Source organism: Schistocerca cancellata, chromosome 5 (assembly GCF_023864275.1).
Source record: "Schistocerca cancellata isolate TAMUIC-IGC-003103 chromosome 5, iqSchCanc2.1, whole genome shotgun sequence".
Lineage (NCBI taxonomy): Eukaryota > Metazoa > Arthropoda > Insecta > Orthoptera > Acrididae > Schistocerca > Schistocerca cancellata.
The window spans coordinates 199,786,615-200,074,972 of record NC_064630.1 but is presented as its reverse complement, the minus strand read 5'-3'; the positions used below and the strand labels follow the sequence as shown (position 1 = coordinate 200,074,972).

Sequence of the window (288,358 nt, the reverse complement as noted above, 5' to 3'; positions counted from 1 at the left end):
CTGAAACTTTCTAAAGTAATTCCTGTCTTTAAAAAAGGTGATAATAAAGATGTGAATAACTACAGGCCTATCTCAATCTCATCCTGCTTTTCTAAAGTTTTTGAAAAAAATAATGTACAAAAAAAGATGAACTTCATTGAAAAAAAAAAAGATTTACTAAGTTTAGCTCAACATGGGTTCAAACACAAGAGACGTACTGAAACTGCAGTATACAATTGCATAAATACGCTATTAGGTCTGTTAGATAGAAAACAACCCGTAACAGGCATATTTCTGGATCTGTCAAAGGCTTTTTACACTGTCGACCAGAAAATATTGCTGGAAAAAATTGAACGCTATGGTATCAGAGGAATTGCAAACAATTGGATTGCTAAATTCCTAACCAATTGGATGCAGAGAGTCAGCATGAAACACACTAATAGACAAAACAACTCAATAAGCGAAATACTATCAAATAATAAAACTGTAAAGCAAGGTGTTCCACAGGGCTCAGTATTGGGACCTCTACTTTTTCTCCTGTACATTAATGACTTGAGCGCGAATGTAGACGCACACAAGACAATATTTGCTGATGACACAACTGTACTCCTCAAAGGGAAGACTACAGAGTCTGTGCAAAAAGCTGTGAACTTTGCCACTGAACAACTCAGCAATGTGGCTAAAACCAACAGATTAACTCTCAACACCAAAAAGACAGCTTCCATGAACTTTCACACAACACAAAATGCTAATTCCTTTCAGCCATTTGTCACTGTAAATAACCAGCCAATAGATACCAATGCAGTTTTCAAATTCCTGGGTCTGTGGGTTCAAGATAACCTAAAACGGAATACACATACAGGAAAGGTAAATGCCAGAATTAGTTCTGGCTGTTATGCATTGAGTGTACTGAAATCATTTGCTAGCCTGAAAACATTAACCAGCACGTACTACGCATACATACAAGCCCACCTAAAATATGGTGTGATATTCTGGGGAAATTCTCCAACTGCTCTGAGCACATTCAAAATCCAGAAGAGAGCAATGAGGATTATTACTGGGAGCAAACCCAGAGACTCCTGCAAACCCATCTTCAGAAAGTTGGAAATCCTTACACTGCCCTGCCTGTACATTCTCGAGACTCTAAAATTTTTCAGAAACCACATAGTGCCTACTGACACCAGAGTCATAAAAAATAATGAAATACATGAACAGGAAAAACTAAAATCTGCATGTTTTATGTACGAACAGTCAACTGTGTAAAAAGGGAGCTTTCCACATGGGCCTCCAACTGTTCAACACTCTTCCCACTAGTATTAAGTCCATCAAAGACAACATAAAATTTAGCAAGGCCGTGAAGTCATATTTGTTGTGTCACTGTTTCTGTTTTTACTTGTAAATGAATACTTAGAACAGTAATCTTGCTATTTGTGTTAAACTGAAAACATTGAGCAATATAATACATTAGGATACTATATGTTAATAAATGTTAACAATGTTAACTGATATTTTCCGACATCTGCAACACACTGTGTACCATCAGATCACATGGAATAAATAAATAAATAAATAAATATAAATCAGTCAATAAAATGTGATCTAAACACACAGCAAAGATGGTACACAACAGCAGAATTACATACCCAGAGGTAATGCGTATGGTAACGGGAATGGGAACAGAAAAAACAAATGATTTAAAAGAAATTTCCAAAACAACAGGGGTAATTTTAATGCATGAGTGAGTTACAGTTCACCATCACAAGGCCCTATGCAGACCATGAATAGAAATAGTCAGCCACAGCAGTGGCCGACGCACGGCAACAGAGCCATGCCTTAAGCTGTACCGCAGCTCACCTCTGGGCAGCAAAACAACTGCACAGCAGCTAACAACACTAATTGGTGGGAGTACTCACACAATGCAACTCACTGAAATTTCTCCAGGTAACGAATTAAGTCACACTATACCGTCGGAAAACACCAACCAGTCATAGTTATGCCCCAGGCTATTGACCTCTCAGGGAGTGGGGGCAAGGCAGAACTACAAACATGTTTTATAAGGTTTGACAAACAAGGTGACAACAAGGATGATTTGTATGAGTATGAGTTAGATATAGCAGATAAAATCAAGGAAGAACAAATACAAGCAGTCATTAAGGTTGTAAGGTAATATTGACACACAGTTAATTTTAGATACAGGTACAAATACTAACCTAATGTCAAATGCATCTTTTTTGTGAATTGATGAAGAGAAGCAAGTTCCCAATGTTTCCTGTCCAAAAGTGCAAGGTGCAAACTGCTACAGGCAGTAATACTAAATTGGTTAACATCAGGCACTTATTCCATTACAAATTGAACATTTTACAGTGAAGTGCAACTTTCTTATAACTGACAAACTAATAGTTAATTATCTTATTGCCATGGAAATGTTTAGACCAAACAAAACACAGATTGACATAGGTAATGGTAAATGCCACTTTTATGTAAAGGATCAGGTTTTTTCTATTGATTTAGTCAAAATACCTGATGAAGGTAAGAAAAACAAACCAGAGTCAAATGTAATAGTACAATATTCCTTTCCAGCTGCATATTTCTCAAATAAGTTTGAAACTGCACAAGAAGCAAACACAAAGATTAGTTACAAAATGGTAGAGAAGAAACTAAGTGAATCACAGATACTAAATGACATGCAGTGACAAGAACTTTCTAACTTGTTATTTAAGTGCAGAACAAATTAAAAAAACTGTACAAGAAATTTGAATTAAATCCACACAAGTCGGAGCAATGGCATGGTGAAACAACAACCAAAGTTGTGAAAATCGGTGCTTCATCCTCCGAAAATGACCTGCTGTTAATTATTGCTGAGCTACGAGAGGACACAAAAAATATGAGTGATGAAAACAGAAGACTCAAGCTTAAATTGGAAGAGAGTGATCATCAGGTATGTCTTAATATTTCCTAACCCATGGAAGGATTGCCAGAAAGTGAAGCTATGACTAAAATGGCTCACAACAGGCCTGGCAGATGATGGGTAACTGTAAAATCAAAGGAGAGCTCTTACAAACATAGTAACAATAAACCTAAGCAGGACTTTGTGTTACCATTAAATGACAAATATAATTGGCTTTAAAACACAGATCACATAGAAACTGTATCAGTATAGTCATCTGATAACATGGTGCAGGATACTCAAAACTTCGCGAACAGACAAGTAAGATATAAGAAAAAACGTAAAATCAAGATTTATTCAGACAGTTATGCTAGATGATTAGCAGCTATGTTAACGGAAAGCAGACCTTGTGTGATTAACAAGTTTGAAATGGAAGGTACTGTTAAATCAGGAGCTGGTTTACGAGACGTTTCAACATCAATCAAGAAAGAAAGCACAGCCCTAGCGGACAGAGGCTTTGTAGTGGTAATGGCTGGAGCAAACAACATCAGCAGAAATAAAAGGAAGATAGCTACTTCAACACTGAAGAAAACTCTTGGAGTGTTAACCCACACCAATGTGATTATCGTTAATGTGCCTCATCGACATGATTTGCCCCAGTGGTCATGTGTGAATAAAGAAGTGGAGCAGACGAACAAGGAGTAAAAAGCTATCTGTAAGCACTTTAAGAATGTTTCCTTAATTAACACCAGTAGTTGCAGCAGAGAATGGCATACCAAGCATGGTCAACATTTCAATAATCTAGGTAAATGTGTTTTAAGTGATACAATTCTCGGAACAGTACTGGATAAGCTAGAGAAGGAAAAAAGACCAGTAATATGTTTGGATTATGTTTCAACTGAGATGACAAAAAACTTGTATGCATAGACCAGGCTGGGTGCTCTAGTAACTTAAGGACACAACCTGGTCAACTTTCATGTGGTAACATTAGGTCATGTCAACTAATAGAATATGCAAAAAAAGAAATGCCTAAAGTAGAGTTTAAAATATGCAACCTCAATATTCAGGGTATGACAGATAAAAACTTAATAGTGAATGAATTTTCAAATGAAAAGGTGGTTGATATTCTATGTTTAAGTGAACATTGGTGTAAAGAGGATGAGCTTGGGTACAAAGTATTAGATGATTACACATTACTTAGCTGCTGTTGCAGAAAACAGCACTTACTTTGTGGGGTAGCAATATATGCAAAAACACCTCTTGCACCAAACTGTGACAGGATAGATCTCAATACCCTTTGTGATGAAATGCATTTTGAAATATTAGGTCTAGCTAAAGGTAGTAGCAGTGTATAGGCCACCTAGTGGTGACTCCCATATCTTTCTGGAGAAACTTGAGGAACTCTTAATGTACATATATATACCAAAATGGAAAAAATACAATATTGTCATTGGAGGGGATATCAATTCAAATTTTGATGTCCTGCAGCACAGAAAAACTGCAACAGAGCTCAAAAATGTGCTGCGACAATTTAACCTGTACTATCTTAACTGCAAACCTACCAGAGGCTCATCCTGTCTAGACAATATACTTACAAATATTAATAGAACTTGTATGTCCACTGATGTAATTCTTTTCCCTTACTCAGACCATGATGCAGTATTTCTTAGTCTTAATAATGTCACTTCAGACTTCACCAAACCAGAATCTAAAATTGTTATTACTGGACCAGTGAGCAGATAGAGGATAGATAGGTTAAGACATGCCCACACCTATTTCAGTTGGGACACACGTTTTATTAGGCTTCAACACTGTTCAGCTGATATTGTTTTCACCAAGTTATGCTCTGTATTTTCAAATATATTTGAAAACAACATCCCTCTGAAAAAATGTGCAGTGAATATTAGTAGTAATTTCAAGAAAAGGAAAAGGAAGGAACGGTATACTCCACAGTTACGGCAACTGAAAAATACTGTTAGGCTGTATTCTAGTCTGTACAAAACCAGTAAATCAGAACTGTATAACGAACTGTATGCTTAAGCTAAATACAAGTATAGGAAGGCAATAAATGAAGTGAAGAAACTGCATAACATAGTAAACATTGAAAAATCTAGCAATAAATGCAAAAAGGCCTGGAGTGTAATAAACTCCATTGCACACACTAAACACAAAGAGGAAATTGTCATTATCCCAGAAGAATTTAATAAATATTTCATTCAGTCCATTGAAGAAATTAGTACCTCAATAAACAAACCCCCTCAAAATGCACTTAGTATTATGGACAGCTGCTTTGAAAAGCTTCCCCCAAGCACCTTCATTTTCACAGAAGTGAGCCCAAATAATATCCTAAAAATAGTAAAAAATTTCAAACCTTCAGTTAGTGTTGATTACTATGATATATCATGTAATTTGTTGCAGGATGTAATTAATTGTGTGATTTAACTTTTTGTGTTGTTGTTGTTATGGTCTTCAGTCCAGAGACTGGTTTGATGCAGTTCTCCATGCTACTCTATCCTGTGCTAGCTTCTTCATCTCCCAGTACCTGCTGCAACCTACATCCTTCTGAATCTATTTAGTGTATTCATCTCTTGGACTCCCTCTATGATTTTTATCCTCCACGCCTCCCTCCAATACTAAATTCGTGATCCCTTGATGTCTCAGAATTTGCCTTACTGACCGATCCCTTCTTCTAGTCAAGTTGTGCCACAAACGCCTCTTCTGTCCAATTGTATTCAAATACCACCCCATTAGTTATGAGATCTACTCATCTAATCTTCAGCATTCTTCTGTAACACCACATTTCGAAAGCTTATATTCTCTTCTTGTCTAAACTATTTATCGTCCACATTTCACTTCCATACAAGGCTATACTCCATACAAATACTTACAGAAACGACTTCCTGACACTTAAATCTATACTCGATGTTAACAAATTTCTCTTCTTCAGAAACGCTTCCCTTGCCATTGTCAGTCTACATTTTATACCCTCTCTACTTCGACCATCATGCTCCCCAAATAGCAAAACTCATTTACTAGTTTACGTGTCTCATTTCCTAATCTAATACCCACAGCATCACCCGTTTTAATTCGACTACATTCCATTATCCTCATTTTGCTTTGGTTGATGTTCATCTTATATCCTCCTTTCAAGACACTGTCCATTCCATTCAGCTGCTCTTCCAGGTCCTTTGCTGTCCCTGGTAGAATTACAATGCCACCTTTAGAATCTGAAAGAGAGTATTGCCTCATGTGTTCCAACATTTCTACAGAATCCAAACTGATCTTCCTCGAGGTCGGCTTCTACCAGTTTTTCCATTCATCTGTAAAGAATTCATGTTAGTATTTTGCAGCTGTGGCTTATTAAACTGATAGTTCGGTAATTTTCACATCTGTCAACACCTGCTTTCTCTGGGATTGGAATTATTATATTCTTCTTGAAGTCTGAGCGTATTTCGCCTGTCTCATACATCTCGCACACTAGATGGTAGAGTTTTGAGAGGCCTGGCTTCCCCAATGCTGTCAGTATTTCTAATGGAATGTTGTCTATTCCCAGGGCCTTGTTTCAACTTAGATCTTTCAGTGCTCTGTCAAACTCTTCACGCAGTATCATATCTCCTCTTTCATCTTCATCTGCATTCTCTTCCATTTCTATAATATTGTCCTCAAGAACATTGCCCTCATATAGACCCTCTATATACTCCTTCCACCTTTCTGCTTTCCCTTCTTTGCTTAGAACTGGGTTTCCATCTGAGCTCTTGATATTCATGCAAGTGCTCCTCTTTTCTCAATTGGTCTCTTTAATTTTCCTGCAGGCAGTATCTATCTTTAGTGATATGCACCTCTACATCCTTACATTTGCCCACTAGCCACCCCTGCTTAGCCATTTTGCACTTCCTGTCAATCTCATTTTTGAGATGTTTGTATTCCTTTTTGCCTGCTTCATTTACTGCGTTTATATATTTTCTTCTTTCATCAACTAAATTCAATATCTCTTCTGTTACCCAAGGATTTCTATTTGCCCTCGTCTTTTTACCTATTTGATCCTCTGCTACCTTCACTATTTCATCTCTCAAAGCCACCCATTCTTCTTCTACTGTATTTCTTTCCCCCATTCCTGTCAATTGTTCCCTTATGATCTCCCTGTAACTCTGTACAACCTCTGGTTCTTTCAGTTTATCCGGGTCCCATCTCCTTAAATTCCCACCTTTTTGCAGTTTCTTCAGTTTTTATCTACAGGTCATAACCAATAGATTGTGGTCAGAGTCCACATCTTCCCCTGGAAATGTCTTACAATTTAAAACCTGGTTCCTGAATCTCTGTCTTACCATTGCATAACCTATCTGCGACCTTCCAGTATCTCCAGGATTCTTCCATGTATACAACCTTCTTTTATGATTCTTGAACCAAGTGTTAGCTATGATTAAGTTATGCTCTGTGCAAAATTCTACTGGGTGGCTTCCTCTATCATTCCTTAATCCCATTTCATGTTTACCTACTATGTTTCCTTCTCTTCCTTTTCCTACTGTCGAGTTCCAGTCGCCCATGACATCTAAATTTTCATCTCCCTTCACTATCTGAATAATTTCTTTTGTGTCATCATACATTTCATCAATCTCTTCGTCATCTGCCGAGCCAGTCGGCATATAAACTTGTACTAATGTGGTAGGCATGGGTTTCATATATATCTTGGTCACAATAATGCATTCACTATGCTGTTGTAGTAGCTTACCTACATTCCTATTTTCCTATACATTATTAAACCTATTCCTGCATTACCCCTATTTGATTTTGTATTTATAACCCTGAATTCACCTAACCAAATCTCTTGTTCCTCCTGCCACCAAACTTCACTAATTCCCACTATATCTAACTTTAAGCTATCCATTTCCCTTTTTAAATTTTCTAACCTACCTGCCTGATTAAGAGATCTGACATTCCACGCTCCAATCCGTAGAATGCCAGTTTACTTTCTCCTAATAATGACATCCTCCTGAGTAGTTCCCACCGGGGTACTATTTTACCTCTGGAATATTTTACCCAACAGGACGCCATCATCATTTAACCATATAGTAAAGCTGCATGCCCTCAGGAAAAATTACGACTGTAGTTTCCCTTTCCTTTCAGCTGTTCTCAGTACCAGCACAGCAAGGCCATTTTGGTTAGTGTTACAAGGCCAGATCAGTCAATCATCCAGACTGTTTCCCCTGCAGCTACTGAAAAGGCTGCCGCCCCTCTTCAGGAATCACACATTTGTCTGGCCTCTCAACAGATACCCCTCCATTGTGGTTAAACCTACGGTACGGCTACCTGTATCGCTGAGGTACGCAAGCCTCCCCACCAACGAACGGCAAGGTCCGTGGTTCATGGGGGGAACTTCTCGTGTTAACAAATGCCTATTTGAAAGTAAGTTCTGCAACATACTAAAAATGTCTAGAGCTGTGCCTATATATAAAAAGTGGAAAGGAACTGTACCGCTAGTTATTGACCTATATCCATAAAACCAGTTTTTTCAAAAACTTTAGAAACAATTATAGTTGAGCAAGTTAGTGTCTAAATAAACAGTTAGGATTTAGGAAAGGTAAATCCACAACAGATGCAATGGACTCCCTTGTAAAAATAGCCCTGTATGTGTCCGAGACTAGGGACTATGACCAGGCTACATTTTGAGACCTGAGCAGGGCCTTTGACTGTGTAGAGCATGCCACTGTGCTGAATAAGCTAGTGTCCTATGGTTTTGATGACAACAGTATAAATATGTTCAGGTCTAGAGAACCAATAACAAGTTGTGTGCATTAGTAGGGAGAAATCAAATTTGGTTAATGTTAGGTACGGAGTGCCTCACTGGTTGGTGCTTGGACCTTTACTGTTTATACTAATGATTAATGACCTGCCCTCATTCATAAATTCTCACACAAATTGTATGCTGATGACACAACTTTACTACATAAAAGCTCTGATCTAGGTACACTGAAAACACTGACCGAAAATACCCTTGCTCAGTCCTCATTATGGTTCAGAGCTAATGGCTTCTTACTAGATGAAAACAAAACCCCGACACTTTACTTTAGCCTCAAATAGATTCCTAACTACCAAGAATTAGAAACTGTAAAATTTTTAGATGTTACTATAGACAATAAATTGACATGGGAACCACACATTAAAAATATATTGGCTAGGCTTTCAAGAGTTATTTATCTAATTAGAAATTTAACAATAACAAACGTGATTGTTGGGTTCAAATTAATGATATGAATATAATAGAGGGAAACATTCCACGTGGGAAAAATATATTTAAAAAGAAAGATGATGAGACTTCCTTTTGTCTTTCCTTCTCCTTCCCTCTTTCCTGACGAGGCAACCGTTGGTTGCGAAAGCTAGAATTTTGTGTGTATGTTTGTGTTTGTTTGTGTGTCTATCGACCTGCCAGCGCTTTTGTTTGGTAAGTCTCATCATCTTTCTTTTTAAATATAATTAGAAATTTAAAAATACGTGTTCCCAATGACTATGTGAGATCAGCATATTTTGCCTTCTTCCACAGAATCATCTCTTATGGAATCTTACTGTGGGGTAGTAGCTGTCATGTAAATGACATTTTACTTTTGCAGAAGAAAGTAATAAAAATGATAACGGATTCTGATAAAACAGAACATTGTAAACCTCTGTTTATTAAATTGCAGTGTCTTACAGTAGTAAACTTATTCATCTACAGTGTTTTATTGTACATTGGAAACTACATCTCTAATTTTGTGTGATATTCATAGCCATAATACTAGAAACAGAACATCTGTAGACATGTCATATAATAGATTATCAAAATCACAGAACTCCTACCTAGTTCTTGCGCTAAGGATGTTTAATAGACTAAGTGCTGACTTTAAAGAACTGCCTGTAAATATTTTTAAAGCTAAATTAGACAAGCTACTAGTGAACAATCAGTTTAACATCACTGATGAATTTTTTGAAGATTAAAATGCTGTATTCTAACGTGTACATGTTTTATGTAAACCAATTTACATCGATATAGTAGTTTATGTAGAAATATATGCTCTTGACTTTGTCTATTGCTGTAATCAGCTGAATGACAATAAAATTATTATTATTATTATTTCTTTCTTTTCTCAGACGTTATATCTGGTTAAAAATGGAAAGTGACGTGGACCTTGATCAAGCGTGACTTCCTTTTAGCTGTACGGTATATGTTACATTGCATTTAGGAACTTTCAGGTAATGGAACATGTACCAATAATTACAGATTTCTGTAGTTGTATATATACATTTGGGTGTAGCTGTATTGCATTGATGTACTGGTGGATATTGTGTGGTATGACTCCTGTAGTTGATAATATAATTGGTATAATGTCAACTTTATCCTGCCACATGTCCTTGACTTCCTCTGCCAGTTGGATGTATTTTTCAATTTTTTCTCCTGTTTTCTTCTGTATATTTGTTGTATTGGGTATGGATATTTTGATTAGTTGTGTTAATTTCTTCTTTTTAATGGTGAGTATGATGTCAGGTTTGTTATGTGGTGTTGTTTTATCTGTTATAATGGTTCTGTTCCAGTATAATTTGTATTCATCATTCTCCAGTACATTTTGTGGTGCATACGTGTACGTGGGAACGTTTTGTTTTATTGTTTTTTGATGTATTATTTTTGCTACATTGTCGTGTCTTCTGGAGTATTCTGTATTTGCTAGTATTGTACATCCACATGTGATGTGATCTACTGTTTCTATTAGTTGTTTGCAAAGTCTGCATTTATCTGTTGTGGTATTGGGATCTTTAATAATATGCTTGCTGTAATATCTGGTGTTTATTGTTTGGTCCTGTATTGCAATCATGAATCCTTCCATCTCACTGTATATATTGCCTTTTCTTAGCCATGTGTTGGATGCGTCTTGATCGATGTGTGGCTGTGTTAGATGATACGGGTGCTTGCCATGTAGGGTTTTCTTTTTCCAATTTACTTTCTTTGTATCTGTTGATGTTATGTGATCTAAGGGGTTGTAGAAGTGGTTATGAAATTGCAGTGGTGTGGCCAATGTATTTATACGAATGATTGCTTTGTGTATTTTGCTAGTTTCTGCTCATTTTATAAAGAATTTTCTTAAACTGTCTACCTGTCCATAATGTAGGTTTTTTATGTTGATAAATCCCCTTCCTCCTTCCTTTCTGCTTAATGTGAATCTTGCTGTTGCTGAATGTATGTGATGTATTTTATATTTGTGGCACTGTGATTGTATAAGTGTATTGAGTGCTTCTAGTTCTGTGTTACTCCATTTCACTACTCCAAATGAGTAGGTCAATATTGGCATAGCATAAGTATTTATAGCTTTTGTCTTGTTTCTTGCTGTCAATTCTGTTTTCAGTATTTTTGTTAGTCTTTGTCTATATTTTTCTTTTAGTTCTTCTTTAATATTTGTATTATCTATTTCTATTTTTTGTCTGTATCCTAAATATTTATAGGCATCTGTTTTTTCCATCGATTCTATGCAGTCACTGTGGTTATCCAATAAGTAATCTTCTTGTTTAGTGTGTTTTCCCTTCACTATGCTATTTTTCTTACATTTGTCTGTTCCAAAAGCCATATTTATATCATTGCTGAATACTTCTCTTATCTTTAGTAATTGGTTGAGTCATTGATTTGTTGCTGCCAGTAGTTTTAGATCATCCATGTATAGCAAATGTGTGATTTTGTGTTGGTATGGTCCAGTAACATTATATCCATAATTTGTATTATTTAGCATGTTGGATAGTGGGTTCAGAGCAAGGCAGAACCAGAAAGGACTTAATGAGTCTCCTTGGTATATTCCACGTTTAATCTGTATTGGCTGTGATGTGATATTATTTGAATTTGTTTGGATATTAAGTGTGGTTTTCCAATTTTTCATTACTATGTTTAGGAACTGTATCAATTTAGGATTTACTTTGTATATTTCCAATATCTGTAGTAACCATGAGTGGGGTACACTATCAGAAGCTTTTTGGTAATCAATGTATGCATAGTGTAGTGACTTTTGTTTAGTTTTAGCTTGATATGTCACCTCTGCATCTATTATCAGTTGCTCTTTACATCCTCCTGCTCCTTTGCAGCAGCCTTTTTGTTCTTCATTTATAATTTTGTTGTGTGTTGTATGTGTCATTAATTTCTGTGTAATGACTGAAGTTAATATTTTGTATATTGTTGGTAGGCATGTTATGGGGTGTTATTTTGCTGGGTTTGCTGTGTCTGCTTAATCTTTAGGTTTCAGATAAGTTATTCCTTGTGTAAGTGTATCAGGGACTGTGTATGGGTCTGCAATGTTACTGTTAAATAATTTGGTTGGATGTGAATGTGTTGAGGTGAACTTCTTTAGCCAGAAATTTGCTATTTTATCTTTTCCAGGGGCTTTCCAATTGTGCGTAGAATTAATTGCTCGGGTGACTTCATGTTGCAAAATTATCACTTCAGGCATTTGTGGTATCATCTTGTATGTGTCTGTTTCTGCTTGTATCCACTGTGCATGTCTGTTATGTTGTACTGGGTTTGACCATATGTTGCTCCAGAAGTGTTCGATGTCTGTTATGTTTGGTGGATTGTCTATTTTAATGTGTTTGTTATCTATTGTCTGATAAAATGTCTTTTGGTTTGTATTGAATCTTTGGTTTTGTTTCCTTCTATTTTCACTTCTTTTGTATCTTCTAAGTCATTTGGTCAATACTTGTAATTTCTGCTTCTTTTCATCTAATTGCTCGATCGCTTCTTGTTGTGAGATTTTACCTAACCTTTTTCGTTTTTTGTCTGATATTTCATTTCTTATAAATTGTGTTAGCTGTCCGATGTCTTTTCTCAGTTTTTCTATTCTGATCTGTAGCCTGTGTTGCCATGCTGGTTTTGTGGGTTTCTTCTGTGTGTTGGTTGGTTCTGATCTCTGCCTAGTGTGTATATTTAGTGTAGTGAGTGCTCCTACATAAACCAGTAGTTGCAACTCCTCCATAGTTGTATTTTCATTTATTTTGTTGTGTATGATTGTGTTGATAGTTGTTATTGTTGTTTCGACTTGTGCATTATTTGGGGGTCTATGCAAGAATGGTCTAATGTATATTTTTATATATGTCAGCTGAAATTTTTCTTCTATATCTAACATGTGTGTCACTTTGTGTTCTATTTGTGCTTGTTCTGGTGGCTTTCTTAAGATTTTGTTTTCCTCTGATTGTTTAATTGATGCATGTTGTTCTTTGTTTGTTTGCTCTGGGATGTTGGAGTCCTTTACTGTATTTTCTTCTTCTTCTTATTGCACATTATTTTGTTCCAGTATTTGTTGTACTTGTTGTTTGATGTTTTCTAATTCTGACTGGGGTATCCTGTTATTTTTTATTATTACATGGTTCTTTAGGAACCAGGTTTTAAATTGTAAGACATTTCCAGGGGCAGATGTGGACTCTGACCACAATCTATTGGTTATGACCTGTAGATTAAAACTGAAGAAACTGCAAAAAGGTGGGAATTTAAGGAGATGGGACATGGATAAACTGACTAAACCAGAGGTTGTACAGAGTTTCAGGGAGAGCATAAGGGAACAATTGACAGGAATGGGGGAAAAAATACAGTAGAAGAAGAATGGGTAGCTTTGAGGGATGAAGTAGTGAAGGCAGCAGAGGATCAAGTAGGTGAATTTAAACAAAGTATGGAAATATCTGCAGATGTATGCAGTGACCAAATGTATCAGTGACCACCAAGCTACAAAATGCAATTAGTTTTAAGTTTTTTCTTTCAGCCACCAGTGCATCATCATACTGCAGAAGAAGAGAATTATGTCAAGAGTAGCAGGTACCAAATGAAGGAATGGTCTGCACCTCAAGTAAACAATTTAGTTACAAGGGTATTTATTCAAAGGTCATAAGGCAAATGAAAACTGAAATACGCGTCACTGCAGTGTGTGTCTGTGACAATTATCAATACCTATTCACTGCAGAGTACACATAAACAATTAAGCATGAGACTTTACAATAAGCAGTTAATTTTTATCATGCCATATGAAAGCTTGAATAATAACATTTCCAGATATTTGAGAAAGATAAGTCTACGAAGGTTAAAACATGTTTCACACTAAGCTACATGTGAATTGTAGTAAACATTACTAACACATGAAACAACAACATGATACTACTTGGGTGATTAGTCAGTACACATTATTTTAATGAAGCAAAAGTTCCTTGGCAACTAGTCCATCATTGTACAATTAACATTTCCTCATAAATCATCGAAGCAGTAGATTAGTATTTCCCTTCTTCCCTCCCAAACAAAAGAGGCAGTGCTAAGTGTAGTTAGGTCAGCAATGTGTAATATTTTAGTCCTCTTTCCAATGTTTTTCTCCCTCCTCTACCTAAGGAAGAAATGACCTGCCATAAGTGATGAAGCCTGTCTATAAAATGAAACATAAATGTGTCATATGCTTGTTTTGTGTGATAATAATGTGATATGTAATTAATTTGTACATGTGGTGTGAAGCTGAAACTAACAAACGAAATGTAGTAACAGAACCCCATTAATGAAAATTTTATGACATTTTAAAACTTAAGAAATTTATGTTCATAATATAAGTGATTGATGGAATGTCAGCCATAGGTATAAGCTACCATGTTATGTATGTTGTTGTAACTCGATACTTGTATGAATTTTCATTGGAAACCAAACTTTATATGAAGAAATGAACTTTAAAGACAAGAAGGTTTTGTATGACTGTATATGTCTTTCAACAAGTGGACAAAGTGTGGTGACATGAACATGCAACAAAATAACTTCTCAGTATCGTGGCTCACAAAGCTTGACTTTGACAAGTGAACTATAGTTGTTCAAGCCGGTACTTACCTCATTGACAGATGCTTTTGGTAAGGGTTCTCTCCACTGAAAATGCGAGTACGACAGGTAATAATGATGCCCGGGCCATAAAAATGAAGACCTTCTGCCACAGTGTGGAATTTTGAACAATAAGCACACACCCACTGCACCCAGAATGAAGACAAATGCCACCGCAGTTCTTCTATATGTGACACTCAGGTAAAAGTGTGACACTCAATGTGAAATCAACACTAAGAAAGCAAGTGCATGCATGTGCGATGGTAGCATTTAGTGTGTTGACCATTAGTGTATATCTCTTAGCCGCCAAATTGGCCAGTGCACCAGTGGGAAACCTGGCAGTGAGAATGAGGCAAACTCAACATTATTGTTAGCACACTAAATTCAAATGTGTAATGGATTGACATCTTATGTGTATAATGTTTTAATTCCTTGTAAAATCTGACATACATAGGATAAGCTGACATATCCATTAGATTAAATAAAAAAAAAAAAGGAAGCCAACTATAAAGGGCATTGACCACTACCAGAAAAAAAAAGTTTGGGGGCAATTGTGTAGGTACATGATAAAGGCCAGGCCCCCAGGATGTCTCTAAAATTAAGATTTATTAAAAAACACCGAGCAACCAGAGAGTTAGCAAAGACATTAATTATGAAAGTGTGGTAAGGCGCAGAAAAATGAAGGAAAAAACACTACATTTTTATAGAGTTTTTTTGTTTTTACTCTCACAGTCTCTCTCATATAAAGAAGGATGATGAATATGTGGGATTTTAGATATGAAGTATTGCGATCTCTCTGCATCATATGTGTGCGTGAATAATATTATATTGAACAACAGTATCAAGTATTTTTTATTTATTGAAGTGAAGAGAAGAATATATAAGGACAATTTTCTTGATTACAACAAGTGCCGGTGTTCCAGAGTCCGCCACCTTCAGCTACAATTAAAAATGTAAGCAAAGTCCAATGGCCAAAAGATACAAATAAGCACAGAACACTTTAATAATGCAATCCTATTATATTCTACAAAAATGTGTCTTCATACACATAGTCAGTAATATTTAGTAATATTTAATTTATTAATTTATTTATTCCTTTTTTTATTACACCTGTTAACTGGTATGCTCCCCATTTGGGAATTTATCTTTGTAACATAAATTCCACATTTGTAATTACATTGGAAGCAACAGTTACTATTTTACATTGCTGTCTAGATTTTTGTCAAGCATGGACATTGATGGTTAGTTAGTTGTCATTAAATGAGTGAACTCTACAATATTATTTGTATGCAGAAGTATAGTATTTTTCAGAAATGCAAGAGTAGAACATTTTCAAAACAACGTAAGTTATTTTATTATGGAAATGACTTCCAGCACCTGTGTGCTAGCAGGTTGTATAATAGTTTTACGAGATGCTTATTGGTTATTTATTTCCAAGGCTTATTTTATTTTCCCATGAGGCTTGTCTGAATTTTGATCCCCATATAGGGCTCACAGCAGGTTCCATCTAAAACAACATTTTGATTTTTCTTTTCTCCCCGTGCACATTAAGTTACTGTAAAGAACTGTTTTCTTCTACTTTATTTAAAAAATGCTTGTTACGATATTAAAGTTTACTTACCAAAATGTGAAACCAATCCTAAAAACTTTATCACACAATAAAGGTATGAGCTGATGCAGGTCACAATAATGTATAGTGCAGAAGCGAAGCAATGTGGTCCAACAACAGCTGGTCCCATCACAAACAGAGACTGATTGTTATAGCAATTTTCATACACCTAGTGCAATGTACTACCACAAAATGTCAGACATAGACAGAGGTGGTAAGATGTATTCCCAAAAGCTTTGGGATACCTCTAAGTTGGTGGTAAGTGTGTTTCCCAAGGATGACAAGTGACAGATTAATGTTGTGGTAAGCATACTTCCCAGGCCCCTTCCAGAAACTACTTTGGTGGAAACCATACTGCCAAGAATTATTAAAACACCGTTGTTTGGTGGGATATGTACTTTCCACAGACCTGAGGGCAACATTTCACAACAAACAGAAACTACAGAAGGTGCAAATCACTGCCAATAGATGTCAGAAGTGTACAGAAGTGATAACACACATTTCCTTATACTCTGTAAAAACAGAAACTACAGAAGGTGCAATGCACTGCCAATAGATGTCAGAAGTGTACAGAAGTGATAACACACATTTCCTTATACTCTGTAAAAAATGAATTTAATGGGAAGTATATCTCACATGTTCCATGAAATGGTTAATTGTAAGTATAGCACTAATTGAAATTTTTGTGTAGGGAATGCTAAGGTCATACTAACATTATTATGTACATATTTACCATCATTAATTTCCTTGTGTGCCAAAGTAATTTTGAACTCAGAGGAATGAAACTATATAACCAGCTGCCACCATCAATGAGAGACTTACTTAGTGATATTTTTGAGAAGCACCTTCATAAATTGTTAGTTGATAAGTGTGTTTATAGCTTTAAGGAATTCAAATGTACATACATGTGTTAATAGTGTTAAAGAATTTGAATGTACATAGTAAATCTCCTCAGTCCTAAATATTGTTCAAACTAATCATTTCCTCCAAAAATTAAGTTATTTGAAGGAAACAAAAAAAATTCAGTATTGCATATTCCTCACACTGTTAAACTGTATGGCAAAATATGCAAAAACATGATATCTGTATAAGATAGAGTGTATATAGTGTTACCAGTCCCAAATGCACCACATCAATTTAACACTTATACCCTGAATTTCGACTAACGAGATGGTAAATTAATACATATGATGTAGAAATTGACAACCACTATACTCTGCTCCTGTCCACACTCTAAATGGAGAAATGTAAGACGGTACTTACTCTCTTCACACCCACACATCTCAAAACAACCAACAAATAAAAATAAAAAATAAAAAATATGGACAGTCATTTATAATAATGTATAGATGTAATTTCAATTTCTTTAACCTCATTTATACATTCAGCACTGGTCAAAACATTAATTTTATGTTAGTTCCATCTATGAGCATTTCACAGAAATTGTATCTAGCACATCCTGCTCAGCAGAACTGCTGTTCTAAAGCTGGAACCAGACATCTTGCAATTAAAGTTTAATTAGTTGAAACTGAGGTAAACTAGGTATAGTATTGGCAAATATTGTTTCAAATATGAGGGTTCTAGACAATTCCTCAAGTGGTACAGACACAGATAAAGAAGTGGCACATGATGTGTGATTAGAGGTTTGTTCATATAGCAAATAAAGGGATGAACTTGACAAACGTCCTGTATGATACGTGTAACACTTCTTGTATAGATGTTGTTGTTGTTGTAGCTTTCAGTCCAGAGACTGGTTTGATGCAGCTCTCCATGCTACCATATCCTGTACAAGCTTCTTCATCTCCCAGTACCTACTGCAACCTACATCCTTCTGAATCTGTTAAGTGTATTCATCTCTTGGTCTCCCTCTACGATTTTTACCCTCCGTGCTGCCCTCCAATACTAAATTGGTGATCCCTTGATGCCTAAGAATATGTCCTACCAACCGATCCCTTCTTCTAGTCAAGTTGTGCCACAAATTTCCCTTCTCCCCTATTCTATTCAATACCTCCTCATTAGTTATATGATCTACCCATCTAATCTTCAGCATTCTTCTATAGCACCACATTTCAAAAGCTCCTATTTTCTTTTTCTCTAAACTATTTGTCATCCACGTTTCACTTCAATACATGGTTACACTGCATACAAATACTTTCAGAAATGACTTCCTGATGCATAAATCCATACTCGATGTTAACAAATTTCTCTTCTTCAGAAACGGTTTCCTTGTCATTGCCAGTCTACATTTTATATCCTCTCTACTTTGACCAGCATCAGTTATTTTGCTCCCCGAATAGCAAAACTCATTTACTACTTTAAGCATCTCATTTTCTAATCTAATACCCTCAGCATCGCCCGATTTAATTTGACTACATTTCATTATCCTCATTTTGCTTTTGTTGATGTTCATCTTATATCTTCCTTTCAAGACACTGTCCATTCCGTTCAGCTGCTCTTCCAGGTCCTTTGCTGTCTCTGACAGAATTACAATGTCATCGGCGAACCTCAACATTTTTATTTCTTCTCCATGGATTTTAATTCCTACTCTGAATTTTTCTTTTGTTCCTTCAATGTTTGCTCAATATACAGATTGAATAACATCAGGGATAGGCTACAACCCTGTCTCACTCCCTTCCCAACCACTGCTTCCCTTTCATACCCCTCGACTCTTATAACTGCCATCTGGTTTCTGTACAAATTGTAAATAGCCTTTCACTCCCAGTATTTTACCCGTGCCACATTCAGAATTTGAAAGAGAGTATTCTAGTCAACATTGTCAAAAGATTTCTCTAAGTTTACAAATGCTAGGAACGTAGGTTTCCCTTTCCTTAATCTATTTTCTAAGATAAGTCATAGGCTCAGTCTTGCCACACGTGTTCCAACATTTCTATGGAATCCAAACTGATCTACCCTGAGGTTGGCTTCTACCAGTTTTTCCATTCATCTGTAAAGAATTCATGTTAGTATTTTGCAGTTGTGGCTTATTAAACTGATAGTTCGGTAATTTTCACATCTGTCAACATCTGCTTTCTTTGGGATTGGAATTATTATATTCTTCTTGAAGTCTGAGGGTAATTTGCCTGTCTCACACATCTTGCTCACCAGATGGTAGAGTTCTGTCAGGGCTAGCTCTCCCAAGGCCATCAGTAGTTTTAATGGAATGTTGTCTACTCCTGGGGCGTTGTTTTGACTTAGGTCTCTCAGTGCTCAGTCAAACTCTTCAGACAGTATCGTATCTCCCATTTCATCTTCATCTACATTCTCTCCCATTTCCATAATATTGTCCTCAAGAAAACTGCCCTTGTACAGACCCTCTGTATACTCCTTCCACCTTTCTGCTTTCCCTTCTTTGCTTAGAACTGGGTTTCCATCTGAGCTCTTGATATTCATACAAGTGGTTCTCTTATCTCCAAAGGTCTGTTTAATTTTCCTGTAGGCAGTATCTATCTTACCCCTAGTGAGACACGCCTCTACATCCTTACATTTGTCCTCTAGCCATCCCTGCTTAGCCATTTTGCACTTCCTGTCAATCTTATTTTTGAGACGCTTGTATTCCTTTTTGCCTGCTTCGTTTACTGCATTTTTGTATTTTCTCCTTTCAACACTTAAATTCAGTATATCTTCTGTTACCCAAGGATTTCTATTAGCCCTCATCTTTTTACCTACTTGATCCTCTGTTGCCTTCACTATTTCATCTCTCAAAGCTACCCATTCTTCTTCTGCTGTATTTCTTTCCCCCATTCTTGTCAATAATTCCCTAATGTTCTGCCTGAAACTCTCTACAACCTCTGGTTCTGTCAGTTTATCCTGGTCCCATCTCCTTAAATTCCCACCTTTTTGCAGTTTCTTTAGTTTTAATCTACAGTTCATAACCAATAGATTGTGGTCAGAGTCCATATCTGCCCCTGGAAATGTCTTACAATTTAAAATCTGGTTCCTAAATCTCTGTCTTACCATTATATAATCTATCTGAAACCTTTCAGTATCTCCAGGCTTCTTCCATGTATACAACCTTCTTTTCTGATTCTTGAACCAAGTGTTAGCTATGATTAAGTTATGCTCTGTGCAAAATTCTACCATGCGGCTTCCTCTTTCATGCCTTACCCCCATTCCATATTCACCTGCTATGTTTCCTTCTCTTTCTTTTCCTATTATTGAATTCCAGTCACCCATGACTATTAAAATTCCATCTCCCTTCACTATCTGAATAATTTCTATTATTTCATCATACATTTCATCAATCTCTTCATCATCTGCTGAGCTAGTCAGCATATAAACTTGTACTACTGTGGTAGGCATAGGCTTCATATCTATCTTGGCCACAATAATGTGTTCACTATGCTGTTTGTAGTAGCTTACCTGCATTCCTATTTTTTTGTTCATTATTAAACCTACTCCTGCATTACCCCTATTTGATTTTGTATTTATAACCTGGTATTTACCTGACCAAAAGTCTTGTTCCTCCTGCCACCGAACTTCACCAATTCCCACTATATCTAACTTTAACCAATCCATTTCCCTTTTTAAATTTTCTAACCTACCTGCCTGATTAAGGGATCTGACATTCCACGCTCCAATCTGTAGAACGCCAGTTTTCTTTCTCCTGATAGCAACGTCCTCCTGATTAGTCTCTGTCTGGAGATCTGAATGGGGGACTATTTTACCTCCAGAATATTTTACCCAAGAGGACACCATCATCATTTAACCACACAGTAAAGCTGCATGCCCTTGGGAAAAATTACGGCCGTAGTTTTCCCTTGCTTTCAGCCATTCGCAGTACCAGCACAGCAAGGCTGTCTTGGTTAATGTTACAAGGTCAGATCAGTCAATCATCCAGACTGTTGTCCCTGCAACTACTGAAAAGGCTGCTACCCCTCTTCTGGAACCACACATTTGCCTGGCCTCTCAACAGAAAACCCTCCATTGTGGTTAAACCTACGGTACGGCTAGCTGTATCGTTGAGGCGCCCAAGCCTCCCCCCCAACAGTAAGGTCCATGGCTCATGGTGAGAGTGGGGGGGGGGGGCGCTTGTATAGAAATGATTGTTTATTTTTCTGCTGGTGATTATGCAGCTAGTACAGCAAATGGATGCTTTGCAGATCATTACCCATTGCTCCTCAAACTTTGAAATGAGCTACCAGCTTAGCACAAGTAAAAAGTCAAAAGGAGCATGTTACTAAATTTATTGATGTTTCAAAAAATACAATTCAGAACTTTGTCTATAAACATCCAATTGATAAACCTGTGGTTGAGCCTGTCTTTAATAAAATTTTTCAACAAATATACAGAATTCTTGCTTACCATTCTTTAAAAAACTACCTTGTGTTATAGACATAAAAGTAAAGAGTTTAACTGATACAAAGGAACTGACCCAGATTTGACACCACACACTCTTACACCACACTGCATATAATAATACCTGGTTACAAAAACTGAGCAGAAGGAGATAATTTATAAGGCACATTTTAAATAATGTAGGCTCTACATGAAAATAAAGTTGCCTTACGTTTACAATCTGGAGTTTTACCTGATACCTGTAAAATTTCAAAAAGTTATTCCTATGTTTAACAAGGTTGATAAACATCTGCACAAAGCTATACCCAGCCTAGCATATTTCCTACTGCTTTTACTGTTGACAGATCTGGTCTAAAGCCAACTGGTTTGCATTCAGTAACACGTTATTTTCAAAATATTCCTATATTTGTTTATGTATACAGCTTTCTATTATTCTCTTATACAACTGGAACAATTGGGATAAGTCTACAATTATAAGGGAGTTATCTTTCTCCTTTCTTAAACATGGGGAGGTTAACAGGGAAAATACCATCTGCCACAATTCTGATGGTTAGATAAAGCAATGGCGTTTTAATTTCACTTGATATGTTCCTTATGACAGAATCACTCATCCTGTAATAGAATTTCCAAGCTTATTAATTGCTTTGCTAATATTGTGGAGAGTAACCTGATTACTAACTTCCTGCTAAAGTAGATAAAAAAGCCATGTAAAGGTCTGTAGCATTCATACTGTAAATGTTGAAAACATGTTAGTAAGCTCTGCCCTCTTAGTTTCAGAATAGTTAAGATCTTTTGTACAAACATCATTACTGAAATAGAACCCCATATTTTGGCAATCTAGACAGCATAACTCAATATAAATTATTGTTTCTTGAAGTCATAGTTAAAACAAATATCCCTTAACTGTTCAATTAATCAGGAACATAAATCTTTAATTTTCAGTTAAGAAAATCCAGTAAGCAAAAAGAGCTGATTTTAAATATAATTATTGCAGTGTTATAAAAGAGGCTCCTCAGAAACCATTTTAATCAGTCTGCAGTAGGTTATGAAATGTGCAAAATCTATGTCCACTGATAAGAGGAAATGTACTGCAGACAAGTTAGCACAAATTATAACTCATAAAATGTGCTGAGCCCCATCTAAATGCATCTGGGAGATCATTGTGTAATTTAGTGAATGTTTTAAATGGTTAATTTGACAGTGAATGTGTAAGTGGTAACATGGACTGTGAGACTGGTCAAACTTCAATAATGCTCACTGTGACAATTCTATCAAACTGTGAACTGTGTTATTTCCAAATTATACTTACTGTGCACAGTGTGTTTGTTTTGGTATGAGTATCCACTAAGAAGGACAGTGCAATTAATGAACATGTTAATGATTTACTTTCCATACATGAACTTTTGTGTCACTTCAGTGTTAGGTTACTGCACTTGAACAATCTCATTGTACAACATCAACAGAGTGTAGTATATGGCTGACCATTTATCTGTGCATAAATTATAATAAGGGAGACTGAATCAGTCCATAAACCATGGTTATTAAGTATCAATGACCAATTAAAGTGGTCTGGATGGATCACAACATTTAAAATAGCCTACTTTAGATAAAATCAAACAATGGAAAATCCAAGATGGAATATGACAGTATTATGAAAAGAACAGTTGCTACTCCCATATAGTGGAAATGCTGAGTTGCAGATAGGCACAACAAAATGACTGTCAGAAAGAATGCTTTCAGCCAACAAAGCCTTCATCAGAAATAGACAACATCCATACACATGCACAGTCATGCAAATGCAAACCACATGACCACAGCTCTGTCTGCTGAGATCAGCCAGGCCAGGCCTCAGCTGCCAGAGACTGTGTATGAGTGTGTGTATGAGTATGTATGTTTGTTTCTGATGAAGGTCTTGTTGGATGAAAGCTTAATTTCTGACAGTATTTCATTGCAACTGTCTACAACTCACCATCTCCGCTATATAGTGAGCATCTACTTTAGATAACTGCTTTTCAGCAAGATTTGACAGAGGTGCAGCTACTGGAGGCATATTAGCACAGGTGAATACAGTTATGTTACAAACACCAGACTATGGCCCTAAAGGTCGTGGCTTCAATCCCAAATAGGGGAAGGAATGTTTTCCTTGTCCCAGATGTTTCAGGAGGAGCCCACATCCACTTAGTCTGCTATCGAATGAGTACTGGCAAATTTTTTTTTTCCAGGCATAAAAGGCATCCAGGGTGATGGGTCTGTTGCCTGCCTCTCCTTATTGTTATTTTGAAGAAAGGCTGCACTCTACCTGCAGCCAGGCCAATAGCCTGTTTGCAGACTTGTGCTACAGAGTTCACCATTTCTTTGTTGCTTAGCCAGTTAAGTAACTAGTTTCAAATGCTTAACTTCTGTGTATTGCAGAAGATATAAACTATTGATCAAATGTTCAACAGCCTTTGAAAACAAGAATATGATGACATTTATTATGTGACCTATGTAAACCATTTGTCTGAATTCCCATCGACATTCTAACAGCACAGCTGTAAATTTAAGGAGTATGTAATGTTGCAATAGCAGTTGTTACTTTTTATCTCAATAACAGAAGACAGTTTACATTAGTCAAAAATAAACACGCTCCCTTTGTTGCACTTGGCTCCCTCCTTGGACTCTTCTTCTCCATTATTACTATCAACGACTTGTCTAATTACATGGATCAGACTACCATATGCAATGCTGATAACACACCTCCGCATACCTCACATCAGCATGTCTCAGCTTTGGATACGATTACACATATTATCCATGTCTACACAAAGGTTCAACAAGTCTCCTGTATTCTGTAAAAATGTGTAGATGTGATTCCTAGTGACTGCCTTAGAGTAATGTACTTTCAGTGCTCCCAATGAAACATTTCATATTGCATTGTAATATGGAGACACACTCCTCATTTTACCAACATTTTAGTACAATATTTAGTAATGTACTATACACTGGAATCAGTATTTACAGACAAAGATAAATAATTTCTCTAAAAAATAACATTGTAACCAAATAAATAATTAGCTACTAACAGGATATCAGCAGAAGCTTTCTAATTTAACTGAAGGGACAGCAACATTTTATTTTTCAAGGCAGCAGTTTTCCTTCTAATTAAAGTGATTAAATGTATCTGGTATAAGCATGAATAGCATTAAGCAGTATAATGATAATGTACTATTAATACAGTATACTGGTTACATTTCTATGATTTGTTTGCCTTTTAATGTATATGTTGTGAGGAAGACAAACCAAAGACGGTAATTTTATACGCAGAACACTAAGAGGATGCAGCAGGTCTACTAAAGAGACTCCCTATACTATGCATGTCGGCCATACTCTGACATTTGTCAGAGTATGGCTGTGTGGTATGGACCCTTACCAGATAGGATTGACAGAGAACATTGATAAAGTCCAAAGGAGGGCAGCTCATTATGTATTACCACGAAATAGGGAAGAGAGCATTGTGAACATGATAAGAAAGTTGGGGTGGTAATAATTAAAACAAAGGCGTTTTTTGTTTTAGCAAGATCTTTTCATGAAATTTCAGTCACCAACAGTTTCCTCTGAGTGCAAAAATATTTTACTGTCACCAAACTACAAAGGGGGAAATGATAATCACAATAAAATAAGAGAAATCAGAGTTTGTACAGGAAGATTTGCTTGTTCATTTTTCTCATGTGTTGTTAGAATGTGGGGTAGCAAAGAAATAGTCTGAAGGCAGTTTGATGAACCACCTACCAGGCACTTACCTATGAGTTGCAAAGTATTCATGTAGATATGGATTCATTCCACATTAATGAAGACTCTCCTTTTTGACTGGACCTATGAAACATGATGAATAAATGAATACACCATAAATGAAATATCTTTGTGTTTTGATCTATTGGTTATCTCAATGAAATTGATTAACAGTGTGCTACCAGGTGTTCTGCCAATTTGTTGTTTCCATCTTATGTACAATATTTTGATGACTTCTTCAGGTGCAGCACCTGAGGCCATGGGTAAATCATCAAAATATTGTGTATAAAATGGAGACAATTGTGCCACTCGAAGCATACAACGTAGCCTCATGACCTGAGTAAATTCTTTGATCTACATGCCCCTCTCTTTTAGTTTTCCAAAATGCAGAAGTTCTCTTCAGTAATTTGCTGCAGTAGTACTACTGGGAAAGAAGCCACAAACAATTGGTTTAGCAAAAGACTAGGGTTACCTCTAGAAATAAACATTTCAGTGTAAATGAAACTTCTCAGTATGGCATATTAAAACTTCATTTAGTATACTTTCACAACATTTTAATCCAGAAAGAGGTTCCAATACAGGATTTACAGAGTAAAAGTTTTATTCCTCATGAACTAGAGCCATCTTTACACATTCTTCAGGTTGTAAGGTACGCAAAAATGTGTTTGAAATAAGATCTCATGAACCCAGGATCAGAAACTCTTATTTCTTTCACTTGGATTACAGAGATATTCTGCATATTGCATAGTTATCTCTTAAAAATACAATATTGCAGCTGTTTCCCAGGGGTAGGTTCATATTAACTTAAGTTTACTTATGAGAGTTTGTTTCATCTGGAAATTGTGACTGTTCACAATGAATCAAATGATATGAATGCAAGACATGTCTTAAAATACATGAAGGAGACAATAAGGGGCTTTCCACTGGATGAATGAAAAATAGGATTATGACAGGAAATCTATGAAGGCTGTAAACTAAGATACAGACCATTAACTAGAAGGACTTAAACACACTATTTCAGGACATGAATTTGTGGATTAGGAGTGACTTCTGTAGGAACACTACCCAACTTCACAAGAAAGGATCATGCATTCAACTTACTTGGGGGAATATATATATATATATGTAAACAAAGATGATGTGACTTACCAAATGAAAGTGCTGGCAGGTCGACAGACACACAAACGAACACAAACGTACACACAAAATTCAAGCTTTCGCAACAAACTGTTGCCTCATCAGGAAAGAGAATCTTTCCTGTTTCCCATTTGCACCTTGATATTACAGTGCATGCATACTTGTATCAAGATATACATATATATATAAAACATTCCATTCTGCAGGAAAGAGAATCTTTCCTGATGAAGCAACAGTTTGTTGCGAAAGCTTGAATTTTGTGCGTATGTTTGTGTTCGTTTGTGTGTCTGTCGACCTGCCAGCACTTTCATTTGGTAAGTCACATCATCTTTGTTTTTAGGTATATTTTTCCTACATGGAATGTTTCCTTCTATTATAACTATATATATATTGCTTGTTGCTTGTTGTTGAATGACAGGTGACGTATGAGTGGCGGCAACTTGAAATTAGCGGAGATTGAGGCCTGGTGGATAACGGGAAGAGAGGATATATTGAAGAGCAAGTTCCCATCTCCGGAGCTCCACCAACAAGCAACAGTACCTCCATTACGACAGCTGCCACCCATTCCACATCAAACGGTCCCTTCCCTACAGCCTAGGTCTTCGTGGCAAACGAATCTGCTCCAGCCCGGAATCCCTGAAGCATTACACCAACAACCTGACAACAGCTTTCGCATCCCGCAACTACCCTCCCGACCTGGTACAGAAGCAAATAACCAGAGCCACTTCCTCATCCTCTCAAACCCAGAACCTCCCACAGAAGAACCACAAAAGTGCCCCACTTGTGACAGGATACTTTCCGGGACTGGATCAGATTCTGAATGTGGCTCTCCAGCAGGGATACAACTTCCTCAAATCCTGCCCTGAAATGAGATCCATCCTTCATGAAATCCTCCCCACTCCACCAAGAGTGTCTTTCCACCGTCCACCTAACCTTCGCATCCTCTTAGTTCATCCCTATGAAATCCCCAAACCACCTTCCCTACCCTCTGGCTCCTACCCTTGTAACCGCCCCCGGTGTAAAACCTGTCCCATGCACCCTCCCACCACCACCTACTCCAGTCCTGTAACCCGGAAGGTGTACACAATCAAAGGCAGAGCCACGTGTGAAAGCACCCACGTGATCTACCAACTGACCTGCCTACACTGTGATGCGTTCTATGTGGGAATGACCAGCAACAAACTGTCCATTCGCATGAATGGACACAGGCAGACAGTGTTTGTTGGTAATGAGGATCACCCTGTGGCTAAACATGCCTTGGTGCACGACCAGCACATCTTGGCGCAGTGTTATACCGTCCGGGTTATCTGGATACTTCCTACTAACACCAACCTATCCGAGCTCCGGAGATGGGAACTTGCTCTTCAATATATCCTCTCTTCCCGTTATCCACCAGGCCTCAATCTCCGCTAATTTCAAGTTGCTGCCACTCATAGCTCACCTGTCATTCAACAACATCTTTGCCTCTGCACTTCTGCCTCGACTGACATCTCTGCCCAAACTCTTTGTCTTTAAATATGTCTGCTTGTGTCTGTATATGTGTGGATGGATATGTGCGTGTGTGCGAGTGTATACCCGTCCTTTTTTCCCCCTAAGGTAAGTCTTTCTGCTCCCGGGACTGGAATGACTCCTTACCCTCTCCCTTAAAACCCACATCCTTTCGTCTTTCCCTCTCCTTCCCTCTTTCCTGATGAGGCAACAGTTTGTTGCGAAAGCTTGAATTTTGTGTGTATGTTTGTGTTCGTTTGTGTGTCTGTCGACCTGCCAGCACTTTCATTTGGTAAGTCACATCATCTTTGTTTATATATATATATATATATATATATATATATATATATATATATATATATATATATATATATATATATATATATATATATATATAAAAGAAAGATGATGAGACTTACCAAACAAAAGCGCTGGCAGGTCGATAGACACACAAACAAACACAAACATACACACAAAATTCTAGCTTTCGCAACCAATGGTTGCCTCATCAGGAAAGAGGGAAGGAGAGGGAAAGACAAAAGGATTTGGGTTTTAAGGGAGAGGGTAAGGAGTCATTCTAATCCCGGGAGCGGAAAGACTTACCTTAGGGGGAAAAAAGGACAGGTATACACTCGCACACACACACACACATATCCATCCGCATATACACAGACACAAGCAGACAAGGTATATATATATATATATATATATATATATATATATATATATATAAAAGTGCTGATGCTAAAACTAGAGTGCCACCCCAGGCGATGAGGCGGGAGGCAACTTTAAAATTTCAAATGGGAACCCCCATTTTTTATTGCAGAATGGAATGTTTTATATATATATATGTATATCTTGATACAAGTATGCATGCACTGTAGTATCAAGGTGCAAATGGGAAACATGACATGTTCAAGATTTCATACAATTCACACGACAGATACGCCACTGCACCCACAGTGCAATGTTAAGGACATAGAGGAACATCGCCAGATAATGGGGGCGGCGAAAAATGCCCACACAACAGGGACATCGTCCATTATTGTTTTGTACTGAAAGGAGCAGTTTATGTCTATTATTAGTTACACCACGTATGTGTTAAAAAAGAAGTGATCCTAGAATGTACGTTGTAATCACGAGATCCAAGTTCAGATCCTGATGTGGCACAAAATTTTCAACATTCCCTATTGATTTAAATCAACGCCCACTCACAGCCATTGACTAATTAGTTCTTTTTGCTGATGATACAAGTTTAGTAATAACATCCAAAAACCAAGAACTAAGTGATGTAATTGTAAATGATGTTTTTCACAAAATTATTAAGTGGTTCTCAGCAAACGGACTCTCTTTAAATTTTGATAAAACACAGTATATCCAGTTCCGTACAGTAAATGGCACAACTCCAGTAATAAATATACACTTTGAACAGAAGTCTGTAGCTAAGGCAGAATTTTCAAAATTTTTAGGTGTGTCCATTGATGAGAGGTTAAACTGGAAGCAACACATTGATGGTCTGCTGAAACGTCTGAGTTCAGCTACGTATGCTATTAGGGTTACTGCAAATTTTGGTGATAAGAATCTCAGTAAATTAGCTTACTATGCCTACTTTCATTCACTGCTTTCGTATGGCATCATATTCTGGGGTAATTCATCGTTGAATAGAAAAGTATTCATTGCTCAAAAACGTGTAATCAGAATAATTGCTGGAGCCCACCCACGGTCATCTTGCAACCATCTATTTAAGGATCTAGGGATCCTCACAGTAACCTCACAGTATATATATTCACTTATGAAATTTGTTGTCAATAATCCAACCCAGTTCAAAAGTAATAGCAGTGTGCATAGCTATAACACCAGGAGAAAGGATTATCTTCACTATGCAGGGTTAAATTTGACTTTGGCACAGAAAGGGGTGAATTATGCTGCCACAAAAGTCTTTGGTCACCTACCAAACAGCATCAAAAGCCTGTCAGATAGCCAACCAACATTTAAAAATAAATTAAAAGAATTTCTAGATGACAACTCCTTCTACTCATTGGCTGAATTTTTTAGATATAAATTAAGGGAGGGGGGAAAAACCACTTAAACATTAGTGTGATGCAATATTTTGTGTAATGTAATATCTTGTACAGACATCTTTTATTAACCTGACATGTTCCACATCATTACGAAGTGTTGTATTCATGATCTATGGAACAAGTATTAATCTAATCGAATCTAATCTAATTCCTCTGTGTCTTAATTTTTTGCTTTTTAGTCTTACACATGAGAAATCTTTCAATCTGTTTCAGATATTTTGATAAGATTACAACACGGACATGTATTAAATTTTGGATTCATTTCAGTTTCTCTTCGCCTGAGTCAAGCAATGTGTTGCTTCTTCCTATGTGTATCTCACAAAAAGACCATGAAGGTAAAAATTAGAAAGGTTCCAGCTCACACGGACTCGGGCATTCACAGAAATTTATTCAATAGGTGTAAAGATTTTAAAATTGCCTTTTTGATATAGCTAATGTGGTGAGTTTGAAAATGCATTAAGTCTCAAAACCAAACTCGACAGAAACTATACAAAGCTTATTCAGTATCGAACCATATTGGGAGTTATTCACTTAATATGTTTAAAGTCGATTAGTCTGACACCTAAACAATAAGCATATTTCAATATTGTACGCATAGTGCATCTTTTTATATTCTTAACTCGAATATTGATGCCATCTTTTTGATTTAACAATCCTAACAATTATATCCTTTGTGATTAAATGCAGAGTATCAAATGAGTTGTGATATATAACTAGAAAATATTCACAAAAATATTTATATTCCAATACTGTTGGTTTGACACTATTGTTACAGCTGTTGCTTGAGAATGTCACAATAGCCAAAACATTATCATTCCCGTTATACACAAGGTTATTATAAATGACCGTAGTAATTTCACGGATTTGTTGTACAGTAGCTACATTAATTCACATATTGTCGTAGGGCTTTGCACACCCACCCAACCACACACACACACACACACACACACACACACACACACACACACAGAAAAACTCAGTATGTTTTTGGCATACTGAAATTGTTCCATATGTACCCCACTACTGATTCTACGGATATCAAGCTGATAATCATGTTCTTCCCACGTTCGGTGGAGCATGTCCATATTAGTATGTTCACAAACACTGTTGATGCAACCCGACAGTTCTTGTAGGTTTGTTGTCAGAGAATGCTTAAACACTGAATCTTTCACATAACCCCATACAAAAAAATGTCATGGGGTTAGATTGAGAGAGCATGGAGGCTATGGCATGAACTGCTAATCGTCAACCCCACCGGTATCTTAATGCCCTGTTTAAGAATTCACAGACATCATGATCGACTAGGAGTAGAGCTCCACCCTGTTGGTTGGTCCACATCATCGGTCTCCAGTTGTGACATGAGTCAATTTTCCAGCATGTCCAGATACCCGTGTCCTGTAACGGTATTTTCGCAGCATAAAAACGGAGTATAAATTTAAACCATTTAAAACTGCACAGAATAGATTAACTTTTGGCGATCCTCGAGCATGCTGCACGATAGCGTGGGGATTCTTTGTACTCCACAGTCGCGCATCGTGCCTGTTCACTGTCCCATACGTAAAAAAAATGTTGCCTCTTCACTGAAGGTATGTTGTGTACCGTAGTATTCAATCAGCTGTAAACATAGCCTGTGCTTTTTAGGGACTTGCTATATATTATGTAGTGTCATATCGTCAGCTGTAAGAGTAACTGTACTTTTCATAAATCTTGCTCACAATATCCTCGTTTACAACTAACAGTTCCCAATTTTCGTTATATACTTTCCCGAGTTCGAAGCGCCGCAACAAAAACACTGAAACTCACGCAACATTAAGCACAGAAAGCTGGTTAAATCCTGACGTCGACAACACTGAGGTATTTGGGAAAATTGAAGCGTATACCGAAAGGACAGGGAAACAAAAAATGGAGTTGGTGTATTTGTTGCAGTAGACAAAAAACTCAAATCCACCAAGATAGAAGTTGAAGCTTCGTGAGATTGTTTGGCAAGGCTCGGTATTAAGGGTAGACAAAAAATTACAACAGGGTCCTTCTGTCGGGCATCAGATTTTCTTCCTGATGTCAGCGAAAACTTAAGATAAAAATCTCATTTCGCCTGTACGTACTGTAATCATTGGAAGAGACTTTAATCAAGCAATAATCAACTGGGATGATTGTAATTTTATTAGTGGTGGGCTTGACAAGATGTCCTGTGAAACATTACTAAATGCCTTCTCTCGAAACTACCTAGAACAGATAGTTCAAAACTCGACTCATTATGGAAATGCACTGACGCAAAAAAGAGTCGCAACACCAAAAGGAATTGTGCGACGTAAACGAAAGTAGGTAGGCATGTTTGTACAGCTGAATGATGACGTCTATTAAAATTTCGCGGCAGACGCATAAAAGTGGTGCTAGTAGCACCTCTACGAGAATGTATATCAGGTTTGCTTTAAAAACACACTGTGACGGTCTTGAGCGTTAGTTACCTTTCGAACTGGACGTTAGTCAAGAATGCCTTTAAGGCGACCTGAGCAGCAGTTGGCATCACAGTGACACAACGAACTGTTACAAATCGGTTACTTCAAGAACAGCTCCGAGCCAGAAAACCTGTAGCGTGTATTTCAATGACCCTAAACCACAATGTGCTACTTCAGTGGTGTCAAGCAAGAGCTCATTGGAGGGCAAAGTGGAGGTTTCTTGTGTTTTCTGATGAAAGCTGGATCTGCCTCGGTGGCAGTGACGGCCGTGTGTTGGTTAGAAACAGTTCTGGTGAGGGCCTGCTACCAACCAGTCTGCATGCAACACACGCTCGGCCTACACCTGGAGTTACAGTCTGGGGTGTGATATCATACGACAGCAGGAGCAATCTCGTGGCTCTCTCACGCATCGTGACTACATATTTGTTCGTCAGTCTGATGATTAGACCTGTCGTGGTCCCATTCATGAGCAGCATTCCACGGGCTGTTTTCAACCAGGTTAACGCTCACCCGCACACCGCTGTTGCAACCCAACATGCTCTACCTACCGTCGACTTGCTGCCTTGGCCTGCTCGATCACCAGATCTATCTCCGATCGAGCACATATGGGACGTCATCGGACAACTCCAGCTCATACGCAAACAACATTAACTGTCCCTGTATTGACCGACCAAGTGCAACAGGCATGGAACTGCATCCCACAAACTGTCATCCGGGACCTGTACAACACAATGCAAGAACGTTTGCATGCTTGCATTCAACATTTTGGCCTTTACAACGGTTGTTAATGTACCGAGATTTCAGATTTGCAATGGCTTCTCTCGTGTGGTCTTGCAGTGTTAATCACTTACATACTTTACCTACATGTATTCCAGAAATTTCATATTACTCTACGTTAATTACTTTTGGTGTTTCGATTTTTTCCCAGTCAGTATATACTAGATCTAACGACAATAAGCAGACCCAACATCTTTGAGGAAGTCCACATCGAAACTGGTATCTATTTGAATTTTTCTATGTGAGTTTTGAGTTTTGTGACAATACTTCGGTTAATGTACCTGTTCATGAAATCGCTTCAATCATTTAGTATAACCTCGTACACTGCTAAAATCACAGTGCTTCCTGTCTCGCTCGACTACGTTAAATCTACACTTATTAGAGTTGCTGACAATAATTAGAAATTGCTGAGAATTCCGTAAGGAATAAAAGGACAGTACTCAGGTTCTAGGAGGGGCAAATGACTCCTCTCTCTCCCCCTTGCGGATTCAAATGCACATGGAGGCTTAACAACAACTGCTCTTCCCGTGAACGGGAAAAGAGGGAAATACCAATAGGAAACAAAGTACCCTCCGCCATACACCAGACGAGAAAGCGACTTAATATTGCATTGTCATCGAATTCTTAGCCGTGTTGAAAGTTGCTCCTTGTCTCTAGCTCATCAAAGTTTGTTTAAAATCAATCGCAAAATTTATACTAAACAGACAAACACAAAATAGGGCGGGTTAATAAAAACGTTGTAAAACGAGACATGTATAGGATCCTTGCTGAAATTGTTCCAAGCATCCGTAGTTATGTTTTTGCATCACCCCTTTTCACCCTCACCCTGAACCGCAGGAGTGCTAAGGCTCTTACTGTCACAGTATTTTTTTTTTCTGAGTTGTAAGTGATACGTATGTCCAGTTTGGTAGAAATTGCTTCATCAGGCATTACAGTGATGCACCTATAAATCGAGTGAGTTCTCGCAGACTCTTTCTGCAGCAGATAATTTAGGTACATTGCGCCCGTTGGTGCTGTGGTGCAATCTGCTAAGCATAGCCATCGTGCAGGAACTACAACTGGTCAGGCAGTGCTCTGCGCATGCTTCTTTTTCCCCCCGTTTCCACCCCCACGCCCTCTTCCTATTGCAGGTAGATTTGTCTTACCTCCACACTGATACACTGTCATTAAATTTTGAGCTATGTTTACAATTTCAAGTCTCTATCTCATCGCAAAGTTAGTTTAAAGTCAATTGCAAAATTTGTACCAAACACACGAGACAGTGACACAATAAAACCGTGGTAAAATGGATTCAAACCCCTAACAGTGATGACTAAAATATATAATCCTTAAGCAAAACTGTCATCCAGGGCGACAAACATCATCTACTTGTAAAGTCTATAATATAACCAAAAAAGAAAAAAAAGGGTTCAAATGGCTCCGAGCACTATTGGTCTTAACTTCTGAGGTCATCAGTCCCCTAGAACTTAGAACTACTTAAACCTAACTAACCTAAGGACATCACACGCATCCATGCCCGTAGCAGGATTCGAACCTGCGACCGTAGCGGTCGCGCGGTTCCAGACTGAAGCGCCTAGAACCGCTCGGCCACTCTGGCCGACCATAATATAACCGCTGATACTTCGTTAATAAAGGCGTAAAACGTCTTATGAATTAGCTTTTCCATTTGCTGCTATGTCTGATCATATGTACAGCAGATATTCCAATGTCGCGATTAACTTGTTATCTGAGTATGATGTACGTGTTGCATAAGAGCAGAGAGAATGACATTTTGTGTTTGCTTGAATCTTAGTATACACACAAAACATTTTAAATTGCTTCGCTCTCGGAACTTCCAGTAATAATTGAGGATAATTTAGAAAGCTATAAGGCAGCTGTTGTTGAATAATGACCTTTTTTTTTTAATTGTACCGGTGGGGTGTCCAGAAGCAGCAAAGTTAACAACCTACTACAACTGTTTAACGAAAAAAAAAATGTCCAGGAACAGATGGAATACACAACATAAGTCAATTATACATGAAATAAATAGTAAGTTTCAGGGATATAAAGTGAAATGACAGCAGGAAAAAAGTGAAGAAATCAAAAGAAAATGGTAGCCGGAATAAAAGATTCAACATACAGAAAATTGAAAGCAGCTTTCGGAGAATTGAACAGCAAATGCGTCACCAAGGGTGTAAAAGGATTTCCATAGCTAAACACAAAAGAGAGAACGTATAAATGAAAAGAATACACTGAATGGCTCTACGAGAGGGAGGATCTATATGGTGACGTGATCTAAGAAGAAATGGGTGTCGATTTCGAGGACATATGTGACCCAGTATTGGAATCAGAGTTTGACTGGGATCTGGAAGACTTGTCGACAGATAAGGCAGAAGGGATAAATAACATTCGTATGGAATTTCTAAAATCATGGGGAAATTATACCCAAACGATTATTCAAGTTAAAATGAGGAACCTATGAGAATGGACACATACTATTAAAGTTTGGAAAAAATATCACCACACAGTCCCACAGATAGCATGGGTAGATAAACGCGAGAGCAATAGCACATTCAGTTTCACAGACCATGTTCCTTATAGGGAGATTAAACAGAAGAATGGAAAAAGAAAGCGGGCGATCTGTTAGATGAAGACAAGTTTGACTATAAGAAAGGTAAAGGCACCCCAGAGGCAGTTCAGACGTTACGCTCCATACTGGAAGTAACACTTACAACAAAACAAGACTATTTATAGAAGTTTGGCAGAGCAAAGTGGTTTAAGATGTTTAAATTTCTCAGGAAAATGGGTGTATGCTAGAGTGGAAAATGGGTGATATACGATATGTACAGGAAACAAAAAGGAAACTGTAGGAATTGGAGGCCAAGGGAGAAGTGATCGTTTAAAGAGGGCTTAAGCCGGGGATGCAGTCTTTCTCCTCTGCTGTTCTATCTGCGTACTGAGGAAGCAGTAGTGAACGCGAAAAACATATTTACAACTGAGATTAAAATTAAGGGAGAAAGGATATCAATGATAAGATTCAATGATAACATAAGTAAGGAAGAATTACATGACCCCTTCTATGAAATGGGCTATGTATTTAACGCTGAACTTATACTGAGAGTAAAACAAAGATACATGAAAGTAATGAGAAGTAACAGAAATGAGATTAGAGAAAAATTTATCAAAATTTGAGATCTCTAAGTAGACGAGTTGAAAAAATTCCGTTACCTTGGAAGAAAAATAAGCGTTTGTGGACGAAACAAGGAGATAAGCAGACTAGCAAAGGCAAACAAGACTCCTCGCAAAACGGAGTCTGCTAGTAGACAATTTCTACCATTGGCATACCAGAAAGGTATCTGATTAAAGGATGGTTAAAATGTCCACTGTTTCTCGACTTTTAAGGTACCTGGGTTCAGACTTCAGTAGCTGTTCATTACATGACAATCAGGGTTCAAGACGATTTTTAATGAGTGTTTCAAGCACACTTACGACAAGGCCATTGCCCTGTAAGATCTAGAAATTCTTCCATTCTTCCCAGGTTCTAAAATCGGAGCCATCATTTGCGTAGTCCATTCCGTCATCAGTCCCTGCTTATTCCATCTTCTTTAGTGATTCATAAAAATAAACCAAGCGCAGGTGAACGTATGTTACAGAGCACTGTGCATTAGTACTGACCCCAGATAAGCTGTCCATAGACTTTTTTATACGTTTATCTAATTTGTAAATGTGAAAAAACTACAGAGAGGATGACTATGCTTGAGAGAAAGCATTACACGAATTAGAAAAGATGAAGGAGTAGTTCTGTTTATAAAATACTTTAGTAATAGTGATTCGACATTTGATGGTATTTACACAAGTTTTTCAAATCTAGGACTAGTCTCCAAAGATCAGTGATGTTAATATTCTTGTTCATGCTGCTGGAAAATTCGACTCGAGATGTCTTCCTGCGTTTTGTAAGATACGTTTTTTTTCGTGGCAGCGTTTTCTTTTTTAAATTCCATGCATCTCTTTCAAGGGAACACTTAAAGCGTGCCTGCGTTTTATCATAGCTTCTGAATTCCACCAAGAAACAGATAATTTCCTCGTGTAGGATTTAACGTTTACTCATAGGGTAATTTTGAAGTCGCCTTTTCAGATACATTACATAAACTTCCCGTGATGGTGTGCTCGAATGGGTTTTCTTTTCTTAATAAATAAAAAAAAATCGCCGACTAGAAGAAAGGCAGATCCTGAATTATCCACTAGTATGCTGGCGTAGTATCTTCATCTTACAATGAATTCATGCCACGGGACTATTTTAAGAGCATAGGAATCAGATCACTAACACTACGCAACAATGAATTTGCTACTAGGTGAAAATACGCGACTATTACGTAACAGGGTGCGCTGATTCCGTTTTTGCAATCAGAAATGATATAGGACGCCTGTATTTAAAGTTATAGTTGGAAGTCATATGATATTAAACGACTGTACATGGGTTAATATGTAGCTGCATCAAGGAGCCGTGTCTGATGTACAATTGTGTGAGTGTGTGTGTATTCTCAACGTTATTCTGGGAACACAAGTGTGCAATAGTAAAACAGACAGACTTGGACAAATTCTAACTAGTCCGCGATAAGTTATAACTTGTCCGCGAGCTACAGCATGTAGGCAGGTTTCAACATGTCCTATAAAATTAGTTCCTGTGCAATTTCTCCTCTTCGTCCCTCAGTCTGATTCGGAGGTGACTAGAGAATACTTCGTGCTGGTATGGTTCTGTATTTTAGTAATCAACAATCGCAGGAAAATGCATATATGTGATTTCGTATAAGACGATTCGGTAATTTGGTATATGGTGATCCAGTAAACGAAAGATGAATAGGCGCAGTTGTGTGAATTGTCCGGACTGCTCTTGCTGTATTTGCGGCAAGTATACGACAACCGATTAGCGCAAGAACGTGACAAGAAAGCTACGTATAGCTTACAAACATTACTTCGGATGTGAAATCGGAGATCAAACAAAATCCTGGGCTGCTCATCTCTGTTGCAGCATATGTTACTCCGGCCCAACCCGGTAAGCGAAACCGAATGCCATTTGCTGTTTCAATGATTTGGCGGGAGCTGAAAGATCACCGCTCGGATTGCTATTTCTGCTTGACCAACATATCCTGTCACAGCAAGAAGGACAAGTCATAAATCGTGCATCCGCATGGTCAGTCTACCCTAAAGTCTGTGGTGCATGGTACAGATTACCCAGTAGCAATTCCTCCTTCATCCGATGCAATGAACAACTAAGAAAGTGATACTGAAGGTAATGACAGTGACGCTGGAGCTATGGAATACACGAATGATCCCGGCAATGACATTAAAAAGCCTCGATGTTGCATTGTCTTTTCGACACTCTGATATTATGTACTTCATCACATAGATTTCGAGATAGAGATTGGTTTCGTAGTTTCATTCCAATGGAGAAGAGACTTTTTCGAAGCTAGTCACCATAACTGAAGAAGATGTTTACCGGCAAGATACAAACTTGAGCCAGTCCCTAAGCGCAGAGGTAGGTATATGTATCTAAATCTACATCTCACTCCGCAAACCACATCTTTGTGTTTGGCGGAGGGTATTTCTGGTACTACAAACTGATCCCCTCTTCCCTGTTCCACTCGCGAATGGCGCGTGGGAAGAATGATTGTCGGTAAGACCCTGTATTGGCTCTAATTTCTCGAATTATAGACCTAAATCGCCGACGTCAGTCTGTTGTAGTTATGGAATATGTTTTATGCTCAAAAATTATATTTCTGAAGAACGTAAACCACCTCTATGAAAATCAAGATGGATTCCACAAACAGAGATCTTGTGAAATTCAACTTACTCTGTCCCTCGACGAGATCCATAGCGTTATAGAAAAGGGCGCTCGTGTTGATGGCGTGTTCCTTGACTTCAGGATGGCATTTGACACCGTCCCGCACTGCCCTTTAGTGAAAAAAGAAAAAAAAAACGAGCTTATCGAGTATTGGACCATATTTGTGAATGGATTCAAGACTTCCTTGCAGATGGATCTCAACACGTCGCTATTAATGGAACAAAATCCACAGACGTAAAGATAATTAATTTCTGGAGTATCCCAAGGAAGTGTGAGAGGAAGACCGTTATTGTTTGGAGTGTATATAAATGATTTAACAAAAAGCGTCTGATGCTGTTTACAATTGTTGGCAGATGATGCGATTGTCTATAACAAAGTAGTAACGCCAGATGACAGTATCGATCTGCAGAACGACGTTCAGAGGTTTGATGAGTGGTGCAGGCTCTGGTAGTTGATCTTGAACGTAAATAAATGTAACATATTGCGCATAAATAGGAAAATAAAGCCACTACTGTACAGCTACGCTACTGATGAAAAACTACTGGAAACAGCATCTAGCGTAAAATACCTAGGAATAACTATCCAGAGCAACCTTAAGTGGGATGACCACATAAAAGAAATAGCAAGAAAAGCAGATGCCAGACTGAGATGCATAGGAAGCATCTTAAGCAAATGTAATTCATCCAAGAAGGAAATGGCTTATAAGGAACTTATTCGGAAACTTCTTGGGTATCGTTCATCAATTTGGTATTCTTACCGTGTAGAACTGACAGAAGAATTAGAGAAGCTCCAACGAAGAGTGACGCGTTTCGTCACGGGGTCGTTTAGTCGACGCGAGAGCGTCACCGAGACATTCATCAAATCCTGTTGGCAGACGTTACAAGAGAGGCGTTGTAGGTCACGGAGAGGTTTACTAATGAAATTTCGAGAAAGCACTTTCTGGGAAGAGTTGGACAGCATATTACTTCCTCCCATATACGTTTCGCGTAATAAACATAATTACGTACGTGGAAGATCATCTGCAGCATGATAAAAAAGCTGTTATGAACAGATTTCAAGTAAGTCCGCAGCAGTAAGACCGCATAGTGCATAAGAAAAAGTACGGATATTCAAGGGAGGACAAAAACTGCTGTTTGCCCGTTTCAGGGAGGCTCGATGCAATTTAATGCATGTGCATGATATTGACCTATTACGTTATGCAGATAAAATTGCGCGGGACATAGATTACAGGGATTTCAAGGAAAGCAGTAGCCGGTTGTATTACTTCAGACAGTGCTTCAGAATTGGAAGACGTAGGTAACGAAATTTCAAACAAAGCGTCAACTTGACGTTGTTCAGCAAACTGCGGAATCGGCCCGAAAATCTATAGATGAGGCCGACAAACTTATCCCATTGTTCACTAAGAAATTTGTTTTCAAATCCGACCAATATGAAATTGAAGAGGTAATGCACATGAAAGGAACCAAGAAAATTAGAGGTACCAAGAGAGTTGTATCAAGATTAACTAACATCAATGCCTTAACGCATTCGTGTACAATTATGCCGACTGTTAATATAGATGGTAAATTGTCTGAAAAGTTATTTATTGTGCTGCCAGAAGTAGGAAGCGCTCTGCCCCCTATGACTCTTTCTTTTGTGTGTGATCTTGCAAGGGCAGTAGGGAATACTTACGTCATAGCAAGTAATAGTGAGAAAATGGGCACAAGAGAACTACAGCTATGGTATGAGCCCTGTTTTGGCCAACAGCTAGTAAAAATAACTTCCTTTTGCTTGATTCTTGGAATGGGTATAAAAATCACTCTCCTTTTGAGCAAACTATCTGTCCTGAAAAGTGTGTGATATTGCAGTTCATACCACTTGGAACCACTAGGCTAATTCAGCCTCTGGATGTTTTTTTCGGGCCCATAAAACATATCATCGCACTATCTGCAGCTATGCCTTAAAGGGGAGCCAGTTTCACGATAAGCTCCACGATAGATTCTTTCGCATTCGGTTGCATGGTCTCACGTTCCACCAGTTCTCGTCACCCCATTACACCTATATGATCCTGTATGCATTCTTTAACAGTGGTTACCTAGCTGAATGTCCAGCACAGTTTATAATTTCAAAGGAGTTCGATTTCGATCTTGATGGTGCGATTTTTGTGACCACTGTGGTGCCCCATTTTACATTCGTTGTTGATTGTGCAAGTTAAAGGTTTTTTTGAACATTTCTTGAATGTTGATGATGTCCTATTTGTGGAGCGTAATGCGTACACCCAACAGAAGGTTGATCTCTGCACCTGCAGAACAGTCATTTTCTGTTGCCCTCCTGATGTGCAAATGGCGTTCAAAAAGTTTCGCACAGTGGTCTCTATTTTTTTTTTCAGTAGGAGAATGAAATTTTTGTGAACATATTTGGAGCATTTAGCTATAAGTTGGTATATATAAGTATTTTCTTTTACTCACAGGTGAGCCATAATGGACCGTGAAATAGATGTCAGGCTGCAACAACGGTCGTTGATACGGTTCCTCTTCAAGACCGGCGATGGCTCTGCCTCATCGATTCACAGGAAGTTGCTCCCTGTTTATGGGGAGGACACAGTGGATCGCAGCTGTATCTAGCGGTGATTGCAGAGGTTTAAAGAAGATGATTTTTCTCTATTGGACAATCCACGATGCGGTAGACCATCGACGACAGTGAATAAAAAGACCATTGATCAAATCATCCAAAATGACATTGGGAAGTGCCATCAAAACCCACAGACCACAGCTTCAGGATGAGCTCATCAGACTACACCATGACAATGCCAAACCCCATTCAGCCCTTATGACTCAGGAGAAATTCAGGAAAATTGGTTGAAAAATTGTTCCTCATACTCCCAACAGTCCGGACTTGGCTCCGTCTGATTTTTAGCTCTTTGGTCGTCTGAAGGTCCACCTGCACGGTAAAACATTTCATAGTGAGAAAGAGCTTATTTCGTGTGTCACGTGGTGGTGTAAAAGTCAAGCCGGCGGGAGTGGCCGAGCGGTTCTAGGCGCTACAGTCTGGAACCGCGCGACCGCTACGGTCGCAGGTTCGAATCCTGCCTCGGGCATGGATGTGTGTGACGTCCTTAGGTTAGTTAAGTTTAAGTAGTTCTAAGTTCTAGGGGACTGATGACCTCAGAAGTTAAGTCCTATAGTGCTCAGAGCCATTTTGTAAAAGTCAGTCCCCAGAATTTTATCAAAGTGCATTTACAACATGGAAAGAACGTTGGGTCAGATGCGTCACAGCTGTTGGAGGCTACATTGAGTAGGTTCAATGTATAGCTAAATGTTCCATGTATGTTAAAAGAATTTCATTCTCCTCCTGAAGAAAAAAAAAGAAGTAGAGACGACTGTGCAAAACTTTTTGAAAGCTCTTTGTACATATTGAGCTAATATCTTTCCTGTCATAATTGTTAACACAACATTTTCAAATAAGACTTACTAAAGATTGAACCAGAAACCTCGCACTCATCAAGGGGTTCCTTGCCAGTGTGATTGCAATTATTTCTTCAGCTGTGTTCTGCTACGTTACATTGTCTGGTGATCACAGGCTTCTCTAACCAGTTGGTTTGCCCTTATTCTTTGTCTTGCTTATTATACCTTCCTGACAGTTCAGTTATTTCTCCAGTTCTTCATTTCCTGACAAAGGTGGTTTCACCTGACAGTTATCCATCCACGGTTGCTCAGCGCATTCTTCTGCTACGACCAACCGAGGCTTCGATCCCCACTGACCGCCGGGATTAAGGGCCAAGCAGCGATCGCCGTAACAGCTGCAGTGCCAATGACAAGTGGTGTTACGTATACTGTATACACGAGACTGTTTGCTTTGTGACTTAGTGAGTCAGCGGCGGGTGACAATGCCCCATTGTCGGCGGCGCTGCGCACTCGAGGCGACGCGAGTCGGCCTAATTCCATACAGCAGGCCGCGCACCTCGGCCCGAGATGCCGGCTCGCGGCTTCGCGGCTCCCTCGTGCGACTTGTGTCGTTAATGCGGGGCCAGACGGGACGCCATTGTGCGCCTGTTGCTGGCTGGCGTGCCGGAGGACGGAGCAGCTGGCGGCGGACTTCCGCGCCGTGCTCGCCGCGCGTGAAATTGCCCAGGTGGCAGCCTCCGCTACAAAGCGTCTTTGTCGCCAACCGCTGCTAATCGGCCAGGGCTGACGTCTCCGGTCCCAGATGCCTCTGACCCGCCCTCCTACACTCCTTTGACCGACGTCGGAGTCTGCTCCCTCTCCTCTGCACAATTCGAAAGTTGTTTTCATTCCCAGAGGAGCACAGAGGGGATAAACAGGAAAATAGTACGATAATACTCACTGGAGGACCCCGGTGGCTTCGTCAGTAGTCCTCGCTGGATCTTTTCCCATCTTACGCGTATTAGCACCTGTCTTCAAAATAGCCCGGGTAAGGTAGCGCTGGGCCCATTGCACGGACGACATGCGGGGCTCCTTATTTATCAATATACAAGTGTTGCACAAAAATATGGAAACACCGCGAGAAACGCATGCCTTAGCATAAATGAAGATGCTAGACAAGCCTGCAGGCTGCGCTTTTGTATTTGACGACTAACGGCTCCCTCCTCAGCAATGTCCTCAATATATTGCGAGAATCAGTGGAGGTCAGAATAGTGTCCCGTGTAGCTGTGAGTGCATAATGTCTGAGCACAGTGCACTCAAACGTGGGAAAATTGTTGGTACACATATGCTGAGACGTTCCGTGACCCAGGTAGCCAAAGTGTTTGGTGTTTCAACAGACATCAAGTAGAAGATTAATATCACATACCAGCAGGGAAAGCGGGAAACCATTATCCGCTAAGTCACAACGCGGACGAAAGTGTGTGTCGAGTGATCGTGATGGACGGTCACTGCTGGCCGCTGTGGCCGAGCGGTTCTAGGCGCTTCCGTCAGGAACGGCACTGCTGCTACGGTCGCAGGTTCGAATCCTGTCTCGGGCATGGATCTGTCTGATATACTTAGGTTAATTAGGTTTAAGTAGTTCTAAGTCTAGGGGACTGATGACCTCAGATGTTAAGTCCCATAGTGCTTACAGCCAGTTGCACCATTTAGACGGTCACTGAAGAGGATTGCGACGAAAAATAAGAGAACAATCGCTCCAAAAGTCACTGCAGAACTGAATTAGCACCCGTGAACCCTGTCAACCCGAAGCGACGCGAACGGAGCTCCATAAGCTGTGAATTGCAGGGCGAAATGGACTTCCAAGAACCATTCACAAGCGATGAAAACCCCCGTAACAGGGAAACGTGGTACCGCAGCCATAAGAACTGGACTAAACTTCGTACTACTTAAGCTGTTTTGTAATCAGAAAGCTTTTTCACGCGTGCCGATTTGATTCTAGTATCTCGCTTTGATGCTTTTCTGTAATTTTGGTTCAAATGGTTCAAATGGCTCTGAGCACTATGGGACTTAACATCTGAGGTCATCAGTGCCCTGGAACTTAGAACTATTTAAACCTAACTAACCTAAGGACGTCACACACATCCATGCCCGAGGCAGGATTCGAACCTGCGACCGTAGCGGTCACGCGGTTCCAGACTGAAGCGCCTAGAACCGCACGGCCTTTCTGTAATTTTGACTTTGCTTTCTTTCGCTACAACATCTGGCTCTTTCTCAAATTACATGCTCATTAAATCATTAGTCTTGTTTCTGCTACTTGTTTCAGTCCCTCAACTTTACCACTGGAAGTTTTTGCTCTTATTCTTTAATTTATATGCTAAATTTTCTTTCCTTTATTCTTCGACATCCGATTTAGCCATTAGTGGCAGTAAGTCTTATGTCATTATCATCAAAATCTTCCATCCCTTGATTTAGTACATTAATTACCCCAACTGTGTTTCCTGTTCATACATTGGATCATTTGCTCTCTGTACAACACCTCAATTTTTCAGAATACTAATTTTATTATTCTGCCTTTTGAAAGTTTTTTTTTTCTTCCAGCAAATTCGACAAAGATATCTGAGTTTTCTTTGTTCGTTGTACCATTATTAAGCGTTATGTTAGAATTGGCTTTGTGTTATTTTTGTCTTTTCTTAAACATTTCTCTTAGTTCTATACATTACTTCAATCAGTAGTTTAAAAGTATGAGAGCTCAGCCTGATCGCCGGATGCTACTCACATTCAGTACATAGTATCTTCGCTAGTACTGTGACAACAGTGCTTTTCTTAGTCGTCACACGTTTCATCTACTGAGCTATCGAAGCAATGAGAAGTAGGTCTACTTTTTACGATAAACAATTTTTCGTCGGTGCTTAGCAGAACGTGATAGTATTAACAAGTAAAACACAGACTATCTTCAGGTAACAACTGAGCTTCGCAAACACAGATAAATATGACATATGATGTACACAGATATTATTTGTACAGAAGATACAAAAATGACGCAGTGTGTTTAGATAGAGAAACATTACATTTTTGTCACCTAGAAATGAGGAGGTACATTTAACAACTAGTGAGAAATAAGATGAATGTATAGCTCGAATCTAGAATCTGAAACGAAAATTTAGTTTAACAAAGGGGAAAAAGGAAACTGTATCCGATCATTTAATATTAATATTCTGTGTCGTATGTTGATTTCCGGTATTTCCAGTGGAGTCATCTTTCTGCTTTTCTTAACTGAAGGCGAGACTTCATATTCTACATTTTATGATGGTTTTCTGTTAAAAAATGTTCATCAAAAGCTGAATCTTTTCTTCTTATCTCCAGCTTCTCTTACATTGAGATAGCGTTATTGCCACAGCTTTTCTTGTCTGACCAGTATGTACTTCTTCACAATACTTGCATGTGATTCTGTACGTACCACTCTGTGTAGGGTTGTAGTTTGTCTTTACTTCTGAATAAAATTTTTAATATGTCGTTATTACACTATATGATCAAAAGTATATGGTCACCTCCAAAACATACGTTTTTCATATTAGGTGCATTGTGCTCCACCTACCGCCAGGCACTCCATATCAGCGACCTCAGTAGTCATTAGACATCGTGAGAGAGCAGAATGGGGCGCTCCGCGGAACTCACGGACTTCGAACGTGGTCAGGCGATTGGGTGTCACTTGCGTCATACGTCTGTACGCGAGATTTCCACTCTCCTAAACATCCATAGGTCCACTGTTTTCGATGTGATAGTGAAGTGGAAACTTGAAGGGACACGTACAGCACAAAAGCGTATATGCCAACTTCGTCTGTTGACTGACAGAGACCATCGACAGTTGAAAAGGGTCGTAATGTGTAACAAGCAGACATCTATCCAGACCATCGCAAAAGAATTCCAAACAAAATCAGAATCCACTACAAATACTATGATAGTTAGGGGGAGGTGAGAAAACTTGGATTTCATGGTCGAGCCGCTGCTCATAAGCCACACATTACGCCAGTAAGTGCCAAACGACGAGTCGCTTGGTGTAAGGAGCGTAAACATTGGACGATTGAACAGTGGAAAAACGTTGTGTGGAGTGACGAATCACGGTACACAATGTGGCGATCCGATGGCAGGGTGTGAACGTCATCTGCCAGCGTGTGTAGTGCCAACAGTAAAATTCGGTGACGGCGGTGTTATGGTGTGGTCGTATTTTTCATGTGTTGTTTTGCGTGTTGTTTTGCGTGGCATTATCACAGCACAGGCCTACACTGATTTTCTAAGCACCTTCTTGATTCCCACTGTTGAAGAGCAATTCGGGGATGATGACTGCATCTTTGAACACAATCGAGCACCTGTTTATAATGCACAGCCTGTGTCGGAGTGGTAACACGAAAATAACAGCCCTGTAATGTTCTGACCTGAGTCATGACCTGAACCTATAGAACACCTTTGGGATGTTTTGGAACGCCGACTTCGTGCCAGGCCTCACCGTCCGATATCGACCCTCCCCTCAGTGCAGCACCCCGTGAAGAATGGGCTGCTATTCCACAAGAAACCTTCCAGAACCTGATTGAACGTATGTTTGCGAGAGTGGAAGCTGTCATCAAGGCTAGGCTAAGGGTGGGCCAACATCATATTGAATTCCAGCGTTACGAATGGAGGGTGCCACGAACTTGTCATTTTCAGCCAGGTGTCCCGATACTTTTGATCACATAGTGTATTACAAAACGCAGATCTGTCGTTACGAAACTAACTTGTTTGCAAGGTTGTTTGAAATGTCGGCAATATGTGGGATTTTGCACCTGAATTTGCTGTGTGCCAGGGAACAGGAGCGGCGTAATTATAAGCATTTTCGGTTTTCATAGTATATTATTACTCAGGTTAGAACTATAAGCCATTACTGGAATAATTTGTTTGATGGTCTGTAGTTTTGTTTCAAAGGATGATTCAGATAGTGGAACAGATATGAGACGATGCACCATAGAATGAAATGCTGCGTGCTTGCGGCTATGTGGATGCTGGGAGCTTTCAGGGACTGCCGTATCTGCAGTTATGTTTTTTCTGTAAATTCTGCGTTACTATCTTCTTGTTCTAATATGAAGGTTGGAACTTTAATAGTGGCAACTATTTATTTACAGCTCGTACAAAATAGATACGTGTTTCAAAGTTGATCTGATGCTAACAACTATCACCCAATCTCACTTCTGAAAGCTTTATCCAAAATTCTTGAACAAGTAATGTATTCAAGAGTAACATCACATATTTGTAAAAATGAAGTACTAACAAAATGTCATTTTGGTTTTCAGAAAGGCTTTTCAGCAGAAAATGCTATATATGCTTTCAATGATCAAATATTAAATGCAATGAATAACCGAACATCACCCATTGGGATATTTTGTGATCTCTCAAAGGCTTTTGATTGTGTGAATCATGAAATTCTTCTAGATAAGCTTAAATATTGTGGTATGAGTGGGACAGTGCACGAATGGTTTAATTCATACTTAGCTGGAAGAATGCAGAAGGTTGAAATTAACGGTACAAATAGTCTACAAAAACCAACAGAGTGCTCTAACTGGGGAGATATGAAGAATGGTGTCCCACAGGGTTCAGTCCTGGGTCCCTTATTGTTCTTAATATATTAAATATTATATTATATTAACGACTTGCCACTCTATACTCATGAAGATGCAAAGTTAGTTATTTTTGCTGATGATACAAGTATAGCAATACACCCAAGATGCACGAATCAGTTGAGGAAATTGCAAATAATGTCTTTCAGAAACTTATTAAGTGGTTCTCTGCAAACGAACTCTCACTAAATTTTGAGAAACCACAGTTTATACAATTCTGTACAGTAAATGGCATAACACCATTGATAAATATAGATTATGAACGGAAGTCTGTTGCTAAGGTAGAATACTCAAAATTTCTGGGTGTGTGCATTGATGAGAAATTGAATTGAAAGAAACACATAGATGATCTGCTGAAACGGTTAGGTTCAGCTACTTATGCTATTAGGGTTATTGCAAATTTTGGTGATAAATATATCAGTAAATTAGCGTATTATGCCTATTTTCATTCACTGCTTTCATATGGCATCGTATCTTGGGACAATTCGTCATTAAGAGAGAAAGTATTCATTGCACAAAAGCGTGTAATCAGAATAATAGTTGGAGCCCACATTTATTTAAGGAACTCGGGATATTCACAGTACCTTCGTAATACATACATTCACTTATGAAATTTGTCATTAATAACCCATCCCAATTAAAAAATAACAACAAAGTGCATAGCTACAACACTAGAAAACAGGATGATATTCACTATTCTGGATGAAATCTCACTTTGGCACAGAAAGGGATGAATTATGCTACCACAAAAATCTTTGGTCATTTGCCAAATATTATTAAAAGCCTGACAGATAGCCAACCAACATTTAAAAGCGAATTAAAAAACTTTCTGAATGACAACTCTTCTACTCAATAGATGAATTCTTAGAAATGAAGTAGTAACTGTAAAAAAGTAATAATTAATAAAGTAATTATTTTGTGTGAAGAAAACTTATGTTAAAGTGACACATTATTACTTGATGTCGTATTCATGATCTATGGAACAAGTATTAATGTATGTATGTATGTATGTATGTGTGTATGTATTACTGTCCTTCAAAGTAGTCACCAGCATTGTGTATAGCCCGTTGCCAGCGATGTGAAGTCGTAGGATACTCTTAGCAATGTCAGTGGTGTTGACAGTTCGAGCGGCGCGGTCTATTCCCCGACGAATTTGTAGCATTTTGAAGCGAATGCCGTGAAGTGTTTCATTCAGTTTAGGAATCGCATTGAACTCAAGAGGGCTTAAGTCAGGGGTGTGCAGTAGGTGGTCGTAGGTTGCGTTCCAAAAATGAACAGCATATAGACAGAAGTGATGACACTTTGTGCAGCACCTGACTATCATTTTGCAGGACAATGCTCAAGCACGTACAGTGCAAGCTGTTACTGATTTGTTTGACTGATGGGGCTGCTAAGTGCTATACCACCTACTGCTCTCCCCTGATTTAAGTCCTCGTGAGTTCAACTCGATTTCTAAACTGAAGGGAACACTTCACAGCATTCGCTTCGGACAATAGACCGCGCGGCTCGATCTGTCAACACAACTGGCACTGCTAAGAGTATCCTACGACTTCAACATCGCTGGCAACGGGCTATACACAATGTTGTGACTACTTTGAAGGTCAGTAAAACTTTGAAACAGGTATCTCTTTTGTACGAGCTGTAAATAATAGTTCCCACCATTAAAGTTCCAACCCTCGTATTAACATTAAGATCCAAGAAATTTGTAGAAGATTCTCCTTGCTCCACTGTAAACTAAATTTTCTCATGTTGTGAGTTGAAATGTTGTAGTAATGTATCTAACTGTCTAGTGGTATAATAAGTAAGATGCGACGAGTACAATTTTTTTGGGTGTAGCGATTTTCACGGACGGCAATGGTGTTTCCAGTCGAGCGTGAAGCAAGTAATCGCTAGGAGTGCTCCCTTGATACGTCCGGTACGTATACAGGTCGTGATCGCATTGCCTTCGACGCGAAAACTAATGTTTTCATTGTGCCCCGGCGCAGCACATCTCATCGCGCAATGTCCCGTACTGCATCGCTATAATAAGCTCGAGTGCTATCGCATGATTCGGCGCGTCCCACGTTTAGTGATCGCGGCCCATTTAGCAGCGCGAAACGGATCCGATACACAATCTCCGCGTGACCGAAGCAGAACTGAGCAAACTGCCGCCAGACTCGCCCCCTGAGGGAAACCCTTTGCTGCCGACTGCGTTTTTAGGGCAGTAGTTGCTCTTACGACTTGCGCGACCATTGAAACGTGTGCTCCGGCGGGTCGTAAAAGTACTGCCCGGTGCGCGCGGGGAGCCGGCACTCGATCAGCTACAAAAGCCCTCAAATTACACGCTGTCTTCGCTGACATATACCCGCTTTATGGGAAGCCGGCGGCGGCAGTAAACGGCCGCGGGTGCTAATAGAGGGTGCGTCGTGTGCGTGTGACTGTGCGTGCGGCAGCGCTTGCGTGTGAGCGGGGCATTGTGCGATCGTCGCCCCACCCCCGCCGTCACCAGCAGCTGGCCGCCGCTCGCCGCTTCACGAGCCAACACGTGCTGTCCACCGAGGCGTTCTCCTTCAGTCGAGTGTTGGGCGATTCCCAATACTCTGGTATAACGAAAAAACTGTCACGGGGAATGAAACGTTCCTACGAACGCGTGACATTTGTTCTTTAGGATATGTCCGAAAGAACAGATAGTACGCATTCATGTAACTAATTCGCCTCGATGGGCAATGATTCCGCCACCTACAGTGCGGATGCAAAATTAGGTTCGACGTCCGGCTGGAATCTCAAAATAGCGAGTATGGAGGACATGGACGGAGATTGAGGATAGGTGGTGCTAGATGGGAAAATGGGTTGGCAGAGGGGCGTGCCGAGATAGTCCGCGCAATTGCGATCAACTCTACGTCCGGCTGGTAGACATGCGTGAAGATATACTCTGAAGATGAAGTGTAACCAGAGCAGCGGCACATCCTTTTGCATCGTGCTACGGAGCACATTTTCGGTTTCTACTTCCGTATTATCTCGGCGAAGGAAAGTCCCGAGATCATTTGTTTTGTTTACTTAGGGCATGTATTCTAGGTGTGGTATAAAAAAAAAGTAAAATAAAATGTTCATTGCTTTCCCCTCACCACTCCTAATACCTTGAGGCGAAGGGGACACCGTGGCCTGGTCACGGGTTACGAGCTTGCCCAGTCTGCTCCCCTCCCCCCCCCCCCCTCTCCTAATAAAAAAGAAAAGAGATGTTACTACTGCGTAGTAAGCAGGGGATCCCGGGTTCGAATCCCTATCACGAACACATTTTATCACGTCGTCGCTGATTCCGCAAACGGTCCCGATGTAGCTGACATCAGTGGTTCCTTTCCTTTCATTACTCTCCCCTCCACCATCAATTTACATAATAGAATGAAACGTATCGCACATGACTAGCCGGCCGCTGTGGCCGAGCGGTTCTAGGTGCTTCAGTCTGGAACCGCGCTGCTGCTACGGTCGCAGGTTCGAATCCTGCCTCGGGCATGGATGTGTGTGATGTCCTTAGGTTAGTTAGGATTAAGTACTTCTAAGTCTAGGGGATTGATGACCTCAGATGTTAAGTCCCATAGTCCTTAGAGCCATTTGAACCATTTTGAGCATATAGCTAATTGAGGTGATTGCGAACGAAGCCGAGACGTTAATTTACGAGGGAATGCTGAAAAGTAATGCTTTCAAGTTTTTTTGTGAAAACTCTTGAAACTTTTTAAATAAAACAAACGTTATTACATTCTACGTCTTTATTCTTCGTGTCTACATATTTATTTCTCAATATAGTAACCCTAGCGACAAACACATTTCTCCCACCGAGAGACCGGTTTGTTGATACGGTTATTGTAGAATGTTTGACTTTGTTGATGGAGCCACAACCTCACTTCTGTTTGCAACGCTTCGTCACTATCAAAGTCCTCGAAGGTGTACATTAAGTTTTGGAGACAGATGAAAACCGGATAGGGCCAAATCACGACTGTACGTAGGATGATCAGTGACAGCGAATCCGAGGCGCCGCATTGTTGCAGATGTCGCTGCGCAAGTGTGATCTGGCATTGTCATGATGAAGGAGTGGTTGCACCGTGTATGGATGAACTCTTCGAACTCGTACTTTCAATTTTCTAAGGGATTACAGCACCGTGATAGTTACGGCCCACATCGCCATGTTACACGCTACAATTCTGATACACCTAGCGGTAGAGGGTTGCAACTTGAGTCAGCGAAGCGGTAAAGTCGACCGAATAATATACATGACATGCAATGCCTCAACCAATATTAAGAACAGAATAAAACATTCGGAGGCATTAATTTTCAGCAAGTCCTTGTAATTGGCGAACGGAGAAAGTGAGAAAAACGTAGCAAATGAGGCAAGAAAAAGGGAATAAAATCTTCTAAATTATGATACTGACTGCACAATGTTATCAGGAGGATCACGATTTTCGGTTGAGATTTTGTGGTGCTGCATCAGTATGTTCCTTTCATCTTTTCGTGCCGTATGCTTTCAGTTTGCTCATTTGTATTTTTTAAAGTCAAGTTTTCCAGGATTTGCGCGTGTGGTTCTGTCACATACAACCAACTCACGTTTTTTAATAACGTTATTCAAACCAATCTGCCGAAAATTTATGTTAATTTGTCTCCAACATCGTTTTTAAAGTAAATAGTCACATTACAATTCAAGTGCTTGTGTGAAACAGTTGCATTAAAGATTATTATTTTTTAAATTTCCGATCTGCGACATCTTTCTTCATCACGCCATTTCTAGCAAACACTTGCCTTCGTAAAGCCAGTTACATGGGCATGATAGGGATGAATTCGGTCTAAGCCTACTTAGGGAGTGTCTGGAAGAAATGTATTTACAAGGTCAAAAATAAATGTTGTGTCTGAGGGAATGGGAATTAATGCTGGACTTCTTCATTTAGGTCTGAAATATCCATGTGGTTTACAATTGGCAACGAATACCTGCAACGACATAATCAGATATGTATAAATTTAGCAGTGTTGCTAGTTCTCGATCATTTTTGTTGCAAGTGCTAAACATTCGATTGATTGCAATACAACGCACATAGAACTGTTAATTTTTCGTTGTTAAGTGATAAAACTAGTGGTTTACAACGGTAAGTGCAAAACAGTAACTCTTGGACGAGAAGTATGAATCTGCGAAGAAAGTATGACACAAGCCCTTGCAAGGAAGAGAAACAGTTGTGTAAATACCAAGAATTTAGAGGGCAACTCAGTACTAAGAAAGAAGAGAAGTCTGAACGATGGAAAGAATACGTATAGGGAGGGTATACGAAGAAAGCAAACTTGTAAACAGTAATATCACAAGGGAAGAGGAGCAAATAAAGATGACATGGGAGATATGACACTGCGAAATTAATTTGACAGGGCACTGAAAGACCAAAGACGAAACAAGGCATCCGGACTAAATTATATTTTTTCTTAATTACGAGTCTTTGGAGAGCCAGTCATGACGAAACTGTTGAGCTTGGTATGTAGGCTACACGAAACAAGAGAAATACTCTTAAACTTCAAGAAGAATATAATACTCCCAATACCTTAGAGGACAGGTACTGATGTGTGTATTGCCGAACGGTAAGTTTGATAATTAATGGTTCCAATATCCTAACATACACTATGTGATCAAAAGTATCGGGACACCTGGCTGAACATGACTTACAAGTTTGTGGCGCCCTCCATCGGTAATGCTGGAATTCAATACGGGATTGGCCCATCCTTAGCCTGATGACAGGTTCCACTCTCGCATACGTACGTTCCATCAGTTCCTGGAAGGTTTCTTGGGGAATGACAGCCCATTCTTCACGGAGTGCTGCATTGAGGAGAGGTATCGATGTCGGTCGGTGAGACCTCGCACGAAATCGACGTTCGAAAACATCCCAAAGCGTTCTATAGGATTCAGGTCAGGACTCTGTGCAGGTCAGTCAGATGTTATTGTCGTGTAACCACTCGGCCACAGGCCGTCAATTATGAACAGGTGCTCGATCATGTTGAAAGATGAAATCGCCATCCCCGAATTGCTCTTCAACAGTGGGAATCAAGAAGGTGCTTAAAACATCAATGTAGGCCTGTGCTGTGATAGCGTCACGCAAAACAACAAGGGGTGCAAGCCCCCTCCATGAAAAACACGACCACACCATAACACCACCGCCTCCGAATTTTACTGTTGGCACTACACACGTTGGCAGATGACGTTCACCGGGCATTCGCCAAACCCACATCCTCCCATAGGATCGCCACATTGTGTACCGTGATTCGTCACTCCACATAACGTTTTTCCACTATTCAAACGTTCGATGTTTACGCTCCATACACAAAAGGCGTCATTTGGCCTTTACCGGCGTGATGTGTGGCTTATGAGCAGCCGCTCGACCATGAAATTCAAGTTTTCTCACCTCCTGCGTTAACTGTCACAATACTTGCAGTGGATCCTGGTGCATTTTGGAATTCCTGTGTGATGGTCTGGATACATGGCTGCCTATTACACATTACGAACCTCTTCAACTGTCGGCGGTCTCTGTCAGTCAACAGACGAAGTCGGCCTGTACGCTTTTGTGCTGTACGTGTCCCTTCACGTTACCACTTCACTATCACATCGAAAACAGTGGACCTAGGGATGTTTAGGAGTGTGGAAATCTGGCGTATATACGTGTGACACAAGTGACACCTAATCACCCAACCACGTTCGAATTCCGCGGACCGCCCCATTCCGCTCTCTCACGATGTCCAATGACTACTGAGGTCGCTGATATGGGGTCCTGGCAGTAGGTGGAGCACAATGAACCTAATATGAAAAACATATGTTTTTGCGGGTGTTCTGATACTTTTCATCATATAGTGTGGATTATCTACAGAACGAAGAAACGACTTGTAGAAACCGACCAGGGAGAAGATGCGTTTAGATTCTCGAGAAATTTAAGAACATGCGAGGGAATGCTGACCTTACGACTTACCTTAGACGATAAGCATTTATAATATTCATAGATTTAGAGAAAATATTCGTCACCGTTTAAAATTCTGACCTTATCTGGGATCAAATACAGGATGCGTAAAATTGTCAACAACTTGTAGCATAGAGGAACTAGACTGCAATTCTGAGAGGCGAAGGACGTGAAAGGGAGGTAACAGTTGAGAAGGAAGCGACCAGGGTTGTAGTCTATCACCAATATCATTCAGTAAGTAAGCAGAAAATTTGCAAAATCCAAACAAAAAGAAAAACCTCAAGGATTGTAATTAATTGAGAGAAAGAAAAAAAAACTTCTTTGGCAGATAAGTTAAACAAAGCTGAAAAGAGGTTATTAGATAAACACAAACAAAAGTAAAACAAGAGTAATAAAGAGTAATCTAATTAAACCAGGTGACACGGAAGGGATTGGATAAGGATATGAGACGCTGTAATTAGCAGACAAGTTCCGCTATTTCGCCACAAATAAACGGACGACCGCAGAAGTGAAGAGAATATAAATTGTCGCGTATCAATGGCTTTTTTGTATGTATTTATTTATAGTGTAGCAATATAAGGAAGGTAGACGATTAAGAGTACACACAAAAATAGAATAGAAACTTTTAAAATGTGGTGCTCAGAAGAAAATTTTACATTGTACAGAGTGTTCGGAAATTTCTGTTACAAACTTCTTGAACATGTAGAGGTGAGTGAGTACATAATATTTTGCATAGGAACGTAGCGCATCCTTTCTGTGACGATCTCAGTTCAAATGTTTAACTCATTCACTTCTGCTTGAGGAAGTAATTAGGTGTGACATAGTACAGTTGTTAGGTAACAAGCCGGTCGCTGTGGCCGAGCGGGTCTAGGCGCTTTAGTCCGGAACCGCGCTGCTGCTGCGGTCGCAGGTTCGAATCCTGCCTCGGGCATGGATGAGTGTGATGTCCTTAGGTTAGTTAGGTTTAAGTAGTTCTAAGTCTAGGGGACTGATGACCTCAGATGTTAATTCCCATAGTGCTTAGAGCCATTTGAACCATTTTTGTTACAAATGGAAAGGAAACATAACGAAACATCAATTTATCTCTTAAGCACATTTGTTTGTGTTAACACTTAAACAATAAGTGTTCATATAATTCCAAAACAAAAGGAACCAGCGTACTGTACGTACAAAACAGCACTGATGCATTGCAACAACGGCTCGATGTAGTGATCACCAAAATATATACAGACATTATACCTAAGGAGCTTTCTCTGGTACACACTCTCCATCCCATGTTTCAACTTAAAGTGCAGCGTCCAGAGCTCGTGCCAGCACATCTTCCTCTGTCTGTACAGGAGTCTTTTAAATTGAAATCTACGTACGACTCCACAAGACGTAATCCATAGGAGTTAAATCCAGGGATCCCGGCGGTCACACTGTTGGACGACCTCAGTCTTTCTCTCACAATATCGTCTGTTGAGATGACTCCGAACCGCACGTTAGCAGTCAGGTGGTGTACCATCATGATGAAAAAGATTTCCTGGCGGGCATTCAGTGGCACAGCAACCAAGAACAGACGTGGAAACAGGGCTGTCGATGCAGCGGTTCAGCAGGGAATGCGTTATGGAAAATCCGCTAGACCCATAGCATGTACACTTCGCCAGCGGTACGGATGTAAGTGTCGCTCACGCAGAACGTCCCAGACGAAACTGTGACTAACTCCCACTGCACGCGCAACTGTTCGTGTACTCGTTGATGTGTTCTCTTCAGCGCAATACAGTACATCTTCTTCAAATTCGAGCGTGCGACGATGCTGTGGAGCACCACAGTCCTCCCTGCTCACGGTGAAGATACCTGTTTCTCGGAGTTTCGGCGTAACTTGGGCAAAACGTTTGTGGGATGGTGTAGTACGCAGCGAAACACGTTAATGATACAGCCGACTAGCAGATCGTTCGTTACCTCGAGCTTCGCCATACACGAGGAGCATGTCTTTGTATTCGGAAAACGTATAAACCATATTTAATGTATCGGAGACGCACAGGTACTGAAAGGTTTCGTAGCAAGCCGACGTTAACTCATATCAGGAGACCGTCTGACGTAGCACACGTCGTCCTGTCTACCCTTCTGCATACCAGAAGAGCAATTCTGATATTTTGCTCTTTCCCGTCAGCAAACGTGGACGCGTTACACATCTGAACTGAAACCGAGCTGGGTTCCTATAAAAAATACGAGTATTATGTATTCACTCCCCTATAAGTCCTAGAGGTTTGTAACGGGACTCTCCGAACACCCTGTATGCGTAAGTAACTAGTGAAGAGACACTGACCTAATTGAAGAGCAAAAAGTTTTAAGGCACAACTTGACTGAAAAAAGAGGCAGATTATTAGGACACATCTGGAACATCAAAGAATACTTAGCCGACCGCGGTGGCCGAGCGGTTCTAGGCGCTACAGTCTGGAACCGCGCGACCGCTACGGTCGCAGGTTCGAATCCTGCCTCGGGCATTGATGTGTGTGATGTCCTTAGGTTAGTTACGTTTAAGTAGTTCTAAGTTCTAGGGGACTGATGACCTCAGAAGTTAAGTCCCATAGTGCTCAGAGAGATTGGATTTGAAAGAATAATTAACTTGGAAATGATGGTAAGCGTTGGGGATCAAAATCATAGAGGACGAGCAAGGCTTCACTATAGTAAGCAGGTTCAAGTTGCTGTAATCTGCTGTAATTACACTATCTGGTCAAAAGTATCCATTCACCCCTATGCAATGCGGAAATGAAATCAGAGGAAGCAATCACTCGTGACTGCCAAAGTGCTACCAGGAGTCCAGCTAATAAGTGACCGTGCGGAAGGAGTTAAAAAATGGGTTCAGTGGTCGAGCGGCTCGTCATAAGCCACACATTTCCATAGTTAGTGATAAGCGACGTATTAGGTGGTGTAAAGAGCAAGGCCATTGGACAGGAAATGACTCCGTGGCAGTCCGATGCGTGGGTTTGGGTTTGGGGAATGCTTGGGGAACATTAACTGCCACCATGTCTACGCCAACAGTACGGAGGTGGTAGTATTACAGTGTGGGATATTTTTCGTGGTTAGGTTGTAGTTCTCTTATTGCGCTTAAGAAAATGCTAAATTCGGAACGATATAAACACTTTTTACAGCACGGTAACTGAAGAAAGCTTCACAAGCCAAGATCGCTTTTATCCATCATTATTATTGTAAAAATTGAAAAGCATAAGATCCGATGTTGACAGCATAGCTCTGTCGAAACCGGTCATACGTTAAAATGCTTTTTTAGCGATCTTTGTTTGTGAAGCTCTCTTCAATTTCCATATATTGCATAACTCCTCCCTTCCCCCTCCCCCCCCCCCCCCAGACTGGCCATGTCGGGAATATATAACTTTTTACGGAAGTGTTCACTGGGTACAAGGGAGAAAACATTCTGAGACGACGATGTGTCATTATTACAATGTCCACTGCTACGAAGCAGCATCTGTAAAGCAATGGTATGTGGACAATAACATTCGTGAATTGGACAGGCATGCCCAGAGTACCGAATTGAACTAAATGGAACACCTCTGGGGCGAGTTAGACCTTCGATTTCGCTCCATATCCCAGCATCAAACATCACTTCCTTCTCTGGGGTTGGCTTTTGATCGTCTCACCTCACTGAAAGTGTCCCTAGCAGGGTTCGAGCCTTCACAAAGACGAAGGGTGGACGCAATCCACATTAATGCCCACTAATAGATATTGAGATTCTTTTGATCGGGTAGTGTTTGTACAGACGATGAAATTTGCACAGGACAGACAAGCGTGAAGAACTCCATCAAACCATTCAGAGGAAATACCGCGTATGATAAATTGGGACAGAAATTTATTGCAAGGACATTGTTATATGAAACTTTCTCGGTCAAATAAGAATAAAACTCGAGTGCCCTACGTCACCTTCCAGTGTCTTCTTGGGGAAAAGCTGACTGCTGTAATTGCTGGCTGTGATGGCCATATATTCTGTCGATGATTGGTGTATTTAGCCTAACATTCAGTTCAGTGGCAAGGTGGAGACAGAATTCACATTGTTAGATGTTCTAGAGGAATTTAAATCAGATGGAAGCCTCAATCAGTAGGTCGACAGCAAGGCGATGCACAGTGACTTGTCTCAGCGCACACTGTTTCCACCCCTCTCCCCCCCCCCCTGCCATCCACTCCAACCCCACCTCCCCCGCACAGAAGCGGGTGATTTTAAATACGCAAAGCTCCAATTAATGGTGCAAATGGCTCTAAGCACTATGGGACTTAACATCTGAGGTCATCAGTCCCCTACACTTAGAACTAGTTAAACCTAACTAACCTACGGACATCACATACATCCATGCCCGAGGGAAGATTCGAACTTGCGACCGTAGCAGCAGCGCGGTTCCGGTCTGAAGCGCCTAGAACCGCTCGGCCACAGCGGCCGGCCGCAAAGCTACAACTCTTTGTGATAAAGACCACTTGCTTTCCAGCATTAAACTGCTGAAGTACATGTTCCGAAGAACTTCAAGGCTCCACATATTAAGTTAGCGATCTCCAAGAAAGAAGGAAGAAAGAGGCATACGGTGTAATATATCGACCATTATGAGGTCATTAGAGACGAAGCACAAGCTCTGCATGTGGAAATGATAAGACAGGAAATCGACCGTGACCTTTTCATAGGAACCATCTCAGCATTCGCGGTAAGTGATTTAGAGAAACCACGGAAGGTGTTAGTCTGGATGATTGGACGGGCATTTGAACCGTTGTTGATAGAACCGAACGAGTCCAGTGTGTTACCAGCTGCTAAAACTCGCTCTGCCCCAAGCTGTAGGGTTGCAGACTGCGGAATCTTGAACGTTTTCTCAGATCGAACGAAGTAAATTCCCATGACGAATAAGACGCTTCAGCTGTAGGATAAATCTTTATTTGTGTGGGATCCTTACCAGATAGGACTGACGGAGTACATCGAAAAAGTTCAAAGAAAGGCAGCACGTTTTGTATTATCGCGAAATATGGGAGAGAGTGTCACAGAAATGACAGGATTTGGGCTGGAAATCGTTAAAACAAAGGCGTTTTTCGTTGCGACGGAATCTTCTCACGAAATTCCAATAACCAACTTTCTCCTCCGAATGCGAAAATATGTTGTTGACACTGACCAACGTAGGAAGGAACGATCACCACAATAAAATAAGGGAAATCAGAGCTCGTACGGAAAGATATAGGTGTTCATTTTTCCGCGCGCTGTGCGAGATTGGAATAATAGAGAAATGTGAAGGTGGTTCGATGAACTCTCTGCCAGGCACTTAAATGTGATTTGCAGAGTATCCATGTAGATGTAGTTGATCCAACTAGTTTCGCAGCGTTAGAGCCACATTTTCAGGGATGTAGATTTATTTCATAGTTTATTCCAAATCTGTGTTCCTGAAGATGTGGTTCTAACGCCGCGTCACTAGCTGGATCAGAAACAAAGATTAGCATACAGCTGAAGCGGTCATATTCACATGGTTCAATTCTACAGCTATGGATGCCCACAACACAAAATTTTCTATAGTAAATTTCCTTGAAACGGAAAAGTTTCTGTCCACAAATCAGCTTGGATTTAGAAATCATCACTCGAGCGAAACTCAGTTTGTCCTTTTCTCACTGCGAAACATGGTTAACGGCAACTAGCAGATTCCATATTTCTAGATTTCTGGGAAGCGTTTGACACTATGCCCATTACAGAATGCTATCGAAGGTACGAGCATACGGAACAGGTAATCAAATATGTGACGGCTCGAAGACTTCTTAGGTCAAAGCACCCAGTACGTCGTCCTCGACGGCTGTTGTTCATCAGGAGTAGTCCTGGGAAGTGTGATAGTACCATTTTTATGTCCTGCTTATGTAAAAGATCCGACGGTCAGGGTCAGCAGCAGTCTGCGACTGTTTGCTGATGGTGCTGTGGTGTACGGCAAGGTGTCGTCGTTGAGTGACTGTAGGAGGATACAAGGTGACTCAGACGAAATTTCTAGTTGGTGAGATGAATGGCATTTTGCTGTAAAAGTAGAAAAATGTAAATAAATGCAGATGATAGGAAAAACAATTCGTTAATGTTAGAATGCAGCATTAGCGGTGTGTTGCTTGACACAGTCACGTCGAATAAAAGTCTAGGCATAACGTTGCAAAGCGATATGAAATGGAACACCATGTAAGGATTGTAGTAGAGTAGGCGAATGGTCGACTTCGGTTTATTGGGTGAATTGTCGGAAAGTGTGGTTCATCTGTAATGGAAACCGCGTACAGAACACCAGTGCGACACACTCTTGATTTCTTTTCGAGTGTGTGGGATCCGCACCAGGTCGGATTAAAGGAAGACATCTAAGCAGACTGCTATATTTGTTACCAATAGGTTCGATCAACACGCGAGTATTACGGGGATGGTTCGTGAACTAAAATGAGAATCCGCAGGGGATATGAAGTTCTTTTCAAGGACCACTACTAGGAAAATTTAGAGAACCGGCATTTGGAGTTGACTGTAGGACGATCTACTGGCGCCAACGTACATTTTGCATAAAGACCACGAAGATAAGATAGAGAAATTAGGGCTCGTACTGAGGTATATGAACGGTCGTTTCTCCCTCACTCTCTTTTCAAGTGGAAAAGAAATAATTAGCAGTTACGCAAGGTACCCTCCACCATGCATCATACAGTGGCTCGCGGAGTAAGTATGTAGACACATGATGTAGACTGTGATAAGATTCAGCCATCGCAAGAAGATTCACGCGCTGAGCTCCTTCTCATTTGTGGGGCAACATCCAGCAGAATAGGCTGGATCCTGGGGAGACATGGTAAACGACTTATTTTCCGACCGCACGACAAAATAAAAGAATTGCTGCAGCCGGTTGGAAGACAGTCTTAGCCTCAGGGTCCCTGAAATTTACTTTCTTTGTCAATGAGGAAGTAAATAGTTCGCTCGGTCATTCCATACACTTTCTGAAAATTGCGTAAAAAGCCAGTTTCTTTAAAACTCTTAATTTGCAAAAATTATGAGTTGCTGAGCACAGCCTCACGAAACATTTTGTTTCTTGGAATAAAAATTTTGTCCAGTGCACTAAGCAGGGGTAGACATCAGAATGTGCTACAATAACGTTAACTGGAACAGCGGTTGTGATTTCATACACACAGATGGTAAAAGATATCGTCTTAATTTTTTCACAACCGACCACAGGGAACTTTGGTCCTTATGTCCATAAGGCATTAGTTTACTCTGAATTCTTGACTCAGATACAAAAGAAGAGACATGGGTTCAGCTTACGCGTTTTATGGGACTGCTGAGGTCATGGATCCCTATAGTGGTTCTACTTTTGTCATTTGGCTTCAGATTTCCTACCACTCGAAAAGCTCTCAAGATGAACGCTGTGTGAAGGAAAGACTGGAAACCGACCAAACATAGAAAAACATGTACCCATCATTTTCGGGAACAGAAATGGACCGAACATCAATTTCGTCAATTTCGTATTACGGAAAATGCTGGATTACGAAAGCCTTTTTACATCGCATACTTCTCTTCTTCGTAATTCGAAACTTATGACAAAAACCAGAGTTACATTAACATCGCAAAGTGTGTCGTACTACCAACCAAATGTGCATTAAGACCAGAAAAACGTCTGAATATGCCTTCCTGGCGCTGTGTTAGTCAAGAAAGGACGGTAACATTATCTACTGAAATCAGTTGTTGTGTGAACACAACAGAAATTTAGAACGAGAAGCAATCGTAAACAGTAGTCTGCTTATGTTACGGGGGATTTAAATTTCCGGTATCCGCTTCAAGCAACGTACAGCGTAACTCTGTAGTGCCATCTCCCCTTATTATACTTCCATGAGCATTTTAGAAGTCAACACGATCTGTGGCAGCATGACGTCACGATAATGTAAGTCGACCAATCATAGGTCGGCTTTTAGGCCAAGACAGCAGCAGTTACCTGACGAAGATAGTGGAGGCTATCGTCGAAAGGTGGAGGTTTCATTTCCGTTCGACAAAACAAGAATACTGAGAATCTTTTATACAGATTTCTCGTGAAGGTAAGCGACGAAAGCTTAAAAAGCCCATAAAATAACAAAGTGATTATTACAAATCATTAACCGATTTCAGAAAGCTACATTTTCCAAATGAATTTTGTAAAATCTACCTCTCTCTATTCATCAGCGATAATTCATCAAGGCTAATATAGGGTTCCTTAATTTTCGGCTAGAATTCGAGACAGTACTACACTGTTGTCTAGTGAACAAAATACGAGCATACGGAATAACGGACCAGCCTTGTTACTGGATTTAGGTTTTGTAGTAGTTACTATTCAACACGCCGTTTCTAACGGGGCGAAGCGTCAGAAGTAAAAACATCAAGAGCGTCTTATTCTCTTCACGACAGAAACTGCTTAAAACAGGGTTTTTGCATCACCTTCAGGATTTGACTAGTTCGTGGTGTTTGGTCGTAAACCTCTTTCCCTATCTTTGATTACAGGAAATCGCTGCATGCAACTACTGTGTCTGTGAAATGAAGGTAACAGTAAAGCTGCATTCTGAGACCAGTTGAGCAGAGTGCGTTTTGTCTCCAATCGTGAAAGGAACAACACGGCTAGTGTAGCTGGGCGGTATGTTGACGTAACTTCGAAGTGTCATGTCAAGCTTAGGCCGTCAGTCTTAAAGATTGGATTGTTAAAAAAATAGAGAAAAGTTAAAATGTCGGTCTTAATGGTTTAGTTCTTACCCTCTCCGCCCCTCTTGATTATATCGCAGAGAACGTTCAGTCATTGTTTGAGAAGCTGTTCAACCGCGCTTCACATTGGATTGAATGTCGGTTACGTCGTCTAAGCGTTGATCTTTCATGTGAATTCCTGCAGTTTGTCGTTTTGTGGTTGGTTCTCGTCACCCCGCGCTTTTCTCTTCATCAAAACATTCTGGAGAATATTTTTAACGGGATTTAAAGACGTAGTTTCTTTGCGATTTGCGACACAATAACGTTGACACACGTTCACTATTTAAGACTTCCTGCTCACAACTGACTGGTGGCATACGCATGTTATTTACAGTTGTTAGTTCAAGCTGCCACCGTAGTTCCCGCGCTGTTGTCGCTTATACGCCACAAGGTCCATACAGGACAGGTCCGGTCACGCTACCAGGATCCTCTGCGATTGCGACTATTTTGGGTCTAGCCTATTACGCGACTGTAGCAGATTATTTTTATATTGGGTATAGTGTTTGTCGCTAGAAAGTGTGTGTATTTAGAAATGAGTTGCTGTTCTGCTCCGAATTGTAGCAGCAATTCGTCTAAAGGAATCAAGATTATTCAGATTTTCTACAGACAAATATCGGAGAGCTAAATGGCTACACAAGTGTAGGAGAGAAAAATGAAAGCCAACAACACATTACAAGTTGTGCGAGGTAAGTAAACTACTGGTTAAAAGAAATACAGATCAAGTATCGTATGTTTACTAAATAATTTATATGTTTACTTTTTTTTTAAGCTTCACTTTGAGGAGTCACAGACCGAGTTAAGGAGAGCTGATGGAAGAAGACTGCTAAAATGGGATGCCATTCCAACGAATTTGACGTCCCTAATCTACCCAAACTAGTTTCTTCTAAACGGAAACATCCAAAAGCAAGGTCAGTAACTAAATCAGATGTCAGTGAAGGTGAGATATTCATCAACGTTTTGCAGTTTTCATATGTAACCATGTTTCCGATAGAACGCAGTTGCTCCTTTATTTTAGATTTATGAACGTAATCTTCCAGTCTATGATTAGTTACCAAGACTTGTGTAACCTGAAATGATGTTAGTTTATGAGGGGACCAAATCAGTGGCGAGAAAATTGTGACGGGAATTAAATTGTAGACGCACATAAATTTATATGAAGCATTGCTGCTTAAAAAATCCGTTTCGGGCTTACTGCAGTTTCTGCTGATTTTCATTACTATACTGGCATGCATTCTGTCGACAACATGGGCTTGTACAGTTTGTTACTGTGTAATGTGGTCAGTGAAGTCTTTCATATTAAGAATAAATCATAAATCGGAGCACAGCAGTTGTCGCACCTGACACACTAATTGTGTTATGCCAGTACTGTAGCTGCAAATGCAATGTTGGGATTAGGGAACTTGGTTTCATAGCTGAGTGCATGGCAATGTTTGTTTAAAGGCGCAGTGCTGGTAAGATGGTTACAAAAAATGCTGTTTCAACTTTTGTCTTTATTTGAACACTTTCCGTAATTATATTGTCAGCCACTGAAGCGTTTGAGGAAGAAACACATGAACAGAAACAGGAAGCATGCAGTGCAGATGACGATACTGTTGCAAACTTGCAGTTCCAAACCAAGAAACTGAAAGCAGATGTGTGTTTTTATTGTGAGGTCACTTTTATCATTAATAAAATCCACTAGTGAGAAATGTTATAATAATTATAATTTAAATATGTTTTGATGGTAGGCCCATATAAAATATTCTTCTCTCTTCACAGATAAAGATATTGAAAGAGAAAATGGCTCCAGTGGAGAGCAAGCTTAGCACATTTTTACAGCCAGACCAGATTAAGTACTTGGGAAGAGTTTTTGAGTCAAACACTTACAAATGATCAAACAAAACTATAAGATTTGCTCTAAACGTAAAATGTGCTGTTGGTACAAAGGGTTATGAAAATCTGGGGAGCACCAACTACCCACTGACATCAGCAAGGACCCTGAGGAGGAGGACTGAAGCCTGAAAATTTGCACCTGGCATTCAGCATGATATCATTCAGTGGTTAGGTGTGAACCTGCAGTCTGAAGATGTGCAAGGAAAACTGTGTTTGCTTTCATTGGATAAAATGTCCATTATGACAAAGATTTAAAAAGATGTACTGGATTTGTTAGTGAAGAGTTAAACAGTTCATCAGAGCTGCAACTTGCCAGCCATTCCTTAGTTTTTGGGTGCGAGGTTTAACAGTGCACTGGAAGCAGGTTGTAGCGTGTTTTTTAACTGGGAACTCTACAAACCCAAACAAACTTTGGAACATCTTCAAGACCTGATGAGATACCAGTTCGATTCTACACAGAGTACGCGAAGGAACTCCCCCCCCCCCCTCCCCTTCTTGCAGCGGTTATCGTAGGTCTCTAGAAGAGCGTAGCGTTACAAAGGATTGGAAAGGGGCACATGTCATCCCCGTTTTCAAGAAGGGACATCGAACATATGTGCAGAACTGTAAACCTATATCTCTATCGTCGATCAGTTGTAGAATTTTGGAACACTTGTTATGTTCGAGGTAGTATGACTTTTCTGGAAACTAGAAATCTTCTCTGTAGGAATCAGCATGGGTTTCGAAACAGACGATCGTGTGAAACCCAGCTCGCGCTATTCGTCCACGAGACTCAGAGGGCCATAGACACGGGTTCCCAGGTAGATGACGTATTTCTTGACTTCTGCAAGGCGTTTGATACAGTTCCCCACAGTCGTTTAATGAACAGAGTAAGAGTAAATGGACTATCAGACCAATTGTGTGATTGGATTGAAGAGTTCCTAGATAACAGAACGCAGCATGTCATTCTCAATGGAGAGAAGTCTTCCGAAGCAAGAGTGATTTCAAGTGTGCCGCGGGGGAGTGGTGTAGGACCGTTGCTATTCACAGTATATATAAATGACCTTGTGGATAACATCGGAAGTTCACTGAGGCTTTTTGCGGATGATGCTGTAGTATATCGAGAGGTTGTAACAATGGAAAATTGTACTGAAATGCAGGAGGATCTGTAACGAATTGACGCATGGTGCAGGGAATGGCAATTGAATCTCAATGTAGACAAGTGTAATGTGCTGCGAATACATAGAAAGAAAGATCCTTTATCATTTAGCTACAATATAGCAGGTCAGCAACTGGAAGCAGTTAATTCCATAAATTATCTGGGAGTAGGTATTAGGAGTGATTTAAAATGGAATGATCATATAAAGTTGATCGTCGGTAAAGCATATGCCAGACTGACATTCATTGGAAGAATCCTTAGGAAATGCAATACGAAAACAAGTGAAGTAGGTTACAGTACACTTGTTAGCCCACTGTTTGAATATCGCTCACGGGTGTGGGATCCGTACCAGATAGGGTTGATAGAAGAGATAGAGAAGATCCAACGGAGAGCAGCGCGCTTCGTTACAGGTTCATTTAGTAATCGCGAAAGCCTTACGGAGATGATAGATAAACTCCAGTGGAAGACTTTGCAGGAGAGACGCTCAGTAGCTCGATACGGGCTTTTGTTGAAGTTTCGAGAACATACCTTCACCGAGGAGTCAAGCAGTATATTGCTCCCTCCTACGTATATCTCGCGAGGAGACCATGACGATAAAATCAGAGAGATTAGAGCCCACACAGAGGCATACCGACAATCCTTCTTCCCACGAACAATACGAGACTGGAATAGATGGGAGAACCGATAGAGGTACTCAAGGTTCCCGCTCCGCCACACACTGTCAGGTGACTTGCGGAGTGTGGATATAGATGTAGATGTAGAAGAAGGCAGTTGAATGTTTGTAGACTCAAGGTGTAACAGTGAAGTGTATTTCAAGTGACATGGGTGCTAGCAATGTTGGTATGTGGGGAATTCTAGGAACTGATTCAGTTCGTAGCCAGGTGAACTGTAAAATTGATCACCCGTGCTTGCTTAATGAAAGCTTATACTTTGCTGCAGATGTGCCCCATATTTTAAAGAACATTAGAAATAGTTTGTTGCCACAAAACATAATATTGACTGCGCCCACAGTAAAAGAAAATATTCTGAGTCACAACACAGTTTCATTGAAGCGTGTAGAATCTTTAGTCAAACTTGAAGGGGTGGGTGGACCTGTAATTGTTCCAAGTTTGTCAGCTACAGAGATTAATCAGAGTACATTGGCAAAGATGAGAGTCCAGTGGCTAGAAACTTGCTGAATCATAATGTGGCTTAAGCTTACAGTTTGCTGCATTAGTGGGGCTCTAAAAATAAGCTGGTTTATTAATAATGTTAATAAGTGGTATGAAGTAATGTTAAATAGAATCACTCTGTAAGACAGGATGATGCATTTGAGACAGATGCTGAAGTGGTTTACAACATTAAGTTTCAGCAGCAAGAAGCAGTGGAAACCAATACAAGCTGGACTTCAGTTGTCTACTACAACTGATCTAGAATTGTGTGAGGAACTATCTTCCAAGCTGTTAATTGACTGTCTACTAACTGCTAGGCTGTCCACAGACTCTGTATAAAATTTCTTTTGCCGCGTCCATGACACTGGTGATATTCATCCTACACCAGTAAAACTAAGACATGTTATCAGGATAATATGCATTGCACAGTATTCACATGTACTACGCTCAACATGATATGAAGTGGGTGATGATGAGTACTACCTCAACTTTTTTTCCAAATCAAAACAACCAGAAGCTGAGACTGAGTTAGAGCCTTAAGCCTCATACCCTGTAGGTATTAAGACTGTTCATGTTCAGCTAGCAGGACTGTATTACTTGTCTGGGTGGGTGGTGCCTAAACTTATCAAAACTTGTGACACATGTATTAAATCAATATATTCTCCACAAACTTCAGAGAACCTTCCCTATGAGTGGACATCAACTGTGAATCAAGGATCACTGATGCATCCATCAGAGGTTGCATTTAACGTTATAAGACATGGTGAAGAGATCTTCCAAAAATGCAGTTACGAACTATTGAAGTATGAGAATGTGCCTCACCAGTTGCTTAGAATGTGTCTCAGCTGTATTGAATGTATCAGTGGTTCTTCTTGTCCTGAGCATGATGAAGTGGAATTGCTTTTTAAGACTTTTTCCTCTATGAGACTACACATTTTTGCTAAAGACTTAAACATGCGTTTCACTAGTAAACCAAAAGTCTATGCCAGTAAAAGTTTGTTTATGCGAACGAGTGCTGATGTTCTGAAATAATGTTTTGCTACTGTAAGTAGAAATTTACGTTTTACCTGATAATTTCATCAACAGATCTCATATTTTCATTTTTCTTTTACGATCGCACATATTTTGTTTGTAGCAATTGCCTTCTGAAAATTGATTTGTTTTATCTGTTTCTTCCTCTTGTGGTTGACACTTTTGGCCATAAATATATTTTTTCTGTAACTGATATGGCAGTAATGTCACAGTACAGTATAGTATAATAGATTGAGGCTCAGCTATTTCAAGATTTGAAATACTGCTGGTTGGTACACAAAGTTAAAGGAGACTGCTATCAAGTCATCATGTTTCTAGTACGCTTGCTCTGACTGAAACGTAACCAGAAAACTTACTGCTGTTCAGTGACCTAACGATTTTTGCAATGTCTCTAACAGTTATGTTGGCAAAACTGCTGCCTACTGGTGGATCAGGTAATGCCTGTCAAAGAAAATCCACTGCGTCTGCTTTCGATGGTCCATTTTTGTCACTGTTTTTTTTCTGAAATGTCCTGACACAAGATACTTTGATCTTAGATGGTAGCTATCTTTACTCTGTTCCTCCACTGAAATTGTCTCTGACTTGTGGAGGGGAACTGTGTTCACAGTGATGTAAAAATTATTTTCAAGAGATAACTATATATCTCATGTATTGTGTGAACCTAGTAAACTATTCAATGTTGAAAATACTGCTCAAGTAACTATTAATCTAAAGTCTTGGCTTATTGTGAACTGTGAATGATGTGCACTGTTAGACAACATATAAGCTTGCCATTATTAATGGATTTTTATCTGATCAACTATTAAAACTAAAAGTGTCACACAGCAGCAGTTAAATTACTGATTTTCAGGAAATGTAAATCTGATACCACAGTAATTCTTGGGATTGTGTGTAAAGCCCGCATCTCGTGGTCGTGCGTTAGCGTTCTCGCTTCCCACGCCCGGGTTCGATTCCCGGCGGGGTCAGGGATTTTCTCTGCCTCGTGATGGCTGGGTGTTGTGTGCTGTCCTTAGGTTAGTTAGGTTTAAGTAGTTCTAAGTTCTAGGGGACTGATGACCATAGATGTTAAGTCCCATAGTGCTCAGAGCCATTTTTGATTGTGTGTAAATAAACCTTCTGCGTAAATCTGAGTTAACAAAAAAAAAAAAAAAATTTTCCAGTTTTAGGAAGTACATCATACTCATTACCCTCATTTATCAAACAAATATTTGTAAATTACTGGAATTTTCATTGTTAACCTTTTCTTAATCGTGACCCCTCAGTCACATGCAGTAGGCTATTGGTTTGGTTTGAAGGAGTGAAACCAAAATTTTTATGAGGCATGGTGGTTATAGAGAATGTGACCACTCTCTGCAATACTGGTGTGTATGACCTTTGGCTAAAACTACAGTTTGTAAATTATATTACATTAGAAGGAAAAAGGCCTTTCCATTAACAAAATTCTGCTTTCCCCAAAGGTACATGGGGACCATAAAGCTGTGTGTTATGCTTTAAACAGTCTGTAATAATTGTCCCCTGCCTTCCGATCACCGAAGCACAATATTACTAATAAAAAAATGTCTGAGGGGTGTTGTCGGTGGCTTTTCTGCCCAGATTTGTTTCACCTGCTAGAATTGTTTTTAATCAGTTTCTTGGTTTTAGGCACTTGAAACGAGTCAACTTTGAAAGTAATGAGTTACTAGTGATTTTGCCGTGATAGATTCCACAGTTTCTCTGTCTCGTTTGTTCACGCAGAAAAAAATAAAATAAATGTCATAAACGCTAAATTAAATTTTATATTTTTAATATCCTCAAAACTAATACTTTGCAAATGGTAATGTTTTTATATTCAGATGCCTACACAACTTTCTCTGCATAAAGATAGCACCAGTAATAATGTACAACACACGTCACTCTTTAGTCCAGTTGTAAGTAGGCTGTTTATGTTTTCTTTATGTAAGTAGGCTGTTTATGTTTTCTTTATGTAAGTAGGCTGTTTATGTTTTCTTTATGTAAGTAGGCTGTTTATGTTTTCTTATTGGCAACGTTACGTAGCGCTCTATATGAAAATCACTGGCTGTGCTGTGTGCAGTCTGTGGCTAGTTTGCATTGTTGTCTGCCATTGTAGTGTTGGGCAGCGGCAGCTGGATGTGAACAGCGCGTAGCGTTGCGCAGTTGGAGGTGAGCCGCCAGCAGTGGTGGATGTGGGGAGAGAAATGGCGGAGTTTTGATATTTGTAAGAATGGATGTTATGAACTGCTATATATATTATGACTATTAAGGTAAATACAATGTTTGTTCTCTATTAAAATCTTTCATTTGCTAACTATGCCTACTAGTAGTTAGTGCCTTCCGTAGTTTGAATCTTTTATTTAGCTGGCAGTAGTGGCGCTCGCTGTATTGCAGTAGTTCGAGTAACCGAGATTTTTGTGAGGTAAGCGATTTGTGAAACGCATAGGTTAATGTTAGTCAGGGCCATTCTTTTGTAGGGATTTCTGAAAGTCAGATTGCGTTGCGCTAAAAATATTGTGTGTCAATTTAAGCACAGTCATGTATAATTGTTCTAAGGGGACGTTTCATACAGTGACATCCGTAGCAGATGTGACTGTCACGGCTTGACTGTGATAATGCTGCATCAGATTTCGTTGTCGAGTGTTTACATTGAGCAGGTACAAACATTTCCGAAGGCATACCGTTTGATTCAAACGAAATGAGCAATATTGGTCTTACACATTGTCAGCATTTTATTTTTAAACTTAAATATATAATTTCCGACACAAGAGACAGGCAAACTGTTTTCGGAACGATAATAAATTCCGAAAGCAACCGCTCTCTTCCCTAGCGACGTAACACGGTGTCGTCTGCTCTAGCCCCAATATGGCGGTTCCATAAGAAACATTGGTGTCCACACCTTCCCTATATAGACCTTGATACGCCAGGAATAAATTCAATCTCGCAACTGAAAGGATGGTGTATTGCTGAGAGTGACATAGCGACGTCTTTGATGTGGTTTCCAGAAAGAAAGAACTTTTCTCTGTCGCTGAGTGCATTGCAATGTTCTGAGTCTACAAAAGTAGAGTATAGTAAGTATTTAATAAGCAAAAGACTCAGTCTTCTAGGAGAGAGTTTCGCAGTGATTGTCACATGAATGATAAGTAACATTAATTGATAAAATTACAACAACGTTTGAAAACTGTTTGTATTTAATAGTGATTCAGATCAGAGTGAAAGCACACAAAACCTATAGATAATTCTGGGAAATAATGTGTTTCGCAGAACAAAATGGAAGCAGTAATTTCAGTCAGGGACAGCCCTGATGTTAAAGTTCTTGTGTAGTGTAGTCAACTGAGTTAAGTAAGCTAGATGTCTAAGTACATACATTGCTGAAAGAGTATAGTCATATCAGGCAGCCAAATAAAAGCAGTATGGGATATAGTTAAGGAGGAATGCCGGCCGGGGTGGCCGAGTGGTTCTAGGCGCTACAGTCTGGAACCGCGGGACCACTACGGTCGCAGGTTCGAATCCTGCCTCGGGCATGGATAAGTGTGATGTCCTTAGGTTAGTTAGGTGTAAGTAGTTCTAAGTTCTAGGGGACAGATCACCTCATAATTTAAGTCCCATAGTGCTCAGAGCCATTTTTTGAAGGAGGAATCTGGTATAAACAGAAAAGGTGACGAGCAAATAGCTCCAGCAGTAGCTAACACGTTCATATCTGATGTGTCCACCGTAGAAAACGCTTCTAACGAGTACTTTACATACATTAATGATAAGAGAGCGTCACAATATTGTGATTTCAGAAAATGGTACTCTGGAATACCTGAAATCCAGTTTCACAAACATGAGGAAAATGAGAATGACACTCACTTCTCCATAAGTTCTAACAGCTACCCTAAAATGTTAAAGGAAATTCTAGTGCTCTAACAATATGTCAAAAGATTAATCAAATAAGATCTTTTCAGTTTACACACCATAACAGGTACTGGCTAACTTTTAAGTTATTTGTGAAAAATTCTGAACTTGAGTCTCTGTACAGGGCTATGGTTCAAATGACTCTGAGCACTATGGGACTCAACATCTGAGATCATTAGTCCCCTAGAACTTAGAACTACTTAAACCTAACTAACGTAAGGACATCACACACGTCCATGCCCGAGGCAGGATTCGAACCTGCGACCGTAGCGGTCACGCGGTTCCAGACTGTAGCGCCTAGAACTGCACGGCCACGCCGGCCGGCTCTGTACAGGGTTAGACATAAAGAAAAACTGTCAGATGTATGTCCATACAATTCCAATTTTTTCAGAAGCTCGGATTTTATTGAAGGCCCTGTCAATTACGTTGTTCTTAGAGAAACTGAGCATAAGCAACATCTTGCTCAAGTTCACACCTTGCAGTTCTAGACGGTTCTGATATTAACGATTCAGTAAGAATGGAGGCCTACTTAATTGATTCAGTGGACTGATATTCTCTGTGATCTATTACAGGTTAATCACGTGTGTTATAGCACCCTATTGAGAAAAATGGAATGTCGTTTAGTCAAAAGAAACGATGCAAAGTGGTTCGAGTTGTATCTCTTCAACACGAAAGAAAGGGCATGAGTATCGAGGACTCATGATTAATCGATCAGTTGTCATCATAGTGCCAACAAATTATGTCTGGCATCCTCCAAGGTTCCATCTTATGGCCCAGACTTTTACATGCATATTGTCTTTCACCATTACCAAATGGTAACTTAGTTGTACTCACAGATAATATAAATTTTGTGATAAACACAAAATCATTTACTGCTTGGAAAACATTGTCAGTTATAATTTTTTGAAAGAAAGGAAGATTAGGGTTTAAAGTCCCATCGACAAAGGTCATGACGGAGCACGAGCTCGGACTGTGATTTTAAGGATGTGGCAGGAAATCAGCAGTGCCCTTCAAAGGAACCTTCCTGGCATTTGTCTGAAGCTATTTAAGGAGATCACGAAAAACCTAAATCTGGATGGTCGGATGTGGCTTTGAAGTGTCGTCCTCTCGGATGCGAGTTAGTGTACCACACGCTGTACAATCTCGCTCGGTGATTATATTTTTGAAAATATTAGTATAACAGTTTGTAGTCATTAGTTGGTACTGGGATTTGAAAAAGCTACCATATGAATAAAATAACGAAATTTGCAAGTTGAACTTGACAGAATTAAATTTTTAGGCTTAAAAAATTGTATGTTCTGACTACTACTTCATAATATATTTATTTATGCTCCTGTTGATAAACAATGTGTAATTAAATGAATTATTAACTCCTTTCTTTTTACAATTCTTGTCTATATTGATTATGATATTATTTTATGCTGTATAATAAATACTCTTTAACAAGTAAGTCACAATTATTGCATTTTTTTAGAAATAAAATATGCTGATTATTTTTATTTATTTCACCCCGACAAGGACAGCTTCATTTACGACCCTGAAACCGAACATCAAATTTAAGCATATCAAATTTTATGAAGAATATATAGTCTGTATTTTGTTTTCTGACATGTCACTCATATAGAAAACTCTCTTGTGTGTCTAAAGAATGATTAACACTTTGATTGCTTAATGTTCTGGAAAGATAGTTAAAAATGATGATGTTTAGGGAATGTGTAGATGTATTACAATAAATTATATAACTTCACTGTGGTATTTTTAATCTGAATACAAGGGTGAAGTCCATTCCCACTTAGTTACTCGCTCGCTTTAGCACGCCGCTTTCTGGATTCGCCCCGGAAGATTATGAGCGTCGGTGTGCCGGCCAGACTGAATGTAATGTTTAGGCGGCTTCCCGCATCCCACTAGGTGAATACTGGTCTGGTACCCACATCTCGCCTCAGTTACGCCATTCACAAACGTTTCGAAAACGTTCTGACACATTCAAGTGGGATAACACTAGATGCAAACAGTGACGACAGAAAGAGCGTCTGGCCATCCACTGCCACTAATATTGCCAAACCCAATTTAACATGCAGACTCCTTGAAGATACGGGATAAGACTAGGAAAAAGAAGAAAATCGGTGTAATCTATTCAAAAATACCATTCTCAAATTTGTAACAAAAATTCATCTTTTACCGTAACAGGTTGTTCACAACTTGTAACATCTGCCAATGTGTTTGATGGCAATTTGTTTCATACGGTGACCTCACAAGTTCATCAACTTATGTTTCGGGACATATTATCTGTTTCATACTTCAGTCATTGAAGTATGTTTTGTCGCGCGAAATTAATACAAAAATTATTATAACTTTTCTACTGCATAAAATCAGAGGTCATAAACTTACGAATCTGCATTTTAAAAAATTATGCCCTTCAGCGGCCAGAAGGTAATTCGATCAATCATGTATGGTTTAGATTCACTTAACTGCGTTGTACCACTAAACAAATAAAAAACATTTTTGTTATGAGATATCCTTTCTGCCTCGTGTTCCAGACACTGGATGACACTAAAGATGTTTCACGTCAAACTTTACGCGAAAAGAATAGGCGGAAATAAGCAGCGTGTCGTGTGGCAGCTCACGCACAAGTCCTCTGCTAATAGCAGCCGATAACGGTCTGCCGCACAAAGCGCGCTAGTGTTTTGTCAGTAAGCTGCGAGGACCGCCAGGCGTCGTTCCAAGCGTATTTGACAGCAGGCAGTTGTTCGCTTATGGCGCGCTCCCCACCCCGTTTCGGATGTCACGATCGCCTTTCGCAGGCGACCGTTTTGTCACGTTTGACTTTTGTGACGGGCTCAAACCTGATTTGTGGTTTTAAAACCGGCTCCTTTGTCGGAAGTCGATTTTTGAAAAGGCACTAGGGAGCGGGGCGTGCAGTAGCGCCGAGGGGAGGGCAGACGCGGGCGGCAATTTCACGCACGGAGGCGCCCTTTGGCGCGCGCAATTTGGGCGTGGTTAACACGAGAGCTTGTTTGCTGCCTCGCAGCGGCCGCGGGCCCACACAAAGCAAATATATAATTAGCAGGCCGTCTCTTTGTGGCGGGACCGCGGCTCGCTGCCAGTCATCCCGGTGCGCCGTTCCGAATGGAATTCCCGACTCACGTCTTGCACCCTGCAAGTCACTAAGTTGTATTCAGCCCTACAGAGAAACCTCCATGTGCCTCGAATTAGTGCCTCTAATAGTTCATAACCTGTATCGTGGATACACTCGTGCCTCAGAAGATGTAAGTTTGCCATGGGTATTAGCCAATTCAGCCAACCGTTTGAAGAAGTTTTAGTTGTCCCTACATTACGATACGATGAAAGTATTGGAACTAGAAGACAACATGGTTAACTACAATTGTAGTCTAGGGTGTCGAAACAACTTTAATTGCACTGCCCATTAATTAGGATAATTTTAGATTCATTATTTAAGCACCGACCTTATATGCAAATGGATAGACGACATTTTGTCGAAACTATGAAGCAGTTAATCACTTCGGTGCATACAGATTCCAAAAAAAGAAGTTTGTGGAATGACCCACTTAACAAATAAAACAGGATTCCTTTGGTGCATAATGGTCAACCAGATGTGGACGAAACATTGAAAAACTGGGATACTAAATGGTCTGTGGGCAGGCCTAGCTGACTTTGCACGTGTTGCTCGCCCATATCTGCTACAAGTGTTACACGATATGTGGATACGAAGAAAATATCTTGTTTCGTGGTCAACTCGTTTACGTTAGCTGACCTCGCTTGTTTTCACTTCTAGGGTCATGTGGAGGTTTTGTACTCAAGACAGCGGGTTTAGGAATTTCTGAAGAAGCTTGGTCAGCTTCTTCCTTGCTGAGGCTAGAGGTCGTGTCAGACGGTTTTAGCGTGTCTCTTGGGGGGGGGGGGCAGCGGGGTAATATTTTGCCCAGTGTGCTTATGTTGATGGCACTTCACAACTGTTGTAAAAGTTGTTTCAACTGTCCGTCCATGACTTCTGCAATTACTGAGCATTCTGTCTTCAGCTAAACTGGTTTCATCAGAGAAAAGTACATATTAAGGAAAGTGAGGATCGACCATAAAATAAAGCTCTTCCAAACCTCTTTGTCCAAGGGTGCGAAGTCATCAGAAGTTAAAGTCTGCACGTTTTGTGAAAACTAACTTTGTAACTGCCGTTCCGGTATTACTTTCTAGACAGAACTTTGTGCGACACCCATTTCACGTGCAACTAATCGAGAACTCAATAAAAGATGCAGGAATAAAAGACAATCAACCAGTTGCATAAATGGTGTTTTCAAGAAAACCTTGACCACGGTTTCGAAGGATTTAAACCCGTCTTATTCAGAAGGGCAAACCAACATCAGTAAAAGCTGCCTCCACATGGCATGTATGGGCTCGATCTGTATGCCATATGCAAAAATTAAGGCCGCTAGAATCAAAGGCTCCTCATCGATCCAACCAAGCACTGGTCTTCAAGTTGAGAGTCTGTTCAGTTCGTTGTCGTCCTCTGTTGTCGTATTGTGGTTGCGCTTGCACTGTTTTCGTTAAGCTGTGGGGCAGCCTTTGGAACACGGTGTGCTTCAGACATGGAACGCTTATCCCCGACCCAGCCTTTCAGCTTCCACACATTTTTATTTGCTCGTCCACACATGAAAATGATGCCTGCTAATTTTAGAACCGAGAACAATGTCTGTTCATTTCGACTGATCGCCTTTACTCTTAAACTTATAAACAAAGATTGCAGTCTTACATACCTTTACATTAGGACTGACAAATCGCACGATCTGCAGTTTGTTTGTAGAGTTTTCTGCCCCTACAAATTGTGAAGGTTTGCCTACCCTACAGCATTAGAAATCACGAGTTTAACAGATCAGTTTAATAAATTGTACAAACAAGGATTCGTAGGTTCTCGTATTGATTTGACAGTTATCCCCCACCCCCACTCCCCTAAGACATTTGGAGGAGAGAACAGTAGGTTTTAACGTGCCGTCGACGACGAGGTCATTATAGACGGAGCACAGTTTAGGACTGGGGATATGGGGAGGGAAATGAGGAGTGCCCTTTTCATAAGAATCAACCCGGCACTTGCCACGAGCGAGATATGGAAATCACGGAAGACCAAAATCTGATGTCCAGACAGTATTTTAGCACTGTTCTCTCGAATGCATGTCCACTTTGACAACCACAGCGCCACCTCGCTCGATCTAACACGTTTGGTATCGAAACTTTCGACTCATACCTTTCTGAACATGGATTCCTCATCTGAAGATAACACATCTGCTCTTCTCTATTGTACACCAGAGTGTAATGTCATCAGACAGGCACCCCAAGCAATTACTGCAGCAGTAAAGTACCATTTATTTGGTTCCGATGCCCAGTCGATTCAGAAAGTGCTCTTAGGCTGAGAATCAGCGGATTTATGAGAACACAGGTGCGAAACGGCCAGACGACTCACCAAAGAAAACTGGCCTAAGGTTCGTGTGTTGTGATTTAGTAGAAACTAATTTAGGTTGAGGATATCAGAATTTGAGATAATCTACTCTCGCTGACATAGGACTATTCGAGAACATGAGATTACTTGCCAATATTCATGTAACAAGGCATAAGACTAGTTGTCGTAAGATGATCCTAACCGACAGGGACTGGAGACCAGTATCACGTGTTTCCAATGAAAATCGTTTTCAAACCAGATAGGGAATGCGGCTGTCAGTGAATGCAGGTCCATTTGCACCAGTTCCTGGGAAAACATTATGGAGGGAATTGCTTGCAGCGGGCATTTTGAGCGGGTATCCTTGAGCCGTACATAAAGCTACACGCCTTCAATGGACCAAACAACATAGAAACTGGACAGTAGCTGAGAGAAGGTGTATATTGTGGTTTGCCTGTCTGCTAACGATGTGAAGCTTGAAGGGCACCGAACGTCCAGTGATCTAAGTGTGTGAAGGGTGTGATTCGGGCCAAGGCGGTTTGTTGTTTTTGGGCGGAGTTTCTTGTGTCATGATTTGGGCTCACTAATTCAGGTTGCCCTGAATATGAAGTGGGATGTTTATTTCAGCATCCTATGTGGCCAGGTGTTTCTCCTACATCTCTATGATGAGTACGCTGCGGACACACACATCTTTCACGATGACAACACTGCACCCATACGTTGCTGGCTTGACTAATTCTCAGGCACCGTTGCGTACTGCGACTAACTCGCCAGACCTCGCAATCAGCATCCCAAAGAACACGATTGGGACTATTTGGAACATCGAACTGAACATAGCAGTCAGCATGCCTGCAGTTTGGTAGCTCCACCCGTGGAGCTAATCATCAATCAACGGCTTGACATATCTGATTATACTCGCTGACGCTCATGCTTGAGGAATGGAGGCCATTATCGAGGCTAGAGGTGTCTTTAAACGGTATCAGCGTGATGTCTCCTGGGAAGTTGACTAGTATTTTACCTCATGTGCTTAAATCCAAATAGCCTGATGGGTATTTAAGCTCGTAATGCTCGAACAGGAGTCCAGAGATCGCCGAACTGAGTACATGACGACTATTTGCCGTGCCCAACGTTACTAGAACTTTTCACGCGGGGACAGCAACACAGTAAGCGTAGAAGACGTGCAGTTGATGCACGGACTCAAGACAACACTGTGGTACGAAGAGTAGGCACAAGGCCTTTCAGACGGACTGCACCACTAGGGATCGTAAGGTGGTTCGACTCGCTCAGACAAGTAGACGGATGAAAACAGCTGAAATCAGTAATGAGAGCAGTCCGCTGTGACCGAGCGGTTCTAGGCGCTTCAGCCCGGAACCGCGCTGCTACTACAGCCGCAGGTTCGAATACTGCCTCGGGCATGGATGTGTATGATGTCCTTAGGTTAGTTAGGTTTAAGTAGTTCTAAGTCTAGGGGACTGATGACCTCGATGTTAAGTCCCATAGTGCTTAGAGCCATTTGAACCATCAGTAACGAGGTTACAATCAGAGTATTACCACGAACCGTCGGAAACAGATTATTGGAAGGTGGGACGTGGAAGGTGGGACGAAGTCTCGAGTTGTCTTACGTGATTTACCGCTGACTCCCTTGAGACAGTGACTTGAAATTCGTAGAGCTAGAGTTGGACAGTGTGTGACATTTTATGGTGTTCAACGATGAATCTCCTGTTTGTGACGGTGAAATCAACGCTAATGTATCCATCGCTTGGGATCATGGTGTTGGGAAATACTCGATATGATAACAAGATCCATTTAGCATTCGTCGAGGCGAGGTTAAATAGCCAGTGTATGGGAAAAATTGTAAACCCTGTTACCTTGCCCTTCATGACCGGAGTACCTAGTGGAAGATTTCAGTAAAGTTCCACACTGCAGTTGCAATTACAAATACACTCCTGGAAATTGAAATAAGAACACCGTGAATTCATTGTCCCAGGAAGGGGAAACTTTATTGACACATTCCTGGGGTCAGAAGCATCACATGATCACACTGACAGAACCACAGGCACATAGACACAGGCAACAGAGCATGCACAATGTCGGCACTAGTACAGTGTATATCCACCTTTCGCAGCAATGCAGGCTGCTATTCTCCCATGGAGACGATCGTAGAGATGCTGGATGTAGTCCTGTGGAACGGCTTGCCATGCCATTTCCACCTGGCGCCTCAGTTGGCCGGCCGCGGTGGTCTAGCGGTTCTGGCGCTGCAGTCCGGAACCGCGGGACTGCTACGGTCGCAGGTTCGAATCCTGCCTCGGGCATGGGTGTGTGTGTGATGTCCTTAGGTTAGTTAGGTTTAAGTAGTTCTAAGTTCTAGGGGACTTATGACCTAAGATGTTGAGTCCCATAGTGCTCAGAGCCATTTTTTTTGCCTCAGTTGGACCAGCGTTCGTGCTGGACGTGCAGACCGCGTGAGACGACGCTTCATCCAGTCCCAAACATGCTCAATGGGGGACAGATCCGGAGATCTTGCTGGCCAGGGTAGTTGACTTACACCTTCTAGAGCACGTTGGGTGGCACGGGATACATGCGGACGTGCATTGTCCTGTTGGAACAGCAAGTTCCCTTGCCGGTCTAGGAATGGTAGAACGATGGGTTCGATGACGGTTTGGATGTACCGTGCACTATTCAGTGTCCCCTCGACGATCACCAGTGGTGTACGGCCAGTGTAGGAGATCGCTCCCCACACCATGATGCCGGGTGTTGGCCCTGTGTGCCTCGGTCGTATGCAGTCCTGATTGTGGCGCTCACCTGCACGGCGCCAAACACGCATACGACCATCATTGGCACCAAGGCAGAAGCGACTCTCATCGCTGAAGACGACACGTCTCCATTCGTCCCTCCATTCACGCCTGTCGCGACACCACTGGAGGCGGGCTGCACGATGTTGGGGCGTGAGCGGAAGACGGCCTAACGGTGTGCGGGACCGTAGCCCAGCTTCATGGAGACGGTTGCGAATGGTCCTCGCCGATACCCCAGGAGCAACAGTGTCCCTAATTTGCTGGGAAGTGGCGGTGCGGTCCCCTACGGCACTGCGTAGGATCCTACGGTCTTGGCGTGCATCCGTGCGTCGCTGCGGTCCGGTCCCAGGTCGACGGGCACGTGCACCTTCCGCCGACCACTGGCGACAACATCGATGTACTGTGGAGACCTCACGCCCCACGTGTTGAGCAATTCGGCGGTACGTCCACCCGGCCTCCCGCATGCCCACTATACGCCCTCGCTCAAAGTCCGTCAACTGCACATACGGTTCACGTCCACGCTGTCGCGGCATGCTACCAGTGTTAAAGACTGCGATGGAGCTCCGTATGCCACGGCAAACTGGCTGACACTGACGGCGGCGGTGCACAAATGCTGCGCAGCTAGCGCCATTCGACGGCCAACACCGCGGTTCCTGGTGTGTCCGCTGTGCCGTGCGTGTGATCATTGCTTGTACAGCTCTCTCGCAGTGTCCGGAGCAAGTATGGTGGGTCTGACACACCGGTGTCAATGTGTTCTTTTTTCCATTTCCAGGAGTGTACTTTGAGGAATGATGCATCCTTGACTGGCATTCCCAGTACCCTTATTCGTCACCCACAGAGCACGTCTGGGATGCGATGGGCACGCGTACACTTTCGCAACAACCTTCAGCCGGCAGTCTTCGTGAAATGACACGTCGTGTGTTTCGAATGTGGCAAGCAATTCCTCGAAGTGACATCCAGATGAGGTTTACTTCCATGCCACGAAGGCGATCATGTAGACTCCTGTGGTTGCGGAACCTCTTTGCCTAGCGTTGCTTAGCTACGGATTCTCTGGCGTCTCTTGTAGTGGCGCCTTTGGGGCGCCGCGTCCGGTGTTTTAAGCGCGAACGTAGCGGAAACTGGGGCTGTCTGCTGGGGGTCTAACAACTCGGAAGGAGCCTTGCTGGACTGCGGCCAGGGCTGCACTAGGGATAGCGGTTATCGCTGAAACAACCGGCTTTCGGTTACATCAATTTTTTCCACGCCAGTTTAACGTAACTATTAAAACGGAACAAAATAGTCGGTTTCTGAAATAAGCAGTTTTAGGTCCTTTTATTCCTATTTCCTGTAATAAACGTAGAAATCGAACATAGATTGAAAAACTGACTCTCTCAGTTTCAATATACTCTACTGGCCATTAAAATTAAGGAAATTCAGATGATAAACGAGTATTTATTGGACAAATATATTATAGTAGGACTGACATGTGATTGCATTTTCACGCAATTTGGGTGCATAGATCCTGAGAAATCAGTACCCAGAACAACCACCTCTTGTCGTAATAACGACCTTGATACGCCTGGGCATTGAGTCAAACAGAGCTTGGATGGCGTGTACAGGTACAGCTGCTCATGCGGCTTCAACACGATACCACAGTCCATCAAGAGTAGTGACTGGCGTATTGTGACGATCAGTTGCTCGGCCACCATTGATCAGACATTTTCCATTGGTGAGAGATCTGGAGAATGTGCTGGCCAGGGCAGCAGTCGAACGTTGTCTGTATCCAGAAAGGCCCGTACAGGACCTGCAACATGCGGTCGTTCAAAGTGCCGTCAATGCGAACAAGAGGTGACAGAGACGTGTAAACGATGGCACCCTATACTATTACGCCGGGTGATAACGCCAGTATGGCGATCACGAATACACGCTTCCAATGTGCGTTCACCGCGATGTCGCCAAACACGGATGCGACCATCATGATGCTGTAAAAAGAACCTGGATTCATGCGAAAAAATGACATTTTGCCATTTGTGCACCCAGGTTCGTCGTTGAGTACACCATCGTAGGCGCTCCTGCCTGTGATGCAGCGTCAAGGGTTACCGCAGTCATGGTCTCCGAGCTGATAGTCCATGCTGCTGGAAACTTCGTCGAACTGTTCGTGCAGATGGTTTTTGTCTTGCAAACGTCCCCATCTGTTGACTCAGGGATCTAGACGTGGCTGCACGATCCGTTACAGCCATGCGGATAAGATGCCTGTCATCTCGACTGCTAGTGATACGAGGCCGTTGGGATCCAGCACGGCGTTCTGTATTACCCTCCTGAACCCACCTATTTCTTATTTTGCTAACAGTCATTGGATCTCGACCAACGCGAGCAGCAATGTCGCGATACAATAAGCCGCAATCGCTTTAGGCTACAATCCGACCTTTATCAAAATCCGAAACGTGATGGTACGCATTTCTCCTCCTTACACGAGGCATCACAACAACGTGTTACCAGGCAACGTGGGTCAACTGCTGTTTGTGTATGAGAAATCGCTTGGAAACTCTGAAAAGCTAAGCATTTGCACATCAGATCATCTTCTTCCTGTCGGTTAAATTTCGCGTCTGTAGCACGTCATCTTAGTGGTGTAGCAATTTTAATGGCCAGTAGTGTACATAGAATCAAAGTATTGAATTAAATAGACAAGTAAAAGGAGATTTAGTGCATCCACCGTTGGCTGATTTTTTCGAGATGTGGGTCGAAAACTACAAACAATGTCAAGTATTTTCCTATTGTTTCTAATTTTTTTGAAATTCTGCTCAAAAATCATGTTGTAATTGGAGATCATACCACTATTTGGGCATTAGAATAGTCCATGCTAAAGGATGAAAACTTAGTTTCAAGAACTGTCTTTCTCGTGTCACTTTGTCCATTTTGAAGTGTTACAAGCATATTAAGGCGTTATGCAGACACTGACGACAGATCAGCTGTTTTCTATTTTTATTATACCACTACGAACGAACTGTTAAATTTTTAATTTATTACTGTTATCATAATTTCCTTCCTCTTTTACTACCATAAAACGGAACACAAATCTTTAATCTTTTTAAAGCAAACGAAGGATTGTACTGCATTGCTATGTCACTTCGTAAAAATATTTCCAGACTAGGATTGATGCCATTCTGCAATGTAACGGATGCCCGGCGACGACAGCGAAAAACTACCATATGGGCGAGGTGGGGGCAAGTCTTGACACTGTCCGTACACGCGCCGCCCTGGTTACTGCTGCCTTGTTTGGTGGATGTGCCAATTCTTTTAATTCTCCCGGTTCTGATTCTAGAATAATGGTGAGCATCATACAGTTAGCCGTTCGCCACTGTTCGTGAAAACGCCTGTTCTCTTGCTACTTAGTTTCCTCTTGTGGTTCTTGCCGTCAACTGTCCTGATTTATTCCGCTGGCCGTTACTGCGCCGATGCCTTTTACGAGATTAGCACCCCGGTAACAAGGACGTGCCAAAGTTACACATTGACTGTATTATAAGAGCTGTCCCTGCGCGATTTGATTTATGTGTGCTATTGATACGTGTATTTCTCTTAATGTGCAACGCTTTGTCGTTATTTGCACCATCAGTGTTTGTGTTTTGGTTGTAAGGAACCTCAAATTCGTTCATCGTTATCTGCAAATCCTTACCCAAAAGAACTTGAATTTACTTTTTATTTTTAGGTTCAGATATTCTTTTTGTCCTTTAAGGTTAAAAGGCCCGTGTACGTTACAAGTTTATTTAGTTACGTAAATGTCTACTCTGCTAAGGTGTTGTGGGTCGAAAGGAAACAGGTATCTGCCCTCATTTTCTCTGTCATGTTTGGGCCCATTTGCTATTTGTCACTTATCGTTTTTTTCCTGTGTGTAGTTGAAAACCAGTACAGAAGTGAGCCGCCGTTCGGGGTGTGGGCCCTTTTCAAGTTGGTTACAGTGCGCTAATTAATACATGCATATGGAGTAGTAAAATTTACGATGGTATAGAAGCTACGTAACACCCCCCCCCCCCCCCTTTTAGTCTTCTAGGGATAAAGCCAGTACAAGTGTATCTGTTATTCTGTATATTGTGTTACTTTGAAATATTATTTTAAGGTCATAGTGTATATATATATATATATTATGGTACTTGTAATATCGATTTCTAAGTAAAAAAGGAAAGCAAATGAGTTTCAGTTAGTGTCTCTCAGGCAATTTGCTAACATTACAGAATTGAAAGTGTTGTTTGTTGTTCAGTCTCTCTGTACTAGAACAGAAAATGTAATTTTAAATTTTCACCTCTTTAATAAATAAATGTTTAAAAGTTATTTTCTTTCTGTCCAGCAGTTTACCACTTTCAGATCCTATTCCCCGCCATTTAAGAACATAAGAATATACTTCTCACCGTGGTGGTCACATCTCAGACTGCTGCTGGTGATAAACATCCATTCCGAATGGAATTAAGGTGTACTAATTTGATATCTATTATGTGACGAAGATCTCTACACAGTTTGATAAATGTCTGACGGTTCCTCGTGGTATTCCGGCTTCACTTCCGTCAGTATATACACTGACTAAAAATAATTGTAATATCGACAAGGAGTTGTGCGACATAAACGAAAGTTGGTAGGCGTGTTTGTATTCTGAAAGATGGTATCTATTCAAATTTCACGCCAGTCGTGTATGAGTGGTGCTAGTCGCGCCACTATGAGATGCAAATCAGATTTGTTTTAAATACATGCTGTAAAGGTCGTGAACGCTAGTTGCGTTTGAGATTGGACGTGGTGAGTTGATGTCATTCAAGAATGCCTTTAAGGCGACAAAGACGCCATTATCAACACCTCACTAAATTTGAACAACGTCTTGTAATAGGGCTACGATAATCTGGATGTTCCTTCTGCAACAATTCAGAAAGACTTGGCAGGAATGTAGCCACTGTACATGATTGCTGTCAGCAATGATCACGAGGATGTACGGTCGCAAGAAGACGCGGCTCCTGACGGTCACGTGGCACTCTACAGACAGGGAAGACCATCGTGTTCGATGGATGACTCAGGCGACTCGTACTGCATCCGCACCAGCAATTTGAGCAGCAGTTGGCACCACAATTTTCAGACCGATTAATTGAAGGACGACTTCGAGCCAGACACTGTGTAGCAAGCATTCCACTGGCCGCAAAACACCGCCTTCAGTGGTGTAAGCGAGAACCGATGACAGATGTTTCAGCCTCGGTGCCAATGATTGCCGTGTGTTGGTTAGAAGAGTTATGATCTGGGGTACAATTTCATATGGCAGTAAGAACACTCTGGCGGTTATCCCATCCACACTGACTGCAATTTTGTGTCAGCTAGTGATTCGACCGTTGTGCTGCCAGTCACGAACAGCATTCTCGGGAGAGTCGCGGGGGAGATTTTCCAACAGGATAACGCTCGCCTACGTATCACTGTTGTAACCCAACATGCTCTCAGACTGTCGACATGTTGCTTCGACTTAGTCGACCACCAGATCTGTCTCCCACCTAGCGCATATGGGACATCGTCGGACGACAAATCCAGCGTCATCTACAACCAGCATTAAGCGTCCAAGTCCTGAGCCACCAAGTGCAACATGCATGGAACGTTTGCATGCTTGCATTTAATATTCTGGCGGGTACATCAGTTACTAATGTACATGCGTTTCACATTTACTGAGGCTTATCTCGTTCTTACATTAACCTGTGATCTTGCAATTTTAATCACTTGAATACGTTATCCAGACGAATGTATTCCCAAAATTTCATTACTGTACATTAATTATTGTTTCGTGTTGCAATTTTTTTGTTTTAGGTGAAGTATGGCTGCAGAATGGCTAAAGGAAGGGAAACTAAAAAATACTCAGATGTGCTGCAGAATCAGCAACAAGCTGAAATTGAGGGGAACGATAGGGTGACGGACCAAAATATTGCTCAAATTCAGGGTTTTCTTTCTCTGTACTGGAATGTAGAAGACAAATGGGTTTTACTGCAATGAATAAAGCCTACATTTAAGTTTGTATTTATGTTTTTTTATTGAAAAATATTAATATATTCACTGTGTAATAGGGGTTTCCCTAGGCAGCGCTCAAAGGAAGTAGATTGACGGTTGTCGCTGTAACTCCGGTTGTGGTTATCTGAAACACGAAATTAACCTATAATCCTGATCCTTGCCGCTCTAATTTTAGTTCATCGCAGCGATTTGAAAAAAAGGGGAAATTATGGATATTTGAAGAAAAAAGACCATTTTATGTATCCCTCTTCTTTTGGGCGAAAAAAATACTAAATGTCAACATAAAAAGTATGCTGCTATGAACTGAAGAGAATTGAGTTTGCTGTCAAAGGAGATCAAAAATCATTAAAATTGGATGAAAATTGTAGCGTGGGCGATGATAACCATGCAGACAAACATGGTTTTGTGAAAGACCTATTTAAAGTTTGACAAGTGTAATAACTATCGTTCCGGCGAGTGGATGGCCGCTTTCTGCTGCTTTGACCTGATAAACCCTCATTTTTGTCCTCAAAGCCCTTTTCGTAGCTGAGGGCATCGCCGCTGGCGCCTCTATCTTCACAGAATCGGTGCATTTCATCGCTGATTGTGTTTAGAAGTGCATCTGTCACGTACGTTAACGGTGTATGACTTTCATTGAATAGACATACGGCCAAATTTGAAGCAATGTTTTGCTATTTCCGTTCGGTTGGATGTTATTTTTGGAGCTTATCTTCAAATGAGACTATTGAAACGTATGTTCACATTTTGAATAAAATCTCCCAAACAGCGCTCCATCAAATCACGTTTACTCAAATCAGTATAAACAGGGGTGATGGCATCGATAACGACTTGTGACAACCGTTTCGCTAACACCGAGGCGTGCCGTGCACCCTCAGCTTCAAACGACCCAAGAATCTTTACCTTTTGGAGTTCGCGCATAATATTTTGGGAAATAATTCTTCAATGTATACTCATTCGAATTCCGTAATAAAAAATGTCGAGCTTTTTCGACCATCGCCCTGTCGTTCCTCCTTAAGAAATTGGACTGCACACAGATAGGAGTTCGTTGGTATACAATAACAGGAGAAATTAAATTCTATCATGCCTCCCTCTCAAATCCTTGTTCAGTCTCAGAAGTTTCTATTAAGGTGCACTATGCAGTTAACAAATGCCGTAATCCACTGTGGATTTGGCCTGCTGCCCTGGAGCAGTAACCGGTGCACCCTCTCCGTACGTTATCTGAGGCCACCATACGGAATAGCGCGCGTGCCCTCAGGAATAAGCCTAATTCAGGAGGACGTCTATTTTTGAGACAGTGTCAGTAAGGGGAGTAGGAGGGGGAGGGGGTGGAGCGGGTGGGATGGAGAGGGGATGAGACCGGAGGAGATTTACGGGCCGCGGGGCGGGCGAATTTGATCCTTGCGGTGCCAATGACAGCACAGCATTAATGCGCTTCCCCATTAATATCGCATCAGACAAAATGGCGACGACCGCGACAACAAAAAAGGGGGAGGGGGTGGGGGGAGGAGCTCCGGTGGGCGGCGTATTATAATACACAATACACAGTTTTAATGTCTTTATTCGTGCGCGAGCGCCGGCCGACGTTGATGTATGGGCGGTGCTTTGTGCGTCGCGACCGCCACTTTCCCAGGCCCGGGCCTCATTAAAAGAGCATCGCCGTCATCAATGCTGCTTCCCCGTGTCGTCTGCAGAGCGTGGGATCTCTCGGAGCCCGTCCACCTCTGAAGGGAGAACGCTCTGTTGCGGGATAGGACGAGGGTAATCATCTCTGACGCCCGATGCAACAACACGCCACCCGTCAACTCCACTCCCTCTGTGTGGTTAGGTGTGTGTGTGTGTGTGTGTGTGTGTGTGTGTGTGTGTGTGGCTCAGTGCGTGTTTGTTTCATGATGAATGTCCCTCAAATCATTAAAGACAGTGCGGGTATGTTCAAGTCAGATAACACCCCGAGTAGCAAATAGCCTGTGGACTTCGATGTAAACTTCGCACGGGTAGAAGATGACAGATGATATAATGCGCCTCATAAGTTGTCAGAGAAACAGAGACGACTATAAAGCTAACTGTGCAAACGTAGGTAGCACAATTGGCCTGCTAAGAGAGCGAAAAACTAGTGGTCTTTTATACGAAATGTCAAATGACAGTATAATGCAAGGCTTAGATGCGAAACCATTGCCATTACATAATCCAGTATAAGTTGACCTCCTATACGAAAGCAGTAAAATAAAGAACTGCGGAGACGAATTAAAAGTTATTAGCTCCACGATAGATGGGTAGAAGCAAGATAGCATGAACGTGGCGGAAATCGGGAAATTATACAAGATAGTAACTATAATCTCATTACGTTAGGTGTAATGGGAAATACAGGATCACTGGTCTCAATTACGAAACAGTAGCTTTGTTATTATTAGCTGACGGAAAAGAACAAAATGAAGATAACGCTTATGTGGTTTTTATATTGACCATTGTTCGTTTCTGTTTTTTAGTTCAAACCACAGACATGGTTTGTGTCCCAGCTATCAGGAATCCCCAGTGACTAGCGACAATAATATCTGGAGCAGGGGCCACGCGTCTTCCAAGAATGTCCGAAAAGCTCTTCGAACGAAGCAACAGAGATACTGAGAACTATTAGCTGCAGTGCCTTAAAATAAACAATTGTATACTGCCAAGCAGTATGCCTTCCCATTTCGACCAAATGGTAACGGAAATTCGTTTGTCAGGAATTTCTTTGTATGTTTAAATAGTAGGCCTAACTTACCGTCCACATCGACGCTCTTATAAAATGTTATGTACAGGGTGTCCCAGGAGAAATGGTCAATCTTCAGGGATGTGTCAGTAACGACATTCAAAGCAGAAATGTCTGCTAAACATGGGTTTTAAAACGCATACCTGAAGAGTTATAAGCACTTCTTCATCTTCGATGTCGTGAAACAGATCTATTCTACTGCAAGCTCTTTGCTATCCAAATTTTCGGAGAAGATAGTAGGAACCAGAACAAGGAAAAAAAATTGAAACTTCCTGGCTAAGTCATGTCTCCGCAATACGCTTTCTTTCAGGAGTGCTAGTTCTGCAAGGTTCGCACGAGAGCTTCTGTAAAGTTTGGGAGGTAGGAGACGAGGTACTGGTAGAAGTAAGACTGTGAGGACGGGGCGTGAGTCGTGCTTGGGTAGCTCAGATGGTAGAGCACTTGCCCGGGAAAGGCAAAGGTCCCGAGTTCGAGTCTCGGTCCGGCACACAGTTTTAATCTGCCAGGAAGTTTCATATCAGCGTACACTCCGTTGCAGAGTGAAAAATCTCATTCTGGAAGAAAAAAATCGTGAAGTAAACATGGCCTCGAAAGCGCTTAGCTTACGAGCTACGAGCTCTTGTTCAGAACAAAAGATGTTTCACAGCAGTGTGCACTTTAGAGCCCATGTTTACTGGCATTTTTTGCTTCAAATGATTATTCTTGTCTCATCCCTGAATACTGACCATTCTTCCTGGGATAAAATGTATTAGTCACTTGGCAGACAATATCACTAGCAAACCCGTAGCTTTTGCCAATCATGGAGCAATTGATATGAGATAGATAATCTGTAAAAAGCTGTACTTGGATTCAGGCAGATCTCGATAAGATTTGAAAGTGATTAAAAGACTGCCAGTTTGCTTTAAACGTACAGGTCTGTAAAACTGTGTACCTTGGAAAATGCAGAAACGTAATATAATGTAACTAGGATATCAATAAGGAAGAAATGGAATCGGCCAATTCATACTAGTACTTGGGGGTAACAGTTTGTGGGAATATGGAATGGGATGGCCACATAGGCCCAGTTGTAAGTAAAGCAAGGAGCAGACTTCGGTTCACTGGTAGGATACTGAGAAAATGCAGTCAGTATACAGAGGAGATTCCTTGCAAAAATTGTGTGTCCCATCTTACTGTTCAAATGTCTGGGATCCATATCAAGTAGAACTATCACGGGTACTGAATGCATAGAAAGACGAATGATCATTGGCTTGTTTGACTCGTGAGAGAGAGTCACGGAAATGCTGAAAACTCCGAATTGGCTGTCGCTTGAAGATGTACCCAATTTTTGCACGAAACCCTAAATACAAGGCTTTAAGAAGCAGCGTTGGATGAAAAATCTAGAAATATGCTTCAGTTTCTATGCGCATCGTTCTCGTAGCGACTGTGAACGCAAGATTCGTCTATTTACAGCACGCGCTCACTCTTCCTGTGCTCCATTCGCTAATGAAACAAGAAGAAAACTTAATCTGGGGTACAATGAAAAGTAGCCTGTACCCTTCATTCACCGTGTTTCATAAATGCAGGGGAAGGATAAAAATACGGAAACACCGCGAGAAATGCATGCCTGAAGATAAATGGAGATGCTAGCCAAGCCTGCAGTTTGCGCTGTTGTATTTGACCACGACTAACTGAGTTCTGTAGAAGTTTCACCTAGTAATAGCGAATATTCTGTTCAAGAATCACAAGAGGAGGAGGTATATTTGGAAAAGGCCGTGTAATACGGGAAGGTTTCAGTTAGATTACATCATGGAGGAATCAATACTCAAAGAAGTGGGATACAGAAGTACTAAGGAACGACGAGATACGCTTGAAGTTCTCTAAGGCTATAGATACAGCAATGAGGACTATCCAAGTAGGCAATACAGTTGAAGAGGAATGAACATCTCTAAAAAGGGCCATCACAGAAGTCGGAAAGAAGGTAACTGCGAAGAAACCATGGTGGGTAAGAGAAGAAATACTTCAACTGATCGACAAACGGAGGAAGTACAAAAATGGTCAGGGAAATTCAGGAATACAGAAATACAGGTCGCTGAGGAACGAAATAAATAGGAAGTGCAGGAAAGCTAAGACGAAATGGCTGCATGGAAAATGTCAAGGAATCGAAAAAGAAATGATTGTCGAAAGGACGGACTCAGCACCAGGAAAGTCAAAAGAACCTTCAGTGACATTGAAAGCAAGGGTGGTAACATTAAGTGCGCAACGGGAATTCCACTGCTAAATGCAGAGGAGAGAGCGGATAGATGGAAAGAATCCATTGAAAGCCTCTATGAGGGGGAAGATTTGTATGATGTGATAGAAGAGGAAACAGGAGCCGATTTGGAAGAGACACGGAATCCAGTATTAGAATCAGAATTTAATATAGCTTTGGAGGACGTAAGTTCAAATAAGTCAGAAGGGACAGATCACATTCCCTCAGAATTTCTTAAATCGTTGGGGAAGTGGCAACAGAACGGCTATTCACGTTGGTATGTAGAATGCGTGAGACTGGCGACATACGATCTGACTTTCGGAAAAATATCATCCACACAATTCTGAAGACTGCAAGAGCTGGCACGTGCGAGAATTATCGCGCAATCAGCTTAACAGCTCATGCATCCAAGTTGCTGACAAGAATAATATACAGAAGATCGGAAAAGAAAATTGAGAATGTGCTAGATGATGATCAGTTTGGCTTTAGAAGAGGAAAAGGCACTAGAGGCAGTTCTAACGTTGCGGCTGAAAATGGAAGCAAGACTAAAGAAAAATCAAGACACGTTCACAGGATTTGTCGACCTGGAAAAAGCCTTCAGCAATGTAAAATGGTGCAAAATGTTCGTAATTCTGAGAAAAATAGGGGTAAGCTGTAGGGAGAGACAGGTAATATACAATGTGTACAAGAGCCAAGAGGAAATAATAAGAGTGGACAACCAAGAACGAAGTGCTCGGATTAAAAAGGGTGCAAGACAGGGATGTAGTCTTCCCCCCCCCCCCCCGCCCCCCCCCCCTGCTATTCAATCTGTACATCGAAGAAGCAATGATGGAAATAAAAGACAGGTTCAGGAGTGGGATTAAAATTGAGGGTGAAAGGATATCAGTGATACGATTCGCTGATGACATTGCTATCCTGAGTGAAAGTGAAGAATAATTACATGAGATGCTGAACGGAATGAACAATCTGATGTGTATAGTACACTCCTGGAAATGGAAAAAAGAACACATTGACACCGGTGTGTCAGACCCACCATACTTGCTCCGGACACTGCGAGAGGGCTGTACAAGCAATGATCACACGCACGGCACAGCGGACACACCAGGAACCGCGGTGTTGGCCGTCGAATGGCGCTAGCTGCGCAACATTTGTGCACCGCCGCCGTCAGTGTCAGCCAGTTTGCCGTGGCATACGGAGCTCCATCGCAGTCTTTAACACTGGTAGCATGCCGCGACAGCGTGGACGTGAACCGTATGTGCAGTTGACGGACTTTGAGCGAGGGCGTATAGTGGGCACGCGGGAGACCGGGTGGACGTACCGCCGAATTGCTCAACACGTGGGGCGTGAGGTCTCCACAGTACATCGATGTTGTCGCCAGTGGTCGGCGGAAGGTGCACGTGCCCGTCGACCTGGGACCGGACCGCAGCGATGCACGGATGCACGCCAAGACCGTAGGATCCTACGCAGTGCCGTAGGGGACCGCACCGCCACTTCCCAGCAAATTAGGGACACTGTTGCTCCTGGGGTATCGGCGAGGACCATTCGCAACCGTCTCCATGAAGCTGGGCTACGGTCCCGCACACCGTTAGGCCGTCTTCCGCTCACGCCCCAACATCGTGCAGCCCGCCTCCAGTGGTGTCGCGACAGGCGTGAATGGAGGGACGAATGGAGACGTGTCGTCTTCAGCGATGAGAGTCGCTTCTGCCTTGGTGCCAATGATGGTCGTATGCGTGTTTGGCGCCGTGCAGGTGAGCGCCACAATCAGGACTGCATACGACCAGGCACACCCGGCATCATGGTGTGGGGAGCGATCTCCTACACTGGCCGTACACCACTGGTGATCGTCGAGGGGACACTGAATAGTGCACGGTACATCCAAACCGTCATCGAACCCATCGTTCTACCATTCCTAGACCGGCAAGGGAACTTGCTGTTCCAACAGGACAATGCACGTCCGCATGTATCCCGTGCCACCCAACGTGCTCTAGAAGGTGTAAGTCAACTACCCTGGCCAGCAAGATCTCCGGATCTGTCCCCCATTGAGCATGTTTGGGACTGGATGAAGCGTCGTCTCACGCGGTCTGCACGTCCAGCACGAACGCTGGTCCAACTGAGGCGCCAGGTGGAAATGGCATGGCAAGCCGTTCCACAGGACTACATCCAGCATCTCTACGATCGTCTCCATGGGAGAATAGCAGCCTGCATTGCTGCGAAAGGTGGATATACACTGTACTAGTGCCGACATTGTGCATGCTCTGTTGCCTGTGTCTATGTGCCTGTGGTTCTGTCAGTGTGATCATGTGATGTATCTGACCCCAGGAATGTGTCAATAAAGTTTCCCCTTCCTGGGACAATGAATTCACGGTGTTCTTATTTCAATTTTCTGGAGTGTATATGGATTGAGAGTAAATCGAAGAAAGACTAAAATAATGAGAAGGAGCATAAATCAGAAAAACTTAACATCAGGATTGGTGATCACGAAGTAGACGAAGTTAAGGAATTCTGGTATCTAGGCAGTCAAATAACCCATGACAGACGGAGCAAGAAGGACATAAAAAAACAGACTAGAACTGGCAAAATGTGCATTCCTGGGCAAGAGAAGTCTACTGGTACCAAACATAGGCCTTAGCTTGAGGAAGAAATTTCTGAGAACGTACATCTGGAATACAGCATTGTATGGTAGTGAAACGTACTGTGGGAAAACCGGAACAGAAGGGAAGCGAAGCATTTGAGAAGTGGTGCTACAGACGAATGTTGAAAATTAGGTGGACTGGTAAAGTAAGGAATGAGGAGGTTCTGCGCAGAATCGGAGAGGAGAGGAATATGTGGAAAACACTGATATGGAGAAGGGACAGGATGATAGGACATATGTTAAGATATGAGGGAATGACTTCCATGGTACTAGAGGGAAGTGTAGAGGGCAAAAACTGTAGAGGAAGACAGAGATTGGAATACATCCAGCAAGCAAACAACTGAGGACGTAGGTTACAAGTGCTACTCGAGATGAAGAGGTTGGCACAGGAGATCAATTCGTGGCGGGCCGCAACAAAACACTCAGAAGACTGATGAAAAAAAAAAAAAGAAGACCACGAACTGCACCTGTGCAATGTCTTCAAAACGCTGCAAGTGTCGGTCGTGGTCAAAACAGTGTTTTGTGTAGCTTTGAGTGAATTACGTCGGAGCTAAACGAATTCGAACTTGGGCAAATAGTTGGCGCTCGTATGAGGGATGCCAAAGTAACTAAGGCAGCGAAGTGTCTGGTGTTTCAAGAGACACCGTATCAAAGATTTAGACGGCATACATGGAAAGCGGAGAAACACCATCCGATAAATCAAACCTGGACGCTGAGTGACCGTGACAGACTGTCACTGAAGAGGAACGTGAAGAAAAATAAGAGGAAGAAACCCCGTCAGCACCGAATCAACATGAAGGGAACTGCAAAAGTGGGAACTGTAAGAAGAACTGGAATTCTGTAACCAAACATCACACATGTAAATGCCCATAACGGGAAAACGTGGTGCCGAAGCCAAGAAGCTGGACTATGGAGCAAAGGAAGAAAGTCATTTGGTCGGATGAGTCTTGTTCCACACTATTTGATACTTCTGGCCGAATTTACTTTCCAACAGTGAAACTTGTCGGGATTCGGTGATGGTTTGGGCAGCCACATCGTGGTATTTAATTTGCGTTATGTTTGCTCTGCAAGTTGACATCACTGCCAAGAGTTATGTGACTATTTTGGCTGATCAGGTCCATCCCACGGTACGGTGTTTGCTCCCCAATGGTGATGTGTATTCCACGACGACAGTCCTCTCTCCACACAACTCGCGTCGTCCAAGACTGGTTTTGTGAGTACGAGGATGAATTTTCGTATCTCCCCTCACCATTACAGTCACCAGACCTCAATATTATTAACCCTTTGTGGTCTATTTTGGAAGGAACGTTGCGTGATCGCTGTCAGGTTTCATCAATATTATTTCAACTTGCTACTATTTTGCGGGAAGTGTGGTATAAGACCCCTTTAAAAACCGCACAGGGCTGTTATTTGTCCATTACGAAACGACTGGAAGCTGTTTTGAATGCCAACGGGTTTTCTAAGCCGTATTAAGAATCGTTATGTATTGCGATGGGTATATGCAGGCTAAAGTGACGAATGAAAATTTGTACCAAGGCTGGAATCCGAGCCCAGGTCTCATGCTCACTAGGCAGATGCATTAAGCACTACTCCACCCTGGCACAGTGGCTTTGCACAACTTTGGACTATCATAGCACGTCTCCTTCCTCAATTCAAATTCCCATTCACACCTGATATTCAACCTGAACTCTAACAACTGTATTGGAATATCACTTCAGTATCGAACGAAACAGCCCTGCCGCAAACTCAGGCATAGGTGCTTTAACCAAATGAAACTATATGGTTCCAGATGCCTTTTCAAGTCTCAACATCTTGATGAATTTGAATTTGTACCAAGGCTGGGATTCGAATTAGCTCCGTTCCTTCTGGCAATTCTTCTAGCCAAGAGCATTGGGAATTTTCATTTCACGTCTTATCTCTTGCATTACATAATTGTTAAAACATTCAAAGTCTTCACGGCTGTACATTGGCAACTCTTTTACTACATATTCTTGCAAAATTTCTGCATAAAACTTTAAGTTTACAATTTTTTCAAATGAATTACTGTTAAATGTTGGTAGCCCATCACTTTTAAACTCTGTAAATATCTGTTCTGTTGTTCGGTGCGCTATATTCAGTCTACCATATTTAAATCCAATGTAAGCAGATCCAAACGGGGATGGAGCTTCATAAACAGATTTTTGTGTTTTGCTTAACACGATTACCATACTCAAATCCATTGTTTTCTGCCAGTACTCCAATGTATTGCCGATTACCATTGCTATTTACAATAAATTCTGAGATCTCAAATTCTCCACTTGTACCCAGAATTTTCCATAGGCTGTGTATAAAGTAATTTGTAAGCTCTGCTTGCACATTTACAACGGATTCTTCTTTTTCCAGGAACAATTTATATTCTTCCGTTATGGCAGTTGTTTCTGCTATCTACCCCAGTTTTCGTTTGTTGACTTCGATCTCTTCGAGTGTAAGTTTTCTTTTGCGTATACAAAGCACATTAACTGCAGTTAAAGGAGTAAGTTCTTTAATTAATAGGGGATGGTTTAAATCTGTGCGATACAGCAACTCTTTTAAGACCTGTAAAATAAAGTTATTTTTGGAACCAATCCCAATTTGGTAATATCTATACTAGATGATGTCATGCAAAACAATGTTCTGGATTGCAAAAAATATGTTTCTCCTATTTTAATATGACACTTCTGTGTGAGATTTGTATCGTCTTTGTTGGAGACTGTTAAGAATCCCCACGTAGTTTACAGATAGATAACTAAAACTCTAGGCAGGCGGGGCACACAGTACAATCTTTTCTCAGTCTTGATTGTCTGGAAGGTTTAGTCGTACAGCGGTCAACGTCTGTATATTCTTATGGCTCCATTAAACAAAGTGCGGCATACTATTAAACAGTAAACAGCAGATGTTCTGTAAATTATTAGTTGCCTGACACCACACACAATTGATTGCTACAGAGTACAGTGGTGAACACTGCAAATATAATTTGTTTGGATTCACTACACTTATACAATCTTGCACTGATTCGAACACATGATCCATTCTGTCGTTGTATATTGTAGCCACCAGCATGGTAGCACCGTTTTCTTTAGCCAACAAAGACATAAAGATTTGTCATAGATACTTAACTGGGTGCTTTACATAATCTGTGAGATGGCTATAGATATCTCTGTTCATTTCCGAACTTTTGATTTGATATATAAATTTGTTACATGTCTAATCCGTGTTAAACAGTCTATTCCAATTATCTCAAGTGTACTATCGTTATTTACGATCAAAATGCTATTTCCTTGATAATCTCCTTACACACTGAAGTCGTGGTTCAATGATACATCTACATCTACGTGATTAATCTGCTATTCACAATAAAGTGCCTGGTAGAGGGTTCAATGAACCACCGAACCACCTTCAAGCTGTCTCTCTACCGTTCCACTCTCAAACGGCGCGCGGGAAAAACGAGCACTTAAATTTTTCTGTGCGAATATTTACTATTAAAAACAGTCTTGATCACAATTTATTTATTACTGTGACCGGTTTCGACCACTACTGTGGTCATCTTCAGACCAATGAGTAAGAACGTCCTTCTGCTGGAGAATCACTACTGTGCGAGCCCTGATTTCTCTTATTTTATCGTGATTTCACAATCGGAGAAGAAAATTGGTGATTGAAATTTCATGAGAAGATCCCGTCGCAACGAAAAACGCCTTTGTTTTAATGATTGTCACTCCAGTTCACGTATCATCTCTGTGCACTATCTCCCCTATTTCGCGATAATACAAAACGAGCTGCCCTTGATTTTACTTTTTCGATGTCATCCGTCAGTCTCACCTGATGCGGATCCCACACCGCACAGCAATACTCCAGATTAGGGCGAACAAGTGGGGTGTAAGCAGTCTCTTTAGTAGACCTGTTGCACCTTCTAAGTGTTCTGCCAATGAATTCGCAGATTTTGTTTGCTCTATCCACAACATTATCTATGTGATCGTTCCAGTTTAGGTTATTTGTAACTGTAATCGCTAAGTATTTAGTTGAATTTACAGCCTTCAGATTTGTGTGACTTATCGCGTAATCGAAATTTACCGGATTTCTTTCAGCACTCATGCGAACAACTTCACACTTTTATTTATTCAGGGTCAATTGACACTTTTCGCATCATATAGATATTGTATCTAAATCATTTTGCAATTTGTTTTGGTCATTTGATGACTTAACAAGAAGGTAAATGACAGCATCATCTGCAACCAATCTATGACGGCTACTTAGATTGTCTCCTATGTCGTTAATATAGATCAGGAACAGTAGAGGGCCTATAACATTTCCTTGGGGAACACCGGATATTACTTCTGTTTTACTGGATGACTTTCCGTCTATTACTACGAACTGTGACCTTTCTTACAGGAAATCACGAATCCAGTCGCACAATTGAGACGATATTCTATAGGCAAACAGTTTGGTTAGGAGACGCTTGTGAGGAACGGGGTGGAGAGCCTTCTGGAAATCTAAAAATATGGAGTCAATTTGACATCCCCTGTCAATAGCACTCACTACTCCATGAGTATAAAGAGCTAGTTGTGTTTCGCAAGAACGATATTTTCTGAATCCGTGCAGACTATGTGTCAATAAATTCGAGGTACTTCATAAGGTGCGAATACAGTATACGTTCCAAAACCCTACCGCAAATCGACGTTAGCGATATGGGCCTGTAATTCAGCGGATTACTCCTACTTCCCTTTCTGGGTATTGGTGTGACTTGAACAATTTTCCAGTCTGATCTTTCTGTGAGCTAGCGGTTGTTTATAATATTGCTAAATATGGAGCTATTGTATAAGCATACTTAGAGGAACCTGACTGGTATACAATCTGGACCGGAGGCCTTGCCTTTATTAAGCGATTTAAGCTGTTTGTTACACCGAGGATATCTACTTCTATGTTTCTCATCTTGGCAGTTGTTCTTGACTGGAATTCAGGAATATTTACTTCGTCTTCTTTGGTGGAGGAGTTTCGGAAAACCGTGTTTAATAACTCTGCTTTAGTGGTTCTGTCATCAGTGACTTCACCGTTGTTATGGAACAGTGAAAATATTGACTGCATCTTGCCACTGGTGTGCTTTATGTATGACCAAAATCTCTTTGGGTTTCCCGCCAGATTTCGAGACAATTTCGTTGTGGAAATTATTAAAAATATCTCGCATTGAAGTACGCGCTATATTTTGAACTTCTGCAAAACTTTGCCAGTCTTGGGGATTTTGCGTTCTTTTATATTTGGCATGCTTTTTTTCGCTGCTTCTGCAACAGCGATCTGGCCCATTTTGCGTCCCTTGGGGAATCAGTACCATCACTTATTATTTTATGTGGTATGTATCTCTCAATTGCTGTCGATACTATCTCTTTCCAACTTTTCTACGCTTACGTGATCAGATCGGAAGGAGTGAAGACTGTCTCTTAAAAAGGCGTTAAGAGCGTTTTTATCAGCTTTTTTAAATAGATATACTTTGCGTTTCTTTTTAATGGTTGTAGGTGTTACGGCATTCAGCCTAGCAGCAACTGCCTTGTGGTCGCTAATCCCTGTATTCGTTACGATACTCACTATTTGTCCAGGACTATTTGTTGCTAAGAGGTCAACCATGCTTTCGCAACTATTTACACTTCGAGTGGGCTCATGAACTAATTGTTCAAAATAATTTTCTGAAAAATATAGTACAATTTCGGATGACGTTTTATGCCTGCCGTGGGCTTTAAACGTATAATTTTTCCAGCATATCGAGGGTAGATTGAAGTCACCACTGACTATAATTGTATGAGTGGGGTACCTATTTGAAATGAGTTTTCTTTGAACTGTTCAGCAACTATATCTTCTGAGTCGGGGGGTCGGTAAAACGATCCAATTAATAGTTTAGTCCGATTGTCAGATATAACCTCTATCCATACTATTTCGCATTAACTAACTACTACAATGTCGCTACAAGGCAAACTACTTCTAACAGCAATAAATACTCCACCACCAACTGTATTTAATCTATCCTTTCTGAACACTGCTAGAACGTTTGAAAAAATTTCGGCTGAACTTTCAGCTTTAGCAGCTCTCTGTACCTACAACTATTTGAGCTTCAGTGCTTTCTATTAGGGCTTGGAGCTCTGGTTCTTTCCAAACACGGCAACGACAATTTACAACTACAATATCGATCATTTACTGTGTTTTACCTGCCCCCTTTTAGATGAACACCCTTTCTGTTGTTCCCTAAGAGCCTCTAACATAAAAAACCGCCTAGTTCCTTCCACACAGCTCCCGCTACCCGTGTAGCCGCCTCCTGTGTGTAGTGGACTCCTGACCTATTAGGGAGGGTAGGACGTCAAACGGGCCGACTTGGAGCAGGAGAGGCACCACAGGACATTTAAATTTCTACTGCCTATACTTTTACAAATAAATTCATAAAACTTTGTCAGCATGACCAGGAAGCATTGAGGACTCACACTCATAGCAGCAGAAGTTCAAAAACGTAGCAATATACCTTTTTTTTACATGTGAAATATCATCATTTTTTCACTTACTACTGGCTGCATTTGTTTCTGTAGGTACACTTTTCTTCCTAAGTAAGAGAGATTCTTCGATGAATTTTGCACAGCTTACAAGCAGTACTTACAGGTGTATGAAACTCTAGAATTTTCCAAATCTATTAAAATAATAATTAACTATAAAATTTGAGTTTTTTTCTAAACATGAAGTTTAAAATGTAATAGTTCATTCATTTATTCATAAATTAAATAAACTCTAGAGTTTCATACACATGTAACTATAGTTTGTATGCTTGGCAAAATTCATCGAAGAATCTCTCTTACTTAGGAAGAAAAGTGTACCTATAGCAACAAATGCAGCCAGTAGTAAGTGAAAAAATGATGAAATTTCACATGTAAAAAATGTATTTTGTTACATTTTGAGCTTCCACTGCTATGAGTATGAATCCTGAATCCTTAGTGATCATGCTTTCAAAGTTTTATGAATTTATTTGTAAAAGTATAGACAGTGGAAATTAAAATGTCCTGTGGTGCCTCTCCTGCCCCAAGTCGGCCCGTTTGACGTCCTACCCCCCTTAAGCGGAACTCGGACACCCACCACCCGATGGCGTAAGTGAAGGAATCTGCAACCTGCACGGTCACAGAACCGCCTGAGCCTCTGATTCAGACCCTCCACTCGGCTCTGCAGCAAAGGACCACAGACGATTCTATCGACGTTGTTGCAGATGATGGACTCCGCTTTAGTCTCGGAAGCAGGACTGGCAGTCTTCACCATTTCCGCTAGCCGCCCGAAGCCAGAAAGAATCTCCTCCGATCCAAAGCGACACACGTCACTGGTACCGACATGAGCCACCACCTGCAGTTGGCTGCACCCTGTATTCTTCATGGCATCCGGAAGCACCCTTTCCACATCCGGAATTACTCCCCCAGGTATGCACACGGCGGGCACACTGGCTTCCTTCCCCTCCTTGGCAGCCATGTTCCTAAGGGGCCCCATTACGCGCCTAAAGTTGGAGCTTCCAACTACCAGAAAACCCACCCTCAGTGAATGCCAGACCTTGCTTGCCGAGAAGCTTCCTCTGGAACGGGGTAGACGACTGCATCTGGCTTAGAGACATCGTCAGCCACAAAAAAATGGTTCGAATGGCTCTGAGCACTGTGGGACTTAACATCTGTGGTCATCAGGCCCCTAGAACTTAGAACTACCTAAACCTAACTAACTTAAAGACATCACACACGTCCATGCCCGAGGCAGGATTCGAACCTGCGACCGTAGCAGTCGCGCGGTTCCGGACTGCGCGCCTAGAACCGCTAGACCACCGCGGCCGGCCGTCAGCCACAGATAACGCCCGAAACCTGTTCGTCATACGAACTGGGGAGGCCCTACGATCGGCCCTCGGAAAGTTTTTGCTGCCTGCCAGACTTTGGAATGCTCTCCCACTCGACCATGGGTGAGGGGCAGCCTCAGTGCAGGCAATACCTGGGGCAACCACAGCAGTAGACCGATTGGGGGACACGTGGGACGCGCTCGACATCTCACGCATCCCTGTGTCCGACCCCACACAGTGATGCCCCTTGGCAGCAGCCTCAAGCTGTGTGACGGAAGTCAATGCAACCTGGAGCTGTGAGCTAAGGGTTGCCAACTCAGCTCGCATCTGTACACAGCAATCACAGTTTCTATCCATTTCTGCAGTCGCTACTGTTTGAAGCTCGGCCGGCCGGGGTGGCCGAGCCGTTCTAGGCGCTACAGTCTGGAACCGTGCGACCGCTACGGTCGCAGGTTCGAATCCTGCTCGGGCATGGATGTTTGTGATGTCCTTAGGTTAGTTAGGTTTAAGTAGTTCTAAGTTCTAGGGGACTTATGACCTCAGCAGTTGAGTCCCATAGTGCTCAGAGCCATTTGAACCATTTGTTTGAAGATCGTAAAAATATGTAACAAATGAATGGTGTACTTGGCTTATTAGCAGTAGGAATTCGAAGTGCTCGCTCACTGACAGTCTAACCGACACTGAGCTACACTATCCAAAACAAAAGGGTATACGATACGAGGGTCGATATAAACGTCGATAACAACGGTGGTACTGTGAGCTACACTGTTATTAAAATAAAAGGTTATGCCTATAAGCACTCAAACACGCAAGAAATTACAAAAACAATCTAGTAACAACACAGGTATCTTTAAATAAGTCGCTCCTGTTGGAAGCTCGTAAAAATATATAACAAACGAACTGTGTACTCGCCTTATTAGCAGCAGGAATACGAGGTAATTTTCCCGATGGCAGTGCCACTAAAGCGGAGCTACTAAATACTGTTTTCCGAAACTCCGTCACCAAAGAGGACGAAGTAAACATCTCAGAATTTGGATCAAGAAACGCTGAGTAGCTTAGATGCAGATTCCTTGGTGTAGCGAAGCAACTTAAATCAATAAAGACAAGTCTATCAGGCCAGATTGTTTACCAATAAGATTCCTTTCAGAGAATGTTGATATAATAGCTCCACACTTAGCAATCATATGCAAACTCGCTTGGCGAAAGACTGAATTGTTGCACAAGTCACACCACAACTCAAGAAAGGAAGTAGCAGCAGTCCGACGAATTATAGACCCATATCACTGACGTCGATTTGCAGTAGGATATTCAAATATACGCTGTGTTCGAGCATTAGCATGGGTTCTACACGGATTCAGAAAATATCACTCTTGTGCAACGCGACTGGTTCTTTATTCTCATGGAGTAGAGCTATCGACAGGGCATCTCAGATTGATTCCATATTTCTCGACTTCCACAATGCTTTTGATACGCTTTCTCACGAACTACTTCCAATAAAATTGCGTGCCTTTGCACTAGCATCTCAGCTATGTGACTGGATACGTGATTTCCTGTCAGAACGGTCACAGTTCATTGTAATTGTCGGAAAGTCATCGAGTAAAACAGAAGTGACATCTGGCATTCTCCAAGGACGTGTAATAGGCCCTCTGCTGTTCGTAATATATATATAGGATTTATGAGACAATCTGAACAGCCCCCTTAGACTGTTTGCTGGTGCTCTGACTTATCATCTTGTATAGCCTATTCATCAAAACATAAAACCCAATTGCAAAATTATATGGAGTGGTATAAACAAGATATCTGTATGGAGCGAAAAGTGGTAACTAAAAGTGTAAGGTCATCTACATGAGTACTAAAAGGAATCCGCAAAATTTCGTTTACATCAGTTGCTGTCGTTGTTAGTGTTGTGGTCTTCAGTCCGGAGACTGGTTTGCTTAGTTTAGTTTAGCTATGACATGTTCCGTAGATCATTTGCACGATTATTTTGTTAATAAGATGTGGAACAAGTCAGATTACAAGATATATATACACACATGAATAGTGCTAATATTAATATTACTGAAATTTTTACTTCTTTACATGCAACTACATTTAGAGGTACAATTTTTTCTTACCAGTTTTGAAACAGAAACTCGTCCACGGAATACAAGGAATTGTCCGAAAGAAATGATATTAAGCTAGATTTAAAACTTTATGCTACCTGCCAGACACTTTATATTGTTGGGCAAATGATTGTTGCTGAAGAATGTACTCCCTTTTGAGCAACTGACAGCTTCAATAACGGATAGTAAAGGTCATTTTTCCCTCTAGTGTTGTACGTATAAACATCACTGTTCTTCGCGATCGAGATGTATTATTTATAACGAATTTCATTAGCGAATATATGTACTCTGATGGTGCAGTTAAAATATCTAACTCCTTGAATAGGTACCTACATGACGCTCTTGGGTGAACGCCACTAATTATTCTCACTACTCTCTTTTGTGCAATCAATACTTTGTGTCTAAGTGGTGAGGTACCCTAGAAAACTATTCCACAAACATTATTGATTGGAAATATGCTGAGCTGTTTATTACCAAGACTACCGATTATACGAAGAGCAAAAGTAGTTAAACTTAATTGTTTGAGAAGCTCTGTAATATGCTTCTTCCAGTTGAAGTTGTCATCAATGTGAACACCCAAAAATTTGGAGAAATCTACCCTGTTAAATGAACCCTGTTCATATGCTACATCAATTATCCGTATGACTCTATTCGATGTACAGAACTGGCTATAGAGAGTTTCTTCAATTTTAAGGGAGAGTCCATTTTCTGAGAACCATTTAATAATTCTTTGAAAGACATCCTCAACAATATCTTCAGCTGCTTTTTCTGGAATGGGATTTATTATAACACACGTGTCATCTGCAAAAAACTAGTTCTGCTTGCTGAACGTTAAGTGAGAGGTCATTCACATGAATACGAAACAGCAAAGGACCCAAAATTGAACCCTGTGCGACTCCCTTTGTGATAACTCCGTGTTCACTAGAATTTACCACTCTCCCAACATTATTTGTGTTATTCGGCACAACTTTTTGCTTTTTGTTCGTTAAGTATGATTCAAACCAGCTGTGTGTATAGCCTTCAATTCCATAAAACCTGAGTTTTTTTTTTTAAAGAGTCTAATATGATCCACACAGTCAAATGCCTTGGAAAGATCACAAAAAATACCAACTGGCGATAATTTGTTATTTAGGGCTTGTACTATTTGATGGGTAAATGTGTAGATAGCATTCTCAGTCGAGTAACCGCTCCAGAATGCGAACTGTGACATGCTGAGTAAATTATTTTCAGTTAAGTGTGAGACTACTCTTGAATACATAACTTTTTCGAATATTTTAGAAAATGAAGTCAGCAATGAGATTGGTCTATGATTATTTAAGTCACTCTTGTCCCCTTCCTTATGAAGAGGTTTGACAATCGCGTTTTTCAATCTGTCTGGAAAAATTCCCTCTGTCAGCGAAGTATTACATATATCACTAAGGACTCCACTTATTAAATTAGAACAACACTTCAAAATTCTGTTAGAGACTCCATCAATACCACATGAGTTCTTGTTTTTGAGTGTTTTTACAATCCCCTTAATTTCAGTGGGGGATGCTGGTGCTATTTGTAAAGGCCTAAAGTCCTGGGGAGTGACATTTTTAATATATTTTCTTGCTTCTTTAACTGAACCCTATAATCCTATTTTTGCTACTACATTCAGCAAGTGATTGTTAAAAATACTTGCAACTTGTGAATTATCACTCACAACATCATCATTTCGCTTTATTGCTATGGTATGCTGTGCACTGTCAGGCTGCCCTGTCTCGCGTTTGACAATATTCCGTATACTTTTAATTTTATTATCAGCATTATTAATTTCTGACAGAACACATAAGCTATTCGACTTCTTGATGACTTTCCTTAAAATAATTCAATATCTTTTGTAGTAAGCAAGTAACGTCGGATCCTAACTTAGTCTGGCCTGTACATATATTTCCCTTTTCCTCTTACACGATATCTTAATTCCCTTAGTAATCCATGGCTTACTTGACTTTGTGATGTCTTTTTTGGATAACGTTTCAGGAAAGCACCTTTCAAATATTGAGACAAATTTACGGTGGAATAAATTGAATTTGGCAGCAGTATCATTTTCAGTGTATACTTCATCCCATTCTACCTCTTCTAGGATGCTCTTGAAACTCTGTATCCTGTTCGTATCAATAAGCCTCCTACCTTGTATGAACATGCCTCAAGCCTGTAAGGTGCTATATGTGCTATTTCCATTAGCTGTGCATCATGATCAGATAGCCCATTAACAGCTGGGTATACATTAATAGTTTCTGCCTGAGCACTGTCTATGAAAATGTTATCGATAAGTGACCTATTGTCCTGGTGCACACGAGTTGGAAAATTTACAACAGATACTAGATTGAAACAACCAAACAAAGATTCTAGCTCATTTTTCCTACCGTTTCTTTTAAGAAATCTACATTAAAATCATCGCAACCCACTAACTGCTTCCTTTTGTCTGAAAGGTAGCTCAATAATGCCTCTAGATTTTTCATGAATAGAAATGCAACTCTCCGTGCAACTCTATCCTGCGCGAGCCTCTTCATCTGCGAGTAACTATTGCCACCTACATTCTTCTAAATCTGCTTACTGTACTCATCTCTTGGTCTTCCTCTACGATTTTTACACCCCATACTTCCCTCCAGTACTGAATTGGCGATCCCTTGCTGTCTCAGGGTGTGTCATATCAACCGATCCCTTCTTTTGCTCAAGTTGTGCCACAAATTTATTGTCACCCTAATTCTACTCAGTACCTTCTTGTTAGTTACTTGATCTACCCATCTAAACTTCGGCATCCTTCTGCAGCATCACATTTCGAAAGCTTCTATTCTCTTTTTGCCTAAACTGTTTATCGTCTATATTTCATTTCCATAGATAACCACACTCCAGACAAATACTTTCAGAAAAGATTTCCTAACAGATAAACCTATATTCGATGTTAACAAATTTATCTTTTCCAGAAATGCTTTTCCTAGCCTTCCCAACCTACATTTTATATCCAATCTACTTCGGCCATCCTCAGTTATTTTGCTGCTCATCATCCACAACTATAAGTGCCTTGTTACCTAGTCTAACCCCCTTGGCATTACCTGATTTAATTCGACTACATTCCATTATCCTCCTTTTGATTTTGTTGATGTTCATCTTATATCCTTCTCTCAAGGCCCTGTCTATTCCATGTCCTTTGCTCTCTATGGTAGAATTACAATGTCATCAGCAACCCTCAAAGTTTTTATTTCTTTTCCCTGAACTTTAATTCCTATTCCAAATATTTCTTTGGTTTCCTTTACTGATTGTTCAATGTACAGACTGAATGACACTTGGGATAGGCTACAATCCTGCCTTACTCTCTTCTCATTTACAGCTTCCCTTTTATGCCCCTCGACTCATTGTCTTATATCTACACCTACATGATTACTCTGCAATTCAAACATACACAATAAATCACACAAGCCAAAAGGCTGTCAACTGAATATGAATATCAAATACCTTGGAATTACAATTAGGAACAACTTAAATTTGAGCGATCTCATAGATAAGCATTGTATGGGAGGCAAACTAAATACTACATTTGATTGGCAGAATAGTTAGGATATGCAACAGGTCTATTAAAGTGACTACCCTTGTCCGTCCACTGCTGCAGTATTGCTGTGCAGTATGGGATCCTTACTAGATAGGCTTCACGGAGGACATCGAAAAAGTTCAAAGAAGCGCAGCTCGTTTTGTACCACAGCAAAATAGGGGAGAGGGAGTCATGGATATGATACGCGAGTTGGGACGGCAATCATTAAAACAAACAAGTTTTTCATTGCAGCGAGATCTTTTCACGAAATTTCAGTCTACAACGTTCTCCTCTGAGTGCGAAAATATTTTGTTGACATCCACATAGGCAGAAATAAATGATCGTTGTAATAAAATAAGAGGAATCAGAGCCCGCACGGAAGGATTTAAGAGTTTGTTTTCACCGTACTCTGTTAGAGAGTCGAATGTTAAAAAATGTAGAGTGAAAGTGGTATGATGAACCCTCTGCCTCTGTTTGAATTGCAGAGTAGTTATGTAGACGTAGAGATAATACACTGAGTCGATTATCTTTGTGCCCACCTACAGCTGCTTCCTCTGCTGCATTGGAAGTTGCTAGCAGACACGTCTCTCTGGAAGTGAAGCGGCACTGGAGCGTGGTGGCCTTGGCGAAAGCGGCCAGCGGAAGATAAATGTGTGACTTCCACAAACTGTTAATCGCAACCTGCTGGTTCTTACCTCACATGTGGGATGCTTATGACCACTGTCCGTGTGACATAGAGCACTAAAGAGTCCTCTCTCTCTCTCTCTCTCTCTCTCTCTCTCTCTCCCCCTCCTCCTCTCTCCAGCAAATTGTTCTTCTGCGACAGGAACATGTCATGGTATATAAACGCGATGCACATACACGTCTGGCAGACAACGAATGGTCGCAGTCATATGCACCCCCCCCCCCCCCCTCCCCCAGCGGATGCTGCTAACGATATATGTGAAGCGTTAGTAACTGCAGTAGGTTCTAAGCGGCTATCTGCAGAGTTGCACTTGACTTTAGGGACAATGACCCTTGAATATCCATCTTGCTATTTTAGTTTGTTTTAAATAAAGTGTATATCTATCCTGTTATCATCCTGTGCCAATGGGGCTTATAGTTTCTAGTGAAAATTTAGCTATAGCATGTGCGTGTGTACCTACTTGGATTTTCCGTCATTGTTTCCAAGTCTACTAAAATCTTATGGTGGTAGTCTCCGCTAAGGTGGTGTTATATTGACGTTATAGCTTTTAACCCATTAGTAATGCAGAGGCGAATTCCTTGTGGACTTGGTAAGTATTTGTTACAGTGTGTTATTTGTTTAACATTGGATATCAGTGTATCCGTTTAAATATCACACTGTGCTAATTGTCTAACATTTAATATCTTGTGTTTACGTGCGTCTTCTAGAGATGTGAGTGTTCGGAGAAAATCAACCAAATTATCATAATACCCAAAAATTGTAAGGAGCATTCTGGGGTGATCATACGTTGGAGTGCTTACAGGAAATGTCGTTTTTAAAACACTGTGACACCACAGGAACCTGTGCAGAAAATTGGAATAGAGATCAACATAAACATCAATTCCGCCCTTTTTATTGCTCATGAAAACCACACATAGAATGTCGTACCTCCTTACAGAGAGACCTTCAGACGTGGTGGTCCAGATTGCTGTACACACCGGTACCTCTAGTAGCCAGTAGCACGTCCTCTTGCACTGATACATGACTGTATTCGTCGTGGCATACTACCCACAAGTTCATCAAGACACTGTTGGTCCAGATTGTCCCACTCCGCAACGGCGTTTCAGTGTAGATCCCTCAGAGTGGTTGGTGGGTCATGACGTCCACAAACAGCCCTTTAAAATCCATCCCAGGCATGTCTGGAGAACATGCCGGCCACTTTAGTCAAGCGATGTCGTTATCCTGAAGCAAGTCATTCACAAGATGTGCACGATGGGGGCGCGAATTGTCGTCCATAAAGACGAAGGCCTCGCCAATATGCTGCCGATATGGATGCACTTGCACTATCGGTCGGAGGATGGCATTCATGTATCGTACAGCCGTTACGGCGCCTTCCATGACCACCAGCGGCGTACGTCGGCCCCACATAATGCCACCCCAAAACAGCAGGGACCTCCAACTTACTGCATTCGCTGGACAGTGTGTCTTGAAAGAAGGTTGTATACATGGAAGAACCCTGGAGATACTCTAAGGTTTCAGATAGATTATACAATGGTAAGACAGAGATTTAGTAACCAGGTTTTAAATTGTAAGACATTTCCAGGGGCAGATGTGGACTCTGACCACAATCTACTGGTTATGAACTGTAGATTAAAACTGAAGAAACTGCAAAAAGGTGGGAATTTAAGGAGATGGGACCTGGATAAACTGACTAAACCAGAGGTTGTACAGAGTTTCAGGGAGAGCATAAGGGAACAATTGACAAGAATGGGGGAAGGAAATACAGTAGAAGAAGAATGGGGAGCTTTGAGGGATGAAGTAGTAAAGGCAGCAGAGGAAGGAGAAGAGGAGTTTGTGGCACAACTTGACTAGAAGAAGGGATCGGTTGGTAGCACATGTTCTGAGGCACCAAGGGATCACCAATTTACTATTGGAGGACAGCGTGGAAGGTAAAAATCGTAGAGGGAGACCAAGAGATGAATACACTAAACAGATTCAGAAGGATGTAGGCTGCAGTAGGTACTGGGAGATGAAGAAGCTTGCACAGGATAGAGTAGCATGGAGAGCTGCATCAAACCAGTCTCAGGACTGAAGACCACAACAACAACAAACAACATATATCCGACTGTGTAGTTTCTTTGTAGTCTGCCTGGGGCGTGGTCTGATCTCTCTGATGGTCTTTTCACTATGGGCCTTGGACCCCGAATAATGAAACATACACTGATGCAATAGTAATAAAAATAGGGAATGGGGCCTTCGTTTAAGCCATCCCGTTGACGTAGAGTGAGAAATTTGGAGGGGTGGAGGTTTGACCTTCATTGTCCGGCCCTTTTTTAGAGGCACATTTGCCTGAGAGATGTAAATGGTCTTAGAGAAGGTATTGTGCCGCAATGACGCCAATGATCCCTTCAGTTCAGATGCACACAAAGCTCGAACTCTTAGGAGAATTACCCAGATCCCACAAGTAATGGGGCTAATGAGCAGGGGCACTACATCAGCAGTGTGTGGTGTAAGTTGAGAATTTGGGTCTGACGGGAGGGGAGCTAACGTAATACGTGCAGCTGTGGTGAGACCCATTCTGTCGCAAAGTCTGAACTTGTCCCGTTGATATCAATCAATGCCCACTGGCAGCTAGTGTCTCTAATTGCTTCGTGTGTTGATCCATTGTGGTGTCTGTTCTTTTGGACATGTCTGAGCATTCTGTCCTTCCAGTATCTTTGGCGACTATCAAACGCCTTTTCCCAATCAACGAACAGATGTACACGTAATTCTTAGCATACTTTGTCCTTTCATTAGACATCAAAAAATGGCTCTGAGCACTATGAGACTTAACTTCTGAGGTCATCTGTCCCCTAGAACCTAGAACTACTTAAACCTAACTAACCTAAGGACATCACACACATCCATGACCGAGGCAGGATTCGAACCTGAGACCGTGGAAGTCGCGCGGTTCCAGACTGGAGCCCCTAGAACCGCTCGGCCACTCCGGCCGGCCATTAGTCATCCAACAGCATCTTGTATCCTCTTTACTTTCCTAAAACAAAAGTGATCCTTCGCCATGTTTTCGTCAGTTTTTCTTTCTAATCTTTTCTGTAAAAGACTACACGCGGCTGCTGTAAAGCAACATATGAAATTTATTGTCCTGTAATATTTTCATTCTTGGTATTTGTTTTTCGCTGCTAGAGGGGTGAGAATAGCTTTAGATACACTTTCTGGCCGAATGGATTCGACATACACTAAGGTGATAAAAGTCACGGGATAGCAGTATGCACATATATAGATGGCGGTAGAATTGCGTACACTATATACAAAAGGACAGTGCACTGGCGGAGCTCTAATTTGTACGCAGGTAATACATGTGAAAAGGTTTCTCACTTGGTTATGGTCGCACGACGGAGAATAACATTCTTTGAACTTGAAATGGCATTTGGAGCTAGACGCATGGAACATTCCATTTCGCGACCAACTGCGTGTGCCAAGAATATCTCTCACCACAGACAACGCAGTGGCCGACGAACTTCACTTACCGACCGAGATCAGTGGCGTTTGCGTAGAGTTGTCAGTGCTAATAGACAAGCAACTGTGTGTGAAATAACCGCAGAAATCAATGTGGGACGTACGAGAAAAGTTTCCGTTAGGACAGTGTGGCGAAATTTGGCGTTGATAGTCTATGGCAGCAGACGACCGACGCAAGTACCATTGATAAGAACACGACATCGCCCTCAGCCCCTCTTCTAGGCTCGGAACCATATCAGTTGGACACCAGACGACGTGAAAACCGTGGCCTGATAAGATGAGACCCGATCTGAGTTGGTAAGAGCAGATGATAGGGTTCGTGTGTGGCCATAGACCCAGGTTGTCAGCAAGGAACTGTGCAATTTAATGGTGGCTCCATAATGGTTTGGGCTGTGTTTAGATGGAATGGAGTGGGTCCTCTGGTCCGACTGAGCCAATCATTGACTGGAAACGGTTATGTTCGGCTACTTGGAGACCATTTGCAGCCATCAATGGACTTCATGTTCCCAAACAACGATGGAATATTTATGGATGATAATGCGCTACATCACCGGGCCACAGTGTACGCTATTGGTTTAAAGAACATTCTGGACCATTTGAGCGAATGGTTTGATAACCCAGAAGTTAGACTTGAATGCCATCGAAAATTTATAGGACGTGAAGGAGAGGTCAGTAAGTGTTCAAAATCCTGAATCGGTAACACTTTCGCTATTATGGGCGGCTGTAGAGACGGAATGGCTCAGTATTTCTGCGGGGGACTTCAACGACGTGGTGAGCCCACGCCACGTCGAGTGCACTAAAAGGAGATCCGACAAGGTACTATGAGATATCCCATTACTTTTATCACCTCAGTGTACATCTTTTGAATGAGGATGGTTACAACATTAACACGAGAATATCCCAAACCGATATTCTAATAATAACAATATAAAGATAATTATTTTTAGAAAATTCAAGTAGTTTCTCTCTCCAAAACCTCCGGGAAACTTATTTTACATTGGTTTTGGTGCATTTTAGATATTTTCAAAGGACAGGCAACGGTATTTGGTGGAATATAGCTCACACAGCGCTGAATTACGTTGCGAGCGCACGTACAGTCTGCGAAAAATCGTTTAAAAGTGAGTCAGCTAAGCTCGTGAACACGAACAGCAGTTTTAATTTCACAAAAAACAATTGCGAAATTAATTCGATTGCTCTCATGTCGTTACGACTAAATGCATGTCGAGCTCGGCAGCAGATGTAATTTCGCTTTATTCTATTTAATGTTTAATCGCGAGTTTTAAAATATTGTGCCTTCGCTGTTACATGTTTTTTGATGCGTTTTTAATTGTAACGCGATTTGTTATGTAAAACTGGCGCCACTGCAGTTTTGAAAGGCAGTGTGCAGAGTTCATTCCCACTGTGTCGAGTCGCTAACACTAAAATGAAACCGGCTGCTATTCCTGCGTAAAAAGTGTCACTTGCTTCCTCCTGGAATCCAGGTTACAGGTTTTCTGTGTATTATTGAATTCTCACGCGTTCCTAGAAATAAATGTCGGAACTGCAGATATAAATATTATTGTGTTCATGCAGCAGGAAACATTGTCACTGTGGCTAGCACTCCATAATTTGGGTTCGTTTGGCGGTCGGGGTGTTCAAGTTTAATTACACCGTATCCTTGGCGTGGCGACAATTTCGGTTCCTTTTTGCAGCCAAGAAGGATGGGAACATTGTCAAAATAGTCTCCAATATTTCTTCTGCTACCTCCTCGTGCAGTCGTTACCAAGCTTCAGCAACCAGTACAAAGTATACATACCTGCAGCATATCTGCCGATATCCGCACCAGTTCGCTCGAGCATAGCCTCTCGCGGTTGCGTTCTCGCTTCCCGAGCACGGCGTCCCGGGTTCGATTCCCGGCGGGGTCAGGGATTTTCACCTGCCTCGAGATGACTGGGTGTTTGTGTTGTCCTCATCATTTCATCATCATTCATGCACGTGGCAAGATTGGACTGAGAAAAGTTTGGGAATTTGTACGGGTGCTAATAACCGCGCAGTTCAGCGCGCCACACTCCAAACATTATCATCATCATCATCATCATCAAGCATAAGCCTTCCCCTGCTGCAGTATTAATCTCAACATCTCCTATGGCTTCGCACTAAATTTCCCTGTCTGTCAACGTGATATTTATTATCTTTATTTTTATAGATATCTTGTTTGTTCTTTCGGACATGCCCGGAAGAACAGACACCATTTTGATCCTACAGGCACCATGAATCAAGATACAGAGGTATTAGAGACATTAACTGCCAGTGGGCATTTATATCAATGGGGTAAGTTGAAAATTTGTACCAGATTGGGATTAGAACCTGGGTTTCCTACTTACTAGGCACATGCCCTGACGTCTACACTCTCTGGTCATAGTGGTCACTACAACTGCACGGACTGCTCTGGTACGTCTCCCGCCAGACCCAAATTCTCAGCTTATATCACACACTATTGATGTGATGTCCCTGCACATAAGCCTCAGTAATAGCGGAATTTCGCCAGTTCCCATATGAGTTCGAGCTTCGTGTGCCTCTGTATCGAAGGTATCGTTGGCCAATGTCGCTATAATTATACGTGCCCGAAAGAACAGACACCACATATATAATTGAGACGCTGATAGCCAATGATCCCTTCACTGCAAATGCACAAGAAGCTCGAACTCTTACGGGAATAGACGAGATGCCGTGAGGAATGACGCTAATGAGCAAGGGCACTACATCAGTAGTGAGTAGTATACGTTGAGAATTTGCGTCTGACGGTAGGCGTACTAGTGAAATCTGTGCGGTTGTGGTGACCGCTCTGTATGTCTTTAATATTTTTGTGTCTTGCTCTTCGTTTTTGTCGATGCAAGTATATTTTTTCCTTTTATAAGATCAATTAGGAAGCTCATGTGGCTCTGTAATCTCTGCCGCCACACACGGTTCCGAATGCGACGCTAAAAGGTGCACGTGACATGGCACTGACGTACTTTTGTTTTGGCTGCGACTTCGACGGATGTGCTTTTTAAATTGCGAACGCCGTCTTTGTCAAGGCGTTATGTGAGTAAGGAGTTCGTGAAAAGATTGACAGCAAAAATAGTGGGGGAAAGATGTTAATCCTGATGTGGGCTACGTCATTTTCGTTGTTAGATTTAAATTCTTACATTGTTACAAACGTTAGAAAAATCAAACGTAAGTAGCCGAGCAATTCGCACTTCCATGAATGATACAGTGATAGGTTTGCTCAGTCTAAATTTGGTTCTACAAGGCAGAGCGACAAGATGGTCAGGCTGCACTGAAGATGTCTACATCGATACGTCATCTAAGGATCCAGTTTGATATTGGAGAGAAGTGTAAGCGGGGGTGGGGGTTAAAAGTGTAGAGGGTGACCAAGAGACGAGCTCAGTTAGCACGTTGAACTGGATGTTCTGGATGTCGAGCTAAATCAAACCACTTTTCGGACTGAAGGCCACAACAGCATGGATCCAAATGCATCAGACAAACAGAAGAAACCACATTTTATATGACAGAGAGAGGGAACAAACGTGAAATTTCGAAGTCGGAAAGATGTCCCAATAAAAGAGTCTGCCCCTTGTCAAATAGTGTGTGCAATACAGCTGCAAATTCTTCAGTCCATCTGTCATTACCCGCACGATACCGTCTAAGGTTGGACTGACGACGACCATCAGTTCTAGGCTGTTAAGAATCGTTTCTGCCGGCCAATAGGAGGGCTGTTTTTAAACGATTTGCCACAATGATCTCTTCCAATGCTGGCCCACGTTACAGGCTACCCAAACAACTTTAAGAAAATCGCCTAATACATTTTGCACAACTTTTGTTAAGCTAACTAACAGTGAAAATAGGAACTATGACAATAATGCAATGTATTCATTAACATTATCAGATGTGTTTTGCAAGCTGATTTTGTAGTTTATGTCCTGTTTCCCCTTGCTAAGGACTATCAAACGTTGGCATATTTTGCTGGTTATCTTCGTTGATGTCTAACGGAAAATCATCAGCTGATCTGTTTTCGCCCCTTCTTTAGATATTAAATATTCTGTGCCAACCTAAAACTAGTGCTATATGAATAAAAACATCTTGTTTGAATATTATCAGCTTTATTTCTTAACTCACTAGTAGAAAGGAGTGACGAAACACCTTGGTACCGACTTACTGTGAAAGTAGACTACTCTGGATAGTAAGCTTCCTTTTCCGAGAAAGAAAGACGGAATGGACATTAGAGTTTATCGCTCAGCCTATGATGATGTCATTAGAGCTCGGCTTATGAAAGGATTGAGAAGGAAGTAGACAAGGCCCTTTCAAAGGACTCATCTCGGCATTTGGCTACAGCGATGTGAGGAAACAGTGAAGAACCTAAATCTAAATGGTGACACGGAGTTTTGAACTGCTGTTCTCTCAAATAAGAGTCTAGCCTATCACGAATGAGCCACATCGCTAGGTAAATTTGCTGGATACGTGGAATTTATGTGATAATGTAATATAGAACGTTAAATAAAAAATCGCGTCTGTACTCATAGAAATATGATAGTAATATTTAATTTGCATATACTAGTGAAATATGCTTACCATTTAGGTACTAATGTAAACTACCTCCAAAAAAATAATAAAAATATTTACAAGAAGACTATCAAACTTGTGTGAAACAAAAAGGATCTACTTTAGGTACATCTACATGGATGCTCTGCAAATCACATTTAAGTGCCAGGCAGAGAGTTCATCGAATAGTTATAGTTTTACTACTCCAATCTCGTATAGCGCGCGGAAAGAACGAACACCTATAGTGTACTGTACACTGGTTGAACACCGTTAATAGCATTTTTCAGGATCAGGAGTGTCACAAGGCCAAGAGCAGTGGTTCAAGGAACACGGTGACGAGTTCCAGTCGATGTGCTGGCCCCCAACTTGTCAGATCTGAACCCGATCGAACATATCTGGAAAGTGATTGAGCGAGGCGTCAGATGACGCTCATCGCCCAGCTCCCCGGAATTTACGAGAATTAGGTGACGCGTGTGCAGATATGGAGCAAACCCTCTCCAGCGACCTACCATGGCGTCATTACTTCCATGTCACGATGCGCCGCCACTATTATCCGTGCCAAAGATGGACATGCCGATTATTAGGTAGGTGGTCGTAATGTTCTGGCTGAACTGTGTATGTAAGCTGCACTTAATGATAAAATCAACATTACGCCTTTCTCTCTTGTTTGACCTTTTCCACCCACGTTTCGCTCCTAATTCACTACAGACGTAAACATTTCTATACATCTTTCTTGCATACACAGCGTCAGATTTACACCTGGAACCAACTTTTTTTCCAGTGTGAATCAGTTCCACATTACACATGAGAATATTTACCAAGTTTCGCTGCCATCGATAATTGCAGCCCACACTGGACTTCAGTTAGTAGCTACACTCTAATAGTAACCACCCATCACTCCGTCTACAGGCCACAAGTGGCCCATCGGGACCATCCGACCGCCGTGTCATCCTCAGAGGAGGATGTAGATAAGAGGGGCGTGGGGTCAGCACACCGCTCTCCCGGCCGTTACGATGGCATTCTTGACCGAAGCCACTACTATTCGGTCGAGTAACTCCTGAATTGGCATCACGAGGCTGAGTGCACTCCGAAAAATGGCAACAGCGCATAGCGGCCTGGATGGTCACCCATCTAAGTGCCGACCACGCGCCACAGCGCTTAACTTCGGTGATCTCACGGGAACCGGTGTAGCCACTGCGGCAAGGCCGTTGCCAATACACCCGGTATATGTAATTTAAGATGGTGTCACATACCTACTGTTGATAGCCACCCAGACTCCATACGAATAAACTGAAACTACGAAAGTAATTGATACGAAATAAAACAGTACATTTCTGGTACATTGTTAGTAACAGGGCGCCACATAAAGGAAATCTTGAAGAACGGACTATTTAGCATTAGGATATGTCAGTCTAAATCACGCTGAATTGTCTTCGGTAGCGCCTGTCCTCTCTCCGACTGACCACAGAGTCCCGCGCAGTAACTAACCATTTGTCACAATTCGCGATGTCCGGACCATAAGTAAGTCGTCCCAGGCAGACGATTTACTGTGCACGCGCTCTCATTTAACTGCGAGCAGGTACAAACAGACGAGGGTCGCCTCTCAGGGCACGGTAGTTGCTTGCTGCTATATGAACTCATTATGCAGTGCGGCTGCAGGATCCTATTGACAAAGGGGGGAAAGAGAGCGCAGATCCGAGCCGGCGTGACTGTTATCGCGCGGCGACAAAGCGCGCCGCTTAGCATGACACAGGACGGCGCGTATTAATACGGGCTGCCGTGATACGGCGGCACAAAGCCAGCAGCTGCGCCATCAATGGAGCATTTTATTGGCCCATTCTGCGCGCACCCAACATCCGTCTCTATCCATTACTTCCCTGTGTCGGGGGATCCCCCTCCACGCTCCCCCTCCACCACCACTGTCCTGTCCCCCCACTCCAACGTCTTCCCACGTCTGCGTAGGGGGGGGGGGGGCGGGGGGGGGGAAAGGAGGGCAACAAAGGCGAGGCAGCGAAGCGCACATCCCTCCCTCCGTCCCCACCCATCCGCGGCCCCTCACTCCGTATTTGTCAGCCGACAAGAGCGGGCAAGCTTTACTGGGGACCGGTCTTTCCTCCAAAGATGCGATTTAATGAATCGCTATGGCGCTGTAATCGCCGCTCATTGACAACACGAGCGCAGCGACAGGGGCCAACCACAGCGCGCGACCCTCCCCTTCCCCCTACCACAGCAGCACCCCGATTAATTCGGCCCCAGGTACGCCAAAGTAGCGGAGGCGACAAAAGCTGAGTCGGGGAGCTTTTCTCGCTGCCGACGCGGACGCTCTTTTGTTGTTTCTGGAAGTTATGTCCGAGTCAATGGATGTGACGCCGGGAACGGCTGCTGAGTTCACAAAGGCGAGCCTCTCTCGCTTCCTCTGGCCCTCTCTGGCCAACTGGCTTTTCCCTGCGCGACCAGACTGCTGCCACTTCCGACCCCGGCGGCAGCCAAATGAACGATTTATTGGTGGGCGGTGACTTGTTATGAAAGCGCCGCAGGAGCAACGCCGAACCATTATGACCTCGAGTGCCAGTGAAAATTATTGTGCAATATGGGCCGGCCCAGCACGCCTCGCCTTTATTAGCGGGTCGAGATGTCAGTGACCCACTTCCGGTTGCGCGAGTGCTTTTGTTAACTCGTCCACAGTAGGGGCTCTTTCCAATTAGCTTTGCCGAGCTCTTCACCCAGAAAGTCACCGCAGTAATGTTGCTTGTCGCTTTGTCCACGATTTTAACCCTAGAAACGCTCATGGGAAAGCTCTCAGAGAATTTACGCTCTTGAGTGTACTATAGAAGATATTGGTACTGAAATTATAACATGCCACCAGTGTGTTATCATCATTTTCGTCATGTTACCGGAGAGCGTCCATGGGCTCGTTAAATTTAGTCAAAGTTCGTATCAGTCAGTGCACACCCAGTTTGAGGCGTTATTATAATGCTTCCAGAATGAAATTTTCACTCTGCAGCGGAGTGTGCGCTGATATGAAACTTCCTGGCACATTAAAACTGTGTGCCGGACCGAGACTCGAACTCGGGACCCGCCAGGAAGTTTCGTATCAGCGCACACTCCACTGCGGAGTGAAAATTTCATTCTGGAAATATCCTCCAGACTGTTGCTAAGCCATGTCTCCGTAATATCCTTTTTCCAGGAGCGCTTGTTCTGCAAGAGAGCTTCTGTGAAGTTTATAAGGTAGGAGACGAGGTACTGGCGGAATTAAGGCTGTGAGGACGGGTCGTGAGTCATGATTGGGTACCTCAGATTGGGTACCTAAGATTAAAACTGTGTGCCGGATCGAGACTCGAACTCGGGACCTTTGCCTTTCACGGGCAAGTGCTCCAACATCTGAGCTACCCAAATACGAGTCACAACCCGTCCTCACAGCTTTAATTTCACCATTACTTCGTCCCCTACCTTCCAAACTTCACAGATGATAGAGCACTTGCCCGCGAAAAGAAAAGGTGCCGAGTTCGAGTCTTGGTCCGGCAAACACTGTTAATCTCCCAAGAAGTTTCGTATCAGCGCACACTCCGCTGCAGAGTGAAAATTTTATTCTGGTAACATCCGCCAAGCTGTGGCTAAAGCCGTCAGCACACGGACCGTGCATCCGAACGTTGAGCTTTGCGCGTGCCGAGTTTCTGACGTCATAGCGTGGAATAGCACGTTCCGGAGTCTTCCCGAACGTGCAGGGCAATATCTAGTAGGTCAGGTTTAATATAAGTATATACTATAGTATTTGATATTATGTAAATATAAGTTCACCTTTTTTTGAGGAGTGAGTTTGTTCGATTGGGTTAATCTACAGGACAGCTTGCGCTGCTTGTATAATGATATTTTGCTCCTTTTTCTTTTACGTTTCGTAGTTCACATTTTGCAAAAATTCTGCTACTGGGTAGGAGCAGTGATCAAGTAAGAATGACCTTAGGGTTTTACTAAAATGTGGGAATGGTGAAATCATGCTTATGTGGAGAACTATTGCTAATTTGTATCGCACTGTTTGTAATAGAACTTTTATAAGCCTGTGTCCTTACTTATTGGACATGGTACTTTCCTTTTCGTCTTAAAACATGTACATGGCTACTGAAGTTTTTTATTTGTGTATATTAAATATACAACAACGTGACTAGCCTATGGGCAATGGAGGAAATGTGCGTTTTGATAGAGTTAATGTGGGAATTTCACGCGCACCTGTTTAGTAAGCAGTGTGACTTACGAGCTAGAAACATCCCGCAACTGCCGATGGAGTGCGTTGTGATCGCGTATAGAACGTTGGGGCCCACGTACCGTATGCACAAGTCATATCGTTTCTGAGCGTTCGTAATCCCGTTGAACTCATCACCCTCAACGTTGACGTCCGACAGCACGGTCTGTGTGCCGACGGCTTAAGTCGTGTCTCCGCAGTATCCCTTCCTCCAGGAGTACTTGTTCTGCAAGGTCTGCAGGAGGGCTTCTGTGATGTTTAGAAGGTAGGAGTCGAGGTACTGGCGGAAATAAAGCTGTAAGCACGGGTCGTGAGTAGTGCTTGGTTAGCTGAGATGGTGGAGTACTTGCCCGCGAGAGGCAAAGGTCCGGCACACAGTTTTAATCTGCCAGGAAGTTTCACTGTTATAGTGCATTTGTGAGTTAGGATATTTACTCGTTTGCTCTTCGTTCTTGAGAGCGCGTCCTGTTTCGACAGATCGAATTATCTTTGTAGATCGCACACCAAACTCTGCTTCGGAGGTACAGGGTACGCAGATCACTGTATCACTACATTACGTGTAAAGGTAGATATTTTTTGTGCGAAGCTTAAAAAATAACACGTAGTTTAATTTGCCCCTGCATAAATTTTTCTCTGAGTTTTGGAACTTTGTGATATAATTGCGAAGTAGTGAACGAAATAAGATAATAGAGGTACTTCTAACCTACCCTCTTACTAATTGGTTAATGCGATGATATGACCGTGGTCGCGTATGCCTTACGAACTTAGTGTTGGTTAACGCTATCGTCTCCAAAGAAATTTTTACCGCTTAGTGGGGAGAAGTATACAATAACTCGTTCCAAAGAACAATCTATCCAGCTCCAGCACTTTCTACTTATATGGCTTTTGTTTAAAACAGTGCCGTCACTCGCATATGATACGAAACGAAAAAGTGGTACCAGATGACTCAAATATCCACAAAAAAAGTAACTGAAATAATATAAACAATAATTAACACGATCGCTAACCCAGTTGGGCACTATCTGTACGCTTTCTGATCAATAATGCGGGCAGCAATGAATACGTAACCGTTTGGACATTTTTGGCAACACAACACGTTACGACATAATAATGAATAAAGAAAGCAGTAGTCTTGGTATCGTTCATACTTAACTGCGTCGATTTTGATGAGATATTTAAACTCATTACTGAAAAAGTAAATGATTTACTGGAATACCTCTTTTGTTATGACAATAATTTACATAACCTCAGATTAATGTTTACTTATCTGCCTTAGTTTCCTGGATACGTACTTTGGACTGATTGTAACAACTGTGAATATTTTACTGGATCAAATAAGCAACTGTTGGCTTTCAACAATTTGACAACGCCGAAATACGAACCAAGACAGCACACAACAGCATTGTTACAATGGACACAGTATGAAATATGTGAACGTATTTTATTTTTTCTTGGATTTGAAATTACTTTTATTTTAAGTTGCTTTACTTTGTCTTCATTCAATTATAAAGAATGACTTTGCCTATAAATATAACTGAATAACACTGCTAACTTATAGGACTTCATTATTAACTACTTTATATTATCTTTTTAGCTATTTAGTTATTTAACTCGAGTATTCTGTAACTGGAAAGGAATATGTTTCAATGACAGGATAATGATATCAAGTACTACAGTTGTTACACCCAACACTTACCACTGAAATAAAATTCATTGAGAATGTCACTGGGTAATGCCACACAAAGTTTCTAAGGCGAAAGAACAACCTTACAATTCGTTGCAGATGTGAAACCGTCGTCTTCGTCATAGTCCACAGTGCTCCTATTGGTCCACGTAGTATTGCGGGCACACCTTGGTTCGCAGTGGCCAACTATGGGGCAGGATCTTGATGTTATTGGAGTCTCTTATATCTGCCCGTACTCGTCATGCTTTTGGTGCCTCGCTGGTTAACAACAACGCCTCACATAGTTTCGACAATGTATGCCACTTCCGTGTGTTCACTTTTACGTATCGTAATCAAGGAAATCTCCTGCGCGCTCTGGTCTGGCATCGTCCTCTCGTCCAGAGACAGAGCTCCTATCCGAGTCCTTACACTCTGTCAATGATATTGCTTTCTCCTACTTTCCCTCATGGAGGTAAAAAAAAGAAGGGAGGTGTTATTACATCACAAACTTGAAGCCGACGTCCGCCATTTGAACTGTTCCAGAACATTAGGTTCACCGCAATCACACTTCAAAGTTCACCGCGGTGACACTTCCTAGTGACGTCACTTTTGACGTGCCCGTGGCCAGTTTCGACCGTGTTGCGTGCTTTGATTGTGTGGGAACGTAGTTGTTTCGTCAAAAATACCAGCTTGCGTTGTTTACGAGTGTACTAATCGCTCCATAATCTAAAGTTTAAATGAATCACAATTCATTCGTAAGTGGAGCAATTCAAGCAATATTTTCTTTGGTATACGTGAATTATTGTTGCACTGTTTACTTTTATTGAAGTGGTTTCATTACTGACATTCGACTTTAGATTTGCCTTACTTTATTCAGTGTCCCTTCTTTTTCTTCTTTTCTGTGTTTTTCATTGTCTTCCAGATCGCAAACGAGCCTAGCCGTACTCTATCAACGGTCTCGTACCCCACAACACCGCGCTGAATATTGGGTCAGTATCTGATGCCCTAAATTCATCTCGCTGATAATTATTATTCATTTGTTCACATTTCCCCCCCATTTAAAAAAGATTCTGGCTAGAACAGTCGGAGACAGCGGTCATTTGTGTGCGACTTTCGTGCGATGACTGTATGAATGAGTATGCGTGCTGTGCTTCCTTTTTGAAGAAGACTTTCGCTGAAAATTTATGTGAACATTCTTTCCGCCGTGCCTGCCTTGTGCTCAGCGTGTGAGTAACAATCTATCCCATTCACTGTACAGTTATTCCCTCCTGAACTTTGTTCTAAATAATCCACTGCACTTCAACAAGAACATAGGTGTATATAATTACAATAACAGAAGAAAAAAATTACATTCATTACGCCACATTAAGGTAGCACACACAGGGGTTCACAATGCTGCAACCAAAAGTTTTGATCACTTACCCATTGATATAAAATGTCTGACACACGGCGAAGTAAAATGTGGAGCTTGAAAGGTCTCTGTTGGATTCCTTTCATGTTAATTTCTTAATTCTGTTGTCATTTAAGGCATAAATTCCTCTTCTAAATTTACTGTGGTGTTTCTGACTATCTGGGAGGAGACTGAGCAGTGAAACGTGTTACTTTTACACATAAACAAGGACGATCTGTCACACTACTACACTTTAAAACACAGTTTATATGTAATTCATGTCACACAGTCTCATACGGAACCTAAATCCACTTACGTTTATATACTGTATATGATAAGATACTGTCATCCCCCTTTCCTTCTGTGTGAGAGGATGAATGAGCAAATGTATCTCTAGTTGCATGCTTAACGGTAGCAGACAAGTCTGTCTGCAAGAGAACAGTAGGACCAACGTCGGAACAGGTAGCTACGCTTTCTAAAAGCAGAGAGGTTTCTATTCTTAGTATGGTCCTGTCCGTCCCTTGTCATGTTGGTATAGGAAGCTGCCTCTCTGGTCACTTCCATTTGTATCTGTTAAGCACGCTCGGAAGGTGCGCAGGTCAGTCTGTCCGCGGCGAGCGTCTGAAATGGTAAGATCTCCAGCTAAGTGCGTATCTGCTAATCCCGTAGGACAATGGATTTCTTAAGTTCAGCCTAACTGAAAATTTAACCACCTTTATTTCACGTTTAGCTCTAAAATATCTAATGTTATCTTAAATTGCAACGCAGTGTAATTTGAGTGTGAAGTTCAGAATATCTTCCGGTAGTTGCTTTGTCACTACTTTGTGAGTAAAGTGGAACCACGTGTTGATCAGTAACTCTAACTAAGATCATCAATCGTAAGTGCGAATGTGCGTGAGATTATAACGTCTAGTCTTGACAATATTTTTCAATATAGTAACTTTTCCTTATGTTCAACCCACGTGGGGTGTACTTTGTGAGACCAGTACCACGTGCTTATACAATTGTTTGACCCATCAGGTTAATAGTAAAACGATAGTAACCAGTTCGAGGTTTTTCTTTTGTAAATTGGGTTTCGATGTAATTTATTTTAATTATTAAAATTATTGTGGCGTTACACTCTTTGTGTAAACCAAGTTGACCACGTGAAACATGTGGTGTAAGCATCAAAGTAGCCCTCAGCTATTCTTTTCGGGAAGATTTCACAGAGAGTTAGTATGAATTTAGTACACTCCTGGAAATGGAAAAAAGAACACATTGACACCGGTGTGTCAGACCCACCATACTTACTCCGGACACTGCGAGAGGGCTGTACAAGCAATGATCACACGCACGGCACAGCGGACACACCAGGAACCGCGGTGTTGGCCGTCGAATGGCGCTAGCTGCGCAGCATTTGTGCACCGCCGCCGTCAGTGTCAGCCAGTTTGCCGTGGCATACGGAGCTCCATCGCAGTCTTTAACACTGGTAGCATGCCGCGACAGCGTGGACGTGAACCGTATGTGCAGTTGACGGACTTTGAGCGAGGGCGTATAGTGGGCATGCGGGAGGCCGGGTGGACGTACCGCCGAATTGCTCAACACGTGGGGCGTGAGGTCTCCACAGTACATCGATGTTGTCGCCAGTGGTCGGCGGAAGGTGCACGTGCCCGTCGACCTGGGACCGGACCGCAGCGACGCACGGATGCACGCCAAGACCGTAGGATTCTACGCAATGCCGTAGGGGACCGCACCGCCACTTCCCAGCAAATTAGGGACACTGTTGCTCCTGGGGTATCGGCGAGGACCATTCGCAACCGTCTCCATGAAGCTGGGCTACGGTCCCGCACACCGTTAGGCCGTCTTCCGCTCACGCCCCAACATCGTGCAGCCCACCTCCAGTGGTGTCGCGACAGGCGTGAATGGAGGGACGAATGGAGACGTGTCGTCTTCAGCGATGAGAGTCGCTTCTGCCTTGGTGCCAATGATGGTCGTATGCGTGTTTGGCGCCGTGCAGGTGAGCGCCACAATCAGGACTGCATACGACCGAGGCACACAGGGCCAACACCCGGCATCATGGTGTGGGGAGCGATCTCCTACACTGGCCGTACACCACTGGTGATCGTCGAGGGGACACTGAATAGTGCACGGTACATCCAAACCGTCATCGAACCCATCGTTCTACCATTCCTAGACCGGCAAGGGAACTTGCTGTTCCAACAGGACAATGCACGTCCGCATGTATCCCGTGCCACCCAACGTGCTCTAGAAGGTGTAAGTCAACTACCCTGGTCAGCAAGATCTCCGGATCTGTCCCCCATTGAGCATGTTTGGGACTGGATGAAGCGTCGTCTCACGCGGTTTGCACGTCCAGCACGAACGCTGGTCCAACTGAGGCGCCAGGTGGAAATGGCATGGCAAGCCGTTCCACAGGACTACATCCAGCATGTCTACGATCGTCTCCATGGGAGAATAGCAGCCTGCATTGCTGCGAAAGGTGGATATACACTGTACTAGTGCCGACATTGTGCATGCTCTGTTGCCTGTGTCTATGTGCCTGTGGTTCTGTCAGTGTGATCATGTGATGTATCTGACCCCAGGAATGAGTCAAAAGTTTCCCCTTCCTGGGACAATGAATTCGCGGTGTTCTTATTTCAATTTCCAGGAGTGTATACCAGTGTGTGGTAATTTCATGATGGACAGGATTGCGCTACGAACGTAATTTCTTTGGGTGAAAATTGAATCGGTTGGTTGTGGTTAATTTCTTCTTGCATATGTTTCAACGTTCTTCGTGTGTTATTTTATGAATGTAGTGTTGTATGTAGTCTCCCAATCTTGGCTCCCTATTTGATGGCTTCCGTAAGATTACAAACTCACATTTACACAATCCTAAATAAGGCACCAGTTTAGTTATGAATCAAGTTTGATATGCTGAAATTTTAACGGAACAATGATCAATGTTAAATGTCCAAATATAAACTGATTTATTTCTTTTTATTTAAATTGCCTTTTTTATATATATATCACCGGTTATAGTAAGATGAGTACTGAAAGATTATAATTAATATTAGTCTGGTTGGGAATTTGGTAAGCTAGACTTGATACCTGGTGAAACAGGTTAACTTCCTCAGATAGCTCACAGCTTTTAACCCACTTTTATTGTCTCGAATATCAGCACCGATTTCAGAACAAATTAAAGCAACAACATTACAAGCTAAACAGAAAATGTTTCTCTTTGATAATCCTCCTATTCCACGGAAGATCATCTATTACTGTAATGTTGAAATGGTGATATGTAGGAATTACTGACTTATATCTGTCTCTCTTTAATTAAAAAACGTAACAACTAATAAATGATCAGTATGGAGGCATATTTACAACAACAACAAAAACTGATGCCTATTATAATGACTAGTTCCATACAGTTACGATTAATCGTGCAAATGATACGTAGAACATGAAAATAACTATTGGTATATCACAAAGCATGTATAGACTTGAAAACTTCAGAATGAAACTCAAAAGTAAAATCAAACAGATGATCAAAGTAGACGCACATTCCACTTGTGCTATGTTTGGTTATTCCTGAAAAACTGTCAGAGTTACTGGCGAAAAATATTCCAGGAAAAGAAGCAAACAGGCTACTGTTGGAAAGGTAGGCCTACATCTTACCAGATTAGGCTGTCATTACTGAAAGTTAAATATATGTTAAAACAAGATATCCATTTAAAGGGGTCCTAAGAGACCATTCCCTTAATCACATTTATAGCATTCCACAATGCGGAGAGATGTTTAAAAAATTATATCCTTTTTTTTTACTCTTTAAGTGGCTATTACACTCTGAATGACGCATCATGGGTAAGATTTCAAAGTGAAAAGATGGGTAAACTACAGTGAGAGTAATGCACTGACACTCTAATAAAACAAGAATTCTATGTTGAATGGAGGCGTACTCTATGCAGTTATGTTTATTTGACATTTCAATAATCTTTCACTTTGTTGACAGGCACAAGATACGATAGCTTCTTTCCTCATTGCACGCGTTTGTGGGCTAGCAAAGAACAATTAAGTAAGTTTCTTGCAAACGTGAGAACTAAAAATGTGTATACGATATGAAAGCTGAAAATGTAACGATCAAGAAGCAATACCGATACCAGTAAGCAAACAAGCATTGGTTTGAGAATTTCAGTTTCATTTGCTATCGATACAACTACAGTAAAAGTAGAATTAAATGGATTACGAAAACATGCTTTTCGTATCACTTTCTTCTGTTTCTGGTTATCCGAAATATAGCAGCAAAAAACAAGTTACGTTAATGAGATCAAATGTGTAGTATTACTTAGAGCAAATATGCATTCAAGAACACTATGTTATTCATGTAGGCTTTATAGTTTTTAGTATTTAAAACAATTGTTGCGCGCACACGACAGAAAAAATGAGCAAGACGCAATCGTAAACAGTAGCCTGCTAATGTTTGGGCAACTTAAAATGCCGGCAGCCCCTCCCCCCCCCCCACCCCACACACACAACTCACTGGCTTCAAAACAACGTACAGCGTAAGTCTGAAGTGCCACCTCCCTCCTTTTTCTACCTCGGTGGCATTAAGCTATAGTAAATAGTCATAATACAAAACAATTTACACAGGTTACACTACGTATCACATTTCTTAATACAGATTATCTAAAGATTTACAGAATAAAACATCATATTTACAACAAACATAATGGGCAAAAGTTAGGTAACACATCTGCATTATAGTTTCACATGCTACAGATCTACCGTACATGCACTGTTTCTCGGAGACGGTGCGTTCGCTCTTTCTTTTTTTCGGATAGACCGCTAAGGGCGAATCTTACATTGACCAGAAACTTCTGAAAAACGAAATTGAAATGGGAACACCGGTAAAATTTAGCTCTATTGAAAAGAGCTCTCCAAATTGGGTATTTTTGTCTGCGGCGTTTCAGTGATGATATCAAGCTGAGGCTGAATTGAACAATAGTTAAGGAAAGAATAGATAATGAATATCCTTCTTTATGCTTCCGGATTTGGATTGGATTGTTTGGGGAAGGAGACCAGACAGCGAGGTCATCGGTCTCATTGGATTAGGGAAAGACGGGGGAAGGAAGTCGGCCGTGCCCTTTCAAAGGAACCATCCCGGCGTTTGCCTCGAGCGATTTAGGGAAATCACGGAAAACCTAAATCAGGATGGCCGGACGCGGGATTGAACCGTCGTCCTCCCGAATGCGAGTCCAGTGTGCTAACCACTGCGCCACCTCGCTCGGTCCTTTATGCTTCCGTGAGGCAAAAATATACTTTTACGTAGACCTATGAATAAAATTCATTTAAAAGAAACGTTGGCAGAATTTAAGAAAGAAGTAAGTGGAGTAATTTGGGAAGCCTTAGAAGACAAACAAATCAAGTTAAGACTTCCAGTACATAATCAAATCCAAGGCCAAGACAACATATTGTGGGCCAAGCCATGAAGTGTAAAGAGGGAAGGGGTGAAATTAAAAATTATTGTGGTCTTACCTTCCAAGAGCATAGGAAGCTGGCTAGGGGTGAGGTGGAAAAGATAATAGAGACCGGTTCTGAAATGAATGATAGAGTAGGGGGACTGAAAAAAAACCTATATAAATGGAGAGAGAGAGAGAGAGAGAGAGAGAGAGAGAGAGAGAGAGAGATGGAGGCACTGCTAATAACTCTGCCTTTCAAGACAGTGGATTAATATACCCAGCACATTCATTAATAGTTTAAACAGTAAGTTTACTGAAGTTCAGAAATATTTGAGGAAGTTTGATTCGTTTGCAAAGCGTTTCGTTAAAACATGTTAGTAGAGAAAGGGCAAAGCAGGAATAGTTGACGCAGAGCGCGTGGAGAAAATCCGGATATGATAGTCAATTAAAAAAAATTTGGAAGGAGTATTGTGGAGAATTGACCAGGAAACTGATACATTTACACAGGTCTTGAAACGTAAAGATACCATAAATTTGTTTTAGGGTAAAGTTCCCACACAATACGAAACGTGATCTGATAGACGGCAAGCACATTCTGAATGGATTTTGGGAAAGAGTTGGGGAAACTGATAAATGGTTAGGAGACTACAGTATTGTGCAGAGGAGATTTGTATATCACATGAGCTGGGGAGGAAGATATAGAACAGGGCGTAGTAGTTGTAGAACACGAGAAGAATATCATAATCATAGGGGAACAGAATCCCATATGGGAAATGATGTGCCTCAACAGCGTGAGTCCGTGGTGCGGCGGGACGAGAAGGGCGTCCAGTTATAACAGGAACCATGAAAGCAAGTTCAAAAAATACTCGAATAGTCTCGCTTGAACAGAAGAGTGATGCAAGTTCTAGTGGTACATGTTGCTCCCTTCCCTTTCACTAGACCGATGAAAAGATGTGCTCGCGCAAAACGTGAATTTAATTAGTAGTAGCGTAAAGAACATCTACTGCACCTGGGTCCGCTGGAATTTATGTGCAAATATGAGAAAGAAAAATGTGGACACAGCGCAGAAAGCGAGGACGGATGTGAAATTTGGACTGGCCAGTGAGGGGTCACTTGCATTTTGCAGTCGTGCTTTGGGATGCTGTGGACACCAAAGGAGAAAGGGGCCTGACGACAATGGCCTAGCACCAAAAAAAATGAATGTTATATAGACTCTATGCTGTGCTACCTCAAGTTAAGTACTAACTTATGGCTTTGGTCAGGCATTAAACCATCACGTATAAACATGTCTGAAAAGCTTTGTAGTTAAAAGCTGAGAATTTATCTGAATATAGAAGAATTATGGAAACAGTATTTTGTGATTTCACAGTGAATTGTTTAAATGTAGAAGCTCTCTTCCAGCTCTTGCGCCTCTGCAATCGGAAAGGAAGTCAGCGGCAAAATACGTGGCACTGCATAGCAGGACCACACCATCAAGAGAAAACAAGACGGCGATCGGGGAATTCGGAGAAAGAATGTAACTGTTATTTCAGGGAACGAGTGAAGACTTGGCATCTCGCAACATATCGGTCACTTAAAATCAACCCACAGCGAGAAAGACACCTCAAAGTGAAGACACAAATTGCTGGGAGATGCAAGGGCTTAAAGACAGGCTATCTCAAAGGGACAAGCTTACTGTATTCAAGTTTTGCCCCCTTCACCCCCCTCAGTTCCTTCCAGTACTGTGCTGGTGATCCCTTGCTGTCTCAGAACGTGTCCTATCAACCGATCCCTTCTTTTGGTCAAGTTGTGCTACAAATTTCCTATCTCCCCAGTTCTATTCAGCGCCGCCTCGTTAGTTACGCAATCTACCCAACTAATCTTCAACATTCTTCTGTAGCGCCACGTTTCGAAAGCTTGGATTCTCTTTTTGTCCAAATTATTTATCATCCATGTTTCACTTCCATACACGGCTACACTCCAGCAAATATATTCATAAACGACTTCCTGACACATATCAATATTCGATGTTCACAAATTTCTTCAGAAGTGCTTTCCTAGCTATTGCCAATCTACATATTATATCCTCTCTACTTCGGCAATCATCAGTTACTTCGCTACCCAAACAGAAAGACTCATTTACTGCTTTAAGTGTCTCGTTTTCTAGCGTCACATGATTTGATTCGACTACATTCCATTATTCTTGTTTTGCTTTTCTTAACCCTAGGACGCCCAAGCCTTTTTTTCTAACTTGGATGCCTAAGGGGGGGGGGGGGGGGGGTTCGGCGAGCCCACAGGTATTAAATAAATTTACTGGCGAAAAATTACAACTTTCAAAATGGTTTATGTATTTTAACTAAGGCATTGGTTTATAAATGTTGTTAATTGTTATAAACATTGGACTGAGTGAATAAGAAATTGACATATTACAATACAAAATACAGATGTGTTCATATTCAATAGACTACTCTGAGTTCTCAACTTCAAGGCAAGAGACACACTTCACAATTTTTTCTGAATGTGTGTTACACACATGTTTATGCCACTGTCCACAATACTGTTTTGGTTTACTTAGATTGTTGTACTTATGCTTCTTTGTTTTAGCTTTTCTTAAACAAATATGGCACCGACCTTTCCCTGCAGGAGGCTGACGTGCTTCTGTTGTCACTTCTTTGATTTTCTTTTGTAGAATAGTCTCCATTGATTGAACAATTTGGTTAGATAACCCTCTTGCATTGGCACTTCTTTCTTCTACCTGCAATTTCACTAGTTCCATCCCAGCTTGCAGAAGGTAAAGTTTCCGTTTGTTGTGTTTATTTTCATTCCATCTTGGATGTTCTTGGATGAATATGGTGGTTGCATTGATAGCACAAATGTCGATGAGGGAGTAAAATACAGATAGAGGCCATCTCTTTGTTCCCCTCTTGCAGGTGTACATACGCGCCATTTGATCGATGGTATCAATTCCACCTTTAGTGGAATTATAATATGCATTTATCTCGGTTTTATTCTTCTCTCCTCCAACAGTGCCTTTAGCTTGGAGCATTGTTGACAACATCAGTAAGTTTTTACTTCGTTTTGTTTTTGCTGTGTAGGACAGCATTGTTGACAACATCAGTAAGTTTTTACTTCGTATTGTTTTTGCTGTGTAGGACACCAAAGTTACTGGAGGCCTACGTGTTGGGAACTACACTAACTCACTGCAAGTTTACAAGATAAATAACAGCTGACTGACATCAACAATCACTTCCTCTGAAAGGAAACCGATTGTTGTGAATATGAAGAATACCAACCAACAAGAAACTAACTTGCATTGTTGTAGAGATGAGAAATACAAAATCCTACTAAGGGCAATTTTCTATAGCATGGAAGCCTAAGGGGGGGGGGGGGGTTGATGGACCCATAATAAGTTTAATTATTTTATCTTTCACGGCAGGAACTTTCTATAAAATATATTGACACTAACGTTTCATAAAATAGCCAACAAACAATAACTCAAAGGGAATATGTAGTATGAAAGTTACTTGGACAAAAGCAGGGGACATAAAAAAATTTGTAGGTTCAACGAACCCCCTCCTTAGGCGTCCTAGGGTTAATGTTCATCTTATATCCTTCTTTGAATACAATGTCCATTTCGTTCGACTACTCTTCCAAGTCCTTTGCTGCCTCTGACAGAATTACGATGTCATCGGCAAAACTCAAAGTTTTTATTTCTTCTCCCTGAAATTCAATTCCTTCTCCAAATTTTTCTTTGGTTTCCTTTACTGCTTGTTCAAGGAACAACTGAATAAAATCGGGGATACGTTGCAGCCTTGTCTTACTCACTTCTCAACCACTGCTCGCCTTTCTTGCCCCTCGACTCTTATAACTTCCGTCGACTTTCTGTACAATTTGTAAATAGCCTTTCACTTCTTGTGTTTAACCCCTGCTACCTTCAGAATTTCAGGGAGAGTATTCTAGTCAACATTGTCAAAAGCTTTCTCCAAGTCTACGAATGCTATAAACGTAGGTTTGTGTTTCCTTAACCTATCTTCTAAGATAATTCGAAGGTCAGTATTGACTGATCTTCCTCCAGGTGGGCCTCTAGAAATTTTTCCGTTCTTCTGTAAGGAATTCGTATTAGTATTTTGCAACCATGATTTATTCGACTGGTAGTTCGGTAATTTTCACACCTGTCAGCTACTGTTTTCTTTGATGCTGGAATTGTTACATTGTTCTTGAAGTCTAAGGATATTTCGCTTGTCTCATACACCTTGCACACTAGACGGAAGAGTTTTGTCCTGGCTGGCTCTCCGAAGACTATCAGTAGTTCTAATGGAATAGCGGCTACTCCTGGGGCCTTGTTCAATTTACATCTATCAGAGCTCTGTTAAATTTTTCTCGCAGTATCATACCTTCCATCTCATCTTCATCTACGTCCTCTTCCATTTCTATAATATGGCTTTCAAGTTCATCTCCCTGGTACAGACCCTCTATATACTCCTTCCACCTTTCAGCTTTCCCTTCTTTGCTTAGGACTGGTTTTCCCTTTGAGTTCTTGATATTTATACAGCTGCTTCTCTTTTACCCAAAAGCATCTTTAATTTTCCTGTAGGCGGTATCTATCTTTCCTCTAGTGAAATATGCTTCTAAATTCTTACGCTTGTTCTCTAGTCATTCCTGGTTAGACATTTTGCATTCCTGTGAATCTGATTCCTTAAATATTTGTATTCCTTTCCGCCTGCTTCATTCACTGCATTTTTATGTTTTCTCCTTTCATTAATAAAATTCAATATCTCTTGCGTTATCCCTGTCTTTTTCGTAGTTGATCCTCTACTGTCTTCATTATTTCATTCCTTAAAGCCATCCATTCATCTTCTGCTGCATTTATTTCTCCTGTTTTAGTCAACCGTTGCCTAATGCTCCATCTGAAACCCTCACCAACCATTGGTTCTTTCAACTTACCCAGCTCCCATCTCCTTAATTTCCTACCTGTTCCCAATTTTTTTCAGTTTTGATCTACTGTTCATGACCAATAAACTGTGATCACAGTCCACATCTGCCCTTGTAAATGTCTTATAATTTAAAATTTCGTTGCTAAATCTCTGTCTTCCGATCTCTCCATGTCTCTTCCATATACACAACCTTCTTTTATGATTCTTAAACCAAAGGTAAGCGATGATTAAATTACGCTCTATGAAAAATTCTACCAGGTGGGTTCCTCTTTCAGTCCTTTTCCCAAGTCCATATTCGCCTACTATTTTTCCCTCTTTTCCTGCTATCGAATTCCAGTCCCCTACCGCAGATAAATTTTCGACCTCTTTAGCTATCTGAATAATTTCTTTTATCTCATCATCCATTTTTCCAATCTCTTCATAATCTGCGGAGCTAGTAGGTATAGAAAATTGTACTACTGTGGTAGGCGTGGGCCTCGTGTGTATCTTGGCTACGGTATGCGTTCGCTATGTTGTTCGTAGTAGCTTACCCGCATTCCTATTTCCTTATTCATTATTAAAACCAGTCCTGTATTACCCCTATTTGATTTTGTATTTATAACCCTGTTTTCGCCTGAGCAGAAATCCCGCTCCTCCTGCCACCGGACGTCACTAATTCCTGCTATATCTAGCTTCAACCTATCCATTTCCCTTTTCAAATTTTCTAACTTACCTGCCCGACTAAGGAATCTGACATCCCACTCTCCGATCCATAGAAAGCTAGTTTTGTTTCTCCTAATCACGACATGCTCCTGAGTAGCCCCCGCACGGAGATCCGAGTGGGGGACTATTTTACTTCTGGAATATTTTATCAAAGAAGACGCCATCATTATTTAACCATACAGTAGAGCTGCATGCCCTCGGGAAAAATTACGGCTGTAGTTTCCCCTTGCTTTGAGCTGTTCGCGGAACCAGCACAACCAGGCTGTTTTGGTTGATGTTACAAGGCCATATCAGACAACCATTCAGACTGTTGCCCCTGCTGCCGAAAAACTGCTGCCCCTCTTCAGGAACCACACTTTTATCTGGTCTCCCAACAGATACCACACCGTTGTGGTTGCATCTACGGTGCGGCTATATGTATCGCTGAGGCACGCAATGGGATTGGGGCAGGAGGGCATAGGAAGAGTAATAACTGATATTGTCTTAACCAGAGGATCTATGGAAGCTGTAAATACAGAGTAAACGAAAGCGTAAGAAAAGCATCAGTGAGTAATGATTCTGTAGAAGTAAGGGAAGATCTTTGTATTGCATTGTACAAGCTGATGAACTAAGAAATGATACAAAATTTGGAGAGAAGCTATTTGCAACCAAAAAGATGAAAAAGAAAAAAAAATTATCTAGGAACATGTATGGTAAGACAGATGGGAGTAGCTCGCGACTTTTGGTTGTTATAGAAAAGCATGAAATAAAGAAAAGGGGTTGTTGGATACTCTATACAAACACAGGAAAAACAACACTAAAAGTAGTAATACATCAAGAGTAGAGCGTGAGACCAAGAACGGAGAAGAATTCTAAGACGATATTGATTAGAGAATGCCTTAATGAACAGGACTGCATGAACCAAGTAATCTATGGGTGTACTAACTGTTGTTTGTGCCCAAAACGCACAATATTTCGGCGGTCAAACCTTTTGTCATCATAACCTGATGAGAGCACAGGAACACTCGCCGAAATATGGTGCGTTTTGGACACAATCAACAGTCAGTACACACATGACACAAAAAACTGAGAAACCACAGGATTGTGCTGAGCATATAATTATTATTTTTGTTTAGGTGCTTTTATGAGAAGAGTGCGTTTTAGTAATGGGTGGAGCAAAATAGATGTCAGAAAGTTCTTGTCTACTACGACGTAAAAAGGGGTGATATATTCTTGTTATCATATTTATGCTCTAGCAGAAAACCTGAAATTTAATTCAGAAGGTTTTAGGAGTGGATTCCATCTGCAGTAGTGAGTGTGTAGAGCCTTGAACTGAATTCCGTGATGCGTTTCTGAAGAACGTTATTTTCGGCTGTACGAATCTCTCTGGAAATTACAATAGGAAGATCCTTGAGTGTTGTAGGAAAATATTTGAAGACTCTGTCCTTTAGATAACCCCATAAGAAATAATTACATTGGCTGCGATCGTAACTGTAAGGGTGCCATTCAAAACTACGTCTGATGAATGCTAGGGCTTCCAGCGCGACGATTCGATGTCTAAATGTTGCCTGAAGAAAACGGAAGACATCTGAAGGACGATGTGAACATGCTCCAATCTGCACGAGCCACTAGTTTCAGAGCATTCGGCGACGTCATGCAGCCGGTATAAATTCACGTTCCAGGATATACCCGTATTAGTCGTCTGTGACAGGTTTCTCAATAAAAATGGATCCAACAAACACTGTGCACAGATTGCGCATCAGTCATTATTTGTGGTTGAAGTGGAGCAGCAGCTTGACGCGTGGGTTCACAATACCGCTGTCCTAGTGTTAGTGCTTCCGTTCTGAAATAGGAATTGAGACATCAGTGAGTGATCTATAGAATTTTCATATCTACAGTACAACAATGTAAGGAGAATAATTTGCGGCATACGATGAAATCACACAGTAGGCAAACAGTTTCTAACACGTATTTTGCGGCACCTGTAAGAAAATGTAGCGAAAAGAGGTACACACAAGTGAGGTGGAAGAAAGAGTTGACATAGAATCTGTTAATATTAATTTGTACTGAGGTTTGGAATATAATTTTATCACTATGGGATGTTTACTGATCAGTTGGTTCAAATGGCTCTAAGCACTATGGGATTTAACATCTGAGGTCATGAGTCCCCTATACTTAGAACTGCTTAAACCTAACTAACCTAATGACATCACACACATCCAAGCCCGAGGCAGGATTCGAACCTGCGACCGTAGCAGCAGCGCGGTTCCAGACTGACGCGCCTAGAACCGCTGGGCCATAGCGGCCGGCACTGATCAGTTGATCATAGGCACAGACAACCTTTAATACCTGTTTTATTTTCTCTGATACCTCTGTATTTGAAGAACATAAAAGTGTTATTATTGAATATATATGGACATGGTGTGTGATATAGCGTTGTAGAACTTGCAACTTTCTGCACTCATTAAAACTTGGTATGCCTTTCTTCGTTTCTCTGAGTCGGCATTGTTATGCGGGTTGTGGCAACGTTAGTGACAGCTGGTGACCGGATGCCGTTCCTGACGCCAGCACTCTCCCCTGAGACGGAACCTGTGTATCCCATCCGTCTGAGTTTGGAGTAAATCTGGTTGTTCAAGTGTAAGAACGTATCCGAAATGGTTACGTAGCTTGCATCTGAGGTGCGACGTGGGTATTCACCTAGATGGACGTGGGAAAACTTCTCTAAGTCACATCCAGGCTGGCTGGCTCACCAGTCCTCGTCATTAATCCGTTAGGTGAATTCGATTCGGGACAGGTTCCCCTTCTCGAATCCCTCAAGCGGCGCGTTAAGGCGCTCGCTACTCTGACTGGTCTATAGAACTTACGAGTGTATTTTGTAAAATTTGAAGCGTGGAATGAAATGAAACAATTAAGCAAGAAATGTTATAAAGACTGAATCAGACAAAGACAATAAGGAAAATTGGTTAGTATCTAGCCATTATCCGCCAGGGTAGCCGAGAGCGCTAACACGCTGCTTCCTGTACTCGGGTAGGCGCGCAGGCCCCGGATCGAATCCGCCCGGCGGATTAACGACGAGGGCCGGTGTGCCGGCCAGCCTGGATGTGGTTTTTAGGCGGTTTTCCTCATCCCGCTAGGTGAATACATGGCTGCTCCCCACATTCCGCCTCAGTTACAAGCGTTGCAGACATTTGAAACACGTCCATACTATTGCACAATTTACACTAGATGCGGACAGTTGGGGTACACTGATTCCATCCTGGGAGGTACAGGGTGGCGGCAAGGAAGGGAATCCAGCCATCCCTAAAACTAACATTGTCAAATCCGTTGTAACCACACCGACCCTGCGAGCGCTGTGGTACTATGGCATAGGGGAAAGCAAAGGTTAGTTGCTAGCTATTGCCATGTGTGATCCTGAGGTAAGGTCTGGTATGGCTTTTCTTATGTGACTGCATCCGTATCGGGCCTTACATTCATGCCTCAACACCCAAAAATTTTGAGAGTGCTATTTGACCTTTTTCATCATCTTTTTCATCATCCCTCAGGACAAGTAATTGTAACTATTTTCAATTTAATTAATTGGTGTTACAAATTGTATTACATTTGGTTTTTCTCTTTTACAAATTTTACTGAATGAACTTGTTTGATACATAATTTAATGGATACTCGTCACCTAACTTATTTGGCAGTAAGGTGGTTCAGGTTATTTTTAAAACTTTGTCATTTAATTGCACCTAATTGAACGGGGTAGGTGTCTATCTTGCGCATCCTTTGTTGAAGGGCTTTTGTGCTTGTATTACTGTTTGGTTTGGACCTGTCAGGCTGAGGCGATTCCATCGCTGCGTTGTTTCCTGTCTGACAGCGCTTTTTCCCTTGGTTGCAGGGCCTGGAGTGGCTGTGTATCGCCACGTGCATCTGCCCGGTACGGCGCGGCGCTGGGCGACTCCGACATGCTGTTTGTCGGGCAGCGCGAGACTTGACACAGTCACTTACCTCTTACCTTCCATGCCGCTTCGACAGCTCCTAAGTTGAGATTGCCTTTTCTTCTGTAACTTTAGGCCGCTATTCCTCAGTGCTTCACATACTGATATTCTGTCTAGCCCTTTGATCCTTAGTGCCGGTGCAACCTGTGATAGTAACGACTTACTGTCCTTGACTCAAACATTTGTTATTCAGTTGTACTTTTGCTAATTAATTGATTCTCTTAGAAAGAACCTTTCTTAAAGATTGTTGTTCTGAAATTATTTCGGGGCCCACTGATAATTTAGTATTGCTTTTAATACAATCGTGAGTTCTCTTATCTGATCGCTTTCGTTAAATTTACAAGTTATTCGGCACTGAATATTTGTTCAGCTCGATATGTGTCAATTCTATAACTCTTATAATTGTCATTCAACACGGCCTCAATTAAAAATTTAAAATTTTTGGTGCTCCTTTTTTTTCTTTAAATTGGACTGTGGAGCATATACAATAAATAAATAAAAAGTAAAATAAAATATTAATTATTGAATATGTATGATAGTGATTGGTGGTAATTAATATGTGCTTATCTAGAACGTGGACGTTTAATTATTTGGTATCAGACGCTTGACAATGGCTTTTTCGTAAATGCAATGTTATTCGTAGTTGACCGTGAAATGTAACTCAAATAATCGGTCTTCGTTTTTAAATCGTTTCCAAAGACTGCTGCGGTAGGTGCGGACTCAAAATCTTAATATTAGAATAATTTGCCAGCCATGTCAATACGTCGTACAGAGGTGACTGTCTACTAAACATAAAAAAGTTTACACAGTTAGTTAAATCAGATATATTCAACGAATAAGCCTACAATTAAATAATTCAACTTAGTTTCATAAATATAGAATCTTTAAGAGTCGAGTGCCTAGTGAGATTGCAACTCGCAGTGTTCTTATATAACATCAAATATGGCGGTGTGCCAGTTAATAAAATATACGTGCTTCCTGCACCAGCTATTGTACAAGACCTACTTCTTCTTAATGAAACATAAGAGTGTCGTAATTGTATTTTGTTTTATCACCGGCATAGCGCTGCAGTTCTGTGCCATAGGCTTTATTTATTTGTCAGAGATTAATTATTTAATAAAGATTTCGCGTTTCCGAGGAAACTCACGCATGGCATGCAAATGTGCCTTTATAAGGACAATATCTGAACATGTAATTTTAGGCTTGTTCGAATTCCTTGTGGCAAATTAGACGTTTTCCATTTACGATTATCTCCTTAAAAAGATAGACTGAAACTTGACAATTGTTGAATCATGTCGTAATCGGGGCTTAGCCTTCCATGAGGAGTTCCAGTCCTTGTCCTATTCCTGGGGATTTCTGGATCAGTTACAGTACATGACAACAAAGCAAAGAGTAACATCTTTATGCAGTGTGCTCTAAAATTCCCCTGAAAAACTTCTATGACTTGTAGAGGAGACTGAGTAGACAATATTTTGTATTGGAGCCCATGTCCGGAAACGTACCGTTTCCGTGGTGCAAACATTTGAAAACATGTTTGCTAGATAGGTACAAAACGAGGTCGTCATGGTGTGTGTGTGTGTGTGTGTGTGTGTGTGTGTGTGTGTGTGTGTGTGTAAGGGGGGGGGGGTGCTTTCGTCGAATCGGTTATTGTGGTTTGACGCCTGTCTTACCTCTCTGACGTGCTTCAAGCCTTATTCAGTTGTCTGTGAATGGTTGAGTGCACATTCGCAGAATACGCCGACATGATCCTTCTGTACAGGCCGGCCGAAGTGGCCGTGCGGTTAAAGGCGCTGCAGTCTGGAACCGCAAGACCGCTACGGTCGCAGGTTCGAATCCTGCCTCGGGCATGGATGTTTGTGATGTCCTTAGGTTAGTTAGGTTTAACTAGTTCTAAGTTCTAGGGGACTAATGACCTCAGCAGTTGAGTCCCATAGTGCTCAGAGCCATTTTGAGTCTTCTGTAAATGAAGATGAGTTGGGGATAAGATACTGCGAGAAGAATTTAACAGAGCTTTGAAAGATTGAAGTCGAAACAAGGCCGCAGGGGTAGACGATATCCGTTAGAACTACTGATAGCCTTGGGAGAGCCAATTATGACAAAACTCTTCCATCTTGTTTGCAGGATGTATGAGACAGGCGAAATACCCTCAGACTTGATGAAGAATGTAGTAATTCTAATCCCAAAGACACTAGTTGCTGACAGGTGTGAAAATTAACGATCTATCAGTTTAATAAGTCACGGTTGCATAATACTAACACGAATTCCTTACAGAAGTATGGAAAAACTGGTACAAGCCGACCTCGAGGTAGATCAATATGGATTACGGAGAAATGTAGGAACACGCGAGGCAATACTGAATTATCTTAGAAGATAGATTAAGAAGAGACAAACTACGTTTATAGCGTTTGTAAACTTAGATAAAGCTTTTGACGGTGTTGACTAGAATACTCTCCTTAAAATTCTGAAGGTAGCAGGGTAAAATATAGGAAGCGAAAGGCTATTTACAACTTGTACAGAAACCAGACGGCAGTTATAAGAGTCGAGCAGCATGAAACGGAAGCACTGGTTGAGAAGGGAGTGAGACTGGTTTGTAGCCTATCACACATATTATTCAATCTGCACAACAAGCAGTAACGGAAACCAAAGAAAAATTTGTAATAGGAATTGAAGTTCAGGGAGAGGAAATGAAAACTCTGAGGTTTGCCGATGTCTCTGTAATTCTATTAGAGCCAGCGAAGGACTTGGAAGAGCAGTTAAACGGAATAGGCAGTGTCTTGAAAGTAGGATATAAGATGACTGTCAACAAAAGAAAAACGAGGATAACGGAATGTTGTCGAATTAAATCAGGTGACGCTAAGGGAATTTGATTAGGAAACGAGACACCTAAAGTAGTAAGTCAGTTTTACTCGTATTTGGGCAGCAAAATAACTGACGATGGCCGAAGTAGAAAGGGTATAAAATCTAACTGGCAATAGCAAGAAAAGCATTTCTGACAGAGAGAAATTTGTTAACACTGAATATACACTCCTGGAAATGGAAAAAAGAACACATTGACACCGGTCTGTCAGACCCACCATACTTGCTCCGGACACTGCGAGAGGGCTGTACAAGCAATGATCACACGCACGGCACAGCGGACACACTAGGAACCGCGGTGTTGGCCGTCGAATGGCGCTAGCTGCGCAGCATTTATGCACCGCCGCCGTCAGTGTCAGCCAGTTTGCCGTGGCATACGGAGCTCCATCGCAGTCTTTAACACTGGTAACATGCCGCGACAGCGTGGACGTGAACCGTATGTGCAGTTGACGGACTTTGAGCGAGGGCGTATAGTGGGCATGCGGGAGGCCGGGTGGACGTACCGCCGAATTGCTCAACACGTGGGGCGTGAGGTCTCCACAGTACATCGATGTTGTCGCCAGTGGTCGGCGGAAGGTGCACGTGCCCGTCGACCTGGGACCGGACCGCAGCGACGCACGGATGCACGCCAAGACCGTAGGATCCTACGCAGTGCCGTAGGGGACCGCACCGCCACTTCCCAGCAAATTAGGGACACTGTTGCTCCTGGGGTATCGGCGAGGACCATTCGGAACCGTCTCCATGAAGCTGGGCTACGGTCCCGCACACCGTTAGGCCGTCTTCCGCTCACGCCCCAACATCGTGCAGCCCGCCTCCGGTGGTGTCGCGACAGGCGTGAATGGAGGGACGAATGGAGACGTGTCGTCTTCAGCGATGAGAGTCGCTTCTGCCTTGGTGCCAATGATGGTTGTATGCGTGTTTGGCGCCGTGCAGGTGAGCGCCACAATCAGGACTGCATACGACCGAGGCACAAAGGGCCAACACCAGGCATCATGGTGTGGGGAGCGATCTCCTACACTGGCCGTACACCACTGGTGATCGTCGAGGGGACACTGAATAGTGCACGGTACATCCAAACCGTCATCGAACCCATCGTTCTACCATTCCTAGACCGGCAAGGGAACTTGCTGTTCCAACAGGACAATGCACGTCCGCATGTATCCCGTGCCACCCAACGTGCTCTAGAAGGTGTAAGTCAACTACCCTGGCCAGCAAGATCTCCGGATCTGTCCCCCATTGAGCATGTTTGGGACTGGATGAAGCGTCGTCTCACGCGGTCTGCACGTCCAGCACGAACGCTGGTCCAACTGAGGCGCCAGGTGGAAATGGCATGGCAAGCCGTTCCACAGGACTACATCCAGCATCTCTACGATCGTCTCCATGGGAGAATAGCAGCCTGCATTACTGCGAAAGGTGGATATACACTGTACTAGTGCCGACATTGTGCATGCTCTGTTGCCTGTGTCTATGTGCCTGTGGTTCTGTCAGTGTGATCATGTGATGTATCTGACCCCAGGAATGTGTCAATAAAGTTTCCCCTTCCTGGGACAATGAATTCACGGTGTTCTTATTTCAATTTCCAGGAGTGTAGATTTAAGTGTTAGGAAGTCTTTTCTGAAGGTATTTTCCATGTATGGAAGGAAACCTGGACGATAAATAGTTTAGACAAAAATAGAATAGAAGCTTTCGAAATGTGGTGCTACAGAAGAATGTTGAAGATTAGATGGGTCAGTCATGTAACTAATGGGAAGGTACTGAATATAATTAGAACGACAAGAAATATGTGGCACAACTTCACCAAAAGAAGGGATCGGGTTGATAGGACACATTCTGAGACATCAAGGTATCATCAATTTAATGTTAGAAGGAAATGTGTGTGGGGTGGGGAGGGGGGAGAGGAGAAAAATTGTAGACGGTGACCAAGAGATGAATATAGTAATCAGATTCAGAAGGATGTAGGTTGCAGTAGTTATTCGGAGATGAAGAGGCTTGCATAGGACAAAGCAGCATGGAGAGCTGCATCAAACCAGTCTTCGGACGAAGATCAGAACTGCGATCCTCCTGTATGGCGAAGCTCTCGGTAATGGAAGAGATTCTCGTCGCCTTTATCAGAATCGTTATTCACAATGTCCAGCTCCATCGCATACCCTGCTCGCCGCAGTTACGCAAGAGCTTCGAGAATGTGGTACCTTCACCGTTAGCGACGTTGACTGTGGTGCTCCAAGAAGACATCACACACCCGAATTGGAAGTTTAAATGGAAACAACAGTGTCTGTGAAAACTGATTAAGTTTCCTATTTCATTTTTGGTTATTAATGAGTGGAATTGTAAGACAAGTGATCTGCTGGGTCACGCCTAGTAAATTATTTGTAGAAGAGGTCACACTGCTAACATGTTTTCAAGTGGTTGTAACACGGAACCGGTACGTTTCTGTACATGAGTTCCATTTAAACAAATTATCTACCCAGTTCGCTCTAAAAGTCGTAGAAGTTAGTAAGGGGAGTTTTAGAGCACAGTGCATTAGTGCTTGTAGAGGGTTTTTACAAGGAAGACAGTTATGAAAGAGTGTAAAGGTAACAGAAATGTGGAATAATGAAACGTGCGGCTGGATAGCGAAATGTGGTTCGTCAGTGTAAGTACGGAGAAGTGGCATGCTTCCCAACTTTTAATGAGTGCAGAAAATTGCATGTGCTAAGTGACGTCTACTTGATTCACGCTTCGTCTGCAACTACGACGCGTGTCGCTACTGTACGGTTTTACAGAAGGCAATGTTTGTAACTTTGCAGTATCGACGAGGAAAGGGGAGAAGCTGGTCATTTGCCTACCGTGTACGGACCAGAGTAATGGATTAATAACCAGCACATCCCCCGCACGCAAGCTACCGCACCTAATTTTTTTTTTTTTTGTTTTTTTCAATCAGTCTTCTGACTGGTTTGATGCGGCTCGCCACAAAATGCTCTCCAGTGCCAATCTCTTCATCTCACTGTAGCACTTGCAACTTAGATCCTCAATTATTTGTTGTATATATCCTAGTCTCTGTCTCCCCCTAAAATTTCTACCCTCTACAACTCCTTCTAGAACCACGTTAGTTATTCCGTGATGTCTTAACAGATGTCCTACCATATGTTTCTTCTTCTTGTCAGTGTTTTCCATATATTTTTTTCCTCGCCGATTCCCCAGAGATCCTTCTCAATCCTTAACTTATCAGTCCACCGAATTTTCAACGTTCTTCTGTAACACCACATCTCAAATGCTTCTAGTCTCTTCTTTTCCGTTTTCCCACAGTCCATGTTTCACTATCATACAATGCTGTGCTCCATACGTACATTCTCAGAAATTTCTTCCTGAAACTAAGGCCTATGTTTGATACCAGTAGACTTCTGTTGGCCAGGAACGCCCATTTTGCCAGTGCTAGTCTGTTTTTACTACCCCCATGAACCATGGAACTTGCCGTTGGTAGGGAGGCTTGCGTGCCTCAGCGATAGAGATGGCCGTACCGTAAGTGCAACCACAACGGAGGGGTATCTGTTGAGAGGCCAGACAAACGTGTGGTTCCTGAAGAGGGGAAGCAGCCTTTTCAGTAGTTGCAGGGGCAACAGTCTGGATGATTGACTGATCTGGCCTTGCAACACTAACCAAAACGGCCTTGCTGTGCTGGTACTGCGAACGGTTGAAAGCAAGGGGAAACTACAGCCGTAATTTTTCCCGAGGGCATGCAGTTTTACGGTATGGTTAAATGATGATGGCGTCCTCTTGGGTAAAATATTCCGGAGGTAAAATAGTCCCCCATTCGGATCTCCGGGCAGGGACTACTCAAGAGGACGTCGTTATCAGGAGAAACAAAACGGATGTTCTACGGATCGGAGCGTGGAATGTCAGATCCCTTAATCAAGCAGGTAGGTTAGAAAATTTAAAAAGGGAAATGGGTAGGTTGAAGTTATATATAGTAGGAATTAGTGAAGTTCGGTGGCAGGGGGAACACGACTTTTGGTCAGGTGATTACAGGGTTATAAATACAAAATGCAGGAGTAGGTTTAATAATGAATAAAAAAAATAGGAGTGCGGGTAAGCTACTACCAACAGCATAGTGAACGCATTATTGTGGCCAAGATAGACACGAAGCCCATGCCTACTACAGCAGTACAGGTTTATATGCCAACTAGCTCTGCAGATGATGAAGAAATTGATGAAATGGATGATGAGATAAAAGAAATTATCCAGGTAGTGAAGGGAGACGAAAATTTAATAGTCATGGGTGACTGGAATTCGAGAGTAGGAAAAGGGAGAGAAGGAAACATAGTGGGTGAATATGGATTGGGGGACAGAAATGAAAGAGGAAGCCGTCTGGTAGAATTTCGCACAGAGCATAACTTAATTATAGCTAACACTTGGTTCAAGAATCATAAAAGAAGGTTGTATACATGGAAGAATCCTGGAGATACTAGAAGGTATAAAATAGATTATATAATGGTAAGACAGAGATTTAGGAACCAAGTTTTAAATTGTAAGACATTTCCAGGAGCAGATGTGGACTCTGACCACAATCTATTGCTTATGAACTGTAGATTAAAACTGAAGACACTGCAAAAAGGTGGGAATTTAAGGAAATGGGACATGGATAAACTGAAAGAACCAGAGGTTGTACAGAGTTTCAGGGAGAGCATAAGGGAACAATTGACAGGAATGGGGGAAAGAAATACAGTAGAAGAAGAATGGGTAGCTCTGAGAGATGAAATAGTGAAGGCAGCAGAGGATCAAGTAGGTAAAAAGACGAGGGCTAGTAGAAATCCTTGGGTAACAGAAGAAATATTGAATTTAATTGATGAAAGGAGATAATATGAAATCGCAGTAAATGAAGCAGGCAAAAAGGAATACAAACGTCTCAAAAATGAGATCGACAGGAAGGGCAAAATGGCTAAGCAGGGATGGCTAGAGGACAAATGTAAGGATGTAGAGGCTTATCTCACTAGGGGTAAAATAGATTGTGCGTACAGGAAAATTAAAGAGACCTTTGGAGAAAAGAGAGCCACTTGTATGAATATCAAGAGCTCAGATGGAAACCCAGATCTAAGCAAAGAAGGGAAAGCAGAAAGGTGGAAGGAGTATATAGAGGATCTATACAAGGGCGATGTACTTGAGGACAATATTATGGAAATGGAAGAGGATGTAGATGAAGATGAAATGGGAGATACAATACTGGGTGAAGAGTTTGACAGAGCACTGAAAGACCTGAGTCGAAACAAGGCCCCGGGAATAGACAACATTCCATTAGAACTACTGACGGCCTTGGGAGAGCCAGTCCTGACAAAACTCTACCATCTGGTGAGCAAAATGTATGAGACAGGCGAAATACCCTCAGACTTCAAGAAGAATATAATAATTCCAATCCCAAAGAAAGCAGGTGTTGACAGATGTGAAAATTACCGTACTATCAGTTTAATAAGTCACAGCTGCAAAATACTAACGCGAATTCTTTACAGACGAATGGAAAAACTAGTAGAAGCCGACCTTGGGGAAGATCAGTTTGGATTCCGTAGAAATGTTGGAACACGTGAGACAATACTGACTTTACGACTTATCTTAGAAGAAAGATTAAGGAAAGGCAAACCTACATTTCTAGCATTTGTACACTTAGATAAAGCCTTTGACAATGTTGACTGGAATACTCTCTTTCAAATTCTGAAGGTGGCAGGGGTACAATACAGGGAGCGAAAGGCTATTTACAATTTGTACAGAAACCAGATGGCAGTTATAAGAGTCGAGGGGCATGAAAGGGAAGCAGTGGTTGGGAAGGGAGTGAGACAGGGTTGTAGCCTGTCCCCGATGTTATTCAATCTGTATATTGAGCAAACAGTAAAGGAAACAAAAGAAAAATTCGGAGTAGGTGTTAAAGTCCACGGAGAAGAAATAAAAACGTTGAGGTTCGCCGACGACATTGTAATTCTGTCAGAGACAGCAAAGGACTTGGAAGAGCTGTTGAACGGAATGGACAGTGTCTTGAAAGGAGGATATAAGATGAACATCAACAAAAGCAAAACGAGGATAATGGAATATAGTCGAATTAAGTCGGGTGATGCTGAGGGAATTAGATTAGGAAATGAGACACTTAAAGTAGTAAAGGAGTTTTGCTATTTGGGGAGCAAAATAACTGACGATGGTCGAAGTAGAGAGGATACAAAATGTAGACTGGCAATGGCAAGGAAAGCGTTTCTGAAGAAGAGAAATTTGTTAACATCGAGTATAGATTTAAGTGTCAGGAAGTCGTTTGTGAAAGTATTTGTATGGAGTGTAGCCATATATGGAAGTGAAACATGGACGATAAATAGTTTGGACAAGAAGAGAATAGAAGCTTTCGAAATGTGGTGCTACAGAAGAATGCTGAAGATTAGATGGGTAGATCACATAACTAATGAGGAGGTATTGAATAGAATTGGGGAGAAGAGGAGTTTGTGGCACAAATTGACAAGAAGAAGTGACCGGTTGGTAGGACTGTTCTGAGGCATCAAGGGATCACAAATTTAGCATTGGAGAGCAGCATGGAGGGTAAAAATCGTAGAGGGAGACCAAGAGATGAATACACAAAGCAAATTCAGAAGGATGTAGGTTGCAGTAAGTACGGGAGATGAAGGAGCTTGCACAGGATAGAGTAGCATGGAGAGCTGCATCAAACCAGTCTCTGGACTGAAGACAACAACAACAAGTCTGTTTTTTATGTCCTCCTTGCTCCGTCCATCACGGGGTATTTGGCTGCCTAGGTAGCAAAATTCCTTAACTTCATTTACTTCTTGACCACCAATGCTGAAGTTATATTTCTCGCTATTCTCATTTCTTCCACTTTTGATTACTCTTGTCTTTTTCAGATTCCTCAGAACCCATATGCTGTACTCATTAGACTGTTCACTCCATTTAGCAGATCCTGTAGTTCTTCTTCACTTTCACTGAGGATAGCAATGTCATCAGAGAATCTTATCACTGATATCCCTTCCCCTTGAATTTTGATTCTATCTTTGAACCTTACGTTTATTTCCGTCATTGTTTTTCGATTTAAGAGTTGCAGCGAAAGGCTGCATCCATGTTTTACACCGTTTTTAATCCGAGCACTTCGTTCTTGGTCTTCCAGCCTTATTTTTGCCTGTTTGTTCTTGTACATATTGTATATTACCCCTATTTTTCTCAGAACTTCGAACATCTTGAACCATTTGACATTGTCAAATGCTCTTTTAAGGTCGACAAATTCTATGAACATGTCTTGATTTTTCTTTCGACGTGCTTACATTATCAACCACGACGTCAGAATTGCCTCTCTGGTTCCCTCACCTCTTCCTATGCCGAACTGATCGTCATCTAACATATCCCAAATTTTGTATTCCATTCTTCTGTATATTATTCTTGTCAGCAAGTTGGACGCATGAGCTGTTGAGCTGATTGTGCGATAATTGTCGCAATTATCCGCTCTTTCAGTCTTCGGGATTGTGTGGATAATATTTTTTTTCCGAAAATTAGATGGCATATCCCCAGACTCTTACGTTGTACACACCAGCGTGAATAAAAATTTTGTTGGCAGTTCCCCTAATGATTTTAGAAATTCAAATGAATTGTTATCTATCGCTTCTGCCTCATTTAATCTTACTTCTTCCAAAGCTCTTTTAAATTCTGGTTCTAATAGTGGATCAAGTACCTCTTACATATCGACTCTTGTTTCTTATTCTATCACGCCATCAGACAAGTTTTCCCCTCATAGAAGCCTTCATTGTACTCTTTACACCTATCCACTCTCTCCCTGCATTTAACAGCGGAATTCCCATTGGGCTCTTAATGTTACCACCCTTACCTTTAATTTCATCGAAGGTTGTTTTCACTTTTCTGTATACTGAGTCACTCCTTCTGGCAGTCATTTCTTTTTCGATTTCTTCACATTTTTCATGCAGCCATTTCGCTTTAGCTTCTCTATACTTCCTAGTTATTCCATTCCTAAATGACTTTTGTTTCTGTATTTCCCTGAACTTTTTTGTACATCCTTCTTTCATCGGCTGAAGTATTTCTTGTGTTACCCATGGTTTTTTCGAGGTTACCTCCTTTGTACCTATGTTTTTCTTTCCAACTTTTTAGAGATGGAAATTTTTAGTGCTGTACCTAACTGTATGCGGTGGTATAATCGAACAGTGGACTGCAGCTTCTGGGCAGTCTGCACACGTACAAGTGACACCAATTACCTGACCACGTTCGAAGTCCGTCAATGCCGCGGAGCGCCCCATTCTGCTGTCTCACGATGCCTAATGAGTACTGAGGTTGCTGATATTGAGTACCTGGTTCAAATGGTTCAAATGGCTCTGAGCACTATGGGACTTAACATCTGTGGTCATCAGTCCCCTAGAACTTAGAGCTATTTAAACCTAACTAACCTAAGGACATCACACACATCCATGCCCGAGGCAGGATTCGAATCTGCGACCGTAGCAGTCGCGCGGTTCCGGACTGAGCGCCTACAACCACTAGACCACCGCGGCCGGCTGAGTACCTGGCAGTAGGTAGCATCACAATGCACCTGATATGAAGAACGTATGTTTTTGGGCGTGTCCGGATGCTTATGATCATATAGTGTAAGTTTTCTTATAAAGAAAGATGTCTGATATGGATATAGGGAGCTACTGCCTGTGTTAAAATCTTGGTCTTTAATAAAATACGAGACACACGACAGAAAATACCGGAAACCAACTGGTTAAAGCGTATAGTACGTGCCCTTTGGAATGCGAAGGATTTCAAATATAAAGGATTTAAAGGTACAGATTCCAAAGTTATGTATTGACACTGCAGTTCTGAGAAGAGCGCTATCTCTTGAAGAATCACAAGGGTAAAAAGAGAAAATATCGCTCTCAAAGTCCTTGAGAGACGGCCTTGCAATTGTGTATTACTTTCTTCGGAACTAATATAGCCTTGAAAGAGGCAAAAGTAGTTTTTTCTAGCAAGGGTTAGTTAATTTAAAACCTATTACTTAAAGAGAAGATGATTTTGAAATAAAAAAGTCTTTGCTTAGTTTCTGTCCAATTATACTTTAATGTTAACTTCGTAGTAGAAACTTACTGAACGGTACTTTAGTTTCAGCTACAATGCCTGGCCAAAAAAACTGAAGCATATGGAAGATAAGGAGGAAACAAAATGAAACTTCACGGACTGTATGGGTATGTAATTTCATTTCAGTGATTACAAAATCGAGTCATATTATAAAGAACCTAGTAGTATGAGTCAAGTTATTAATGTAACATTGCACCCCTTGGTCTAGGCGCATGAATACAATTGTTGTAACTGGTCCTTGATAGTATGGTACTTCGCTGGGACAGAGTCGACAGCCGAGTGGGTCCCACTCATGTTCTGTCGGGGACAGATCTAGGAATCTTGCTGGCCGCGGTAGTACTCCAACATCGCGCAAACAGTTCTTAAAGACGAGGTCGCTGGATGTCCGTGACGTACCAGTGTGCCGCCGTCAGGGTTCCCTCAGTTACTGTCACCCGTGACCGGATGGCTCCCTACACCATCCATAACGTCAGGAGTAACACCGCTATACCTCTCAAAAACAGTGGAAGAACTGAATTTCCAACCAGGTCACCAACATACACGTCGACGATGGTCATACGGTTAGTGAAGAACCGCGATTCATCGCCAAACACAGTACTACACCATTCATTACCGGTCCTTGGTTCCTAGTCATGGAATCATTCGAAGTGCAGCCGTTTATATTGTCCCGTTAAAGGCAGCCTACGTACCAGATGGTTATTCTCGAGTGCTTAGTACACAATACAGAGGGATCTCTGTATTGTGGTGGTCAGACGTGGTGGAACGGAACCTTGACGACAAGTATGGCTGCTCCACCTTTCCACACTGTCCACCATCAGACCACAGTTACATGCGAGTGCCCTACGAATTTGGATATTGCACCTTTCGACCAACTGGCCAAATGGAGACCCCTTTCAAAATCTATCAGTTGCTGGTAACGCTATCTCACAGGTACGCGCCGTCTACACGTCCTTTAAAGTGGTCACTTAACATCTGAGGCTGTTCGCGCCCCTTGTATGCTCCAGCAGGCCTGGTAGCAATACTAAACACGAACAACACTAATATACTATAGCGGCCGATCTACCTGTTGCAAAGAATTCAACTCTACTCACACATCCCACCAAGATCTGCTTGTTTGTCGGGCAGCATGTTGAAACGTCCCCTTTGAAAAATTATACATGACTGTGCTTAAACTGACACACAATATTTTTTTAGCGCAACGCAATCTGACTTTCAGATATCCCTACAAAGGAATGGCCCTGACTATCATTAACCTATACCTTTCACAAATCACTTACCTCACAAAAATCTTCGTTACTCGAACTACTGCAATACAGCGAGCGCCACTACTGCCAGCTAAATAACAGATTCGAACTACGGAAGCTGCCAAACACTACAATGGCAGACAACAATGCAAACTAGCCACAGATTGCACACAGCACAGCCAGTGATTTTCGTACAGAGCGCTACGTAACGTTCCCAATAAGAAAACATAAACAGCCTACTTACATAGCCCCCATGCTCCCCACAAAAAAATTTTACAAATTGTTTTGAGCAGTGGCCAACAATGATTTGATAAAATTTTTCATAATTACAATAACAAAGATGTCAAATGCACACACTTATTGATACAATGTTGGTCAAAAGCTAAAATTTTCTCACAGTCCATAAAGACAGTCCAGATTGTTCATCACAGTAAAATTTCAGTGTTTTTTGTTTCAAAGTCTGAGCAGTAAAAGACAATGCACACGGAAGTAGTGGATTTCCATGCAGTCTTGAAGAAGTAGTGTTGTCCTTCCAACTGAAAGACAGTGCTGAGTCTTGACATGCTGACAAGTAATGGGCCACAACAGAGCAAACCCACAGCAGAGTCATTCGACGTTTTGAAGAATATTGGTAGGTAGGTCATCACAGAGCAGACCACTGTAGTCCTGGTAGAGATTACGGTATTGGTGGGCCACCAGAGGTGCAGACCCACTGCAGTCCTTGTAGAAATAATGGTATTGGTGGGTCATCAAAGATGCAGACCCACTGTAGTCCTTGTACAGACAGCCAGCAGCCATCTGTTGCGACTGTGCAGGTGCACATTCACCATCAAAGAGTCTTGCGGAGAATATAGCAAGTCCATAAACCACCACTTGTGCACGCACAAAGTTTTTGGAATTGTCCTTAAAGCCAGCAATGCTGTTATCCAGTCCCTTGCTGAATTATTAACACACGTGCAAACACTAACAGTCCCTACTTCTCACATATTGTCCATATACTATGACCAACAGAAACGTGTGCAGTGAAATGTAACTGACAAGTTACTTAATTTGATGAACTGGTGTCAATATTATTATAAATTTACAACATAAGAATACAATTACAAAGGTACAAAATACATCATTAAAGAACATAACAATACAGATAACATTTGTACTACAGGCTTTACAAAAGAATAGAAATAAACAGATACATCAGTGTTACAGGAATTATGACATAAGTACATACATAAAGATCAGAATAACTTTTGAAACATCAACTTCACACATGAGCATTAAAACAAAACAGAATAAATAATGTCTAAGCATCTTTACAAAGTAAATAACATATTATTAATGCAAATTATATTTGAGGATAACAGTATTCCTCATCATAGTTCATGTAGCTGAGTATTAGAAGAAGAAAAAATTCTATGAAACCACACAGAGACAGGAAGAAAACAAATACACAAGGGTACACAAACACATAGTGGGATAACACAAAAGGAAAGGACAGGGTTCGTTTTTAGTGTAACATTTGGTACTGCAGTCCAACCCAAAAATTCATTCCATTGATCTTTCGTCTTATTTCGATATTTGCTCCAGCCAAAAAATCCTATCCAAGCATGCTTTCTGTATTTTTCTCGTATAACCTCTCGGTGCATTTCTTCAAATTCATCGCAACTCATTCTCTTATAGGCTACCCCCTCTCAAGCTAACTTAAATCTACTGAGCTCAGATGCATAAACTAAGGGATGAGTCAATGCAGCAGCACAAAACAATTAACACAAACATCAATGACAAAAAATTTAAATAGGCAAAGCAATTGCAATATTACAACTAATATAAGGCACTGTGCAGCAAACAAGAAAAATAAATCAGTAGTAAACTGGCTTAGCAGAGTAACACAAAGTCAAATTCAGTAACACTATGCCTGGCAAACAGCAGCAGCAACTTATATCTAAACATGACATAGCTCAAGCAAAAAAAACATTACACTAAAGACAATAATGCAGACAAGGGAAATGTATATTCACATCTTAATGTCTATGTAATTGAAGTGGTGCACCACAAAACTAATTCTACAAAAAAATTACCAAGTACTCGAAAAGAAAATTATATATGCAGTTACTGTTATTAGTCCCTTCTTCTTTTTCTTTCCATTCCAAGAGCTCCTTTTTCGAAGAATGTGGGTCATAAAATAATTATTTAATAGATCTGTTGACAGAAAGTGTTCACATTAGCAAATGCATCTAAGTTTATTTTATAAAACTAATACTGCAACACAGCTGGAAACCAGATATTAAACAAAATGAGCAATCTCTCAACTACAAAGACAATAGATGTAAAATGTTTCTCATCATTTCATTAGGCATTTTAGTAAATATAAATTACGAGCTCCACAGTATGCTTTCAACAAGGAAATGTCAATAGTGAGGATAATGGCCTCACCTTTCTTTTTTTCTACCTGTCCTCTGAAAACGCACACACTAATGTCTTTTTCTCCAGGCGTCTGACGCAGCTGGGTGCCCACGACGCATTACGTGCAGGTGGTCACTTAACTTTCTTACGGAAATATTTACGACAGCAGTTTCCGCTACAGTGACAGTCTCATATCAAAATATTTCACAGGTCAAGAATTTACGTTACAAATGTGTAGAAACCAAATCCTATAAATATAACAGTGTCCAAAAAATTTTCGCCGGCATTGTGATACATTCACGCATTTACACACATTTCATAACTCTTAAAGTACGATTCTTGGTTTCCAACACCCTGTTTCACAAGTCAGAGTCCCTAACCACTATTCATTATTCCTTACCTTATTACACATATACATATTCATAGACATTCTTCAATATTTCATCATAACAAATACATAGCATAATCAAATTCCTCATATAGCATCATCTCATTGATCATAAACATACCTCAACAGCATAATACACATCGTCATCATAATAATATCATAACAGATCAATCACATCTCAAAATCATCGTAGCTTTCTGAATATTATAAAACCTACAAAAAATTCTCTGCTTATTTCAAAAGTGTCATCTACCTCAAACGTACTTTAAAAATCGTGATCCCATACCAAATATATCATTCGAAGCTCTCATAATGTCACAATGGGCCCGAAAAAATATGAACAGTTCACAAAGTACAGACAAAATACAATTTCGTAAGTGTAAAGTTACCCAACTGTGTAATTGTGTAAACATGTGTCACTGATGTAGTAAAAAAAATGTTTGTTTCTCTGTTAAATAATCAGGTGGCTGTGTAATTCTGTGTTGGAGAAATATGGTACCGATGTGTAAAGTTGAATAAGCAAATACCATATTAGCTAGGGCTCCTTGTGCTTGCCAAACACATGGTACACAAAGTAAGCGTGTACCCCCGGGAGGATTAATGTAATTATACCCTCAGGTGTTACAGCTTACAGCAATGGAATGAAATGTATCACGGAAAACCTTTGTATCATTGTAATTCAAAAATCTTTAAAAATAAATGTTTTAAGTACAAAATTAATCACTCAAATACGTGTCCTGTAGCGCTAAATGTGCTTCTTGCTGAAAGATAATTCTGTGGAAGTGTCGTAGTTATCTTTCTCTGTAAGCAAAGTTCTGCTGACGTCAATGTACTTACCTCATGATACACAAAAGTGAAATGATTTGCGTATAAATATCGTAGTTATTACGCTTATTGTTGTGATGATGAAAGTACTGTGCTGTAACGTATTGTTGTGCTACGGAAAAGGCTGTCTCCTTGTAGCTATACCACAAAAGTTACTACTAAAACATGTTTTACTTTCCAGAATAATTCAGAAAAACTGTGCAGATATAAAACAGAAACACCGCAAAAGCAACATTGTAAATTGTCACTCATTAGTAGTGTCGTGATAAAATCGTGTATCTGTCACATAAACTAACTACTGTCTCATCTGGTATCTCACAGAAAGTACTTTAAATCCAGAATGTATTTTCAAGTAAACCAAAATGTTGCATTAAAATCTCATTAGCAGTGCCGGTATATGTTCCAAGTATGTGAGCCTCATAGTCGTTACGTAATCGTGCAACTAACAAGCAAGAATGCACACACACAATAACACTGTGTCGTCTGTTCACAATAACAATGCATTCGTAATTTCTGTTTAAATAAGTTCTCTTGGTTCTTGACTGGATAGTTAGTTAGCTTTAAAACATAGTTGCATGTTAACAGTTTGTAAGTGTGACACAGAGTACTAGTAACGTGAAGTGAAAATTTTTTTAGCAAAGACTAAATTAAAACACAGTTTATCTCTCAATAAACGGTTTTACATGTGAGATGTGGTGTAACCCTTTGCTCTTCCTAGTATGCAGAATTTCAACTTTAACGCAATTATCATGTGGTATACGTCGGTAAAGAATACTGGAATGTTTCTCAAGGTTAGCGTCTATGTTATTTGTCTCTGAGCCAGCGGGCGCACGCGGTTGCCTGCGGTGCGAGTCATTGTCTGTTCCTTTGTTGGCGCGCGTCGTTATTGGGATTAGGAGACCTAACTTCTACAAATTCACGTTGTCGAAAGTGCCCTGCTCTGTTTGAATCCCACCAGTTCTGATGCAATTCAGCTCTGTCGTTATGATCATATCGTCTGTTGTCATGTCGGTGGGTTCCATAGTTTCTTTCTTGTCGGTCACGTGGTGGAGAATTTCTCCCTGAATCGTAACTGTGCGCTGGACTGTTGCGTCTAAAGTTATTCTGTCTCCCTTGATAATAATTATTTTGGTTCCCATATTGTCTGTTTCTCTGATTGTCTCTGTGATAGTCATTACCGCGGAGAGGTGATCTTTCCCTGTAATTATTACTACTCTGCCAACGGTTGTCATACGGGTGGTGTCTGTTTTGGTCACGATTTACGTTGTAAGAATAGGCTTGTCGTGGCCAGTTATCGTTTCTGTCGTTACGGAATTGTGACGGATGTGACCTGTAGTGATTGTTTTCCTGTTTTCGCATCCCGCGACTGTCTGTGTCAATTTCTAATTCTTGTAAGAGTCCCTGAAAAGCTTCAATGTCGTCTTTGCAACGTCCTGCTAAAATAATATGTCGTAAATGTTCAGGCAGTTTGATTAAGCAAATGCGGATGAGTTCTGAGGGGCTGTATGGGTTTGACAGGTACTGATTCTTGTGCAACATGTCTTCAAAATATTTCACAAGACTGGAAAATTCAGATTGTTCGACATGTTTCATCATTATGATGCTGTTTTACTCGGTCTTGTATAGCTTGAGACCAATATGCTGAGAGGAACGCATGGTAAAATTCTCCTTCACTGTGACAATCGTGAATGACCGATCGCATTCTTACAGCTGGTTCATTCTCCAAGTAGCCACACATAAATTCTAACCTGTGCTCCAATGACCAGTTGGGAGGAAAACAATGAGAGAATTGATGGAGCCACGCTTGTGGATGAATGTCGTTGGCAGAATTCTTAAACGTTTTGAATTTACGTGTAGTAATGAACAGCTTATAGTCAAAATCATCGTGTCGGCGAGTAGCATATCGGTCATTGTTACGTCGTGTCGGCGGTTCCATCTCAAAATTCGGTGCACCCTGCCAATTTCTTTCATAATTTCCGAAATGCCCTGTGTTATTATTTTGTGGCTTTTCCGTATTTCTAAGTTCCTTTTCCCGTGTTGGAGCGCGAGTGTCCTCTGAAATATGAAATTTTTGTATTACTTGTGCCAACTGATCTTGTACTTCCCGGATTTCTCTTTTGTATTGCGTATTAATTTGATTCTGATTTTGTTTGAATTTCTTAATTTGTTCATACTCTTCTGTGTCATTAAAGACTACCGGTTTTGTGTCATTAAGATTATCATCTACCTTCGTAGATAAATTATTTAGCTGATCCGAAAGTTCAACTACTTTCTCTGATATTGCACTAATTTCCCCCATGTGTCTTTCTACTGTGTCCTTTAAGTTTTCCTGAGTTTTTGCAAGTTGCGTAACCGAATCGATAGATGCAACTGAGTCAATTTTAGCTTGCAAGGTCTCATGATTTTCATGAACAATAATATGCAGTTCTTTTATGGCTGCTTCGTGATTCTGTAATGCATTTTCACGCCGCGAAAAAATAGGTTGAAAATGCTCACAAATTTGTGTTTTAACGTCGTTACAGACTTTTTGACATTTCGATTCGATTTTATGTAACTCAGTAGTCAAATCTTCACGTGTTTGTTCAAGCGTGGTGTGAAGATTTTGTTCCATTGTGTCTAACTGTTGTTGTGTTTGTCTCTGGTGTTGTTCCATTGTGTCTAACTTTTGAAGATTTTGTTCCATTGTGTCTAACTTTTGAAGATTTTGTTCCATTGTGTCTAACTGTTGCTGTGTTTGTTTCCGATTTTGTTCCATTTTTTGCATTAATTGCAATAATAATGTATTAGTGTCTGGAATCTGTTTCTCTATGCTTTTTCGCAGTGCATTTTCACCGGCAACGTTCACATTTTGACAAGCAGAAAATGTGTCTTGACTCATTTGAGAAAACGGTGAGGACCCAAAACCTAAGTCTACAGTATTTGCAATATTGTTTTCTGTCATTTCGTATTCCTGAGGCGAGCTGTTGCCGACCGATCGATCGATAATGCTTCCCTGTTCACTAATTGTTTCACTGTGTACACCATTATTTGACGCCCGCTCCATTTCCCTATGCACAGTTACCAAATTACTACTTTGAACATTAGTTAATTCATTACTCTGCGGCGCTAACACACTGCTTTCGTCTTCACTGTCATTTCTCAGTTTACTTTGGAGCCTAGTATTACGTTTTTCACACGCCATAATTGTCACAATATTTCACACGATAACACAGAAAAGTACAATTTGGAGAGCAAAATAAAATAACATAGCAATGGAAATAATGTATACTTAATTGCAAGCGCAGCTGCGAAATACTTGGTGCAAATCTACATGCATGCCACAACTGTTTTACTGTACAACAATGAAAAACTACCACTACAATGGAAATTCTCTCTATAATTACGCGCTAGCAATAAACAAAATTTACAATAATTACATAAACTACAAGAAAAGGTCAGAAGATTCCAATGAGGTATCCTCGGCTAAGGTTCGACATATGAAACGTCCCCTTAGAAAAATTTATACATGACTGTGCTTAAACTGACACACAATATTTTTTTAGCGCAACGCAATCTGACTTTCAGATATCCCTACAAAGGAATGGCCCTGACTAACATTAACCTATACCTTTCACAAATCACTTACCTCACAAAAATCTTCGTTACTCGAACTACTGCAATACAGCGAGCGCCACTACTGCCAGCTAAATAACAGATTCGAACTACGGAAGGCACTAACTACTGATAGGCATAGTTAGCAATTGAAAGATGTTAATAGAGAACAAACAATGTATTTACCTTAACATTATAATATATATAGTAGTTCATGACATCCAGTTTTACAAATTTCAAAACTCCGCCATCTCTCTCCCCACATCCACCACTGCTGGCGGCTCACCTCCAACTGCGCAACGCTACGCGCTGTTCACATCCAGCTGCCGCTGACAAACACTACAATGGCAGACAACAATGCAAACTAGCCACAAACTGCACACAGCACAGCCAGTGATTTTCGCACAGAGCGCTACGTAACGTTGCCAATAAGAAAACATAAACAGCCGACTTACAATGTATAATTAGCTTCAGGTTGCAAATGTTTCGTAAATATCGTCATTACACTAGGCCAGGATAGAAATTCAGAGTTACAAGGAGCCGCACGGAGAGGCCGCGCGGTTTGAGGCGTCATGTCAAGGATTGCGCGGCTCCTCCCGCCGGAGGTTCGTATCCTCCCTTGGGCGTGTGTGTGTGTGTGTGTGTGTGTGTGTGTGTATGTTGTCCTTAGCATAAGTTAGTTTAAGTTAATTTAAGTCTTGTGTAAGTCTAGCACCGATGACCTCAACAGTACGGTCCCTTAGGAATTCACCCACACATCTTACAAGGTTTCCTGTTGAAATTTCGAGAAGGGAAGGTTCATAAAGAGTGAGGCAAGATCTTACCTCTATATAAATGTCTGTAAACGTTCATGACTGGGGATCAGAGACAAACGAGCTCATATGTTCTTCCGGGACACTATTTGCAAATCGAGCAGGTAAGAAGGCAAATAAAAGCATTGCGGAAAGTAGCCACCATGACAAACCGCAGAAATCCTTGCGAAGTATAGATGTGGATGCAGAATCATGATTTGTCCATATACTGTCTCATGGGCTGGTTCCCGGAAGTTTTATCAGTTTCGATTCCGTATGGCACGAATATGATCTTCTACGATATTTACAGTGTTATTACAAATGATTGAAGCGATTTCACAGCTCTACAATAACTTTATTATATGAGATATTTTCACAATGCTTTGCACACACATACAAAAACTCAAAAAGTTTTTTTAGGCATTCACAAATATTCGATATGTGCCCCTTTAGTGATTCGGCAGACATCAAGCCGATAATCAAGTTCCTCCCACACTCGGCGCAGCATGTCCCCACCAATGAGTTCGAAAGCATCGTTAATGCGAGCTCGAAGTTCTGGCACGTTTCTTCGTAGAGAAGGTTTAAACACTGAATCTTTCACATAACCCCACAGAAAGAAATCGCATGGGGTTAAGTCGGGAGAGCGTGGAGGCCATGACATGAATTGCTGATCATAATCTCCACCACGACCGATCCATCGGTTTTCCAATCTCCTGTTTAAGAAATGACAAACATCATGATGGAAGTGCGGTGGAGCACCATCCTGTTGAAAGATGAAGTCGGCGCTGTCGGTCTCCAGTTGTGGCATGAGCCAATTTTCCAGCATGTCCAGATACACGTGTCCTGTAACGTTTTTTTTCGCAGAAGAAAAAGGGGTCAACCGTTTCTTCGCTCACTGCAGGCCGACCCGTTGAATTCCCCCTACAGAGGCATCCAGAAGCTTTAAACTGCGCATACCATCGCCGAATGGAGTTAGCAGTTGGTGGATCTTTGTTGAACTTCGTCCTGATGTGTCGTTGCACTGTTATGACTGACTGATGTGAGTGCATTTCAAGCACGACGTACGCTTTCTCGGCTCCTGTCGCCATTTTGTCTCACTGCGCTCTCGAGCGCTCTGGCGGCAGAAACCTGAAGTGCGGCTTCAGCCGAACAAAACTTTATGAGTTTTTCTACGTATCTGTAGTGTGTCGTGACCATATGTCAATGAACGGAGCTACAGTGAATTTATGAAATCGCTTCAATCATTTGTAATAGCCCTGTATTTACGGTTGAGAAAATGTATATCAATCAGATCAATCAATAGAATGAAATTTTCACTCTACAGCGGACTGTGCGCCGATATGAAACTTCCTGGCAGATTAAAACTGTGTGCCGGACCGAGACTCGAACTCGGGACCTTCGCCTTTCGCGGGCAATTGCTCAACAAACTGAGCTACCCGAGCACTACTCACGCCCCGTCCTCACACCTTAAATTCCGCCAGTACCTCGTCTTCTACCTTTCAAACTTCACAGAAGCTCTCCTGCGAACCTTGCAGAAAGGTTTCTCCCGGAAGAAAGGATATTGCGGCGACATGGCTTAGCCACAGCCTGGGGGATGTTTCTAGAATGAAACTCTTGCACTTGCCCGCGAAAGGCAAAGGTCCCGAATTCGAGTCTCGGTCCGGCACGCAGTTTTAATCTGCCAGGAAGTTTCAATCAGTCGCTAACATTCTGTTTATTGAAGATCTAGATTTCAGCCACTGTGAGGCTATCATTAGTGTTAATGATATATAGGAATACATGACAATTGACAACAAAAGACATGCACGAATCAAAACATTGGTATAGAATGCTTTGCACACCATTATTGCGTTCACTTGTAAACAACGGCATCAGTGTGAACTGAAATACTGTCATGGATATTCTAGTAGGAGCTATTTGTATAGATGAACAATAATGGTGATTTAACTTACATCTTACAAGTATGTTGCTTTAGCGTCTGCTCTTGCACGAAGCTGATACAACTACAAGGTCCGGCAGAAAAACCTCCCCTTTAAGGAAAGCTAATAAAAACAAAACCAAATAAGGTAGAACAATTTTATTTATACTAAATAAAAGTACATATTATGCCATTTTAGAAAATACTCTTATGGTCTTACTTTTTAAATAAAACATCCCTTAAATGGCTTCCTGCACTGTCGACACACTGATTGAATCTTTCCCTGAAGTTATTCATTACTCTTTGAGTCATTTCAGGTGGAATAGCTTCAACCTCTTGTGTAATTGCTTCTTTCAGGGCTCGTAAAGATTGTGGACGTTGTTCATAAACTTTTGCTTTTAAATAGCCCCAAAGAAAGAAATCACAGGGCGTTAAGTCCGGCGATCGTGGGGGCCAGCCAATGTCTCCACGCAACGAGATCACATGTCCAGGAAACATTTCCTTCACCAATGCCAGTGACTGCCGCGCTGTGTGGGCTGTAGCACCATCTTGCTGGAACCACACGTTCTCTATTTCACCAAAAAGCTCCCTTAGTTGCGGTTGGAGAAAGTCGCGGAACATGGCACAATAGCGTTCACTGTTGACGGTTAAATTCCTGTCATTTTCTTCGAAAAAGTAAGGACCGATCACTCCGGAATTGTAAACAGCACACCATACTGTTACTTTAGGGCTATGAAGTGGTCGTTGATGAAGTTCTTGGGGATTGTGTTCACACCAGTACCTGCAATTTTGGCTGTTCACTGTTCCGGCAAGGTGAAAGTGTGCTTCATCAGAAAAAATCACAATATCGTTGGGACGAATGTTCCGAAGAAGGTCTTGGCACAAACTTACACGGACACAACAGTCTCGTTCACTCAGTTCCTGCGTAGTTACAAGTTTGTAAGGATGCATTTTAAGATCTCGATGCAAGATTCTTCTCACACTTCGATCAGATATCCGTAATGCTGCCGCATGCTTTTTAGCGGATCGTCGAGGAGATTGTTGAACTGAAGCTCTAACTGCATCAACATTTCCGGGGCCTGTTGCAGTCCGTGGTCGTCCAGGTGGTTTCCTTTTTAATGCGGAACCTGTCTCACGAAAGTTAGCAACCCAAGAATAAATTGTTTTCTTATCGGGAACAGGGTCCCGTCGTCCGAGCGCAAAGCGAACGCGAAAAGCACGTTGAGTATTAATAGGCGATTCGCCATTTTGAATAAAATCTTCCACTACGAAGGCACGATGTTCACCAGACCACGCCATGGCGTACACTGAAAACGGCACGTAGACAGCTACGTAACGACGCGCCCCCCACCACTCTGCTCCTTCTACTGTCTGCTGCACGTTACTTTGTAATCGGGGAGTTTTTTATGCCGGACCCTGTATAAGTTTTGGTTCATGCTTGTGTTTTATCTAAATGTATTTTTATGTGTTTTAGCACTGGTGACAGCCACACAGCAGTTGACATCTAGATTTGGAACAAACGGATTATTAGCGTCTGACTGCTGCGCGTTTCCTCAGCACCCTAAGTTCGTTCAGCGAATCGCACAGACACGGTGCTGTCGCCGGCCACGTGTTGACTCCTCTCCCGTACGACCCCCTAGCCGTATCGAGCGTCGCCCCTGAATTTTAATGCTGCTAATAGAATTAATAACGGAAGCATTGTTGCGAGAGGACTGCTTAATATTCCCCGCAGCAAAAGTGTCTCCCATTAGGATGACGGATGGCGCTCTTATTGCCTTTCTCCAGTCGCAGTCACACAAAGCAATAACTTCGCTCCGACACGTCGGCATAATGTGCTCTGATGCCTCAAACAATGACCCACAGACTGAAAAGAGCGCTGCCCCCAGAGTCCATTTATGTACTCGCAATATGCAGAAATAGCCCTGTGATACGCTTTCATGGATCAATGTAGGCGCAACTGCCGCTTGTGCGACTCCAAAGAGGATACTGTACGATAGTATTGGAGGCTAGAAAACAGTTACTTTTTTCATTAATAAAACTGAGTCTCGATATTGTTCGGGCCCTCGGAACAAGCTTTTTAAAAAGAAAAATTAATGAATTTTCTCTCTGCATATTTTCTGTCGTACAGCGCAAACTATTTCAACAGCTTTATTTGTGTAGCAACAACGCTTTTCGAGCATGACAAGGATTTATCAATGAATTAGAATACAGAGATTTAAGCTAAAAATTTTATACAGACACTCATGCACAGTTTACTAGTTCTTGTTAGGCAGACAGGTCCAATTTACAGCAGATTCTCTCCATCGTGTTGTTGTGTGTAGTCGATGCAGAGTACAAACAAGCTGTATATTATACATGTATCTATTCTTTCGAACATGTCCAAAAGAACAGACACCAATTTGCTTCTGCAGCCACTATGAATTAAGTCACAAAGGAGTTAATGACATTAGTTGCATGTGGGAACTGATTTAAATCAATGGGGAATCCTGAAAATTTGTGCCGGACCAGGAATCGAACCCAGGTCTCCTGCTTAGTAGACAGATACGCTGACCACTTTTTTTTAATCTCATTTTGTTCGTTATTGTTCGTTGCATTTGTTCGGGACGTACGTCCCTTAACACCTGTTCAAGTTCATCGTTGATTCATTCACTCAGTATCTTTTCTGCAGAGGGCAGCTAACCCTGTGAACGAAAGTGCTGAGCTACTGCGCCGGCGACCACTGAACGATCCAGACACAGTGGTAATTGCAACTGCACGAACTATCCTAGCATGTCTCCCGTGAGACCCAAACTTTCATCTTATCCACAAGTTACTGATATAATGCCCCTTGTCTGTTATTGGACAACTCCGAAACAGACACCACATACGTCATTATGGCAAGAACGACGAATGGTCTCTTCAATTTGGTTGCACGCCACGCTCAAACTCTTACGGAAATCGGCGAAATGCCGCGAGTAATGAGGATAATGGGCAAGGGGGATCAGATGTGTGTGGATAAGTTGAGAATTTGAGTTTTACGGGAAGCGTGCTAAGGCAGTTCGTGCAGTTGTGGATGACCATTGTTTCCGGATGGAGTGGTAAGCGCATCTGCCTAGTATGCAGGATACCTAGGCTTCGAATCCCAGTCCAGCACAAATTTTCAACTCCCCGTTGACTTAAATCAGTGCCCACTGGCAGCTAATGTCATCAGTTCCTGTGTGTCTTAGCCCTGTATACTGTCAACAACGAGACCTGATTTTATAAGAAAATTAATATCATGGGGCGAGTCGCAATCTTCGTGTTTGATGCCGCACTCTGTGTTTTAGTTCCATCAGTTTAGTTGCAGTGTCCTCTTCGGTCGCATGCACACATTATTTTCCCTTATCTCTGAAAATTTGCGGCCGGTGCAGTTATCAGTTACCTAAGGCGGAAAAGTTGTGCGCTCCACCTGTCTGTGAATATGTAGCTTTTATTATGTATGTGATCGCATTTCAATTGTTTGTGTAACGTATTTTATGATGCATTCATTGGGACTTAGCCCAGCATTTGCCTGAACGAGCATAAAGCCACACCCATACTCGCCAGTGCATCAGGCACGGTCGTTAATCAGGTGCGCATCTTCGATCCGGATTTTGCTCATCTTCCTCTCCCGACAGCTAGCGCGCTGCGCGTAATGCTACACGAGCAGGTCGACCATCTTTTTCCTAGTAAAACAAATATTTCACTGAATATAATAGAGAGACCAGGACCCCAAGGCACAGCTAAGTCTTCCAGCAGAAGATCAGCGGCCAGAATGACAAGGTGGCACCGGCCGCGGTGGCCGAGCGGCTCTAGGCGCTACAGTCCGGTACCGCGCTGTTGCTACGGTCGCAGGTTCGAATCCTGCCTCGGGCATGGATGTGTGTGATGGTCTTAGGTTAGTTAGGTTTAAGTAGTTCTAAGTCTAGGGGACTGATGACCTCAGATGTTAAGTCTCATAGTGCTTAGAACCATTTGAACCACTTGACAAGGTGGCGAAACTGGAGAAGACTTAGCTTATACCCGGAAAGAGGAGATATGGAGTACCATAATTTACTATCTTAATTACAGCAGCTCGTAGTTTCCACAAATTACTTAGGAGAGCAATGGCGGAGACTTAGTTAAAACACTCAAGTTCAGTCTTATATTCAGTCAGTAAGTATTGTGAGGCTCTTGCATTGCCTCGCAACTTCCTAATGGATGTAGTTTGCTCTTTTTCTGCCTGGTACGACATCATATCAAGTCATAACGATGCAAATGTGTATTACATCAACAACTGTGTAGTGAATGTTTATCCACAACCGTGTTACAGAATGAAATGAAGGCAGACGCTGAATGTCAGTGCCATGACGTACCTACTCAAATAGCTTGTTTCTACAGTAGCATATGCCCGCAATTCATGTGACACAATAAGTTGTTTCGCAATTTAACGCAAGATGTTGGCGCTTTGGTGATAAAGAACTTTCCATGACTATTAGCCCTCGCTTTCCTTATTATACGCTGGAGACGAACGTTCTTTCCGCCTCCAGAACTCGAATTTGTCAACACCGGATGCGACATAACTTATTGTACGTTAATGAGTTAGCTTTCGAAACTTGTTTTAAAACTCCTCCCGAAAAGACCATGAAGGCCCTAGGGTATCGACCGGCCGCCGTGTCATCCTCAGCCCATACGCATCACTGGATGCGGATATGGCGGGACATGTGGTCAGCACACCGCCCTCCCGGCCTTATGCCAGTTTCCGAGACCGAAGCCGCTACTTCTCAATCGAGTAGCTCCTCAGTTTGCCTCACAAGGGCTGAGTGCCCGTCGCTTGCCAACAGCGCTCGGCAGACCGGATGGTCACCCATCCAAGTGCTAGCCCAGCCCGACAGTACTTAACTTCGGTGATCTGACGGGAACCGGTGTTACCACTGCGGCAAGGCCGTTGGCCAACTTGTTTTAAGATTAAGGTCAAACAATATCGGGAGGGATAAGGGGCGATCAAAAAGTTTCTTTTCGAAGGCCGTGCAGTCCAGAAACAGTACGCCAGTGGGGCGAAAACGCCGCGAGTACTGAGGCACTCATCCCACTGATGCAGCAGGTCGAAGGTACCCTTCAGCTAAAACACCGTATCCTGTTGCGCGAAGAAGTCCCCAACTCGCTGCTGCATATCTTCATCCGACAGGAATCGTCGACCCTACAAGTCGAAAGCGTGGTAATCATATGGGAAGAGATCAGAACTATAGAGGGGAGGGGGGGGGTGCTTGAGTGTTTCCCACTAGAGTTGGTGTAACTTTTGCGTTACGACACCTGCAGTATAGGACTTGCGTTATCACGAAGCAGCAGCACTCCATGTTCACAACAGCGGTTTTCGACAGACATGCTGCCTCTTACGTATTCTTCATTTATCAATGGACATCTGCCTTCGTTTGTCCATCGGCAGCCAAGAAAAGAATAACAACACCACGTTGGCCCAATTTGGACGCATTTGGTAACAGCGTCGCCATAGTTCACATTTCCGCATTTACAGCATGCACGTCGGAAAGAGATGAATGCTGAAACTTCTTTATTTAAATGAGTGTGTCTGTACTTAAATTGCTGAATGACTGAGAAGATGAAACTTCTACGTTATTTGATTCTCAAATAGCTGGGTAAATCCGAACGTACTGAGCCTACGTTCTCTTTACTTTTTCTTATCATGTCAACACTGACCCACAATATTCTAGCGCAACGCAATCTACTGCTAAAAAAAAATAAAACTAAAAAATAAAATAATAAAAATAAAAATTACAGCCTGACTTCAAACAATTAACTCAAAAGAATGGCCCTGGCTAAAAAGAAATCTTAACAATAACCTATAGATTTCATTAAGCACTTATCTCACTAACTACTAATAGGCATGTGGTTAGCAAAGGAAAGATTTTGTTTTAAACCAAATAATGTATTTTTTTTACCTTAATAATGTGACATCCAGTTCAAACACGAATATAAATCGTCATTGACATCCAGTACAAAGATATACAATTATGAATAATTTTCAGTCTCCAAGTCGGATACCTCCGGATCGTTAGCCTACGCTAAAACTTCAGACCTCTTCCCTCCATCAATGCTAACTTCTCACATTTAACATCCATCACTGCTAGCTGTTCACCTCCAACTGCCCAACAGTACATCAATCACTGCTGGCGACTAACTTCCAATCGCCCAACAGTACCGACGATTAACTTCCAACAACGAGTCCAACCTGACGCAGAGTCTAAGAAAGCGCAGTCAGAGATCCAACGCAAAGCGCTACACAACGCTGCCAACACAGAAGCAGCCCACTTAAAATGCCACACTAATTCCTTGCCTACATGTTCCCGCTTCTGAGTCGAGCTACGTTACAAATACGCTGCAGCAACGCCCTCAAACGAACTTTTTGATCGCCGCTTATACATTCAACTAAACAAAAAAAAAAAAAAAAAAAAAAAAAAAATGTGTACCACTTGCCAGTAGAGTAGTCGCGTGATGCATACTGAAGTAGTTCTGTTAACATCTCTGTCTTCACAAAGTATTCAAACACTGTTAACTGAATTTTGGGGGTCGGTTCTTGGTAGAACAACATTATAGCAAATGAAAAGCACTAGTTTGCTTTTGTTCTGCAGTATTAATATTATTGTGTTAACCGGTTTTCGGCTTACAAGCACATCTTCAGACAGTGGAAGATGTTGTTTACAAATATTGTAGCTTCTTTGGTGACAATACTCAGTAAATGTCTGAAGATTGCCTTGTAAGCCGAAAACCGGTTAACACAATAAAACTAACACTGTAGAACATAAGCAACTTTGTACTTTTCATTTGTTATTCAAACACTGAACAAAGAAACCATTTTACTTATATCGTCAACACAAGTATTTTCCTTACGATAGTTTTGTTATTGTTGTGTTCTTCACTCCAAAAACATGGATTGATGCATCTCCACACGCTGAACTACAAGCTGCTTCAGTCACCTCAGAGTAACTTCTGCAACCTACATTCACTTGAACCCACTCATTGTCGTTTCGAGGACATCAGACATGTTTAGCAAACACAGTTGATACTGCGGTTTATAGTTCCGCAGAGCTGTTCCCCACGTTGGTCGGAGTCACATCACTGCCTGGCGAATATGGAATCGGTGAGTTCCTAAGGACCATACTGAAAGACACGCAGGATCTTGCTGACCTTACGCGACTATCGCCCCATAGGACAGACACACTGTTCGCTCGGTAGTGCAGAATAGTACAGTCGCATCACGTACCTGGAATTAGGAAGTGGGCTTGGTTGTAGCAATACGTGCAACAAGGTCTGGAGCAACACCGAGTCAGCAGGGCAACTGTTGTAGTGGTCTGGCGAGAGGTGCGCCGAGTGTGGTACGCTCAACGAATACACTGGACGCAGCTGCTGCACCACGTCATCTTTTCAGACATTTCGATTCTCCGTACAGCATCATGTTTAACATAATCCGTCTGTGGAGGCTCCGAGAAGAGCGAACACTGCACAGATTGCATGCGTCATCGACATACTACAGTGATGGCATGGTTGCCATTGGGTATACTATACCATCACCTCCGGTTCGCACAACCAGTAATTTGGACAGTAGCCACTACATTCCTGACGAGTCAAAGCATGGATCTACATCCTAGCTTCGAGACCTCCGTGATGTTATCTTTCAACAAGAGAAGTTAAGATTGCGTAATACCGGTGCTGTCCTGATCTACCTAGGTACGGAGGGCGCTCGACCGTTCTCCTGGCGAGCACCATGTATAGTTTCTTTCCAGTTCAGAACGTCTGGACATCCGCAACACGTTGGCAGCTATAACGATTGATGAACTCTGGTATGAAGAAGCATGGTATGACGTACCATTATGTCTGATCCAAGCTCAGTTCGACTTGATGCACAGCCGGATTAGAGTCGTAGTTGTTGCCAGGACTGACAGCCCCGTGTACCAAATTTCTCACTTTGTACAGCGCCAAATCAGCTGCAAATTTAATCATGAATTCTTCACACTATATTCTATATACACAATACGCAACAGTGCCGGCCGGTGTGGCCGAGCGGTTCTAGGCGCTTCAGTCTGGATCCGCGCGACCGCTGCGGTCGCAGGTTCGAATCCTGCCTCGGGCATGAATGTGTGTGATGTCCTTAGGTTAGTTAGGTTTAAGTAGTTCTAAGTTCTAGGGGACTGATGACCTCAGATGTTGAGTCCCCCGGTGCTCAGAGCCATTTGAACCAATACGCAAAAGTTCGTTATTTACTATACTTCCCCACGTTGCAATTTGTTGCGAATGTAGTAACTGAATCCTACTATTAGTTGAGACCAAATATCCACAGTGACACAGCGACAAAAAAAAGAGTTTCCCAACTATAGTTTCTTAAAGGTGGTCGATTCCACACTTAATAATTAAACACTTGTGTGCTAGGGCGCACTACATCATAAATACGAGGTGCATTCAAGTTCTAAGGCCTCCGATTTTTTTCCTAATTAACTGCTCACCCGAAATCGATGAAACTGGCGTTACTTCTCGACGTAATCGCCCTGCAGACATACACATTTTTCACAACGCTGACGCCATGATTCCATGGCAGCGGCGAAGGCTTCTTTAGGAGTCTGTTTTGACCACTGGAAAATCGCTGAGGCAATGGCGGCACGGCTGGTGAATGTGCGGCCACGGAGAGTGTCTTTCACTGTTGGAAAAAACCAAAAGCCACTAGGAGCCAGGTCAGGTGAGTAGGGAGCATGAGGAATCACTTCGAAGTTGTTATCACGAAGAAACTGTTGCGTAACGTTAGCTCGATGTGCGGGTGCGTTGTCTTGGTGAAACAGCACACGCGCAGCCCTTCCCGGACGTTTTTGTTGCAGTGCAGGAAGGAATTTGTTCTTCAAAACATTTTCGTAGGATGCACCTGTTACCGTAATGCCCTTTGGAACGCAATGGGTAAGAATTACGCCCTCGCTGTCCCAGAACATGGGCACCATCATTTTTTCAGCACTGGCGGTTACCCGAAATATTTTTGGTGGCGGTGAATCTGTGTGCTTCCATTGAGCTGACTGGCGCTTTGTTTCTGGATTGAAAAATGGCATCCACGTCTCATCCATTGTCACAACCGACGAAAAGAAAGTCCCATTCGTGCTGTCGTTGCGAGTCAACATTGCTTGGCAACATGCCACACGGGCAGCCATGTGGTCGTCCGTCAGCATTCGTGGCACCCGCCTGGATGACACTTTTCGAATTTTCAGGTCAACATGCAGGATTGTGTGCACAGAACCCACAGAAATGCCAACTCTGGAGGCGATCTGTTCAACAGTCATTCGGCGATTCCCCAAAACAATTCTCTCCACTTTCTCGATCATGTTGTCAGACCGGCTTGTGCCAGCCCGAGGTTGTTTCGGTTTGTTGTCACACGATGTTCTGGCTTCATTAAGCTCTCGCACCATGAACGCACTTTCGACACATCCATAACTCCGTCACCACATGTCTCCTTCAACTGTCGATGAATTTCAATTGGTTTCACACCACGCAAATTCAGAAAACGAATGATTGCATGCTGTTCAAGTAAGGAAAACGTCGCTATTTTAAGTATTTCAAACAGTTCTCATTCTCGCCGCTGGCGGTAAAATTTCATCTGCCGTACGGTGCTGCCATCTCTGGGACGTATTGACAATGAACGCGGCCTCATTTTAAAACAATGCGCATGTTTCAATCTCTTTCCAGTCCGGAGAAAAAAAATCGGAGGCCTTAGAACTTGAATGCACCTCGTACAGCAACACAATAGAAAATAGCAAATAATATGTATCAAAAGTATGTTACAAAATGCTGTTTAAGTTTTTTTCAATCTGATGTGTGTCACTTGATGTCCTAAGCCAAATACAATGAAATCCAAGTAACTTTGCTGTCTCATGGCAGTCTATAATTGTCACTATAACTGACAGTAGTGTGCGGACACTCTATTAATGACCTCAGTTGTTCGTAAACAGTGACTACGGAGTCGGAAAGTAGTCTTCAGAATACTGTATGAGCCGACTGCAAGCACTTAATGGAACTGTCTAACTGCCGGTTCGTAACTGTCTCAATACCGTTGTGTATTGTGTTTTGGTGCTTGCAAATGGGAGGGTTTCTGTGCCCTTTCAATACAAGGCGAGAACAGTGTGGTTGTGGGAGACAGCACTCTGTGTTGGCGGCTGTCCACACTATCGGCGGACGTATACAAGGCGCTGAAGGAAGTGATGCGGAAGCAGGGAGAGAGCTCGGTTTGTGAGTGCCGTCAGGAGGCTGCTGCCGGGATCTGAGAGACGCCAGGCGTGTGACTGTGCCAATGTGGTGGCAGCCTATCGCGGTGTTTGTTCTTCAACCCCTTGCTTGAGACACAATAGAATTTAATACATTAAATATATTCGCAATTGCGAATATCGGCGACAGTGAAAATCTGTGCCAGACTGGGACTCGAAACCGGGTTTCCTGCTTATCGCGAGCGGTCGCCTTACAATTTGGCTATCCGAGCACGACCCACGGCCAGGCCGAAGCATCGATATGTCTTCAAGCATGTGTCTACAACCTCTAGCCGTGCATCCATTGTGTGTATTCCCATACAGGGGAGACATTTTACATGAAATTCGCTTGCCCGGTGTCGGCGGATAAATGCGATATTGCAATGCCTGTATTACTCTAAATCACGATACAATGTTTCTTCGGACATGCATGCAAGTAAAATGTCTCACCTGTCTGGGAATATACACAACTGGACGTTAAAATTGCTACACCATGAAGATGACGCTTTACAGTCGCGAAATTTAACCGACAGGAAGAAGATGCTGTGATATGCAGATGATAAGCTTTTCAGAGCATTCATACAAGGTTGGCGCCGGTGGTGACGCCTACAACGTGCTGACATGAGGAAAGTTTCCAACCGATTTCTCATACACAAACAGCAGTTGACCGGCGTTGCCTGGTGAAACGTTGTGATGCCTCGTGTAAGGAGGAGAAATGCGTACCATCACGTTTCCGACTTCGATAAAAGTCGGATTGTAGCCTATCGCGATTGCGGTTTATCGTATCGCGACATTGCTGCTCGCTTTGGTCGAGATCCAATGACTGTTAGCAGAATATGGATTCGGTGGGTTCAGGAGGGTAATACGGAATGCAGTGCTGGATCCCAACGGCCTCGTATCACTAGCAGTCGAGATGACAGGCATCTTATCCGCATGGCTGTTACGGATCGCGCAGCCACGTCTCGATCCCTGAGTCAACAGATGGGGACCTTTGCAAAACAACCATCTGCACGAACAGTTCGACGAAATTTGTAGCAGCATGGACTATCAGCTCGGAGAACATGGTTGCGGTTACTCAAGACGCTGCATTACAGACAGGAGCGCTTGCGATGGTGTACTCAACGACGAACCTGGGTGCACGAATGGCAAAACGTCATTTTTTCGGATGAATCCAGGTTCTGTTTACAGCATCATGATGGTCGCATCCGTGTTTGGCGATATAGCGGTGAACGCACATTGGAAGCGTGTATTCGTTATCGCCATACTGGCGTATCACCCGGCGTGATGGTATGGGGTGCCATTGGTTACACGTCTCGGTCACCCCTTGTTCGCATTGATGGCACTTTGAACAGTGGACGTCACATTTCAGATGTTTTATCACCCGTGGCTCTATCCTTCATTCGATAGCTTAGAAACGCTACATTTCAGCACGATAATCCACGACCGCATGTTGCAGGTCCTGTACGGGACTTTATGAATACAGAAAATGTTCGACTGCTGCCCTGGCCAGCACATTCTCCATATCTGTCACCAACTGAAAACGTCTGGTCATTGGTGGCCGAGCAACTGGCTCGTCACAATAAGACAGTCACTACTCTTGATGAACTGTGGTATCGTGTTGAAGCTGCATGGGTAGCTGTACCTGTACACGCCATCCAAGCTCTGTTTGACTCAATGCCCGGGCGTATCAAGGCCGTTATTACGGCCAGAGGTGGCTGTTCTGGGTACTGATTTCTCAGGATCTATGCACCCAAATTGCGTGAAAATGTAATCACATGTCAGTTCTAGTATAATGTATTTGTCCAATGAATACCCGTTTATCATCTGCATTTCTTCTTGGTGTAGCAATTCTGATGGCCAGTAGTGTACATAAAAGATGTACGTGTATAGGTTGTAGACACACAGTTGACGACAGATGGAAGTATTGGTCTGGCTGTGCACAGATAGCCTATGCTGGCATGGTAGCTCAGCGTGCTCGGTCAGAGCGCTGGCTGGTCTCTGTAATAAAAAAGGAAAACTGAGTGAAAGGATCAACAACGAACTTCAATGAATGTTATGTGAAGTCCGCCATGACCTAATACAACTAACACACACACACACACACACACACACACACACACACACACACACACATAAGTGGTAAGGCGACCGCTCGCGATATGCGTGAAGTTCGCGTCTGGCACAGATTTTCACTGTCGTCATTCCATTCTGCTGCTGATGGTCGTCCATATTCGCAACTGTGAATACATTTAACGTATTTCATAACGGCTATAGTCGCCGTAGTGCCTATTCCTTTCTATATTTTTATTTATTTATTGCCAAATTATAGACCTGTTACCTGATGTTTTAATATAGGTCGTACATCTTACAATTTTCGTTTTTCATCTTTTTAGTTTTCTTTTCTTTTATTTTAGCCGCGCGGGATTAGCCGAGCGGTCCAAGGCGCTGCAGTCACGGACTGTGCGTCTGATCCCGGCGGAGGTTCGAGTCTTCCCTCGGGCATGGGTGCGTGTGTTTGTCCTTAGGATCATTTAGGTTAAGTAGTGTGTAAGCTTAGGGACTGATGACCTTAGCAGTGAAGTCCCATAAGATTTCACACACATTTCAACATTTTTATTTTATTTAATCCATAACGTTTACAAAGAATGTTCAAATGTTCAAATGTGTGTGAAATCTTATGGGACTGAACTGCTAAGGCCATCAGTCCCTAAGCTTACACACTACTTAATCTAAATTATCCTAAGGACAACACACACATGCCCGAGGGAGGACTCGAACCTCCGCCGGGACCAGCCGCACAGTCCGTGACTGCAGCGCCCTTGACCGCTCGGCTAATCCCGCGCGGCATTTACAAAGAATGATACTTTTCAAAATAACAATTTAAGGTTGAAATATAAATAAATTTTGTTGTTTTTTAAGAAGAATGTAAAAAGATGACAGGATAGAGGAGAGATTTGTTAGTACCTTCACCGAATGTGAGTGACGGTGAATACCTCGGAATGGTTTCTTCGAGCCCACACACACACACACACACACAAATGGTTATTAGTAGAGAAAAAGTATTGATTATAATATTTATTACTAATTCGGTACACTGGACTCGCATTCGGAAGGACGACGGTTCAATCCCGCGTCCGGCATCCTGATTTAGGTTTTCCATGATTTCCCTAAATCGCTCCAGGCATATGCTTGGATGGTTCGTTTGTAAGGGCACAGCCGACTTCCTTCCCCATCCTTACCTAATCCTATGAGACCGATAACCTCGCTGTTTGGTCTCTTCCCCCAAACAACCAACCAACCAACTAATTCGGTCACAGGTTCGAATCCTGCCTCGGGCATGGATATGTGTGGCGTCCTTAGGTTAGTTAGGTTTAAGTAGTTCTAAGTTCTATGGGACTGGTGACCTCAGATGTTAAGTCCCATAGTGCTCAGAGCCACGTGAATAATTTATTACTAATTTTATGTATTAACTTTAGGTGCCCACCCGTGTACAGCATTTGGTAATTTATTGGCTAGCCTGCCAGCACCTTATGCTTATTTACTGTCACATCTCGGCTTCGTCCTCCTGTTCCTCCTCATTGTCACTGTTTTCGCTGCCACTGTGGGTATCGCTGTCCACCCTCTGTAGATTGTTGTTCCGTTGCACATAGGCATGTCTGTTATGTCGTGTCCGCGTGTACTCTTTATGTGTTGTTTTTGAAATACTGTTTGTCAGTACGTTTAATTGTGCCCATTGTTCTTCGTCTGTTATTGCTGTGTATATATGTGTGTCTGTATCTGTGTAGTCTATGTGTAGTATATGTCTATTTTTCGCGTATTGCCCGCAGAAAAAGACAGTGTGTTCTGGGGAACCTTCTTCCCCCCGTGTGCATGTAGGTGTCTGCCTTAGACTCATGAGGTTTAAGCGCATGAGATAAGGTGCTTTTCAGTTTAGAAATGTACCATACCGCGGCTGGGAAAGATATGTTTCATTCTCAACCGCTCCCTTATGTTAGGGAGGAAGTCGTGCAGTCTACGTCCCTTATCACTTACATCACCCTTATCACCCTGCCATGTATCCAAACGCCAACTTGTAAAGTGACGTATCGTCTCTATCGGCACACCAGTTATTGTGTGTACCTTATCTACTCTCCCCATCTTTAACCAGTTTCTTGCAGCTTTGTATTTGATCGTGATACCTATGGAGCATATTCCGAGCACCACACACAGTGCCTCCGCTGAGGTGGTGCCGAAGGCTCCAGATAGCATAAGTAGGACACTTCTCTGCCCTCGTCTGACAGATGCTTTGTTGGTGACCGCGTTCAGTCGATGTGCCCACGTGCTAGCTGTGAAGCTGAGTACTGATTCGAAGAGCACACAGTGGTATGTCCGTATGACTGGTAGAGGTAATCTGTACTGTTTTGAATTTAGCCTCACCAGTTTGTATAGTATTTTTTCTGCTTTGTCTGTTGTTAGCCTTATGTGTTCGTGGAAATTCAATTTTTCATCTATGAGTACCCCACGTTTTACGTTTGTGTCCCTAATTTTAACTAAAGGATTCCTTTGGAGTGATCCTTTCAGTAATATGTATGTTGTTTTGTTTTCGGCTATCCTGAGTTTATTGTTGTGACACCATTGTGTAATTGTAGTATTCCACTGGCTTTCTCTTCTAACTGGGCTCTGTTGTTTGCAGTGACTACAACTAATACGTCATCTGCGTAGGCGTCAATTCCGTCTGACCTGTCATCCCCATCCAGAAGTTGTAGGAGGGCTTCGACTGTTATGTCCCAGAAGATGGGGCCGCAGATCGACCCTTGAGGACAGCCTTTGGTAATTATTTTAATTCCGATCCGGCTGTCCATCTGCCAATCGACTACTCGGTCTTTACAGTAGGCTAGGAAACTGTTGCACAGTGATTGCGGAACCTCCAACTGTTTTAACCTTTGAAACAGTGCGGGCCACCAGAGATTATCGAATGCTCCGGCAATGTCAATCATTAGTGCCATGGCGTATTTCTGTTTTGTAGTATTAACTATGTGTAGGGCCTGGCTTATGGCATCATCTATTGATCTGCCAGTTCTGAAGCTGAATTGGTGTTGGCTCATACCCCTGAGAGCTCTGTGTGTTTGCAGGCGCTTACACAGTAGGTTCTCCTGAATCTTTGCTGGGTGTTTATTAGGCATATTGACTTGTAAGTCTTTGGATCTGAAGGATCCCTGTCCGCTGATTTCTTAATAATGACTGCTGTGGAGGTTTTCCATACTGTAGGTACCCTGCCCAGACGTAAGGCAACGTTCAGTAACGTTGTTAGGAACGGGGTGAACTGCGGCGCAAGTTTTTTCAGTGTTTCCGAGTGGATACCATCTGGTGCAGGTGCTTTCTTGTTTTTGGGCTCTGAGATTGCTAGCACAACCTCTCCTTGCGCAAAAGGACATGTGACAGATACAGTATTGTATGGTGTGTGTAGGTTTTCTCTCGGTGTTGCATGATATTGTAAGCGTACTGTGATATCGCTGGCTTGGTTGCGGAGTCTCTTTGAGGGCAGCCGCGTCTAGAGAGTCGAGCGTGGGACACGGAACTGTTATGTTGTGTAGTGTGTAGCTCTGCATGTGAGAGGCATTGTTAGCATGGAAGTTGGAGCGTTGCTGCAAGTGTATTACAGTAAAGTGATAAAATAAGTAAATGATTAAGAGGAAAGTGCGTCAAGAGGTAATATAAAAATGAGCAGTGCTGCTGATAACGTATTTGTGTATCCTCTCGATGCGTGTCGTACCGTACTGTATCAATCATCCACGCCGTGTTCGGTCTCCCAGAATGAACTAATGTGAATCAGTAATACTATTTTTTTTACAAAAGAGAGCATTTAAGTGCCAGTATCTTGTAGCGAGCGTGAGAACGTGCGTTCGATAATCGCGATCCGCATCATCAACAATCAGCCGCGCCGCGACGGTTACGCGCACGCTCGTACAACTGAAGAACTGTGAACTGTAAATTTAACCTTGTGAACAGTGATAAAATTTATTACCAGTGTCCAGGAGGACTGGTATCAAATATCTGTGTATGCGTGACGAGCGTAAGAACTCTCGTGCGACCATTCGGCTTCCTCATCATCAACAATCATCTGCGCCGTGTTCGGTACGCGTACGCTCGTCCAGCTGGACAGATAATCATCAAGACTGTCAGTTGGGATAAACATTTACGACTTATAGTGTAAACAGTGCAACCTGTGATTCCCATATCGTCTCAGAATATAGATGTTCACACCAGATGTAGAACAGTGTTGTGCTTAACGTTGAGTGGCTCCCCTTATTCGCTTGCATATTTCGATAAACAATTTCAGGCAAGCCAGCAGCAGTGTGGAACAGAACAGTACGACCGCCGCGGGATTGCCAGGTACGTGGTGTGGACAGTGCGCACGGTCAAGAAACGGTCACGAAACGAGAAGTCAGTTTCAAAGCACCCCCCGCCCATTAGTACATTCGGGCGTGTTACAATATTCCTTTGGACATGCATGCAATAGTGAAAATAACGGTGATTACAGTCAGAACACTAAGTAGACTCTCTGGGCGGATTCTCTGCTGTAAACAGAGTATCGCCGCTTAAGGTCCCTTTTTTGTGGACGCTTGCGCCGTGCTTGCTACAGAGGACGTGCGAATTTATGTGGTTGCGCCGCTGTTAGGAAGCCCGCGACGTCCCCAGGGGCATTTTCAATTAATTTCACGCCGCCCGGATCGTCGCGAATCGCAGATCCTGCCGCTGCCCCCTTCCCTTCGTCACAAGGGGAGCCCCGAGCGGTGATGCGATAGGCGATACCCGGCGCGCCGGCCCAGCCTGTGCTCGTCTCTAGGGCACGTGACTGCGGATACGGGCGTGCGGCGCTCTGCTCACAGGAGCCGCCCACTTACACATACGAGGCTGTGTTTGTGTGCGGCACTGCTAAACGGGGAACCGAACTATATCGCACAAGAACGGCAATGGGGCACGTGGCTGTGCATGTCGCGAGACACTCCTTACCAGGATTACCTACTTTCTGTCTACCGCATTGGCGAAATGATCGAGGCAAAAGTTACTGCCTACATGCCGCTGTTCGTAAGCAAACCTTTCATATTTTATTTCCGTGATTTCTGAGCAAGATATACGAAGGTGGCAGCGTAGTGGACGAGCATGTTTTCTTTGAATGCAGGTGATTTAAATTTACCAAGCAGAGTTTCCCAAAAACTACAGGGTGACGCACGAAATGTGTTACCAATTGTTTCTTTCACAATTTAAGACGCACATTAGATATCCCGCTGGGATCTCTACAGCAGTACCAGCAGAGCTTGGAGAAACAAAAGTTACGAAATGACGTGTAATTCACGATACTGCCGCTAGGAGACTAGTAAGCAGCAATGGCTGACAATGGAAAACTGACGACACAGCAACGATCGGCAATTGTGTTACTTTTTCGTGAAACGAAAAGCTTTGTTGTGACTCAGAGGCGTTTTCGACAACAGTTTAACACACGATGGGTCCCTTGCAAAAAGACCATCCACAGGTTGTACGATAAATTTGTACAGGAAGGAACAGTATTGGAAGCGAAGCGACCTCGGCCTAAGCCTGTTTGTTCGCCGGAGAATATTGAAGCGGTACGAGTTGCTGTACAGAGAAGTCCCGGGAAATCTTGTAGAAAAGCAGCAGTGCAACTGGGAATATCCAGACGCTCCGTTCAACGTATTCTTAACAGTGACCTCCATATGTACCCATACAAGATGACCTGTGCACAGAAGCTCACTGAAGAACACAAGCAGCAGAGACTACTGTTTGCTCAGTGGGCGGAGGATAGGGAAGAAACTCTCAACAACGTTTGGTTTTCAGACGAGGCACATTTTCATTTAGACGATGTGGTTAACAAACATAATGTACGCTTTTGGGCCACTGAAAACCCACAAGTGCTTCATGAACGACATTATGCTCCGAGGATTACAGCGTGGGCAGCAATTTCTAGTCACGGACTTATAGGACCCTTTTTCTTTGAAGAAACTGTGAACAGCGAGCGTTATTTGAGCATGCTTCGCGATAGCTTCATTTCACGGCTTCTTGCTACTGCCTTGCCCTTCAACACGCAGTGATTCATGCAAGATGGAGCAAGGCCACATACTGCAAACACTGTGTTGGAGTTTTTACACGACCATTTCGACATGCAGATCATTTCACTCAGGTTTCCAGATCGCTTCAATCACGGACAAAATTGGCCCCCCAATAGTCCAGACCTCAATCCATGTGACTTTTTTCTTTGGGGGTACCTAAAGGAAAAAATTTTCCCGAAACGTCCACGTGATTTAATGGAGCTCAGAAGACTTATTCTTCAAGCTTGCAGTGGAATTACGGAAGACATGTGCCGTAGGGTAATCACTAACTTCAGTGTTCGTTTGAAGGAAGTTAGGAAAAGAAATGGTGGACATATTGAGCATGTGCTGAGTTAGAACAAATCTCCATGGACGGATCTATAGTATATGTAGTAGTATATGTTGCTTTCAGACTGTATTGACAATAAAGTTTATATTCAAAAACAAAATGGTAACACATTTCGTGCGCCACCCGGTACATCTTCCTCTTAATATGAGACATACCAAAGATACAGAATACACTGCACAAAGAGAGGCTGTGGAACGTTATTTAGCGCTCCCTGCGGTGCCACGCTGTACTATTGGCAGCCCTGTTGTGTAACGGCATTCTGCGGTCCATCTGAAACAGAGTATACTTGCGAACTTGTAAGATAAGCAACTGCTGAATTTCTTTAAGCAATCATGCCTACTGTTTGCGCAGCGTGTAGCTGCACTCACGTGAGCAATAGAACTACAAGTACTTCTTATTCCAAGCGAATATTAAATGGTTCAAATGGCGCTAAGCACTATTGGACTTAACATCTGAGGTCATCAGTCCCCTAGACTTAGAACTACTTAAACCTAACTAACCTAAGCACATCACACACACATCCATGCCCGAGGCAGGATTCGAACCTGCGACCGCAGCAGCAGCGCGGTTCCGAACTGAAGCGCCTAGAACCGCTCGGTCACAGCGGCCGGCAAGCGAATACTGTATCAAAATATTATCTGTTAGTGATTTTGTACATTAGTCTTGCGTACCAGCACAGAAAGAATTTCCACTTGTTTAACTTGACGTGAGTATATGAATTTATTATTTTATCCTAGGTTTCCATTGAAAACCAGGCTGCTGACGAAGAAATCCTATTATTGCGATGAGAAGAGAAAACTGGTTTCCGACAAAATAGGCTCGTATTTGTTCTTCTCATTTTGAAACCAAATTTCTGTGTGTAGTGAATGACAGAAGACCACTATACAGGGTGTCACAAAAAGGTACGGCCAAACTTTCAGGAAACATTCCTCACACAAAAAGAAAGAAAATATTTTATGTGGACATGTGTCCGGAAACGTTTACTTTCCATGTTAGAGCTCATTTTATTACTTCTCTTCGAATCACATTAATCATGGAATGGAAACACACAGCAACAGAACGTACCACCGTGACTTCAAACACTTTGTTACAGGAAATGTTCAAAATGTTCTCCGTTAGCGAGGATACATGCCTCCACCCTCCGTCGCATGGAATTTCTGATGCGCTGATGCAGCCCTGGAGAACGGCGTATTGTATCACAGCCATCCACAATACGAGCACGAAGAGTCTCTACATTTGGTACCGGGGTTGAGTAGACAAGAGCTTGCAAATGCCCCCATAAATGAAAGTCAAGAGGGTAGGGGCCAGGAGAGCTTGGAGGCCATGGAATTGGTCCACCTCTACCAATCCATCGGTCACCGAATCTGTTGTTGAGAAGCGTACGAACACTTCGACTGAAATGTGCAGGAGCTCCATCGTGCATGAACCACATGTTGTGTCGTACTTGTAAAAGGCACATGTTCTAGCAGCACAGGTAGAGTATCCCGTATGAAATCATGGCGGTGAATCAAGGAAGTACAGTACATACTGACGAAACTAAAATGAGCTCTAACATGGAAATTAAGCTTTTCCGGACACATGTCCACATAACATATTTTCTTTATTTGTGTGTGAGGAATGTTTCCTGAAAGTTTGGCCGTACCTTTTTGCAACACCCTGTATAATAATGCTCTGCCTAGTATTTCCAAGTAATTTGAAAAAAGTAGTGTGCAGATATGGCCACCTGCAGAAAGAACGTCAAACCAAAGGAGTTTGCAGGAAACTCACGCCAACGTCAATATCTGTACATCGAAAGCATTGTCAACATCACCCTTATGTTGTAAGTAAATACTTCTGTATCCGCAGGTTCTTATAAATGGCTGTCATATTTTAATGCTGAAATGTGTTGGTCAGTTTGCAGAATGGATAAAAGCGTTGGAAACTTAGTCCGTCGCTAGTTACATGTTCTGCTTGGACACTTATATCGATTAGAAGTAGGTTTATATTATGAAACTTCGTTTCTGCAATTACGAAGTGTTTATTCTTCGTTAGTTAAGGTCACTGATTTGTGACAGAAAATTTAAAGTTTGTAATGCATGTATAGAAAAAGCTAAATGATATTTAAAATAAGACATTTTATAATATGTGTATATTTAAACGAAAAACAATGTTATTGGAAAGTGGTTCATGTTTAGAGCACTTGTACTGTAAAATGTAAAAGATGTAGGGAAGTCCCTCCGCAACGGAAGTGGCTTGGCGTGATGTAAAAGGTGGTTTTGGCGGTCGAACTAGGAGGCTACTTTGTGGGAACGATACGCAATCAGTGGCTAGCCATTGCACGGTACGCATCGACGATGCCAAGGGAGGCAATTGGAAACCGCTTTGCAAGGAATTTTGCCTTGGATGTGGATTTGGCTGTTGCATGGTGCTCTCGCCAATAAGGAATGGCTCTAACACATTAAAAATCCGTCGCCAAGAAGAAATTGCATAGATCATTCAGACATCAAGAGCCGTGAGTACGGTTAGCCGTCACGTCGCTTGCCACCACAACGTCGCCACTCCTCCACCAACTTCATATATACAGATATGTATCAGAGCATGGACCAGTTGATTTGTGTGAGTGATTTCAATAATAATTCAAGTGCTATAAACCTGTCTTTAGAACCCTAACTTTTATCCTGATCATGAACCTATGCAGGTTCCTAAGTGTTCAGAAAAGCGAGTAGGCTGTTTCAAATGAACGAGTGATTTATCTATGTTTGTTAAATGTGCAAGCATTAGCAAGAGTTAAAGTTAGTTAGAAGGTTGCTAAAGAAATCTCAGTTTATTGCAAAGTATCGTTTTGCAAAAATTCAGAGCCGTAATGTGTAAATGTTACTGTTTAAAACACCTGCTTGACAGGCGATAAAAAATGGCAAATAAGTTATACTCATCTGAAACTTCATTTAGCTTTGACTACTACCATGAACGAATTTTTGAAGTTAATCGAGCATCAGTGTTAAATAATTTGCCTTGAAAAGAGTAAAATCATAAACTATTGGAAGTGAAGCTAAGAAATAAATTTAGTTGAATTTTGCTACTGAAATAATCATAGAGTTTGACTAGTGATACAATATCAGTTTATGGGTTCCCACCATATTCTTCTCATATTAGAAAAATAAATGGACTATTATTACTGCTAAGGAAATTTGATATATTTCTGTAAATGTGAATATAAACAGTGCAATTGTGGTATTTTTTATTTTTATTTGTGGTATTTATATGTCAGTTAATTAGAAGCCCCTCCATGTTCAACTTTAGTTCGGTGCTTTTTGCAGTAACATCTCAGTACTAAGTCACGTAAAGATCGTGATTGTAGCTGTTATTATTATGAGTTGGTTACAATTTGGTTTTCTATGATTACTAGTTCGTGCATTATTGATAACTGCTGCCACCCGCAGCTCAGAGTGCCCTGTGTCCGTTTATAACCTGTGAGCTATGCAAAACGGAAATATTGGTGAAATTAACTTCAATAACTAACATTTAATTTTATTAAGCATGTTTCCAACTTAATGTGCCTAATTGAGCTGGCGAGCTTTTATTGTTTGATTCGAATGAACTTTTCTTCTTTCATGAAAACCCAAAGTTAAAGCCTGTTTAGTTTTTTTCTGTTAATTGCAATATATTCAAAATGACATTCCGATACCCTTATCCGTTAGACAAACAGGCGGTAAAAATTCCAAAATCCTTTCAAAGGGTAACATTAGCTTATGTCACGGTAGGCTAGTGTTATACGTGGCTTTTCCCGTGACAGGACTAAATGGTCGGTGGTTAGGGAAGAATGACGTATAACGGGCTGGTGACGTATGGCAAGTTAGAATTATAGGTTCTGCACAGCTAGGGGCACTACAACAATGACAAGTGACACACATGGCGAGGTAATAAATAGGGTTGAAACTTCAAAATTCTTAAGTATCCATATTAATGAAAAAGCGCATTTTGGGACTCCTAAAACGACTTAGTTCATCCACGTTTGCTCTTACAATCACGGTAAGTCTTGGCGAGAGCTAAAACAGTAAGTTGAAATACACTCCTGGAAATTGAAATAAGAACACCGTGAATTCATTGTCCCAGGAAGGGGAAACTTTATTGACACATTCCTGGGGTCAGATACATCACATGATCACACTGACAGAACCACAGGCACATAGACACAGGCAACAGAGCATGCACAATGTCGGCAGTAGTACAGTGTATATCCACCTTTCGCAGCAATGCAGGCTGCTATTCTCCCATGGAGACGATCGTAGAGATGCTGGATGTAGTCCTGTGGAACGGCTTGCCATGCCATTTCCACCTGGCGCCTCAGTTGGACCAGCGTTCGTGCTGGACGTGCAGACCGCGTGAGACGACGCTTCATCCAGTCCCAAACATGCTCAATGGGGGACAGATCCGGAGATCTTGCTGGCCAGGGTAGTTGACTTACACCTTCTAGAGCACGTTGGGTGGCACGGGATACATGCGGACGTGCATTGTCCTGTTGGAACAGCAAGTTCCCTTGCCGGTCTAGGAATGGTAGAACGATGGGTTCGATGACGGTTTGGATGTACCGTGCACTATTCAGTGTCCCCTCGACGATCACCAGTGGTGTACGGCCAGTGTAGGAGATCGCTCCCCACACCATGATGCCGGGTGTTGGCCCTGTGTGCCTCGGTCGTATGCAGTCCTGATCGTGGCGCTCACCTGCACGGCGCCAAACACGCATACGACCATCATTGGCACCAAGGCAGAAGCGACACTCATCGCTGAAGACGACACGTCTCCATTCGTCCCTCCATTCACGCCTGTCGCGACACCACTGGAGGCGGGCTGCACGATGTTGGGGCGTGAGCGGAAGACGGCCTAACGGTGTGCGGGACCGTAGCCCAGCTTCATGGAGACGGTTGCGAATGGTCCTCGCCGATACCCCAGGAGCAACAGTGTCCCTAATTTGCTGGGAAGTGGCGGTGCGGTCGCCTACGGCACTGCGTAGGATCCTACGGTCTTGGCGTGCATCCGTGCGTCGCTGCGGTCCGGTCCCAGGTCGACGGGCACGTGCACCTTCCGCCGACCACTGGCGACAACATCGATGTACTGTGGAGACCTCACGCCCCACGTGTTGAGCAATTCGGCGGTACGTCCACCCGGCCTGCCGCATGCCCACTATACGCCCTCGCTCAAAGTCCGTCAACTGCACATACGGTTCACGTCCACGCTGTCGCGGCATGCTACCAGTGTTAAAGACTGCGATGGAGCTCCGTATGCCACGGCAAACTGGCTGACACTGACGGCGCCGGTGCACAAATGCTGCGCAGCTAGCGCCATTCGACGGCCAACACTGCGGTTCCTGGTGTGTCCGCTGTGCCGTGCGTGTGATCATTGCTTGTACAGCCCTCTCGCAGTGTCCGGAGCAAGTATGGTGGGTCTGACACACCGGTGTCAATGTGTTCTTTTTTCCATTTCCAGGAGTGTAATTTGCTGATAAAGACACATCTCAAAGACTGAGGTGACAAATGGACAGCTCAGCAGAACACAGAGGTTAATAGATACATGATGGAGTAATGTTGGCGAGTGGTAGTATCTTTTTAATGTGAGAAAAGAGGGCACGTCAGAACAATTACAGAAGTTTTAAGTAATTCTATTTGTGACATGAAGTAGCCAAGCTGGCCTATCTGATATTTGGAAACATACAGTGAAAACTTTGCAAATGCTTGGGGAGAGATACTGTTACTGTGGAGCGCTTCGCTATGATCAGGGGAGACGAGTCACTATCAGGCCTGATGTAAGGCTAACAATACTTCTCTCACTGTAAGGTCCCCAGGCAACTATTTGCTGTTATTAACAACTTTCATTTAAAAGTCGTAAATGGAGGGGGTTTCAGCTGCCGTAATAATATTTTCCAGTGACATTTGCTACAATCTCGCCATGTTTAGGAACAACTGAAGACATTTGGACTAATGTTTTTTCTTTTTTTCTGCCTGTTGTGTCACGGTACAGGTCAGAAGTTGATAATGGTTCTCCCGCTAAGATGTATGTTACATGTTGCTGACTACTAGAGTTAGAACAATGATCAGAAAGATTTTTCTCACTGGACAAAGCAATAATAATAGGTATCTATTGTTTGATTTTCCGGGACAGATCTAATGACAAACCTGCTTTGCATAACAATAACGGAAATTCGTGGATGGAGCAATACGTAGAATAGGGTACAGCAACCTATAGCATACCGACCTTGGAGCACATAAACACGTAACAGGAAACAATACTGACAGTAGCATTCGCGCTCTTGCTCTCTATCTAGCAAAAGTACAGCACATTCACACTAGTACACCCACGCAGACACCCAAATGAACACTCTCAGCAGTCGGAATGCTGTTTCCTGTTACGTGTTTCTGTTCTCCTCGCATCGGTCCCATGTAGAAAACTTGCTTTGCAGTTGGACAAGCATGTAAAGTTGTGAAGCTATCAAACCGTTGCCAGTTGAGTCTATTTATTCATTTACTTTAATAAAATACAACATATCCCATTTTATAAAAAACGTATTTAGTACACATATAAACAAAAATATAATCATAATTCATTGTTTTGGCATTCCACAGCCTACGTTTAACTCGTGATGTTAAACTGGAGGTTCATTTTAATAAAGAGTCCGGAATTAATGCTACTACTACTATAGATGCGGTATATTAAATGCAAGAGAATTACATAGTTCCTTCTGTCATTAAAGTTTTCAGAGTTAAAAATTTTAACACGAAGAGTCGATTAATGCGAAGTGATAATACGGTCCCGACAAAATACCAAGTAATTTCGTACATTTTTTTTTCTTTTAACACGAAAAGATTTCGTTTCCCCGATGAACAAATGTACACTGTGCAACGCCATGACAGTCATCCCTTTCGACGCTTAAGTTTGATTTTTCAAAGGTGCCTACAACATCGTCCCATCATGGTGCATAAGCGTAGCACCATGGGACGTCACCTTCGACTAGCAAAGTGTCTACACAAGCGAGAAAAGGCCACAACTCAGAAGTTCGTGTGAACTATAAGATGGATTAATGATACTACACTGGCACCATATTTCACAATTCAGCCCAACGTCAATGCCGAGTATCACTCGATGAGATGGTAGCCACAGCCTCGCCTACCCACATTTCACCCCTTCCACATCTACATCTAGATCTACACCTACACACATACTCCGCAAGCCACCGTAAACGTAAACCTAACCTAACCAAACCTAACCTAAGCATGGCGTAGGGTTTGCTGTTACACAACTAGTCATTTCGTTTCCTGTTCCACTCACAAATAGAGCGAGGGAAAACGACTACCTATAAGCCTCTATCCGAGCCATAACCTCTCTAATCTTAGCCTATCTTCACGGTGCTTACACGAAATGTCCGTAGTCGGGAGTAGAATCGTTCTGCAGTCAGACTAAAACGCAGGTCCTCTAAATTTTCTCAATGGGCTAGTCCAAAAGGACATCACCTTCCCTCCAGTGAATCCCGTTTGAGTTTCAGAAACATCTCCCTAATACTTGCGTGTTGTTTGAAGCTACCGATAACAAATCTAGCAGCCCGCTTCTGAAATTCTCGATGTCTTCCTTTAATCCCACATGGTGCGGATCCCAAACACTCGAACAATATTCAACAATGGGTCGCACTAGTGTCCTATAAGCGGTCTCCTTAACGGATAGTTTGTTTCTTTATTTATTTGGCCTCCAGAGCTGGTACTCTATTTAGTCATGGAGAACACATGTTTGCACAGAAAAGATAATTGTAGAAAGAAAATACAAAAATGCATATTTACAGAATGGAAAATTCAGGCTACTACCACAAAAAATGTTTAACATAATAGACTAATAAGTAAACTAGACACATTTATGAAGTCGATTCACACTGCTTCTCAGATTTAATAAATGATACAGATAAATGAAACTATGAGTCCTAGAGATTTTTTCACTGTGTATAGAAGAATGTCTTTAGAAACCAAAAGAGAAGACGCTGACAGAGGGAAAAGGTAAACTATACTCATCAAAATCCTCAGAAATTTCTATCTTTCATCGTCAAATTTGGATGACGAAAACAAAATATGATATACATCAGCTTCTGACTCGGAATCACATTCACATGCGAGGGAATCGTAAATGTGTATCCTATACAGATGTGAAGACGGCAAGGCATGGTTAAAACGGAGTCGAATGATGTTGGAAATCGTAGATCGGTCCAAATGCGTTCTCGCAAACCATGGACTTGTAGTAATTTGAGGATGTAATGCCGTGTAATTTTCAGGTTTCGTTTTTCGGGACACGTTTCACATCTCTCGCCATTGCTGTTTTCCATGGCTCTTGACTACACGTAACTAGTGTGCATACGGTAATGTCACATCGAGAACAGTTCCTGTAGATGCAGCTTGCTTCGCTAAGACGTCAACTTCCTCATTATAGCGGATGCCAGCGTGGGACAGCACGCAGAGCAGAATGATTGTCTGCCCTCTTCGTTTACAGCGAATATATTCCAGTACCACATCCAAAATATAACAGCCGTTAGTTTTATTCCATCTTCTGAGTCCGACACGATTAATATCTTCAAGAAGGAAGTAGAAGACACAAACTTAATTGCTTCCAAAATTGTCACAGTCTTCGCCATAAAAACTGAAGCACTTTCAAGCAGTTTGTAGGCCTTACTGATTTGGATCTGAGGGCATAGGAAGCACACCCAATACATTCCTCTTGTGGAATTTTGGATCCATCAGTATATATACAGATATAACCAGGCTACTGAGCTTCCATGAGACAATTAAATCTGAAAGTTTGTTTCACACTAGGTGAGGTTGACGTACTATAAGAATATACTGCAATATGGCAGCTGAGAGTGTCAAGACCATATTCAGATAAGGAAAACGTGAAGAATATCGCATATAACGCATGGCAGGATACCAAGAGTCAAAGCTGGTGCAGACGGCCGGAATTTTAGTTCTTCTGTTGGAGACATTCCGTAACTGGTAAATGCGGTGTCTACTGTGACAGACATGATTTTCCATGAAGGCCATTCCTTGAATGAAAAATTAGTCTGACAGCATTTGACGTCTAATACTTACGGGCATCTCTCCTGCCTCCACCTAAAGAGCGTCTGTAGGCGTCAAATGCTTGGCACCAAGCCAGGCACGAATGGCTCTGAAGAGTACCTAATTTGGAGACATAAGTCTTAGGAGTATTGTGATACATCATACAACCATAGTCCAGTCTAGCTCGACTAATCCCTCGATACATCATTAGTAGAATACTTTGATGTGCTCCCCACCATACACGAGTGAGAGAGCGCATTACATCGAATCCTTTCTCGCATTTATCAACTATAGATTGTATCTGAGGCGCCCAGCTGAGCCCAGAGTCAAATGTCATACTGAGGAATCGAGCATGAAATGTTATCTGGAAAGCATACCATCCGCATGTGGCGTGATCAACAATGCAAGCAGTGTTCGATTTATAAAAGGTACGACCACCGATTTCTCAGTCGAGGTCTCAAACCCATTGTTTGATAGTCATTCATCGAATTGTTGTATAGTAGTGAGTAAATCCGTTTTAGCCTGATTATATGAGTCTGCAGTTGAACAAACATAAACGTCGTCTGAATATTGTAAAATTTTTGTTGGGAGAGTGATTATACTTTCTAAATTATAAGTATACAGAGTATACAAGAGGTGGCTTAAAACTGCGCCCTGGGGCAGGCCCTTGCAGACAAGAAATGGACCGAGTATGATTCCTTCATATCTAATGTAGACTGTTATATGAGCGACCAGATATCTGACGCTATGTATAATCCTCGAAGGAATACCAAGCTCCGTCAGCTTGTTCAAGAGAATCGGTGTCTGCATGTGATCATAAGCTGCCTTGACATCGAGAAAAGCGACGATGACATTTTTTCTTCGTATGAAAGACTGAGATTACGTCCATAGCAAGCAAATACGAGTTGTCAGAAGTCCCTTTGGATTTCCTACAATTGTCCCAATTAACCACTCGCATTCCCTACTACAATCCTCACATGCTCATTCCATTTCATACTCCTTTGCAACGTTACGCCAAGATACACACATCAAAAAAGTTTTGAATCACCCCGGTTCCCAGAACTCCTGAAGATAGACGTTGACTGTGAATATTGTATCACACACACAGTACCTTTGACTGTTCAGAGATCTCACTAACGGCCCAAAGATGTAAAGAACCATGCATGAGCAGCGCCTTTTAGTTGGTGGGTGTCCGACAGCCGATCAGTTCCAGTCATTCCGCCAGGAAGGAGGTACACGGCTAGTGTTGTCTGTAGTTCAACCTTGCCTAGACGGTCAATACCGCGGTTCGATCGCGTCCGCATTGTTACTTTGTGCCAGGAAGGGCTCTCAACAGGGGAAGTGTCCAGGCGTCTCGGAGTGAACCAAAGCGATGTTGTTCGGACGTGGAGGAGATACAGAGAAACAGGAACTGTCGATGACACGCCCCGCTCAGGCCGTCCAAGGGCTGCTACTGCAGTGGATGACCGCTATCTACGGATTATGGCTCGGAGGAACCATGAGAGCAACGTCACCGTGTTTAATAATGCTTTTCGCGTAGCCACAGGACGTCGTGTTACGACTCAAACTGTGCGCAATAGGCTGCATGATGCGCAACTTCACTCCCGACGTCCATGGCGAGGTCAGTCTTTACGACACCACGCAGTGCGTTACAAATGGGCCCAGCAACATGCCGAATGGACCGCTCAGGATTGGCATCACGTTCTCTTCACCGATGAGTGTTGCATATGCCTTCAAGTAGACAATCATCGGAGACGTGTTTGGTGGCAATCCGGTCAGGCTGAAAGCCATAGACACACCGTTCAGCGAGTGCAGCAAGGTGGAGGTCCCCTGCTGTTTTGGGATGGCATTATGCGGAGCCGACGTACGCCGCTGGTGGTCATGGAAGGCGCCGTAACGGCTGTACGATAAGTGAATGCAATCATCCGACCGATGGTGCAACCGTATCGGCAGCGTATTGGCGAGGCATTCGTCTTCATGGACGACAATTCGCGCCCCCATCATTCACATCTTGTGAACTACTTGGTTCAGGATAACGACATCTAACAACTAGAGTGGCCAGCATGTTCTCCAGACATGAACCCTATCGAACATGCCTGGGATAGATTGAAAAGGGCTGTTTATGGACGACGTGAACCACAAACCACTCTGAGGGATCTACGCCGAATCGCCGTTGAGGAGAGGGACAATACTGGACCAGCAGTGCCTTGATGAACTTGTGGATAGTATGCCACGACGAATACAGGCATGCGTCAATGTAAAAGGACGTGCTACTGGGTATTAGAGGTACCGATGTGTACAGCAATCTGGACCACCACCTCTGAATTCGCTGTATGATGGTACAACATGCAATGTGTGCAATGTGTGGTTTTCATGAGCAATAAAAGGGCGGAAATTATGTTTATGTTGATCTCTATTCCAATATTCTGTAAAGGTTCCGGAACTCTCGGTACCTAGGTGATGCAAAACTTTTTTGCTATTTGTATCTAATCGACTGACTGTGTTAAGCAGCACACTACTAATGTTGTACTTTAACGTTATGAGTTTGTTTTTTCCTACTCTTCAGCAGAAACATTTTTTTTCTTGCATTTAGAGCTAGCTGTCATTCGTCAGACCAACTAGAAATTTTGTTTAAGTCATCTTGTATCCGACAACAATCACTCAACGGCGCCATCTTTCCATACACCACAGCATCATCACCAGACGGCTGCAGACTGCTGTTTACCCCGTCTACCAGGTGAGTTATGTATATAGAAAATAACAGAGATCCTATCACACTACCCTGGGGCATTCTTGACGGTACCCTTGTCTCTGATAAACACTCGCCCAACACGCTGGGTCCTGTTACTCATGAAGTCTTCGAGCCTCCCACCTACATTGGAACCTATTCTGCACGGTTGTGCCTTCGTTAACAGTCGGCAGTGTGGCACCGTGTCAAATGCTTTACGAGTACGGAGTATGGAACCCACCCATTTCCCCCGTAACGTCTCCTGGAAATATTTAGTGCAAAATATAAGTGAACTGTGTCAAAATGACGTAAGAAACATAGACACAGGACACAGAAATTTTTTCAGAGTTTGCAAATGGATACACAAGTCGCATTGCTGATGCGACTAAACCAAAGAAAATTGTTTCTTTTGTAATGCAAGAGATTGTGGTCTTGTTTGTGATCATTCTGCTTTGTGTCTTATTGCTGCGCGAATTGTAATATCTGGATGCTCTTATTTCTCTCGGTTGATAAAAGGTCTGTACTGCTGGAAATTATGTATTTGTTATCTTTAAAATATAACTTTGTTTGCTAAAACGATATACAGTTTATTTGTGCAAAAATTAGCGTCCTCTCTCTAAGTACTGGCAGAATCGATTTCAGATGTAGGTATTCATTGTTGACAGCCATTACTGCCTGGATTACTAATTTGTTTAAATACAGCTGCAGTGAGCAGCTTATTCAGAGAAAATCTACGTCGTTACTCACGAAGAGTTATTGCGCATATTTTCCAGAATGACAGCAAATTTTAGGTGTACTAAACTGCAGACTGCCGAGACTTTCCAGCATTGACGCAGCTGACACTTTTACCTTCTGTCAAAAGGATTAAACAATCTCTTTAGGTTTAAGCAAAAGCTACATTAGATCAGCAACACATATAAAGGATCATATTTTCCTGTAAATGAGAGAACTTTATGCTCTTGACTGAAAAACTGCGTCATGTGAAGAGAGCAACGTCTCACTTAGATCATTGCTAGCCATTCTTTAGGAAATCCTTCTTACCGTGAAACGATTAATATTACGTTATGAATTGATATAATTGTTGTAACTCTATCTCTCTTGTAACTAAGCACCCATAAATTGTTAACACTTCGTGTTTAAAAGGACGCAACTGCAAATAATGTTAAACTAAACGACGAATATCTTTTCATATTATTACATTCGTAAAACCCTTTTTAAAATTACGCCCTTCATCCATGGTTCGCAGGATCTCATGTGAGAAAAGGGCAAGCTGAGATTCGCAGGACCGATACTTTCTTAAACCGTGCTTATTTGTGGACAGAAACTTTTAACTCTCGAGGAATTTTGTTGTATTCGAACTGAGAACATGTTCAAGGATTGTGCAGAAAACCGATGTTAAAGAAATTGGTCAGTAATTTTACGTGTCCGTTCTTTTACCCTTCTTAAACACACGAGTGACCTGCATTTTTTTCCTGTCGCTTTAGACTTTGCATTGGACAAGAGATTCGATAAATTCAAGCAAAGTAAGGGGCCAACGCTGTAGAGTACTGTTTGCAAAACCGAATACGGGTTCCATCAGGATTTGACGACTTATTTGCTTTGCACTATTTCAGTTGTATCTCTACACCGGAAATGCTTATTGCTGTGTCCTCCATACGGGAGTCTGTGCGATAGCCAAACGACGGTAGGTTTCTACGTTTCTCCTGAGTGGACAATTTCTTAAATTCGAAATTTAAAACTTCGACTTAACTTTTGCTATCTTCTACTGCGACACCGGACAGGTCAGTGAGTGACCCACTTCGCGATTTTGCGTAGAACCAGAACTTCCTCGTTCTCGGTAACCTCCTTTGCTAAAGTATGACGGTGGTAGTTGTAAGCTTCGCGCATCGATATTTTTACAGTTGCACGAATTTCTACTAACTTTCGCCTGTCGTCATTTGCACGTTCACTTTTGGACCGAAATTGAAACAGCCTTTGCTTCCTCAGTATTTTTTGAATTTCGTTGTTAAACAACGGTGGGTCTTTTCCGCCCTTAACGCACTTACTCGGCACATACGTCTCCAGAGTATGATTCACAGTCCGTTTAACCTTTGTCCACAATTCCTCTACGTCCATCACACTGGAACTAAACGATGTCAACTGTCTGAGATGCTAACAACTCTTTTTCTGGTCTTTCTGGCAGAAAAACTAGTCTTCTTGATTGATTTATTAACTTCAGTAACCAAAGTAGCTATGATGACATTAAGGTCATTAATCCCTGTCTCTATACTGACGCAGTCGATTAGGTCACTCCTGTTTGTGGATGAAAGGTCTAAAATATTTCCACTGCATGCGGGCTATCGAACTAACTGCTCAAGACAGTTTTCGGAATGCATGTTCAACAGAACTTTGCAAGATTGTCTGTCGGCACGCCGTGCAATGAATCGATAGACGCCAGAGTCTATATTCGGTAGGTTAAAGTCGCCTCCAACTAATATGGCATGAACTGAATATTTCCGCCCTACTAACCGAGACTTTCTGTCATTGACTCTAAAACCGCCACAGTGGAATCTGGTGGCTGGTAAAAACGTCCAACTTGATTTCCCCTAGCCCTGTTTTACGAGACTAGATAACTTCACCGTCACACTCAAATTCGGCCTCAGCAAAGACAATATTTCTGTCAACTGCTATGAATACCCCTCCCCTTACTATGGCACCCAATCTCTCCTCTGTTTCTACGTTCCATGAGTCGCTTTTGACGTCACTGCGGTGGAAGTCAGAATCGCGACACCCAGCGTTGAAATGAAGCAGTTTTCGTTTCGTATTGGTGGCCGAAGAAAACAATTCAGACACGTCGGGGCTCAGAACCGTCACGAAAAGGCTGAAAACGATGACATAAAGGAGGGTGATGACATAAAGGGCGTCAATGAAACAAACCGTTTCCCGGCGACGTTGATTTCGGCAAATTTCGCGGTCGAAAAGGACAATTCACAGTGCGATGAGGGATAGGGAGATGTTGTTGATGATGATGATGTTGTTTTATTTGTGGGCGCTCAACTGCGCGGTCATCAGCGCCCGTACAAAGTCCCAATTTTTACACAGTCCAAGTTTCGTACACTATACAATTTAGCCACTGTCACGACTGATGATGATGGTGATGATGAAATGATGAGGACAACACAAACACCCAGTTCCCGGGCAGAGAAAATCCCCAACCCGGCCGCGAATCGAACCCGGGACCCGACGATCCAGAGGCAGCAACGCTAGCCACTAGACCACGAGCTGTGGACGCAAGATGTTGTTGACGACCTTTGACATAGCTGACACCCTTGGACATTTCAACCCTTCTCTGAGGACACTGTGGGGCTACATCCCCACTGAACGTGATCTCACGCCTTTGTAGTGCAGCGCGATCGCAATTTTTGCTCTCATGTATAGTCAGAACCACTAGGAAACGTTCAAAACTCTTCGATGATATCTGAGCGTGATCTGAAGCAGGATTGGGTACTTAATGTTTTTTCAGCTCTCCTGTTTTCCGCCCTCTTGTGGCGTGATAACGTCGTAGTGCAACATTAACAGGTGCAGAATAATACGACCGTGTTCCTCTAAGCCCCCCAGATCGGCAACACCCTCGGTATCACCCGCGCACGTTTGTTGAACGCGTTAGGAATGTACCTTCAGAAATCTCGGCGCGCTCGGTGTCACCCATACACCTTTGTTGAGCGCGTTAGAAATGTACCTTCAGAAATCTCGACACCAAATCGGCCTGGCGGCTGCTCTAGCGCCTGATGGTTAACGTCCTCAACATAGTTGCATGGGTGGCAGCGAGGGTGTTGCCGAACTGGAGCGAAGGGGGGGGGGGGGGAGGAGCTCTTAGAGGGACCACTTGCTGTTTTATTCACGCACATGTTAACGTTTCACTCCCGCGTTATCAAGCCACAGGGCTGCGTAAATCAAGAGAGCTGAAAAATCGTAAGTACCTTTGCAGCTTCTGTTGAATGGTTCTGACCAGCCCCTAGCAGTTCCAGTCTGTATATGAGAGCAAAAATTGCTGTCACGCTGCACCCCAAAGGAGTGAGATCATGTTCAGTGGGGATGTAGCCCCACGAAGTCCTTAGAGAAGGGCTGAAATGTCCAATGGTGTCAGCAATGTCAAAGGTTGTCAGCAACATCTTCCTGTAGCTCATGGCACTGCGAACTGTCCATTTCGACAGCGAAATGTGTGGAAATCAACGCCATAGAGAAAGAGGTGCTTAAATTAACGCCCTTTATGCCATTTCCGAGACCTTTCCGCGTCGATTCTGAGCAGAAATGTGTCTGAAACGTTTTCGTCGGACACCTATAAGAAAACTGCATGATTTCAACCATGGGTGTTGCGGTTCTTACCTTCATCGCAGAGACCTCAGAAGAAGGGGTGAAATGTGGCTAAGAGGGACTACGACGACCTACTCATCGTGCGACACGTCGATGTTAGTGTTGGATTCGTGGTGAAATTCGGCGCCAATGTGACACCAAAAACGCACCTTACAGCTAACAAGAACTGCTGAGGTGTGGCCTTTTGTTCACACTGTCGCTGAGCCCGAGGCTGACTTCACAGGGCGCCACGCTGTTGCACCATTACAGAGGGAAAGTTGTAGTACGTTTGAGCCAAATTTCAAACTTACACGTCGCAATGGGTGACAATTACGAGGTTTCGAAGAAGTGATCCTTTAATTTGCACAGTATAGCTGATTTCTGCAGTCACGACGTCACCATGAACTACTTTCTTTCGTCAGACCGAATAGTGTTAACACTGGTTACTACTGCAATGCTACTGAATTTATTTGCGTACTGGCACTGTGAAAATACTTCATTCGGTTTTCATACTCGGTGATGATTGTGTCAAAGTTGAGTTCGGTGAATTTTGTGTCAAAATAGGTTTCATTATAATTTACACACACATGCTATATATTTACTTTTTAATCGCAATGACAGAGAAATCTGGACAAAAAGAAATCGCTTTCTCGGTTAAAATGAATATGGAGCTGCTTAACGTACTTAAATGAAATACTGTAGTCAAAAACTCAAAGTTCTTAAGTCTAAACTGTCGACGATTATTGAAAATATGGATCAAGCGACGGCAATTTTTGAGTGGCGTAAGTTGAAGACAGTGAGGAAGTGAATAAGGATAACTCAACACGAATATCGGAGATTGTGTAGTTTGTTTGGTTAAAACCTTGCGCTCAAACAAGCTAAATGATAAACTTGCAAAACAAATGGCTATCGAATTTTCTGCAAGCTCTGGATGGTGTTTGTAACGTTTGAAGTAAAGGACTGGCGTAGTATTAAAAGATGTTTTTGGTGAACCTAAACACCTTTTGCAGACTGTGATTAGGATTGATCGTACTTTATGTTTTCTTCAGTAACTGAACTTCATGACGCATTCTTACCCAGTAAAACTTGTATATTTATCTATTTGCATCACCTGCAAAAAGGCCGAAATTTCAAGTTCAGAGAATCTAAGTGGAAGATCATTTATGCGTGTCACGTGCAGTAGAGAATCCAAAATAGAAAACTGTAGTATATAATCTCTGATTGCTTCAAATTCTGAGTGGCTCTTGCTAACTGATGGACACAGCATTGATACTCTCTACCTTGCTCGTGCAAATAAGTTAAAAAACCATGAACTACCTGTGTCTAGTGTTTCATAATGTTTTAGCAGTTGTATGAGGACGTCGTGTTTCACATAAGCCTTTGCAGAGTCACCAAATCGTAACTGTCATACGAAAGTGCCATCATGAAGTTTAGTTAGCGCAATCTGTATGACCGTTGCGTAAACTCTTTTGTGGTTGGGCTGGTGATTTGTGAGAGTGTTGTAACACTTCTCCCTGTCTCGCTATACTGAGTTGTTAATTTAGTGATCGTAAATTTCAGTTAAAGCCATCGGAAACTACTTAGTTGGTAATGAGGAAGTTACCCGTAAGTGAATAAGAGAAGGTTAAGAGCCTTGATAACCTGTTACCAATCCCGTCCCGCTATTTCGATCTTTTGATATAGTCTGCAGCATTGCTCATTGTAATTTTATAGGGTTGAATTAATTTCATAAACAATATGCTTATTAGAAAACAATTTGCTTATTAGAAAACAATTTTCTCATTGTAATATTTATCATAAATTTCCAAAAATCGAAACTGGTTTTTGTAGCTGGGAGGGCAGGGAGAGGGGTTATGATCGTAGTGATACGTTCAGGCACCCAAAACCTTAGAAATTAAGCACTACTTTTAAGAATAACTATATTAAAAAAATGGTTCAAATGGCTCTGAGCACTATGGGACTTAACATCTGAGGTCATCAGTCCCCTAGAACTTAGAACTACTTAAACCTAACTAACCTAAGGACATCACACACATCCGCTGCCGCGGTGGCCAAGCGGTTCTAGGCGCTTCAGTCCGGAATCGCGCGACTGTTACGGTCTCAGGTTCGAATCCTGCCTCGGGCATGAATGTGTGTGATGTCCTTAGGTTAGTTAGGTTCATGTAGTTCTAAGTTCTAGGTGACTGATGACCTCAGAAGTTGAGTCCCATAGTGCTCAGAGCTATTTGAACCATAACTCTCTCGCAGCTACTACTGCATCCGCTCACACGCTCAAGGCGACAAAATGGCTTTGTCGATGCAATGGCCACCGAATGTACATGGTACCCCTGGTCGACAAGGTACTCTCACCGTGTGTGAACATCTGCCCTGCGCTTAATGGAAGCACAGGAATTCCCGAGTCCTCGTAGGTATTTGGCGACGCATTAGCCTGAATCATTTAGTTAAATTGAAAGAATAAATGCGGCACACCCAGACGAAACGACGCAAGGAGAAAGCTGTCAGAGTCCATGTCACTTGTTAGAGACCGTTAGCGCGAGAGCCGCCCTCGCGGTTCATTTGCGCTCAAATAGAGCTTGCAGCGTCGCCCGCCGGTGGCGCAATGTCCCGCTCCGCCGCTTCCCAATGGGCGGCGCCCGTGTCGCAGGGGGAATCCCCGTGGCAGTGGTTGGCGGGACCAGGGGTGGGGAGAGCCGACGGCGCGTGCGCGCGCGGCTTTAATAGCGGTTTCGCACTTTACAATGTCTGAACGCGGTGCGAGCACGGCTTTAAAAGGCTCTTCCCTTATCAGCGCGCGCCAGAATGGGAATTTTATGCAGACGTGATTGGCTGCTTTGAATCTGTTCCATTTTACACCCCTCTTTCTCTTTCGCGCGCCGACTGTGAAATTGCGCGACGCGTCTTTTATCGGGGCGGGCGCGGCGGCCCTCGCACGGGGCGCCTTATCAACCCTCCCACCCCCGTCCGCCCCCACACCGCGCGCTGCGGTCGCTCCGCCACACGACCGCATGCAATCCACGCCCCCAGTCTTCTCATTTACCGGGACTGCAATACAATCGTGGCGCGCGGATCCGTGCAATCTGCAGCGCCTAAACATTGCAGTGCCTCTGCCGGAGGACTAAATCCAGAACAGGGGCGCTTCGCACGCCGTGTAGCAGCGCGCTGATAAAACAGAAACACTCTATCGCCCCTCGCTGCTCACTTCCGCTCGACGATGGCTGCATCTCCGATTTGTGTAGGAAATTGTCCTTACAATTGTAAGCTGTTGCACTTGGAATGACCCAGTAGATAACGAATCTTCAAGTGACAGTAAATGAAGAGAGGGGGTAGGACGTCAGATGGGCCGACTTGGAGCAGGAGAGGCACCACAGGACGTTTTAATTTCTACTGTCTATACTTTTGCAAATAAATTCATAAACCTTCGTCAGCATGACCAGGAAGAATTGAGGACTCACACTCATAGCAGTGGAAGTTCAAAAACGTAGCAAAATAACTTTTTTTTTACATGTGAAATTTCATCATTTTTTCACTTACTACTGGCTGCATTTGTTTCTGTAGGTACACTTTTCTTCCTAAGTAAGAGAGATTACCCTCACACCGATTACCCTCACATGCTATAAAGTACTGTGTCAAGCCATTCGTAGATTCGTTATGTTGATCCAGTAGGGTAAACTGAAGCAGGTCGGAAATTATCGAAGTTTCGTAGAGAGAGAATATAGAAATTCTGGGAGTTCTGGTATCATATACGAATACAGATTTGGTTCAAAATGGCTCTGAGCACTATGGGACTTAACTTCTGAGGTCATTAGTCCCTACTTAAACCTAACTAACCTAAGGACATTACACACACCCATGCCCGAGACAGGATTCGAACCTGCGACCGTAGCGGTCGCGCGGTTCCAGACTGAAGCGCCTAGAACCACCCAGCCACTTCGGCCGGCGAACACAGATTACTCCGAGGCTTATGATGTCCACAGGCTATGCTTGTACAATCGCCAGAGGGAATCTGGTATACCAAGGAAGTGACACTAGTGTCCAAAACTTAATGCGCAAAGTAACTTCCGCCTGATCAAGTAACACAGCTCGGTGAAACACAGAAAGAACTGCTACAGTATAGTTCATACGGCAATCAAAAGAAATACGCAATGAAACCAACACAAATGACACTTTTATCAATTGACAGTAATTACACTGTAGTCCCCTGGACAATACAAAAGGCAAGACATAGTCCTTAATACGGCGTGTCACCGACCACCACGGACGGCAATGCGTGCTCTGTAATGTGCTCCCATGCTGGTAACGAGGAAGGTAAGCTAAGCAGTTCTTGTGGCAGCGCACTCCATTTCTCCACCAGCTCGGTTGACACTTGCTGGAATGTCGTTGGTGCATGTGGACGTGGTGAAATATACCCCTCCAACGCATTCCACAAATGCTAGGTGGGATTTAAGTCGGGGGGAACGGGCAGAGCTCCTCCAACTGCGCTGATCGATGAGGTCTGGAGACATCCCCCAGGCTGTGGCTAAGCCTCATTTCGCCAATATCCTTTCTTGCAGGAGTGCTAGTCTCGCAAGTTTCACGGGAGAACTTCTGTGAAGTTTGCAGGTTGGGAGATGAGGTACTGGCGGAAATAAAGCTAGAGGAGGGGTCTTCAGTCGCGCTTAGGTAGCTCAGATGGTAGAGCACTTACCCGTGAAAGGCAAAGTTCCCGACTTCGAGTATCACTCCCGACCACAGTTTTCATCTGGCAGGAAGTTTCATCCGTTACTTTCTCATGCAAACAGCGAAATTCGTCTACTACTTTTGGTGTCTCACATCCTAATCTAATTTCTTCAACATCAGTTGATTTAACTGCATTCATTAACCATGTTTATTTTATGTTCATAATGTATCTTATTTTCAACTGCTAATCCAAGTAATTTGCTGTATCTGACAGATATTACTATGACATCGGCAAGCCTCAATGTTTTTAGAATGAGATTTTCACTCTGAAGCGGCGTGTGCGCTGATATGAAACTTCCTGGCAGATAAAACTGTGTGCCGGACCGAGACTCGAACTTCGGACCTTTGCCTTTCGTGGGCAAGTGCTCTACCAACTGAGCTACCCAAGCACGACTCACGCCCCGTCCTCACAGATTTACTTCTGCCAGTACCTCGTCCCCTGCCTTCCAAACTTTACAGAAGCTCTCCTGCGAACCTGCAGAACTAGCACTCCTCAAAGAAAGGATAGTGCGAAGAAAGGCAAAGCTTCCGAGTTAGAGTCTCGGTCCGGCACACAGTTTTAATCTTCCAGGAAGTCACAATGTTTTTATTTCTTCTCCCTGAAATATAACTCCTATTCCAAATTTCTTTATTTCTTCTTCATGATTTCAATTTCCTTTTCAAATTTCTCCTCTATCTCCTTTACAGCTTGCTGTATGTACAGAATGAATAACGTTACGGAGAGACTGCAAGCCCGTCACAATCCTTTCTGATTTACTGCTTCGCTTTGATGTCCTTCACCTCTTATAACAGCAGTTCGGTTTCTTTACAAGTTGTAAATAACCATTCACTCCCTGTCTTTTATTCCTGCTATTTTCAGAATATCAAAGAATGGATTCCAGTTACACTATTGTCGAAAGCCTTCTCTATATCTAAAAATCTTTTAAAAGCGAGTTTATCTTTCTTTGACCTGTCTTCTGAGCTAAGTCATAGGTTCAATATTGTTTCACTTGTTTCTGTGTTTCCCCAGAACGCCAACAGCCTTTCTCCGAGGTCGGATTCTACCAGTTTTTTTAACCTTTACGTCAAAAATTCGTCTCAATATTTTGCTTGCATGATCCATCGAACTGATGGTTCAATAGTACTCACGAGTGTCAGTGCCTGTCTTCTTTGGAACTGGAATTATTACATTTTTCTTTAAGTCTGAGGGTATTTTGCCCCTCTCATATATCTTGGGCATCAGCTAGAATAGTTTTGACATGGGTGGCTCTATCAAGAATTTCAATAATTCTGAGGGAACGTTGTCCACTACAAGGACCTTGTTTCGATTTAAGTCATTCGGTGCTCTGTCAAATTTTTTTCGCAGTACCATATCTCCCTTCTCATATTCACCTACTTACCCTACTCTCTCTATAACATTGTCCCCAAGTATGTTTTTCATGTACAGACACATTCCATTCTTGGTTTAATACTGGTCTGTCATGTCGACTCTTGAATTTAATTTTATTTACGAAGATATAAAAGTATTATGCCAACTGAAGAAGGACGAAAGTCCAAAACGGTCTATTTCTTCAAGTAAGGGAAAACTTAAAGTAGCCAGCATATGTATAACAACTTTAAGAACGTAATACTGGACATAAAACAGCAGAATGTAAATGCATTCTGAACATACTTCAGCTTGAAACATTTAACCAAGTGACATACGCTCTCCAGAAAATCGAAACTCAAGACATACAACGCATTAGGAGTTCCAGAGGCATTACATGGAACAGATAACTTCAGTACCACAAAAACTGCTTATGTGAAACAGGATCTGAACACAAAATCTTGAGGAAGACTTTTGGCCAGCTGCAAGATGCGGATGGCTGGGGATCAAGAAAGAAACATGATGCGTGCGAAATGATACAGCACGCAAAATGAAGGCACGATTACTTAGGTTGGCAGGAAATGTAGCTCGGATGCCTGAACTCCGCAGAGCCAAAGCAGTGTTGGTGGGAAGAGATGGACGAAATCTTGAAAGACCTACGATAGACATGGGTTGAATTGGACTTAATGCAAACAGTTCAAGAAAGCAATCACTTGAAGTAGGTAGCCAAATGACCTGCAAGGTGAACAAATTCTGGTAAATAAGTACTTACACGTAACACTGCTGTTCGTGTTTGTCGGTATTAGTGTTGTCACTTTTGGACCAAATAGTATTCACTGTTATAGACGATACGGAATGTCAAGTCATGGAAGTTGTTTCGGGAAACAACTGGTAACAACTACCGTTGCCAGAGACACAGAGCACAAGCTCTGGACAAGGCAGGTAGTCAGCTTCGGACTTTTAAGGAAACCACACGAAACATAGCTCAGGATGAGCTTACAGAGATTTAAAACTCATTCAAGACCATTTTTTGAAGCACTACACTACACCACTGCGTCTTCACAGTTTTAATGTTATTGGACGCTATTGGAAATGCTATGTGCTGTGAATGGCAAGACAAGATTCTGTTTTTGCAAGCACAAAGTGTTATGCCACGTCACATCCATAAATCACTTGTTCATTTCTGCGGCGAATATGCTACGAATCTGATGAGTGTTAGGAAGCGTTGCTTGATGTTTAAACGTTAAACTGGACAAACAGGTGGTGAGGACAATGTGAGATCTGGGTGATCCTTCGTCGTCACGGAAGCATTATGAGAAAATGTGGATCTCAGATATCACCTTTCTCCGATGGTATCATCAGGCTGGTATGTATCTTGTGGATGATAAGCGCCTGTAGATCTCTTCGGACGAGAGACTGCTTGAACTATTGTCTACCTGTCAAACGTGCCCCAATCTTATGTTTTTCGTTTCTTGAGTAACAAACTCTTCAAAAAAAAAAAAAAAAAAAAAAAAAACATCCCCTGCATACCTGCGAACTTGTTTGGGCATAGATTCAAGTGGAGGAAAGAATGAAAGAACAAACCTAATGAAACTTAAAGAAAGACCTTACTGCCAAATGAAAACAAAGCAGTAAACAAGATACACGCATTGTGTTGGAAATTAAAATGCTTGCACATCAACAAAATCAAAATCTGCTGTTGGATAACATTAAGTACGAGAGAGAATTGTACGTTGGTACGCGCAACAGAATTTCGCCTCTAGAAGTTTGATATATTTTCAGTTCCGTTTTAAAACGATGGCATTCACTTTTTAAGTGCTGCTGTCGATTCCTGAAATAACAAAAATTACCCTAGAAAATTAAGGTTTTCCAAACGTGGAAACATGTTCCGAGGTACGACATGGGCATACACACAAAAAAAAAAAAAAAAAAAAAAAATAAATAAATAAATAAATAAAATAAAAAATAAAAAAAATAAAAAAAATTCTATTGAATATTAAAAGAGTTGTCAATACTGTATTTATTCGTCTATCTGTTGCATTATTACTCTACTACACACAAATAATCATCAAGAAAAATAAAATTAAAAAGAAACATGATCAAAAACCATTTACAAGTTAAATACTTTTTCACACAGAAAACACAAATTTCCATGTTCAAGAAAGGTAAATTTGTTAAAGAAACTCCCCTCATTTGGAAGTATCAAATGTTTCTCTGGTAAGTGCCCTTCTCTCTCAGGGTACAAGATGAGGCACGACGGATGAAGTATGGCCTGACTGCCCGTATGGTATGTAAATGTTTCTAAAAATGGATAGCATTTTACTCATCAGAAATTTTGTAACTGAAAAATTAACTTTCTATTCCAAATAGGTTTAATACATTATAAGGCACTTAAATATCTAGAACGCGAAATTATTTACAAATGCTGTACAATACACAGCCTCATGTCTAACAACAGAAATTGTATAACATGGCGAAAATTTCTTATGGCCGTATCTAGTGCGCATTCTTTCACGTGATTCTAAAATCACCCAGCAGACTGAAGTCCCGACCAAAAAACAGCATGTCTTGCTAGGTATGCAATCTTCTAGGTACAAGACTTTCCCATAACGTTTAATGGAAGACCTTCTGATATTTACCATAGGTTGTACGCATAAAAAACCTTTATTTCATTGGAGCTCGAGCAGTTTTTAGCCACCAAGTGCGTTCCATATTGTCACCACGTACAAGAACAATTGCTATAGCCAAGTAACACGAATCAGTCAAGAGACTATGTAATAGTCGTTTTACTCTGTACCTGATACTGACAGAGAAGATCGAGACCGTTTGTGCTCTAATGAAATACAAAAGTTTTGTATGTAAAGCCTATGATTTATCTGGAGAATGTCTTTCATTAAAAGCTTTATGATTGGTAGGGAGTGCTGTCATGAAACTTTTAACTCAGTACTGCTTTAATACAAACGAAATACAATAATTCCGGAGTATATAAGATTAAATGTGCTGAATGTGACAGTTATTATATAGGACAAACAGGGCGGAATATTGAAATTCGATACAGGGAACATTGCAGTCATAGCAATCGAACAGCATTTGGAACACATGTAAAAGAGAGTAGACATGAAGTTAGTAATATAAATCAACAAATGGAGGTGCTACATAAAGCTCCAAAAAGTCTATCTCAACGTGCTCGAAGAGATTGAAATATACGCACATCAAAGAAAAACCCCAGGCCTACTACTTAATGAGCAAAGTGATTTTATGCACAGGAATTATTATGAGATTTTTAAAGACCTGTTTTAGGCTTACTCTTGAATGCAACAGCACGCCTCAGTAAGAAACAGCTACAGCGGAACGGCCCTCAGCGTACTGGCGGCGAGGTGAATTGGGCGCGGCGCAAGACGACTCGGCGTGGCGTTGTATACGTTCTGACGTAGGGAAATCCACTCAACCACCAATCAAAAACAAAGAAGAGTAAACGCACATTTTCGGAAGAATATCTACATTTTAATTATATTTTATGTTTCTTTATAAAGAAATTTTAAATTAATGTAAAAATTTTTCGTTTCAAGGTCCACTCAAAAAGATTATTCATTTGTTATTACTTTAAAAAATTGTTTTATTAAAAAGAATATTCGCCAATAATATATACGGCGAAATAATAACAGATGCACAATTGTTATAGGTAGATGGCACTTTTTACTGCTACCAATCAGGTTACTCTTAAATACTGCGATATAATGTTTTAACAGATTGAAATTTACTTTACTTATGACAGTGAACTGTGTGTTCTGTACGGACAAGTTACTCTGTAACTACAACATATGGTATGTTGGCATTTAATACGTTCCAAAATTTCTTTTTGTAAACTAAGATATTTTTTCAATAACTGTATCTCTCTTATTAATTACATTTTTAACATTGTCTAACAGATCTGAAAATGGGCAGCTAGCCCGAAACCGGTAATTGAAAATAAAGAATAGCGATCGAAGACTGAAACTCCATATTTTACTTAATGAACGATTGTGGAATTCCCAGTGAGACAACTATGTCTAGTTTTGATAAATCTCCATGTTGTTGTATTACATACAGTGACCGTTGCCAAGACAATATTCTGGGACGGCGGATTTGCTCGGCTGTTGTAAACGTGTTAGTCGCTCAGCGCACCGGTCCTGCATAGCCCTGAGGGTGTGACCAATATATGACATGCCACAACTGCAAGGAATACGGTAGACACCGGCCTTACACAAACCAGGACCATCTTTTGCGGAACTTAAATGGACCCTGATCTTAGATCGTGATCGAAAAATACGAGCAATCTTGCTCTAAATGCTCCCCGCGTAAGACAAAAAGGCCGTTGACTTTGGTGCCACCTCGTTATTATCATCACTCACCCGGTGTACGAGTGTCACATAGCGCAACGCACGTCTGATGTGTCTTTCACTATCACTATTCTGACGACAGATGACTTCGAGATGGTCTAACTCAGCTGACAGACGCTCAGGGTCCAAGATCACATAGGCCCTGTGAACCAAGGTACGAAGTGCCTCTTCACATTGAGGCGATTGAAACAACTATCAGCCTGCAGATACAAGTTGGAGTGAGTAGGCTTCCTACACACAGCATGTTCTAACGTATCATCAACCTTCCTCCTGACCCATACATCAAGGAAGGGAAGACAGCCGTCCTTTTCCACCTCCGTCATGAAAAAGGTATTCTGATGGATTGACTTTAGGTGTTCTAAAAAGTTGTTTCATATTGCAGGTGGAAAAGTATGGTTGACTTCCCTTTCTTGATATGTTTGTTAGGAGGAAGGTTGGTGATTCGTTGGAAAATGCTGTGCTTAGGAAGGTTACTCACTTCGACTTGTATCTGCAGGCCGATAGTTGTCTCGATCCGGCTCAACGTGAAGGGGTACTTCGTACCTTGGTTCACAGGACCCATGTCATCTTGGATCCTGAGAGTTTGTCAGCTGAGTTAGCCCACCTCGAGAGTTATTTGTCGTCAGAACAGTGATAGTGAAAGACACGTCAGACCTGCGTTGCGCTATCTAATACTCGTATACCGGGTGAGTGGGGATAACGACGAGGTGGCACTAAAGTCTACGGCCTTTTGCCTTAGGCAGGAAGCATTTCGAACGGGATTGGTCGTATTTTTCGATCGCAATCTATGATCAGGGTCCATTTAAGTTCCGCAAAAGACAGTCTTGGTTTGTTTAAGGCCGATGTCTACCTTATTCCTTGCAGTTGTGGGATGTCATATAATGATCACATCCTCAGGTCTGTGGAGGAACGGTGCACTGAGCATAAGCGGCGAACACGCTTACAACAGCCGAGTAAATTCGCCGTTCCAGATCATTGTCCTGGAACCGGTCATCCTATGGAATAAAACGACTCGGACATTCTGGCTCGCACTTCCGTCTATTGGGATAGTATTACTAAGGAAGCTATTGAAATTAAACTAGCAAGTGACCTTATAAATAGAGATGGTGATTTTTGTTTAAATTCTGCATCGAATTCTGCTCTCTCCCTTGTCAGAAAACAGAGGGACAGAGTTTATGCTACCTCACCCGTTGATTATTGATTTTACCAACGATAACTTCTGACTTCTGTTACCCTTGGTTTGTCATGGCACTAGCATTTAGTGTGTGTTTGGGAGGGGGGGGGGGGGGGGTTCGCGCGCGTTATCTTTCTCTGAAAATCTCAACTCAGTACCGGCCGAGCATGTTCTCCCTAATCCGTAGGCTAACTATAACAGCCTGCACTAGCCAAGGCTGCCCCACTTACGCCTGAGCCGCAGATAACACTCACCACATAGCAGTCTTGGCAGGCCCCTCTGATATCGATAGCAGAGACGTCCCTGGAAGGCTCAGTTTCCAAGAAATAAGAAATAGAAACTATGCAGGTGACAAGTGTGGCGCGAAACTTTTTTCAGCAGTTCATGTACTTTCTGCATTTACGCTTTATTTGGGCAAACCACGGAAACTGGAGTTATCTATGAAGGGCGTGAATTCGAGGATTGGGGCCCCTCAGCAAACCTGCTGCACGCTGTTAGGGAAACGCCATGGGTTTGTACTTCGGGGCACTAAAATTGTATCACTCCGCCGTCTTTCGTCTGTCTCGCTCATTTCGTTTAACATCGTCACTGCCAAGAGCGCTCATCTCTTGTTCATTACATCTCAATTCTTCCTTGCCTTTCCGGCGAGCACTGTTATTCGTATCCCTCCGATCATCTACTGCTGTCGCTGAACCGTCGCCTATGCGGTCACCTCCAACGCAAAGACGGCACTCGCCTTACGTTCCACCATAGTGTACGATCGTAACTGTCTGTCTTTTTTTTCTCAGCGAACTTCGGTGCACACCTCGGAACTAGGGATGGCAGATATCGCTGAAACAACCGGTTTTCAGTTATATCTCCTTTTCTCCACGGCAGTATAACACGACTGTTAAAACCACTCAGAATCACCGGTTTCTGAAGTAACCACTTTTCGTTCCTTTTGTTTCCTGTAACACACGTAGAAATCGGATAAAGACTGACAAATTTTGGCTTACTCAGTTTCAAGATATACAGAATCAAAATATTGAATTAAATACGTAAATAAAAGAAAACCTAGGCTGTCCGCCGCTCGCCACTTTTCTCGAAAAGCGATTAGAGATTGGCCGGCCGCTATGGCCGAGCGGTTCTAGGCGCTTCAGTCCTGAACCGCGCTGCTGCTACGGTCGCAGGTTCGAATCCTGCCTCGGGCATGGATGTGTGTGATGTCCTTAGGTTAGTAAGGTTTCGGTAGTTCTAAGTCTAGGGGACTGATGACCTCAGATGTTAAGTTTAAAAATGGTTCAAATGGCTCTGAGCACCGTGGGACTTAACTTCTGAGGTCATTAGTCCTCTAGAAGTTAGAATTACTTAAACCTAACTAACCTAAGGATATCACTAACATCCATGCCCGAGGCAGGATTCGAACCTGCGACCGTAGCGGTCGTGCGGTTCCAGACGTAGCGCCTAGAACCGCTCGGCCACCCCGGCCGGCAGATGTTAAGTACCATAGTGCTTAGAGCCATTAGAACCATTTTGATTAGAGATTGAAAACTACGAATAATCACCATTACTCTCCTACTGTTTCTAATGTTGTGAAACTCCGCTCTAAAATCTTGCTGTAATCGGAGATCATGCCGCTATTTGGCATTACGAATACTCAGCGCTAAAGAGAGAAAACTGAGGTTGAAGAACTGTTTTTCATGTTAACTTCCTGGATCTCAAGGGCTACAAGCCGATGAAGAGTAGAAACAGGCAGTAGATCACCTACTTTATATTTTCATTGTATACTATGAATGATTTGTAGTTAAGTTTTTAATTTAGCATTGTTGCTTATTGTTACCTTCCTCTTTTATTAGTTCATAGGAATGGCAGACATATCTTTAATTCTCTAAAGTAAATGAAGCATTGTACTTCATTGCTACGGCACTACGTGAAAATATTTTCAGACTAGGGTTGGTGCCATTCTACACCGCAACTGATGTCCAACGACAACGGCGATGAACTACCGTACAGACCGCAGCTACACACGTTATTTAAACCACGACGCACAACAACAAGGACATTATTACGTAAGTCTGAAGCCTTTCGTGGCAGTTGTCACTGAAGTTAAAATATTCTGGGTTATTAGATCGCTTCATATTTCTTCAAACAATCGACGTTTCGACCCCTCTGCTGGTATCTTCTTCAGGATTTGTGGAGTCTACTGTAGATTGAACAATCTACACTGGCCACCACAAGATCCCGAAGAAGATCCCAACAGGTTCGAAGAAATATGACGCGGCCTAACAACGCAGATTTTAACCTCAGGGACATCATTGTCTTAGCAATGCTGTACCTGTTCTTATGCCATGTATTTGTTGCTCGTTTCAGTCAGCATTGTTATTAAAATAGCACTGAGTTTTTCTTGTTTCGAGTAATAACGCAAACTTTCAAACCAATGCAAATTTTACGAATGAAAATCACTCTATTTTAAAGAAAGGTTTACTTAAAAACGAAAAATTTTAGCACTACTGCTATGGCTAATTGATAATTTGGTTTTATTAGTAAAAGAACTCCTTTTATAACCGAGACGAAATAAATACCGAAAAATACCGGTTATTCAGAACAAAAATACCGAAATCGTTTTTAACCGACCGGTTTTTTTCATGCCTTCTTAGCATCCTCGGGTTTTGTCCTTTTTCCATCTGCCATCTGATACTTCACCTCGATGACACCGACATTTTTCACCGCCCTGCGGCTTCCCCCACACCCACCCATCAATACTTACTTATTTTACTTCTTGTGTCCGGGCGTGAACATCTAAACTATTCCTCCAAAACTCTGCAGCTTTAATTACCTTGCCATTTGTAAAGACATTGCTTTCCCCGAAAGTCGATAATATTTTCTTCTCTTTTGTGCATTACCTTGTCATAGTACGAAAGTGTCATTTATTTCAACTATTCTTGATTTGTTAATACGTCACATTGTTTCTTCGTTCATTTTGTAAAAGAACAGTGCTGTGGTTTGATCAAGAAACATTTATTATATCGTCCAAACTGTCTTAAAGACGACGACGTATATTGAACTGATGTTTAACGGACTGTTATAGTGATAAACACATGTGACTGTTTTCCTGTGGCAACACGGTGAAAGAACTGTGCGAAGTATTGGCATTAACCGGATATATATCGTAAATACTAAAGACATTGCATAATTCCGACCTACCCGCACCGCTTGATTAATAAACTTTTAATAATAAAACGTCGCGTGCGTAACGACAACGCACACACTGGAACTATTATTATCGCGCCAGTGCTGCCAGCTGATTCGATTACAACGGAGACGTGGACCACCGCCGTAACTGGAATATTAATGAAACAGGAGGATCCATCATTATCTTCACGCCACGAACCAGAATTCACTTCACACATCGTCCGCGCGGACTACCGCTGACGTCATCGCACTGCCTGCAGCAACAGTTAAGACATTAAAAGAAAATTATTACGCTCTCTCTCATTTCAAAACGAAAGGCAATTGCAGTTAAATTAACTATTTTAAAAATACTGTCACAATATCTCAATTTTGTTTGGTTCCAATAAAGATTCTTTCCATTATTTCGTCTTGTTGACAGTGTCGAAAACCCGCCAAATTAAAGTTCAATTAATAATTTTCTTTCAAAATTCTTCTCAGACATTTTGCTGCTCATTATAATTTTAATGTTTGTTTGTTACTTCTTCTGGAAGGAGTACATATTTTATTTTTTGTGTAGTAAAACTAGCTACCATAAAATTACGCATATTACCAGCTGATGCTGTCCGCCATTAGTGCTTGAAAACTGCACCTATTTTCTCATTGGCTGTCAGCTTCAAAACAAAATTACGTATTTCGTGGGCATCTAGCAGATGCGCGATGTCTATGTAGGCCCCTAAAATAACTTGTTTTTACTTTTGCAGGTTTGCTGGAATTATATTGACTTTAATTGTTCGTTTGGCCCCCATTAAAGTGATTTATCGCATCTATATAATAATTTTACTGAATGAACTAATTAATTTTTTTTTTTCTTTCTTTTCCTCCATGACTAACAGGGGTAATCAGATTCCTTGTATAGGTCATGTTTTATTATTTAAAAGGTTTTTTTTTTTAGAAGTAGAGAACCAGTTTCTTTACACATTGCATAAAATAGATCTTCAGCTGTGCAAAGAAATTCCATCTGTGGGCACATGAAGAAATGTTCAATCATCTGTGGTTTTCCACATTCACGCTGGTCATCTCAACCATGTTAACTTTGCATGTTTACTTTGCATTTAACGATTCCTGTCCTTAATCTGTTCAGCGCCCTTCGTATACTAGACTGCAGTTGCTGTCCTTGTGTGTTTCTTTTTTTCGGGGTGCAGGTCTCAGTCGGCCTTCTAGCGCTACTGTCCGTTGGATAAAGCTCTTCCTTGACTTAGACGAGTTGGAACTGTTTGGTGATTGTACATTAAGCGCCATGGATCGATATACCCTTTTTCTATCTATTTCACTGGCTACTCTACGTCTGATATTTGGTGATGCTGTGGTCGTAAGTGAGTAAATTTTGTGGACATGTAAAGGCATCAGGCAGTTGGTGACAATCCAGACAATCTCATTTAGAGCGACGTCTACTTGTCAGGACTTGGTAGACGCCTCCCATACAGGTGCCGCATATTCTCCGGCTGCAAAAGAGTATCCCATTGCTGATGATCGAAGAACCTCAGGCTGTTAGCCTGTGCCCTCCATACTGAACCAGTCAGTTTACGTATAGTGTTGTTCCTTGTACATATTTCTTCCGTATAAATCAGTGCAGGGTTCTTCAGAGTACGGTGTACGGTCTCGGGAGAATCCTAAGTAGTTTTATTTGGTGCAGCGTTGCAGTCTAGCCCCCATCCACTGAATTTCCAACTGAGGCTTCTCTATTACGCAGGTGAAATGCGCTTACTTGAGTTTTTTTCTAGATTAGGTCACAGATGATTTTCTTGATCGTAGTTCACCAAGGTATGCAAAGCCTCTGTCAGTTTGCTTTCAAAGCCTCTGTCATTCATCTTTAGCCGACTGATGTGGCCGAGCGGTTCTAGGCGCTACAGTGTGGAACCGCGCACCGCTATGGTCGCAGGTTCGAATCCTGCCTCGAGCATGGATGTGTGTGATGTCCTTAGGTTAGTTAGGTTTAAGTAGTTCTAAGTTCTAGGGGACTGATGGCCTCAGAAGTTAAGTCCCATAGAGCTCAGAGCCATTTGAACCATTCATCTTTAAATCTCTTCAAATATTATTTCTTGAACAATAATGGCAGCGTTGTCTGTATATATGAATGTCTTTATTTTCAGCTGGTGTGACAGGCCATTTTTATACATATTGCACAAAATAGAGGATAGAACACTCCCTTGTGGTATGCAATTCTTTTGGTTTCTCCATGTACCTTTCATCCCTTGAAGGGTTACGAAGAGTCTTCGATTCTTCAACATGCGTCGTTAACATGTAACTCAGATGAATGTCCTTTGTTATTTTGTACATCTTAATGAAGTATCGTTGGTGGTTTATGGTATCATACCCAGCAGAAAGGTGAACAAAGACAGCAGCAGTTGTCAGTTTCCGTTGAAAATTCTCACTAGCCATTCATTAATTTTGGACCAAACTGCTTCATTTGTTCAGCTCGTGTGTCATCAGGGCCTGCAGCTTTATTTTCTTTCAGTTCTCGCACTGGTCTTCCCAATTCTTCAGGTGAGAATGGAGCATCTAGAGATTCGCTCTCTCCTCCTATATTTCACTCGAGATTCAACCTAGTCGCCTTCTGTCATGTTTTTCCATTCAGTAGCAGTTGATAAACAATTCCATCAATAAGAAATACGATAAGCGCCACAGTATTTTTGTCAAGAAGAAATATACAAATAGATGGTTGGCAGCTCAGAAGATAAAGCCACTACACTATCTTCTCAGGCCTACTCTACTGGATACCGTCAGAATAAAAACTCTCAGGTTCATCTCAACACCCAAATCCTTCAGAAAATGCCTCATATTATAATTGCTAGCGCAAATTCAGACTCTTGTACTAATCAATCCCATCGCTCACAATGTCACGCCAGCCTCACAACTGATTAAATGTGCACACGCCAACATAGTTGCAAAAGTAGGCGGATTCTGATTCGAAATCCCAGTCCAAAATTAAATAAACTCTATCTTCGTACCAAACTGACTAGTACGAATATCCACAGAATCTTCGTCCACAATATTTCGCTCGATATTTCATAATGCCCTGATATATTACCACATCTTACAAATCCCGTTGCTCCCACTGAAAAAATACGTCACATATAGCAGTCAACTGACAATCTACATCAACATCCATACTCCGCAAGCCACCTTACGGTGTGTGGCGGACAGTACCTTAAGTACCCCTATCGGTTCTCCCTTCTGCTCCAATCTCGTATTGTTCGTGGAAAGAAAGATTGCCGGTATGCCTCTGTGTGGGCTCTAATCTCTCTTATTTTATCCTCATGGTCTCTTCGCGAGATATATATAGGAGGGAGCAATATACTGCTTGACTCCTCGGTGAAAGTATGTTCTCGAAACTTCAACAAAAGCCCGTACCGAGCTACTGAGCGTCTCTCCTGCAGTGTCTTCCACTGGAGTTAATCTATCATCTCCGTAACGCTTTCGCGATTACTAAATGATCCTGTAGCGAAGCGCGCTGCTCTCCGTTGGTTCTTTTCTATGTCTTCTACCAACCATATCTGGTACGGATACCACACCGGTGAGCAGTATTCAAGCAGTGGGCGAACAAGCGTACTGTAACCTACTTCCTTTGTTTTCAGACTGCATTTCCTTAGGATTCTTCCAATGAATCTCAATCTGGCATCTGCTTCACCGACGATTAATTTTATATGGTCATTCCATTTTAAAACACTCCTAATGCCTACTCCCAGATAATTTATAGAATTCACTGCTTCCAGTTGCTGACCTGCTATATCATAGCTAAATTATAAAGAATCTTTCTCTCTATGTATTCGCAGCACATTACACTTGTCTACATTGAGATTCAATTGCCATTCCCTGCACCATGCGTCAATTCGTTGCAGATCCTCCTGCATTTCAGTACAATTTTCCATTGTTACAACCTCTCGATATACTACAGCATCATCCGCAAAAAGCCTCAGTGAACTTCCGATGTTATCCACAAGGTCATTTATATATACTGTGAATAGCAACGGTCCTACACCACTCCCCTGCGGCACACCTGAAATCACTCTTGCTTCGGAAGACTTCTCTCCATTGAGAATGACATGCTGCGTTCTGTTATCTAGGAACTCTTCAATCCAATCACACAATTGGTCTGATAGTCCATTTACTCTTACTCTGTTCATTAAACGATTGTGGGGAACTGTATCAAACGCCTTGCAGAAGTCAAGAAATACGTCATCTACCTGGGAACCCGTGTCTATGGCCCTCTGAGTCTCGTGGACGAATAGCGCGAGCTGGGTTTCACACGATCGTCTGTTTCGAAACCCATGCTGATTCCTACAGAGAAGATTTCTAGTTTCCAGAAAAGTCATTCAGAAAAGTCACCATTCCAAATGATCCTCTGACGGCACCAATCGAGCTGTGCACGTCGATGCTGTGACGTGAGTGGGAGACGAGCTAGAATGGTGCGTGCCTATAGCCCGCTGCTAATAACCGGTTCGCAAAAGTTCGTATTGACACGTTTGGGCCCACAAGCCCTCTCATCTGTTCTGCGGTAGCTATAGGATCTTCCACTGCTGCCCTTATAATAGGAGGGGCGTTTGAAAAGTCTGTGCAAAAATAAAAACTACTTACGTGTTTGGGGTAAACTTTTTTCATTTTTCGACATAGTCTCCCTTTAGACTTACGCACTTCGTCTAACGCTGTTCTAAATTGTTGATCCCTTCCGAATAATAAGAACTGTCCCAGTCTGCAAAATAGCTATTAGTTGCTGCAATCACCTCCTCGTTTGAATAAAAATTTTGTCCCACCAGCCATTTCTTCTAGTTGGGGAACAAATAGTAGTCCGAGGGAGCCACGTCTGGAGAATAGGGGGAAGTGAAACGAGCTGAAATCCTATTTCCATTAATTTTACGACCACAACTGCTGAAGTGTGTGCTGGTGCATTGTCATGATGGAAAAGGACTTTTTTGCAGTCCAATAGCGGTGTTTTTCTAACAGTTGGGATTTCAAACGGTCCAGTAACGATGAATAATTTGCACCTGTAATAGTTTTACGCTTTTCCAGATAGTCGCTAAGGATTATTCCTTGTGATTCCCAAAAGACAGTCGCCATAACCTTTCTGGCCGAAGGAATGGTCTTCGCCTTTTTTGGTACAGATTCTCCCTTGGTAACCCATTGTTTAGATTGTTGTTTGGTCTCAAGCGTATAGTACTGTATCCGGGTTTCGTCCACAGTGACGAAACGACGCTCAAAGTCCTGCGGGTTCTTCCTGAACAGTTGCAAACAATCCTTGCAACACTTCACACGATTCCGTTTCTGGTCAAGCGTGAGCAATCGCGGAACCCATCTTGCGGATAGCTTTCTCATGTCCAAGTTTTTATGCAAAATATTATGTACCCGTTCATTCGAGATACCCACAGCACTAGCAATCTCACGCAATCTTCTATTATCCATCACCATATCACGGATTTTATCAATGATTTCTGGAGTTGTAACCTCCACAGGGCGTCCAGAACGTTCAGCGTCACCTGTGCCCAAATGACCACTGATAATTTTGAAACCACTTATAAACTGTTCTAATCGAAGGTGCAGAGTCACTTTTAGATGGCAGACCTCTCCCTAGTCCTGAATCGGTAGAAGTCGGTAAACGTCGGCAGGCTTCGGTAGCCACGCAGTTTCGACTGCTGCCAACATTACGTTGCTGACTGTGTTGTACAAGGTAGCCATTGTCGTCTGCTTCGTTATTGTTTTGCGCTGTACTGTTCTGCGTGTTTTTATTGTGCAGTTGTGCTAAACATTATCAAAATGAGTGAAGAGACAGTTGCTGGCCCATCTCGGGAGTCGCCAACAACCCCTACCGGTAGGCCTACGGTTAGAAGGAAACCAGTATTACGTAGCGATGCTCGCAAAATTATATTGCGTGTGATTGAATGCTGCGAAAGGGAGCAGAAAAAATTGCTTCACCCTATTTACAAATATTCAGTGAGAGCTGCTACATACACAGGACAAAGCATGCGTAGCATTGGAAGATTACGCCCGTGGTTTTATATACTTTTTTTAACACGTTTTCGGAACGTGTTGCGAATAGTGTTAGTAGTGAAGAAATAATAGAACAAAACGTTATGCCTGACGCGGCACTTTTTCACGCATCTCGATGTTTACCACGTCATATCTCCTGAATTATATGTCGTAAAGATACATAAATTTGCCGGCGCATTTACTGATGTATGTGGATACTGTATGCGAAATATGTTGCGATTAGAGTTAATAGTAACGAAATAATACATTAAATCGTCATGCCTACTGCGGCAGATTTACGGTATGTACTGAGAAAATCTAGAAAGCGACAACCTTTTTTCCTTTCAATATTTTGTGGTGGGTGTCAGCGAGAAAAATTTTCGTAAAAGTTTGAAATGGTATGTAACGTTTGTTGCTAGTCGCTAAGTGCTCTCATTCTCAAATAGTGGATGCACAAATCTGGGTATTTTCCCGCGGTGGCATCTCATTGTTTATGACGTCATATCTCCTCAAGAATGTGTCTTATTTCTTTTTTTTTTCGGCTAGGAACCTTCGTGGGCGTACGGAGAACAAATCACCAAAATGTAATCGCAATCGGATGAATGGTTTGGGAACGCACAGAGGGCAGACATATATATATATATATATATATATATATATATATATATAGACTCCTGGAAATGGAAAAAAGAACACATTGACACCGGTGTGTCAGACCCACCATACTTGCTCTGGACACTGCGAGAGGGCTGTACAAGCAATGATCACACGCACGGCACAGCGGACACACCAGGAACCGCGGTGTTGGCCGTCGAATGGCGCTAGCTGCGCAGCATTTGTGCACCGCCGCCGTCAGTGTCAGCCAGTTTGCCGTGACATACGGAGCTCCATCGCAGTCTTTAACACTGGTAGCATGCCGCGACAGCGTGGACGTGAACCGTATGTGCAGTTGACGGACTTTGAGCGAGGGCGTATAGTGGGCATGCGGGAGGCCGGGTGGACGTACCGCCGAATTGCTCAACACGTGGGGCGTGAAGTCTCTACAGTACATCGATGTTGTCGCCAGTGGTCGGCGGAAGGTGCACGTGCCCGTCGACCTGGGACCGGACCGCAGCGACGGACGGATGCACGCCAAGACCGTAGGATCCTACGCAGTGCCGTAGGGGACCGCACCGCCACTTCCCAGCAAATTAGGGACACTGTTACTCCTGGGGTATCGGCGAGGACCATTCGCAACCGTCTCCATGAAGCTGGGCTACGGTCCCGCACACCGTTAGGCCGTCTTCCGCTCACGCCCCAACATCGTGCAGCCCGCCTCCAGTGGTGTCGCGACAGGCGTGAATGGAGGGACGAATGGAGACGTGTCGTCTTCAGCGATGAGAGTCGCTTCTGCCTTGGTGCCAATGATGGTCGTATGCGTGTTTGGCGCCGTGCAGGTGAGCGCCACAATCAGGACTGCATACGACCGAGGCACACAGGGCCAACACCCGGCATCATGGTGTGGGGAGCGATCTCCTACACTGGCCGTACACCACTGGTGATCGTCGAGGGGACACTGAATAGTGCACGGTACATCCAAACTGTCATCAAACCCATCGTTCTACCATTCCTAGACCGGCAAGGGAACTTGCTGTTCCAACAGGACAATGCACGTCTGCATGTATCCCGTGCCACCCAACGTGCTCTAGAAGGTGTAAGTCAACTACCCTGGCCAGCAAGATCTCTGGATCTGTCCCCCATTGAGCATGTTTGGGACTGGATGAAGCGTCGTCTCACGCGGTCTGCACGTCCAGCACGAACGCTGGTCCAACTGAGGCGCCAGGTGGAAATGGCATGGCAAGCCGTTCCACAGGACTACATCCAGCATCTCTACGATCGTCTCCATGGGAGAATAGCAGCCTGCATTGTTGCGAAAGGTGGATGTACACTGTACTAGTGCCGACATTGTGCATGCTCTGTTGCCTGTGTCTATGTGCCTGTGGTTCTGTCAGTGTGATCATGTGATGTATCTGACCCCAGGAATGTGTCAATAAAGTTTCCCCTTCCTGGGACAATGAATTCACGGTGTTCTTATTTCAATTTCCAGGAGTGTATATATATATATATATATATATATATATATATATATATATATATATATATATATATTAGTGTGGTGTCACCGCCAGACACCACACTTGCTAGGTAGTAGCTTTAAATCGGCCGCGGTCGAACCCGCGTGTCGCCACTGTCAGTAATTGCAGACCGAGCGCCACCACACGGCAGCTCTAGAGAGACGTACTAGCACTCGCCCCAGTTGTACGGACGACTTTGCTAGCGACTACACTGACGAAGCCTTTCTCTCATTTTCCGAGAGACAGTTAGAATAGCCTTCAGCTAAGTCCATGGCTACGACATAGCAAGGCGCCATTAACCATTTCTAGAGAGAGTCTCACTTGTATCATCAAGAATGCTGTATACAAATGATGGATTAAAGTTAAGTATTACAGCAGCTACGTACTTTTCTTTATAGCATTCATTACGTATCCTGTTTCAGACCTCACGCCAGCCGGCGTGTGTAACGCGTGCATTTCGGCTACTTCCGAGTGGCGTGGCTGTCTTGATACGCCACAACATATAGATTTTAATGTACATGACGATTTCAGTTTCGTTTACGAACAACATTTAAAGCGAGTTTTACTTCCAATCTTTTCGTCTGCTTTCGTGTAAGCATGACGCGCAATTTGTAGTGCCAGCACTGCAACTGGTAGGCGTGCCTTGCCTCCCCCCCCCCCCCGACTCAACGGCTCCTCACCCCTCGCCAGCCAACGCTTGCTCCCTCCTCTCCCCTCACAACTCTGCCGTCTACAGTTCTCACACTGTCATGTTTATCAAGCTTCTCTTTAGTCTTCTGAGGCGTTTTGCCTTTCATAAAGTAATGTGTAATCACCACATGAAATTCTTTTTCGTCCATTTTTGACAGTCACTCGACTTCCTTGATTCCAGGAATGCCAAACACAAAAAAGTAGACCATATGGCTGAAACTTGTTGTAAGTTCCTTCCAAAGATGCTACTAACTAAACATGACCTCGATACGCGCCGGTGATGCCATCTCTCGGACTTTACAGCGAATTTTCAAACGCCGCTCGTACGACGATACTGGCGGGTGTCCGTGCTGCGTGGACGTCCAGACCCACATCTGCGGGTGTGAGAATGTTCACGTGACCAACATCGTTGCACAGCTGACGCAGCACATCAGACTCGTGTGGCAGTTCTCCGAAAGGAGCATCCAGCGACTCGGAAGACCACAATTTGTCTCCTTTCAAACTCGCTCAGTTGGTTACAGGAAGCCTAAGCTCATATCCGTGGCACGGTTACCTGTTTGCTTCATGTGTTTGCGCCACACTCAGCCTTCTAGCTGTGAGCATTCTCTATTAAAGGGTAGACACAGATGGCGATCTGGTTGCTGTTGGTGGACGACGTTGAAACCATTATCAGAACATCTACTATCCATCAGTTGGCACGTATCATCATCGGATCAAAATCGACGTCATCTTTCAGGTATAATAATTTTTTTTCGGGCAGTGTAGTTTTACACAGTGTAAAGATTTATGTTGAAAAGGAGATATGAAATGCAGGTTATACTCTTAGAAATGTGACTGACTTAATGAGGAATCGGTTGGTTGTAGATTGATAAGGCTAAATCATACTGGCGGGATCGTCAAATGAACAATAACAGTTGATAGTGTATGTTTCATACAGATTAATCTGTAGTCTTGGGTGGTACATCACTCAACCAAAAGAACAAGATATGAAGGAGAGTGTCGTGGGACAATGTATGGAGAAGAGCAATGAATAGTTAGACTGGAGGTGTTGTCAAAATGATGGAGGAGGCGGATGGAAACTGGGTGCTAAGTACGCCTGTAGTGAAGAGGCAAGTGCTTCAGGTGAGCCGGTACTGAAGAGTATTAAAGAGAAAACGTAAATACGCGAACAGCAACTGGGAAAAATATTGTGATCACTTAATAACGAGTCATCGTACAAGTAAGAAGGTGGAACAGGCATTGAATGAATAACCTTTTATACGCATCACATGGGCCATTACAGCAAGACTGTGTCAGACAATGAAACATTTTGCAGAAAAATGAGCCAGTCTTTAATGAGTTAACCAGAAAGTAGCATTTGGATTCCCACCTCTCTTTTAACGATAAGAATAGCAGAATTTTACTGCGGGAAAGCGATTTTTAAGAACGTCGTTGTTGGCCGAAGAAATCTGACAATCGCTATCTTTGTCGTCGGACATTTATTAAAACATTCGAACAGTCTGACAACCATTTCAGGGTAGACTACCCTTAAAACTGTATCAAAGGACGAAACAAGCAATAAACTTACATCTGGGGCGTATGGGTGGAAGTCCTGTTATTTCTGAACGTTACTGTAGCCAACAAACTGACTTTTCTGCAACGGAATGTACGCGCATTGTGCGAAATGTCGTTGGCATAAAAACTGATACAACAAGGGATACCAATTTCGCTTTAAATATCAGATGACACGTGAAATTGCGATGCAGTAGTTATTTAGCGAAAAATGTTTGTATTTTAAATAAGCCACGTTGCTCGTTTCGAGTGGATTACTTTGCGTAACACAGAAATTACTTTTTGTTATTGCTTCCCACAATTTTTGAAAATTTTCTGATTAATATGGCAACATTTAATTCTTTAATTATGTAAATGTATTTGACATATACAGTGCGTGACGTTTCAAATATTATTTCCCAGGAAAAAATCCTCTGAAACCTCTCTAACGTTTAATGCCTCACACTGAATTACATCTGGCATAATTCAATAGACACTGTTTTTAGGACAATAACTCTCATCTGTAAAACACTTGCTGCATATCCAACAAAGTTTCTTGATTGTCAAGTACCACAATACTGGACGTGACCAGACATCTATGAACGAAGTCATCGGCGAAATATATTAGACTTGACACCTGCATTATATTACCACGTCTAATATATTTCGACGATGACTTCGTTTACAGATGCCTGATCATATCCATTATTGTGGTACTTGAAAATGGCCAAACGCCGAAATCATGATTGTACAGTAGAACAAACGATATACAATAAAATGGCGGAACTTTTATTTAAAAAGATACTGTCCTCGTTAGCGATGATTACGTAACTCTCCAGCTTTAAGTAAACGCTTAGGGTGTTTCTACTCCGACGTCTCCGATTCGATGCTGCATTTGGCAGCGAATGTCTTTACTTGTGGTGCCGTCGTGAGGTACAAACATTTGCATGAGACCTCGTTCCCCGGAGGCACCTCAGTGATGAAAGCTGGGTTCATCATTTTGACACCGAAAACAAGAGAGCATCAGTGGAGTTCGGCCACAGTAGGTCAACGACACTAGTAAATTTCAAGACTATGTCATTAGTAGGCAAAGTCGTGCTCAAAATGTTCTGGGATGTTCAAGGCGTGATGCAGCTGGAATTAATGCCGAAAAGCACCACCATGAGCTCTGCAAGGTACTGCGAGAACCTCAGAAAACTGAAAGCAGGAAGTCGAAGAGTTCGTCCATACATGAAGCACCGTCTCCTTCAGCTTGACATTGGCGGACCACACACGAACGTTGTGATATTTACACATCTTCGAGTATATCACTTTGACAGTGATGGAGAGGTGCAGAGTTGAGGTTGTGACTCCGTCATCAAAGTCAAACTTTCCACAGTGACGGTATCAACGAATGTGTCTCTTCTTGGGAGAAGTGTGTTAGTCACCAGGGTGACTATTTTGAGAAATGAATAAGTGGACATTGTAATGGTCGCCTAGTCGTAGATATTGCTAATTGCTATAATCGGACTATTTCACTCCCATTTACGGAGCTTGTTAGCACTTGATGTTAGGTTGGCGCCATTAAAATGCAGTGTAGTAATCACTGCTGCTTGCTGGATCGCTGCTGTGTCTCGATGTTGATGCTGGCTCTAAATCTGGTTGTCTAGGGTTAAAAACATGAGGTCCCGTGTTTTTTATGTGCTTTTGATGATAAAGAACGAGCGAAACCCACAAATATGTAAACTTCAAATATTTATTACTCTGGTGGCCATCTTAATTCCACTGTCCACCAAAAACCATGACTCAACACAAAGTAGTACTTCCGTTACATGTTCTTTGCATTGTTTATCCACCTCAAACAATAACACACAAACACACTTTACCAAAGTGACATTCCGACTGCCTCCCGACCCTTCTTGCTGCTCGTATTTATAACATTGTCAAAGAACTACTAAAAAGAGATATAGTTTATAAGTCACATGTACATCTGTTATCATAATTTGTGCAGAAAAGTTATTAATTTGCATCGAGTGACATAATTTAACATGTTATTAAAATGACAGACAGATTTGTTGACTTGACAGAATAATTCTTTGTTACAAAAAGGCCGTTTTTTAGAAGTTTGTCAATTGACTTCTCTAATTTGCATAAATAAGTAAATAACATGAATTATTAAGAATTACATTGGTTTTCGTCTAAAATAGGATTGATTTCGTGAATACTGAGTGAAACCGCTCCTAGTGAACAAATAGGTTTCACTGGGTGATTTTTATTTAAGGAGATCTAAAATACCAAAGTTGGCTACTATTTTTCGTACTTCATATTAATTATTTAAGATGAACTTAGTGTTTTTACATGATGACATTTGCTGTATCAGTGATCAAGTGATATAAACTTTTGTGTGGGTCAGTTACTCAGTATAATTTAATGGGTTGACTGTTTATGCAGACATGTTATGCAATCATTGTTAACACACACAATAACTTTTCTATAATCATAAATACTCATTAAACTGGTTGAATTTGGAGGGTATCGCATACTTCGGTAAAGTAAAGCCTTTAATATGTTCCATTACAACATGAAGAACAGAAATGTAGAATGTTAATAATGTTTCTTTTATTTCAAATTCTGTTAGAGTTTTCACATAAAAAATTCGGAGTAGTTTCTTTTCAGCACGCCCTGGTGTAATGAGATCAAGCAGTTATTATTTGGCCCAGGGGTGGGCAACGGGCAGCCCGTTGGCCGGATCCAGCCCCTCATTGGCTTCAGTCTTGCCGGCGGTAGAAATTCATGGGTCCACCTCCTGACGCAGACCAGTGGAAGTTTTGCTTACTCAGTGTCATGTCTTCGCCGCTTGATTTTAACAGTAATGACAAATACCTTTCCAGTTTCAACGTGAAATTGGGTGGATATGTGCTAATGTGCGTGCGGAGAGTAGGGGAAACAGCTCCTTGCCTTAAAGGATTGGTGGGGAAGTACGAGGTGTGTTCAGTAAGAAACCTTTTCAAATAGTGCGCCAACCGCCAGAGGGAGTGCGCTGCGGCTGGTTTAGACAGCAAACTGCCGTTTGCCGCCTTTTGCTCTGCCCGTTAAGGCCCCTGTAAACAAGAAAACTTGTTCGTCAAATTCCCCCGTCTTTAGCAGCGGATTTGACAAACAAGCCCGTGCACCTATAAACAAAGCTCGTCAGTTTAACCGTACTTTGAAGCAGACGCTGTTCGTGAGTATTTTGACAGTAGTGAGAATAACAAAAAGTGCAAACCACTTCTGCCATTGACGTTGGCATTGTTTTTAAAGAAGAAGTAGAAGAAGAAGATTAGAGCAAGACGCTGGTCCAGAGATTGGCTTCGAACGAGAGAGAAATTTCCCCGTGAAACTCTGCTAAAAGAAATATTTCAGCGCCTGATGATTATATCAACTTTTCTCTAATGATCAGGGAAACTCTCAATAGCTTGTTAAGGCCCTCGTAAAAGAGCAAATTTGTTTGTCAGATCCGCCTTTATCTAGCCACAGATGTGACAAACAAGCCCGTACATGTACCAACGAAGTTTGTCAATTTAACTTTACTTTTGAAGCAGACGCTTTCGGTGTGTTCTGTATTTTGGCACTAATTGGACGGGCTACATATGCAGATAAGACATTTCTGACATTGACTTTGACACTTTGTTCAAAGGACAATAACTAAACATAACGCTGGTCCAGGAAATGGTTCAAAATGAGAGAGAAATTGTGGTGTCACCGCCAGACACCACACTTGCTAGGTGGTAGCCTTTAAATCGGCCGCGGTCCGTTAGTATACGTCGGACCCGCGTGTCGCCACTCAGTGATTGCAGACCGAGCGCCGCCACACGGCAGGTCTAGAGAGACTTCCTAGCACTCGCCCCAGTTGTACAGCCGACTTTGCTAGCGATGGTTCACTGACAAATTACGCTCTCATTTGCCGAGACGATAGTTAGCATAGCCTTCAGCTACGTCATCTGATACGACCTAGCAAGGCGCCATTACCAGTTACTATTGATGCTGTAAAACATGTACTGTCAAGAGCGATGTTCACCAATTATGGATTAAAGTTAAGTATTCCAGGAGCTACGTACGTTCTTTGCTACTATAAATTCCTTGTCCTGTTCCAGACCTCAGGCCAGCCTGCAGAAATATAAACGTAAAAAGCTGTTTAAGGAAATGTTACACTCAAAATCTGATAATTACATCAACTTTCTGCGGACGACAGCGAAACTTTTAATGACCTGTTTACAGCTACTTTTCTCTCACACTGAAAACGAAGAAGCAAGTATGTGAATATTTATTCTCGTGTAATTGGTCCAATAATGACAGTTCATTAAAAAACTACTACTTGGAAACATGTAGCCCACATTGTCGGTAGAAGAACCGGAAATTTCTTTTTATTTCATTCCACTTCAGCTTGTATGCTATATGTGGAGTAGTGGTTTTCTTCTTAATCTCTTCCTGCATAATACACTGAAGCACCAATGAAACTGACATAGGCATGCGTATTCAAATACAGAGATATGTAAACAGCCAGAACACGGCGCTGCGGTCGGCAACGCCTATATGAGACAACAAGTGTCTGGTGCAGTTGTTAGGTCGGTTACTGCTGCTACTATGGCAGGTTATCAAGATTTAACTGAGTCTGAATGTGGTGTTATAGTTGGCGCACGAGCGATGGGGCATAGCGTCTCCGAGCTAGCGATCATGTGGGGATTTTCCCGTACGACCATTTCACGAGTGTATTGTGAATATCAGGAATCCAGTGAAACATCAATGTCCGACATCTCTGTGCCCGGAAGAAGATCCTGCAAGAACGGGACAATCGACGACTGAAGAGGTTCGTTCGACGTGACAGAAGTGCAACCCTTCTGCAAATTGCTGCAGATTTCAATGCTGGGCCATCTACAAGTGTCTGCGTGCGAACCATTCAACGAAACATCATCGATATGGGCCTTTGGAGCCGAAGGCCCACTGTGTACCCTTGGTAACTGCACGACACAATGCTTTAAGTCTCGCCTACGCCTGTCAACACCGACATTGGACTGTTGATGACTAGAAACATGTTGCCTGGTCGGATGAGTCTCGTTTCAAATTGTATCTAGCGGATGGACGTGTACGGTTATGGAGACAACCTAACGAATCCATGGACCCTGCATGTCATGTTAAAGCTGGTGGAAGCTCTGTAATGGTGTGGGTGTGTGCAGTTGTAGTGGTATTTGACCCCTGATACGTCTAGATAACACTCTCATAAGTGACCTGTACGTAAGCATCCTGTCTGATCACCTGCATCCACTCATATCCACTGCGCATTCCGGCGGACTTGGGCAATTCCAGCAGGCGACGCCCCACACACCCAGAATTGCTACAGGGTGGCTCCCGGAACACTCTTCTGAATTTTAACACTTACGCTGGCCACCAAACTCCCCAGACATGAATATTATTGAGCATATCTTGGATGCCTTGCAACGTGCTGCTCAGAAGCGATCTCCACCCTCTCTTACTATTATGGATTTATGGAAAGCCCTGCAGGATTCATGGTGTCAATTGCCTCCAACATTACTCCAGACATTAGTCGAGTCAATGCCACGTTGTGTTGCGTCACTTCTGCGTGCTGTTGAGGGATGGGAGGGGCTACACGATGTTAGGCAGGTGTACCAGTTTCTTTGGCTCATCATTCTATATGGCAGAGAAAGATGCGTCACCTCTACCGTTTTGGTAATTGCCACTGATATTTTGTTTATATCCTAGATCGTAGTTTCCGTAGTTGTGGAAACTCACGATACAATCAGATATATCGTATTAAAACTATATCTCGTAAACGTATGCGGCGGAAATATCCACATAAAAGACGCCCGGTGTCTTGTCAAACTTTCCGGCAGTTAAAATTTCTCGCAGACGTGGCAAAAACGATCTAAGCTTGACAAACACATCAAACAGCAACGTACAATGTCAGATGTTTGGCAAACGTAGTAGAATTTGAGGAAATGTTTGAGCTTTCGATTAAGCGAGCAACGGCCGCTGAAGTGAGCATGTGCACAAGTTGCTCATCGGATTAGTGTTAAATGATAATGGAAGAATATTAAGAACAAAGTGTATGTTTGAAAGCCAAACATACCTGGAGGACTGTATTAGTCGCACGCCATGTTACGAATGGTTAAGCGTTTTCACCAGGGCAGAGTGTCGGGCGGTGTCGATCCCAAGCCTCGACCTTCCACAACAACAGATGAAGAGCAGTTTGTACGAAGTGATCAGATGGTAAGCAAGAAAGCCTATCAGTGAATCCTAGCGTGCGTGAGAGTTGCTGTGTGCAGGAAGAGGCCTGAATTGTGGGAAAACCAGTCTTGGATATCACATCACAACAACGTGGCGGCTCACGCGTCACTCCTTATCCGCAGCTATCTATCAAAACATCACATTCACGTCGTGCCCCGTCCAGTTTATTCTCCGGACCTAGCAGACTCTTTCCTGCTTCCCAAACGTAAAACCACACATTCAAGACACTGTAACAAGAGACCTCGGCGCCGCCCCAGAAACTGCGTTCCAGGAGGCTTTACAAGTGGAAGAAACTGTGCATTGCCAGTAGAGGGAACGGTTTTTAGGGAGACAGTGCTTAAAATGTACAATAAGCAAGAACCTCGTATTTTCGCCTCTGTATCAGTACTGACAACACAAACACTTCATTTATTGCTTACTACTACTTGCTACACACTGATAGATCACAAACGTAGTCAACAATGGGACGAAAATTGCCCTGTAGGTACTCGCCAAATGTGCCTAATTGAACGACGACAGCAGGGATAATAATTTGGTGAACAAATTAGTTATTTGCTGTCGGTCCACTCGTGAAGTTCTGTGCTAGTTCTTTGTTAATTTCGTGCAAGTGTTTCTGTGCGTCTTTACTGAGTCAATTAGAAAAAGTTTGACATTAAAATAAGAAAAGTAGATGCTGAATGTTGTCAGTTCCAGGAGAAATGGACGGAGCGGTATTTCACTACCATGTACAAAGATGAATCGTTTTGATTTGTGAAGGAATATAATACAAAGGCACTTCCCTACGAAACACGTTGTTCAGCAACAGCTTACTGGACAACTGCAGAAAGACAGAGTTAAAATATTAGTTTCTAATTTGGACAGTCAACAGAAAATTTTGACAAACAGATGATACAGTACGACGGTTCGGTTAAGGCAAGTTTTGTAATAAGGTGAACAAGAGCGGATCGTTAAAGCTTCCTGTTAAAGAAGTATTTGTAAAGAAGTGTCTCTTTGACACCGCAGATGCACTATGAGCCCTTAAAGAAAAAAATCGAGACAAACATTTGCTCGACATATTAGTGTGATGGCTGTGTGCTGCCACATTCGAAGCATTTGAAACCCGTTTGGACGAGAGCACTGATTTGTCACACACAGCTGTTAGTAAATTTCTTTCATGGTGTAGATGTGAAGTGCAGTGTAACAGTAGAATTAATAGCATAACAGCCATTAAAAGGAGGCATTTCCGGTGAAGATATGTTTGAAGAAGTGAGAAGATCATCGAAATGTCCAGTCTACAGTGGAGTCAACCCGCTGGAGTTTGTTCTGATGGAACACCTACCACGGTCGTTTGACGAAAACGTTTTATTAGCATATTAAATAATGAGAAAGCCAATTTAACAGTTCTTCACTGCCTTATTCACCAAAAATGTTCGTGTGCGGCCTGCGGGTGTAAGGAAATATGTGGATCAGGGTTCAAATGGTTAAAATGGCTCTGAGCACTATGCGACTTAACTTCTGAGGTCATCAGTCGCCTAGAACGTAGAACTACTTAAACCTAACTAACCTAAGGACATCACTCACATCCATGCCCGAGGCAGGATTAGATCCTGCGAATATGTGGATCAGGCCCGCGGCTCATATAGGCTGCCCAAAGCTGGACTATAGCCGATCATCCCAGTCGCAGGCTAAACTAATATAAATGTCATAACGAATGGAATAATTCTCTCAATTACTCCGACGACCCCTCATGTCATAAAAAATGCAGTAACCAACGATATTTTGCGTAGTATTTGGCTTCCGCGTTCCACGTGGATACCCCCTTCCACATGCGTTCCTAGAGAGTGCTGGTGATGTGAATGCGCTAGCACAAACGTCAGAATATTGGAAATGTATCCGGCAACGCAACGATAACTGCTGAAGTGGGAAATTCAATATTAGTATTACAAGCAGAAGTACGAGATTAGCTGTTGTAACCTTGCAGACGAAACCACCACGCTCGCCGGACTTCATGGCATACTACGACAACGGCATAAAACGTGTATTAGGTCTACACGTTTGCTTCCGTTGTTTTGCAATAAACGGCAGTAGTGGCAAGTTGTGGTCCCGGTGGTAGGTCGTAAGTGTCATACAGTAACTTAAGGCGTTTGTAAACATAACGCCATAAAAAACTCGTCGATTTATGTTCGAATCATAAAGTTATTCTCGATTGAATATGTCAGCTTACGATCCCAGTTTACGTCATTTTAGGGAATTTTTAATTTTCTGCTTTAACATGAAAAAATATGCAGCTGAGGTTCATAAAATGTTGGGTAATACCTATGGTGAGGCGCATATTACTGAAAGACTGTGCAGAGAATGCTTTCAACGCTACATGAACGGTGTCTTTGACGTCGAAGACCGGCATGGCGGTGGCAGGGAGACAGTTTTCTCGAAGCTGCTGAAACAGACGGAAATAGTCACGGGAGGTCGGAAGCGACTGATGCGTTTGAGCCGATCACTGAAAGAAAAACGGCCACCATACAGCGATAGACATGCAAAGGTGATTTTGCAACGTGACAATGCTCGATCCCGTGTCGCAGAACCATAAAAACATATCTGGAAACGTTGAAATGGGAAGTCCTAACCCACCCACCGTATTCTACAGACATTGCTCCCTCTATAACCTTTTTCGATCAATGGCACATTGCCTGGATGAATAAGTACAAAATTGGATCGATTCATGGATCTCCTCAAAAGATGGCCACCTCTTCCTCCGCGGGATTCATATGCTCTCTGAAAGATAGGAGAAAGTAGAGGCCAACATGGCCGAGACTTGGATCTGAAATTTTTTGTAATTTTTTCACAATGTAACCTCGAATTTCGAGAAAAAAAGGGTAGAAGCAAAATTGCAGACCTAATATGTTGATACTACAAAGAATTTAGCAACAAGCAACTGATTCCAAGTAGGACAGTCGTCGAAGGCTTATTACAGGTCGTAGTTTAAATACAGCGCTTTTCATGGACACGGGTAAAGACGCATAAGTGTGCCCTGGAAAGCCTTGTCCTGAACCAAAGGAAATTCACTTGCAGTTGTTTCCAGTATGAACTTTCACTCGGAAGCAGATAGTGTGGTGATCTGAAACCTCAGGGCAGATTGAAACTGTATGCCTGGGACCTTTACCTCTAGCGGGCTCTACCGACTCATGACATCTCCCAGATTACGATGAGAACCGTACTATTTTATTACAGAGGGAGACCAGTCCCCTGACCTAACACGGTGAGCTATCGCGCCGGCACCTACTCACGATCCGTGGTCACTCACAGTTTTCACTTCCGTCGGTACCGCAACCCTTCTCCTACTTTCCAAACTTCAAACAAGTTCCCCTGTATGGACTGCGGGACTAGTACTCTTGAAAGAAAGGATATAGCGGAGTTCTGGTTTAGCCACGACATTGGGGATTGTTTCCAGAACGAATTTTCAAAAAATGGCTCTGAGCACTATGGACTTAACATCCGAGGTCACCAGTCCCCTAGAACTTGGAACTACTTAAACCTAACTAACCTAAGGACATCACACACATCCATGCCCGAGGCAGGATTCGAACCTGCGACCGTAGCGGTCGCGCGGTTCCAGGCTGAAGCGCCTACAACCGCTCGGCCACACCGGCGAATTTTCATTCTGCAGCAGAGTGTAACATATGTCCCAGATTTAATCTGCCAGGAAGCTTCACCTGCTATCGTCGCAACAAACACCAACAAAATATTTCTCACAAGAGACGGTCTACGCGTTGGGTTCAAACCCAAATATTATTGACTCTAAAGGGGCAATACCTGGGCTGACTTTTTATAATTCGTTTTCTAATATCGAACTTCTTCGTTATAGGGGAGAGTTGCCTATGTTGTACCGGCTCTTAATTTGTACCACTGCTGTAAAATTCATACCTCATGTACTGCCGGCATTTAGCGAGGTCATCGTGAACTACGTGCTTCTTGGAGCCATTTTGTAAGCTATGAGTTTTGCGTGTCGAGTAACAGATAATCTCAAGGAAACGTTGAATTTGTTGGTGTTTTCACCAAATTTTTTTGTGTACATGGCAAAGAAAATTACTGTTAGAAGATAAGTGGCAACATGATGTTTTATTTATGGGTGAATATTCATGAAATAACATAGTTTTCTGACAGTCATGAATCCGTATTCGTTGTGGTTTGTTTACAGGGAACTGACAAAGAGAAAATGCCTATAACGCACCACTATGAGTTACCCATATTGTACCAGTACAATTTAAGAAATTTTCTAGTATTGTGAGCTTTAAAAAATGCATTCCGCTTTTATTAGTGTATCATAATGTTTTGAAGTGATGTAAATCTTCTTATGTGTTCTTTATCCTAAGTAATTAATTAAATAATTATTTTTTATTACATTACGGCAAAAGAAAGGCATCATGGAAAGTGGAGCACAGATGAATTGCATTTAGCTTTAAGAGTATATCTAAATGAGGAGCATAGATTAAATTAATGTGCATGTATATAAAATGCACGTAAGTCAATAATTAATTATTATGCTGAAAATAAAAAGAGAAACTTAAAGGGCGATACAAAAACTTTTAGGTGCATTAAAGTGTATTTCAACGAAGCTGAAAACGAATTGCAAGAGCATATTCTTACATCCAAGAGACGAGGATGGGTTTAAACACGTCGGACGTAAGAAAACTTACGTGTAACATCGCTGAAGGAAACAGAGTACCCCATAATTTCGACGCAGAAGAAGCCATGGCAGGCACAAGGTGGGATGAAGGTGTCCAACAAAGAAATATCACCGAATATGAAACAAATGTTGAAAGCTCCAAGTAAAACGTCAAAAACTGCCCAAGGTGTCTGTGGACTGACGAATGTTGTTGTTGTTGTTGTGGTCTTCAGTCCTGAGACTGTTTTGATGCAGCTCTCCATGCTACTCTATCCTGTGCAAGCTTCTTCATCTCCCAATACGTACTGCAGCCTACATCCTTCTGAATCTGTTTAGTGTATTCATCTCTTGGTCTCCCTCTACGATTTTTACCCTCCACGCTGCCCTCCAATACTAAATTGGTGATCCCTTGATGCCTTAGAACATGTCCTACCAACCGATCCCTTCTTCTTGTCAAGTTGTGCCACAAACTCCTCTTCTCCCCAATCCTATTCAATACTTCCTCAATAGTTACGTGATCTACCCATCCAATCTTCAGTATTCTTCTGTAGCACCACATTTCAAAGGCTTCTATTCTCTTCTTGTCCAAACTATTTATCGTCCATGATTCACTTCCATACATGGCTACACTCCATACAAATACTTCCAGAAACGACTTCCTGACATTTAAATCTATACTCGATGTTAACAAATTTCTCTTCTTCAGAAACGCTTTCCTTGCCATTGTCAGTCTACATTTTATATCCTCTCTACTTCGACCATCATCAGTTGCTTTGCTCCCCAAATAGCAAAACTCCTTTACTACTTTAAGTGTCTCATTTCCTAATCTAATTCCCTCAGCATCGCCCGACTTAATTCGACTACATTCCATTATCTTCGTTTTGCTTTTGTTGATGTTCATCTTATATCCTCCCTTCAAGACACTGTCCATTCCGTTCAACTGCTCTTCCAAGTCGTTTGCTGTCTCTGACAGAATTACAATGTCATCGGCGAACCTTAAAGTTTTTATTTCTTCTCCATGGATTTTAATACCTACTCCGAATTTTTCTTTTGTTTCCTTTACTGCTTGCTCAATATACAGATTGAATAACATCGGCGAGAGGCTACAACCCTGTCATGACGAATGCACCCTTCCAATGTGCGTTCACCGCTATGTCGCCAAACACGGGTGCGACCATTACGATGCTGTAAACAGATCCGGGATTCATCCGAAAAAATGACGTTTTGCCATTCGTGCACCAAGGTTCGTCGTTGAGTACACCATCGCAGGCTCTCCTGTCTGTGATGCAGCGTCAAGGGTAACCGCAGTCATGGTCTCCGAGCTGATAGTCCTTGCTGCTGCAAATGTCGTCGAACTGTTCGTACAGATGGTTGTTGTCTTGCAAACGTCCCCATCTGTTGACTCAGGGATCGAGACGTGGCTGCACGATCCATTACAGGCATGCAGACAAGATTCCTGTCATCTCGACTGCTAGTGACACGAGGCCGTTGGGATCCAGCACGGCGTTCCGTATTAACCCTCCTGAACCCAACGATTCCATATTCGGCTAACAGTCATTGGCTCTTGACCAACGCGAGCAGCAATGTCGCGATACGATAAACCGCAATCGCAATAGGCTACAATCCGACCTTTATCAAAGTCGGAAACGTGATGGTACGCATTTCTCCTCCGTACACGAGGCATCACAACAACGCTTCACCAGGCAACGCCGTTCAACTGCTGTTTGTGTATGAGAAATCGTTTGGAAATTTTACTGATGTCAGCACGTTGTAGGTGTCGCCACCGGCGCCAACGTTGTGTGAATGCTCTGAAAAGCTAATCATTTGCATATCACAGCATCTTCTTCCTGCCGGCTAAATTTCGCGTCTGTAGCACGTCATCTTCGTGATGTAGCAATTTTAATGACCAATAGTGTATATGAAAATGGTTGGGCTATGTTGTTGTGGTCTTCAGTCCTGAGACTGGTTTGATGCAGCTCTCCATGCTACTCTATCCTGTGCAAGCTTCTTCGTCTCCCAGTACCTACTGCAACCTACATCCTTCTTAATTTGTTTAGTGTATTCATCTCTTCGTCTCCCTCTACGATTTTTACCCTCCACGCTGCCCTCCAATACTAAATTGGTTATCCCTTGATGCCTCAGATCATGTCCTACCAACCGATCTTCTAGTCAAGTTGTGCCACAAACTTCTCTTCTCCCCAATCCTATTCAATACCTCCTCATTAGTTATATGATCTACCCATCCAATCTTCAGCATTGTTATGTAACACCACATTTCGAAAGCTTCTATTCTCTTCTTTTCCAAACTAGTTATCGTCCATGTTTCACTTCCATACATGGCTACACTCCATACAAATACTTTCAGAAACGACTTCCTGACACTTAACTCTATACTCGATGTTAACAAATTTCTCTTCTTCAGAAGCGCTTTCCTTGCCATTGCCAGTCTACATTTGATATCCTCTCTACTAAGACCATCATCAGTTATTTTGCTCCCCAAATAGCAAAACTTCTTTACTACTTTAAGTGACTCATTTCCTAATTTATTTCCCTCAGAATCACCCGACTTAATTCGACTACATTCCATTATCCTCGTTTTGCTTTTGTTGAAGTTCATCTTATACCCTCCTTTCAAGACACTGTCCATTCCGTTCAACTGCTCTTCCAGGTCGTTTGCTGTCTCTGACAGAATTACTATGTCATCGGCGAACCTCAATGTTTTTTTTCTTCTCCATGGATTTTAATACCTACTCCGAATTTTTCTTTTGCTTTCTTCACTGCTTGCTTAATATACAGATTGAATAACATTGGGGAGAGGCTACAACCCTGTCTCACGCCCTTCCCAACCACTGCTTCCCTTTCATGTCCCTCGACTCTTATAACTGCCATCTGGTTTCTGTACAAATTGTAAATAGCCTTTCGCTCCCTGTATTTTACCCTTGCCACCTGACGAATAATGCATATAAATAAAACCTAACACACCAAAGGAGAAGAAATCTGGAACAATAGCTCCACCTGAGAAAAAGAAGTGTTTTGGAAACTCAGCGGGGAGTAAAAGAGAGAACGGTATAGAGAATTGTGCGAGGAACATCGTATAGAAAAAATGATTAGATGCATGAAGAACAAAATGTGGATTCATGCAAAGTTTACACGGGTGGGGTATGAAGGAACAAGTTGTATTGCACGCCTGCAGCTAGTGATGTAAGAGTTAACATACAGAACATTTCCTTAAACTCATAGTAGTACATATATTTAAGCTCAGGGGAAAGTTTATGGGGATTGTACAATTTACGCATCCACTGATACAAGTTAGATTCCTAACTTGCATCACTTGTAGATGTTTAGCAAATTATGTGTATTATTTTCCTCAGAATTTTGTTTCTTCAAATCAGTTGAGGAAGGCTTTGCTTAAATAATTTTCTAACTTACTGTTTAGCCTATAATAAATAAAATCTCTAAAGTGGAACAACTTAGGCAACTTTCCCCCACTCTTTGGCTTTTTGTCCTCCTCCTGTTTACCTTCTGTGTTTAAATAAAGATTCTTTTTTCTCTTATTTATGAACTGCAATGTATAGCAGTATAGCAGTATTTAATTTTGAAATTAGATAATCGCTCTATTTTGTAAATCCCAGTGCAGCTGCGCTTACTTTACTCGATTTCGTCATCGTATATATGCTGGTACGTTTCCTGGCAACCGCCGGGGTTGGGAAGCCTCGGGTAAATAGCTGCGTTAGTGATGTTGTCGAATGAGTAATACGGCAAGGTCAAATAACGCTGGTCAGAGGAAATATTGACCCGGTGCAGCGCGGTGGTAAATCTTCGGGTAAGCCGACAACGCAATGAATGGCTAAAGAGAGGCAGCATACCTCGCGACTCATAGAGGTCATCTGATCAGAACGCAGCGAAACGTTAACGAACAAGAGAAGAGCTTTGGTTCACTGTTCGATCTGCGGAGAGAAAGAGTCCATTAATGCCGTTAAGAATCCGGCTTATTGACAAGCTGCCTCAGAGTTGAGAACTTCTGAAATGTGGCTTATTGTTTTATTTAGTGATTTAGTTTGTGCGCGGAACTAGTGATATTTAAGTAAATTCTATGGAAGGAGGACGTTATGGCATAACTACGAGGATGGCAAATCACGAACTGTGATATCCTACGTCCATTACACCACCAACCCACTCCCTTTTTCTAACATCGTTATAACGACAGACGACCCCTGTTTTCTATTCGATTCAACCATTTTTATTGTGAAAAGATTCCATAGCCGCCAATATTCGTCCATGTTTAATGTACTTTTCGCTATAAATAACAGAATTTTTTACACAGAACAGGAGTCTCTGATGAGTATTTTGGTTGATATTATGTAAATATGCCCTGTCTAAACCATGAAAACTAAATGGGGACGGGGCGAGAGGGAGGGCCACATCGTAACTCTTATCATTACACTTGAAATTCACAGTCAATGTTACTCTTGCTCTGTTATTTTGCAAGATGTCATAACATTTAATAACAGACTTCTTACTTCACATTAAATAACACGAAACTAGTTCACGAAGAATCATTTGTAGAAACACGTGAGCAAGCAGATAAAACTGACTACCAGTATATTTCTCATAATGAACGGGCAAGGATCTCAAGGCAAATAATTACTAGTACTTAATAAGACCGATATGGAAATCACAGGCCGCCGGCCTGTACACAGCTCTGGCAGCACATAAACCTATTCCTTTGGCAGGTCTAAGGTAGCAGGTCAAGTCCGATCTCACTGCTTGTTCTGAGCGTTATGACTCACCGTAGTCGTTGGGGAAAATTTATCAGTGTTGGGTAATAAGTATCCTCTGCTGATAACCTTGTCAAGCACATTATTCTTTAAGATAAACGGTTTTCATGCGTAGATCGAAATGTCATGTACAGTCTACCGAAGTTATGGCAATGTTCGAAAAGGTGATATAACGGCAGGTACTGAGAGTACTGTCTAAATATCTGTTATAAAATCTGCGCTGCGGACAAAGGCAAGTTTGTAAATTGTGCGGTGTTGAATTTGGTGCACGTTTGGTGGCAATCAAGGAGTTTCTCTGCGTTTTGATGTTGCCTGATATGTCTTTGCGTTTCTCAGTGATGTGTGTGAGAGACAATATTTGTGGAGAACAACCAGAGCAGTTATATTATATACGTGTGCATGTACACTCCAGAAGCCAATGTGATTCCAAAGAGTAACACACATAAATATTAGCAATTCTCTTCCGTACTCAATTCGTGTTTGGAGCAAGGGAAACATGACTTACTGTATGTCTGTACATGTATTCTATGTCCTATTATTGTATTTTCATGTGCCCTACCCAGGATAGATGAAGGAGTATTTACAATTTTTGCACGATCTGTCCTGAGTGCTGTTTTTATTACTCAATTCGACTTTGTGGAAACAGCGTAGTCTTTAGAATGAGATTTTCACTCTGCAGCGGAGTGTGCGCTGATATGAAATTTCCTGGCAGATTAAAACTGTGTGCCCGACCGAGACTCGAACTCGGAACCTTTGCATTTCGCGGGCAAGTGCTCTACCATGTGAGCTACCGAAGCACGACTCATGCCCGGTACTCACAGCTTTACTTCTGCCAGTACCTCGCCTCCTACCTTCCAAACTTTACAGAAGCTCTCCTGCGAACCTTGCAGAACTAGCACTCCTGAAAGAAAGGATATTGCGGAGACATGGCTTAGCCACAGCCTGGGGGATTTCTGGAAACATCCCCCAGGCTGTGGCTAAGCCATGTCTCCGCAATATCCTTTCTTTCAGGAGTGCTAGTTCTGCAAGGTTCGCAGGAGAGCTTCTGTAAAGTTTGGAAGGTAGGAGGCGAGGTACTGGCAGAAGTAAAGCTGTGAGTATCGGGCATGAGTCGTGCTTCGGTAGCTCAGTTGGTAGAGCACTTGTCCGCGAAAGGCAAAGGTCCCGAGTTCGAGTCTCGGTCGGGCACACAGTTTTAATCTGCCAGGAAGTTTCAGCGTAGTCTTTCTTTCAGAGATTTTCCTTCAGTTCCACCTCAGTACAGGCTATAAAATCCTGATTCTATTATACATTGTATTCTATCAACGTATGATATCAGACCTAACTTGACAAGGACCCACAAATATTCAAGCAGTACTCAACAGCAAACCGCAGTAGCGTCTTACATGCTGTTTTGAGCAATAATACACTGTACTTTCCTAAAATCCTATCTATAGATCTTAGTACTCAATTTGTCTTCCATACTACTGATTTCATGAGCTCGATCCATTTCATATTGCTTCGTAGTGGTGCCCCTAGGAATCTAAAGAATATAACAAAAATTCAAGTGGTTCTAAGCACTATGGGACTTAACATCTGAGGTCATCAGTCCCCTAGACTTAGAACTACTTAAACCCAACTAACCTACGGACATCACACACATCCATGCTCGAGGCAGGATTCGAACCTGCGACCGTAGCAGCAGCGCGTTTCTGGACTGAAGCGCCTATAACCGCTCGGCCACAGCGGCCGGCAAACAATGTAACACGTTCCAGACGTTTATCACTAGTAATGCAATCACATACATATCATAGCTTTCTTTCTCTTGTTATGGTCACGATTTTACATTTATAAACGTTTAAAAAGATCTCTCGTTCACCACATTAAGTGCAGATACAGTCCAAGTCGTTCTGCATTCACTTAAAATTATCAAATAACGATTCACACAACAGTGTCGTCAGCAAGCAGATTCAGATGGCGTTTATGCATATTGAGGCCATTAGCGTCTTTCGTTTTCTTGCAGCATATTTGATATTATTTTGTTTTTGTTTCAAATTCGCTACGTGACACTTATGTACTGGGTTCTGTTAGTGAAAAATTCGTAAAAGTCAATCACATATTTGTAAATATTTGAGGGCTGATTTTTAGGTTGTTACAAAAACAGTTAAAGAAAAACATCGTTTGGCACAAAACGTTTTGTTGATTCTCAGTTTTTTGTTTCATGAACCGATACTGATTTCTTTTGCGTAGCATCTTTTTCTTTAGAAATATCACGATTTTCGAGCTTACAATGTATCATAGTATTCGGTAATAGATTTTATAGATATTGGTCTGTAATTCTGTGCATATTTTTACCATTTTTGTTAACAGCACACCATTGTGGAACAGCGGCAATCGTACTTAATACTTCAATGAAAATCAATCCAGATCGAAATAAATTTTTATTTTTAATTCTGGTTACCGCTTTTAGTCTATAAGACCGTTTCTAGACCAAGGCTTCAGATGATATGAGGACTCAGTGTGTAGTGCCGGCTGGTACCTGTAACGAACTTTGAGTTCTGGTTTGTTAGCTGTGGTTTTCGCTTTACAGTTTGGGGAGTAGTTGCGATGGATTATGCTCACGCGGATGACTTCACAACGGTGCTGTGCGCGTCATCTGGAGCCTTGGTCTGAGGATGGTCTTATAGACCAAGACAGGTAACCAGAATTAAAAATAAAACATTATTGCGATCTGAGCCAGTTTTTGTTAAAATAAAAAATATATTGACAGTAATGACCCGCTCAGTTTTCCATTAATGCAGTAGTATACTCTACAAATAAGAGCTCGGTTAGAGACTAATTCTGCACAATATCCGGTGCAATATTTAAAAGTAATTCTGTATGGATCTGGCGCCAAGCTCTCTTTGTGCCTGGAATTCTTCGATATCAATATAGTTGCGATATTGGAAGGTCAAGGATTGGATAGCGCTGTGTTAGCTGTGTACCAGCTGAGTACCAGTGGTCGCCACCTGAAACCACTATCTTATTTAGATTTTCCTGAAGTGCCAATACCTTTTGCGTAGAACCCCTGATGATACTGAATGACATAGACATGTAGTGGCACCTTGAGGTACACTATGTGATCAAAAGTATCCGGACACGACCAAAAACGAATGTTCTTCATATTAGTTGCATTGTGCTGCCACCTACTGCCAGGTACTCCATATCAGCGACCTCAGTAGTCATTAGATATCGTGAGAGAGCAGAATGGGGCGCTCTGCGGAACTCACGGACTTCGAACGTGGTCAGGTGATTGGGTGTCACTTGCGTCATACGTCTGTACGCTAGATTTCCACTCTCCTAAACATCCCTAGGTCCACCGTTTTCGATGTGATAGTGAAGTGGAAACTTGAAGGGACACGTACAGCACAAAAGCGTACATGCCAACTTCGTCTGTTGACTGACAGAGACCATCGACAGTTGAAAAGGGTCGTAATGTCTATCCAGACCATCGCACAAGAATTCCAAACTGCATCAGAATCCACTACAAATACTATGACAGTTAGGCGGGAGGTGAGAAAACTTTGATTTCATGGTCGAGCCGCTGCTCATAAGCCACACATTACGCCAGTAAATGCCAAACGACGAGTCGCTTGGTGTAAGGAGCGTAAACATTGGACGATTGAACAGTGGTAAAACATTGTGTGGTGTGACGAATCACGGTACACAGTGTGGCGATCCGATGGCAGGGTGAGGGTATACCGAATGCCCGGTGAACGTCATCTGACAACATGTGTAGTGCCAACAGTAAAATTTGGAGGCGGTGGTGATATGGTGTGGTCGTGTTTTTCATGGAGGGGGCTTGCACGTCTTGTTGTTTTGCGTGGCACTATCACAGCCCAGGCCTACATTGATGTTTTAAGCACCTTCATGCTCCCCACTGTTGAAGAGCAATGGCGATTGAACACGATCGAGCACCTGTTCATAACGAACGGCCTGTGGTGGAGTGGTTACTCGATAATAACATCCCTGTAATGGACTGGTTTGCACAGAGTCCTGACCTGGATCCTATAGAACACCTTTGGGATGTTTTGGTACGCCGACTTCGTACCAGGCCTCACCGACCGACATCGATACCTCTCCTCAGTGCAGCACTCCGTGAAGAATGGGCTGCCATTCACCAAGAACCTCCAGCACCTGACTGAACGTGTGCCTCCGAGAGTGGAAGCTGTCATCAAGGATAAGGGTGGGCCAACACCATGTTCAATTCCAGCATTATCGATGGAGGGCGCCACGAACTTGTAAGTCACTTTCAGCCAGGTGTCCGTATACTTTCGATCACATAGTGAACATTACGTATGTAGTGCACTGTAGCAGTTTGCATACAACTTTAAAAGCAACAGTCTTCGCGAAGATGGTTCTACATCATAGTAGGCAATTGTGGCACATGGTTTTTTGCATAGTGATCATACTGAGATCACTGACAGTAAAATAGGTACATTTGCAGTTACTGCAACGATAAATCTGAGTTTGTACTAATGCTTTTATGAGTGGTTTTGAAATAAAAGTGCTGCGGCAGTATGTACCTTTAACACATATTTATTACATTTTAAGTCTATTTCTGCTTCCATTTCATTCCGGTATTGGTACAGCAACCAGTAAGTGTAATAAGAACAAACAAACGATCTTGATTGCAATGTTAAAATTTCATATTACTTGCCAATCACACGTTTTACCTTTATTTAGGCATCTTCGGATTGGCTAATATTTGGTAGCGATGGGTACATGAGATACAACACATAAAAATATTAGGCAAGGATGGGGAAGGAAGTCGGCCGTGCCCTTTCAAAGGAACCATTCCGGCATTTACCTAAAGCGATTTAGGGGAATCACGTAAAACGTAAGTCAGGATGGCCGGACGCGAGTACGAACCGTCGTCCTCCCGAATGCGAGTCCAGTGTGCTAACCACTGCGCCACCTCGCTCGGTCCTAAACAAAAGGGAAACGCGCCGTCTGAAAGTAAAACAAAAATTTTAACACTGCAACCAAGACTGTTTGGTTGTTCATACCGATTTCCTTATAACTTAGGACTATAATTTGTTTCAGGCATTATGAGTTCATGGAAGATTCGAGATGGGGAGTTGTGTCGGGATAAATGTGAAACTGCTTTCAAATATATCTCATGAAATGATGTGAGGCTGAAATTCATACGTGGGAGTACTTTCAAACCATAGCCACCTTCTTAAAACAATTGATTGTTTACGTTTTGCCAAGTCTTTCTTGTATTAGTTGCTTGCTATGATGACAGAGATCACTTTCGATAAAATTTTTAAATTAAACTTTTTTATTAATGGGGCGTAACGGGTTAAGGATTACCGGCAGGCGTTTGTCTGCGCAGGAGTTAGGTTGGTTGAGTTTTGGTCAGACATCAGTTCTGTTAGGAGTACTGTATTGGTATTAAGTGTGGAGGCGCAAACATACACTACTGGCCATTAAAATTGAAACACCTAGAACAAATACGGATGATAAAAGGGTATTCATTGGAAAAACATATTATACTAGAACTGACATGTGATTACATTTTCACGCAATTTGGGTGCATAGATCCTGAGAAATCAGTACCCAGAACAACCACCTCTGGCCGTAATAACGGCCTTGATACGCCTGGGCATTGAGTCAAACAGAGATTGGATGGCATGTACAGGTACAGCTGCCCATGCAGAGTAGTGACTGCCGTATTGTGACGAGCCAGTTGCTCGGCCACCATTGACCAGACGTTTTCAGTTGGTGAGAGATCTGGAGAATGTGCTGGCCAGGGCAGCAGTCGAACATTTTCTGTATCCGAAAAGGCCCGTACAGGACCTGCAACATGCGGTCGTGCATTATCCTGCTGAAATGTATGGTTTCGCAGGGATCGAATGAAGGATAGAGCCACAAGTCGTAGAACATTTGAAATGTAACGTCCCCTGCTCAAAGTGACGTTAATGCGAACAAGAGGTGACCGAGACGTGTAACCAAAGGCACCCTATACCATCACGCCGGGTGATACGCCAGTATGACGATGACGAATGCACCCTTCCAATGTGCGTTCACCGCGATGTCGCCAAACACGGGTGCGACCATTACGATGCTGTAAACAGATCCTGGATTCATCCGAAAAAATGACGTTTTGCCATTCGTGCACCAAGGTTCGTCGTTGAGTACACCATCGCAGGCTCTCCTGTCCGTGATGCAGCGTCAAGGGTCTCCGAGCTGATAGTCCTTGCTGCTGCAAACGTCGTCGAACTGTTCGTACAGATGGTTGTTGTCTTGCAAACGTCCCCATCTGTTGACTCAGGGATCGAGACGTGGCTGCACGATCCGTTACAGGCATGCGGACAAGATTCCTGTCATCTCGACTGCTAGTGACACGAGGCCGTTGGGATCCAGCACGGCGTTCCGTATTACCCTCCTGAACCCAACGATTCCATATTCGGCTAACAGTCATTGGCTCTCGACCAACGCGAGCAGCAATGGCGCGATACGATAAACCGCAATCGCGATAGGCTACAATTCGACCTTTATCAAAGTCGGAAACGTGATGGTACGCATTTCTCCTCCGTACACGAGGCATCACAACAACGTTTCACCAGGCAACGCCGTTCAACTGCTGTTTGTGTATGAGAAATCGTTTGGAAATTTTACTGATGTCAGCACGTTGTAGGTGTCGCCACCGGCGCCAACGTTGTGTGAATGCTCTGAAAAGCTAATCATTTGCATATCACAGCATCTTCTTCCTGTCGGCTAAATTTCGCGTCTGTAGCACGCCATCTTCGTGATGTAGCAATTTTAATGACCAATAGTGTATATGAAAATGGTTGGGCTATGTTGTTGTGGTCTTCAGTCCTGAGACTGGTTTGATGCAGCTCTCCATGCTACTCTATCCTCTGCAAGCTTCTTCGTCTCCCAGTACCTACTGCAACCTACATCCTTCTTAATTTGTTTAGTGTATTCATCTCTTCGTCTCCCTCTACGATTTTTACCCTCCACGCTGCCCTCCAATACTAAATTGATTATCCCTTGATGCCTCAGATCATGTCCTACCAACCGATCTTCTAGTCAAGTTGTGCCACAAACTTCTCTTCTCCCCAATCCTATTCAATACCTCCTCATTAGTTATATGATCTACCCATCTAATCTTCAGCATTGTTATGTAACACCACATTTCGAAAGCTTCTATTCTCTTCTTGTCCAAACTAGTTATCGTCCATGTTTCACTTCCATACATGGCTACACTGCATACAAATACTTTCAGAAACGACTTCCTGACACTTAAATCTATACTCGATGTTAACAAATTTCTCTTCTTCAGAAGCGCTTTCCTTGCCATTGCCAGTCTACATTTGATATCCTCTCTACTAAGACCATCATCAGTTATTTTGCTCCCCAAATAGCAAAACTTCTTTACTACTTTAAGTGACTCATTTCCTAATTTATTTCCCTCAGAATCACCCGACTTAATTCGACTACATTCCATTATCCTCGTTTTGCTTTTGTTGAAGTTCATCTTATACCCTCCTTTCATGACACTGTCCATTCTGTTCAACTGCTCTTCCAAGTCGTTTGCTGTCTCTGACAGAATTACTATGTCATCGGCGAACCTCAAAGTTTTTATTTCTTCTCCATGGATTTTAATACCTACTCCGAATTTTTCTTTTGCTTTCTTCACTTCTTGCTTAATATACAGATTGAATAACATTGGGGAGAGGCTACAACCCTGTCTCACGCCCTTCCCAACAACTGCTTCCCTCTGATGTCTCTTGACTCTTATAACTGCCATCTGGTTTCTGTACAAATTGTAAATAGCCTTTCGCTCCCTGTATTTTACTCCTGCCAACTTCAGAATTTGGAAGAGAGTATTCCAGTCAACATTATCAAAAGCTTTCTCTAAGTCTACAAATGCTAGAAACGTAGGTTTGCCTTTCCTTAATCTAGCTTCTAAGATAAGTCGTAGGGTCAGTATTGCCTCACGTGTTCCAGTATTTCTACGCAATCCAAACTGATCTTCCCTGAGGTCGGCTTCTACCCGTTTTTCCATTCACTTGTAAAGAATTCGCGGTAGTATTTTGCAGCTGTGACTTATTAAACTAACAGTTCGGTAATTTTCACATCTATCAGCACCTGCTTTCTTTGGGATTGGAATTATTATATTCGTCTTGAAGTCTGAGGGTATTTCGTCTGTCTCATACATCTTGCTTACCTGATGGTAGAGTTTTGTCAGGACTGGCTCTCCCAAGGCCGTCAGTAGTTCTAATGGAATGCTGTCTACTCACGGGGCCTTGTTTCGACTCAGGTCTTTCATTGCTCTGTCAAACTCTTCACGCAGTATCGTATCTCCCATCATTTTCATCTACATCTTCTTCTATTTCCATAATATTGTCCTCAAGTACACTGGCCTTGTATAGACCCTCTATATACTTCTTCCACCTTTCTGCTTTCCCTTCTTTGTTTAGAACTGGGTTTCCATCTGAGCTCTTGATATTCATACAAGTGGTTCTCTTTTCTCCAAAGGTCTTTTTAATTTTCCTGTAGGCAGTATCTATCTTACCCCTAGTGAGATAAGCCTCTACATCCTTACATTTGTCCTCTAGCCATCCCTGCTTAGCCATTTTGCACTTCCTGTCGATCTCATTTTTGAGACGTTTGTATTCCTTTTTGCATGCTTCATTTACTGCATTTTTACATTTTCTCCTTTCATCAATTAAATTCAATATTTCTTCTGTTACCCAAGGATTTCTAGTAGCCCTCGTCTTTTTACCTACTAGATCATCTGCTGCCTTCACTACTTCATCTCTCAAACGTACCCATTCTTCTTCTACTGTATTTATTTCCCCCATTCCTGTCAATTGTTCCCTTATGATCTCCCTGAAACTCTGTACAACTTCTGGTTCTTTCAGTTTATCCAGGTCCCATCTCCTTAAATCCCCACCTTTTTGCAGTTTCTTCATATGAACGAGTAAGTCATAAGGGATTGGACGAATGTGTCAGGTACTAACAGAATCGTAGGTAATGGTAAAATAGCCGAAGAAAAGTTCACGGGTGAGGGGCTCAGTAGGTGTAGTATTATAATGCCGTATGAAAATGATGATGTGGTAGCCAATTGCATCCCTGCTTTGTGCGCCGGCCGGAGTGGACGAGTGCTTCTAGGCGCTACAGTCTGGAACCGCGCGACCGCTACGGTCGCAGGTTCGAATCCTGCCTCGGGCATGGATGTGTGTGATGTCCTTAGGTTAGTTAGGTTTCAGTAGTTCTGAGTTCTAGGGGACTGATGACCTCAGAAGTTTAGTCCCATAGTGCTCAGAACCATTTGAACCATTTTTCTGCCTTGTGCCTTAAGGAGAGGATAATCTTTCCCTTGTAAGATTTAGCGAGAGGTTCGGATGATATGATAGGCTTGTATGAATGTTTCACTCAGGACCAAATTATAGACATGTCCGCCTCCGTAGCTGTGTGGTCAATATAGCTGACTGCAATGCAAGAGGCCCGGGTTCGATTCGCGGGCGGGTCGGGGATTTTCCCCATTCGGGGGCCGACTGTTGTTTTGTTGTGTTGTCCTCATCAACGATAAGCAATTCGCCGAAGAGGCATAAAATAATAAAAACTTGCTCCCAGTAGTCGAACTCCCTGACAGGAGACTCATGGCTGGTATGCCATTTGCACATTCGTTATGGACATAATGTTGGGAGAGTGTCTGCAGGCATACGTCATTGGCTGCCGGGGAGCGGATATTGTGGGCTATGATGTAGTACTGCCTTCAAATTAAAAATTCAGGATGTTTTGAATTAGGTGAAGCCCGGTGTGGGGGCGGGGGGAGGGGTAAGGGGGAGAATTAAACAGAGGCGTCGACGTGGTTGGAAACGAAATGGGTTTGGTTACAACGGGTATGTAGTTGGAATTTTCGGATCAAATATAGTGCGGGCAGCACATCAGATTTGACTGAGTGAGAAGGCTGCATTTTAGAACGGATGAACATTATCACTAATAGCAGTGAGGAAGTTTACAAACTATTAGGAGGTAAAAGCCTGAGACAGGGAGCTGTTACGATGATAACGCATGAACGGGTCAGACGGGGGATGGGTGTTCTGGTTTGTAAGCTGTGGTTTCTGCTTCACACTTTCAGAAGTAGGAGTAGGTTCACGTGTTACATGTAGGAAGTAAGAGAGACTGGGGTATTGTTTAAACAAACAGACGAATTTAGAGTGGAGGCTCTTATGCAACCTTAATTCCTTGTATTCGTAGCTTGAAGATATTCTGACGTCAATTGCCGGTAGAGAGATAAGATTCACACACTAACAGATAGGTAGTGTTGGTGATACGTGCAAAATATCCAGACATGTGTACTGAACGGCCGACAGACTGCCAGCAATCTTAATAAATTTGCGGAGCTAATCTACTAACATCGGGCCGTCAGATACGCAGTGCTGGAAATGAGCACCCTACTGCTGCAGCACCCCATACGACGGCCTGCACGCTTTATTGCTGTCAGCTTGTGCTATCTGTCGGAACATCAACCCGGACACAACCGCGAAAAGACTAACGCAATTACAGACAGACTTTAATTCAGCCTGTCATTCAGTAACTAAATTCTGAAAGAATGTAAACGAGGGAAAACTGAGTGGGGGGGGGGGGGGGAGTTGTACCTGGGGGATGGTGTACCTAGGAACACATTGTTTGCTTTTTGGTGTTTCAGTTTTGCTACCGGATTTGGAATCACATTAAGGAATGGACATCAGAAATTACCATACGCAGTTTCCGGCATTTTATTTTGTTTTTGTTGTTCTGAGATACGAGGCTGCGTTTCGTGAAACTCTTGTAAATATTTTGAGTTCTATATACGTATGTAAAGCTCAAATGGTTCAAATGGCTCTGAGCACTATCGGACTTAACATCTGAGGTCATCAGTCCCCTAGAAGTTAGAACTACTTAAACCGAACTAACCTAAGGACATCACACACATCCATGTCCGAGGCAGGATTCGAACCTGCGACCGTAGCGGTCACGCGGTTCCAGACTGAAGCGCCTAGAACCGCTCGGCCACACAAGCCGGCACGTATGTAAGGAATGTGTAACATATTAAAGCTATTTGTAATTCTTTACTTGCAGAATGTTATGGTGAGAAAAAAAAGCTATATTATTATTAAAAGTAAATATATGATGTGTGGACGGTTAAGCCATATTTCGTCGGTCGTGCACCATCTTGTACCATGGAACGGAAGGTCTTATAATGCGGATAGTATGGTATTTGCCGGCCGGAGTGGCCGTGCGGTTATAAGCACTACAGTCTGGAACCGAGCGACCGCTACGGTCGCAGGTTCGAATCCTGCCTCGGGCATGGATGTGTGTGATGTCCTTAGGTTAGTTAGGTTTAATTAGTTCCTAGTTCTGGGCGACTGATGACCTCAGAAGTTAAGTCGCATAGTGCTCAGAGCCATTTGAACCATCTATGGTATTTCCAAATCAAATTAGTTTCCTTGAAACCTTTGTATTAGTTTCCAGAAGATTCTGTTAAAAAACCTATTAAACTTACAATAGGTTTCTGACAATATATCTATTTAATTTGATTTTGCTTACTGTTTATTGGTGGGTTATAAAGTAATAATGTTACATATTGACTACTAAATACAATGACGACAACATTTTCTCGATGATTGCAGTGTTTTCAAATTTCAGTAGAATATTTGTTCCTAGGTACATGACCGTATTGTACCTTGGGACATCTTTTCACATTTGGAAAAATTTAATTTTTGGAAGTAATTTTTTTAATGCCAGGAAAGAAACTGCAGTGTATAAAAAGTGAATGCTGTAATTTAAAAAATGAATTAAGAAAATATATTAAACTTCTACTGCAGAGCTCGGCTTAAGTTTAAAAAGTGTTCCAAGGTAAAATAGTTTCCACTACCTTCCTATGGGTGATGTGGGCTGGAGAAGTCGTGATGATTTGGGCGATGTGCCTTCTCTTGTGAAAGTCTAGGCAACTATATCGATGAAGGTGCATTGATGAAACAAGAGAAACGGAGAAAAAGAGATTGTAAGAAATAATTTCTAAGTTTTCAAACGTAAAATGTTCAAAAAATGTTCAAATGTGTGTGAAATCTTATGGGACTTAACTGCTAAGGTCATCAGTCCCTAAGCTTACACACTACTTAACCTAAATTATCCTAAGGACAAACACACACACCCATGCCCGAGGGAGGACTCGAACTTCCGCCGGGACCAGCCGCACAGTCCATGACTACAGCGTCTGAGACCGCTCGGCTAATCCCTCGCGGCAATGGTACATCATTAAATGCGACTTCATTAACAGAATCATTAGAATAATACAGTTGGTTATGGGGTAAGACTGTACTAAAAAAAATGGGGTAAGGTCACACACAGCTGCATGATTTTACTGATGGTTAAAGTGAATTTAAACGCTGTCAAAGTTATGCAACATGATAGCTTACGTGTTACAAAATGAAAATATACGGAATTACTATTTGATTTTTGGCGTATACAACCTTTCCTTGATGCAATCTGGGACTTCTATTTAACACAATTTTCATTCACATATTACATAATTGTGGGTAAAAGTCCTTAGTTTTTTGTTCACTCTTCTGGGATCCAGCAATTTATTCACGCAAAACTGTTCGGAATTGAAACTCAGTCTTTTCGAACTATCTTTTTAGCTCATTCTGGTAAGACAGACAATGAAATTAGATATAGCAGCATTACTTACCACACATTGTGAGTTTTCTGCCAGTATTGACCACCACCAACGCCTAATTCACACTCTCAGCTAGTGAATTTACCTTTTGAAACTCGGGAGACATAACCCTCCCTTCCAGTTCCCTTAGTGCACTTCGTGCATATAGGAGCCCACAGCGCAGAGGGGTGCGCCTGCTCTGGTGAGTGATTCACAAAACTTTTTCCAAGATTATTTTTTTCTTTGTTAAAAAAACAGTTTGACAGCGGTGGCCGTCTTTTTGTGTTCGAGAAAATTCCCCTGGGTGCGTTTTCTTCTTTAGATGCTGTAAGTTAGCTTTCGTTTAGCAACTTGTCTTGAGCGATCCTGATTCGCCGCGCGGAGGCATGGGTGTGTGTGTTTGTCTTAGCATAAGTTAGTAAGTAGTGTGTAAGTCTAGGAACCGATGACCTCAGCAGTTCGGTCCCTTAAGAATTCACACACATTTGAACATTTGATCCTGATTCCACCATGTAAATGAAAGACCTTTAGGCCTTTGGATCGGTTTGAGTTGGCATTTGGAAAATACATCCGCCTTAGTCATTACGGAAATGAACGGACTGTAACGTTCCTCTGTGGGCCCTTGCAATAAACCTGCGTGAAGGTGTTTCTTGATATGTGTTTTATACGCCTCCTAATCTGCTTTGCGGATGTTCCTTTTTGATGTCGGCGTGTATGGACCTGGATCACTCTCATTTATCTTAGTTTTTCGAATAGCAAAATGACCCAAGTGGGTAGGGGCAGGCCCCCCACTTAAATTCTTGGCAGATATTCGAAGCACACAAGATGAAGTCTATTGCGGAGGAGCGTCTTCCATACGCCGGAATGAGAGTTGTGCCACAGTTGTTCAGAATAAATAAACTAAATTCATCTAAGATGTCCTAAACAGCTGCTTCATATCTGTCGTTCATCTCACATCTCCAGATTGTATGCAGCGCATTGAAGTCTCCACAAAACAGGAAAGGGAGATCGAGATGATTAACCAATGTAGTTTCGATTTTTGTTCTTGGAGGGCAGTATAGAGGAGAGGTCTAAAGCCTTGAAGCGAGTGCGCACCGCTAGAGCCTGAAAGCCTCTTATGGATGAATGTGTGTGTGTGTGTGTGTGTGTGTGTGTGTGTGTGTAGTCGACGTATCTAGCAGAAACAGTGAATATGAAACGTCCCCTTAGAAAAATTATAGAATTACTGTGCTTAAACTGACACACAATATTTTTAGCGCAACGCAATCTGACTTTCAGAAATCCCTACAAAAGAATGGCCCTGACTAACATTAACCTATACCTTTCACAAATCACTTACCTCACAAAAATCTTCGTTACTCGAACTACTGCAATGCAGCGAGCGCCACTACTGCCAGCTAAATAAAAGATTCAAACTACGGAAGGCACTAACTACTGATAGGCATAGTTAGCAATTGAAAGATTTTAATAGAGAACAAACAATGTATTTACCTTAATAGTGTTGTAAAATCATAATATACATAGCAGTTCATGCACAAATTTCAAATCTCCGCCATTTCTCTCCCCACATCCACCACTGCTGGCGGCTCACCTCCAACTGCGCAACGCTACGCGCTGTTGACATCCAGCTGCTCAACACTACAATGGCAGACAACAATGCAAACTAGCCACAGACTGCACACAGCACAGCCAGTGATTTTCATATAGAGCGCTACGTAACGTTGCCAATAAGAAAACATAAACGGCCTACTTACATAAAGAAAACATAAACAGCCTACTTACAACAGGAACTGATGAACTAACGAATAGTGCAACTCCGCCTTTTCCATCGTGTCTGTCTTCCCGAGAAATGTGAAAAACTGGGAGAGAGAGCAATGAATGTGGTTTAAACCAAGTTTCTGAAATAGCTGAAATGTGTGTGTTTTGTGAAAGTAACTCTCTTTCCAGGGTTTCTCTGTTCGAAATGACCAATCTGGCGTTCCACTGTAGAACTTAAATCGCTATTTTCCTGAGTCAGAGTTTTCAGTAACATCTGGCGTATCGCCGTGGAACTGCCTAGTCCTTGTGGTGGCGTTTGGATTTCGTAAATGACCTGTATGATAAGATTAAAAAGTTTGTATTGCAATGTAAGAGAACCCGAAACGGACGATCTGCCTGCTTCAATCTCCGGAGTGGAACTTCCGTTACAAGAGTTGTTCAGCGACATACAGATGTAGTGTTGTGGTGGGTACAGGTTGCGGCGGACCGTGTGTGTGTGTGTGTGTGTGTGTGTGTGTGTGTGTGTGTGTGTGAATTCCTAAGGGAGCAAACTGCTGAGGTCATCGGTTCCTAGACTTATGCTAAGAACAACACACACACACACACACATGCCCGAGGAAGGACTCTAACCTCCGGCGGGCGGTGCCGCTTAATCCGTGACGGGGCGCGGCGGATCGGTCCCAGTGGCAGGGTGTTCGGTACAGGAGTCGTCGTGACGTCCACTGTGGTGTGGGCGCCGAGCGGGCGGCCTGGCGTCGCTGCTTTGTGACTGAATATCTGTGCGGATGTGTCGGCAGAGCTGAGAAAGGGCGTTGATCACGCATGGGTGGAGGAGACTGCTCCGGCATACGGCCTCTGTGAGACAGCCGTCTTGGCTTCCACGAAAGTGACACTTTGTCAAGTAGCGACTTCCGTAACGTATCTCTGGCGCGCGTACTCTGGGCACTGCAGGTTTACTGCCTCGTGCGCCTGGTTGCAGTGTACACTCCGTGGCCGAGTGGAGGGGCAGTCTGCTCGCGCATGGTTTCCACTACATCTGGCGCATCTTAAACCAGAGCGGGACCGGCTGCTTGCCTGATTGAATATGAGACAGTTAAAACATTTCCACACAGAAGGGACATGTATATCCAGTGAGCAACACATCCCGTAAATTGAAGCAAAGTCTGGCAGTACTTGCGAAGCAAACTGACCCACACACGTGCCAACTGGTATGGTAGTGGCAATTCCGTCCTTCATCGCCTATTTTCACATGAACCTAACATTCAAGACGGTATAGGATGAAGCTACCGCATGCAAGAGTTCCTCCTCATTTAAGCTGGTGTCAACTTACCTGATTACACCCTGGCGCGTAACGTGATGACTTGATATATAGGCCTCCTGTTGGTGAGCTGAAAATACCAGGATCTCTACCAGTAAGTTAGGTGCTTTGGAAGAGTCATGTTGAATTTTGATTCTCTTCCGTCCTATTGATAACATCTTTATTGTGTCTCGCCATCGGATGCAACCTACCAACGTTTCCTGCGTGTCCTTCCATATACATACAGAATGGGCCAATGTCAGTGTCTCGATAACTGTTATTTTCATTCACTGCATAAGGTGACCGACCGGAGCGAACAACATTGTTTGTATCACGACTTGATGCAACACTAGAAGAACTTGGCAAGAGCAGATTGAGGAGTGGATCTATAGCTGCAAGGTTCTCTAATGGAAAAGCCTTATCTACGAGCTGCTACAACAAGCTGGCTACTTCCCTTGTTTGGTTGTCATACTGCTCCACGGCGGGTGCTGCTCGTTTGTCGCTCTTCCGTTCATCCTCATGCTCCAACATGCACCCGAAGCACCGATGCCGCATGAGTTGGTGGTGTCATATCTGTGATAATCGCTGAGAACTTTCATGGCCTCCGCAACCGCTGAGTGGAGTGGCCGCTGGTCTGCCGTCGAATGCCGCACGGCTACCGGCCTTCCCCGTAGGGCCCGCTGTCCATGCTTAGTATTACTTTACTTTACGTGGCTCGTGTGCTAACAATTCCACCCTATTAGGATGTTGCAACAAGAAGAGTTTAGGTCTCCCTCACACAAGTGGCACGAATACAAATGACTGCGTGACATTACATATTCAAAAATGGTTCAAATGGCTCTGAGCACTATGGGACTTAACTTCTAAGGTCATCAGTCCCCTAGAACTTAGAACTACTTAAACCTAAGGACATCACACACATCCATGCCCGATGTAGCGGTCGCGCGGGTCCACACTGTAGCGCCTAGAACCGCTCGGCCACCCCGGCCGGCCATTACATATTCAGATAGAAGTAAACAACACTCCGCAACTACACTCATGCTCATAAGTTAAGGATATGCTAATACATGGTGAAACAACGCTCTAGTGGGCGGTTTGCGGGTTTAAATCACTTCGGGGTATGACCGTGCCGTGCATTTGACCTGCGGTTGTCGCACGGTGGCGCTGGCAGCAGTCCACATACGCAGAGGTGTGTTGGTGCATGTCAGAGTAGGGTGCAGCAAGTGTGCAGACGTTTTCAGACGTGCTAATGGTGACTGTGTGTTGAAAATGGCTCAAAGAACACATATTGATAACGTTATGAGGGGTAGAATACTAGGGCGACTGGAGGCTGGTCAAACACGGCAAGTCGTAGCACGGGCCCTCTGTGTGCCACAAAGTGTGATCTCAAGATTATGACAACGATTCCAACAGACATGAAACGTGTTCAGGCGCCACAGTATGGGACGTCCACAGTGAACAACACCACAAGAAGACCGATATCTCACCATCAGTGCCCGCAAACGGCCACGAAGTACTGCAGGTTGCCTTGCTCGGGACCTTACCGCAGCCACTGGAACAGTTGTCTCCTGACACACAGTCTACAGACGACTGAACAGACATGGTTTATTCGCCCGGAGACCTGCAAGGTGCATTCCACTGACCCCTGGTCACAGGAGAGTCCTAAAGCCTGGTGTCAAGAACACAGTACATAGTCACTGGAACAGTGGTCCCAGGTTATGTTCACGGACTAGTCCAGGTATAGTCTGAACAGTGATTCTCGCCGGGTTTTCATCTGGCGTGAACCAGGAACCAGATACCAACCCCGCAATGTCCTTGAAAGGGACCTGTATGGAGGTCGTGGTTTGATGGTGTGGGGTGGGATTATGATTGGTGCACGTACACCCCTGCATGTCTTTGCCAGAGGAATTGTAACAGGTCAGGTGTATGGGGACGTCATTTTTCACCAGTACGTCCGCCTTTTCAGGGGTGCAGTGGGTCCCACCTTCCTCATGATGGATGATAACACACGGCCCCACCGGGCTGCCATCGTGGAGAAGTACCTTGAAACAGAAGATACCAGGCGAATGGAGTGGCCTGCCTGTTTTCGAGACCTAAACCCCATCAAGCCTGTCTGGGATGCTCTCGGTCGACGTTTCGATGCACGTTTTCAAACCCCTAGGACGCTTCAGGAGTTCCGACAGGCACTTGTGCAACAATGGGAGGCTATACCCCAGCCACTGCTCGACCACCTGATCCAGAGTACGCCAACCCGTTGTGCGGCCTGTGTACTAGTGCATGGTGATCATATCCCATATTGATGTCGGGGTACATGCGCAGGGAACAGTGGCGCTTTGTAGCACATGTTTTCGGGACAATTTTCTCAACTTATTATCAATACCGTGGACTTACAGATCTGTGTCGTGTGTGATCCCTGTGTGCCTATACTATTAGCGCCAGTTTTGTGTAGTGCCACGCTGTGTACCACGACATTCTGCAATTATCCTCAATTTATGAGCATGAGTGTAAAAGGAAGTTAATGCTTCGGAGTCTCAGTGCAGAATCTGGTTAAAATTTACCGTGCATGGCTGAATGGCGTTATACAAAATCGGTGCCGAAGCAACTGTGGTGCATCTCGGACCACATATGACAGGGGTGAACAAAGGGTGTGGAGATGTGTACGGTCGAATAGACGTGCAGCTGTTGAGCAATCGAGCACCCAGATGAACCAAGAGGCTACCAACAGTGCCTCCTCAGTGACCGTTCAGCGAACTCTGTTGCCTACGGGCCTCCATAGCAGGCGCCTGTTTCATTCATCTGTGCCGACAGCTCTTCATCAGCTACGATGGCTGGAATTTCCACGCCAATGCCATTAAGTAGTGACTGATGGCATTTCCACATGAATCGCGGCGTAAAATGTCTGAACGCAAACATCGTGCAACAATCGTCACAAGGATCCAGATTGGAAGAGGAAGCTTAATGGTCTGAGGAACGTTCTCGTTGCATTCCCTGGGTGATTTCGTCATTCTGGAAGGCACAATGGATCAAGACAAGTAAGCATCTATCCCAGGGGAACGTGTTCACCTCAACATGCTGTTTATGTTTTCTCGGCACAATGGCATCTACCAGCAGGACAATGCAACGTGTCACACAGCTCCCAGTATAGTGCGTAGCTCGACGAGCACCAGGATGAGCTTACCGTACTCCCCCGGCCACCAAACTTCCCGAATGCAAAACCAATCGATAATCTGGGAGACCACCTCGATCGGGCTGTTCGCGCCATGGATACTCAACGGAGAAACCTAGAGAGCTGGCCATTCGCTGGAGTCGGCATGGCTCCACATCGCTGTCGCTACCTTCCAGAACCTCACAGACTCTCTTCCTGCATGTCTCGCAGCGGTCTGCACTGCAGAAGGTTGTTATTTAGGCCTTAGAAGAGTGGTCACATTAAAGTGACTGGACAGTGTGTGTAACAATAACTTCGGGGTTGGTTTCTCTTGTGTTGGGAAAGTATTACTGCTTTTGACGTTTCACATCACGTCTGTGTGATTTTCTCTTCAGCTACAGTTGTGGTGTTTTATTTGGCGCATTAAATAAAGTAGACACTGCATTCCATACCAGTTTCCTATTTTCCGTATTCATCAAATGGTTTGGATTCGAGTACAGCGATTAAAAATTCGCGTTATTAAGTAGATATACGTCGTCTTCCCGCAGCAAGTCAGGCATTCTGCAGTTTACTAGCTATTTTTTGTTCTCGAAGGAAACAATACTCTTCATTAAACATCTGTAGCCGGCAGCTGTGACCGAGCGATTGTAGGCGCTTCAGTCCGGAACCACGCGGCTGCTACGGTCGCAGGTTCGAATCCTGCCTCGGGCTTGGATGTGTGTGATGTCCTTAGGTTAGTTAGGTTTAAGTAGTTCTAAGTTTAGGGGACTGATGACTTCAGATGTTAAGTCCCATAGTGCTTAGAGCCATTTGAACCACTTTTTGAAACATCTGTAGGTTACAAGAGAATCGTAAATAAACTGCCCTGTAGTGTGCTACAACTGCATGGCGTGTCAGAGGCAACTTCTGGTACCACTGATTCCGCTCCCTGTTACATTCGCGAATGTCGCTTGGGAAGAATGATTATGGGTAAACCCCTGCATTAGCTCCAATTTCTCGAATTTTCTCGTTGTGGTTATTTCTTGAGACGTATGTAGGAGGAAAGTAATATGTTGTCCGACTCTTCCGGAAATGTACTCTTTCGGAGTTGTACTAGTAAATCTCTCTGTGAAGCACAACGCGTCCCTCGTAGCATCTGCCACTGGAGTTTGTTGAGTATTCCTGTAAAGGTCTCGCGTCGCCTAGACGATTCGGTATCGAATGGCACCGCTCTTCGTCAGATCTCCGCTGTCTCTTCTATTAACCTTATCTGTTAAGAGTCTCAGACTGACGAACAATACTCAAGAATCTGTCGAACAAGTGGCCTCTGTGTCACTTCCTTTGTGGATGAGTCTCATTTCCGTAACCTTCTTCCTATGACTCTCAGACTGGCACCTGCTTTTCGTGCTATTTGTTTTATGTGGTCATCCCATTTACGATCGCTCCGTATGGTTATTCCTATATATCTGACAGCAATACCCTATTTTCCAACATAATCCACATTCAATGCGATGGCGCTACGTCACCTTACTATGATGGTCTGTAGGCCCATATATTACCACTGTACTGATCAATCTCGGTGCCAGCGTCTTCTTGCGTCAATAACCTCACCTCATCCACGTGTTGCTTCCCGTGGAAGTTTTTAAGGTAGTACTTATGTCTACATTCTGTATGTTCGTTTAATATTGTTTGTGGGTATTTTCTCATGTACATGTAAATTTCTAATTCCTCAAGGATGTCCTTTGAAAAACCTTTTGGTATTCTGTGCAGAATCTGTATCGCATTTTCGATCGTATCAGCAGTGCGATTTTGATTTTTCAAATGTAAAATGGTTCAAATGGTTCTAAGCACTATGGGACTCAACATCTGAGCTCATCAGTCTCCTAGACTTAGAACTACTTAAATCTAACTAACCTAAGGATATCACACACATCCCTGCCCGAGGCAGGCAGGATTCGAACCTGCGACCGTAGCAGCAGCGCAGTTTCGGACTGAAGCGCCTAGAACCGCTCGGCCACAGTGGCCGGCTTTCAAATGTAAAAGAACCTCGACTGATTACATTCGCTGTCTCAAGTGTGTCCTTTGTATCTCAAGTTGAAAGCAGAGCACAACACATAGCGAGATATGCCGAACTTTGGGGAACATCACCGACACAGAAAATAAGATACGTACCAGCAGTCTACCTCAGTAGAATCTCCAACAGAATTAATGCACTTTTTAAAGCCACAAATATTCAACTAGCCTTTCGAACCAATAACAACCTTTCAATAAAATTAAGCTCCACCACCACTAGACCATCGAAATATGATAACCCAGGTATATACAAAATCACATGTGGCAGCTATAATAGCTTTTACATTGGCCATACAGGAAGAAATTTTAAAGTGAGTTATAAAGAACACATTAGAGAGAGCGAATGTAATCAATCGTGCTTCTTTCTACATTTGAAAATTCAGAATCACACTGATAATACGATCGTAAATGCACTACAGATTCTGCACAGAATACCGAAAGGTTTTTCAATGAACACCCTTGAGGAATTATAAATTTACATGTACATGGAAAATAACCACAAACAATATTAAACGAACATACAGAATGTAGACACAAGAACTACCCTTAAAAACTTTATTGAACTTTTAGAACACGAAAATGGATAAATTGGAAGTAACATATGCAACAACCAAAGATAATCGTAAAAAATTTTAGTTCATAAAATACTCGTAATATCACTGTTCATCTGCACAATCTTTGTAAATATATAGCGTCGTAAGAGCGGAACAGTCAAATTGCTGTCACATCGTAACTAATATTTAATTTCAACATCTTGACACCATTTACGATCTTAATAAAGCAGTGACAGTTACAAAACAGTCCACTAACGACGCAATATGGCGTCACGTCAATCTAAACTTGAGTACAAGACAACTGCTTTAATATGAACGACATTGGTATCCATACCTGTTCTCACTAAAATTGTAATTGCAGGTACTTAAAAATGGCGATCAAGGCGAAACAGACTGTCGTAAATAAAGATTACTTATTGTAAGCAGCTATTTGGTGTATCTAATCTAACAATCATGTCGTCATCAGACATGTATTACGCTGCTGGCCCCAAAGAAGAAAAAAAAAAAAACTAGATGGCTATGTTCAAAAGTGTCTGAAAGACTTACACTATTTATGATAACGGGTGCACCTTACCTAAGTTGTGTGTAATAGTGGTATATTCAAAACCGTCTGAATGCTCTGAATTTTACACAATGTTCAAAAGTATCCAAATAGCGTGAAATAGTCATAAAAAAGCGTAAAGTAACTTACAGAAATTTTACAACGGCATTACACCAGTCATGAGGACGAAACAGCTGATCCCATCACAGTAATTTGTCGGCCATTAAAACGAATGCCGCTGTGACATAATGGATTCTGCAATCTTGGTTTGTGTCATCATGTGATCAAGATCAACCAAACTCATGTGACATCATGACGATATCATAGGAAATGGAGTGTGGTTTGCGACATCCTGGGTGAGGTACTGACCTATGTGTATGACATCATAAATCTAACCTTTTTTGCTCGTTGGGATAAGTCTCGACTTGCTGAAATTGATAAGTTTCAGATTACTGATTAATCAGTTTTTCTTGTTGGAACAAGCTGCAACTTGTCAGAAAAAAATCTTATCTTGCTTAGTCGGTGATGAATGGAGCAATCTGTTACAATTTTATGTAACAATGGTGGTTTATACGCTGATTTGTCATTATTTCATGTAACAGTGGTGAGGTATGCGGCTACTTGTTACAATTTCGTAAAACAATAGTGATGTATGGGGAAATTTTTTGCAAATTTGAGTGATGCTTGGGATAGTATTTAAGAATCAATAGCTGACACCCACTTTCAGGTTATGACACAAACACTGTCTGCTTCTGGAGTTAGAATACACTTTTAAGACCCAGTATCCGACACCCACAGTCAGGCTACAGCACAAACACACTATGAGTTTCTGTGTTAGATTACCAGTTGAGATCCGGTAGCTTTCAGCAGATTATTTTGCTTAATTGCTGAATGTAACCATGTATTCGGGGTAATTATAGTCACCATCTCAGTTCACCATCATTACTCCGATAGTGTTCAGGGTAATGGTAGTCACCATATGTGAACAGGGCATCATTGCCCCAATACCAGTCAGGGTAAAGACACTCTGTAAATTGATCATCATTGCCACGACCCACCACAGCATTCTAGGTAGTGGAAATCACCCTGTAAATTGACCACCATTACCCCACACTGTAAACTGACTGTCATTGTCCCATCCAATAGTATCTGGGTCAAAGGTAGACACTGGCGATTATTTCCTCATCCTATAAACTGACGATCATTGTCCCATCCAATAGTACCCAGGTAAAGGTAGACCACCTGTACATTGACAGTAATTGCCCAACCCTGTAAACTGAGCATCATTGCCTCATCCAACAGTATATGAGATAAAGGTAGAGAGCCTATGCTTTAACAATCATTTCCCAGCGGTAATGGCCGTTACCCTGTAAGATGGCCGTTATTGCCCTTCCCTACAAGATGGCAATTATTGCCTCACCCTGTAAACTGACCATCACTGCCCCATCCTGTAAACCGACCGTCATTGCCTCAACCTTCTAACTTGTAAGGGTTACGTCTTTTTGCTCCCATTTATATTTCTTCATTTTCATGCTTTATTAAAGTCTTAAGAATCTTTGTTTTGGCTCTCTTATCGATCATTTGTCGGTACTTGGGAAAGGATTACGATGAAATGCTTGTTTTATATCTTTTAAGATCAGCAGCCTCTTATTGTCTTTTGCAAAATCTGAATACAGCAATTTCTGTATGGCGTAAATGTGTAGGTGAGTGTTTTCATATGTACCAGTGAAGGCCAGAAAAGTTTCTTTTTCTCAGAGCATAGTAATACCAACCTTCATGGATCCATTCCAAACATGCCCAGTTACAAACCATGCCGCTAACTCTAATGTTTTCTCACTCTTTTCATCCGCTCTATTTGAAAGGTCTACGTAACGGCATCATTTCCCTCCACTTAAAAGAAGAAGACCTGTCTCTCATGGCCGTCCGGGAGCTGCTTTTTAAGTCATCCTTGCTGCACCATCGCGTTGCATGTCTGTACTTCAGAACATGATCTGTTTTAAGTTCAGATTGACTGTGTAGGCTAGATAACAGATGGATACTTAGGAACCAATGTGTTTACATTCAGTTTAGTAATCATGAAAGATTTTGGTGAGAATCGTAATTTATTTACTATCAAATTTGCGTGTAATGCGTGAAACAGTCATTGTGCTTTGTCTCCAGCTGGAATGAGACCACGTGCGAGCAGTACATTCGCTTTTGTTAAATTCTGTGTTCCCCAAGCCCTATAAGTTGACGCATGCGACTTCGAGGAATATTAAACTGCTGCAGTGTGTAGTTTAAATGAATGATCAAGAGTATGGACTTCTAGTCTACCAGTAATATGCTTAAACTTTTCTATGTTTTTCCATACTTTAGTACTTAAACTCCGTGTATATTTTTGTGTTTAAGAGGTTTTAACAACTATAAAGTGTGGACTCGCGCATTCTGTAGCGCAATTCTCATTTGTTTTGAACGGACAGCTACACCGTTCAGTAAGGAAACAGCCTCCATAAGGTTACACGTCAGGAGGGTAGCAAGTTGCATATCTGAGATTCTCTGTGTGCTTATATCAGTTAATTCTCATTTTAGTCGTACGAGGATGGATAGGATATATGCATGCTGTGTGCGGACGCAGGAGAAGCTTGCCACAGATGGGGAACAGCTGAAGATGCTTTTGGCCACGGACAGCGGTCATCAGGCTGCTGCCTAGGGTTGAAGAAGACTTGTGGAAGAACAGTGTGGATTCAGGAAAGGAAGATGAAAAACTTATTTAAGTTTTTCTCTCCCGCAGTTGATAGATAAATGCTACGAACACAACTGAGTGCTGTGGCTAGCTTTTTTGGATATAAAGAATGCATTTGATGCTATGAAAGGGGAAGATGTGTGGGAAACAGTGAAGAAAACTGCAATAGTGAATGACATGTCACATACAGTATTTGTATGAAGAACCTCACAGTAAAGTCAAAACACCCATATGAATGACTGAAACCTTTGATGTGAAATCTGGGTTAAGGCAAGGTGAAGCTCTGTCTACTCTTTTTTTTCGTTACTGTAATGAAGGAGATCGAAATAAGAGTACATTAAACTATCGGAAATGAAAAAATTAAAAAATGTTGTTTACCGATCATGTATGTCTGTCGGGTGACAAAGAAGACATTCAGGATAAAATAAACACTTGGGCAGAAGATGCTTAAGTATACGATCTCATCTTAAGCAGGAAGAAAGCGAGGCCCTGTTCATGAAAATATATGGGCAACCAAAGAGATATGTTGAAATGGAGGAGAAGCAGCTACAGATGACCTGTCATTTCACATATCTCAGCAGTGTTGTCTCGGATACTCGTTCTACAAAGATATCACTCACAGAAGCCAAGCAGGTAGTAAGTTCTATGTCATAGCCGATGGCCTAATGCGGAACAAGAAAGTACCTCTAAAATGTAAGAGAATCATCTCGACTATAAAGGCTTGCTACATACAGTATATTAAATAGCGAAGATTAAAATCTGGGCAAGATCGAAACTCAAACCTAGAACCTTAGGCAACGCTTCTACCGACTAACTTACCCAAGCACGACTAATAACACGCCCTCACCGCTCTACTTGCGGCGTAGCCCTCTTCTACCTTCTCCTGCCTTCCTACATTAAGCAGTGTTGCTCTGAAGTAAAACCGAGGTACTTCATAATATTATATCCTAACCCATGGGTTTTTAAACTGTGCGTCGCGGCTCCCAGGGGCGTCGCGTTGTCTCCATAAAAATAATAATTTGGTTTATTTGCTTCCTCAGTAAGAAACAACGTGTGCCCTAGTGGCGACGCCTGGCGGACCTTAATCGAATTATCCAACGTTTTTTATTCAGTAACAATCAATTTTAAGATTGTTTAGTATCCGCAAGTAGGTAACAGGGCCCTACGAATTTTGATACCTTTTGCAACATCCTACTTAAGTGTGGTAGGCTTTAGAGCATTGGCAGTCGTCAACATGAAATATAGATCGCGAATGAATGTGGAGTAATAGATGCATAAGCACATGCTTTGTGTACCCCTTCCCCGCTCCCCCCCCCCCCCCTACCTCGCATTCAAAATATTGCGTTCTACCTGTTAAGAAGTACTCACAAGTGGATCACGCCTATTCGCCAGCACCGATTTTATCCAAAATTATAGAATACGCAAGGCTTGGCCGGAAATAAAAATGAAAGAAGTGGTATCTCCAAACGGTCAGAAACGGACTTAAGAAAAATAGCAATTTTGGCGAGGAAAGAGGAAACTTTTTTATTTTCAATTTTTACGTTACAAAACTACAAATAAACCTAAATAATACTCAGTACATTACATTTATTAACATTTTCGCATCAGGCATGAAAAGGAAAGGCAAAAGACAACAGACGACTGTTTTCACAAAACTCAACATCTACAAAAAGAAATTTTGCAGGGAACACACTTTATTGAATTACGTGAACGGTATAAATTGGTGATGTCTTTCAAAATCAGTCTATATTTTACTAATAAACTTTAGATACATATCAGAACAGCGGAGAAACATTTCTATCAACTTTCGTTTGCAAATAAAAAAATATGTAAAAACATGAATTTTTTCCAAAACTGAACGTCTACTGATTAATTATTTTATAGCAGTAATATATTTTATCCTACTGATCAAATAACAGTTTAATAAAATTCTTTGCGGTACTGTACTTCATCATTTTGTCATTTTCATCGCAACACTCTGGAGACTTCGCATAGAACTCTCGGACTTCTTGTGATGATATAATAAAAATTCCCTGTAGTTTCTCTACATCGTCAGTTTTATTGTACTCACATGTTTCTAGATTTAGTTACAGCTGATTGACCATTGTCCTTGAAACTTTATTAATTTTCTTCACTTCAGCAATGATCGGAGGGAAAGAACTCGTATGTTGTTTCGAATTTACAGAATAAGAACTGTGCTATCAGAGATTTTGAATGGTAGCTTCTTTTGTATTAATTTATTAGCAGTGGTCTTGAAATCCATCCTAAACATATGAGTTCTTGCCCAGACCCACACAGGTGCTATAGTAGCTCGAAACCTCCTGATAGTGTGATGGTAAGGTTATGGTTTTAAGATCTCTCAATTACTTTTTAACAGTATCAACTGCCCTATCATGGGACATCTAACTGTGACCCCAGACTGGAAAGTAGTGAGATACTTTGTCAAAAACTAGTAATAAATGTCTACCAGAAGCAGTAGATGTGCATATTTGGCAAACCTCGTTTTCTGTAGATATCGAGTGTAGAGAAATTTCACAGCGTTGTGCACAAGAATAAGCAGACAATTAGTAAGTCCTCATAGTATCCTTGTACTGCCATAGATTCTTTTCATTTAGAACTTTACGAACACGTATATAACTGTTTTTTGTGAATTTTATAGTTGTTGAGTTTTGTGAACACGGTCCTCATTTTGGGATTTCAAATAAATTTCCAGGAAGGGATTGTAAGGCGTACATGAAAACTTCGTATTTTATTATTTCATATTTGATGATACACACATGTTGGGTAGATATTCATAGTAAAAACAGGGGAAGCAGTAATTTTCTCGTCATTCTGCGGACGTTATGAAAGCCTCATTTTTGTAATTGCATGATAATTTTAATGTTCCTATAAAATAACACACTCGCTTTACATTCATAAAAGGTTATCGCTCATCGCATCATTGCAGTAAACTACGCTTAAAGCATCATTTCTCCAAATATTGTCGACGATATAATTAACTTATTTTGATGAAGTCTGCTCGGGATGTGATTTCTTTTCTCTCTCGATGAGATAAAAGCAGATTTGACGGTTTTTGCTCAAATTCTATACCTGACGATAAAAAGACGCTGCAGGATTGCATTAGCTCCTGAGGGCTTCCCGTAGGTCAAGATTGAACTAAACGAATACGAAAATGTATTTGCAATCCCAGATTTTCTTCTGCCTGTTCTTTTAGTGCCTTACATGTAAGTATTGATAAATAAAATATATTGACAATTACTTTGGTTATTTCTGGTGTAAGTAACGTAAAAATTGAATAGTTTACGCCTAGGGACTTGGTCCCACAAACCTCGGATTACCGTTCTGCGCACTTCCCGCCAAGACCTGCATGCACTACAAATTTTGACGAAGTCTGTATTGATGAGTACTAGCGTTTCCCTTGCCAGTCCAGTTGTTAGCATCTTTCGTGCCTCATGTGAACATATTTTGATTAGCAGGTGTCGGTATCGTAGTAATTGAACACGATTTCGAAAGTCAAGAAAGTATGCCGACTCAAATTACAAGAATCTATGAGGACTTGAATGCGTTTCTCGATTTCACCTTGGTTGCATTGCGTTATTACATGTACGAGTTAATTTTCTCTGCAATCCCACGTTCAAAGAAAACATACACTTCACAATACCAGAACGAGAACCGCATACAGCATAAAACACGTGTCACGAAACACAAATGAACAAGTATGAGGTACGTACTGGAATTACCGTCGCTTCATGCGGACGCGTGCAAAACCAGAAAACCGCGAATAAATTCAGCGGCAGCTTTAGGCGACAGTATCCGTCATTTAAATGAGAGCCGGCATTTTTCCGTAATGTAATGGCACGTCCAGCAATGTGAGTCTCCACCGTTGTCCAATTTGTGCATATGCGCCCACTAAGCTATCTGCACTCTTTGGAATTAAATAATTTCGAAATACTGATTATACTGATTTATAATTCGTGTTGTTTATTGGCATCGTTTTCTGTCACGATCCAATTAAAATTTTAATTTCGCTCACTTTAAATGGCACGCGAGTGCCAGTTATTCGTTTTTATAATTACTCCTGTGTTTATCTATCGGCGTCTGCCCTCAGCAACCAGGGTCCGCGGCAGTTAAGCCTTATCATGTGGAGCTCGGCTGGGGGGAGCAATCTGGATGGAAGCCCGTTTCTTATCGGCGCACAACAGGTAGTCCGGACTAAATCCCGCCGTCTGGTACATGAAATACGCGCCTCGCTTGAGCTAGGCAGCCGGCGTGTGCTACCATCTGGTGTGTGTATCGGACGAAAACAGGGCTCGTGGTCTTTATGAGTGTACCTCCTGAAAATACTGTCAGCTCAGCCCATCTGCAAGCGCAGGATGAAGTAGAATAAGTAATAGCGATAGAAACAATGATATGGGGCTTCAAATATTTTGGGTTCACTGCTCCATTGACATGAATATAAAAACCAGCAGCTCCTTTTTCACATGACTTTCGACTCGAAGTGTTGGCTAAATAAACTTAAGGTTTTAAAAGAAATGAATAAGGGAAGTTATTTCTGTATTAAATGTTGAAATGCATTTTAATCAACTTTTAATGTTATTACATGTTATTCTTCCCACGACATCAATGGGAAGGATGAATTTTTTTCTTATACGTCTACATCTACGTGGATACTCTGCAAATCACACGTAAGTGCCTGGAATTTTTTCAGATATCGGCACAACATTGGAAACTGCGACTTGTTTCCAGGCTATTCTTATAATGCATGAATGACTTTGTGAACAATGTTACTTTGGACCGAAGAGCGATTATCTATAACGAAGTGTCACAGCACTGAACACAAAATTATCATTTTCAGTGTTTCTGTATATTACGAACACACTAATGACGTAATCTTTGGGCTCAGATTGGATTAAACTGTTACATTTTTGGACGTAATTTTTCTTTTTCTATCCAGAGCTACTATAAGTCATTTCTCATGGCGTAATCAACCTCAGAATATCAAACTACATCATCAAAACCCATACGCAAACACCCACGAGACCAGTGGGTGTGTTTGTGTTCATTTGCGAATGGGATTGGACACTCCCAAACCGGTCATGCAGTGAGAAACGATTAAAACTGAGTAGCAGTGGAAATAGTATATTTCATATCCAATAATGGTGGAATTGCAGACGCAATATTCACTTCACGAAGATGAAGTGATGCTACAGTTCAACATTCTGTTGACTTCCACGTCATTCAAGACAGAAAGCAAGCGAAATCTCCTTTTTTGAAGGAACCATCCCAATAATCACCCAATGTGATTTAGTGCAACCGTGAGAAATCTAAAATCAATATGGATAAATGGACACTTGAATCGTGCCTCCTCTTTCCTATTGTTTATTAGTATCTTATGCTTAATCAGACTGCTGGGTAGAGGATTCACAAGAAGATGACAACTTTCCCCAGGTATTAAACGGGAGCACTTCACGTGTGAAACCATTGTCTCACAGTGCTACAATCTGGAAACCTCGCTCGATAATGATTCCATCAGATATTGCGCTTCTTCAGTACTGAATAATATATACAGGAAGGTTCCGTGATGGTGTTATAAACTTTGAGGAATGATGAAGAAGGGTAAACGTATCAATTTGAGGTAATGAACCCTGATCCTGATACTTCCGAGCCTAAAGGTGTAAGCGAAAATCTATTGAAGTTACGCCTCAGCCTTGCGCAGAGCTCAAACTAAGTGCCCCATCTTCCTAATCCTGATCATGATGAACAGAATTCCCACAGAGTACTCCCCAACACCGTCAGAAAATTTCCAATGTTGATGGACTGTTAACAGCCCACGTAACTTGATATCTGATAATAATGAATTTCGTATACCTGCACAAGCTTCACAGGTTTTTGCATTTGCTCAAAATGGCGTCCTCCAGAGTCAATGCAGGCATAGAATCGTAGGACGAAATTTTTCGTAACCATTCTAATATCCTTGGTGTCGTTGGAATAGAGTTACAGCAGCGAAAATTCTTGCCAAGAGATCCTCTTCAGTCTCGACAGGTGCTTCTTACCCAAGACTTTTCACATGGAGCCACAAGAAGAAATCAGTTGGGATGAGATCAAGTAAACGTGCTGGCCACGAAAATAGGATCTCCTATTCATATCTACCTCTTAGGGAGTATCTGATTCAGGTCTTCAAGAACCCTCAGTCCATCACATTGGAACCATATCCGTTGACGAATAGGGATCTAAGCAGTATGTCTCTCATAAACGTTGTACACTGGTGCGTTTAAGCGGGGAGGAAGACGATACGGGCTAAGTACGTAATCATTGACTGTGCTTGCCCTTACATTGACTGATAATCTGCGTTGATGGTTCTTCACGGCTGTTGCGTGGAGATTCTCATTGGCCCAAACATGACGATTTAGCATTCCGTCTCAGGCGAAACATGCTTCTTGCATGAAAAGTATATACGCAGGAAACAGATGATCGGCTGTAAGGCGCTGCCACATCCATTGGCTGAACACGACACGAAACCCAAAGCAGAAGTCGAAGCATGCACTTCCTGTGGATGGTAAGGTTATAGCTGCATTTCCCGCCACACAGTACTATGCGCAACATTCATTTCACGTGCAGCAGATCGAGTCCTGATTGCAGGCGCCTCATCCACTCGAGCAAACACTACATCTTCCAAGTTGGGATTCCGTGTACTTCGTCGTCCTTTGCCGTTGTATTGTGGTACCACCCGGCCAGTTTCAAAAAAATAGTTCAAATGGCTCGTAGCACTATGAGACTTAACATCTGAGGTCATCAGTCCCCTAGAACTTAGAACTACTTAAACCTAACTAACCTAAGTAGCGGTCGCGCGGTTCCAGACTGAAGCGCCTATAACCGCTCGGCCACAACGGCCGGCTTATCTACCATACAGATTATATCATGATACAAACCAGTATTAGAAAAAAATTGTACCCTTTCTTTGTGATTATTATATCTAAAATTTCATTTTCTGTGCGACTGAAGAAAATGTTTGCCATTGTTCGTAATATTGTGTTCCCACTGAAAAGACATCTTTTTGTGAGTACAGTAATATTGCTTTCGAAACTGGAAGTATTTTTGATATGTGATTACTATAAGGATTGTGGTTATTTGTCTAATATTATCTGAGGGTATTTCGTTGTATGTCAGTAGGTTCTCTTCAAGTAGTGTGCCTGAAGTTGGTATTGCGGTGTACATATACTCTGTCAAAGGAGATAAGGTATTTTTTTGTGGAATGTTGAGGTTCTTTTTATTTGTGTTATAAGTTCCTTGGTGAATGACTTTGTTTATGTGTTTTGCAATATAATATGATGCATTCATGAAATTTGTGGCAGATCTCATAAGAATAGGCATTTGGTTTGTGAATTTTGGTTTGGCGTCTGAGTGTATGATGGTTCTGTTTGTGAATATATGCTTGGTGTTCTTGAGATTGTTTTTTCATGTACGTATGTATGTCTACAAAGGTGCCACTAGATCGCATTTCAATTTTGTGATGTTATTTGAGGACATGAAGTCTTTGTTTTTTCTGTGTAATGTTCTTTACTGATCAGTACTGTTGGGTTCTGTTTATTGACTCATGTGATTTTGAAGTTACTAGGATGTACTTTTCCTTTTAATTTTTTTCGTGTTGTTCTCTAATTGAGGTTTCCTGTTTGCTCCGTATTTTTCATGACTATGTTGTTTACCTCTTTTTGGATCAGTCCTCGTGTTAGCCCTGCCTTCACGTTGCTACTGTTATGTTTTCCTTCCTCTGTCAGGTTGATTTCTGTTTCTACAATCAAATTTTGTATCTCGTGGTTATCTTGGTACTTCATCTGTATGTCTTTCAGTTTTAGTTTTGTATCTGTGGGTTTTATTAGTTTCAGGTGAAATGTGTGGTGATGTGTGTGTTGTATTTTTGCTGTGCTTGTCTGCAGGTAGTCGTTATTAGTATGTGTTTTAATTTTGCGAGTATATTTGTTCTATGTATATTTCAATGTTCTCGCTCTGATGTGTTCAGTTTTCGGTATGATTCTAATCATCATTTTTGGGTTTTTAATAAATGCTAATAACTCTAGAAGTCCGCATAAATGTCTCTGTGTAAAGCTATTTGATTTCGTTTTTCAACGAAGGTTTTTCTCCAAAATATTTCCTTCTTTGTGCTTTCTATTTCCTTTAATTTAGATATGTGGAATTAAATTATTTATTTTCCATGTTTGATTGAATCTCATGCGCTGGATGGTCTTGTGTGGTGTGATATGGATATTCTTGAAACTGTTGTATAACTTGTCAGGAAATGCCTGAAATGACTGTAATATCGTCCTTTTTGGCAGCAGATAGTTGCTGTGAGTTTATTTGGGTAAAGGTTATACAGGATCCCCGACGCAGATGCTATAGCTGCTGAAAAGTTCAAGGAGAGCCTGAGTTTCCTTTCGAACAGGTATCCTACTTATACAGTTACACACTGCCGCAAAAAATTAGTACACCTGGAAAGACGACTTCGATTTTGACCTGATGAGAGCATGTCACTTGAGGGATAATGGTTTCAACTTCGACTGCCAACAGATAGCGTAGTGGCATAGCTACCTGAGTGCCATCTGTATCTATCCTTTAATAGGGAATGCTCACAGCCAGAACATTTAGTGTGCTGCAAAGGTGTGAAGCAAGCAGCCAACCCCACCACGGAGATGTACTCATGCTTCTTACAGCTCACTGAGCGAGATTGGGGGGGGGGGGGGGAGGGGGGTCAACTTGTGGCGTTCCGAGTGGCGGGATGATCCTCCCAGAGATTTCCTTCATACGCGTCCGGCCATCCTGATTTAGGTTCTCCGTGATTTCCCTAAATCGCTCCAGGCAAATGCCGGGATGGTTCCTTTCAAAGGGCACGGCCGACTTCCCTCCCCGTCCTTCCCTAATCCGATGAGACCGATGACCTAGCTGTCTGGTCTCCTTCCCCAAACCAACCAACCAACCAATTTCCTTCATAAGTCGGACGTGTTGCTGAGGCTGTGCACCGATGGTTCTGCCAGTGGTCACGTGAACATACACACACCCGCAGGCAACGTTCTGGACGTCCACGTTGCACTGACACCACCCAGGATTGTCGTATTTTAAGGGAAAGGTTCGCAGATCGTACAGGCACCACAGCACAGATATGAGGGCTTGTGAGCCCGGACGTGTCAACAAAAAATGTTGAGAATCGGTTAGCAGCAGTGGAATTGCGGGCACGCACACCTCTATCCCGTCTTCCACTCACGTCACAGCATCGACGTGCACGGCTCTACTGCTGCCGTCTGAGGATCATTTGGAAGATGGAGTGGCGGTCAGTGGTCTTCAGCGATGTAAGCAGATCCTGCCTGCAAGCAAGTGATCGTCGTTTGCGCAGATCTGGTGACCGCTGTCTCGTAGAGTGCATTCGTGCAAGACACTTTAGTTCCTCCCTGGCATTATGGTCTGGGGTGTGATAAGCTACAACTCTAGTTCAACTTTTGTGTTTCCAGAGAGGACGCTGACCAGCGCTCGATACGTGCAGAACGTTTTTAGACCCGTTCTTTTGCCGTTCTTCCAATGGGAAGGTGATGTTTTGTTATAACAGGGTAATGCTCGCCAACGCACTGCCCGTGAAACAACGTGCTCTGCTAGACGTGTAGCAACTTTCTTGGCCAGCATCATCTCCGGATTTGCCTCCAACCGAGCACGTGTGGGATATGATTGTGGGAGAAGTGGCTCGTGCGACTCGTCAACCAGCGACTCTTACGTGAACAGGTCGATCAGGCGTGGCATAACTTATCTCAGGACTATATATGCAATCTGTAGGATCGACTGGATGCCAGAGTGAGTACCTGCATTGACGTCCGTGGAGGCCCACATCACGTACTAATTTGAGTGCTTCATCATGGGTGCTTATGCTACGGATCTCTAAATGTAATCATTTCATGCACCTCACATGCACCGTTGCTACAATAAATGTTGAGTGAATTGCAGACCTCTAAAACGGTGTATCATTTTTTCGGGTAGCGCGTGTAGACTTGAGGACTAAAGACGTAGAATGTTAATAATGTCTGTTTTACCAAAAAAGCTTTAAGATTTTTCACATAAAGAATTCGGAGGCTTTACTTTTCAACACGCACTCGCATTTCAAGACGGTCTTGAATAATTTCTTTAATGGTAGATGCACAGATTGTTACGTGCTAGCTATGGTCCCTTTACGTTTCGAGAAAGTAGGAGGAGAAGTAATCATTGTCCAAAGCAATAATTTTCAAGTACGCAGCTTATGTAGGGTGATTCAGTGGTGATGTTACAGACTTTTAGGGGTGGTAGAGAAGGAGAAATGCATCAATTTGAGGTAAGGAACCCTGGTTCTGCTGTTGTTAATAGTGCAATGTGGCCAATCCTGAAGAGCGCGTACGTGCAGGGGTTGCAATAATAACTAATCCAATGCATATGGCGTGCTCCACTGACGTGAACGATCCTGGAGCACTGTGTCTGTGCTGTAGAAGACTGCAGACTGTATTTACAAGCTGAAGTACTAACGTCGATCACCCCTAACAAAATGGAGTTGTATCCGGCGAAGGAAATTACAAACATGATTTTTCGTGTATAGCAAGCATGTGGAAGAAGCAGAGAAGCGATAATGTGTGTCACCGTGTTTCCAAGACTGTTGCAATGACTAAGCGAAACTGACCAGCCGGCCGGTGTGCCCGAGCGGTTTTAGGCGTTACAGTCTGGAACCGCGCGACCTCTACGATCGCAGGTTCGAATCCTGCCTCGGGCATGGATGTGTGTGATGTCCTTAGGTTAGTTAGGTTTAAGTAGTTCTAAGTTCTAGGGGACTGATGACCTCAGATGTTAAGTCCAATAATGCTCAGAGCCATTTCAACCATTTTGTATGGTAGATAAACCAAAAGAGGAAGTAAATCAACTTCATGCAGACGCAAAGACCATTCATGAAATATGCGATCCACCAGAGCCAAAGGAACACTAAATCAAATACACTTCTTGGATATAACAATAAAGTGATGACAGTAAGTACATTTAAAGAAAACCAACATCAACAGACACAATGATACGTGCCCATAAACCACCCACAAAACCACAAACTAGCAGCTTCCCAACACATGATGTACGGACTGAATAAAATCTGAAATAGTAGAGCAAACTGTATGAAAGAATTAGAAACAATACAGCTCATAGTAAAAAACAATTAATATAACACTCCATTTAAGACGAGTGTCATAACTCCTTTCTCCAAATGAGGTTCAATCTTGCGAACATTGTATTAGACATCCCGAAGGCTACCTATTACGCTACAAGCGACAGTGTTTTCATATAGAGTGGTTACTGAGAACAAAACTGTCCTCACTGAAATAAACACACATAGTGACCACTGTCCCATTTGGGTCTGTACGAACTAGTTGCAACCGCAATTTAAACTTCTTCTCGCCCTTTGGAACCCTCAAAAACAATTTTTCATGAGTTTTTATAGACGTATTTGAGCACTGTGGTACTCCACACCATTTGTAATCCATTTTAGAAACGTAAACTGCAAAGCAAGTTATCACTATGGACAAGTTTTACGGCAGCGGAAGCAGCATGTTAGCCAGTGACGTCACATGCATCACATGCCTTAAATGGAGAGTTTTAGCGGGCTTTGAAATTATTTGAAATTCATTTCCATTTTTCTTTAAATACTAAAATTTATGAGGAAAGAAAGCATGTTACAAGCATAAAGTAGCATTAATAACCATTTAAGACGATATCACTTACCCTGTTATGTAGTGTTTATTGGATTGGGCTATGAGTCATGACGATGTAAGGGATTTGTGCAGAAAATTCATAGCTGGCAGTGTAAATATGCGTCTTAAAAGTGATTGAGGAAGACATTCAGATGTGACTGATGAACTTGTGCAACACTTTGACGAAATTGTGCGTGCGAGATGTCAATGTCAATTCATAATTTCGGAACGCTCTGTAAACCTTTCTTAGTTGCAGTATATGAACTTTGAAACTAAGGTACACTCTTAATTGTGTATTCAGTCTCATTCTCCCAATTAGGCTAAAAAGTGGAAGCAGAAGCTGTCAAACCGCAGAACGATGATTACAGTTTATCTGGGAGCGCAAAGAAATTTTTGGAACAAATTTCTTGAGAGTGACGAGTGAGTATACTGTGATATTACAGGTTTATTGCGAGACTCTTGCGAAACTGTAAAGCACATTCCAAAAACAAGGGCATGTGATGATGGTCGAAGGAATCATTCTGCTTCAGGACAAAGCGTGGCCTCGTATTGCCAATATGGGAAACACCCAGAAGTTTTCGAAGCGAGATTTATCAGCATCCTCCCTAACTCTCCAGAATGAGATTTTCACTCTGCAGCGGAGTGTGCGCTGATATGAAACTTCCTGGAAGATTAAAACTGTGTGCCCGACCGAGACTCGAACTCGGGACCTTTGCCTTTCTCGGGCTAGTGGAAGGAGACGAGATACTGGCAGAAGTAAAGCTGTGGGACCGGGCGTGAGTCGTGCTTCGGTAGCTCAGACGGTAGATCACTTGCCCGCGAAAGGCAAAGGTCCCGAGTTCGAGTCTCGGTCGGGCACACAGTTTTAATCTGCCAGGAAGTTTCATCCTCCCTAACGTCCGGACTTGGCACCAAGTGACGTCCACCTCTTCACCAAGTTGAAGGCCTGGCTGGCTACTCAGCACTTCATTGTGAAGCGTATCATATAAAAATATGTTTCATTTTTTTATTACTTTTACGAAGAAACCATCACCTGTAAGAAACTGTTGAAACGTCCCCTTTGAACAATTTTACATGTGAAACGTCCACTTAGAACAATTATACAAGCCTGTGCTTAACCTGACACACAATATTATTTAGCGCAACGCAATCTGACTTTCAATAACCCCTACAAAACAATGGCCCTGACTAACTTTAACCTATACCTTTTACAAATCACTTACCTCACAAAAATCTTCGCTACTCAAGCTATTGCAAAACAGCGAGCGCCACTACTGCCAGCTAAATAAAAGATTCAAACCACTGAAGGTACTAACTACTGATAGGGATAGTTAGCAAATGAAAGATATTAATAGAGAACAAACAATGTATTTACCTTAATATTCATAATTGACATTCAGTCTTACAGATTATCAAAACTCCGCCATCTCTCTCCCCACGTCCACCACTGCTGGCGGCTCACCTCCAACTGCCCAGCGCTACGCGCTGTTCGCATCCAGCTATAGCAGTTCATGACAACAATGGCAGACAACAATGCAAACTAGCCACATACTGCACACAGCACAGCCAGTGATTTTCATACAGAGTGCTACGTAACGTTGCCAATAAAAAAACATAAACAGCAAACTTACATAAAGAAAACATAAACAGCCTACTTACACTGTCAATCACAAAGCGTACGTGTACTATCAATGATAGAAGAACAGATGTTAATTCTAAGTCGCAGACAATATTCGTAAGGCATAATTTGCAACCTCTATACTGCATTCTTTTTTTGTGAAAAACAAACGATGTATTAGGGAGCTGAGACCCCCTCTTCTTGCTACTCACTTACGTTTCAGATCTCTATGTGTTACGAAGTAGGTGTTGTTAACTCTGCGTCACATCTGATTTATCGAATAATAGTTGTTTTATCCATAATTAATCGTGACTTTAATACTGTAGAAACTTTGTCATTACCATATTAATTTTATTTAGTAGTCTTATATGTTTCAGGATGATGTATCAGGAAACCGTACACACATTGTTTGAAGGCAGAACAACCGATAGCTTACCGTTTCGCTTCGTTTAAGTATTGTATTCTCCACGCGTCGAACCTGCAGGTCTATCGTACTAAGTCGGAATTAATATGCATTATCACTTTTTACGTTGAAGCCAATACACTACTTCTGTGGCCAACCGGCCTTCAAACAATTATGAAGTTCACAAGGGAAACTCCTCATCGCACCCCTCTCAGATTTAGTGGTAATATGGCCCAATGGGAAGCCCGTCAAACAGTGAACACAGATCAAGCATGGAAACAGGAAGGAGGTGTACTGAACTACGAAAAAAGAAACAAAATAGAAACAGTGAACGGTCGAGGCGCAAGGTATGCAACATCTGGCAAATTTGAAAAGCCACGGCACCGCGGTTTTGTGGTAACGGTGTTGAACTGCGAAGGAAGAGAGCCATGATCGAATCTCCCACGTGCCTCTTTTTTCCTTCCAAAATTATGAGCTGTATCTGTGTCGTGGTGTAACGTACGTTTACAACAGCGAAGTGTAGGGAAGGAACCTTTAGACGTCGGTATGTATCTCCTGTTTGTTCTTCTCAAGTACCACATGTTATTACGCTGGGGTTTTCTTTTTGGAAATTTTGACCTTGAATCCCTTTATTGTAACATACTCCACAGCCGTTTATTGGTTGTTTTCATTTCTGTGAGAGGTTTCTGCTGGATTTCGCTGCTCTAACTATTCATCACATTTACTTGCGACGGTAATAGATTCTTAGCACATGGCTCACATTCTATAACCATTGTACAACGTGACAATGGCAAGACTACAGAAGGAGAACAGACACGTCAATGACCGGACGGGCAGTTCATAATTCTGTAAAAAATAAAAAAAGTGGGGAACGAGGGAGATTTGAAGACGGATTTCTCGGTTTGCAGTCCAATACCGTGACGACACAATCACGACGCATGGTTCCTCCAACTCGTTCGAGGTTGCACATCGTGAGCTTGGACCGTTCACTGTTTGTATTTTGCTTATTTTTCCACAGTTCCGTGCACCCTCTTCCTGTTTTCATGCATGATCTGTGTTCGGTTGTCCACCCCGATAGCTGAATGGTCAGCGTGACGGACTGCCGTCCTAAGAGGCCCGGGTTCGATTCGCGGCTGGGTTGGGGATTTTCTCCGCTCAGGGACTGGGTGTTATGTTATGTTGTCTCCATTATCATTTCATCCCCATCCGGCGCGCAGGTCGCCTAATGTGGCGTCGACTGTAATAAGACCTGTCCCGTTTGGAGCCTCCCGGTCAATGACGCCAAACGCTCACTTTTTTTGTAGTGTGTTCACTTTTTGACGGGCAATCTACTGCGACATCCTACCAACCACTAAGTATGAGGGGGCTGCGATGGGGATTTTCCCTTGTCAGTAGCCATCGGGGCATGACATCGAAAGATCACGACGCGCGATGGCATAATTAAATGAATGACTGTCATTTTGTACAGTAGAAAGTTGGTTCTATGTCGATGTGTCTCATATTATTAACCACATCGTGCCATAGCATTTGTAGTGTGTCTTTCCCGAGGCAAACAGTTGTTCATGTCTTGCATATTTTTTATCGAAGTTTAAATATTTCTTTCACTTTTATCTGCCAGAAAGGAAAAATGTTACAATTGGCCGACAATGAACTGAAGGATTCTGTCAACAACTGGCCGAAGTAGCAGGTAGCACCGCACGACGTATCTTTGAGTCAGGGTAGAGATTATGTGCAGAAGTAATGTCAACATCAAAGTACACCTACAGTGAAAATGTACTTAATTCATTAAATAACAAGTTACAAGCAGCAGGTATTTTCTGTGATTTGTCAAAGGCATTCGATTGTGTAAACCACAACATCCTTTTAAATAAATTAGAATTTTATGGTGTCACGGGCAGTGCTGCAAAATGGTTCAAGTCATATCTCGCTTACAGGAAACAAAAGGTGTCAGTGCAAGGGACTAGTGAATTAAGTCATCAGTCATCATCAGAATAGGAAGAAATTACATGTGGTGTCCCACAAGGATCCATCTTAGGGCCATTGCTTTTTCTTGTGTACATTAATGATCTCTCATCAGTTACACTGCCAGAAGCAGAGTTCGTTTTGTTTGCAGATGACACCAGTATCGCAATAAATAGTATGTCGAATGTAGTTCTAGAAAGATCTACTAATGATATTTTCATGGATATTAATAAATGGTTTACAGCCAACTCACTGACATTAAACTTCGAAAAGACTCACTATATGCAATTCAGAACCAGTCAGAGGTTCCCACCCAGCATATGCATAAAGTATGAAGAAGAGCAGATAGAAGAGGTTGACAGTCTTAAATTCCTGGGATTACAACTTGATAATAAATTCAGTTGGGAGGAGCACACCACAGAATTGCAGAAACGCAGTAACATATCTGTATTTGCAATTCGAGTGTTAGCAGACACAGGTGACATAAAAATGAAAAAGCTTGCATACTTTGCCTACTTTCATTCCATAATGTCATATGGTGTAATATTTTGGAGTAACTCTTCAAGTCAAAGAAAAGTTTTGAGAGACCATAAGCGTGTAATACGTATTATTTGTGGAGTAAATTCACGGTCGTCCTGTAGAAACCTCTTCAAAGAACTGGGTATACTAACTACTGCCTCTCAGTATATTTACTCCTTAATGAAATTTGTTTTAAATAATATATCTCTTTTTCCAACAAACAGCTCAGTTCATACAGGGTGTTTCAAAAATGACCGGTATATTTGAAACGGCAATAAAAACTAAACGAGCAGCGATAGAAATACACCGTTTGTTGCAATATGCTTGGGACAACAGTACATTTTCAGGCAGACAAACTTTCGAAATTACAGTAGTTACAATTTTCAACAACAGATGGCGCTGCGGTCTGGGAAACTCTATAGTACGATATTTTCCACATATCCACCATGCGTAGCAATAATATGGCGTAGTCTCTGAATGAAATTACCCGAAACCTTTGACAACGTGTCTGGCGGAATGGCTTCACATGCAGATGAGATGTACTGCTTCAGCTGTTCAATTGTTTCTGGATTCTGGCGGTACACCTGGTCTTTCAAGTGTCCCCACAGGAAGAAGTCACAGGGGTTCATGTCTGGCGAATAGGGAGGCCAATCCACGCCGCCTCCTGTATGTTTCGGATAGCCCAAAGCAATCACACGATCATCGAAATATTCATTCAGGAAATTAAAGACGTCGGCCGTGCGATGTGGCCGGGCACCATCTTGCATAAACCACGAGGTGTTCGCAGTGTCGTCTAAGGCAGTTTGTACCGCCACAAATTCACGAAGAATGTCCAGATAGCGTGATGCAGTAATCGTTTCGGATCTGAAAATGGGCCAATGATTCCTTTGGAAGAAATGGCGGCCCAGACCAGTACTTTTGGATGATGCAGGGACGATGGGACTGCAACATGGGGCTTTTCGGTTCCCCATATGCGCCAGTTCTGTTTATTGACGAAGCCATCCAGGTAAAAATAAGCTTCGTCAGTAAACCAAATGCTGCCCACATGCATATCGCCGTCATCAATCCTGTGCACTATATCGTTAGCGAATGTCTCTCATGCAGCAACGGTAGCGGCGCTGAGGGGTTGCCGCGTTTGAATTTTGTATGGATAGAGGTGTAAACTCTGGCGCATGAGACGATACGTGGACGTTGGCGTCATTTGGACTGCAGCTGCAACACGGCGAACGGAAACCCGAGGCCGCTGTTGGATCACCTGCTGCACTAGCTGCGCGTTGCCCTCTGTGGTTGCCGTACGCGGTCGCCCTACCTTTCCAGCACGTTCATCCGTCACGTTCCCAGTCTGTTGAAATTTTCCAAACAGATCCTTTATTGTATCGCTTTTCGGTCCTTTGGTTACATTAAACCTCCGTTGAAGACTTCGTCTTGTTGCAACAACACTGTGTTCTAGGCGGTGGAATTCCAACACCAGAAAAATCCTCTGTTCTAAGGAATAAACCATGTTGTCTACAGCACACTTGCACGTTGTGAACAGCACACGCTTACAGCAGAAAGACGACGTACAGAATGGCGCACCCACAGACTGTGTTGTCTTCTATATCTTTCACATCACTTGCAGCGCCATCTGTTGTTGAAAATTGTAACTACTGTAATTTGTCCGCCTTAAAATGTACTGTTGTCCCAAGCATATTGCAACAAACGGTGTATTTCTATCGCTGCTCGTTTAGTTTTTATTGCCGTTTCAAATATACCGGTCATTTTTGAAACACCCTGTACATACAATACCAGGAACAAAAATGATCTGCACAAGCACTTACTTTAGTTAAAAAAGGGGTCCACTACTCAGGAACACTCATCTTCAATAATTTGCCAGCAAACATAAAAAATTTAGTTACAAATAAAAATCGGCTTAAAAGGAGCCTGAAAGATTTACTAGTGTTCAACTCCTTCTACTCTATTGACGAATTTTTTAATAGAAACACATTATGTATTCAGAATGAGATTTTCACTCTGCAGCGGAGTGTGCGCTGATATGAAACTTCCTGGCACATTAAAACCGTGTGCCCGACCGAGACTCGAACTCGGGACCTTTGCCTTTCGCGGGCAAGTAGAGCACTTGCCCGCGAAAGGCAAAGGTCCCGAGTTCGAGTCTCGGTCGGGCACACGGTTTTAATCTGCCAGGAAGTTACATTATGTATTGTATATATTCATACTATTAGTATTGTTATTTCAGCTTAAAAAAATTGACATGTTCCACATCCACGAGGATCTACTCAGCACGGAGCTATGGAACGAAAAACTAATCTAATCTAATCTAGATGGTTTGTAATAACATTTTTTACTTATTTAATCTTTTTTTAATGACGAATCGAATGTAAATTTACGAGTAACCCTCGTAATGGGAAAGTAAATCGAAACGAAGTTTGGAACGTCAGCGACCAGAAGGCACTCAGTCGCAGCCTGGAAATGGCCAACTACGTCTCCAGCGGATTTGGCCATCTGGCTCGGCGCACTGATACAGTGCGTGGAGCGCTCAGGTAGCTTCATGAAGCGACCGGCGCGGCGACCGTTACCTGTCGCCGAGGGCGGCCATTATTCCTTTGTGGCTGCGACTGAAAGCCGATTCCGGCCGAAAAGTGGCGCGCTGCCCTTTGTGGCGAGTGCGAGGGCCGGCTTACGACGGATCAGGAGCGACTCGCGATGCTGGGGGGAAACTGATACTCCTCTGCACAGCCACCGCCACCAGTCTAGCGCTGGGGCCACCAACTCTCATTACCAGCGTGTGGCGCTTACAGATAGACGTGAACACAATGGCACACCTTAGCACTAGAGGTCGTCATTTTTATAATCTTATTCATTTTGTCGAGCTTCCAGGAGTGCATTAATCGCACGTGATGCTGAAATGAAGAGCCAACAGACACTGTTTTATAAAATTGCTTTCTTTATTCAGGTCTTGTCGGATTTCATACAGACGCAAGAGCGTTCCTAGCGACGGTAAGGAGCGGGCAACTCCCTCCCTACAGAGACAAAATTTTCTTTTATGATTTAATTTTAGGTCGTCAACTAATATTTTCTTTTATGATAAAAAAGAGACTTACGTAATATACCCTGAAATGCTTACGTTTTCCACCTGCACTTGAACATGACTCTATCCTGCCTTATTCAAAGAGGCACATATGCAAACATGCTGGTTATCGATGGTGTACTGTCTTCAGTAGCCCTTTGGTCTTGCCGTACGTATCGGATGTCTCAAGGAATGATCTTTGATTTGCGGTGGCCCAACATTTGCTTGCTGCTATAATTCGCTTTGAACTCAGCATAGTATTGTGACTCCAGTTACTCGTTAATTTTTTCTTATTCTTTTCTTGGTTTTGCTCCGCATGGGATCTCAGGTTGCTTCAAAACTTTTTGTGAGATCACTACATGGTACCGGCTTAAGCAACGCATTGCAAATGTACACTGAAGCGCCGAAGAAACTGGTGTAGACATGTGTATTCAAATACAGAGATATGTAGGGCTCTGCGGCCGGCAACGCCTACAAAAGACAACAAGAGTCTGGCTCAGTTGTTAGATCGGTTACTGCTGCTACATAGGCAGGTTATCAAGATTTAAGTGAGTTTGAACGCGGTGTTATAGTACCACACCGGCCGGCCCGGAAAAAGACCTGCACTAACGAGACCAACGACAACTGAAGAGAATCGTTCAACGTAACGAATGTGCAACCCTCTTGCCAATTTCTAAATGGACGGGCTACATATGAAGATAAGACATTTCTGACATTTACTTTGACACTTTGTTTAAAGAACAATAACTAAACATGACGCTGGTCCAGGAAGTGGTTTAAAATGAGTGAGAAATATAATCGTGAAAATCTGTTACAGGAAATGTTACACTCAAAAACTGGTAAATACATCAACTTTCTGCGGACGACAGCGAAACTTTTAATAACTTGTTTAGAGTTACTTTTCTCTCACACTGAAAAAGAAGCAAGTATGTGAATATTTATTCTACTGTAATTCGTCCTCTAATGACAGTTCATTAAAAAAACAACGACTTGGAAACCTATAGCTCACATTGTCCGTGGAAGAACCGGAAATTTCTTTTTAATTCATTCCACTTCCGCTTGTATGTTATATGTGGAATAGTGATTTTCTTCTTAATCTCTTCCTGCATAATACACTGAAGCACCAAAGAAACTGGTATAGGCATGCGTATTCAAATACAGATATATGTAAACAGTCAGAACACGGCGCTGCGGTCGACAACGCCTGTATAAGTAGTGTCTGGTGCAGTTCTTAGATCGGCTACTGCTGCTACCATCGCAGGTTATGAAGATTTAACTGAGTTTGAACGTGGTGTTATAGTTGGCGCACGAATGATGGGACATAGCGTCTCCGAGGTAGCGATGATGTGGGGACTTTCCCGTACGACCATTTCACGAGTGTATTGTGAATATCAGGAATCCAGTGAAACATCAGTGTCCGACATCTCTGCACCCGGAAGAAGATCCTGCAAGAACGGGACCATCGACGACTGAAGAGATTCGTTCGACGTGAGAGAAGTGCAATCCTTCTGCCAATTGCTGCAAATTTCAATGCTGGGCCATCAACAAGTGTCAGCGTACAAACCACTCAACGGAACATCATCGATATGGGCTTTCGGAGCCGAAGGCACGACGCAAAGCTTTATGCCTCGCGTGGGCCCGTCAATACTGACATTGGCCTATTGACGACTGGAAACATGTTTCCTGGTCGGACGAGTCTCGTTTCAAATTGTATCGAGCGGATGGACATGTATGGAGACAACCTCATGAATCCATGAGCCCTGCATGTCAGCAGGGTTCTGGTCAAGCTGGTGGAGGCTCTGTAATGGTGTGGGCCGTGTGCAGCTGGAGTGATATAGGACTCCTGATACGTCAACATACGATTCTGACGGGGGACACGCACGTAAGTATCCTGTCTGATCACCTGCATCCAATCCTGTCCATTTTGCATTTCGACGGACTTGAGCAATTCCCGTAGGACAATGCGACACCCCATACGTGCAGAATTGCCTCAGAGTGGTTCCAGGAACACTCTTCTGAGTTTAAACGCTTCCGCTGGCCACCAAACTCCCCAGACATGTATTGAACTTATCTGGGATGCCTTGCATTGTGCAGTTCAGAAGAGAACTCCACACCCTTGTACTCTTACAGATTTATGGACAATCCTGCAGGATTCATGATGTCAGTTCGCTCCAGCATTACTTCAGACATTAGTCGACTCCATTGCTACATCGTGTTGCAGCACTTCTGCGTGCTCGCGGGGGCCCTAACGATATTAGGCAGGTGTACCAGTTTCATGGCTCTTCAGTGTAATTGATTACATTCTTGTAGGACGAAGTAGCTTTTCTGATGTTACGATTAGGCACGGTAAATCTTTCACTTTTGGCATTCTGAGTGAAGAAACTTAACTATTTAGGAAGGGGTTTGAGTGGTATGTCCATTTGGCGGTCTCTTTGCTTCGGATGAAGAGGCGCACGCCTATGTACAATGATGGCTCCATAAGCAACCGCAAAAATTTATCTTGAAGGCACTGACCGGCTTATCTCACAAGGGGATTAATGTATTAACTGTTATGGCGATTACTTTTGCAATGATAAACAGTTTACTTACTTTTCCCCATCTGTCTCGTTCCAATTGACTGCCCCGAAAAATGAAGATAACACATAGCTTTTTGCTGCTTATACAGTACATGTTCCGTTTGCGATCAGTTGACGAATCCGATGAATTTCAGTAGAGCACGGTATTTCAATACACAAATCCGAAGGAATCACACGTAACGTGAATACAGCAATGTTCCGCAGACAAAAGCGACTTACGTTATTACGTAACTTGTATCAGTGGGAAAAAAATGGTTCAAATGGCTCTGAGCACTATGGGACTTAACATCTATGGTCATCAGTCCCCTAGAACTTAGAACTACTTAAACCTAACTAACCTAAGGACAGCACACAACACCCAGTCATCATGAGGCAGAGAAAATCCCTGACTCCGCCGGGAATCTAACCCGGGAACCCGGGCGCGGGAAGCGAGAACGCTACCGCACGACCACGAGCTGCGGACTCAGTGGGAGTTTGGGAATATCTTAGAGTTTATAACAAAGATTTATTCTGAAATTTATTTCCTTGTGCCCTCATCCAAGCTACCGATGTGAGCTCATAGGCTGACGTGTCAAGCTAGACTGTCTTTCGTTCCGGTAAAGGTTGCTCTCAGGGTACGCTTTCCAGTGTTCTACTGAATAAATCAGTCTTAAGCGTCCGTAGGCGGCTAACAAGAGGCATGAGAAAGGAGTCACGTGGGTGTTGCTCGGCGTGTCACGGGAGCGGACACTGTCGAGTGGCCCTCTGATGATCCACCTTTCAGAGCGACCAGACGACTTCCCGCCGTCTGCCTCTCCCCTTTTCTCCTCAACGAGCCACCAGCTAGCTCGAAAGTAACCCCTTCCTCCTCTTCCTGTATTTGTTAATTATCACTCAGACCGCTACTCGCCCTCACAGTCTGGCGTGGAGGAGCCGCCGAGCATCCTCAGTACTGAGCACACAGTCAAAGTATACTCTTTTCAGCTGTTTCGTTTGGCACTGCTTTCCGATGTCCTCTCACTGCCATCCTTTCTCGGGTCACCACATCTGTGCAGCTGAACACTATAGTGATCTCTCTGTATGTCATAGATGGCTATTCCCAACCTGTTTCTCTGAGATTTTGACTGGACCAGTGACTGCCTATTGCTGTGGCGGCGTACCAAACACTCTGCTATAGCGTGCGAGAGAGTTAGTGGTTAAACTTTCGACTCTCCCCGAGTCACGAGAACATCGTGACGGATCGTTAAATAGGCCAAGCTCATTTCATTTCTCTAGCCTGCTTGACAGTAGATATAGTGCCCCGAGTCCTTTCATCCTGAAGTCGATTAATAACTGCACACAGAATTAACTTGTGTGTTGCCAGATATACAGTACGTGCCATTAAAACTGGAACACCCTGAAGGTGGCATCCAACAAACTTCAAATTAGCCTGAAGTGCACTACATGGCTGGATGCACTAATGATTAGCAAAACAATGCTACCACGTAACGTAGATAGGAGTAAAGTCATCAACAATCTATATGCAAGAAAGATTCATAAATCGCATTTGAGTGATGTTTGTTTGCGGGAATATGCCTCGCGTCCGAATGCAATTTCTGTAGGATGAGGCCTATCGATACCCCAGTTTATCGTTCCACGGTTTTGCTGCTCGGTACTGATCGGGCCACACGCAACTAGCGCCAGAGAGGCTGCTGTTTGCTGACCGTGCGTGATGTTACAGTCACGTCATGTACCTTGAGTGAGGAAGTGGTTTCCTTGCAACAAGGCGAACACCCATATGGGCAGTGCGGCGATGTCTCGAGTTCCACAGACTGTCAACATGGCGACCGTTGTTGCAGCTTCCCTCGACGTAGTGACAGAGAGAGGCACGACGACAATTGTGGGCTGGAAGACAGCAGTGGACACAGTAGTCGTCTTTTCAAACAAGCCTTGATACTGATACAGCATCATGATGGACAAATCCTTGTGTGAACACTCCGAGGATAATGAACATTGTCAATTGCATTCGACATCGATTCAAGACCTGTACGTGGCGTGATGGTACTATATGCCACTGGGTGCACAACACGATGACCTCTGGCTCCCATAGCAGGTGTAACATTTCTGAAGTGTTAAATCCGTTGGCTGCGCTCTATCTTGGAGGTCTCCGAATCCCTACCGTAAACGTGAACGCCGTTCACAGATTACGGTTTAGGCCTGTTCTGACTGGCCGACTGCTGCTTGCAGGGCCATGCGGCAGTCGATCTATGATCGTGGGATATGTGGTCAGCATGTCACAACTCTTCCAGCTGTTACTGCCAGTAGCTGAATCCTGACGATACCCCTGATTATTTATTCCAGCAGTTCCTTACGAGGCTGAGTGGACGGCGTTCCAGATCTCCTGATCTCTGAAAAATCAGAGGAGATACCGGGAATCGAAACCGGGTCCTTCCGCACTCAAGGCAGTGACGTTAACAGTATGGCTTCGGAAGCGGCGACGTTATTTTTCCACAAAATAACACAAGATCGCATACTGCAAGTGGCGTGCTGACCTACGTCGATAGAGAGGGTATGCGTCTGTTTTCCTGTCTAGTACTCTTTTCAGATCTCTCAGCCACTGAAAACATTTGGTCATTTGTTAATGAGAGACTGGCCCGTCAGCACTCACCATCCACTACGATTAATGAAAGCTGAGAAAGCTGGATCAGCATGGAATGGGGTACCCATAGTTGTAATTCAAGCTTCTTTCAGCTCCCAGCTTCGTGGCACTATTGCTGTCAGCTTGTATGCTGCCAAATCACCAACAAATTTAATCATTTCTTCTTCCTACGATACGGTTGACAAAGCGATATGCACGTATACATATGGCGGTAGTGTAGCGTACACAAGGCATAAAATGACAGAAATGTGTCGTCGTTTGTACAAAGCTGATTCATGTGAAAAGGTGTCCGACGTGATTATGGCCGCATGGCGGGAATCAAGAGACTTTGAGAAAGGACGGCCGGTGTGGCCGAGCGGTTCTAGGCGCTTCAGTCTGGAACCGCGCGACCGCTACGGTCGCAGGTTAGAATCCTGCCTCGGGCATGGATGTGTGTCATGTCCTTAGGTTAGTTAGGTCAGTTCTAAGTCTAGGGGACTGTTGACCTCAGATGTTAAGTCCCATAGTGCTCAGAGCCATTTCAACCATTTTCTTTGGGCGCGGAATGGTAGTTGGAGCTAGATGCAGTTTCGAAATCGTCAGGAATTTAGTATTCCGAGAGCCACAGTGTCAAGAGTATGCCGAGAAAACCAAATTTCACCTCTCACCACGGACAACGCAGTAGCCGTCGTCCTGCAATTAACGAGCGAGAGCAGCTGCGTTTGCATAGAATTGCCAGGGATAACAGACAAGCATTACTGCATGAAATTATAACAGAAATGAGTGTGGGACTACGGCAAAAGTATCCAATCGGACAGTGCGGTGAAATTTGACGTTAATGGCCTACAACATCAAACGACCGCCGCTAGCACGTTTGTTAACAGCACGATATCGTCTACAGTTCCTCACCGGTCTCATGACCGTATCGGATGCATCCTAGACAACTGGAAAAATGTGGCCTGAGTATGGATTTTAATTGGTGAGATCTTATAGTATGGTTGAGTGTGACCATGAAGATACGGATCCAAGTTGTCCACAAGGCACTGTGTAAACTAGTGTGGGCTGTGTTTACATAGAAGGGATCCTTTGGTCCAATTGAACCGGTCATTGATTGAAATAATATTTTCCGCCTACTTGGAGACCATTTGCAGCCACTCATTCATGGACTTCATG

The 288,358-nt window shown here is 42.2% G+C and overlaps 1 pseudogene; it reads right to left on the bottom strand.

Moving 5' to 3' along the window:
- Window positions 1-167,161: 167,161 nt before the first annotated feature.
- Window positions 167,162-167,279, bottom strand: LOC126189745 (5S ribosomal RNA; annotated as a pseudogene).
- Window positions 167,280-288,358: the final 121,079 nt, after the last annotated feature.